Source organism: Amblyraja radiata, chromosome 1, assembly GCF_010909765.2.
Source record: "Amblyraja radiata isolate CabotCenter1 chromosome 1, sAmbRad1.1.pri, whole genome shotgun sequence".
NCBI classification, from domain to species: domain Eukaryota; kingdom Metazoa; phylum Chordata; class Chondrichthyes; order Rajiformes; family Rajidae; genus Amblyraja; species Amblyraja radiata.
Window position 1 is genome coordinate 67,361,934 of NC_045956.1, and position 288,358 is coordinate 67,650,291.

At 42.5% G+C, this 288,358-nt stretch overlaps 2 protein-coding genes and 1 long non-coding RNA gene across 4 annotated transcripts; 1 reads left to right on the forward strand and 2 right to left on the reverse strand.

The window, feature by feature from the left end:
* Nucleotides 1-35,159: 35,159 nt before the first annotated feature.
* LOC116974969 lies at nt 35,160-36,947 on the reverse strand. Its single transcript, XR_004412490.1, has 2 exons — nt 36,632-36,947; nt 35,160-36,317 (listed from the first exon to the last, which is right to left on the reverse strand). It is a non-coding gene; the product is annotated as an uncharacterized LOC116974969 (long non-coding RNA).
* Nucleotides 36,946-168,089, forward strand: pde5a (phosphodiesterase 5A). Of its 2 annotated transcripts, none has more exons than XM_033023575.1 (21): nt 36,946-37,357; nt 77,522-78,095; nt 79,682-79,771; nt 82,799-82,870; nt 85,158-85,247; nt 91,328-91,465; nt 94,307-94,374; nt 98,723-98,834; nt 98,954-99,038; nt 116,165-116,340; nt 120,666-120,725; nt 126,278-126,424; nt 132,213-132,338; nt 134,880-134,974; nt 140,210-140,297; nt 145,524-145,624; nt 152,332-152,409; nt 159,843-159,906; nt 162,334-162,408; nt 162,747-162,830; nt 165,288-168,089. In XM_033023575.1, the coding sequence occupies exons 1-21, from the start codon at nt 37,260-37,262 to the stop codon at nt 165,399-165,401; spliced, it is 2,535 nt and encodes an 844-aa protein (XP_032879466.1). In that variant the 5' UTR covers nt 36,946-37,259; the 3' UTR covers nt 165,402-168,089. The 2 variants fall into 2 exon arrangements, with proteins under 2 accessions (XP_032879466.1, XP_032879475.1); XM_033023584.1 differs by having other exon boundaries at nt 98,726-98,834.
* A 13,999-nt stretch (nt 168,090-182,088) lies between these two features.
* On the reverse strand, nt 182,089-202,054 carry mad2l1 (mitotic arrest deficient 2 like 1). Its single transcript, XM_033023601.1, has 5 exons — nt 201,918-202,054; nt 190,804-190,950; nt 186,816-186,936; nt 184,249-184,352; nt 182,089-183,135 (listed from the first exon to the last, which is right to left on the reverse strand). Exons 1-5 carry the CDS (start codon nt 201,988-201,990, stop codon nt 182,963-182,965), a joined length of 618 nt encoding a protein of 205 aa, XP_032879492.1. The 5' UTR covers nt 201,991-202,054; the 3' UTR covers nt 182,089-182,962.
* Nucleotides 202,055-288,358: the final 86,304 nt, after the last annotated feature.

Sequence of the window (288,358 nt, forward strand, 5' to 3'; positions counted from 1 at the left end):
ATGGAGAGAGAGGGAAAGCAAGGGTTACTTGAAGTTAGAGAAATCAATATTCATACTGAAGATAGACTCAAAAAGCTGGAGTAACTCAACGGGACAGGCAGCATCTCTGGAGAAAAGGAATGGGTGACATTTCAGGTCGAGGCCCTTCTTCAGACTGGTCATTAATAGTAAGATTAAACGAGAACTTACCAGTTTGAAGTTTGATTTTATGAGGAGTTACAATGAGCGATAACGTGAAGAAGGGCCGTCCGTCTGCGTGCGCGTCAATCTTCAAAGCAGATAAAAAGAAGACCTGAGAATAGTAAGATTGTGAAGAAACTAGAACTTCCATATGACCTTGATAGTATGAGGGTGGGAGCGGTGGGCACGTAATCGCTCATCGTAACTCCTCATAAAATCAAGATCAAACTTCAAACTGGTAAGTTCTCGTTAAATCTTACTATTTTACTTCGGAGTCACGTGAGTGACTACGTGAAGATTTCAAAGCTCTGTGATTTTACGCCGGTTATGAATCCAGGCGTCACACACTGAATGGATTGACCATGGATGCGTGTAATCATTAAAGCATTCAGACATTACGTAGTTAAGTAAAGACTCTGATGCTTTAAATAAAGAAAAGTTTAAAAAAAATAGTTACCCCTCCCAACCTTGGGGGGAAACTAAGGAACAGAACTTAAAATGGTACGTGCAAACACCCCCAGTCCGGTTATGGGTTTGTTATAAAACCGGTGGACCGTTATTTCATTCGTCTATCCTGCAGCCACTAGGATGTCGTCAAGGGGCACGTCCATAGCTCTTGCTGCCGACGTAGATGCAGCCCTGGTGGAGTGGGATTTAACCATATAAATGTTCACTCCTGCTATCGCCATTACCTCCTTTGACCATCTGGAGATGGTTTGAGTTGACATCTTCTGGTGTGGTTTTTTATGGCTGATGAGGACCGATTGTTCTGAGCCTTTGAGGTTCTCCGTAACTCTCAGATAGTGGTGTTAGTATGTTACCACACACACAACCGTTGGTCCTCTGGATATGCCAAGAACTGGATCTCCATCCCTGGCGGCATTCCTGGCCTGCTCTGTTTTATCAGGTTCCTGATTACGAATGTTATGTTGTTCATATTGGTGGTCATGTAGTCCAACCGTAGCTTTTGCAGTGTCTGGACTCTTTGTCAGCATACAACCTTCAGGGTTAGTTATAGGCGGTCCCCACTGTCAAAGTAGGGTTAGTACCACGCTCACATCCCATGTGTCCGTGTACCTTGGCCTTGGAGGTATTAAATTGTAAATTACCTTCATGAATTTTGTTGTAAAGAGGTGCGTTCCTATCGACCCGTGCCCTGCTTCCAGCATCAGATAGGAGGAGAGTGCGCCTCTGGCACTATAGATTGCACTATAACTTTGTTTATAGTTATAGTACAGAGTTGATAGGAACTCCAAGACATCCGTTATCCGAACTGTTGTATTTGTTCGGACAGTCCTATGCCTTGAAATGGCCTCCTCAGAATCTGCAGACCAACAAGTTAATACGTTCATGTAGTGGATGATTACTCCCTGTAATTGCTGAGTCTCACGTTGCGAGTTGACACAAGAGGTACCCCAAGTTAATACTCGTGGTAATAACGTACGATTAACGTACGGAACTCATAGACGCAACCTAGAGACTCGTGGCGCTAACGGCAGGTTCTCGTGAAACTTGTCAACTCTTGCAAAAAATCAAACATGTTTAAAATTTTCCACGAGTCAATTTTACTCTTGTGGTTAAGAATTGAAACATTTTAACTCGTTGTAAGAACGTAGTGGCCCATGCGTTTACCTTAGTGTATCATGAGTCTACCATGGGAACTCTTTAACTCAGCGGGCAGGCAGCAGCAGATTGTCGCTCCCTTCAGTTTCCCAGCGACAATCACCTGCCATAACGCGAGAGAGATCATGCACTGTTGTAGGTCTCCTTTGCACGTCGGTGTTTCTGACTTTCTCCACTCAATGTTGGCCCTATCTGTCACCACCCCCACCTACACCCCTCTGCTTCCCGGCCACGTGTGTGACCCCTTCCCTCCCCTCTCCAGCTCCCCGCCCATTGCACTGGCGCGGGGGCTTTGCACTGTCTTCACGCCGGCAATGCCAGCAGGTCAGTGCCAGTCGCCCCGGGGCAGTCGCTCCCTTCAGTTTCCCTGGGGGTCGGGACGGGACTGGAGTTGGGAGGGAAAGGTGGGGGGGGGGGGGGGGGGGTTGGGTGGGTTAGGTGAGCAGGAGAGTGGGGTTGTTTGCAGTTGCAGAGGGAGGGGGCAAGGGCCGTACAGTTCCCAGTCTCAACTCCTGTCCAGCGGGGTGGCCGGAGACGTCAGGACCAATGGGACACCGACCCCCAGGCCCACTGCAAGCACGGAGATCCCAGAGACCCACAGCCAACAGCAACACCAGCCCAGTTCCAACTCCAGATGAGGGAAGGGGTCACACACATGGCCGGGAAGCAGAGGGGTGTAGGTGGGGGTGGTGACAGATAGGGCCAACAATGAGTGGAGAAAGACAGAACCAGCAATGTGCAAAGGAGACCTACAACAGTGCATGATCTCTCTCGCATTATAGTGGATGATTGTCGCCTGCCCGCTGTTCCTGACGCTAAAGCCTTGGGATCGTTGCCCTTCGTGTTGGCGTGGAGGGGGAAGGAGGTATTGTGCTGTTTGATCGCCCCCTGCTATCCCAGGGACAGGGAGACACAGCGGCTTTTGAGAATGGTGGGCAATCACTTCCAAAGTGTCTGCCCACACAGTCAGTACACCTCTCCTACACTTGTCTCCCGCACTAAGATCATCCCGCAGAGAATGATCCCAGCCTAACCCAAGAGCCATGTCACCCCAGACAGATTAATGACGCCCCCCCCCCCCCCCCCCCCAACCTCTCTCAACCTCAACTCACGCCTGGGCACCAAAGCAGCTCAGGAGGCGAACCCTGAGCTCCGTCTCACAACAATCTGATGTGCACATCCGTCCACATTCAAAGATTTAATCTCCCGTCTCCCCGCAGTGTGTAGACATGGCAGTAAATTCAATTAAAACATATCAAACCTGTGTGTTTCAAACAAATCATAAGTATAACTGCTCTGGCACTGGATGGTGCGCATTTTCCCTTTGTAGGTCACATCAATAGATGCGGCCGCGCGGAATTCTATCTTTAAAACAAAGCCACAGGATGGAGAGGTCTTCTTTAACACTGTTGCTTATTAAAACATAACACTGTTGCTTATTAAAACAAACCTTCAATCATGATTGGCTCAAGAGTAACTCGGGAGACGAACTTGGAACATCGCAGAAATGACAAGTAAACGGCAAACTTGTCATACCCGTGGGAACTCGGTTAAACTCTTGATCATACACTTGCAATCTCGTACACAACCACGAGTCTTTCACTCGGGGTACCTCTTGTGTCAACTCGCAACGTGAGACTCAGCTTTAACTGGGTTCACTAGGAGGTCCCTGCTCTTGGATACAGCCATAACTGGCTGGACTATAGTTCCCAAATTTTTTGGGGACCAGGCTTGAGTAGGCCAAACTGGCACTACCAATATGCGTGTGGCTTAGTCTTGCTTGATTTTGGTCAAGCATCAGTTTGTGAGACAAATTGGCGGAAAACATACATAGACATTCCTCCCCAATTGAGGGAGAAATCATCCACTGCCTTTGCTCCTGGATCCAGCTCGCAGGACACATATCTGGGTAACTGATGGTTTATTCTAGATACAAACAGATCAATATCTGGTATGCCAAATCGTGTAGTTATTTCGTTAAATACTGTCTGATTCAACATCCATTCTGTGTTGTTATCAAACATTCGTGATCCAGCATCTGTCACCGTGTTATATCTACCTCGTAGATAGACCGCTGTAACCCAAATATTCCTCTCGATACACCAGTGCCAAATGAGTTTCGACAATCTGTCGTGAGATACAGATTTTACACCACCCTTGTCAATGGATATATGCCACCGCAGTGGTGTGATCAATCTGAATTTGAACAAGCACCGGTTGCATATTGCTACAGAAAACCTTGAGTCCATATTGTGCCCCCAACAATTCTGGGTAATTGATTCCATGTGTTGGGGAATTACAGACTCCTGCTCATTCCATCTGCCCCCCACAGCTCTAGACGGCGTTGGTGGCTTCCCATCCTTAGCCGCTTGCATTGGTCTGAAGAACCCCCGATGGCTTTCGAGCAAAATTTCCCTTGAGCTGTCTCACGTTCGTTATCCACCATAGTTATTCAACAATGGCCTCTGCTGGCAATCCATAGTTTTGCCAATTTGGCCTGCATGGAATCTGAGTGTTCGTTCCTTTGCTCGCTGTAAATTCTGGTAATGCAAAGGCCCGTGACGTACTGCTGGGAATGCAGCAACTATTTGCCAATTACACTCGCTGTTTGCCTGATAGATGGCTAGTATTTGACTATCAGGTCATAGCAGGCTTAATTAAATATAGTTGTTTGCCCCTAGGCAAAGTCACCAACATATTTACTGTTTTTGATAGTAAATTCTAGGTAATCAATTACCCTTGTAGGTGTCAATTTTGATTTAACTGGATGGATGAGGTAACCAATTCTTTCAAACAGGGTTTTGGTTTGCTTTGACTGATGCTTCTGCCAATTCTTGGTGACTCCAAAATGAAAATGTCCTCCAAATATGCCATTACTATGTGGTTCTGAGACCTTTGTAGACCCAGAATTGGTTTCCGTAGTTTAGTCAATAGTCTAGGAGCTGATGTTAATCCATTTGGCAGAGCCATGCCATCCAGTTAAACTTCAAATATCTCCTGTTCTTAGTGAATAGACACCGAATAGTATGCATCTTTGAGGTCGATGCATGCCATGTGACCATATTATAGGAAGCTCCTATAAAACAGTTGTTAGACCGTAACAAAAAATTGTTGTTCTGAAAGTCTGTACTGCACAAATGAGTTAAACCTGGATGATGTGACATCCTCCATCTGTCACCTGGCCTGAAAGGCAATCCTGCCCATAATACTGGGTCTGCCTTGAAGACAACTCCGGTCCGAGTTCCAAGTCTGCTTGGAACCTATGTATGTTGTGCAGCAAAAATAATCACATGTTATTATCTGTTTTTCAAAACCAGATCTGAAATTCATGTTATTGTCATTTTGAACAAAAACACAAGAGTAAAATTACCAACATGTAACTGGTCCACAACCCTTTGTTTCAGTAAATCCAGACCCACCTACCTACATGGCTATCGGTGGTCTTGTAGTAAGCCCAAAGGCCGCTGATGCGGGTTCCTTTTCTCTCCTTGATTGGGAGTAGGACTGATAGGAAGTGTGGATTCCATGTTTCTCCTGACCTCTGCTTGGGTCTTGGTCTGAAAACCTCATCATCCTGAGCCTGCCCTGTAGAACAATTCTGGCCATAATTCTGAGTCTGCCTTGAAAGACGACTCTGATCATATTTCCGTGCCCAGCTTTCAAGCTACCACCGGCTTCAGTGAACTGCTTACCCCCTATGGAGGTGTGGGGTGTGTTGTCGCCTACTGATGAAGTTTGCTTGTCGTTGGTACCTTGATTGGTCCGAAAGCTTTGCTTCCTTCTTCTGGTCTTACCTGAAGAGAGGATTCGGCGGCTGGTTTCTCCAAAGTCACCCTGATAGCGCTGTTTCCTTGCCGGCATTTGTAGCGTGCGGATATTCTGCTAACAGCTGGCTCTTGAGGCCATATGCATGTGCTTCAGTATGTTCATACTTTAAATTCGAGATCAGTTACCTACTGATCACTCACACTCCCCTCCACTGAGAGTGAGATTTGTAGGCAGCCCTGAAAACAGGTGCTGCCGCAGGCCCCTGAGGATACCTGCGCTGACATGGCCCCTCCAGCGGACCTAAATGAGATTCTTGCTTTGGGTCAGACTGAAACTGACCGTGAATGCTCCTCTCTTCAGAGCAGGAGACATTTGCTAGATCTCTATCCAGGGAAGCACCCAGTAGAACCTGGATGATTGCAGAAGTACTTCTTTTCTTTTGTTTGTATGGAAGCTTATTATTCATTTAATGTAAAGCACTTTGGTGTCAATGCGAGTTGACTTAAACAGTGCTATATAAGTAAAAGTTACTTACTTACTTCCTTTCTTCTGCTTGTCCCTGGGAAGGTCCCCCCCCCCCCCCTGCTTTTGTACTCTGATTCAGAGTGGTTTCTTCCATATGTACTTCCCCCTCCAATGGGGAAGACATTGGGCTGCCCCATGTGCGAGGCTCCCGGTACTGCCTGCTGTAGGTCCGGGCTGACACAGCTCCCTCCTTTGGAGCAGGTAATTGTTGGAGCAACTTCTCCAAAAGTTTGCTCCATGTGGGAGAGTCGTCCTCAGATGCTCTCCATTGAGGGAGGGTATCCCTTTTCCCCGGACTCATCTGAGTCAACGGGTTTGTAAGACTTGCGGGTGGATTTTACGTCCCCTGGGACCACCACGGAGCTCCTCCTCCTGCTCGAAGGCTCCTGCCGGTTTTGCTGCTGGCGCTAATGTCGGGAACAAGACCGTCGCCCGCTACTGGGAATGCTGCGGTCTTCGGCAGCCGACTTCCCCGCGGACCGTCTCCTCAACATCTGGGCCCTGAAACTACAAAAAACTTCAAGCCCGAAAGAACGCAGGTAAGTAGTTCAACTTTCCTTACCTGCCGATCCCGAACGGCTGGGAGGACGCAGTGCCTCTGCCAGTCCGTCGTGCGCGCTGCGTTCATACGTAATGACGCGCACGCAGGCGGACGGCCCTTCTTCACGTAGTCACTCACGTGACTCCGAAGTAAAATACAATATTCATACCGCTGGCTTCTAAGCTGCACTTAACACTACGAAGAACAATGTTAACAAATGCATGGAATGCCTTATCTGCATACTTATCTTCAAAAGCATTTTTTTCAAGATACTAGTCGTCTCTTCTGTCAAATTTCTTAATGGCAGTTGGGGCTGATGCATATGGGAGAATTCTATACGAATGTCGTTCCTGAATAGCTGCTTTCACAAGAGTGATTCCAATAAAAAGAATTACTTTCCAGTGCACTGACCAGAAATGATGACCTGCCTAGAGTCCTGTCCCCCCCCCTTCATATAAAATTCTTAAAGGATTGGACAGGCTAGATGCAGGAAAAATGTTCCCAATGTTGGGGGAGTCCAGAACCAAGGTTTCTGGCAGTTGTATTGATTTTCATTTACTGCTGTGCTCGTGATAGCCTCTTTTACCACCTTTGCTCAGACAACCTGAACCAACATGATCTCCGGTTGCTAAACACTTTAATTCTCCTTCCCATTCCCATACTGACCTTTCTGTCCTAGGTCTCCTTCATTGTCAGACTGAGGCTAAATGCAAATTGGAGGATCAGCATCTCATACTTTGCTTGGGCAGCTTACAGCCCAGTGGTATGAATATTGATTTCTCTAACTTCAAGTAACCCCGACATTCCCTCTCTCTATCGCTCCCCCAGCAAAGTTGCACCAGCTTCTTGTTTTCACCCAACAAACCGCTAACAATGGCCTGTTTCCTTTATCATTGTTACTTTTTTGCATATCTTTCATTCATAGTTCTTTATCTCTCTACATCATCATCATCTATATCTCTCGTTTCCCGTATCCCTAACCTATCTGAGGAAGGGTCTCAACCCGAAACATCACCCATTCCTTCTCTCCAGAGATGCTGCCTGGCCTGCTGAGATACACCAGCTTTTTGTGTCTATCTTCTTTACATAGTATTGTTGGGGAATCCTTTCTACTATACAATGAGCATACTTCTGTGTGAGTTTAGAAAAAGCATCAGATGGAGTGTTGGCTGCCATAAAGACAGCTTGTCATAAGGTATGCATTTTATGCCATATTGCCTCCCCCGCATACATCAGCAGGCATTATTCATGGATATACTATTACCTTCACCAACTTAGCATCTGATATAAATGATAGCACAAAAACTTGAATTATTTTAAAAATAATTGATCATTCAGAACTCGTCAGAGTCCCTCAATATATTTAAACCACACCTTAGGCTGTATTATACATATTGTTGAAAAAAATATATATATATTTGGAATTTAAAAATCCCTAATGCAAGGAATAGCTTTCTCTGGATCTCCTTTTGTAGGTCATGGCACATCATTGTATGTCAGACAGAAAATTTTAAACATGGAGCTCAAAAGGCACAAAACTGTCTGTTATTCACAACAAATTGAGTGTGGAAATTCATGAAATATTGCACTTTTGGATCATAATTCTTTTGCTGGCACATAAAGTGATGGATTTCAGCATTATCACAATATAATAAAAATACATTGCTGATAATACCTCTGTTGGATGAACTATTTGTTGAAATTGATTCAATTTTTCTTGTAATCATGTCTCAACGCATGGTCATTCCAGCAAATACACTCAAATTAAAGTAAATTAACTATTCTTAAATTTATGAGGTTTTTCTTTCTTTCAAACATTTAACATCTTTACAAAATTAAATCTCGATTTGTTTAGCTTTGTTCTCAGAAAACTATGCTGTTAGTGATGTAGAACAGTGCTCACCAAAAGGAATGCAACATTTAAGGTGCCAATTCCTTTTCTTGTGATAGGTGTCACGGGAATTATATGTGCCTGAAATAACAAGTGTCTGATCCAAGTACGAGGTTGCATTATATAATTCCCATATATTTTGTTACGTTTTATGATCCGAAAAATGTATCTGATATTACAAAATGCTCTGGTTAGTTTAAAGAGAAAGTTTAGAGAAAACGTGCTTATATGTTTTATGACAAGTTTAATCTATCTTTTGTAAACGTCACAGATTTATATCCTCTAGCAAGTTTGTGTTAAGACCAAAGCTTCTGGAACACTGAGTTAACCAAACTGCAGTGTCCATAATTCCAAGTTTACCTGTTCTTGCATAGTTTTCTGAAATTGCTACCTGATCTATTCCTGTAATTGCTAGCTGATCTGGTTGATTAGCAATGACATCCTGAATAGTGATTGGTGACAGCCTCATTCCTATTTCTATAAGAAATCGAGCAATTGGCTGGAAATGACATTGAACCTCAAAGGTGCCAGATCCACAGAGAACTTGTTTCCTAGTGTCCTTCCCATATTATGAATATATGGGTGCCAGTATCCACCCCTGACACGTTTCTCAAATGATAGGGGATGAGTTTGTTAAACTAGGAATGTGTGCGAGAAGGAAGAGGGAAAAGAGGGAAAACAACACTACAGATGTGGAATATGAAAAACCGGCAGGAAAATATTGAGGGGATAGGTGGCGGAATGGGAGGAAGGTGGGGAACAAATTAGAATGGGGACTGTTAAGACCGTTTTAATGCCAAGTGTGGGAACACTCCCTATCCTTTAATCTAGTACTTCCACATTGAATTCCACATTCCAAATTCACTTCACTCTTCAGTTAAAATGAGTTCACGGAAATGATCAATTGCAGAGTTTCTCTTCCAACCTAATTGTTACACTATGAATGTTTGGCATACACGTGGATATCCACTTAGTAACTTAGTTGGTCAGGTTATGATTATGAATTAAGGACTTTGTATTTGACTATAGTTGTCTTCGGTCACTATTTCAACTTTTCTCAAGATACAGCTAAGCAGTTGCTGAGATGTGCAGAAAACTGCAGGCAAAACTTCACTTGTTCAAAAAAATGATTATAAAATCAGATGAACTATGCAAAATGGGAACAATCTTTTTTTTTTTTTTTTTTTTGAAAATATTTTTTATTGGAGATGGGTACATAACCAAAATACATCATTACATGTCAATTATTATTACATTGTCTCCAATACTTTTTACCTTTTTTTTTTTAAAACTAGATAGAACTAAAGAGATAGATGAAGTAAAGAAAGAAAAGAAAGAGAAGAAAAACAAAAAACAAAAACAACAAACAAAAAAAAAAAAGGTAGTTAAAGAAGAATGGAAAAATTTGTTAAAATAAAAAAGACTTCATTCGAGATATATTCGTACATTTCAGAGTATAATATTTCATCCATTCTTTAGCCCGCGTGCTAGTCAGGTTCCTGTGCTGAACCATTCTGACCCTTTAAGTAATCAATAAAAGGAGACCATGTTCCAACGAATGATTCCTGTTTATCCAACAGGGAAAATCTGATTCTTTCCACGTTTAAGGTCTCCGTCATTTCTATAATCCACATTTTGATTGTGGGGGCCGTAGGGCCTTTCCAAAATTTTAGAATTAATTTTTTCCCTGTTATTAAACTATAATCAATAAAGTTTCTTTGTGTTGTTCTAAATGTTTGATTTAATTCTAATATTCCGAGTATTATTAATTTTGGATCTGGGTCCAATTGTATGCTGGTTACTTTAGATATTATACTAAAAATATTTACCCAGAATTTTTTTATTTTTATACAGTTTGCAAACATATGAGATAATGTAGCTTCTAAATGTTGACATTTATCACATATAGGTGAGATATGTTGAAAAATTTTATGTAGTTTTGTTTTTGAATAATGTAACCTATGTATTACTTTAAATTGTATTAGAGAATGTCTGGCGTTTAGTGAACACTGATGTATGTGTTGCAAACTTTCTTCCCAAGTATCTTTCGTTATTACTTGATTTAATTCTTTTTCCCATGTTTGTCTGTGTAAGTCCGTCGAGGGAATGTCACTGTCTAATAAAATATTGTATATATAAGATATTAATTTTTCTGTATTAGGATGTTTGTTCCAACATTCATCAAGAATTTCTGAATTTCTAATTCGAAAATTTTGGGAGTTCGATTTTACATAATCTCTAAGTTGAAGATATCTGAAATAATCATTTCCTCGAAGTCCATAAGTCTGTTGCAATTCCTGAAATGTCAGAAAAGTACCTTCCTTGTAAAGTTGTCCCATATTTTTAATTCCATAATTCTTCCATTGTGTAAAACCCCCGTCCAACCATGAAGGCTTAAACAAAGGATTATTCACAATTGGAAGAAAAAGTGATAAATTATCTAATTTTAATGTCTTTTTTAATTGTTTCCAGATTCGTATAGCACTAAATATTATAGGGTTTTCCCTATAAATTTTTTTGTTTAATTTAGACGTAGCAAATAATATCGAACCGATATCAAAAGGTAAACAATCTTCCTTTTCCATTTTTAACCAGTCTGGTTGATGATCTATTTCTTCCAACCAGAAATTCATATTTTTAATGTTAACTGCCCAGAAATAAAACAAAAAATTGGGTAAAACCAAGCCTCCATTTATTTTTGATTTACACAAGTGTCTTTTGTTTATCCTATGATTCTTATAATCCCAGATAAAATCATTAACAATAGAGTCCAATTTTTTAAAAAAGTTTTTTGCCAGATATATCGGAATTGTCTGAAAAAGATATAGTATTTGCGGTAAAAAAATCATTTTTATGGCATTGATTTTGCCTACCATTGAGATAGGAAGTGTTTTCCAGTATTGAATATTCTTATGTAGTTTATTCAGTAATGGGGGGAAATTTGCTTTAAATAATGATGTATATATCTTAGTTACATAAATACCTAGATATTTAAATTTTTCATTTACTATTTTAAATGGAAATTGTTGTATTGTCTGTTTGTTATGTTCCCTTATTGGCATAATTTCACTTTTATTCCAATTTATTCTGTATCCTGAAAGTGAACCAAATTGGGTTATTAGCTTTAATAAGTTTGGAATACTAATTTCTGGTTTTGTAATGTAAATTAATACATCATCTGCGTATAGAGAAATTTTATTCACTGTGTCCTTTGTGTTATACCCATGTATTTCCGGATGCCCCCTAACTCTTTCTGCCAGTGGCTCAATAGCAAGCGCAAATAATAATGGAGATAATGGGCATCCTTGTCTACAACCTCTAGATAGGCTAAATTTAGGTGACAACCTTTGGTTTGTAAGTATTCTAGCCGTGGGATTTGTATATAACAGTTTTATCCATGTACAGAATTTCTCCCCTAGCTGCATATTTTCCATCACCGAAAATAAATAAGGCCATTCGACCTGATCAAATGCTTTTTCAGCGTCAAGTGAAATTATTGCTAGATCTTCATTAATAATTCTCTTAGAATATATAATATTAAATAATCTTCTTAGATTATAATATGAGTACCGTTTCTGAATAAAGCCTGTTTGGTCAGGGTGTATTAATTTATTCATCACTGTACCTAATCTATGCGCTAGTATTTTAGTTAAAATTTTCTGATCTGTATTTAAAAGTGCAATTGCTCTGTATGATCCCGGGTCTTCCAGATCTTTATCAGCTTTAGGAATAAGTGTTATTATTGATTCATTTAAAGTGTCTGGAAGTTTCTGTTGAGTATAGATATACTCATACAGTCTTTGTAAACGTGGGCTAAGCAAATCATAAAATTTTTTATAAAATTCGGAACCTAAACCATCTGGTCCTACTGCTTTACCATTTTTTAAAGAGCCAATAGACTCCTCAATATCCTTTATCGTAATCTCCCTTTCTAATAATTCTCTATCGTTTGAATCTAAACCTTTTAGATTACATTTTATTAAAAAATCTGCTATTCCTTCTGATTGTGCTACGGTTTTAGTTGAATAAAGGTTATGATAGTATTGGAGAAATCTATCATTTATATCCTTGGGCATTTTTAATAATTCTCCTGTCTCTGTTCTAATTTTATGAATTGTTTTTTCCCCTTCCATTTTTCGTAACTGACGTGCTAATAATTTTTGTGGTTTGTCTCCAAATTCAAAATGTAGTTGTTTGGTTTTTTGATAAAGTTTTATTACTTGTTCTGAATACATTTTATTTAATTTATATTTCAATACAGCAATTTTATTATGTTTTAAAGTAGATGGCATTCTCGCATTTTCTATATCTAGTTGCTTGATTTCAATTTCCAATGTTTGTTGCTTAATCCTGTTCTCTTTATTATAAAATGCTTGAGCAGAAATTAATGTACCCCGAACATACGCTTTAAACGTTTCCCACATAAGAGCAGTAGGTGTTTCAGGGTTGTCATTTACCTCAAAAAATATTTGAATCTGTTTAATAATATATTCCTGGCATGATCTTTCGTTCAAATTTGTGGTTTAAATCTCCAATATGCTTGTTTCTCGGACATTCCATTTAATTTAATCATGAATGTTACAGGTGCGTGATCTGAGATTATAATGTTATGGTATTTTGAATTATAAATAAATGGGATAAACGTAGAGTCAACTAAAAAATAATCTATTCTTGAGTATGTTTTGTGTACTGGTGAGTAAAATGAGTATTCCCGTCCCGTTGGGTTTTCTATTCTCCAGATATCCTTAATATTAGTGGTATTAATAAATGAATTTAGAAATACACTTGATTGAGATTTTACTTTTTTTTGCCTTGATGATCTGTCTAAGTATGGATCTAGTGTACAATTGAAGTCTCCTCCAATTATTAATTTATATTGTGTAAATTCAGGAATTTTATTAAATGTTTTATTAAAAAACTTGGGGTTATCAAAATTAGGCCCATAAACATTAAGAAGAATCACTTTTTCTCCATTTAACTCTCCAACTAATATAATATATCTACCATCAATATCCACTATTGTTGAAGAGTTCTTAAAAGGTATTCCTTTACGAATTAGTATTGCAACTCCTCTGGACTTATGGGAAAAGGAGGAATGATATGATTCAGCGATCCACTTAGCTTTAAGTCTATGTTGGGATTCCTTTTTAAGGTGTGTTTCTTGTAGAAATATTATATCTGTTTTGATTAAATTTAGATGTGCCAAAACTTTACCTCTCTTAATTGGTTCATTAATTCCCTTGACATTCCAACTACAAAATGTTATTCCCTGACCCCCTCTTATCATATTAACATCTTGCATATTGTTTCTAAGGTGGTCTATAACCGAGCAGAAGGTACAACACATAGAACCTGACCCTGCTCCCGAACCTCAAATAGATGAATTTAAAATCATATACATCGCTCTTCCGAACACATCTCCTTGTATTAGTCTTATCTTTCCATTCAAAAATTAAATTATAAAAATATTTAAAGTGAAAAAAGTGATAGAGTTGGTTAGTATAGGGTGAAAGAAAAAGAACTACATCTACAATTAGTGTAGTTAGTGATAGCCACACTAACGTGGCTAGAATTCTAAAGACTTCCGTAGCCTTTGTTAAAAAAAAAATTTCCAGCTCCGTGCCCGAAGAAAAAAAAGATTATTTCTAACATTCAAATAACTTCTTTGGGAGTAACAAACTTATTTACATATCCATACGTACACACACACAATATGCACACATATATATATATATATACATATACATATATATACATATATACCCATATGCATACATACACAAACACGTGACCCTGCAGAAAAGTTCAAAAACAGCAAAAATTCCCAACGTTATTATTCTCACATATCATATTAATTTTTTCGCTAAATCTATAAATTTAATTTTAAATCGAAAAATAAAGAGAAAAACCGTTAAACTTTTTTAATGACGTAATCTAATTTACCTCTTGCATATCTTCCTATATAATATAAGTATGTAATTCATTTCTACGTTAATCAAAGACTATTAATTATTAATCATTGTTATCAATCATATACAGTATTAAATTTTTATGAGAAATGTTAATGTTAATAATTTTAATGGTAATATAGATATTTAATAAGTATTAGTTGTTACATATATAGTTAGGCATGAATATACAGATAATAATATTGATTAATAAACAAAAATACAAAGATCACGGTTTTATCCAATGTCCTCCGTCCATTTCGGTTTCCGAATGTCCTTAAAGCTCTTAAAAGAACTTTAAAGGTCCTTTTAGATCTGGCTTGACTCCTAAGGGGTAATGTAAATTCTTCCGTCTATGGTCGTGTTATTGACTTTTTTGGCATATTCCAGTGCTTTTTCATGGTCTGTAAAAAAGTGCTCCTTGGACTTGTAGAAGACTCTTAGTCTTGCGGGGTAAAACAAACTGTATTTCAGATCAGGTACCTCCTTCAGTATTCTCTTTGTCTCAGTGAACAGCGCTCTTTTCTTGAAGACTTCTGCCGGATAATCTCGATAAATACTGAATCTCGCACCTTCAAAAAGGAGCTGTCCACCTCGAACAATTTTCTTCATTAAATCATCAAATTCATGATCCAATTGTACCTTTACAATAATTTGTCTTGGACGGCCATCATCTTGTATACGACGTCCCTGCGCTCTATGAGCTCGACCGAGTGAAGGTTTGTGATCCAATTTTAAGGCTTTTTGTAGTAGGTCTGCCACAAAATCCCGAGTGCCCATTTCCTTCTCACTTCCTTCTTTCACCCCTACAATTCTTAGATTCTTACGTCTTTGACGCCCCTCCAAATCAATACACTTATCATTTAATTTGATCACCATATCGGAGAGGCGTTGATTTTCAATAAGGAGTCGACTTACTGTTTCCACACTTGTCGTCACCGAATTCTCGAGTTCGGTTATCACTGCTCTATGCTGATCAAGTATGTGATAAATGGGGTCCACCTTCGTTTCCACCGAAACAAGCCTGGTTTCCAGCACTTCCATCTGATCCTTGATCTCTTCCTCCCTCGTCTTCTTCCAGATTTCCAGCATTTGTTTAACGGTAGAAAGCATTTCTGCTTTAAAATCTACCTTAAAAGAGTCAAGTTCCTCTTTAAACTTCTCTCCAAACTTCTCTCCAAAGGTTTTCATTTCTGCAGAGAGAAAAATTTTAAGTTCCTCCATTTCAGACTTTTTCGGTTTCGCTTTCTTCGAAGGGTCTTCCTGGGCCGTTGTTGTAACTGAGGTCGAGGCCTCTGTAAGGCCTTCCTCTTCCTTCTGCGGTCTCCCTTTACCGGCTTTTTTTGTCCCACGGGGGGGGGTATGTTGTACCGACGACATATCTTAAAGTCGCGCGCCTGATGACGTCACGCAGGCAGCCGTTCAGATCGCGATCGCTGCAGGTAAGACCCGATTTTCTCCCGTTTTAAATTTCTTCGGCACGGAGCTAGTTGGCGCTGGACTCAAGCCTCCATAGCGCCACCGGAAGTCAAAATGGGAACAATCTGAGATCTAGCAATGGGCTTTGATTAAACTTGGAAGGATTTTCAGTTTGCATCAACACATACTTTATCATTCAGATTTATCTCCATAACCCAATTAGTAATATATCCAGATATTAAAATGCAAGTAAGAATAATAAAGTAAAATCACAAATATTAATGCTTCATTTCTTTCCATGAGGGATGCTACAGATATGCAACAGCTGTGAGCATTTACTATAATAACATGCAAGCAAAACAAGTAGTTTTAACCTCTTGATTTGTGCAGTTATTAATAAAGAAAGGTGATACATATATTGCATGGATGAGTTGCCAAAGGAAGTTGTATGATAACAAGCTTATGCTCACTAGTTTTAGAGGCCTCTACTCTGGGGAAAAGACTATGAGCATTCACTTTATCTATGCCCCTTAGAATTTTGTATACTTCAGTAAGATCAGCCCTCAGCCTCCTATACACCAAAAGATAAAGGAAGGCAGGTAAAATGACAGCATGCAAAAAAATTTCAACAGTACATAGAAAGGAATGTTTAAAGATATTTGGTTCAAACATGAGCAAATGGAACTAGTGTGTATGGACATCTTGCATGGTGTGGAACAAGCTGGACTGCATGGTCTGTATGACTATGGTCTACTGCAGTGAGAGTAACATGGGCAGCGAGATAGGAAGGGTGTTCCAGCCAGTGAAGCACTTCTAAAATTTTGCAATTGAGGAAATGTTCATGGAAATGGCATACCCTAGCAAGTAATTATATTGCCAGGAGGAGTATCAAGGTAGTATCGTCATGAGAAGAGAACAGGTATTGTGGTAGCGCAAGCAACAGAATTTGCAGTAGAGTAGTGGGAGTAGCCACATAAAAAAAGACAGCAAATGCTGGAGTAACGCAGCAGGTCACACAACTTCCCTAGAGAACATGGATTGGTGACATTTGGGATTGGGGCAACATTTGAAAATGAAAAAAGATTAATGAAAACATTTTAGACATAAAATATGAATTCAAAAAATTAATTGTATTCTAAATTGTGCAGCTTGGATAGGCACATGGATATACAGGGAATGAAGGGATATGGATCACACGCAGGCAGAGAAATTGGTTTAACTTGGCATCATGGACATTGTAGGCCAAAGTGCCCGTTCCTGTCCTGTACTGTTCTATGTTCTATTTAGACTCAATTCATGTAGGTTTTTGGGAACTCTTCATAATGTATTCACCTTATTATTTTGGCAACTTCTCTGTTAATGTGAGTTCCTGAGCTACCTCTGTTACCATTCATTGTTGATTGTTGAATCAGCATTTGTTTCTCAACACAACCAATGCATGCCCATAATGGTAATCAGTCACCCCACAAAAAAATCTAATCTCTTGGTACTTTGTGTCCATTAATTTAAATGTGTTTAGTAGTTATTGACTTTCCAGCCAATGGAAATTGTTTCTGTGTTTACACTACCAAAACCTCAACATCATTATTGCAGCATCCTCTCTAAAACCAGCACCCCACAACCGATTGAATACACTGTGCTTTAGAATATCTAAGTTTTCAACAAGCTCTGGGTCAGTTGTGAAGGGGAGCTGAGGAATGGCAAATGGAATTTAAATCTGACTAGTGTGAGGTGTTGCACTTTGGTATGTCAAACTAGAGCAATTACATTATAAATGGTGGAGACCTGGAAGGTTTTGTAGAACAGAGATGTGTAAAGGTGTATGGTTCTCTGAAAGTGTCAGTTCACATGCCTAGAGTAATGAAGAAGGCTTTTGGCATTCTTGCCTTCATTGAGTACAGAAATTGGGGCAGTATGATGCAGCTGTACAATTCATTTGTGAGACCACACTTGGAGTACTGTGTACAATTCTGGTCACCTAGCTGTAGGAAGGATGCCATTAAGTTGGAGAGGTGTGGAAGATATTCACCAGGATGTTAGTTCAACTTGCGGGCTTGAGTTATAGACTGGCACATATTTATTTACAGCATAAGAGGCTGAGTGGTGTCTTATTGAAGTTTACAAAATCATGAGGGGATTGGGTAAAGTGAATGCTCATAATCTTTTCCCCAGGGGTGAGGATTGTAAAACTAGAGGCTTAAGGGGAGGGGGAAGAGATTTAAGAAGGATCTCAGGGGGCATCGTTTTCACTCAAGGGGTACTTCATAGTTAGACCAAGGTGCCAAAAGAAACTAAAGAAGTAGATACAATTATGACTTTCAAGAGACATTCGGACATATATATGGATATGAAAGATTTAGTGGGATATGGTCCAAATGCAGGCAAATGGGACTAGCCCAGAAGACTAACTTGGTCAGCATGGACAAATTTGGCCCATGTTTCCATGCTGTATAGCTCTACGACTCTGTGCCTTTATTTCAATATTTTGATCACAGTAGCTTAGAGATGGAACCAGATGCCAAAATCCCATTCTTTGAGGTAATAAAACCATATTGGGTTTGCCTACATGCTCTGATGTTTTAACTTCATAGAAAGTATTTTCCACACCATCTCCCTCTCCTGCTGCCTCTGCTGCATGTGTGGACCAATTATCAAAGCTTTCAGGCAACGGAGAAGTTCCAATCTTGGAGCCAATCTCCAGCTACGGGAGGATTTGATGGAAGGAGTCTAATGTGGCCAGGGATTTGGGGAGCTTGAGGAAAAACAGAAGGCCCATATACAATACCATAAAATAACTCACTGATTCTTCATAGCTGCCTTTCTTCTTCAGCTGTTTAAGAAGGAACTGCAGATGCTGGAAAATCGAAGGTAGACAAAAATGCTGGAGAAACTCAGTGGGTGAGGTAGCATCTATGGAGGAAGGAAATAGTCTGAAGAAGGATTTCGACCCGTAACGTTGCCTATTTCCATCGCTCCATAGATGCTGCCTCACCCGCTGAGTTCTCCAGCATTTTTGTCTACCTTCGTCTTTCTTCTTCAGCTCTGGATTCATGCATCCTAGTTTCATTAATTGACCTAATTTTCCAACCCATTTCCTTGGGGCTGGTTAATTGCCCACTGATTTCCTATCTCTTCTAAAGAGGTTAAGCTGAGACAAGTTGGTGCAGGTTTCAGTTTTCAACATCTCATTGGACTTCACCCTATCAAATATTTGAGGATATAAGTCTACCCAAAGCCAAAATGGCAGATGCTGGATAATTGAAATGATAATTAAAAAAAAGAGAAGGCAGCTGGTAGAACTGCTGTTTCACAGTGCCCAGGTTTGATCCTGACCGCGGGTGCTGTCTGTATAGAGTTTACACATTCTCCCTGTGACCGCATTGGTTTTCTTTGGGTGCTTCGGTTACCTCCCACATCCTAAAGATATAAATGTTTGTTGGCTGATTGACCTCTGTAAAATCGCTCCTATTGGGTAGGGAGTGGATGAGAAAATGGGATAACATAGAGCTAGTGTGAACAGGACTCAGTGGACCCAGTGAAGACCCTATTTCCATGCTGTATATCTAAAACTAAAAAATTTAAAACTAAAACTAAGACAGTGATGAAGATTTGATCTCTCTGAATGATCTGTCCTTTAAAATCACACACATTGTCCTGAATGCAATGGGATTTTCAAGGAGTGGGCCCCATGACAATCACTGATACATCTCACAGTCACGTTCCAATGTATTAAATACAATTCTAGGTTATTTTATTTTAAGTTTAACAGCACATGACATTAAATGGCTTTATATCCCTGAACTGCACTTGAGAATCCTGATCCACAAACTATGCACTTGCGTGTAAAGTTAGTACCTGCCACGATGAAGAACCACTTCTTGGACGATACGAAAAGTGAGAAGCTAACATGGTCTATACTGGTGCCTTGTAATGAATATCTACATCAGGTTAATCTCACCATTTCACCTTGACAATCAAGGACACTGCCATTACGTATTCCTGACCAGCAATATACCAGAGGTCACCACTGACCAAAAACTAACCTCGACTAGGCCCTAAAGCTGCAGAATGTCAAAGGCTGGTATTTTTCAGTGAGGTATGCAATTTGAAAAGTCATTTTACCATGTACAAAGCACAAGGGCAGTTCTCTACAGCTCTTAAGGTGCTATGAATGAACTCTACTTACATCTTTCAGAGTACTTCAAAGTCACTGAAGGAATCAGAGGACAGGGCATCATGGAGTGGGAAATTAAGGATTAGTATGTCGAGATATGAAATCTGGCCAGAGTCTGGAAGAAGTTAAGAGTCCTGAGGAAGCAAACAGGAAGGGAGCAAACACCACTGAGCAAACTTTAAGGAGCAATTTCCCACAAATCAATAGCTAAAACTGGTATTCTAATGCAAAACTGAAACATGCCTCGGCTTTCAGGCTGCCACAGTCAGACACAAATATGTAAAATAATTGGACTGTGATATTTGACTGAGAGGTGCTTTACATGCTCCTTGCTGCCAATTGAAATACTCTCTGCCTCAATACAATTGCATATCTTAAGCATGAAGGATTCCCATCAGATATTCTGAAATATGGTCTATGGTCAGCCATGGTTATGTTAAATGGACACATTTTAAATAACATTCATTAATATAACATACAAAATCTTTGAGCTACTTGGAAGAATTTTAAACTGCAATATTCTGCAATTTTGCGGGTTTCATAATTATATAAATGGCCTTGACACAAAAGAAGTAAAATTTACATACAATACAATACAATACAATACAATTCAATTTATTGTCATTGTACATGAAATTAACTGAATCTGAATACTGCTTGTTCTTGTTCTTAACAAGGAGCAGTCCAGTTAGAAGAAGATGAGACTGGATTTAAAAACAATGGATGTGGTTACTCTGAACCAAGCCATCCAAAATATTATTGTTGCACAAAGCTATAACAAAAAGATCCTGCAAACTCTGCTTAGGTCATTCAGCACGGAAACAGACCCTTCATCCCATTTTGCCCATGTTGACCAAGATTAATCTATGACTCTAATCTATCTATGCCCCATCTATGCTACACCCACCTGCCAGTGTTTGATCTATATTCCTCTAAACCGTGCATTTTTGTGTACCTGTCCAAATGTATTTTAAATGTTGTTATAGTACCTGATTAACAACCCACCATCCTCTATGTGAAAAAGTTCCCTTTATGTTCCTATTATATCTTTCCGTTCTTGATTCCCTTACTTTTGGTAAATGATTATCCATTCGCCCTATCTATCCCTCTCATGATTTCATACTCTGCACCTAAAAGCTCTTTCATGGACCAAATGCCTGAATTCTGCTTGTGTTTACATTGAACGTGGCATATGGTGGAAAAATATTCAATGCATCATTTTTAAAATATGTTATTACTTTATTTCCTGACAAGATAGAAGGTTCGTCAGACCATGGGGTTTCTGCCAATTTTGGAGCAATGTCATAGATCTCATTTCCCAATTTACTTCATTGTCATCTGTTTTCTCACACATGACCATGAACAGCTCTTCCAACCCTTCCAATTCTCCTATGATTACAACAGCCAATTCACCTGATGACCAGCACATCTTGGAGAAGTGGGAAGAAACCAGAAGACATGGAAGTAATAAATATGGTCTCAGAAAGAGGGGCGGCATGGTGGCGCAGTGGTAGAGTTGCTGCCTTACAGCGCTTACAGTCAAGTCAAGTCAACTTTATTTGTCACATACACATACAAGATGTACGGTGAAACTAAAGTGACAATGCCTGCGGGATGGTGCAGAACAACAGAACAACAGAACAGAACAGAACCAGTATTTACATATTTTTTTTAAAGACACAACAGTAAATTAGTAAATTAGTCCCTGGTGAGATCAGAGTTTACAGTCCTGACAGTGCCAGAGACCCAGGTCCAATCCCAACTGTTTGATCCCAGGGTTGGCCTGCATGGAGTTTGTACGTTCTCCCCGTTGACTGCGTGGGCTTTCTCTGAGATCTTTTGTTTTCTCCCACATTCCGAAGACATACAGGTTTGTAGGTTAATTGGCTTGGTATTGAATGAAAATTGTCCCTAGTGGGTGTAGGATAGTATTAATACGGGGATCGCTGTTCGGTGCGGACTCGGTGGGCTGAAGGGCCGGGTTCCGCGCTGTATTTCTAAACTAGACTAAACTAAGATGATTGTGTAAACTCCACAAAGACAGCAATGGAGATCAGGATTGAAGGCTAGTCACTTTAGCTGCACAAACTTGCCCCTCCTCCCCCACAAATAATTTAATTTGTTTCAGAGTTGTTTCCGCTGCAGCCATAACAATGTTAGTTTTTCTAACTCAGGAGCTAAAAAGAAGAAAATGTAATTTCAGAACTGAGCATTGGAACGATCCCAACATTTAATTTGTTCTTTTCAATGGAGAATCAATTGAAAAGAGTCTAAGGAACTTGCCAAGGTGACCATCTTCTGGTATGACATTTAGCACTTGCCCTGCCAGGATCCTTATTCCAAAGACAATAATGTATTGAGAAGGCGAAAGTAATAATTACAAAAACTTCAACCCAATTAAAAGGCATAGATATGGTAGACAGTCAAAACCGTTATCCAAGGGTGGAAATGTCAAAGACTAGAGGGCACAGCTTTAAGGTGAGAGGAGTTGCAGTTAAATGAAATGTGTGGAGCAAGTTAGCAAGGTAGTGAGTACCTGGAATGAGTTGCCAGGAATAATGGTGGAATCAGATATGATAGTTGCATTTAAGAAACAGATACAACAGTGGTATTTAAGAGGCATGTGGATTTGAAGGTTATGAAGGGGCACGGATCATATGCAGGCAGTTTATCTCAGCATCATGTTCAGCACAGACATTATGGGCCAAAGGGTCTGTTCCTGTGCTGTACGTTCTATGTTAATTAATGAGCTGTTGAGGATTGCCAAGAAATTATTGTCACGATGCAGAAATTAGTAACTCTTTGAGAGGCAAGATGTGGAATAATGTAAAGTTGACTATTACTCCCAGATCACAAAACCTAAAAATCCATGTTTTTGAACAGCACTTAGCCTCTGATATGAGAGTGCAGGAAAAGTGATCTCTGAAGAGGAAAGAGGACACAATGAGGCTCCATTGTGTTCGAGACAACTTGGGTGAGTATGCTGGTAGAGTCAGGCATGAATTAATGTGACCTTATGCCATTCAGCTCTGAAAACAGAAAGATTTTTATCTAACTGATGAATTGATGAAAGTGGGGTACACCAAGATCTGGGCATCCTTGAACACCTGTCGATGAATGCAAATATTCAGACACAGTGAGAAGTTAGGAGGGCACAGGGCATATTTGGCTTCACTGTAAAATTAGTACTGAGGCAAGGATGAGCTGCTGTACAGGGCTTGGTTGTGACCCCATTTTGAGTTATGTTTATAGTGTGGATCTTCTTTTCTGAGGAAAGATGTTCTTGCCATTAAGGGAGTTCTATTAATATTTTCTTGATTAATTCCTGGGATTTTAGAACTGATGTATGAAGAGAGATTAGATTGATTATGACTATACTGACTGGTTGAGAGGGGCTCTCTTGAAACCTATTACATTCCAACTAGACTAGACAGAGAGAATGACGAAAAGAGAGAATGTTTCTTTTGGGTTGAGAGTCCAGAATCAGGGGTCATGGCCTTGCAATTCAAAGTATACAAATAGAACCAAGATCTGGGTATCTTTCTTCAGCTAGATGGTAGTAAGTTTGTGGTATTCTCCACTATGGAAAACCACAGAAACTTTAAACGTTCAAGAAGGAGGTAGAAATATTTATTCATGCTAAAAGAATCAAAGGATATGGAGAGTAAGTGGGAACAAGCCATTGAAGTGGATGATCAGCCATAATTGTGCAGAATGGTGAATGGCCCTTCCCTGCTCTGTTTCCACGATATGTTTTTAATGCCACAGATGATGAAAATCTGAAATAACAAAAACAATGATAAGGCTAGGCAATGGAGGCCGAGTCCTTCTTGAAAGAAGTAGTTTCAGATCATTGACATTTGATCAGAACCGGAAGAAGTTAAAGATACCCAACAGACATAAGAAAGTACCAAAGTATGTGCTTGTGCATGGGGGCAGATGCATGCATTTGCTGAGGGTGGGGGTGGAGGAGAAAGAAAATACGTGATAGGGTGGAAGACACGAGAGATTAAATGACAAAAAAAATATTAGCACATGACTTAAACGGATGGCAGGAGTGCCAGAAAATAAATAAAGTATAGGTCATGAGGGACTGTATTTGGCAGTCATGGAACCATTATTTGGAACAGATGTAAAATAAAAATAGTGGTCACAATGACATTTTTGAACTCATTGTTGAGTCTAGGAGGCTGCAGAGTGCCTAATGGAAGAAATATTGTTTCTGAAGTTTATGCTAAGCTTCTGTGGAACATTGGAAACAGAATGTTGGAGATAGAGAGTCATAGAGTCATAGAGTAAAACAGTGTGGAAACAGGCCTTTAGCCCAACTCGCCCACACCGGCCAACAATGTCCCAGCTACCCTAGTCCCACTTGCCTGCGCTTGGTCCATAACCCTCCAAACATGTCCTATCCATGTACCTGTACAACTGTTTCTTAAACAATGGGATATTCCCAGCCTCAACTACCTCCTCTGGCACCCCTCGGATTCCTATTAAATCTTTTCACCTTCACCTTGAACCTATGTCTGGACCTCGATTCCCCTACACTGGGTAAAAGACCCTGTGCATCTACCCGATCTATTCCTCCCATGATTTTGTATACCTCTATAAGATCTCCCCTCATCCTCCTACGCTCCATGGAATAGAGACCCAGCCTACTCAACCTCTCCCTATAGCTCACACCCTCTAGTCCTGGCAACATCCTCGTAAATCTTTTCTGAACCCTTTCAAGCTTGACCATATATTTCCTATAACATGGTGCCCAGACTGAACACGATATTCTAAATGTGGTCTCACCAAAGTATAATACAACTGCAACATGACCTTCCAACTCCCTTTTTGACCACCTTATCTGCCTGCGACTCGACCTTCATGGAACCATGCACTTGTACTCCTAGAGCCTTCTGCTCTGCAACATTACCCAGAGGCCTACCATTTACTGTGTAGGTCCTGCCCTTGTTTGATGTCAAGGGTTAGAAAATAGGATGTAATCGTTAGATATTTCCTTGGGTTGACAAGATTAATCACATGCTAATCACATCATTGACTAACCTGAAGTGCAAAGACAAAAAAATGGATATTCTTCCTTTCCTTGTTGACAATCTTTAATACTTGTATGTTCTTGAGTTCAATATATAACGCTTATGATTTTGCAATATTTGTCATTCTTGGCTGTATATTAGATTTCAAATGCTTTAAGCACAAATAAGTATCACTTCCCGAAACTGCTATTCATCTGTCATGTTGGAATTTTAAAGCATTGATTATTCTTTGAAATACTCAAGAAACCACTTTACAAAGATTTTAACATACCATAATCCTATGATATTGACTGAGTCTTCACCAAGCCTAGTTTGATCAGGGTATGTCCAACTTTTCTATGATGCATTCAGTTGGCAGCAGAGTGTGACAATAATAACTATTGTGGCCTCACAGCTTCAGTGATCTAGGTTTGATGGTCATCTCAGGCATGTCTCTCATGCTCAGACATGGACATGTGGAGGTTCATGTTCTCTCCATAACCACACGGCTTTCCATAAGTTACTCTGGTTTCCTCTCACATCACAAAGATATACAGTACTTGATTATTGCAAGTTATCCGTTGTATAATAGGTATCAAAAGAAAAAAAGGGGAGTTGATGGCAAAATAACTCGCAGGGTACAGGGTAACAAGGAAAGAGGCAGAGTAGGTCTGATGGGATTGCTCTGGTGGACACGATGGGCTGAACGACCTTCCTCCGTGTCAAGATAAATGATAATGATTGTCGAGGATGAATTTATTCTGCTATTGAGTGGGTCAGTTGGGACCCTGAGAAATCCCAACACTGTCTTGCTGAGTGTTGTTTTCAAATCTGAAGAGAAAGAAAGAATATTATTTTAAAGATTGGATTAAAGAGCATTGCTATGTGGAGCTTCATTATAGTTAGGTCATCTTGGAAGCTTGCCCAACTGACAGAAAGTATTCACTTGCAAAATGGTGAACTGCTTCTTATAGACAAATTGGGCATTGAGAACATGTAATCCATTGCGATGACTGTATGTACAGACATCTTGTAAGGGCATTCAGAATACACAATGGTGGCTATTTGCAATATATTGGGCCCTGAAAAAAATCAGACTTAAAAAAAATGACAATGTTGTCTTATTGGTACTGAGTACTCACAAGGAACCAAATGAAACAACTAACACTATGAGAGCAAGTTTGTTTTACTTAATGTCTCTGAAAGTTTTGTATCAAGTGATGGATTCATACAAACATGGGGAACAATGCAATAGGAACAAGAGCACACCATTAGATACTCTGCCTCAAATCTACTTTCTTGGCTGATCTCCTTATCCACTGAAAAGCACAAAGAAACTGCAGATACTGGGAATCTTAAATAAAATCAGAAAATACTGTAAATACTTTATAGAAGTGGTTTATCAGAATGCTGACTGGATGAGAGTGTATCAGCTATTAGGAGGTTGGATACATTTGGATTGTTTTCTCTGCAGCGTCAGGTGCTGACAGAAGTACATAAAATAATGAGAATAGATAGGGTGGACACTCAGAACCTTTTCCCAGGGTGGAAACATCAAAGACAAGAAAGCTTAGCTTTAAACAGAGAGAGGCAAAGTTTTACAAATGTTATGCAAGCAAGATGTTGTTTTAGGCAGGGAATGTTAGATGCAAGGAACATGATGCCAGGGTGGTGGTGGAGGTAGACACGATAGTAACGTTAGATGGTGTGGTGTCGGGAACACTGCCGGGTTCGACCGTGACCTCACTGGCACTTGCAGTAGGGTGAACTCACATGATATATTTTATCACATGATCTAGTGGTAAGAAAGCCCAAGACCACATGGGGGCACTGTCTTTCATTATCAGGGCACATGGGTGGTGGAACTGACAGTTGTTCCGGCAGCCTAGGCCTAGTCTTTGAAGGGGTAACCAGGGCCAGTCTTAGGAGGTGCGGGGCCCAATTGGGAACAATTTTGGTGAGCCCCAGGTTCCCAGCCAAGGTATGTAGAATCATAGAAATACAAATAAAGTCTATTATAGACTTTATATCTCGATGGTAGAATGGAAAGTAATCAAAGAGTGTTCTTAAAAAGTGCCTGTGAGTTAATGGACCAAACAGATCGAAGCTATATTTTAATATAAAATTGCATACATGTAAGCCTACAAGTAACAAACAAAATGTGTAGATCACCTCTGAAAAGTGCATAGTTACAATACCACTTGTTTTAGTGAATGTGAAATGAAAAAAAAGTAATTGAATTCACTAAATCCTTGCAAACCAATAATTATCGGCAAAAAATTTCAAGTTCAAGTTCAAGTTCAAGTTAGTTTATTGTCATGTGTCCCTGATAGGACAATGAAATTCTTGCTTTGCTTCAGCACAACAGAACATAGTAGGCATTGACTACAAAACAGATCAGTGTGTCCATATACCATTATATAAATATATACACACATGAATAAATAAACTGATAAAGTGCAAATAACAGATAATGGGTTATTAATGTTCAGAGTTTTGTCCGAGCCAGGTTTAATAACCTGATGGCTGTGGGGAAGTAGTTATTCCTGAACCTGGTTGTTGCAGTCTTCAGGCTCCTGTACCTTCTACCTGAAGGTAGCAGGGAGATGAGTGTGTGGCCAGGAAGGTGTGGGTCTTTGATAATAATAATAATATTACATTTTATTTTCGGGCGCCTTTCAAAGTCTCAAGGACACCTTACAGAAATTAACAGAAGAGAAAAAACATATAGTCGGAGAAAAATAAATAATAAGGACATCACCAGTACACAAATTAAAGACAGAAATCGCTCCAAAGACAAAAAAAATCAAAAAACACAATGTGAAGAGAGAGCAGCGGCAGCTAAAGTGCGCCAGCGTCAACTCTCCCTTCCGACAGCCATCTTAGACACAGACTAACATATTAACTTACACACAAAAAAAAATCAAAAAACCATCCCCCCACAGTGGATACCACTGTGGGGGAAGGCACAATGTCCAGTCCCCATCCCCAGTTCACCCAAAGTCAGGCCTATTGAGGCCACCGCAATTGCCTCCACGGAGGCCCGATGTTCCTGGCGTCTGGAGAGTCCTCACAGCGGCTGGGCCACCTGGAACGGCCGCTTCCTAGCTGGGGACCGGGGCTTCCGAAGCCGACAAGGCCGCACCGGTTTGGAGCTCCCAGGCTCCCGATGTTAGAGTCGGCGCCGCCCACTCCGCAGACCCGCAGCCCGGAGGTGTTGATCTCGGCGGTCACAGCTCACCGGAGCTCCAGCGCGTCGATCCAGCGTGGCGACCCAGGCAAGGCATCACCCGCTCCCCTCCACGATAGCGCTCCAGCGCTGTGCGGCCAACGAAGCCGAGGTGCTGGGCGGTCCCCGCCAGGAAACGGCGCTCCACGCCCGCTGGTAGGCCGCGAGGACGGGTCGACGGGGCAGCCTGGAGAAAAAGCTGCCTCACCGACCAGGTAGGGACCTAGAAGTAGAGTTGACACCTACCCCCAACATTAAAAAGTCCATTCTCCAACAGACGAAGCTCAGGACTTACTAAAAACTTCCAAAAAAATGAATTGAACGGACGGCTGCTGGTTAGCAGCTGTTCCCCAAGATGGCTCCTCCTCGGTTGATGATACTGCCAGCCTTTTTGAGGCAGCGATTGCGATAAATCCCCTCGATGGAAGGAAGGTCAGAGCCGATGATGGACTGGGCAGTGTTTACAACTTTTTGTAGTCTTTTCCTCTCCAGGGTGCTCAAGTTGCCGAACCAAGCCAAGATGCAACCGGTCAGCATGCTCTCTACTGTGCACCTGTAGACGTTAGAGAGAGTCCTCCTTGACAAACCGACTCTCCGTAATCTTCTCAGGAAGTAAGGGCGCTGATGTGCTTTCTTGATAATTACATCAGTGTTCTCGGACCAGGAAAGATCTTCAGAGATGTGCACACCCAGGAATTTGAAACTCTTGACCCTTTCAACCATCGACCTGTTGATATAAACGGGACTGTGGGTCCCCATCCTACTCCTTCCAAAGTCCACAATCAGTTCCTCGGTTTTGCTGGTGTTAAAAACCAGTCCAGGCATTAAATTTTGGGCTTCAGCCCCATCCCACCCTTTGGGTTTTTACCCCATCCTAACTTAGTTCTGTGTGTGTGTGTGGGAGAGGAAGGAGAGAAGGGAAAAGAGAGAGAGGAAGGAGGGAGGGAAGGAGAGAAGGGAGGGAGGGAAGGAGAGAAGGGAGGGGGGGAAGGAGGGAAGGGAAGAGGAGAAGGGAGGGAGAGGGCCGGCGGCGGGAGTGGATGCCGGGGTACGGGCGAACGCGTGTGAGCTGAGGCCGAGGTTTGTAAACGTTGCTCCAACCCCCGACCCGGCCCTCCCTGTATTCTTCACCACGTCTCCCTGGGGAGAGAGAGGGGTGGAGCCGGGGCTGTGTGCATGAAGCACGGCGACTGGATGGGGTGGGAGCACATTACTGGGACCGTGAGGGACCTCCCCCTCTCCCTCTTCTCCATTACCCCTCACACCCCCCTCCCCGTCTACCCCTCTCTTCGCCCTCCACCCCTCTACTCTCTCCACCCCTCTCTTCCCCCTCCACCCGGGGTAGATCTACCCGAGCCGAGAGTAGATTACTCCAAAGATCCTAGAGCGGAGCTTTGGATTACTCTAGCGTGGGAGCCCCCCATAGGCGCGGGGCCCAATTGGGAGCAATCAGTCCAATCGGCTTAAGGCCGGCCCTGCTGGTGGCTCAGTCCTTGCTTCTCTGTGTGGGCACAGTACATGTCCATGGACAGGAAGATGCACTGGTTTCTCAGGCTTGCCCCAGTCTTAGATTCAGTAGATGAAATGGCTATCTAGGACTTCTTCCCAGCAGCTCTGACCATAGAGGCGCTGGTGGTCTCAGGTTTGTCCCCTTGGCTCAGTCATCCTCAAATCTGCGAAATGAGGAACACAGCTAGCAATGAGGCATCCTTCGCTCCTCTGACTAGAATGCCTGAGTTTTCTATGGAATAGGCTGACAAGGTTCAAGTGGCCAACTAATATCAATAGACAATAGACTATAAACTATAGATGCAGGAGTAGTCCATTTGGCACTGAGCCAGTACCGCCATTCAATGTGCTCATGGATGCACCATACGAGGAATTTGATTTGCCATAAAGTCATACCATTAAAAAGCAACAAGACACGTGATAACTCCCTAAAGGGCCTCTCCCACTTAGGCGATTAAAAACAAATGTGATTGACAATTGATTTCAATAGACAATAGACAATAGGTGCAGGAGTAGGCCATCTGGCCCTTCGAGCCAGCACCGCCATTCAATGTGATCATGGCTGATCATCCCCAATAAGTACCCCGTTCCTGCCTTCTCCCCATATCCCCTGACTCCGCTATTTTTAAGAGCCCTATCTTGAAAGCATCCAGAGAACCTGCCTCCACCGTCCTCTGAGGCAGAGAATTCCACAGTCTCACCACTCTCTGTGAGAAAAAATGTTTCCTCGTCTCCGTTCTAAATGGCTTACTCCTTATTCTTAAACTGTTGCCCCTGATTCTGGACTCCCCCAACATCTGGAGCATGTTTCCTGCCTCTAGCGTGTCCAAGCCCTTAACAATCTTATATGTTTCAATGAGATATCCTCTCATCCTTCTAAACTCAAGACTGTACAAGCCCAGCTGCTCCATTCTCTCAGCATATGACAGTCCCGCCATCCCGGGAATTAACCTTGTAAACCTACGCTGCACTCTCTCAATAGCAAGAATGTCCGTCCTCAAATTAGGGGACCAATACTGCACACAATACTCCAGGTGTGGTCTCTCTAGGGCTCTGTACAACTGCAGAAGGACCTCTTTGCTCCTATATTCGATTCCTCGTTAAAAAGGCCAACATGCCATTCGCTTTCTTCACTTCCTGCTGTACCTGCATGCTTACTTTCATAGACTGATGTACAAGGACCCCCAGATCCCGTTGTACTTCCCCTCTTTCCATCTTGACGCCATTTAGATAGTAATCTGCCTTCCTGTTTTAGCTACCTCACATTTACCCGCATTAAACTTCATCTGCCATGCATCTGCCCACTCCCCCAACCTGTCCAATTCACCCTGCATTCTCATTGCATCCTCCTCACAGTTCACACTGCCACCCAGCTTTCTGTCATCTGCAAATTTGCTAATGTTACTTTGAATCCCTTCATCCAAATCATTGATGTATATTGTAAATAGCTGCGATCCCAGCACCGAGCATTGCGGTACCCCACTAGTCACTGCCTGCCATTCTGAAAGGGACCCGTTAATTCCTACTCTTCATTTCCTGTCTGCCAACCACTTCTCTATCCATGTCAGCACTCTACACCCAATACCATGTGCCCTAATTTTGCCCACTAATCTCCTATGTGGGACCTTATCAAATGCTTTCTGAAAGTCCAGGTACACTACATCCACTGGCTCTCCCTTGTCCATTTTCCTAGTTACAGCTTCGAAAAATTCCAGAAGATCAGTCAAGCATGATTTCCCCTTCGTAAATCCATGCTGACTCGGACCGATCCTGTAAATGCTATCCAAATGTGCGGCTATCTCATCTTTTATAATTGACCAGTATCTTCCCCACCACCGATGTCAGGCTAACTGGTCTATAATTCCCCGTTTTCTCTCTCTGCCTTTCTTAAAAAGTGGGATAACATTACCTACCCTCCAATCCACAGGAACTGATCCTTAGTCTACATTAGAAAATTATCACCAATGCATCCACAATTTCTAGAGCCACTTCCTTAAGTATCCTGGGGTGCAGACCATCAGGCCCAGGGGATTTATCAGCCTTCAGTCCCATCAGTCTATCCAACACCATTTCCTGCCTAATGTGGATTTCCTTCAGTTCATCTGTCACCCCAGATCCTCTGGCCACTACTATATCAGGAAGATTGTTTGTGCCCTCCTTAGTGAAGACGGATCCAAAGTACCTGTTCAACTCATCATATTCTTTATTGTTCATTAATTTTACCCTACTTAAATTATTGTGCAGAAGTCTGGGGTAATAACTATAAAAATTCGATACACTCATTAACCATGATGCAAAAAAGAGCAATTCGTATTATCCATAATGCTAAGTATCTGGGTCATACGAATCCATTATTTTTAGAGTCAAAATTATTAAAATTAGAAGATTTGGTTACATTCAAAACAGCTCAGATAATGTTTAGGGCCAAAAATAAAAATTTACCTGGAAACATTCAAAAATTATTTAATGAGCGTGTGGGGGGTTACAATTTAAGAGGAATATTTAACTTTAAGAAACAAAGAGTCCGTACGACTAGAAAAACCTTTTGTATTTTGGTTTGTGGAGTAGGAGTGTGGAATAAATTGAACGGGGAATTAAAGAAATGCACAAACATGAATCATTTTAAAATGATATATAAAAAAATAATTTTCAAGGGGTACAGGGATGGAGGGGATGGTTGACAAGTGGGGGTTGATGTTTATTTATTGCTTTACTATTGTTGAACTTCAGATATGAAGTTTGTATGTGCATAATAGTTGTATGTATATATATGTCTGTAGGTATTATGGGAAATTGCCTAGGGTAGTATTATTATTATTAATTAATTAATTTTAAAATATGGTAGAAGTGTTGGGGAAAAGGGGTGAGATTTAATAAGTTATTCTTCTTCTCACTCCTTTTCGAGCTTGTACAGACACAGAGTTGGACATTGGAACTTTGATTTTGTTCTTTTCATTGCTTTGTAAATATTGATTGTAAAGTCCAATTGTTTGATAATTTCGATTTTGTTACTATTAATGTCTTTAATGTCTTACTTGTTCGGAATAAATAAATAAATTAAAAAAAAAAAAAAAAAATCTAATTGGATCCAGCTTCAGATGCTGGGCATTGGCTTCTCCTGATCAGTTAGCCAGTGATAGGGATCCGAGTGACACCCAAGGGAGGTGACGCTCTCACAATAGACACATGGATATGCAGGGAACGGGTGAATATAGGAGCAGGGAGGTTCTACTGCAGTTGTACAGGGTCTTGGTTAGACCACACCTGGAGTATTGCGTACAGTTTTGGTCTCCAAATCTGAGGAAGGGCATTATTGCCATAGAGGGAGTGCAGAGAAGGTTCACCAGACTGATTCCTGGGATGTCAGGACTGTCTTATGAAGAAAGACTGGATAGACTTGGTTTATACTCTCTAGAATTTAGGAGATTGAGAGGGGTTCTTATAGAAACTTACAAAATTCTTAAGGGGTTGGACAGGCTAGATGCAGGAAGATTGCTCCCGATGTTGGGGAAGTCCAGGACAAGGGGTCACAGCTTAAGGATAAGGGGGAAATCCTTTAAAACCGAGATGAGAAGAACTTTTTTCACACAGAGAGTGGTGAATCTCTGGAACTCTCTGCCACAGAGGGTAGTCGAGGCCAGTTCATTGGCTATATTTAAGAGGGAGTTAGATGTGGCCCTTGTGGCTAAGGGGATCAGAGGGTATGGAGAGAAGGCAGGTACGGGATACTTAGTTGGATGATCAGCCATGATCATATTGAATGGCGGTGCAGGCTCGAAGGGCCGAATGGCCTACTCTTGCACCTAATTTCTATGTTTCTATATGGATCACATGCAGTGAGAGAAGATTAGTTTAATTTGGCATAATGATCAGCATGGACATTGCGCCTGTTCCTGTGTTGCACTGATCTATGTTTGATGTCATTTAGTATCAAAGGCAAAATAAATTCTGCCTTGCTCTCCATTGAAAGACTGGGTTTCAGGAATTGTTGTGCAGGATATGTGTGCATGCAGAGAGACAGTCAAAGACACACTAAAAGCAAGCACGTAAGGGAATGCAGAACAATGGCGGTTGATGTTTTGGTCTTGGTTGGATGCATAAACATGTTCAAAATTTTCAGCCGTGGTTAAGTGAATAACGAAATGGTTAGAAACAAGAGATGGATGAAATGGGAATTGTAACTGAATGAGGAATTAGGATGATTCACATCCAATATATTTTTTCAGATTGCCCAAGTGAAATACTTTTCTCATTCTCTCCCTTGACATCCTCAAGGAAGTACCAGCCGGTGTGGCTCCTGCTGGTTACCCGAGGACCAGAGAACCAGAGAGGAGGATGGAAGGAGCCGGCAATAATGGACATAAGAGCAGGGGCGGGTAAAAGATGGAACCCCGGTCTTACCATCCGTGCCCTCAAGGTAGGGTGCGGAAGGTACCCCCGGGCACAAAGGCGGAGGTGGCCAGGTGAAGACAGGGATGACTGTTCCAGGCCCTACAGCCTGGGATGTTGTATGTTCTGCTATATGTCAGCAGGCTAGTTGAACATTCAGGGAGTGCAATCCCTTGCACCAAATGAAAATCCCTTTACATCTAATTCATATAATATACAGTACAGATGCAGGCAATTAAGCCCAACTATTGATGCTCCTGCTCCAGACAAACCATATCCTATCCTTATAATGCAGTCTGCATAAACTTCTATTCCCTTCTCCTTCATGCATCTAATCACCTTTCCCTTATATCCATTCATATTATTTGCCTTGTGTATTCTTTGTGATGTCTTAACCACTTTCTGGGTAAAAGATGCTTTATCCATCAAGCCCTTTCATAACAATAAAGAACCTCATCATCCCGCTAAAGAAAGGCTTTATCAATTAGTTTCCTGCTGCAGATAATTTAGAATTAGTTTATGAGACTGAATACCAAAGTAAAAACGAGAAGGTCTGTAGTAAGACCAATTACAGAAGTGAAAGATAGCCTCCAATATTATGTAACTTGGAGAATATTCTGTAAATGTTGCAAATTGATAATCTATGTATGTACCAATTGTTTGAACATGTAATGAAATGGCAAATAGAAACTAATGGCATAGTGACCAAAAGTAAAATATCTAACTACTTCGATTACTACGTAATTTGATTTATTCATATGTCCCTATAAGAGTATTTCAGGATTGGCCAGCTGGCATTCATGAATCACATATATCTTTCCGATAGCATGAAGTGTTGCCCTTTGCTTTCTTTAGCTGCCTCATTCAGCTGTCAAAATTCCAAAGATGCAAAAGCAAGAATGCATACAAAGGCCATCAAAGAAAAGATTCCTACCATTCCCATTGGGGCACTCATATATTAATGTATTACAAAATATATGCAGTATTTCACACAATATATGCAATATATCCTATTGTCTTCACAGTTAAAGTTACACAACATAATGTTGAAATCTCAAGTAATGGCTGGTCATTTCACCAGAGGTTGCAATGAAGTAAACTATTTAATTGACAGTGCTTGACTCGAAAGCTCGATAAAGTGTTTGTTACTAAACTCTATTAAAGTGTAACTGAACTTTACAATCTGAAATGATCAGCAATAATCGACGTTTATGTTTGTTTGCATTTATTTATTCTCTTTTTTTTCTTTTTTCCTCTCGGTAGCATCAGCAAAATTCTGTGGTACAAATTATAATCCATATCTTAATTGGATGGATATTTGAAAAAGGTTCCGATGAGTAATGCGGCCGATTTTATGGGTGAGATCCTCCACCGTCTTCCCGATAATAACAGAACGGTCCGTCCTATCTTGATACCTGTCTCCCCACAATTAGTGTTTAAGAATAAGTCTGAAGAAGGGTTTCGGCCCGAAATGTTGCCTATTTCCTTCGCTGCATAGATGCTGCTGCACCCGCTGAGTTTCTCCAGCATTTTTGTGTACCTCCCCGCAATTAGCCCCCGTTGTCTGCGATTATGTGCCATCTAGTCCTGCAAAAGAATCGGGAGCTATAAAAATGTCAGTGATCTGGCTGTCAACTTGTGACCGAATATTGCCGATCACAACTGTCCGGTGTCATTGCCATATGGGTGTTTATCAACTATCCCGGTCTCTTGACAAAATAATACGGCTCCTTCTTTCATCCCCAGCTTGCATTAAAACTGCAGTGCAATGTTGCAAAATCTCCCCTTAGTAGAGTCATGATTAGATCATGTATCGAGAGCACAAAGCACGTTTCCTTCCTTTCAGCAGTCCAGGCTAGCTTTGTGTTGCTGCGGTTTGGAGCTACCCACCGGCAGAGTCAGTGCTCGCTGCATGCCGCAGTCATGCTCATTAGCAGACGGCATCATAAATAACGACCACAGGTTAATCCCACATCTCAATCTGCGCGCCGTTTTCGGGGGCTACTGAATTTCATTCTTCATATCTCTTTGTTGGCTGAGAGGTATTATTCATCCCATGGGCCTTGTACGATGCAGCATAAAATATGTCAAGGAAGGCGTCTGGGAATAATTACAAAGTTTAATCAGTCTTTATAAAAACATATTATTGGCGAAAACGACACTAGCAGTTGAAACCAATGTGAAAAAACCCAGCATATTTATGAATGCAGTCAAACATGTTAGAAACAACGATTCTAAAGTAAATATTACTGGAGCAAGTTATTTTCTTATAATACTAATACAACCAAAAATACAATACTTTGTTAAAAATGGCCGCTGTGTATAAGCATTTTTGTAAGAAAATGCAATAAAGGGAAAAATTGAGAACTCCTACGAGTCGTTGACTGGTATCGTTGCAAAGGTGAACGTCTTACCCATGAACTGTTTGAAATGAACAATGATTGACAAATCAGAACAATCACACTGTATGGAGTGCAAGAGGAGATTGGGGTTGACTGTGGAGCGAAATTGCCAGGCGTGTATTGGAGCTGTTCCTCGCTCCGCTGCTGCCCGGTGCCTTCCACAACTCCTCTAGCCCCGGGATACCCACCATCACAGAGAGGGGAGTGGATGGGAAGTGCCCCGGCTCCTGCACTCGGCGGCGTCCCTGCAGCAGCGGCCACGGTGACTTGGGACTGGCTGCACAGGCTGCGGTGTAAACTGGAGCAACCGGGGAGAGACTGACAGCCGGCGGCTGCTCCGGACGCGAAAGGGTGGATGCCCTGGGGAGGAGTGGAGGGGAGGGCAGCTGGTGGGTGGGGAGTCCCGAGGAGAAGAGTGACAGTCTCGGGGGAAATGGTTGCAAACCCGGGGAGAACGGCGAGAGAGAGAGGGAGTGTGTGTGAGTGATAGTGCGGCAGGGCAATGAGGGTGCGGGGGAAAGAGCGCCGGGGAGAGCGGTAGACCCAGAGCAACAAGGCGGGCGGTGCAAGTTGCACACCCGGCGGGAGCAGTCGGTGCGAGAGTGACACTTGAAGGAGTGCAATAGGGCTGAACTGGACCATGGCGACGTACAGCCCCACCGACTACGAGCGCACGGAGGCTTGGCTCGATGATAATTTGGACTTTGCACATTCATACTTCGTTCGGAAGGCGACCAGGTAAGGAGAGCAAAACGACCAGACCTGCGTGCCTTTTTGTTGAAGGGACCCAATGCATGCAATCGGACGGGGAAGTGTGTTTCTGGAGAATTGCGTGTTGTGGAGCAGCATTACACTATATTAATTTGCATGTCCTTTTGGGATTGTTGTTGACAAGTTGATACGGAGCGCAGTGAAGTGACAACTTCATAAAGTTTGAACGGCCTTCGGGCAATGAAAGGTCACAGAAGGAAAATGCTGGGATTTTACGAATCGATAGAATCGGCCGAGGAAAGAAAAGCCGAATAAGTGGCAATTAGTCGACAAACACCCTGTTATTTGTAGCTTCTATTTGAATATAGGTTTTGGCGGGTACCAGTCGTGCCAGCCGCACAATCACAGAACGTACTTACTATTTCCTTGTTGTGTCGTGTGAAAAGTTGGGATTGTTTTACTTAAGCGAAGTATGATGATGATAACTGTGTGTAATACAAAGGAGTCATCTTTCACTTTTTTAAACGGAAAACAGCTGCCATGTTAGAGTTAATAATACTTGGCAAGAATAATCCACGACATACTGCTGTTGACAGACTAGAATAAGAAATATTGCAGTCGGCGCAACACGTCAAATTGAAATATTACATGATAATTGGATAAATTGAAAAACAAATGCAGATGACGGTAATCTGAAATGAAAATGGAAATTGCTGTAAACACTCAACTGGCCAGACAGCGTGTTCAGATAGAAAACTTTGTAATAGGAAAAACCTTCGATCTGAAATATTAGTGGTGTCTCCCTCTCTCCATAGATTCTACCTGACCACATGATGAAATTATATTTATTATATGAAATTTTACAGATGTAGGAAAGAGTAAGAAAGTTGATAATAATCATACAAATAGTTTATGAATTAAAGTGCTAAACTCATAAATATTGTTCCAGAAATTATCAGAGCATTGATTTTCCTGACAGTTCAAAGCATATTCCTCAAATTTAAAATAATGTGCTTAGTTTACAAAGTTATCTTTTGTGATCTTATCAAATCGTATAATATTTGAATATTTTAAAACAGCAAAAAAGACAGACATTTGGAATAAATGGTTTATTCCCCGTAAATTGATTTTAAAAGTCTGCTATCTGATTCACAATTATTTTGCCCAGAGAACAAAATTATTACTGCTTTAAATATTGTAATGCTAAATGGAAAACATCAGCCCCAATATGAAATGTCGAATAACCAGTTGTGTTCTCCAAGGTTTGGTGGTAGAAACATTGCTTTCTTTAACATATTAATGTCCTGGGCAGCATTTCAAAATCTGCAGTTGGTACAAGGTTTTGAAATGTGGTGGACGTTGAGGAGAAAGAGGAAACTGACATGCCGATGGAATAGGTAGTTATGTGTTAGGATGGAATTTAATATGGGGGGGGGGGGGGTAGATGGTGGTGCAAGATAATATATATATTCACTAGGAAAATGTGGAGTGTGTTATGAAAGGACAGCAGGTTCAAAATGACTTGCATATATTTGTGAATAAACTCTTGAATTTGGAAGGACAGATTCAGAAATCTGTTAAAATGCATTGGACTCCTAGGCTTTATAATAATGGCAGATAATACAAAAGTAAGAGTAGCGTTAGTTTAGGCCGCAATGGGAGCATTGCACCCAGTTCTGTTTGCTGTACTATTCAAAGGACTTGAGGAGACCCTGGTACAGGACCAAAAAAATTCAGGGAACATCCTCAATGACACATACATGGATAGACTGGAGAATTTGGAAACATTCTCCTTAGAATAGAAGAATTTGAGAGGTGATTTGATAGACATTACATTAAGTGAATTAAAAGGTGTGGTTTCCATTGGCAGAAGGCAGAGCTCGTGGCTTTAAAGCAAGTGGTAAACGAATGAGGGACAACATTAAGAAACGTTGCTTCAGGCAGCAAGTGGACTGAGTTGCTATTTACTGGCTAAAGGTTGATGGAAGCTGATGCTATCATGAATTCCAGAAGGAATTAGAAACATATTTGAGGGGGAGAAAATTATGAGTATTTAGGAAAGAACCTGGAGAATAAATGTGACTGGATACAAGTATCACCTGAAGATTGTTTATGGGTCAGGCATGAATGACACCAAGGAGATGAAGAGTGATTCAGTGGAAGTTCTTGATAGCACATGGATGAATTCAGAAGAAAGGGAATGAAGTATGGGGTAAGGATAAAGGTAATTACTCCAGTCTTTGAAATGTTTATGTGGAGGAAACTACAGGAAATGGACCAATTTGTCACCACATGCTGCCAAAGTAAGCCACTGATGGGATGATTAAAGGATCTGCCTTCCATAGTAACGCACCTGTGCTTCAGGAAATTATTTTCTAACCCGCCAAAAATTATATATTTTTTCTGTGATGTGGGTTTGAAATGTTGTGCTATAGACAAATTATTGAACCTGATCTTATGAGGAATCTAAAATAACATTGGATAAGTGAATATTTCATTATACATTCTGGCATGGTCTCATTTTTTGCTCTAAGCCTCAGAAACTCATCTAGGTCATCAGCAGCAGGAATTTATATTGATAGAAAGAAGTATGCAAACGTGTATCATTCTTTATGCTGCAAATAGTATGAGTAAGAATTTTAATTCAGAACCTGAATGATGCTCTTCGGAAGAAAGATGATGTCTGAATTTATCACGGTGCTATTAAACATTATGAAGGAAGTAGTCGTTGGTAATACAAAATAGAATTATTTTATTTACACACCATGACTATCACAGCGCAGTGCAATTATAGAAGCAATTAACTGAACATCACTTAAGAAATGGCATTTTACACAGAATTATTGGTGATAATCGTCTCTCCAAAGAAAAGTGACAAAAATGAATACAGTGTGTGTGTTGATTTTACAGTTCCTGATCATATTCCCCATTGAAATCAGTGAGCTGGATCGACCGACCTCACACACACACACACACACACACACACACACACACACACACACACACACACACACACACACACACAGACACAGGCACAGGCACAGGCACACGCACACGCGCACGCGCACACACACACACACACACACACACACACACACACACACACACACACACACACACACACACACACACACACACACACACACACAGAAACACATCGCAAAGGTTGGGTCCAGGGAAAGCCGGGGAGCGCTGTCTGAAATTCACACCCGCAATGAAGAAGAAGGTAAAACGCTGCACAGTAATGGTAAGTCCTTTAGAACGCGTGGAGGAGTGGGTGGGGGGGGGGGGGGGGGGAGAGAAGGGGATAGAAGCGGGATAGAAGGGGGGGAGAAGGAGTGGAAACACTTTTAAGAAGTTTAATAAAGTTTATAATAATAATAATAATAAATTTAATTTATTGGGCGCCTTTCAGACATCTCAAGGACACCTCACATAGATTAACAGGAATATAAACATATAATCAGAATAAAATAAATAATAAAGACATCACAGAAACACAAATTAAAAACAGAATTCAGTCCAAAAACAAAAAATCAAAAACACAATGTGAAGAGAGAGCAGCGGCAGCTAAAGCGCGCCAGCGTCCACTCTCCCTTCACGGCAGCCATATTGGACAAAGACTAACAGGATTACCATACAGACAAAAAATCATCCCCCCTAAATCAAGTTTAGCGGGCATTTAACCTACCGGTAGGTCTTCCTTGGTCCTAAAAGCTCCAATGAGCCAATCAAAATGCCCGGTCAGCGAAGGAGATTGCCTACGGCTGCCCTCGACTGCCTGTAACCACTCTCACTTCTGGTTCACATGCTGAAGGACCTGCTTCAGTGCTGTATCTTGAAGGCATTCTGTGAATATTATTGAAGTGCTACTTGGATGGTACAGCAGAACTGCTGCCTCATGGCTCCAGCAACTTTGGTTTAATTCCGACGTGATACTGTCTTTATGGAGTTTTCACAGTCTTCCTATGACAGTGTAACCTCTAGCTGCTCTGCTTTCAACCTACATTCCAAAGACATACTGGTTGTTAGGTTAATTGGCCATTGTAAATCGTCCCTAATGTGTAGGTAAATGGCAGAATCCGGATGGAGTTAATGGGAATTAACAGGATTAATTTAACTGGGTGCTTTATAGTCAATGCAGTCTGAAGAGCCTGTTTCTATGTTGTACATCTACACAATTCTTTCATATGAATACTGTATTACGTTTGCTAAATAAGTTTTGCAGATTCTGTTTAGAATACAGAGATATGGTGCTCTGTACAGCTTTCATAAGGACCATTTTTGTGACATTAGTTCAGTTGTTCATTTTTTAGAAACTTATGTTAAAAAGCACCGTGAGCCTCAAGAGATTGAAAAAGCAGCAAAAAAAGTTAACACAACTTGGGATGCAGGCATTAAATATTACCACCAAAATAGTTATTGTAATTAGGTAGACCATTTGGATAAAGAAAATATTAGGTGGTAAAATTAGCACAACAGTAATCCCACAGCATTGAAATTTTCATATAAGTATGGGCAGTCTTTAAGAATGTAATACAAACATCTTCATTCTGCAATCCAGATTTCCATACATTACAAACTGTTGTTCTCTAACCATCTTCATTGGCCTGAAATCATCCAAAACTTTGATGCCCATATCCAAACTTATGTCCTTTACTGTCAAATGCTTGGATGCCGTACCTATCCAAATTCTTTCCCTTATTTCAAATCCTTGCTTGGCCTTGCTCCATTCTAAAATTAGAACCCCTTCCAGCATGATCACTTATCATGGTATGTGTTTTGCATTTATAATTTCTTCCACATTTCCTATTTGAGTTGCTTCTACGTTGCCAAATATCCCTCCAGCTACAATACTTGGGAATTCTCTGCCTAGACCGCTACACCGCTCTAGCCCATCTCCTCTTTTAAGACACGCTTAAAATCGAGATTTTGATCCAGTTTTGTGTATCTAACCTGATGTCTCCTTCTGTGACTTGGTGTCAAATTATTTATTGATAGAACTCATGTATGTTGGAAGGTTAAGTTAAAAGTTGTGTATGAATGCCTGTTGTTGAATCTGGGGACTTACATCAGTGAACGAAAATGGTGATATATTTTATGAGCTCTTATGACTTTTGGATTTCTTGCACCAGATGCAGCGGTTATATATTTAAAAAATGTTAGGAATCAGTTTTCTCCCAAATTATGGTGTTGAATAGACTGCCTCAAAATATATTTTCAGTCATGAACTTTGTGTCTCAAAACAAGTATAGTTTTCCTCACACTGTGATAAAAATGCCTCAGTTGCAAAGTAGTTGGCACAACAGAAGCATCTAGGACCATTTTGCAAGGATGCTATAATTCGGTGTGACACTGGGGAAGTGGGGTGTTGGGACACTTTGGCAGAGTGTTGGAGGGAGGTATGCTGCAGCCCTTAAAATGACTCTACTGCAAGTTGTAATAAATCATAAAATAAGAGGCAGAGAGCAACGGAGCAGAGAACTTCTTGCTTCATGGACAAAGACGCCAAAATAGTAGTTGGGCAGTTCAGCAGGATAGAGTGGTATATGCAGGGACCAGGACAATCCAGGTACATCTTAAATTGGGTGACTGTGGAGTTCATTTCTGGAACCAACCACTCACATCAACCCCAAAGAGCCATGCTTGGATGTAAGATGATGATGAACATGTCGCTGACATGGCTTTGAGAGGCATTCTGCAACATTGCATTTATCATAGAACATAGAAACATAGAAAATAGGTGCAGGAGGAGGCCATTCGGCCCTTTGAGCCAGCATCGCCATTCATTGTTATCATGGCTGACTGCCTCAATCACAAGGATGTCCTACCTCAAATTAGGAGACCAAAACTGTACACAATGCTCCAGATATGGTCCCACCAGAGCCCTATACAACTGTAGAAGAACCTCTTTATTCCTATACTGAAATCCTCTTGTTATGAAGGCCAACATTCCATTAGCTTTCTTCTCTGCCTGCTGTACCTGTAAGCCAACTTTCAGTGACCGGTGTACAAGGATGCACAGGTCTCGCTGCACCTCCCCCTTACCTAACCTAACACCATTGAAATAATAATCTGCCCCCTTGTTTTTGCCGCCAAAGGGGATAACCTCACATTTACCTATATTATACTGCATCTGCCACGCATCTACCCACTAACTCAACCTGTCCAGGATGTTGGCAACCTCCTAACATCCTCTTCACAGTTCACACTGCCGCACAGCTTTGTGTCATCCGCAAACTTGCTAGTGTTGCTCCTAACTCCCACTTCCAAATCGTTAATATATATGGTAAACAGTTGCGGCCCCAACACCGAGCCTTGCGGCACTCCACTCGCCACTGCCTGCCATTCTGAAAAGGACCCGTTCACTCCTACTCTTTGCTTCCGGTCTGCCAATCAATTTTCTATCCATGTCAACACCCTATCCCCAATACCATGTGCTCTAATTTTAGTCACCAGTCTCCCGTGCGGGACCTTATCAAAGGCTTTCTGAAAGTCTAGATACACTACATCCACTGGCACCCCTTCATCTATTTTACTTGTCACATCCTCATAAAATACCAGAAGATTAGTCAAGCATGACTTCCCGTTCATAAATCCATGTTGACTATTTCCAGAGCCACCTCCTTGAGGACCCTGGGATGCAGACCATCAGGCCCAGGGGATTTATCATCCTTCAGTCCCATTAACCTACCCAATACTATTTCTCGCATAATGAAAATGTATTTAAGTTCCTCTACCCCCATAGATCCTCTGTCCTCCAGTACATCTGGGAGATTGTTTGTGTCTTCCTTAGTGAAGACAGATCCGAAGTACCTATTCAAATCTTCTGCCATTTCCTTGTTGCCCATAATAATTTCACCCGTGTCTGCCTTCAAGGGACCCACATTTGACTTTGCTACTCTTTTTCCCTTAACATATCTAAAGAAGATTTTACTGTCCTTGTTTATATTCCTGGCCAGCTTTCCTTCGTACTTCATCTTTTCAGCCCGGGTGCCAGCCTTTTATCCATACCAAGTGCCAGCTCACTTCTGGGACAGTGAGGGAAAACAGGGTTACAGGCGTCTGTCGCATCAGGTAAGGCACATAAAAGGAGTTGCCTGCTTTTGTGCAGGAGGTAAAGAGAAATTGTTGTGGCAATCACTCCATTCTGTAATATTTTCCTGAGGAAATCACCAGAGGACCATGAGAGGTAAGATTTAGGAGATATCAAATGGGAGTATGCAGCATAATGCCTAGTGCCTTGTCTTGATTGTCTGATCTGTCAGGGTAGATGTAAAAGATGAGTGTGAACGTGGAGCAGTTCATTTAACACAGTAGATGGTGCCAATTCAAAGGAAGTTTGCTACTAATCTGGAGTTGACACAGGTGCATATCAACACAGAACCTGATGGGTTAGATTTCTGGAATCAAAGAATGAGGCTATTCAAAGGCACTGCACCACTGTGGAGTCTCAAGTCGAGAGCTTTGGATCTCTGCTAACCCAGAGGGAGCGACAGGGTAGCTTTCAGTTCCTGTTATCCAGCAACACCGTGTTGTCTCACTAGACTAAACTGGAGTCATGAGTGCGTCATGTTCTGGGCAATGTTTATTTCAGTTGGCAGCTATCTAGTGGCTAATGCTACGGATATACAATCTAAGTCACAAGCTATTGGTACACCATCATCTATTTAGTTCTTGAAGAGACACAACAGCAATTGGCAGAATACCATAGTTGGAGCCAGCAGAATCTGGATAATATTCTATCATTCATACCATCATGGCGATCTGCCTCTCCCTCCATGGAGAGATGGAAATCTCACAACTGCCGGGCAGAAAACACTTGAGAGCACTGCAAGGCAGGGTAAGACCCTTCAATCCAACAAATTATCCAATATTTGACAGATTTTTAAATTATATATTTATATTAAATGTTGCATAATTTATTTTATATATATATAATGTTGCACAATTTGTTTTATCTATATTACTAAAAGTCGTCTGTTCTTGACCGGTTTTGGCCATCTGTGCTGCGATTTCCGAGAGAACTCCGCCACCTACGGCCGTCATTTTTGGCCACCTTGCTCAGAGCCCCCCTCCGCCGCATGTGTGCTGAGGATTTTTCCCGTCGATTAAAAATGACAGAGATATTAATGTTTTTACAAAATTTCCCATTCTCTCTGCTGCCCCCGCTGGCGGCAGGGGGAGGTACTATAAAACCAGGAAATGGTGTGCCACACAGTCTCTTCAAGATGGAGGTAGGCAGAGGTTCACGTTTCTCTGAGCTGTGAATAACACTGAACACATGTCTACTCAAATGTAAGTGCCCTTAGTGGTTCTAAAATGCTTGCAGAATGTGTCTATTAGTTCTAAAGCTTGCAAAAAAATGTCTATTGGTTCTAAAGCTTGCAAAAAAAATGTCTATTGGTTCTAAAGCTTGCAAAAAAATGTCTATTGGTTGTAAAGCTTGCAAAACATGTCTATTGGTTCTAAAGCTAGCATAAAATGTCTCTATTGGTTCTAAGCTTGCAAAAATATGTCTATTGGTTCTAAAGCTTGCAAAAATATGTCTATTGGTTCTAAAGCTGGCAAAAATATGTCTCTATTGGTTCTAAGCTTGCAAAAATATGTCTATTGGTTCTAAAGCTTGCAAAAAATATGTCTATTGGTTCTAAAGCTTGCAAAAATATGTCTTGGTTCTAAAGCTTGCAAAAATATGTCTATAGGTTCTAAAGCTGGCAAAAATATGTCTATTGGTTCTAAAGCTTGCAAAAAATGTCTATTGGTTCTAAAGCTTGCAAAAAATGTCCATTGGTTCTAAAGCTTGCAAAAAAAATGACTATTGGTTCTAAAGCTTGCAAAAAAAAATGACTATTGGTTCTAAAGCTTGCAAAAAAATGCCTATTGGTTCTAATGCTTGCAAAAAATGTCTATTGGTTCTAAAGCTTGCAAAAAGTGTCTCTATTGGTTCTAAAGCTTGCAAAAAAAAGACTATTGGTTCTAAAGCTTGCAAAAAAAATGTCCATTGGTTCTAAAATGCTTGCAAAAACATGTCTATTGGTTCTAAAGCTTGCAAAAAATGTCTATTGTTCTAAAGCTTGCAAAACATGTCTCTATTGGTTCTAAGCTTGCAAAAATGTGTCTATTGGTTCTAAAGCTTGCAAAAATATGTCTATTGGTTCTAAAGCTGGCAAAAAGTGTCTCTATTGATTCTAAAGCTTGCAAAAATGTCTATTGGTTCTAAAGCTTGCAAAAAAAATGTCTATTGGTTCTAAAGCTTGCAAAAAATGTCTATTGGTTCTAAAGCTTGCAAAAAGTGTCTCTATTGGTTCTAAAGCTTGCAAAAAATGTCTATTGGTTCTAAAGCTAGCAAAAAGTGTCTCTATTGGTTCTAAAGCCTGCAAAAAATATGTCTATTGGTTCTAAAGCTGGCAAAAATATGTCTATTGGTTCTAAAGCTTGCAAAAAATGTCTATTGGTTCTAAAGCTTGCAAAAAATGTCCATTGGTTCTAAAGCTTGCAAAAAAAATGTCTATTGGTTCTAAAATGGTTCATACTAGTGCACTACTTACTGCAAATGGTGGCTTGGGAGCATTGGCTTGAATTTGAAAGGCACTACTTACTGCAAATGGTGGCTTGGGTGTGGCTTGAAGTTGAAAGGCATTACTTATTGCAGATGGTGGCATGAAGTTGAAAGGCACTACTTACTGCAAATGGTGGCTTGGGTGCTTTGGCTTGAAGTTAAAAGGCACTACTGTAAATGCACTTACTTTCTGTTTGCACTGTATCTTGATTTTAGATAAAACGCTACCACTTACGGCTGTGATTTTGGCCATCTTACTCAGTCCCCCTCCGCTGACCAGATGCAGAGAATTCTTCCCATCAATGAAAAATAAAAGTGTTATTAGTTTTTTTTTAAATGTTGAGAATCTCTCTCCTGTCAATCACTCCATGAAAGCCACACCTTTTCCGGGGGGGGGGGGGGGGGGGGGAGGGGTTATAAAACCCGGAAATGTGGGTGTGGCTCAGTCTCTGCAAGATGGAGGAGGGAGAGGTCACGACTCGCTGTCTTTAGTGGCTTTGCACCCTACTTCAAATGGTATGAAATTGCACTTGAATTTGGTGGCCTTGCACCCTGCTAGAAGTGGTAAGAAACTGCACTTGAATTTGGTGGCCTTATACCCTGCTTGAAATAGAATTTCAAGGATTAGCCATGAGTCAACTACCAGCCCACCAGCCGTGAGTGAGTGAGTTGCCAGCACAACAGGCTTGATTGACTGAGACGCCAGCCCAAGAATCCATTTGGCGCACAATTTGCATACTAGCCCTCTGGAAACCAGTCCCTTCAGCCCACAACACCCATAATGAGAGGTGGAATATTGCGTTGGATGACCAGCCCTCCTGTGTGATGCTGGGACCCAACGGGTCCCACTTAGTCTAGTATATTACTAAAACTCTCATCTTGTCTGTGTGAGCGTGTTTGTTTGCCAGCTTTTCATGATTTCAACTACGCCTAAATTGTGCAAGATAGCACTACAATTTTTGCACCACCGTACTCACAATTGTCCTGTGTTGTATTTTCAACACGTTTCGTTCAGATTGATGTCATATTTTACAAGTGATCACATTTTTAAGTTCACAAAACCCCACTTTGAGAAAGATTTTTTCCAATCTGCACTAGCAGTTACCAGCTATGACATCATAGCTTGGGATTGTAGCCCTGCCCGCTACAATGTTGCTATCCCAGAACACTAAGTCCTTTAGCAAATGCAATTGCATTTTGTTTAAAGTTTACAATGAGGAAGGGTAAATAGGGGAAATGAGCTGGCCTGCATAGTTGGGGTCTATGGCTGCGTGGTGGAATATTGCATTGGGGGAACGGGTTTGCTTTGGAGGAACTGGTGAGTGGTGGAATATTGCGTGTGGGAATGGGTTGTGTTGGGGGACCAGGCCTCCCGTGGGGGGCTATGGGTGAGTGGTGGAATATAGCTGTTAATGATGTCCCAAATTAAAGGTCTCATATAAAAACATTAGTCATCTTTATTCATATTTCCTACAAAATAAAGCATATTTAAAATTTTAAATTTCATGGTAAATGAAGAAACTGCAAAAAAAAAGGTGGCCATGTTCAATATGGAGTGAAGAATGCATTGTACAGTAAATGATAACTGCATTAGAATACAAAGCAGCTTTTTTCAGCTCCTGCAAAAACTGAAACACGAGTGCTTCAATCTGCTGCATTCAGCATAATAATATATAAGGCCACCTTTCAGCTTTGAGGGCATATTATGGTCAGTATCACCGGAGAATCATTGAATGGGGTGAGGGGGTGGGGAGAAGTGGAACTATTGTGTACTATTCCAGAGGGGTATAGATAGTTGACACAGCTCACAAAATGCATTATATAAATATGTATTTAAATAAAATAAGATAAGCTATCAAATCAGTGGTCCATGAGTCACCAATCACTTTCAATGTAATACTGTGCCCCCACACCAGTGAACACATTGAGAGATCATGTTTGATTTTAATTTCCCTTGCATATCTTGGAACACACAAACATTGTGGCTAGCTGGGAGACCCAGGACCGTTGGAGACAGCGGTGGAGGGTCAGAGCGGTGAGGGCTTGAATCGGGCACGGGGCTTGTTCTAGCGGAGACCCAGGACCGTTGGAGACAGCGGTGGAGGGTCAGAGCGGTGAGGGCTTGAATCGGGCACGGGGCTTGTTCTAGCGGAGACCCAGGACCGTTGGAGACAGCGGTGGAGGGTCAGAGCGGTGAGGGCTTGAATCGGGCACGGGGCTTGTTCTAGCGGAGACCCAGGACCGTTGGAGACAGCGGTGGAGGGTCAGAGCGGTGAGGGCTTGAATCGGGCACGGGGCTTGTTCTAGCGGAGACCCAGGACCGTTGGAGACAGCGGTGGAGGGTCAGAGCGGTGAGGGCTTGAATCGGGCACGGGGCTTGTTCTAGCAGAGACCCAGGACCGTTGGAGACAGCGGTGGAGGGTCAGAGCGGTGAGGGCTTGAATCGGGCACGGGGCTTGTTCTAGCGGAGACCCAGGACCGTTGGAGACAGCGGTGGAGGGTCAGAGCGGTGAGGGCTTGAATCGGGCACGGGGCTTGTTCTAGCGGAGACCCAGGACCGTTGGAGACAGCGGTGGAGGGTCAGAGCGGTGAGGGCTTGAATCGGGCACGGGGCTTGTTCTCACAGAGACCCAGGACCGTTGGAGACAGCGGTGGAGGGTCAGAGCGGTGAGGGCTTGAATCGGGCACGGGGCTTGTTCTCCCAGAGACCCAGGACCGTTGGAGACAGCGGTGGAGGGTCAGAGCTTACCAAATCCCGTGACGTTCCACACTCCATAGGGAGGGTTTCTGGGGAAGCCGCTGATTGGTGGGAGCAGACTAGAGGAAGCAGCTGATTGGGTGCAGCCTCAGGTTAGCATTTCTGCTTTTTGGTTAAAGGTACAGTGATTTAGTAAGGGTACAGTGAGCTAAGGGAGGCTAGGGAAGCGGAAAATCAAAATGTGACAGGAGGATCCAGAATGTGTGAAGATAAAGCTCTAGATGTAAAAGGGGCAAAAACGGAAAGGAAGGGTAGTAAAAATCATCTGAAAGTGCTTTATCTAAATGCGCTGTACACGGTATTAGTGAGACCACATTTGGAATACTGTGTACAGTTCTGGGGGTCCATACTTAAGAAAGGATGTACTAGCCCTGGAGGCAGTGCAGCGAAGGTTTACAAGATTAATTCCTGCAATGAGGGGATTGACATATGAGGAAAGGTTAGGTAAGCTGGGACTCTACTCTTTGGAGTTTAGAAGAATGAGAGGCGATCTCATTGAAACGTATAAGATCGTGGGGGCCTTGATCGGGTGGATGCACCGAGGATGTTCCCAATGATCGGGGAGGCTAGAACTAGGGGACATAGTTACAGAGTGAGGGGGGGCTCTTTTAAAACTGAGATGAGGAAGAACTTCTTCACCCAGAGGGTGGTTAGTTTGTGGAATTCACTGCCCCAGGGAGCAGTGGAAGCAGAAACGTTAAATTTATTTAAGTCAAAAATAGATGTTTTTTTAGCTGCCAAGGGGATAAGGGGCTACGGGGAGAGGGCAGGGATATGGACCTAGGTATGGTTAGTATAGTAGACCTGAGTGATCTCCTGGACAAGTGTCGATCGCCTGGATTGGGGTCGGAGAGGAATTTCCCGGATTTTTTTCCCGAATTGGACCTGGGTTTTTATCCGGTTTTTTGCCTCCCCCAGGAGATCACGCGGTTCTTGGGGTGGAGAGGGGTGATAGCGGTATAGAGGGGAGGGTAGTGTCTTGTGTTCTGTGTCTTGTGTCTACTGTTTGTGGGTAAGTGTGTCTGTTTAGTGTTCAGCCATGAGTGAATGGCGGTGCGGGCTCGACGGACCTGATGGTCTACTCTCGCACCTACTTTCTATGATTCTATGATTCTATGATTCAATATCAATATTTCTGGCTCAAGTTCTGAACAAGGTTCTGGAGGAACTCAGTGGGTCAGGCAGCATTTGTGGATAGAAACAAATATTTCTGGCTGCTGGGTCACCCAGATATTTGTAGTAAATTGATCGGCTTTGACTAGCTTTTCCAACATAACTGCCCCATTATTTTGTGAGCTGCTTGGAAACATTTCTAGATCAAGATATTAGTAAAAATCAAAAAAGCTGCAATGCTAGAAGTCTGAAATTAAATAGTGCAGGAAATGATGAACAGGCAGCATATGTGGAAAGAGAAACAGTTACTTCAGGTCATAGACCCTTCATCAGAAAGTTACAAAAGAAGCTAATAGTTTTAAATTGCAGAGAGGATGGGAGAAGGTTCAGGAAAACAAAGGAAATATATCTGGTCGGATAAGACGAGAATTGTCAAGATGTTCCTACATTTTGCGTTGCCGTCTGATTCGTAAATTTATGGGGTAAGTTGGAGAGAAAATGAATAAACAGAGAGAAAACCAAATTCACAGATTATCACCGATAACATCTTTGAAAAAAGTCAACATTTGTACATGAAAAACGTCATATAACTGTGGCGGTGCGATGGCGCAGGGGTAGAGTTGCTGCCTTATGCCCCTGTCCCACTTAGGAAACCTGAACGGAAAACTCTGGAGACTTTGTGCCCCACCCAAGGTTTCCGTGCGGTTCCCGGAGGTTGCAGGTGGTTGCCGGAGGTTGCAGGTAGTGGAAGCAGGTAGGGAGACTGATAAAAACCTCCAGGAACCGCACGGAAACCTTGGTTGGGGCGCAAAGTCTCCAGAGGTTTCCGTTCAGGTTTCCTAAGTGGGACAGGGGCATTACAGTGCCAGAGAATTGGATTTGATCCTGACTACCGGTGCTGTCTGTATGGAATTTGTACCTTCTCCCCATAACCACATGGGTTTTCCCTGGGTGCTCCGGTTTCCTCCCACAACCAAAGATGTGGAAGTTTGTAGGTTAATTGGATTTGGTAAACATTGTAAATTGTTCCTAGTGTGTACGATAGTGCTAATGTACAGAGATCTCTGGTTGGTGTGGACTCAGTGGGATGAAGGGCCTGTTTCCATGCTGTATCTCTTAACTCAACTTTAAACTAAAACTAAAACTTGATTGTCACCGCTATATAGATTAATAGTAAGATTAAACGAGAATTTACCAGTTTGAAGTTTGATCTGTATTTTATGAGGAGTTACGATGAGGGATTACGTGAAGAACCCCGCCACGACGCATGCGTGTCATTCTTCAAAGCAGCAGTGTGAAATCACAGATAACTGTAATGACTAAACATAGTAAGATTAGAGAAGAGATACCAGTTAAGCATATGATCAAGGGTGGGAGCGGAGGGCACGTAATCCCTCATCGTAACTCCAGAAAATACAGATCAAACTTCAAACTGGTAAGTTCTCGTTTAATCTTACTATTTTACTTCGGAGTCACGTGAGTGACTACGTGAAGATTTTAAAGCTCTGTGATTTCATGCCGTGGAAACGAGTCCATGCATCACGTCTGCCTTGATGACTGTAGGAGGAATTGTGTTAACATAATTTGGACATGAATTCGACATTGAAATCATAAAATTTATTAACACAAATTTATAACCCCTTTTTATGGGTTTAAATTAATTTACAGAACTTAAAATTGTTTCTGCAAACGTTCCAGGTTTCATTACTGGTTTATTGTAAAATAATTGGAATGCTTTTTCCCCCCCAGACCATCCTGCTGCCTTGAGGATTTGGTCCATTGGGACATCCAACTGTATCGCTGCCGATGTAGCTGCAGCCCTGGTGGAATGAGATTTAAAATATTAATATCCACCCCAGCCTGTGTTAGCACCTGTTTCAGCCATCTTGAGATGGTCTGGACCGTCACTCTTTTGTGTGGTTGCTTGTGGCTGACCAAAAAGTGCCTTCTCATTGCCTCTTAGGATTTTCGTTTTCTCCATGTATAACGTCAGATGTCTTACTATACACAGACGGTCATCTGTTGGGTATGACCTAAATTGTATATTGAGGCCTGCTGATCCCTGTCTGTTCTGCTTACTAACTCATAGATATGAAACGTAATATTTTCTTTTGAGGAAGTCATGTTGTCCAGTCTTAGTTTATGCAGTGACTGTACCCTTTGTGCCGTGACCAATGCCATTAGCATGACTGTTTTTAATGTCAGTCTGTGTAGGGACAGAGCTGTTGCTGGAGACCAATTCCTGAGCATCTTCAGGATAATAATTACATCCCATATTTGGGAGTAGCTGGTTCTTGGGGATTAGTATTAAAATTCCCCTCATAAGTTGTTTTACCATTGGGTGAGTCCCAACAGAGTAACGCTCTGTCCCCTGCCATAGGTAAGTCGATAGGGCACTTCTGGCGCAGTTGATGGCACTGTAACTGAGCCCCTCATCATAGTGGAGGCCTGCCAGATATTCCAGAACAGACGGGATGTTCATGTCTCTGTAGGTGATGTTGTTTTTATGACGGTGCATCACCCACTTCCTGATATAGACCAGATACTGTTTTTTGGTTGACTGTCTTTGGGCCGCCGAGATCATGTTCACTGTTCGGTCCGTCAGTCCCAGTTGTAGTAGAAGTGTTTTTATAACTCTACAAATTAATAAGTTCAAATGTTTATGGCATGGGTGGCTATCCCTTGTTACGGGATGTAGCAATAAATCTGGTCTATGTGGGATGGTGATACATGGTTCTAATACCATGTTTAATACCACTGGGAACCATGGTTGAGTAGGCCAATCGGGTACTACCAATACCAGACGCAGAGTCTTGTTGTATTTTCCTTAATACCCGATTGATGAGGCAGAAAGGAGGGAATGCGTAAATAAACAATTCCCCCCCCCAATGCAGCGAAAATGCATCTGTCGCCGCTGCCCCAGGGTCTGGTTCCCATGAAACATAATTTGATAACTGGTGGTTAAGTCTGGATGCGAATAGATCGATATCTGGTGTTCCATATTTTGCTGTAATATCAGCAAATACTTTTTTATTCAACATCCATTTGGTGTTTTTATCAAATTTGCGTGACTTGGTGTGCCACTAAATTTAGTCTTCCTGGTAGGTAAGTGGCTGATATCCAAATATCTCTCTGGATAGACCATTGCCAAATTGTATTAGCCAGATTGTCACATGATGTCGATTTGTTTCCACCCATGTGGTTAATGTATGCTACCACGGTGGTATTGTCTATCTGTAGTCTAACATGCTGGTGATATGACCCAGTACAATATGACTTTAGGCCATGTAATGCACCCAACATTTCCAGGTAGTTTATGCCCAGTGTGAGTAATAATGATGCCTCCTGAGCAGTCCATCCACCTCCACAGCTGGTGATGGTATTGGTGGCTCCCCACCCAAGTGCACTGGCATCAGTTTGTAGTACCATGGAAGGGTTACTGACAATGATTGGATTGGAACAAAGCCAGATGTTATCTATCCACCATTTTAGTTCCATTTTAGCCTGATTGGTAGTTTCATAGGTCTGTCAAAGTGACCTGCATTAATTTAGAGTGCTTGTATTTTTGCTCTCTGTAAGTTTAGGTAATGTAGAGGTCCAAATTGTGTGGCTGGAAAGGCAGCCACCATTTTGCCAATTACTTTTGCTACCAATCTGATGGATGGTTTGCTGATGTCAATGAGGTTATTGCAAGCCTCTATTAAATCTCTAGCCTTTCCCTTAGGCAGAGTCACCGACATGTGAACTGAGTCAATGGTGAAACCCCAAATAGTCCATATTAGTGGAAGGTGTTAGTTTAGATTTAACTGGATGGATAATAAATCCCAGTTTCCCAAATAACTGTTTTGTGGCTGTTACAGTTTGTTTGGCCAATTCCAAAGTTTTGCCCACAATGAGTATGTCATCTAAATATGCCATGACCATGTGTTTACGTTTCCGTAGAGACGCTAGGGCTGGTTTCAAAATTTTTGTGAACAGCCTGGGGCTGATGATAAACCATTTGGCAGGGCTTTATACTGCCAGTGTTGTCCCATCCAGTTGAATTTTAAGTAACATCTGTGGTCACCTCGTATAGGCACTGAATAGTAAGCATCTTTTAAATCGATGCTGGCCATGAAGTAACCTTTGGAAATTAATTGTTTAGCAGTAACAAAGGTATCCATATTGTCAGATCTATGATGATGCAACAACCACCATCTTTTTTGTTTTTGATAAATATATTGGACACGAATTCTAATGGTTCGTGTTGAGTTTTCTCAATTACACCTTTTATGTAAGCCGCTCCAGTTCAGCTTGCGCTTTTGATTTTTCGTTATCAGAAGGCACGAACATTCGGCTCAGTATATGTTGAACTGGAGGGCTGTACTTGTGTATAAACTCTATTGTATATCTCTGGATACTGCTTAAGATGTAAGTATCGGTTGTTAGCATGCTCCATGCCTTCAGAAAAGAGTGTAATCTCCACCCAACCTCCATGCTCCCTGTATTTTGTAGGGAACCAGACCCACCTACCTCCATAGTTACCAGTGGCAGGTTTACTTCTTTTTGTAGGTTCTTCGCTGCTGTTGTTGCGCTGATGTCTGGATTTTCGGTTTGGTTGGTGTTGGAGGTCTCCGCATCTTCCAAGAAGGCCGGCCTGGGCCATGGCCTAAAAAAGACTCATGTTTTGAGTACCGGGCCTTCGAGCTTTCACCAGTTCTGCTGGTGGGTGCGTAGGGTGCTGTCTTTGGCTGTAGTGGGTTCCAGTAGGTTCTCTTGTTCCTGCACCCCTTGCACACTTGTCTTTCCTTCTGCGGACCCCTCTTCCAGGTCAGCCCAGAACTTACCCGCAGTGCTCCCCTCTGATGAGGTAGAAGCACTGTGCAGCCCTTCAAGAGGTACTGCTGTGGGTTTATCATAGGGCCCACAGTGACCCAACTCCATCTCCCGGAGTTTGTCACTTTGGAGCAAATGCTCCAACACACCGCTCCATCCGGCTCCAGCGCTCTCGGTCGCTGGCCGCCCGCGGTTGTTCAAAGTCGGACTCCTCTGAGTCCACGACCTTGTTTATTTTTGTGTCTAGCCTTACCGCCCGGCCGCGTGGATCTGGCCGGTGCGGAGGCGACATCGGGCACAGCTGATCCCACTATCGGTGATCCGAGTGCCGCTGGCTGCTGCTGGCTGCCCGCTGCTCCGCGGTCCTCCCTCACCAGCTTTGTCCTTACTGCCCTTCCGTGGAGTGGATCTGGCCGGTGCGGAGGCGACATCGGGCACAGCTGATCCCATCTAGCCCACCAGCTTTGTCGCAGCCCGTTGGTTTCTCCACCTGTAATCAGCATGGTAAAAACACAAAAAGAACGCAGCTCTTACCTGCAGGTCCAAGTTAAAATTGTCGCTACGGGGAACGTCGTTCCACCCCGCCTCCTGCCGTTTTCGACTCGTCAAAAGTCGACGGCCCATTTGAATAGTCTCCCGCCCGGCCGTGGTGTTCTGGCCGGCGCGGGACCAAAAGTCGGCACAGCTGATCCCTTACGGGGCTTGTGCCTTCAGCTGCTGCTGGCTCCCGCAACTTCGCGGTCCTCCCCAGCCAGCTTCACTCGCAGCACTTGTGGACACTATTTTGTCCAGCTTCCCCCCCTGTGTAAAAACAGCGCGAGGAACAAAACTACCGCAGAATAAATTTCTTACCTGCAGGTCGCGGTTTCAAACTTACCGCTGTGGGGGACACTCCACCCCGCCTGTCGTTTCGCAAGCGTGAAGCGATATGTCACGCATGCGTCGTGGCGGGGTTCTTCACGTAGTCACTCGCGTGACTCCGAAGTAAAATTGTAATCTATCCTTAAATGCTCTGATTCGTAAAACCTCTGATTCTTCTCTCTCCTATTTCTATTTATTTTTAAATTTATTGTTGCAGATAGTTCTGAAATTATTTGGTAATCTACTGCAAATTATTAATGTACATCTACAAGATAGACATTACTGATATAAAGATGCAATTCATGGATGGTGTTGGTGCATTGATAGAGGCTGTCTTGACAGCTGCTGTCTGTCAGCTTTAGCAGAACCTTATTCAGCTTCCAACATGAGATGTTGTTACACGCGTGTTTATACTATAATAGAAATCACATTTGTTTGCACTAATCACCGTGACAATCTTACTTTGTCATGAATAATACTAGGTTAATTTTTACCGCATAGATGTTTTGCATAATTTCCATATTTTTTGAGAATTCAAATTTAATTTCTCTTCATTCTTTTTTTGCCTTCTGGCTTTTTGTTTACCAAAAGCTTTATTTGGTCTTAATTTTCGACTGAATAAGGAATAAGGAATTATGACGGGGAAAGCAGTTATCTGCATTAATGTTTATTTCCACCTTTCTGACATATGTGTTCCCATTCCCATATGTATTGGCAATTAAAATTGCTGCCCCACAAATAGAAGCAATTGATCATTCAGTGAGATTACGTATTATTGTCCGAACTCATGTCCACTTTCTTAGTTGATTCACACGTTCCTGACTTTCAAAAGATAATAAAACTATTGGCAGAGGGATGTGTAGTCAGAATTCTGAATGTTAGTCTAGCACTCAGTAGGCTTTATTTTTTAAATGTAAGTTTCACTTCAACAAAGTTTGAAATTGTATTTTGTTTGCTTTTAAAAGTCACAGAGAAAAAAAACTACTGGTAACGAAGTGCTTAAAAACTGAGGCCAAAACTCCCACCGAACACGGTGGCACAGCAGTAGAGTTGGTGCCTTACAGTGCTTGCAGCACCAGAGACCCAGGTTCGATCGTGACTACGGATGACCATGTAGGTTTTTCCGAGATCTTCGGTTTCCTCCCGCAATCTAGGTTTGAGGGTTAATTGGTATAAGTGTAATTTGCCTCTTACAGGGTAGTGTTAATATGCGGGGATCGCTGGTCGGTGCGGACTCGATGCGCAGAAGGGCTTGTTTCTATGCTGTATATCTAAACTAAACCAAACAATCAGGATGCGCCCTGATAACTAAGGTTCCTTGCATGTCCTATTATTGATCACATAATGTACGGCATGCTCATTGTGACCTAAAGGACTTGTTCCTGTGTTGTACTGTTCTATGTTTTATATTTTAAATGTATTAGGAATGAATATGAAAAACCATTGGATAGATTGCACTTTATTTTCAAAGCAAGGAGAGAAGTATATAGGTATTATGTTATCCTTGAACATTGGAAATATTTACCAGAACAATAGTGTAGATGTTAATAATTATCTCTGAAAATTTGATGCTATGTGCATCAAATATAATCAATGCATCATTGATCAATCACAGTTTGTAAATTTCTATCAGGCCTGTTGTACTCCTAAACCGTTCCTTACCATAACCACAAGAGGTGTCTCACGATCCTCCTTACAGGATCTTCAAATAAACTTTAGTCCCTGATTATCATGGTGACTTGTTCTTCAACCTTTAGGGGAAATCTTACCCTGACAAACCCTGCCTGCTAAGAATGTTTCTTTTGTTAAAGTTCCTTTCAATGAGATTCTTGAGTTTTGCTTTTTTCTTTTACTTAAAGCAATTAACTGCCCATCCACTTCCCCTAATTCATCCATTCAATCTCCTCTGTACTTTTTTTCCTGTAGCATTGCCTAATATTCCTGCTCATTATTACTCTCACTATTACACTATTTCTGCTAAATAAGTAAACCGCATTATAGTCACTGTCCATTTGATGTTACTTCCCAGCCAGGTGCCCAATCTCTTACCCATTCTTCATGTGAGATGCTTGTGGAGGCACTCTGCTTTCCATTGTATCATTTCAGGTATCCTTCATAGTGGAACAAATGGCTCTGAATGGACAAAGTCTTAATCGTCTCACCACTGTCTCGCCTGTGACCCCCCTGCTTCATTTATGTCCCATGGATTAACTTCTCTAAGCTTCCTCTCATGACTACCTTCAATCAGTCCTTCCTTTTCCAACCCTACAATTTGTTTACACCTTTTCTAGAGAAGAATTTCACAGATATAAAACAATAAGTAAGATTTAATATTCTGAGATCTGCTTCACAACATAACTCCATACAATAAATACCATGGATTCAATTAATTTTTAAAAACAAGTGTAGTTTTGATTTCCCAAAATATACTGCATGAAATTACCACCACTTCTGCAAGAGTCGGCATATAGCATCATCTCTGTTTTTATACCATCTTTTAATTTGCATTTCAGCACAAAGTAACTCCCTAAAACTCCCTTTCAAGACTGAATTGCCACATTTAATCATCCTTTTCATATCTCAGTGTTTGGTGAAAGAGATCACCCTCTTGCCACTGCTCTGCACCAAAACGTGAGCGTCATGAAATGTTAGCATCATTCTTCTCCTTTTGTTCATCACTGATTTTCCAGTGAGATTCACTGTTGTTATGGGCTTGGATTTTGTGATCGTAACATTGATGCTGTCAGCATTTGCTGCAGTACCATTTTGAAATTGGCAGTGATCGTAATCTTAATTTTACAATAACAAAATAATAGGCACTGTACTCCAGATACATCTTGTATTTTTCTCTTTGTGAATTTTATATGTTTTCAAATAATTGCTGCGGTAGCTTATTCACTTTCATTTACACTCTCCATCAGTTGTGAGTCAGTTGGCAGCACATCTCACCTCTATGTGAGAAAATTGTGGCTTTGTAATCCTTACTTGTACATTGTGGGAATTTTGGTTTCAATTTTTAGCGCTTTATACAGTTAGTTCTACAATAACGCATTTCTCTTAACGCAAATTAGATATAACGTGGTTGATGATTTAAGGATCACTAACTAAATTACGTGGGCTTAATTGGTCATAATGCGAGGTCAATAGGGAACTAGTGAACCAATTAAATGTAATTTTAGAAATTGACAGGCAGAAGAAAGTTGTCCTGACAAAAACAGTTTGGAAAAAAATATTTTTCCAAGTAATCTCCCTGCAGACACCAGATACCATTGTCTGTTTAGAACACCGTTGTTAACTCACCAAGTGGCCACTGGAAAAGACAAACAATGGCTTCTACTGATACTTGTATAATAATACTCTATTATGTAATGTATTATGTTTGGTATGTTTAGCTTGCAGTAAAAAAATAAACCTTGGCTCTTGTTTTACATACCTTTCGTTTTGAAAATCCTGCTGTGATAAAAAATTGCAAAACTCCTCCGCTTCCCCATTGACACAATTGTCTTTACAAGGCGATTTTCCATAATGCGTTATTTCTTAAGCCCTTGTCCCACTATGCGAGTTTACCCAAGAGCTCTCCCGAGTTTAAAAAAATCAAACTCGTGGCATTCTACGAACTCCTACGACCTTCCACGAGTATGTTCATAGCTCCTACGAGTAAATAGTATCAATTTTTTTCACCACGAGTATTATTTTACTCGTGGAAGAAAAACTTCATGAGTAAAAAAATACTCGTGATGAAAATAATGGATACTTTTTACTCGTAGGAGCTCGTGAACATACTCGTGGAAGGTTGTAGGAGTTCGTAGAATACCACGAGTTTGATTTTTTTTTAAATCGGGAGAGCTCTTGGGTAAACTCGCATAGTGGGACAGGGGCTTTAGGAATGCAACTATCAAGTTATAGCAGAGCTACCTGTTAAGGAAAATACGACATGTGGGATTCATGCTGGAAAATGTTGCTTTGGTGAACCATCATCCATATTCTTTTGGATGACAAACCTGAAACAAGGGGAAAATGCCCAACTCCTGTTTCTATTTCTTACACTTTTGTATTTTCAGGAGCATTAACAGAAGAAAGTGACCAGATAAGAAGGTAGTAGAGCAGAAAAAGTAAAATTTAAGGAATGCACAGAAATGTGAAATGCAGAGAGTTTGAAGAAGGACACTGTGAGGTCATATATTTGGCAAATCTAATAATGTAATGCAAAATAATTATGGCGAAAAGGACAACATTGAAGGAAAAATAAATCTCATTATTGTAGACTGAAGATTTCAGATAAATGGGGGATTAAGGCCTAAAAACAACTTAAATACAAGGATGTGAATCTTAAAATTGAAGTATTACTTAACCAGAAGGCAATGGAGGAATGCCAGTGTAGGATTGATGAATGAGCAGAACTTGGCATGAGTTCAGGTACTGACAACTGAGTTTTGGACGAGTTTATGTTTAAGAAGGTAAGAGAATAGGAGGCAGGCCAAGAGTATGTTAATGTAGTGAAGCCAAAGGTAACAAAAGCTGAATGAAATTTGTAGCAGTGAAAATAAGCCGTCTTAGTGATGGTACATGTAAATGGTCTGAAGTTGAACACTGGGCAGAAACTGCTAGGTGGGTTGATGGGAAGGGAGTTTGCAAAGGAGATCAATGACAATATTTATATGGAAGAAATTTCACAGATTTTTGGGAAGTCTTTGACAATTTAGAGATGGTGGAGTGAGGAGAGAAATGGTAGTATGGTAAAACTGTGTTGTCAACTTACATGTGGAAATTGACATGCTTTTGGATGAAGATGAGTTGAGTCATGGATAGACGACCCTTGGGGAATGCTAGAGGTGAAGAGCAGGAACAGAAAGAGAAACCATTGCAAATGATTCTTACACCTTGATTGGATGAATACGACTAGAATTTAATATAATTCCACTTAGATTCATGACATAGAAAAAACATCTGTGATCAACGATCTCAAATGTTGCAGGCTAAAAAAGTCAAAGAAGCTCATCTGGCATAATGATTTAGTTATACCAATGGCACTGCCTTACTGCAGGTTGCAATCATAAACATTGTCTTCTGCTGTAGAGAAAAATGCTGGAGAAACTCAGCGAGTGAGGCAGCATCTATAGAGTGAAGGAAATAGGTAACGTTTTGGGTTGAAACCTTTCTTCAGATTGCTGTGAGGGTGGGGGAAGAAGAAAGGAAGAGGAGGAGCCAGTGGGCTGAGGGAGAGCTGAGAAATGGCGGAGAAAGTAGGGACTATCTGAAATTAGAGGTCGATGTTCATTCCGCTGGGGTGCAGACTGCCCAAGCGAAAAATGAGATGCTGCTCCTCCAATTTACGGTGGTCCTCACTCTGGCCATGGAGGAGGCCCAGGACAGACAGGTCGGATTCGAAATGGGAGGGGGAGTTGAAGTGCTGAGCCACCGGGAGATCAGGTTGGTTATTGCGAACCGAGCATGGGTGTTTGTCAAAGCGATCGCCGAGCCTACGCTTGGTCTCACCGATGTAGAGCAGCTGACATCTAAAGCAGCGGACGCAATAGATGAGGTTGGAGGAGGTGCAAGTGAACCTCTGCCGCACCTGGAAAGAATGCTTGGGTCCTTAAATGGAGTCAAGGGGGGAAGTAAAGCGACAAGTGTAGCATTTCCTGCGGTTGCAAGGGAAAGTGCCCAGAGAGGGGGTGGTTCGGGAGGGAAGGGACAAATTGATCAGGGAGTTACGGAGGGAGCGGTCTCTGCGGAAAGCAGACGGGAGGAGATGGGAAGATGTGGCAAGTAGTGGGATCAATTTGGAGGTGGCGAAAATGTCGGAGGATTATTTGTTGTATGTGTCGGCTGGTAGGGTGGAAGGTGAGGACAAGGGGGACTCTGCCCTTGTTACGAGGGGGGTGTGGGGAGTGAGAGCAGAGTCACAGGGTATAGCAGATACCCTGGTGAGAGGCTCATCTAGAGTAGAAGAGGGGAACCCCCATTCCCTGAAGAATGAGGACATCTCTGATACCCTGCTGTGGAACACCTCATCCTGGGTGCAGATGCGGCGTAGACGGAGGAATTGGGAGTAGGGGATGGAGTCCTTCCAGGAAGCAGGGTGGGAAGAAGTGTAGTCCAGATAGCCATGGGAGTCAGTGGGTTTATAGTGGATGTCGGTTAGTAGTCTGCGATGGGGATAGTGAGGTCAAGAAATGGTAGGGAAATGTCGGAAATTTGTTTGGTGTATTTGAGTGCCGGATGGAAGTTAGTGGTGAAATGGATGAAGTCAGTGAGTTGTGTGTGGGTGCAGGAGGTAGCACCAATGCAGTTGTCGATGTAGCGGTAGTAGAGTTCAGGATAGGGCCACGGTACGTCTTGAACAAGGATTGTTCGACGCATCCTAGAAAGTGGCAGGCATAGCTAGGGCCCATGCGCGTGCCCATAGCTACGCCCATAGCTACGCCTTGTATTTGGAGGAAATGGGAGGAGTCAAACGAAAAGTTATTACGGTTAAGGACCAGTTCCGCTAGGCAGAGGAGAGTATTAGTAGACGGGGATTGGTTGGTTCTGCGGTCGAGGAAGAAACGGAGGGCTTTGAGACCCATCCATGGTGAAGATGAGGGAATGGGGGCCTAGAAAACGGAAGTCCTGGAGTAGATGAAGAGCGTGTGAGGTGTCTTGAACATAGGTATGGGAGGGATTTGGTCAGGGGGGATGGGATAGAGTCGAGGTATGTGGATATAAGTTCGGTAGGGCACGAACAGGCAGAAACAATGGGTCTGCCAGGACAGTCAGATTTGTGGATTTTGGGGAGAAGGTAAAATCGGGCCGTGCGGGGCTGGGGAACGATGAGGTTGGAGGCTTGGGAGGGCAGGGAGCCGGAGTTGATGGTCAGTGATGGTGCTAGAGATAGTGGCCTGGTGCTTGTCGGTGGGGTCATGGTCCAAGCATAAGTAGGAGGAGGTGTCGGAGAGTTGGCGTGTGACCTCAGTCTTCTAGAGATCAGCGCACCAGACTACCACGGCACCTCCCTTGTCGGCAGGTTTGATCACCCAGTCTGGGTTGTTGCAGAGTGAGTGGAGGGCTGTACGTTCAGGGGGGGAGAGGTTAGAGTGGGACAGGGGAGTGGAGAAGTTGAGGCGGTTGATGTCCCGCCGGCAGTTTAAAATAAAAAGGTCTAAAGCCGGAAGATGGCCATGAGGGGGAGTCGAAGAGGAGGGGGTCCATTGGAAACGGGCGAAGGGGTCATCACTGGAGGGCAAGGACTCCTTCCCATGGAAGAACGCTGTGAGGCAGAGGCGACGGAAGAAGAGCTCCATATCGTGGCGGGCGCGGAACTCATTGAGGCGGGGACGGAGAGGAACAAAGGTGAAGCCTCTGCTAAGGACAGACCCCGTTCGGTATCAGATTGGGGGAGGTCAGGGGGGATGGTGAACACACGGCAGGGATGGGGGTTGGGGCCGGATGAAGGCAGGTGAGTGGACTGAGGTCGAGGCGATGTCTGGAGGGGGGATGGTGGGTGGTTATGGAGGAAGGGCTTATGAAGACTGTAGTGTGGGTAGGGAAGAGCTGAGGTCACATGGTTTGAGGGGGAAGGGGAAGACCCAGTGGAACAACCACTGAGGTGCCCTGGGTTAGGGGGACTAGCACTAGGACCCAGCACAGTCAGACCCCGTGATGTAGGAGTCTGCAGTGTGGAGACTTCAGGCCCGGTGCTTAGCCTAGGACTCAGGTACGGCGACGGCTGCGGCCTGCTGGAGAGTGGTGGAGTGGCGGGGGTCGGTGGAGTCGATGGTGGAGGCCCGCGGGGAGTGGAGTCCGGGTCAGCGGGCAAAGCATAGGAGGTCTCGGTCAGCGAATGCTCGGTGAGGCATCGAGGTGCGGCAGGCTCGGTGAGGCTGCGAGGTGAATAGGGCCCGGTGTGGCAGTGATCTTCGACAGTCTCGGTGAGGCGGTGATGTTCGACGGTCCCAGTGCGGCGGCGAGGTGAGTAGGCCCTAGTGAGGCAGCGTGGTTCGGCGGTCCCGGTGCGGCGGCGAGGTGAATAGGGCCCGGTGTGGCGGCGAGCTTCGACAGTCTCGGTGAGGCGGTGATGTTCGACGGTCCCAGTGTGGCGGCGAGGTGAATAGGGCCCGGTGTGGCAGTGATCTTCGACAGTCTCGGTGAGGCGGTGATGTTCGACGGTCCCAGTGCGGCGGCGAGGTGAGTAGGCCCTGGTGAGGCAGCGTGGTTCGGCGGTCCCGGTGAGGCGGAGAGATTCGGCGGTCACGTAATGGTGGCAATAGTCACAGGAATCGGGGAGGTAGCGAGGGTTGGCGTAATCGGTGAGGGGGCGATAGTCAGAGTTACCGGTGAGGCAGCGAGGGTCGGCATCACCGGTGGGCAGGTGAAGATCGGCGGCAGCATCGACGTGGAGGTCAGCGAAGGCGGCGTCTTCGGTGGTCCAGGCCTGAAGTCGGCAGTGAGTGCTGTTGCTGCTCCTCGTGGCCAAGATGGCGTCGCGGGACTCGGGCAGGCGGTGCGGGCCAGTGTTGGGGCCCGGGGCCTGCAGGCGGTCGAGTCGCAGAGTGTCAGTGGCAGGAGCAGCCTGGAGGCGGGCGAGGTTAAGGTCCTTGGTGGAGTTCAGATGTCATTGATTGAAGGCGTGGATCTGCCGTTGGATGAAGTAGAGTTGGAGTCCGTTGCAGGTTTGGGTGAGTGAGGCCCGAAGTTTCGGGAGAGTCAAAGCGAGGTCCTGCTGGTGCCGACACATCGCAGCCAGAGTAGATCGTAGAGCACGGAAGGAGAATTGCTATGTATAGCGGCAGATAGCCAGTCAGGTATCTATAGTCCAGGATTGGGTCCGAACTGGGAGGCAGGGAACTGGTGCTGGAAACCATGAGGTACAAGATGGAGGCGCAGGCAAGTCCCGAGGAAGCAAACGCGGCTGTTGTACCGGGTCTGGGTTAGGATGTGATTGTAGAGTTGGAGGGAAGGGGGAATCACAGAGGGAGGGGAGTGAGAGAGGAGGTTGTTAAACTGTCTTCGGAGGGAGGAGGAGAACATCTTCAAAGTAGGCATACCTTGAGGAGATTTTGCAGTGGAATAGACAAAATGTTTAAGAAGGAACTGCAGATGCTGGAAAATCGAAGGTAGACAAAAATGCTGGAGAAACTCAGCGGGTGAGGCAGCATCTATGGAGCGAAGGAATAGATGACGTTTCGGGTCGAGTTTGATATCGTCACGTTGGATTACATCAGTGACTGTAATAAGAGCTGTTTCAGTGCAGTGGCACAGGTGGAAATCTAACTAGATTAATTCATACATGAAATTCCTGGAAAGATCAGCGCGAATCAGGGGTTGCATCAGTTGGGAGACGGGCCCACACTTGTACTTGTCCATCATTTCATTAATTGAAATACATGCAATATTTGCAGGCTTCATTGTTCAAAAGCTTTCTACCCAGGAGGTCATCCAAATCGGAAGAGCAAATGAGAAAAATATTCCCCTCTATATCCAAGCTACTTAAATTATGGAATATTTATTGACAACATCATGACAACATCATGACTACATCATATTCTTCTTCAAATCAAGCCAAATGATGGGCATCGCCCCATGGGGAAATTGAAGATAAAGACATTACATCACGTTTACCTGGTTCTTGATCATTTAAATTATCCTAGCACTAAAAACAGAATAACTTTGTAACACAGTTTCCAGTTTAAATGTTAATATACTGTCAGTCATGTTATCAGAGTCTGATCGGTATTAATATTTAAGCAAGGATCCTGCTAGCCTCCGGCACTTGTCTTCTCACCCATGCAGACCACTCTTTTGAGATTACAATCCACAGCAAGGCAGCAGCATTGGTACAGGTAAATCATTATGAACTGAGTTAAATCAATCCTTTAATGCCTGGTAGTTTTCAGGTTCTGACTGGCAGCTCTGCATTAACCAATTTTTAATTTTAGATTTTCATTATTCAGTTTTCTCCTTGCTTTTCATTTGTTTGCTGTGGTTCAAAAGCTATCTGGCCTTACTGGCATTTATGCATCAAATAGTAAGTTGATTTTTTTTAATTTTCTGTCTGCTCCTTTCAGTTTTCTTTATGGAGATTTCTTAAACCTAACTGTGGACTGAGGATTTCAATTGCTGGAAATGTGCTACTGTGCAGTCACTATTTATCCGTTTTCCTCCCCTTCAATATATGGTATTGATCTGCACTAATTGTATATCAGCTTAAGATTTTCAAATCGTCGTATTACATATTTCTTAGAACTTGATGCTGTATATCAGCTTGTGGATAATTTGCCATCAATTGATATATAATTACTTAGACATGGCTGCAAGAGGGCCAGGGCTGGGAACTGAATATTCAAGGGTATACCTCATATCGAATAGACAGACAGGTGGGCAGAGGGAGCGGGGTTGCTCCGTTGGTGAGGAATGAAATTCAGTCCCTTGCAAGGGGTGACATTGAAACAGGAGATGTGAAGTCAGTATGGATAGAACTAAGGAATTGTAAGGGTAAAAAGACCCTAATGGGACTAATCTACAGGCTCCCAAACAGTAGCCTGGACATAGGGCGCAAGTTGAATCAGGAGTTAAAATTGGCATGTAGCAAAAGTAATGCTGTGGTTGTTATGGGAGATTTCAACATGCAGGTAGACTTGGAAAATCAGGTTGGTACTGGACCCCAAGAAAGGGACTTTGTAGAGTGCCTTTGTGATGGATTCTTAGTGCAGTTTGTATTGGAGCCTACCAGGAAGAAGGCAATTCTGGATTTAGTGTTATGTAATGAAACGGATTTGATAAAGGACCTTGAGGTTAATGAGCCATTAGGAGGTAGTGACCATAACATAGTCAGGTTTAATCTACACTTGGAGAGGGAGAAGGGTAGATCGGAGGTGTCAGTGTTACAGTTGAATAAAGGGGACTATGGGGCCATGAGGGAGGAGCTGGCCAAAGTTGAATGGAAAGATACACTAGCAGGGATGACAGTGGAACAAAAATGGCAGGTGTTTCTAGAAATAATACAGAAGGTGCAGGATCAGTTCATTCCTAGGAGGAAGAAAGATTCCAAGGGGAGAAAGGGACAACTGTGGCTGACAAGGGACGTCAGGGACAGTATAAAAACTAAAGCGAAGAAGTACAACATAGCAAAGATGCGCGGGAAGCAAGAGGATTGGGTAATGTTTAAAGAACAACAGAAGATAACCAAAAATCCAATACGGGGAGAAAATATGAGGTACGAAGGTAAGCTAGCCAAGAATGTAAAGCAGGAGAGTAAAAGTTTCTTTAGGCATGTGAAGAGGAAAAAAATAGTTAAGAACAAAGTTGGACCCTTGAAGACCGAAAAGGGTGAATTTATTATGGGGAACAAGGAAATGGCAGATGAGTTGAACAGGTACTTTGGATCTGTCTTCACTAAGGAGGACACAAACAATCTCCCTGATATAGTAGTGGCCAGAGGATCTGGGGTGACGGAGGAACTGAAGGAAATCCACATTAGGCAGGAAATGGTGTTGGATAGACTGATGGGACTGAAGGCTGATAAATCCCCAGGGCCTGATGGTCTGCATCCCAGGGTACTTAAGGAAGTGGCTCTAGAAATCATGGATGCATTGGTGATAATTTTCCAATGTTCTATCGACTCAGGATCAGTTCCTGTAGATTGGAGGGTAGGTAATGTTATCCCACTTTTTAAGAAAGGCGGGAGAGAGAAAATGGAATTATAGACCAGTTAGCCTGACATCGCTGGTGGGGAAGTTGCTGGAGTCAATTACAAAAGATGAAATAGCCGAACATTTGGATAGCGGTAACAGGATCGGTCTGAGTCAGCATGGATTTACGAAGGGGAAGTAATACTTGACTAATCTTCTGGAATTTTTTGAAGATGTAACTAGGAAAATGGACAAAGGAGAGCTAGTGGATTTAGTGTACCTGGACTTTCAGAAAGCATTTAATAAGGTCCCACATAGGAGATTAGTGGGCAAAATTAGGGGACATGGTATTGGGGGTAGAGTGCTGACATGGATAGAGAAGTGGTTGGCAGACAGGAAACAAAGAGTAGGGATTAACGGGTCCCTTTCGGAATGGCAGGCAGTGACTAGTGGGGTACCGCAAGGCTCGGTGCTGGGACCGCAGCTATTTACAATATACATCAATGATTTGGATGAAGGGATTCAAAGTAACATTTGCAAATTTGCAGATGACACAAAGCTGGGTGGCAGTGTGAACTGTGAAGAGGATGCTATGAGAATGCAGGGTGACTTGGACAGGTTGGGGGAGTGGGCAGATGCATGGCAGATGAAGTTTAATGCGGATAAATGTGCGGTAGCAAAAACAGGATGGCAGATTAATATCTAAATGGCGTCAAGTTGGGAAAAAGGGAAGTACAACGGGATCTGGGTGTCCTTGTTCATCAGTCTATGAAAATGAGCATGCAGGTACAGCAGGCAGTGAAGAAAGCGAATGGTATGTTGGCCTTTATAACACGAGGAATCGAATATAGGAGCAAAGAGGTCCTTCTGCAGTTGTACAGTGCCCTAGTGGACCACACCTGGAGTATTGTGTGCAGTTTTGGTCCCCTAATTTGAGGAAGGACATTCTTGCTATTGAGGGAGTGCAGCGTAGGTTTACAAGGTTAATTCCCAGAATGGCGGGACTGTCAAATGCTGAGAGAATGGAGCAGCTGGGCTTGTACACTCTGGAGTTTAGAAGGATGAGAGGGAATCTCATTGAAAACTATAAGATTGTTAAGGGTTTGGACATGCTAGAGGCAGGAAACATGTTCCCAATGTTGGGGGAGTCCAGAACCAGGGGCCACAGTTTAAGAATAAGGAGTAAGCTATTTCGAACGGAGACGAGGAAACACTTTTTCTCACAGAGAGTGGTGAGTCTGTGGAATTCTCTGCCTCAGGTGGAGGCAGGTTCTTTGGATGCTTTCAAGAGAGAGCTAGACAGGGCTCTTAAAAATAGGGGAGTCAGGGGATATGGGGAGAAGGCAGGAACAGGGTACTGATTGAGGATGATCAGCCATGATCACATTGAATGGCGGTGCTGGCTCGAAGGGCCGAATGGCCTACTCCTGCACCTATTGTCTATTGTCTGTTGTCTATTGTCTATTGTCTATCATTTGTAGATCCCATATAACAGTGTAGGCTGCACTTGCAGTGTTTCATTGCCACAACCAGACAATTCTTGAATGCTGCCTCCCTTTGTTAATATTGGCTAAATCAAAGACACCATAAAAATGGAGGATCCCTGCACTTGTCAGAATTGCTTAACCCTTGTCAGCTGAACTTTACAGGCCAGTCTAGGCTCACACTGATATGCAGGATGGTATGGGGTCCAGGTGTTCTCCCTGTTTCTCTTAAATTGATAACATGTATAGCAGTTTTGCAGAGGAACCTTAAATGCATAATTTCTATTGGATCACTGCAAAAGCATTGTAAACAGTATACATAATGTTGCATGATGGCCATCCTGTTAATCGATGACTGGTCGGACTGTTGAGCCTTGGAGAAACTGTTTGAATCTCAGGGCACATGTTTCAATGTTTGTTCTTGTTAGCTTCCTTCTAGAGCTTTCTTTCTGTTACAATGTATTAGCCACTGTATTATTGGGTTAGGGAAATGTCTGTTATGTATGGGGTTAATCGATATCTGTAATTGGATTGTAACGAGACCACCAACGTGTGGTTCGGCCCCTCGAGGTCCGGGGACCTATAAAAGTCAGCTGCCACGAGGTCCTACGTCGATCTTCTGGGAGAACGCTTGGGACTGTGTGACCTTCTGGAGTGTCTCTGTTTGAGCGAGGCCTAGAGGGCTTGATCAGGCAGATACGAGGATCGAACCCGCGGTGGTTAGGTATAGTAGTTGAACTGTAACTGTAATTGTGTTTTGTCAAAATAAAGATTAGTTGCGCAAGTGCTTGATTCAGTGGTTTTTGACTGAAACTAGACTGGGGGAAGCTTAGACTGAGCAATTTACACCTTGACCAAGCACAAGTAAAATACTTTTTTTCATTCTGTGACTTCCTTGTTATTTGCAAAATGCCTTGTTGCATTGAACAAAATACTTGCACATTCACACACTTACACTGGGGAACTTTCTCGATTTCAAAATTAACCTTGATAAATTTTTACCTGAGTGCCAATCTGCACAAGATTTACTGGTAATGTTAAGTCGCACAAACATTTTTTTTTGATAATTCTTTCAGTTATGCACATAGAAAATATTAGTAGTTATATTTTGTTACTACTGCTTCTGGAAAATTATTTAAATAAATGTACCGTCAGCAAAATAAATTAAAATGACAATATTGGGCAACATGCCTTTATACATTCTGTATATCACATATGGTCAACACATTTGAGAGCATATTGCAAAAATGATTATTTTCACTGAACACCATAGTACCGAGCAAGCTCATCCCTAAACCTGTAGATATTTGTCTTGAGGCCTCCATCCACAACTGGCTTCTCAAATTCCTGACAAGCAGATATTTCATCCACCTGGACACTGGTATCCCTCAGGGTTGTGTGCTCAGTCCCTTGCTCTACTTCCTGTACATCCCGTGACTCGACAACACCAAGCACAATGCCAACTCAATCATTACGTTTGTCGATGATAAAGATTTAACCTGGTGGATCTACAACAATGATGAGACAACAAAAACAAAGAGATCGAGAACCTGGTGTCATGTTGTCAGGTCAATAATCTAGCCCCTGACATCAGCAAGATGAAAGACTCGGTTGTTAATACAAGGAAGTGAAGGGGTGAACGCTCACTGTCATCAACAACAGAGACACTGTAGAGATGGTTGACCAAGCTCCTAGACAATCATATCACCAGCAACTTGATCTGATCCCTTCTCACTGATGCGATGATGAAGACAGCGCATCAGCATATTTACTATTTTTTTGGTGTCTGAGATGATTGAGTACATCCATGAGGATTCTCTGGAACTACTGTTGTGTCAAGTATTTTGACGAGGTGCATCTCAGCCTGATATAGTAACTGTTCTGTGCTTAATGATCTGAACCTGCAGAGAGTGGTGAGCGCTGCCCAGTCAATAGACATTAGGTGCAGGAGTAGGTCATTTGACCCTTCGAGCCAGCAATGCCATTCAATGTGATCTTGGCTGATCATCCCCAATCAGTAGGTATGTTGCAAAGCCTACCTGAAGCGTCGTTGAAGATCTGCTGCTGAGGGTGTGCGCGATTTTGGCGCCGTTTAGAGGGGGCGGGTTTAAAACGCGATTTTCTCTAGGCTGTTCCAATCGAAAATGTTCAGCCTAGTTAATTATTAACGAAAAATCGCTGGAAGACCCCGTCGCAAAAGCTATTATTAGGTTTAAAGGCCTTGAATAATAGTTATAGTAGTTTAAAAATCAATCTCTAAACCCGCGACCGCCAACAACCGCAGGGTCTCATAAAGCAAATAGCAGAAGTTAGGTTGTATATTTTTACATTAAAAAGGGCTTCTAAAGATCCCTTTATACTAAGTTTAATATTGCGAGTAGCTCAATTTGGGCCCATTATATCGCGCAGTATTTTTCTCAGCATTTGGGGCACAAATCTACCGCAATGTGAACGTTCTAAACCAGCGCGTTCCACAGGGACCCACTGGAAAGCTGATTTAAATGGGCATTTATTTACAGCAATTAAACACTAAATTCCTTCCATTTGGCCTATAAATTAATGTAAATGAGATTTAAAAATCATGTTTTATTGTGAATTATTTGTGAATATTATTTGGACATTTAGGCTATTTAAAAATGTTAATCATTTATTAAGAAATGGATAGATGTTTAGATCTAGTAATTGAAGTCTGAAATTAGCTACAATTAGGTAACTAACTAATTATATGCTTTAATTTCAGGTCATCCAAGTAAGATTATTTTATATTTGTTTCAGAATGCTTCAATCTATGATAACTGAAAATTTCATTCAGTTCTCTTAATTTTTAAGAAAGTTATGGGCTTTTGACTGTTCACGATCACAGCTTTTTTGTTATGTCCATAGAAAATCAATAGGGAACAAGATGCTCATTTCCCAGTATGAAAATGGCCATAACTTTTTAAATACTTGAGATATGAAAGTGAATTAGGTGTCAAATTAAACTTATTTTTATGCTTTATCTGATGGGATAAATTACAGACTTGATTTTTAAAATCTCAAAATTTTGTAACATTGCTACAATCAGTACCCCATTCCTGCCTTCTCCCCATATCCCCTGACTCCGCTATTTTTAAGAGCCCTATCTAGCTCTCTCTTGAAAGCATCTAGAGAACCTGCCTCCACCGCCCTCTGAGGCAGAGAATTCCACAGACTCACCACTCTCTGTGAGAAAAAGTGTTTCCTCGTCTCCGAGCCTTGCGATACCCCACGTCACTGCCTGCCATTCTGAAAGAGACCCCTTAATCCCTACTCCTTGTTTCCTGTCTGCCAACCACTTCCATGTCAGCACTCTACCCTCAATATCAAGTGCCCTAATTTTGCCCACTAATCTGCTATGTGGGACCTTATCAAATGCTTTCTGAAAGTCCATCATAGGCTTGTAGTCCATCATAGGAGTCCATCATAGGCTTGTCACTTACTTCCATCCAGTCTACCTTCATGGTGTATTGCATCAGGACTGGTAGAAGTATTGTCAAGAATGCCTGTCACCGAAACAATTTTCTTTTCCCTCTTCTATCTCCTGAGAGAAGATATGAGACTCTGAATAATTGGAAATCCAGACTTAAGAATAGCTTCTTCTCCATTGCTATCCAATTCCTGTACCAATTATTTATTTCACATCCCATTCGCAGAGGTGTTGCTATAGATGGAATGGAATGGAATGGAATTATTTATTGTCACATGTGACTAAGCACCGTGACATTCTTCACTCGCATACAGAATGTAAACAAATAGGAGCCACCTACGGCGCTGACAAAGTTACAAAGCACGCCTGCTCCTCATTTTGTTCTGCCCCCTCACGGCAGTCCCCCCACGCCGGCTCCTCCATTGTTCTCCCCCCACCTCCCCCATAATATTTTTTTCACTACTCGGATTTTGCACAATAAGCTTCCCTCATTTTGCACTTGTTATGGTACATTGTTGTATTTATCATTATATGTTTTACTCTGTGAGCTTTATATGAACAAGGTATTTCATTGCATTCAGCTGTATTTGATAATAAAATAATCTGATCTGTCACTTTCATTTTGTACATAAATACAGCAGCCAATTTGATCAAATAATAATATGCTATGTTACCAATTCAATGTTATATCTTAAATGGAGAGTGTTGATCAAACATGAGGAGAACTCACTTTTCCTTAAATATTTTGGAACATTTTACACCCAAAACAAGATTAATTGTTTAGATTTAACAATGATACAAAGTAATTCTTCAATACTTCGCCAACATTTGGATTAGATCATGTTCTCAGATGCTACCATGGGACTTGAAATACAACTGTCTCTCATTGATACCCGGGATCTGAATCCATGGGTGATTTCCTTTTCAGTGACCCATGCTCCCTGTATAGTTGAGTGGCGAGTGGACTCTGAGTGAGAGAGACCCCGGGAAGGAACAGGATCTCTGGTTGGGTCTAGGATTCAAGGGGTGGGTGGTGGAGGTAGGCCCTCATGGGCTAAGTAGAGGGAATGTATGTTTAAAATGAGGACTAGGCAGGCTGCAAAATTGTATACCTTTCCTGCTTGCTGATTGCCGCAGGGAAGTTTGGTGACATTTCCCAGCTGTGTTGTTGGACGTGTGTGTGGAGAAGTGAGGCCGCTCTCCATCCACAAAATAAACACAGCTGATAAACATTAAGGATTCCCCTGCCGGTCCCACGGGAAGATGGAGCATTGTTTATCATCGGCAAGTGCCATAAGGTCACACGGCCACCTCCCCGCGCCCACCGTCGATGTGCAGTGCAGAGTTTTCCAGCAGTCCAGCTGGCTCAACCGAGTCAGAGATTTGGCAGCCCCGAAGACAAACAGAGCAGTGCACATTGCAGCCACAAACTCTCAACCAGGCAAAGATGGATCTTCAGTCGAGTGATCCCTCCCTGTAGGGTTGAGTCATGTAAAGAACAGTAACAATCCACTTACCTGCACTTATCCTTTTAACCAAGGTCAGCGACCCCATTCATACAAATGATCATGTTACATAACCAGCCATCTGGGCCCTCAGCTTAGGGTTTTTGTGCTCTGACTCTGGTCACAGCTCTGGGTCCAGCAGCTTTTGTGTTTCAATGCTCGGGTGCAGAAGGCAGATTTGTACGCATTGTTGTTACCAGTGGTTCTCTGCAGAATCATTGGCTAGAGATCAGCATGTTTCACCTGAAAAAATGTTCTGCTAATAAACACCAATCTTTATGTCAATTTTTTTTACATCAATCTTCGAGGTGTCAGCAGTTTGGGAAATAAATAGCAATTTAGTTCTGAACATAGCACAATGATAGATACACTGTCGAGATGGTTGACTACTTGAAGCGTGTTTGAGTTGGGCTGAAGGTCTTGTTTGAGTGCTGTATGACTCTATGGAATCGTATGTGCAGTGGGGAGGTGGCAAAGAGGTTCAAATGCAGGGCCGCCACCTCTCACTCATTGAGCGTGAGACTCACGCATTTCGTACAATTCTCACGTTCTCACACTGATCACAGAATTTCTCACGCTCAAAAAAAATAATTTTAAAATAAAGAAAGTCACGAACAATTCAATTCGCCCAGGGCTTCCAGATCTCCTCCACACTCACCAATGAAAATAGCTTTCTGTCGGCGGGTTTCCCATAAAGAACGAGCAATTTGATTGGCTTAAGCCCATCGCACACTATTAATATGCATAAGCTTGACCTTCCACAGGAACATGATGAGATGCTGCTTTACAGCTTGCAACTTAAATGGTTTTGCTTCCATTTCACAAGAAAAGTAAGATGCAAATATATTCCTGATATCATTGGTCACATTACGTGTGGCGATACATAAGGACCATGCTAATTTTTGCGTGCAGTGGAAATGTAATTCATAACATGGTCTGGGCTCCAGAATCTGTGTCCTTTTGTGTATTAATCAGTTCCTTGTTTCTACATTTTGACTTCTCTATATTTGCAGCCATAACTTCTGCAAATTTCTGGCGGAATTCAGTGGAAGTTTGCTCAGATTGAGAGGGACATTAACCTTGACACATTCAGCGATCAGCTCCAGTGCATCAAAAGAAACTTGGTCATTCGTCCAGTGGTTACATTTTTCAAGATTTATTTCTTACAGTGCTGGAGGATGTCACATACCATGAGTAAATATTGAGCCAAAGTGTCGCCAGTATTTTCTCTGCGAGGATGTGGATCAGATGGAATTAATCTTTCTGTTTATTAATTCCCAGAAGAAGTGAAGCAGCAGCAGAACTTATTTGGTGTTATAAAAGCTGCCTTAAACGATGTAGCTTCAGTAATTGTTACATTAATACCAGGCTTAAGTAGCATCAGAGGCTACATGTGTTGCATTTAGTGTTGCTGTTGTCCTGATAGAACATAGAACACAGAGAAATAAGGGTCTGTCCCACTTTCACGGCCTAATTTACGACCTTTTTTACTCGTGGACATTTTTCATCCGGCTAGAAAAACGCCCCGACCTACTTGATGCCACGAGTATTTATGACTAGCATCACGGCCTGCTACGACCTACCTACGACCTCGTAACGACCATGCTGCGAGTATGAGTCAAGGGCAAACTCGGCAGAGGTCGTGAATTAGGTCGTAAAAGTGGGACAGGCCCTTTACTCTTCCTCTCTCCTGAAAAGAAGAAAGAAAAATAAATTTCGGGGCGCCACGGTGGTGCAGCGGCAGAGTTGCTGCCTTACAGCGCCAAGACCTGGGTTCCATCCTGACTATGGATGCTGTCTGTACGGAGTATGTACGTTATCCCCGTGACCATGTGGGCATTCTCCCACATTCCAAAGACGTGCAGGTTTTATAGGTTAATTGGCTTTGGTAAAAATTGTACATTGTCCCCAGTGTGTAGAATAGTGCTAGTGTACGGGGTATTTCTCTCCCATCTTCAACACCCAGCCTCTCTCGTTGTTCTTTTCACTCTGATCTGACCAAAAGTCTTATCTTAAAGCACACAAAGCTCTGGAGTAACTCAGTGGGTCAGGCAGCGTCCCTGGAGAACATGGATATGTCATGTCTCAGGTCGGGACCCTTCATCAGTCTGAAGAAGGGTCCACACCTAAAATATCACCTATCCATGTTCTCCAGAGATACTGCCTGACCCACTGAGTTACTCACTTTCTTGTAAACAAGCATCTGCAGTTCCAGGTTTCTACATTCTGTACATCTTTTGCTCCTGTCTTAACTCCAGGTAAAGTCAAAAGTGCAGTTAGACAGAGTGCTGCCTGACCCACTAAGTTACTCCAGAAATTTGTTTCCTTTTGTGAATACCTTCTTATTGTGCTTCTCTTTCTTTTTGGTCAGCAAGTTTGTATGTCATAGAGTCATAGAGTTTTACAGCGGAAACAGGCCCTTCAGCCCAACTTGCCCACACCAGCCAATATGTCCCATCTACACTAGTTCCACCTGCCTGCATTTGGCCCATATTCCACTAAACCTGTACCTATCTCACTGTTCCTCATGTGCTGCACCTGTTGATCTACTGTGGAATGTAATTAGGAATGTAATTTAGCATAACCTTATTCATACCTAATGCAATTTAAAGCATAAATGTTGCATTCAAATGTAAGTTAAAAGACTCGCTACAGTATGCACCAGATTGCACAATTTCAAGCTGAAAAATACAAAAGCTCACTACCGTGTGTAGGGGGGGACACCCCCCTCCCACACCCTCCTCCCCTCCATCGCTGCGCTCTCTCGCAATTTCTCACTCTCAACTCTCACCCAATGTTGCCAGCCCTGCAAACGGAATGTTGGTAAGTGAAGTGAGCATGGCGGATTGGAACACAAGGAGCTGCAGATGCTGGAATCTTCAGCAAAACACAAACTTCTGAAGAACTCAGTGGGTCAGGCAACATCTGGGGAGGGAATGGACAGGTGACATTTTGTGTCAGGACCCTTATTTTGACCCCTTCTTCAGAGATTATGTCAGCAAATTAATTTTCATGCGATCGTGTGCTTATATTTCACAGGGAAATGGTCAACGCATGGTTTGCTGAAAGAGTGCACACTTCAAATGAAACGGCGAGGGATTTAAACTCCGTGCATCACAAGGCCTGGCCGGAGATTCTAACCCCAGGGACTCCTACCAGAAAAATCTCAGCTTCCGAATTCGACAGACCTCTCAGACCCATTCTTGTTAAGGATTCTGAAGGGGCGTTAACATTTGTCTTTGATTCCGACAAGAAGGATCATATGCCGTTAAAAGTTCATAAATCTGGCTGTGAGGCCACACCAGTCAATGATCAGTGCTCCAGACTTTTAGAGCTTGTCAAAGACATCTCCAGCCATTTAGATGTTGCAGCACTCTGCCACAAAATCTTTCTCCACATTAACGAAGTGATTGAGGCTGACAGGTATTCGCTTTTCCTGGTGCACGAGGACAGCTCAAATGAAAGGTTTCTTGTCAGTACACTCTTTGATGTTGCAGAGGGATCCACCCCCGAAGAGGCTTCAAACAACTGCATTCGGTTAGAATGGAACAAAGGGATTGTAGGATACGTGGCAGCTACTGGGGAACCACTGAATATTAAAGATGCATATAAGGTTTGTAGATGTCTTTATTTACTCCTGATGCAGAAATACACTTGATTACTCCATAAATCATTGATGGTGCTTTTCCTTCTTATGTTAAGCTCGATAGAGCAGTCTTACACATTTTTACATGGATTTATTTGCACAATCAAGGACTTTTTTTGCCATGGATAAAATACATGATGTCAGTACAATAAAATGGAACTGGAAAACTGCACAGAAATGTTAAACAGACCTTGGTGATTCAAAACATACTCAGGATTTAAATAAGAAAATCATAATATTTAGTTTTCATTTTAGTTTTCAGGAAGACTGATTCATCAACAATTACAAAATGGTAAACACACCAAAGAGAAACAAATGTCGTCAAACGCTCATCATATGTTAACCCAATCATCCCCAGGATCAGTCTCGTAAACATCCTCTGGAACCTCTCCAACGCCAGCACATCCTTCTTCAGATACGAGGCTCAAAACTGCTCACAATACTCCAAACGCAGTCTAACCAGTGCCGTATAAAACCTCACCATTATAAACCTGTTTTTTATATTCTCTCAAAATAATAGTCCTCTCAAAATAAATTCTAAGTTTGCAGTTGCCTTCCTTCACCAACACTCCCAAGTCCCTTTGCACCTCTGATTTCTGAATCCTCTCCCCATTGTGAAAATAATTTACGCTCCTATTCCTACTACCAAAATGCATGATTCCACACTTTGCTGCATTATATTCCATCGGTCACCTCTTTGCTCACTCTCCCAACCTGTCCAAGTCCTTCTGCAGAGCCCCTGCTTTCACAACACTACCAGCCTTTCCCGCTATCTTTGTATCAGCTGCAAACTTGGCTAAAAGCCTTCAATTCCCTCATCCAAATCATTGATATACAACGTGAAGAGTAGCGACCACAGCACCTGCGGAACTCCACTAGTTCTGGCAGCCAACCAGAAAAAGCCATCTTTCTTCCAACTCTTTGCCTTCTGCCATTGAGCCAACCTTCTATCCAAGCTGGTATCTTCTCTCTAATACCTTGGGTTTCCATCTTCTTTAGCAGCCTTGCTCCCGGCACCTTATCAAAGGCCTTCTGAAAATCAATAACTTCAATAAATGCAGGTTTAAATTTAGGTAAGAAAATAACTGATTATTGTCTACATCTGTAACTGCCGTTTTAATAAATATACTTATAAATATACTAAGTTGCCAGCACCAGCACCCTAGAAATATCGAGAAGAGAGTCCCAGTAAACAATGGGGAATAAATCTCCAGCACTAAATTCCATTTGTGAGCAGCTGCATTGCAGATGATTATTTCTAATAGGATTCTCCTTTTAAATACAAACATAATATCCAGGAATAAGTAATGAAAAAAAATATCTCCAGGGTTAAATATCCTTTTTAAGCAAGGGCTGCTGTATACTTGAGTCAAGTTACAGACTAAAGATTAATAAATACAAGGGTAAAAAGTCTATAATCTAGTTTAATTAATATTGCATGACAATTATTGTTTTGGTTTGGTAAATAATAGGCAATCTGTCATTTATTATTTACTATTGTTTCTGTATGCAATCATTGATGATGTCTTACAAAGTCTTCTATAATTCCACAGGACTCCAGGTTCAATGCCGAAGTCGACCAGTTCACAGGGTATAAGACACAGAGTATTCTCTCCATGCCAATAAAGAACCACGAAGGGGAGGTAGCTATCTATTACATTATGATTTCCGACCTATTTGTGCTGCTCTATTGAGGAGCTCAGAGATAATTTATATTACCTTCAGTAGTGCCTTCCGGTCTTGATGATTTCATGAGCTCATATCTGGAGCAGTGCAGAACATTCAGTGTGATCTTACCAGATACTGTACAGCGCCAGTGTGATTTGTAGGGATTAACGCAGCAAACCCTGCAAATGCCTGGCAGGATCTGTTGGAATTAAGACCGAACATAGACACAAAATGCAGTAGTAACTCAGTGGGTCAAGCACCATCTCTGGAGAGAAGGAATAGGTGATGTATTGGGTCAAGACCCTTCTTCAGACTGAGAGTCAGGGGAGAGGGAAACTGGAGATATGAACAGGTACAAAGAAAAAAATGAATGAAAGGAATGCAAAGGACAAATCAAAGCCATTAATTGGAATAAGGATTAAATAATACATTTTAATTTGCTTTGTATCGCAGCATCCTACTTTTTATTTGTGCTGCCTTGCAGTATATCAATATGACAAGCAGCAAATCAACCACATCTATCTTCATTTGCTTTGGCAATTTCAATCCAATTTACAGTGTAAAGGTGATATTTTCCTTTTATAGTTCCAAAATGCAATATCTGTGCGAGGTGGTTCTTGCAGCAGTTCAAGGTGGCATGCCACCATCAACTCCATCAAGCAGTTAGGGATGGGCTGGAAATAATTCTTGCCAATGGCATCCCAACCCATAAATGAATTTTAATATGGTGCTGGTGCAAAGGGGATGATAATGGGGCAAATAAAGATCAACCAAAGATGGTGTAAATGGATGTAGAAATTGTTGAACTCATTGTTATGCTCAAGGACAGAGATATCAAATAGAAACGAGATGTAGAACGAAAATGAGTGTTGCCATTTCTTCAATTTTTGTAAATTAGATCAAGAAGCATTATCAATTCTGCACTGATTTTGCTGTTAATAAGTGCAGGTGAATTGAATGGTGTTTGGATCAAAGTGTTTGAAGGTATATCCTTTTGGAGTACTATAAGATTAGTACAGACCCAAATAGTTTTGTATGGTTTTCCTACAATTGTCAAAGAATTGAAATATTCTTAATAATAACACCTGTAAGAGTATTGTTAGCTTTATTGTGGTGCTGGCTTGAAGGGCCATATGGCCTACTCCTGCACCTATTGATACAGCATGGAAACAGGCCTTTCAACCCATTGACTCCATGCCGACCATTGATCACCCATTCACAGTATGTTATCCTACTTTTTCATTCACTCTTAATACACTATGGGCAATTTCCAGCAGCCAATTAACCTACAAATCCGTATGTCTTTTGGATTTGTGAGGAAACCAGAGAATTTGGAGGAAACCCACGTGGTTACAGGGAAACAGAACTCCACCCAGACAGCACCTGAGGTCAGGATCAAACCCGGGTCTCTGGCGCTGTAAGGCAGTAGCTCAACCAGCTGTGCCATTGTTCTGATATCAAGTAGTGTGAGCTTCCAAAATTGATTATTATTGTTCCGTCCACAATAAGGTTTCATACAGGAAAGGGTAAGATTGATTTTTCTTTGACAACTTGAATGCAATTTGCAGCTGTACCATACAATGAAAGAATTGACCTGAAGAGGGGTCTCGACCCGAAACGTCACCCATTCCTTCACTCCAGAGATGCCTGTCCCGCCCGCTGAGTTACTCCAGCATTTTGTGTCTACATTCACAAATTAAGTGCCGACTTTCATTTGTGTTTCATTGATTGCACAAAAGTTACCATTTGATTGAATCCAAATGTCACACACTTTAAGTTAAAATGTAAATTATGTAAGAGCAATTAGTTACAGGTTGCTCTTAACATCAAAATATCTTGATTCTCAATGAAATAAGAAAATATGGCATTTTTAGTTGCTTTCTGGTGATTTGTATAAGCCTCTCAATCTGAAAGAGTTAGCTACTATGTACTAACCAAGGACTATAATTGTTATCAGGTTCTGATAAAAAGGAAGGAGTGAGAGTTAGTTATTAATTGATTGTTGTCATATTTGAGCTTTCCTGTTGTAAAAAGGCAATTGTAATGCATGATGAGATTTGGACAACTCCCATCATGACAAGGTTTTTTTTAACTTAAGTTCAATAGTTCACAGCTCTCTTACAAGGTTTTTTCATGTAAGTTGAAGAGGTTGATCAGATAAGAAGGGGTCCAGAGGATGCCATTGGGATGACTGGCTTTTGGCAAAGAGTGAAAAACAACTCCATATTTGGAGGTGGCTGATGGTTTTTGTACATTACATCATGCAATTGGTATTGTGTCTGTACGTATATAAACTTGGGTTTTCTGGTATTTCTTTGTGTGTGCTGCTGGAGATTCAGACGTAAAACTGTTGCCTCTGGGTCTCTAGGTCCACACCCGTCAGACGTTAAATTAAAGCTTTGTATGGTCTTAAGAATTTGTACTTTGTCTATCTTTTTAAGTGAACTTTTACAAATCCTCTAGGAAGTTGCTGATTTGGTGATTGTTGTGGAAAAAATTGGGGTTGGGAAGAGAAGCAAAGAGGCAAAATGGGGAATGAAGAATGGCCAGGTCATTTTTTTCAAGGATGTGATGGTGAAAGGAACCTGTTTTGAGAAAGATTGATGTCCGGGGCTTCTGAACAGCAGCCCAAGTAGAGTGGTGCCCTTTTGTAAGATAAGTAAACCTCATACCTCAGGATATTACCTACTTCAATGTTTGCACACCTGCTATGTGAAGAAAATGTATGTGTGGCATCATGGTGCATGCCCAGTGGTTTCAATGTCTCTTCACTTTAAACTGAAGGGGAAGTTATATTAAATATCTAGAAATGTGCTTTTGTTTGTACAAAAGTACTGTGCGTACTGGTATGCTTTTAAATAAAATTAGTAAATAATTAGTAAATGTTATCTTATAATAAAATATTTCCAGGTCAATATATCCTTTGTTAATTTGGAACATTTTGTAGATTTATTACTAGCCTCAGCTATATTTAATTGCTGTACAACCATTTCTGTTTACAGGTAGTTGGTGTTGCCCAGGCAATCAACAAGAAATGTGGAACTCACGAAACATTTACCAAAAATGACGAAAAAGTAAGATGATATAATTTAAGATTATTTGCTCATTCCATCCATTCAGACTATTGTGATTGACAATGACAGGTAAGCATATTTGATCTTACTGTTCTGCAGGTTCCCCTCCATGATGCATGTTATTCTTCTGGAACTTTCTACCTTGCGGCGCTCTGGGTATAACTTCAAAAAGGTGTGCACTATTTCAGGAAGTCAATTCACCTTCATCTTCAAAAGAAATTAGGGAAGGCCAATACATTAGCTTTGGAATTGATGCCCAAATCCCAACATATAAATAAATAATACAATGATAGACACAAAAAAACTGGAGTAATTCAGCGGGACAGGCAGCATCTCTGGAGAGTAGGAATGGGTGACATTTCAGGTTTGAAGAAGGGTCTCGACCCGAAACGTCACCCATTCCTACTCTCCAGAGATGCTGCCTGTCCCGCTGAGTTACTCCAGCTTTTTGAGTCTATCTTTGGTTTAAACCAGCATCTGCAGTTCCTTCATACACATAATAAATAATACGAAACCTTTCATTTACTATTTACTATTGTAACATTAAACACTGAGTCTAATCATTTGAATTTATTGTTCTTTCATGGTTTGTGTATTTAAATTTGCAAATCAAGTTATCTAAAGAACATTTACATTCAAACAGAACTGCACCAGGTTGTTATGCTCGAGAGAAGGTACTGCAGATGTTGGTTTACAAAAGAAGACACAGAGTGCTGGAGTAGCTCAGCGAGTCAGGCAGCATCTCTAGAGAACATGAATAGGTGATGTTTTGGGTCGGGACCCTTCTTCAGATTGAAGAAGGTTCCCAAGCTGAAACATCACCTAGCCATGCTCGCCTAAGATGCTGCCTGGCCGGCTGAGGTACTCCAGCACTGTCATCTCCAGATTGATATGCTACTTCCCAGTTCAATGTGGTTTGAGTTAGAAAGGATCATAACCTTGGTATGCTCTTAGTTTCTGTTCTTGTAGATATTAGAGTGGCTGTGATTGGTATTAATGTGGACTTTCATCTCTATTTTTTCCTTCACCTCCAGGCCTGAAAGCAGTGAATTAATATAAGCTAGAGTTTCAAAATGGTGAAGGGCACTAAGTGATGATCTCAAATGGGGTCATTGATGTTGCTGGGAAATTTATCCCGGAGGTTCCTATTGCTCTTCTGGGTACTATGGTCATCATCATTAAATGATAAACAAGAGATTGCTTTAATCTATATTAATGTCGACATGATTCAACTGTGAGAGTATTGTCCTCTGAGTCAGAGAATACAGTTCAAGTTTCAGTTCAAAACTTAAATGTCGAATGCGCCATCCTGAGTGGTAGTTAAGTCATATAATCTCAGACCAGAAGAGCAAAAAATGTCGCCCATTGTGCCTATGCTGGGTGAATGGAAATGTATCCCGATGCTAAGTAAGACATGGGATGCTAAAGTGAAATTGTGGTTATTTAATCTTCTTACTCAGCTGGATGTTCAAAATATCTTCACAATATTTTACAAAAATTGAAATTGCAATTTTACAATGGTCATTCTGAGTGTTAGTTCTCTCAGATGTCATGGTACAAAAAGTACACTGTAGAGTACACCTGAATGTTTGAATTCAGCTGGCTATGAATTTTCTTCCTCTATAAGCAGGAGATTAGAGTCATCTTCATGACCAATATTCTTCTCACAAACATTGTGAAAAATAGATTCCTACCTTTGATCTCTATCAGATTTGTGTGCAGATTTGCTATATATTACGTGAAATATGTTGAGATGCTTTTTAGATATGGTGAGCCTATAAACATGGAACTGATTTTTGCTTGAAATCTTGATAGACGATAGACAATAGAATAGACATTACAGTCGTGGGAGAATAGCGATTACAGCATACCTTTAGTTATTGTTGGATGTAGTATAATTAGATTGGTTCATGTGTAGCTTGCTTCTATAGTAAAGCTGCTGTATCCCCAATTTTTTCAATCACCATGGACCATTATGCCACAGAAACTAGCCACTGACTGCCAGATTTGTCTGGACATGAATACATGCTGGAGTCTCTGTGCTAAATATGACATGCATTGGTACACCAGACTACTTATTCTGCACATTGCTAAATATGCAGACTTGTTAATCCAGCTTTTATGATTTATTCTACTGCGTAAATTGCTGAACAAATTGATTCTTTCTCGGTAATTCAAGATTTAACTTTGAATTATTTAAATCAAACAGGAGGAATTAGAAGGTTTTTCATAATATCAATATTTTCCTGATGATTGGTGTGCAGCACTAATATTCCAATTGTTTCAGGATTTTGCTGCCTATTTGACATTTTGCGGGATTGTCCTCCACAACGCAAAAGTATACGAGACTTCATTGCTTGAAAACAGACGCAACCAGGTAATTCCTAAACTGAGATGACATTGCAGTACCTTAGCATTAGTGCAAATGCTAGACATGGGCAATTGCTTGGGAAGGTGCAGTTGGGGAAGCTACACTAACAGTGGGAGAAGTGGGGTGGGACAGGAGGGCAGGTGAATTCCTGTAGTCTATTCTGTAAGATGCAAAACACTGGGGAAAAAATAATGGTCATACTCTTTCTCCAAGGTATCCAGCTTTTCTATTGAAGTTTTTAACACTGTATCGAACCCTCATAAAAACATAATAAAAGGTGATCTCTGTGGAGAGAAAATCAGTTGCTGCCTGGTCTGCTGAATATTTTAATCATTTTATGCCCCTGTTCCTCAAACATTTGATCTTTTAGTTTAGTTTAGTTTAGTTTAGTTTAGAGATACAGCGTGGAAACAGGCCCTTCAGACCACCGAGTCCGCACCGATCAGCGATCCTCACAGATTGGCACTATCCTACACGCATTAGGGACAAGTTACGTCTTTGGACTGTGGGAGGAAACAAGTTTCTCGGAGAAAACCCACGCAGTCAAGGGGAGAACGTACAAACTCCATACAGACAGCACCCGTAGTTGGGATCGAACCCGGATCTCTGGCGCTGTAAGCGCAGTAAGGCAGCAACTCCACCAATGCGCCCCAGGAATTTAAATCAACTATTGCTTTCCAAATGATTTTATCCATTTACCTTGCATCTTCTGTCCACATTATAGCAAATATTGCCTTTTGTTCAAAATATGAACAAATCACAACAGAATACAATCAAAAATATGTACTATCATTAGATGTGCTTCCTGGTCTTCAGTTAATATTAATTTTCCTCCAAGTACAAAGAGCTAGGAGATGTTAATTTAATGAAACTACTGTCTATTTTAAATCTTCCTATTTTTACCACTTTCCCACAAAAACAAAAAAGATAACACCACAACTGAGCAGCAAACAAATTGAGCTTAGCTAAATTAGCAGCTATATTTAGTAGTTTTTTAATCAGGTTGCCGCTGGGCAATGGCACCAATTCCCAATTTACATAAAATGAAATATTATTTTAGTTTAGTTTAGAGGTACAGCACAGAAACAGGCCCTTTGGCCCACCGAGTCCGCACTGACAAACGATCCCCGCACATCAACACAAGCCTACACACACTAGGGACAATTTTACACTTATACCAAATATACAAACCCAAGCCAATTAACCTACAAACTTGCACGTGTTTGGAGTGTTGTAGGTAACCGAAGATCTTGGAGAAAGCCCACGCAGTCACTGGGAGAACGTACAAACTCTGTACAGACAGCACCCGTAGTCAGGATCGAATCCGGGTCTCTGCTGCTGCTGCAAGTGCTGTAAAGGGCCTGACCCACTTACGTGTCCTTGAAATGTAAATTACGCGACCTCATGGTCGCGTTGAGGCGCACGGGCATCGTATGGCCGCGCGGGGCCGGTCCCACTTAGAAGCGTGGAGGGTATGAACGCATGTAATCGCGCCCGACCTTCGCGGGACCATCACGGTTCAACGCGACCATGAGGTTACGTAATTTGCGTGCCAAGGACAAGTAAGTGGGACAGGCCCTTAAGGCAACAATTCTACCACTGCACCACCATGCCACCCATTAGGTCCATTATTAGGACCATTTTCTTCAATCAAAATTCACTTTTTGGGTGGCATGTTTTTAGCTTTACTTCCTTGATTTGAACTGAGTGCCAACTATTCCACATAGTTTACTACAAAGCAAGCTCCTGGAATGAGAAAGCATTGCTTAGTTTAGTTTATTATTGTCAAATGTATCCCGGTGCAGTGAAAAGCTTTTGTTTGCGTGCTATCCACTCAAAGAAAATATTATACATCAATTTAATCAAGCTGTGCACATTGTCCACAGTGCACAGAAAAATGGATAAAGGGTACAACATTTAATGCAAAGAAATAACATTGAAGCCCAATAAAGTCCGATTAAAGAAAGATGAAGGTCTCAATGAGATAGATGGGAGGTCAGGACTGCATCCTAGCTGGCGAGAGTACCATTCAGTTGCTTGATAATATCTGGGGACAACTGGTGCCGTGTGCAAACCTATAGATTGTGTTGAATTGGTATTTGGCTGCACAGTCGTCAGTGTGTAAGGAGAATAGTAAGGTGTTGAGAACTAATTCTTGCGAGAATTATCGTGGAGGATGATTTGTCACTTATCCACACAGATTGTGGTCTGTGGGTCATGAAGTCGAGGATTCGGTTGCAGAGGTGACTGCTGTCTCCAAGTTCCACAAGTTTGGAGATGGGATTGGTTGTGATAATGGTATTGAAAGCAGAGCTGTAGTCTATGAATAGGAGTCTGATATAGGTGTCCTTCTTATCCAGGTGTTTCAGGATGAGTGTCGGGCCAGGGCAATGGTATCAACCGTGGACCTGTTGTGGCAGTAGGAGAATTGCAATAAATCAAGGTTGCTTGGTAGGGTGAATGTGTGCATAACCAGCCTCTTAAAGCACATCATGATTATAGATGACACCACTGGATGATAGTCATTAAGATATGAGATGGGGGAGGCACTGGCACAGCGGCAAAGCTGCTGTCTTGCAGCGCATGAGACCCGGTATCGATCCTAACCACGGGTGCTGTCTGTACGGAGATCATATGTTCTATCTGTGACCGCGTGGGATTTCCCCGGGTGCTCCGATTACCTCCCACACTCCAAGAGGTACAGGTTTGTAGGTTAATTGGCTTCAGTAATAATTGTAAATTGTCTCTAGTGTGATCGCTGGTTGACGTGGTCAGTGGGCTGAAGGGCCTGTTTCCATGCTGTATCGCTAAACAAAACAAAACTTGCTATTCTTTGGCACTGGGATGAAAGTAGTCTTCTTGAAGCAGGTGGGAATGGAGTAGGGAGAGATTAATGATGTTCGTGAACACTCCTGCTAGTTGGTCCGCGCAGTTCCTAAGGATGCAGCCAAGGACAAAATGCATAAATGATGCAAGTCATTATTAATGTGCAACTTATTGCAACAGAGAGATAACCTCATGAAATATAAATCCCCAGTTGCTGGATTATCTATCCCATTCTGTCTAGGTTCATGAAGTGGCATCATGCCTCTATCTTGCCCCTCAGACTTCACAACGTTGCGGCATTTGTGCCTTTATTGCCCATTAGGCATGAAGTAGGCCTGGCCATGAACGGCCTGATCATTTCAAATCAATCTCTCAGTCAGAAAGTGAAAAAAATGGAAGTTTGTACCTTTAGGTAGTGAAAGTTGGTGCAGACTTTAAATATTTAATCTCTGTTTGCCATTTTTCTCCATTGATCCCGTTTTTCCATCTTTCTACTTTTCACTGTGTCACTCACAATAACATTGTATTCTGTGACGTATTCTCAATTTTTGTTCTCCATTTAGTTTCAACGTCTTTAAATCTCATTGCTTAAGCTGCATATTGTTGGTCTCTTTTTCAACAAAGCCCCATGTCCTCTTCTCAAGCAGACCCTTTGGACTAAGGATGACTCGCTTGTACTCCAGTTTTGTAGGTTCTGCAATGACGGATGAGCCTAATGAGGAGCTTACAGATTTTGCCATGCTGCGATAAAATGTGTTTGATGGGGTAGGCCATAGGCGAGCATGTGAAGTGATGTTCTCCCAAATAAATTTATACTTTAATTTTGTACACTCATCACATGTGGATTCAAGGTCTTCCATGGCATCCTGAATGTCACTTCACTACTTTGAGCAGGATTGAGTTTTGTCCATGTTAGAAACTCTGAGCAGGCCAGGCAGCATATGTGACAAAAGAGTCACAAAGTCTCTGCATCAGAACCTGAAAAGTTTGCTCTATTTTCATTTTCAAAGACGGCTCATCCGCTGAACATTTCCAGCATTTCCTGTTGTTTTCTTTTCAAATTTCCTGCATTGATTTAAAACAAAATGTCATAATGTAACTTTCTTTGCTTTATAACTTACTTTGAGATTGGGGCAAAATATACTGGGATGGTGTAAAGGAGCTGGTGAACAATTATGTAATAAGAGAGTCATCCTGTTAATTTGCTGTCACCCAGAATTATTTTACATATGCAGGTGGGCATCAACATGGTAAGACTTGAACTTTTGAATCAACAGTGTCTAATTGCAGCACAGTTCCATTAAAGTTAACTCATTGAATATTGCTTGGTAACAATGAATGGGTTATCTAATATGATAGGTTACATTTTATAGGTACTTAAATCACATACAGAACAGTACATGATAAGTTATCAACAAAAGGGACATGTTGCTGTTGACACAAGAAAGAGTGGTAGATTATTTTCAAACTGTCCTGAAGATACATGAGGCTAAACATTATTCTGGTCTCTGTTATGAATATTGTAATAGCATCAATTAATCTTTTTTCACTTTGATTCCAAAATCATAAATCTTTTCATTTTCAATATTTCTACAATTTCACTAAGACGTTATGATCTGAAGAAACATTCCTAATGTGGTTAAAATATGCAGTGATGAATGAAACTCTCAACACATCACAATCTGATCAATACAGGTGCACAACCTTTTATCCGAAATTCCAAATAACGAAAAGCTCCGAATAGCGGGCATTTTTTCAGTCCTTGAAGAAAGGTCCTTGAAGACGTTCACCGAGGGCGGCCCGCAGAGGTGACAGCAGAACCTCCGGTCGGTCCTCGAAGAAAGGGGAACTAAATCTCCATTCATAAAAGAGAAGGTGAGGGTATATTGCGCGGGAGGGTTAATAATTGACAATCTGCTGCTGCCTGCCCGCTGAGTTAAAAAGTCACGTCTCTGGTGACTGGCACTGACCTGCTGGCATCGCCGACGTGAAGACAGTGCAAAGCCCCCGCGCCGGTGCAATGGGCGGGGAGCTGGAGAGGGGAGGGAAGGGGTCACACACATGGCTGGGAAGCAGAAGGGTGTAGGTGGGGTGAAACTGAAGGGAGCGACAATCTGCTGCTGCCTGCCCGCTGAGTTAAAAAGTTCCCACGCAAGACTCACGATCCCGGCCATGTGTGTGACCCCTTCCCTCCCCTCTCCAGCTCCCCGCCCATTGCACCAGCGCGGGGGCCTGCACTGTCTTCACGTCGGCGATGCCAGCAGGTCAGTGCCAGTCACCGGAGACGTCAGGACCAACGGGACACCGACCCCCAGGCCCACTGCAAGCACGGAGATCCCAGAGACCCACAGCCAGCAGCAGCCCAGCCCCGTTCCAACTCCAGAGGAAAACTGCAAACTGGCCGGAGACGTCAGGACCACCAGAAGCCGCTCCCCGATGGGCCGCTACGGCGACAAGTGGCAGTTCGCCCACAGCCCGAGCTGCGCCCCCTCATCGGGACACCGACCCCCAGGCCCACTGCAAGCACGGAGATCCCAGATCAGCAACTCCAGCCCAGCCCCGTTCCAACTCCAGGGGAACACGCTCCCCGTAGGGGCAGAAGCTGATGGTGTGCAACGTACGTCTTGTTCTTGGGGTGGCGCAGCTCGGGCTGTGGGCGAACTGCCACTTGTCGCCGTAGCGGCCCATCGGGGAGCGGATTCCTCTGGAGTTGGAGGGGGAGGTGGGTATTGTGCTGTTTGATCGCCCCCTGCTATCCCAGGGACAGGGAGACACAGCGGCTTTTGAGAATGGTGGGCAATCACTTCCAAAGTTCTGCCCACAGTCAGTACACCTCTCCTACACTTGTCTCCCGCACTAAGATCATCTCGCAGAGAATGATCCCAGCCTAACCCTCCCTATTCTCTCCTATTCTGCAAGAAAAAACTACATTGAAGAATCAAACTCGTGATCGAGTAACTGCCGGGATCGAGGCGCAAACTCGTGACCTTGCGGATATGAGCTGAGCACTCTACCACTGAGCCAGCCGTTAAAATCTATGCTAAAAATCATCCATTCCGAAAGCCGAAAAATTCAGAATTACGAAAAGTGTCTGGTCCCAAGGCTTTCGGATAAAAGGTTGTGCACCTGTATTACCTTCTCAAAAATGTTTGTATTGGAATGGAAAGAAAAAAAGAATAGTTCAAATTTGGTTAGAATTACATGCAAAAGAATAACATGCATTTTCAATGTATCAATAATGCTTTCTTTCTTTTCAAAAGGTTTTACTTGATCTTGCAACTCTGATATTTGAAGAGCAACATTCCTTGGAAGTAATTTTGAAGAAGATTGCAGCAACTATCCTGTCATTCATGCAGGCTCAGAGCTGTACCATCTTCATTGTGGATGACAACTCCTCTGTAAGCATCATAGTAGAGCTTATAATAAAAACCTTGTATTGTTTCTTCCTCGTTAAGATAGGTCAAGAATATAATTCTTCAGCTGTTGAATTCTCACAATGTTCACCAGAATAACCTCAAAACTTACTATGACGTAGATGCATTCTCTTGAACTTGTGCAATGGAACATGAACATGTTGAACATGTTTAGGGGCAAAATATTTCAACATAGTCAGGTTGAGTTTGGTTTACATATGTTGCTAATATCAGTCAATAGACAATAGCCAATAGGTGCAGGAGTAGGCCATACAGCCCGTCAAGCCAGCACCACCATTTGTGTAATCAGACTTTATCTTGCATTAAATGTTAAACCCTTTATCCTTCATCCACAATCTACCCCATTCCTGCCTTCTCGCCATATCCCCTGACTCCGCTATCTTTAAGAGCTCTATCTAACTCTCTCTTGAAAGCTTCCAGAGAATTGGCCTCCACTGCCTTCTGAGGCAGAGAATTCCACAGATTCACAACTCTCTGGGTGAAAAGGTTTTTCCTCATCTCTGTTCTATATGGCCTACCCCTTATTCTTAAACTGTGGCCCCTGGTTCTGGAACATCGGAAACATGTTTCCTGCCTCCAGCATGTCCAATCCCTTAATAATCTAATATGTTTCAATAAGTTTCCATCCTTCTAAATTCCAGAGTATACAAGCCCATCCACTCCATTTTATCAACATAGTCACAGTCCCACCATCCCGGGAATTAACCTTGTGAACCTACGCTGCACTCCCTCAATAGCAAGAATGTCTTTCCTCAAATTTGGAGCCCAAAACTGCACACAATACTCCAGGTGTGGTCTCACTAGGGCCCTGCAGAAGGACATCTTTGCTCCTATACTCAACTCCTCTTGTTATGAAGGCCAACATGCCATTTGTTTTCTTCACTGCCTGCTGTACCTGCATGGTTACTTTCAGTGACTGATGAACAAGGACCCTCAGATCCCATTGCACTTCCCCTTTTCCCAACTTGACAACATTCAGAAAATAATCTCCCTTCCTGTTTTTGCCACCAAAGTGGATAGTCTCACATTTATCCACATTAAACTGCATCTGCCATGCATCTGCCCACTCACCCAACCTGTCCATATCACCCTGCATCCTCATAGCATCCTTCTCACAGTTCACACTGCCACCCTGCTTTGTGTCATCTGCAAATTTGTTAATGATACTTTGAATCCCTTCATCTAAATAATTAATGTATATTGTAAATAGCTGCGGTCCCAGCACCGAGCCTTGAGTCTCATGAGTTTACACCATAAGGTTGAAGCCACCCATTCCTTTTATCCAGAGATGGTGCATGTCCCTCTGAGTTCACCATTTTGTGTCTATCATCACTTTAAACCTATGTCCTCTACGATGTCCTTTATGAAAAGTTCCACATTGTAAATCATGCAAAATATGTCATATCTGACATAATTTTTTTAGACTTTGGATTTGCTTGTTTTACTGCTTATCAAATCGAGGAATGATAGTCTGAGAGAACAGAAAATTCTCTATTAGGTATCCAGTGACAGTATATAATTATCTCTTGGTAGAAATGCCACAGAACCGTTGTAATTTTGGCCTCTCCCTTCATTTCCTTGGCTATAAAACTGTTCACCATGTACCATATTCTTTTTCTTTATTTTACTTATGCACAAGCATAACATTTTGCTGCTGTGAATTCATAGATCTATGAAAAGTAAAATGAAGCTGCATAAGTAATAATATTCATAAACTAATCCTGTCAGTGAGGGCAGGTGTTCAACCCTCTATGCAGGCTGACAAATGAGAGCAATTATAAGACAAAGAATTGAACAGAACGGAAATTGGATGCCAGAGGTTACATATGGTCAAACTTTCAGATGTTAGCTTTGGTTCATGCTTGTAAAATAGCATTTGGAATAATGAATAATGAATGGAACAAAACTAAACTTAACAGAAACAAGTGCAACATTACGAAAGTTTTGGTGTGTTTCATGAAACAAACTTGTTATTTAGGAGACTGCAGTGGAACTATAACCTTGTAGAAAACAAAAATGATTTGAAACCACATATACTGTAATTAAAATATTTTACTGGAACAAAATACATTTATCTTCAATAATACTGTTGTGTGCCACAGTGATTTATAATTGCATTATTTAGAAGCTCAGATATGTGACATAAATGAGTGACAACCAGGGAAAAGGTCAGGTATACTAAACAGTTTTGTCATGATTTAGGAAACTGGCATGTCGTAAATGCAGTTTGAACATTTGTAAATGAGAAAGTTTGTGTCAGACCAGAGATACAAGGAAATTGAGATTTTAACAGGTTTCCTAAAATTTATTTTACTTAGTCATGGAAAAAAGACATGACACCATCAGAATAAAATAATTAGATTAAAATTGTTAGTTTATGATTTGGTTAGTAGTAACTCTACCCATGTCAGCTCAATTACAGTTTTATTCTTCTAAATTGGTTTAATTATTTTCATTGGTCTGCTTGATTAATTGATTACAGGATATCAGGTCAACCAGACCAGACTTAACAAGGAAAATTTGTATTTAATATTCTTTAAATAACAGGAAGCATGGGTCTGAGGACATTTTTTCTTGATGTACTAAGACTGAAGGGAAAGGTTTGGCAAATCAATGTTTTACTTTTGTTTAACCTTTATAACAGTGTTTTAAAATTCCCTTAAATAAGGACTCAGCTTCCAGAGGTGGTCAGGTCTCAGTGATTGGAGCGTGGATGTCATCATCCCTGTGATGGCTGCTATCTTACCAGAATTAATTTATTTGCGACATTAAAGATAATCTCTGTGATTTTAATTGCATTTTCAGGATTCATTTTCCAGTGTCTTTCACATGAATTCGGTGGAGCTAGAAGATCCAGCAGAGTTCCAGAGGAGGTAAAACAGTGCATCGTTAATCATCTTTCCTTGAAGCATAAAAACTGGGTTAGAGATGATGAAATTTGTTTCAGCAATAAACAGCAGCGCAGCTTTTATCCAATCATCCAAGCTGCATTTAAACCATAAATTGAATTTATTTTTACTCTATAAAGACCCTGGGGAAATCCAGTCATGGAAGCAATAAGTACATTTTGTTACTTGATCAAATAAATCTCAGTGCCTCAGATACTCTTGCTGAATTTTGAAACAAATATAAGAAATAATTATTGTCTCTCAAATAAAATATATATACGTATATTTTGTCCACCCCAACATCATATTTTATTTTCTTTCATCCATTTTCTTAGGTAAACAAATAAATTGGATATTCAAAAACTATTTAGCGTAATTAGAAGCAATTAAAATATAACTGAAACAGTGAAAGGCAAATGTTATAATGTTCAGATATGTTAAGTCTTAATGTATACTAGACCAAGTGCAGACCCGTTGGGTCTGTTCCCCCAACGTGCGGTTGTGGGAGGGGGAGGCAGCATGCAGCGTCACACACACTAACTATCCCCCCTCCCCCTCTCACGCTAATTACCCCCCTTGATATTATATTAATATTATTAATTTGCTCCTTTTACCCCATAAGCACCCTATCTACTGACGCATAGCCCCCAACTTGCAGTCACATCTAGAGAGAGGGGGGAGGGGGGCGGGGGGCGGGGCGGGGGTAGAGAGTTAGGGCAGAGACAGAGACACAGAGAGAGGGGCAAGATGGAGAGGGGGGTGGAGAGGAGGAGAAGAGGGAGGGTGGGTGAGAGGGGAAAGGTGGGGGAGGAGGGGAGGAGAGAGAGAGGGTGAGAGTGAGGGGGAGAGATATGGGGTGCTGAGTGGGGGGTGAGGGGGAGAGGTGGGGAGCAGGGAGGGGAGGGAAAGGGGAGGGTGGAGGGAAGAGGGTAGGGGGTGTGGAGGGGAGGGGGAGAGAGGGGAAGAGAGGGGGGAGGAGAGTGGGGGGAGGGGGGAGAGGAGAGGGGGGGAGGAGAGGGGGGAGGGGAGAGGAGAGGGGGGAGGAGAAGGGGGAGAGGAGAGGGGGAGGAGAGGGGTGGAGGGGGGGGGGGAGAGGGGGAGAGGAGAGGGGGGGGAGAGGAGGGGGGGATAGGAGAGGGGGGGAGAGGAGGGGGGAGAGAGGGGTTGAGACGGGGTGTGCTGAGAGGGGGGTGAGGTGAGGGGAGGGGGAGAGGGGGGTGAGGTGAGGGGAGGGGGAGAGGTGGGGAGCAGGGAGGGGGAGGGGGGGTGGAGGGAAGGGGGTAGGGGTATGTGGAGGGGAGGGGGGTTTAGGGGAGGGATGGTGGGGGAGGTGATGGAGGGGAGGAGGGGGAGAAAAAGAGGGGAGAGAGAGGGGGAGAGGAGAGGGAGGGGAGGGGGGAGAGGAGAGGGGGAGAAGAGAGGGGGGAGAGGAGAGGGGGAGAGGAGAGGGGGGAGAGGAGAGGGGAGGGGTGGGGAGAGAGAGGAGGGGAGAGAGAGAGGGAAAGGGAGAGAGACGGGGGGGAGAGAGAGAGAGAAAGAGAGAGGGATAGGGAGAGAGAGATATGTGGGGAGAGAGAGAGATATGTGGGGAGAGAGAGGAGGGGAGAGAGAGAGAGAGAGAGAGTGCCTTTTTACTTCAACCCAAACCCCCCAAACAACCATTTGCAGGCAGTGCTTTTTTACTTCAAACTAACCATATTTTCATTTTCAAACCACATTAAGGGTACTTACTCACAGTTGTGTAGACATTTGTTCAGTGTCATTCAGAGCTCAGAGTGCCCTCCAGCTTGCAGAGTGATTGAGGCACACCACTTCCTGGTTTTATAGTCCCTCCCCCTCCCTCCAGCAGGGGCAGCAGAGAGAATGGTGAATGTTTTAAAAACATTAATTTGTCTCTGATTTTTCATCGATGGGAAAAATACTCTGGTCCAGGAAGGCAAACGTGGGCTCTGATCGAGGTGGCCAAAAATGACGGCCGTAGGTGGCGGCGTTCTCTCGGAAATCGCAGCACAGTGGGCCAAAAGCAGTCAAGATCAGACTTTTAGTAATATAGATGTTAAATTTACAAAAAAAAAGATTAGCGAGAAGCAAAATCAAGACACATAAATTGGGTAAGAAAATAATGGCGTGGTGTGGTTTGATACAATTACGGATTCAGGATGAACTTTAAGGTAGTGAGATTCTCCCTTTCCTTTTTTATGTTATTCAAAAATAAACAGGAATTTACATGCGTCCACTCTGAATTAATGCTGAATTTGAAGCAAAATTAACACCAGCATGTAAAGAACATTGGGTTCAATTGTACCGATCTTCAGATTGTACAGAGCTGTTCAGTTTGTTCCTGATTTGGGCGTCTGTATGTTGCAGTGTGGAATTTGGATAAGTGCAGATACCAGAGACATCCACTCCCACCACTGAGTCGAGGGGTTGAGCACACAAGCATTCTGAGCAGATGGGCCAGATGCACTTTGCCCCTGTCGAAAGCTTTACTCCAGCAATAGCTGCCGTATTTAGTGGAACTCCATCCATTTAAATGAGCGTTTGACGACACTTCACTGGAGTTTAGAAGAATGGGGGGGGGACCTCTGAAACGTACAGAATAGTGAAAGGCTTGGATAGAGTGGATGTGGAGATAATGTTTTCTAGTGGGAGAGTCTAGGTCTAGGGCATAGCCTCAGAATTAAAGGACGTTCTTTTAGGAAGAAGATGAGGAATTTCTTCAGTCAGCAGGTGGTGAATCTGTGGAATTCTTTGCCACAAAAGGCTGTAGAGGCAAAGTCAGTGGATATATTTAAGGCAGAGATAGATAGATTCTTGATTAATACGGGTGTCAGAGGTTATGGGTAGAAGGCAGGAGAATGGGGTTCGGAGTGAGAGATAAATCAGCCATGATTGAATGGCGGAGTGGACTTGTTGGGCCGAATGGCCTAATTCTACTCCTATCCCTTATGATCTTGTGACCTGATGAAATTGACAGGCTTATTTGAACAGATTCCTTAATTCACCTTAATTTTCCTAGTTAACTAATCACCCTCAAAGCCATATTAAATTTAGTTTCTTCATTCTATTTAACTTACATTTTCAGTTTCATATGATCAGTTGTAAGCTGTCTCTCATCAGCAGACACGTCCATATGGAAAATTGAAATGGCCGGATGGAAAATTGAACTTTCAGGGCTAAATACAATGAAGTGTGGCCAAGGGAAATGCACAGGTTTGCAACTGCTGGCAGGCTAGAAGGAGCATAGACCAATCCATCATAAACTGCCAACATTTCCTTCTCCTTTAGTGGCAGCAAATTCTAGATTACTGCATTTTAACTGCGTCTTGTGCAAATGCTAGATGTTACTATTCATTTTATTCACTAAATTAGTTACATAATTACTTTATCTCATATTTTTATGGTAATTTCTTCATCCTTTTCCTCTGTTAACTGTGTGAGAAATGCATTGCGTGAGAATTTGATTCCATCTTACTTTTGATTAAACCTACTCTTGCTATATTTTCAACATGAGTTCTCTGTTAGCATACGGGTGAAACTGGTATTGCTGCTGCCTTTCAACTCCAGTAACCTAGGTTCAATACTGGCTTCCAGTACTGATGTGAGTGATGAGTTTGCATTGTTCTTCCTGTGACTGTTTGAGTTTCCTCCAGTTTGTTCCCCACATCACCAGAATTATGCGTTAGTAGGTTAACTAGCCACTGCAATTTGCCCCTTGTGTGTGGTAGAAGCTGAGGGAAGCGTGGAAAGAATAATATAAGATGAGTGTGTAAATTAGTATAAATGAACGTGTGATAGTCAATAGTGTTTATGCTCCGCTGCTGGATTTGAGGAGGAGCCTGATGGACAAGTATAGTTGAGCCATCAGAGCTGATCAGCTTTGTGGAAGGTTGAGATGTCCATTCAGGAAATGGAAACTTCCATATGGTTGGAAAAGATTATGGTTTAAAATATTAATCATTCTATCTGAGTATGTACACTCATTTGAAAAGCCCTGTTTAAAAACTACTTGCAATACTTTAGGTAATCCAGCATAAATCCAACTGTAAATTGGATTTAGATTTACTTAATGGATGTAGAAATCATAAATGATGGTCAGGTGCAGGGCAGCTCATGGCTTCATCTGACTGACAAAACATTTTGGAAGGTAGAAGAGAGAGAAAGCGCTGTTCAAATACATATATATTCATATATATATATATATATATATATATATTCATATACATATACACATACATACATATATACACACATATATATATATATTTATCTCAGGATGGGCAGAACACTTGTTAACTACTGAGCCTGCTAACATGAATGTATTTGTGTTTAGCAGGAACTATGATGTAACCAAAATCAACTATATGTTTGCAAAGTATGCAAAAAACACCATGGAAACATTGAATATTACAGATCTTTGCAAGGACACGAGGTTCATGTGGACAGTAAGTGAATATTTTAATCCTCGACAACTTTTATGCAGATTTAGTCCAAGGATTATATAAATTAGTTACATTTGGAATATTCCTGGTAGCTTTTAACCCTCTTTTTATTTGCCTGATAGAATGAAAATGCAGAAAATACAAACAAGCAAATAAAAAGCTTGCTCTGCACCCCAATTAAAAATGGAAAGAAGAATAAAGTCATAGGTACTGGAGCTTCTCTGAACATTTTAACGTGCATTTTTGTTGCTTGTGTGTGGGGGGTTTAATGTACTTTTTCATTCATTCTATCAGCAATCTTTAATCATTCATTTCATACATTAAAAGATGTGTGGTTTGGGAGATAAATATTGGATTCTTCGTTCTCTGCTGTCTTATGTACTAATTTCACTGGGGTGCATTAATTATTGAAAAAGCCTGTTTACTGCTGTTACAAAAGAAACAAGTTTACACTGGAAATTGGAAAATCAGACACTTTAAAATCTTTAAATTCACAGAGATTTCCTTGTCTGCAGATTGTTCTTACGTTCTATCCAACCCAATCTGTGTTCTTAGTACTGCTATTATTGAACTGGGAATTGTTGAAAATACAAACTTAATTCATTTATTGCTTTACTTCTAAATAACCATGCTTCTCTTTGAATTACATACATTATACTTTTTTGGAATAAGTAATTAAATTACAAAAATATCTAGAAAAAATGTAAATGCACAGTTATCATCATATGGATGGAGTTCAAATTCTGATCTGTATATAATTTCAAAAGGAGAACTTTATTTTAGTCCAGGTTGTTCCTATGTTAAATGATGATATAGATAGATGGATTGATGTAGATGTATGGACAGGGATATATATATATTAATATGAATGGGTGTAAAATAATTTAGATGCATATAGGTGGGCAGATCAGTGGATGTCGATGAACTGATTGGTTGAATTAATATGTAGAAAAGTGGATAGATTCGCATGAATGCAAATTAATAGATGTGGATGGATGGATATTGATGATGGATCTAATAGATGGATATGGTTGGATTAGATTAACTGATTGGATTTAGTTGGGTAGACATGGATGGAATTTGATGGGTGAATATTGATAGACTAATGATGATACATGAATACTGACACATGTTGATACATGGACATAATTTGGTGAATATTGATGGACTGATAAAGATGAATGATATAGAAGGATGGATATTATGCATGTATATTAATGTGAAGATTTAGATGAACAGAGCTTGAAAAACTGTGATAGAAGATTGACACTTAAGCATGTAAATTGATGGATTAAGGTTGTTGGATACTGATTGATAGGTTTAGATATGTTGAAAATGATGGGAGGTCATTGACAAATGGATTGATTATTTATTTTAAGTTCCTCATGTGCATTGAACCTGCATTCTTAACCAAGTTTGCCAAGTCATATGTACCTACCAACCAGGCAGCAAGCCAAATACTGTGCATGGAAGAACAAGAATTTGTCTATGTAATAAAAAAACATAATAGAGGTGTCCTTCAAATGGACCTTATGTACATTCCTGTTTGTCTAGACAAACCGTAACCAAGTCCTTAAATGACAATATTTTTAGAAAATTTGAGAAATGGCAGTGAGGGATCCAGGTAAAATAATTAATTTACTTTTTTTAATTAATAGATCTAAATAATGTAATTGTTCTAAGTTATTTAAGTGGGGAATTGACAGAATTTCGCCATAAAAATGATACATTCCGTGGCAATTTCAACATGTATATTATCACGACAAATAGAAAGAATTTATTGCAACTGACATATGAACATTCTTGCCCCCTGTGCTATGTCCACATTTCATCCTTTAGCCCTTACAGTGATAGCAACTGACTAATCCGGTCTCACCAATACATTCAGGTCCGGCACAAATTCAGTTTTGTAATTTTGGAGTTAACTAACAACCTTTAAATTTGGGCTGAACAACCACAATTGCTTGTGGTGAACGGCGATATCTAGCATTCTTTGATTGCATTTCTATTTACACAGCACTTTGAATACTCAACAAATTTGCACACTCAACAATTTTGATTAATTTGCCAATCCACACATAAATGTAATGCAATTCTGCACTTCAAGGGTAAATTAGTTAAGGATGCAATGTGCCCACTAATTGTCTTACTTGTCCTTGTCTCAAAATTGCAGCTTTCAGTTATTTAAAGAACTTCAGATAAAATAAAAAAATATCCTGTGTTTCGGTGATATCAGTAAATGGGGAAGTGTAGGGTTGTGACAGGATGTCAGCAGTGAGGTTTAGGGTTGGTGACAGAAATTGGGAACTGGATTGATATATATGGAAAGATTCTAAGTAGAATTGTTAGCAAAGGTTAGGTGTAGTCCAAATGTGGAAACAAAAAATTGTACTTGCAGGTTAATACACAAAAGGGGACAAAATCCTAGAATAAAGGGCCTGTCCCACTTGGCCGTCATTTATGCGACAGGCCGGTAGTGACTGACGTGCGTCGGTCGCGCGCGTCATCATGCGTCCGCACAGACGTCTGGAGCGCGTTACGTCATTTGAAGATAGACACAAAATGCAGGAGTAATTCAGCGGGACCGGCAGCATCTCTGGAGAGAAGGAATGGATGATGTTTCGGGTCGAGACTCTTCTTCAGTGTGAAGAAGGGTCTTGACCCGAAACGTCACCCATCGCTTCTCTCCAGAGATGCTGCCGGTCCCGCTGAGTTACTCCTGCATTTAGTGTCTATCTCCAATCGTCTTGGCCCCGCTCTGGGAGTAGGAGTGGGGGCGGATCCGGATCTGCAACGGCCGTGAGCCCTAGGCCGAGCTCGACGATCGCTTGCCTGCTTCTGGTGCTGTTGGAGGTGAGACGTTGCGCCGCGCCGCGCCTCGCCAGGGTGTCCCACTTGGCCATCATTTACGCGACAGGCCGGTGGCGCACGAAGTTTTTATGCAGAACGAAATCCTGGAGCGCTCCGCGATACCGCGCGCAACTTCACACTCCTCCACGCCACTCCATGCGCCCGTCCCACGCTACCCACACGCTACCTACACGCTACCCACTCGCTACCAGGTCTCGTAAATGGCGCGCAAATGACGGCCAACACAGCAGGTCAAGCAGTATCAAAGATACACACATAAATGGTTGCCGACTAGGAAAAGGGGAGATGCAGCGAGACCTGGGTGTCATGGTACACCAGTCATTGAAAGTGGGCATGCAGGTGCAGCAGGCAGTGAAGAAAGCGAATGGTATGTTAGCTTTCATAGCAAAAGGATTTGAGTATAGGAGCAGGGAGGTTCTACTGCAGTTGTACAGGGTCTTGGTGAGACCACACCTGGAGTATTGCGTACAGTTTTGGTCTCCAAATCTGAGGAAGGACATTATTGCCCTAGAGGGAGTGCAGAGAAGGTTCACCAGACTGATTCCTGGGATGTCAGGACTGTCTTATGAAGAAAGACTGGATAGACTTGGTTTATACTCTCTAGAATTTAGGAGATTGAGAGGGGATCTTATAGAAACTTACAAAATTCTTAAGGGGTTGGACAGGCTAGATGCAGGAAGATTGCTCCCGATGTTGGGGAAGTCCAGGACAAGGGGTCACAGCTTAAGGATAAGGGGGAAATCCTTTAAAACCGAGATGAGAAGAACTTTTTTCACACAGAGAGTGGTGAATCTCTGGAACTCTCTGCCACAGAGGGTAGTCGAGGCCAGTTCATTGGCTATATTTAAGAGGGAGTTAGATGTGGCCCTTGTGGCTAAGGGGATCAGAGGGTATGGAGAGAAGGCAGGCACGGGATACTGTTGGATGATCAGCCATGATCATATTGAATGGCGGTGCAGGCTCGAAGGGCTGAATGGCCTACTCCTGCACCTAATTTCTATGTTTCTATGTTTCTAAAGCTGGAGTAACTCAGCGGATCAGATGGCATCTCCGTAGAAAAGAAATAGGTGAGACGCTTCTTCAGACAATATGGTCTCCAGAGATGCTGCCTGATCTACATTTTGTGTCCTTTTAGTGTTCAATAGTTAACAGCAAGAAAGTCCTTAAAATTGCTACATCAATTTGAATTGGCCCCATTGCTTCTTTAGTGCATATTAATTTGTGCATATGTGAGCATTCCAGTCTCGGCACATTGAAGTCGCACAGGTGAAAATGGATTCTTAAGTATAAATCAGAATCACATGAAGTGCTGTTTAACAAACTGGTTTCAGAACTGAGGAATTTTGATGGCAATAAAGACTAAAATCTAGTTAATTCCTTATACGATCCTGAGATATGGATGATATAATAAGCAGAGGGTTTGATTAAACGCAGCAATCTCTGGCAATTAATCAGCAACAGACCGAGATTGGGACAAGGCTATCACAAATCTGCTTCACTCAGAGCCAAGGAAATGTCCAAAGGTACCATAGTTATTTGCCATTGTTCCAAAGTTAAGATATACTAGACCAAGTGCAGACCCGTTGGGTCTGTTTCCCCAACGGCGTTTTGCAGGGGGGGGGGAGGGGGGGCTGCGGCATCAAACTCATATTAACCAACCCCCAAACACACAGGTGGGGGGAGGGGGGGGGGATGTGAAGAGGGGAGGGAGGGGAGAGGAGGTGGAGGAAATGGGACAGATTTGGGAGGGAAAGGAGAGCGGGGTAGGGGGTGAGAGAGGGGGATGGGGAGAGAGATGTGGGGGAGGGAGAGGATGGGGAGGTAGGGGAGGAGGGAGGGAGGGGGAGAGGGGTGGGGGAGAGAGGGGAAAGAGTGGGGAGGGAGAGTGGAGGGGGAAGGGGGAGAGGTGGAAGAGTGGGGAGGGAGGTGGAGAGGGGTAGGGGGAGTGATGGAAGAGGGACAGAGGGGTAGGAGGAAGGGGGTGGCGTAGAGAGGGAAGGGGGTGGGTGAGAGAGGGATGGGTGGGAGAGGGGTGCGGAGAGGGAAACATAGAACCATTGAAATTAAGTGCAGGATTAGGCCATTCGGCCCTTCGAGCCTGCACCACCATTCAATATGATGGTGGCTGATCATCCAACTCAGTATCCTGTACCTGCCTTCTCTCCATACCCCCTGATCCCTATAGCCACAAGGACCACATCTAACTCCCTCTTAAATACAGCCAATGAACAGGCCTCAACTACCTTCTGTACCAGTGAATTCCAGAGATTCACCACTCTCTGTGTGAAAAATGTTTTCTCATCTCGGTCCTAAAAGATTTACCCCTTATCCTTAAACTGTGACCCCTTGTTCTGGACTTCCCCAACATCTGGAACAATCTTCCTGCATCTAGCCTGTCCAACCCCTTAAGAATTTTGTAAGTTTCTATAAGATACCCCCTCAATCTTCTAAATTCTAGCCTGTACAAGCCGAGTCTATCCAGTCTTTCGTCATATGAAAGTTCTGACATTCCAGGAATCAGTCTGGTGAACCTTCTCTGTACTCCCTCTATGGCAACAATGTATTTGAACATTGGGCATTGTGACATCACACGATGGAACGTTCACCAAGTGCTTGTGCTCCTGCATAGGCATATGTAAATGAATCCATTCCGATTGGACATATGTGAAGATTGGGCATTGTGACATCACACGATGGAACGTTCAGCATGGGCTGGGGCTGGTGAAGGTTCTGTGGGTGTGAAGCCAGTTTAGTTTTGAAATATTGGGGGGGGGGGGGGGGGGTTAGGATTTGATTAAAAACGTACACTTAAACACGTCGAAATGTAATGAGGAACGGATACTTAGAAAGAAAAGTGAAATCTCTACCAAAATGGAAAAGATGTCGGCAATTCAGCGTTCCCCCTTATCCTTAAACTTTGACCCCTTGTTCTGGTCTTCCCCAACATCCGGAACAATCTTCCTGCATCTAGCCTGTCCAACCCCTTAAGAATTTTAAACGTTTCTATAAGATACCCCCTCAATCTTCTAAAATCTAGCGAGTACAAGGCGAGTCTATCCAGTCTTTCTTCATATGAAAGTTCTGACATTCCAGGAATCAGTCTGGTGAACCTTCTCTGTACTCCCTCTATGGCAATAATGTATTTGAGCATTGGGCATTGTGACATCACACAATGGAACGTTCACCATGGGCTTGGGCTCGCATAGGCATATGTAAATGATCCATTCCAAATGGACATCTGTGAGCATTGGGCATTGTGACATCACACGATGGAACGTTCAGCAGGGGCTGGTGCTGAAGCTGAATCTATGAGTGAGAAGCCAGTTTAGTTTTGAAATATTTGGGGGGGGGGGGGGAAGGATTTGATTAAAAACGTGTACTTAAACACGACGGAATGTAATGAGGAGCGGATACTTAGAAAGAAAAGTGAAATCTCTACCGAAATGGAAAAGATGTCGGCGATTCTGCGTCCGGTTTCGGAGTTGCAGGGAATCAATGGAAGAAATGTGGCCGGAAGCCAGGCCGGAAGCCATACATGTAAATGGATCCATTCCGATTGGACGTCTGCGAGCCTCGGGCATCGCGATTGGACGTCTGCGAGCATCGGGCATTGTGACATCGCACGGCGGGAACGAATCGAAAGGCAGGCAGGCAGCCGGACGGAGTTCCGTTTCGGAATCTGGGGCGAGAGTTTTATATAATAATAGATAATACTTGCAAAGGCATTATTGGTATAACTAGTGTAATTATTTGCATATACAGTAGAAATAAGAACAATCAATTTCTATGCAGTTGAGAGGACAATGGAGCCAAACTTCATACATTAATCTCAGCTGATCAATATTACCAACATTCCTGGGATCTGCTTCAGTTATAATGTATGTTTGATATAACTTTTAAATTCTGGAAACTCAAAGAAGAAAACAGAAAGCTAAGTGTCGCCAAAACTTGTATCAATTCAAGGCCCATTGCACTGAAATGGACACGGTCCTTTCCAAATGTAAACGCAGGCTAAGGAAGGAGATTTGATCCTGTTTGCTTCTAGGCAGACAAAATGGGTTAAAATGATTCCTATTGTAAAATTGAAGATCACATCACAGATTGTGAACGGACACAACAAGAGTGAACCACAGGAGTGGTCAGTGGCCGCATGATTAGGTACAATTCTCATGTATAATTTTCAATTATGCATTGGTGCTTTATAGAATAGAACATGAAATAGTACAGCACAAAAACATGCTCTTCGCCCCATAATGTGTGCCAAACATGATGCCAAACTAAACTAATATCCGCTGCCTGTATGTGATCCATATACCTCCAATCTCTGCATGTGCTCATGTCTACAGTTTCTAAACGAATGTCAATGCTACTATCGTATTTGCTTCCACCAACTCCCCTGGCAATGCGTTCCAGGCACCCACCAATCTCTGTAAAAGATCTCTTGCTCCACACATCTTAGAAACATAGAAACATAAAATATAGGTGCAGGAGGAGGCCGTTCGGCCCTTCGAGCCAGCACCGCCATTCATTGTGATCATGGCTGATCGTTCCCTATTAATAACCCGTGCCTGCCTTCTCCCCATATCCCTTGGCTCCACTAGCCCTTGGAGCTCTATCTAACTCTCTCTTAAATCCATCCAGTGACTTGGCCTCCACTGCCCTCTGTGGCAAGGAATTCCATAAATTCACAACTCTCTGGATGAAAACTTTTTTTCTCACCTCAGTCTTAAATGACCTCCCCTTTATTCTAAGACTGTGGCCCCTGGTTCTGGACTCGCCCAACATTGGGAACATTTTTCCTGCATCTAGCTTGTCCAGTCCTTTTATAATTTTATATGTTTCTATAAGACTGCCCCTCATCCTTCTAAACTCCAGTGAATACAAGCCTAGTCTTTTCAATCTTTCCTCATATGACAGTCCTGCCAACCCAGGGATCAATCTCCTGAACCTACGCTGCATTGCCTCAATCACAAGGATGTCCTTCCTCAAATTAGGAGACCAAAACTGTACACAATACTCCAGATGTGGTCTCACCAGAGCCCTATACAACTGCAGAAGAACTTCTTTACTCCTATAATGAAATCCTCTTGTTATGAAGGCCAACATTCCATTAGTTTTCTTCACTGCCTGCTGTAACTGCACGCCAACATTCAGTGACAGATCTCGCTGCACCTCCCCCTTACCTAACCTAACCCCATTGAGATAATAATCTGGCCCCTTATTTTTGCCGCCAAAGTGGATAACCTCACATTTATCTATATTATACTGCATCTGCCACGCATCTGCCCACTCACTCAACGTGTCTAGGTCACCCTGCAACCTCCTAACATCCTCTTCACAGTTCACACTGCCACCCAGCTTTGTGTCATCCGCAAACTTGCTAGTGTTGCTCCTAATTGCCTCTTCCAATCATTAATATATATGGTAAACAGTTGCGGCCCCAACACCGAGCCTTGCGGCACTCCACTCGCCACTGCCTGCTATTCTGAAAAGGACCCGTTCACTCCTACTCTTTGCTTCCGGTCTTGCCAACCAATTTTCTATCCATGTCAACACCCTACCCCCAATACCATGTGCTCTAATTTTATTCACCAGTCTCCTGTGTGGGACCTTATCAAAGGCTTTCTGAAAGTCTAGATACACTACATCCACTGGCACCCCTTCATCCATTTTACTTGTCACATCCTCAAAAAATTCCAGAAGATTAGTCAAGCATGATTTCCCGTTCATAAATCCATGTTGACTTGGACTAATCCTTTTACTGCTATCCAAATGCCCCATTATTACCTCTTTAATAATTGACTCCAGCATCTTTCCCACCACCGGTCAGGCTAACTGATCTGTAATTCCCCGTTTTCTCTCTCGCTCCTTTCTTGAAAAGTGGGATAACATTAGCTATCCAATCCACAGGAACTGATCCTGAATCTATTGAACATTGGAAAATGATACCATTGCATCCACTATTTCTAGAGCCACCTCCCTGAGGACCCTGGGATGCAGACCATCAGGCCCAGGGGATTTATCATCCTTCAGTCCCATTAGCCTACCCAATGCTATTTCTCGCCTAATGAAAATGTCTTTCAGTTCCTCTACCCCCTTAGATCCTCTGTCCTCCAGTACATCTGGGAGATTGTTTGTGTCTTCCTTAGTGAAGACAGATTCGAAGTACCTATTCAACTCTTCTGCCATTTCCTTGTTGCCCATAATAATTTCACCCGTGTCTGCCTTCAAGGGACCCACATTTGACTTTGCTACTCTTTTTCCTTTAACATATCGAAAGAAGCTTTTACTGTCCTTCTTTATATTCCTGGCCGGCTTCCCCTCGTACTTCATCTTTTCAGCCCATATTGCCCGTTTTGTTTCCTTCTGTTGTCCTGTGAAAGTTTCCCAATCCTCTTTGCTGTGTTATACATCTTTTCTTATAGTTTTATTCTATCCCCAACTTCTCTTGTCAGCCACGGTTGCCTCCTACTCCCATTAGAATCTTTCTTTAACTTTCCCTCTCTGACCTATTCTCTGACATTCCCATCTTGGGAGAAAAATAAATCCTTATTATCTACCCTATCTATGCCTCTCATTGATACAAATACATCGAAAGATGCTCCTGAACACATCATCAGTGATGTAACCTGGGGTCATTGGGTGTTTCGGGTCTTTCAACATCAGACACCCTCACCCAGGCGACCCAGCCGTGGTTGATCAGACCACGACGTGTTCAGGTGGCATTCGCTCCTCCCCATGGACCTCCTCTCCTGATCCAGAGCCATCTCGAGGCCTTCTCCGCTGCCTTTGTGGTGTTCTTGATGGCCCTTCTCCTTGCCACTCCGTTGATGCCCAGTGCACTCAAGGCTTTGTAGAGCGATTGCCCTGCAAAACCTCTGCAGCCAACCTCGATGGGCATATACCTTGCCTTCCAGCCCTGCTTGTGGCAGTCTATGACCAGTTCTTCATATTTGGCCATCTTCCTCTCGTGGGCCTCCTCCAGACGGTCCTCCCACGGCACTGTCAGTTCCAACAAGACGATGTTTTTGGTCGCCTCTGAGACCAGGAGGATATCTGGCCTCAGGGTGGTCGTGGCAATGTGCTGTGGGAACTTCAGCTGTTTCACCAGGTCTACGGAAAGCTGCCAGTCCTGCGCAGTCGCCAGGATACCTGATGGGTTCCTGGCTGCTGTGGTTCTTGGCAGCTGCACTCCGGCCTTCACGAAGGTGATCATCTGGGTGGTGGGGCGTTCTCGTCTGCAGCTGCTGATTCCCATGCTGATGGCTTCTGCAATGGGTTTGAGAACCTGGTCGTGATGCCATGTGTACCGGCCCTGCCCAAGAGCCTTTGGGCAACAGCTCAGGATGTGTTCCAACGTCCCCTTGCCTGAGCATTGCGAGCAATCTGGAGATTCCGCTTTGCCCCAGATGAAGAGGTTCGATGGGCTGGGCAGGACATCGTACACTGCCTGGACCAGGAACTTGATGCGCTGTGGTTGAGCCTGCCAGAGCTCAGTCCATGTGCCCTTCATCTCTTTAATGACCTGCATTCCGAGCCCCCACTCCCTCATCTTTAGTATCACTCTACACCTCCATTCCCCACCTGGAAGGCCTTAAAGCTCCGTTTCTTCCTTGACCGCAGAACCATCCAATTTCCCTCTACTTACACTCTACTCCGCCTAGCGGAGCTGGTCCTCACCCTCAACAACTTCTCCTTTGACTCCTCCCACTGCCTCCAAGTCCTATGGGCACCCGCAAGAGCCCCAGTTATGCCTGCCTTTTTGTAGGCTATGTTGAACATTCCCTGTTCCAGGTGGACACTGGCCCTATCCCCGAATTCTATCTCTATCTCCGTTATATTGATGACTACATTGGTGCTACCTCCTGCACCATTGCAGAACTCATGGACTTCATCAACTTCACCAATTTTCATCCTGCACTCAAGTTTACTTGGACCATCGCCAACACCTCCCTCCCCTTTCTTGATCTCACGGTCTCCATCACAGGAAATAAACAATTGACTGACATCTATTACAAACCCACTGACCCCTACAACTATCTCGACTACAGTTCTTTCCACCCTGCTTCTTACAAAGACTTTATCCCCTACTCCTAATTCCTCCGTCCTCGTCGCATCTGTGCCCAAGATGAGGTTCCATACTAGAACATCCGAGATGTCCTCATTCTTTAGGGAACGGAGTTCCTCTCTCCCATCATAGATGAGGCCCTTACTCGTGTCTCCTTGGTACCCCGCAGCTCTGCCCTTGCTCCCCTTCCCCCTAATCGCAACAGAAACAGAGTCCCCCTAATCCTTACCTTCTACCTCATCAGCCATCGCATACAACACATAATCCTCCAAAATTTCCACCACCTCCAACAGGATCCCACCACTAACCACATTTTGCCACCTCCACCCCTTTCCACCGAGACCGTTCCCTCCGCAACTCCCTGGCTAACTCATCCCTTCCCACCCAAACTGCCCCCTCCCCAGGTACCTTCTGCAACCGCAGAAGATACAACACCTGCCGCTATACCTCCTCCCTCGACTCTGTCCTGGGACCTCGGCAGTCCTTTCAGGTTAGGCATAGGTTCACTTGCACTTCCACCAACCTCATCTACTGTATCCATTGTTCAAGATGTGGACTCTTGTACATCGGCGAGAACAAACGCAGACTGGGCGATCATTTCGCGGAACACCTTCGCTCAGCCCTCCTGAACCAACCTGATCACCCTGTTGCTGGACACTTTAATTCTCCTTCCCATTCCAACACAGTCCTTTCTGTCCTCGGTCTCCTCCATTGTCAGAGTGATGCTAAACGTAAATTGGAGGAACAGCATCTCATATTTCGCTTGGGCAGCTTGCAGCCCAGTGGTATGAATATTGATTTCTCTCAATTCAGGTAGTCCCGGCATTCCCTCTCTCTCTATCCCTCCCCCACCCAAGTTGTGCTGGGTTCTCATTTTCACCTTACAAACAGCTTGCAATGGTCTGTTTCCTTTATCATTATTACTTTTTGCATTTCTTTCATCGTTCTTTACTGTATCTCTCCACATCACCGTCTATATCTCTTGTTTCCCTTATCCCTAACCACTGAAGAAGGGTCTCAACTCGAAATGTTACCCATTCGTTCTCTCCAGAGATGCTGCCTGCCCAGCTGAGTTACTCCAGCTTTTTGTGTCTGTCTTCAGTTTTCTGTCGACCACCTGCAAGTTCAAATCTCTTTCCAGTGACCTCTCTGACAGTGGCAACAAAATGATAGAAGTAAAGTCGGACAAACTCTTTCCTTATCTATCATATGGAAGAACACAAAGTGAAATTGAAACATAGAAACATAGAAAATAGGTGCAGGAGTAGGCCATTCGGCCCTTCGAGCCTGCACCGCCATTCGATGTGATCATGGCTGATCATCCAACTCAGTATCCTGTACCTGCCTTCTCTCCATACCCCCTGATCCCTTTAGCCACAAGGGCCACATCTAACTCCCTCTTAAATATAGCCAATGAACTGGCCTCAACTACCTTCTGTGGCAGAGAATTCCACAGATTCACCACTCTCTGTGTAAAAAATGATTTTCTCATCTCGGTCCTAAAAGACTTCCCTCTTATCCTTAAACTGTGACCCCCTAGTTCTGGACTTCCCCAACATCGGGAATAATCCTCCTGCGTCTAGCCTGTCCAACCCCTTAAGAATTTTGTATGTTTCTATAAGATCCCCCCTCAATCTTCTGAATTCTAGCGAGTACAAGCCGAGTCTATCCAGTCTTTCTTCATATGAAAGTCCTGCCATCCCAGGAATCAGTCCGGTGAACCGTCTCTGTACTCCCTCTATGGCAAGAATGTCTTTCCTCAGATTGGGAGACGAAAACTGTATGCAATACTCCAGGTGTGGTCTCACCAAGACCCTGTACAACTGCAGTAGAACCTCCCTGCTCTTATACTCAAATCCTTTTGCTATGAATGTTAACATACCATTTGCTTTCTTCACTGCCTGCTGCACCTGCATTCCTACTTTCAATGACTGGTGTGCCATGACACCCAGGTCTCGTTGCATCTCCCCTTTTCCTAATCGGCCACCATTCAGATAATAGTCTACTTTCCTGTTTTTGCCACCAAAGTGGATAACCTCACATTTATCCACATTATACTGCATCTGCCATGCATTTGCCAACTCACCCAACCTATCCAAGTCACCTTGCAGCCTCCTAGCATCCCTCTCACAGCTAACACTGCCCCCCAGCTTTGTGTCATCCGCAAACCTGGAGATATTGCATTCAATTCCCTCATCCAGATCATTAATATATATTGTAAATAACTGGGGTCCCAGCACTGAGCCTTGCCGTACCCCACTAGTCACTGCCTGCCATTCTGAAAAGGACCCGTTTACTCCTACTCTTTGCTTCCTGTCTGCCAGCCAGTTCTCTATCCACATCAATACTGAACCCCCAATACCGTGTGCTTTAGGTTTTTATACTAATCTCGTATGTGGGACCTTGTCGAAAGCCTTCTGAAAGTCCAGATATAACACATCCACTGGTTCTCCCTTATCCACTCTACTAGTTACATCCTCGAAAAATTCTATAAGATTCGTCAGACATGATTTACCTTTCATAAATCCAAGCTGACTTTGTCCAATGAATTCACCACTTTCTTAATGTGCTGCTATCCCATCTTTAATAACTGACTCCAGAATTTTCCCCACCACCGATGTTAGACTAACTGGTCTGTAATTCCCCGTTTTCTCTCTCCCTCCCTTTTTAAAAACTGGGGTTACATTAGCTACCCTCCAGTCCTCAGGAACTACTCCAGAATCTAAAGAGTTTTGAAAAATTATCACTAATGCATCCACTATTTCTGTGGCTTCTTCCTTAAGTACTCTGGGGTGCAGCCTATCTGGCCCTAGGGATTTATCGGTCTTTAATCCATTCAATTTACCTAACACCACTTCCCGGCTAACCTGGATTTCACTCAGTTCCTCCATCTCATTTAATCCCGGTCCCTTGCTATTTCCGGCATATTATTTATGTCTTCCTTAGTGAAGACAGAACCAAAGTAGTTATTCAATTGGTCTGCCATGTCCTTGTTCCCCATGATCAATTCGCCTGTTTCTGACTGCAAGGGGCCTACATTTGTTTTAACTAATTTTTCCTCTTCACATATCTATAAAAACATTTGCAGTCAGTTTTATGTTCCCTGCCAGTTTTCTTTCATAATCTATTTTCCCTTTCCTAATTAAGCCTTTTGTCCTCCTCTGCTGGACTCTGAATTTCTCCCAGTCCTCTGGTAGGCTGCTTGTTCTGTACGCTTCATCTTTTGTTTTGATACTATCCCTGATTTCCCTTGTTATCCACGGATGCACTACCTTCCCTGAATTATTCTTTTGCCAAACTGGGATGAACAATTGTTGTAGTTCATCCATGCAGTTTTTAAATGCCTTCCATTGCATATCCACCGTCAACCCTTTAAGAATCATTTGCCAGTCTATCTTGGCCAATTCACGTCTCATACCCTCAAAGTCACCTTTCTTTAAGTTCAGTACCCTTGTTTCTGAACAATGTCACTCTCCATCCTAATGAAGAACTCAACCATATTATGGTCACTCTTGCCCAAGGGGTCACGCACAACAAGACTGCTAACTAACCCTTCCTCATTACTCAATACCCAGTCTAGAATAGCCTGCTCTCTCGTTGGTTCCTCTACATGTTGGTTTAGAAAACTATCCCGCATACATTCCAAGAAATCCTCTTCCTCAGCACCCCTGCCAATTTGATTCACCCAATCAATATGTAGATTGAAGTCACCCATTATAATTGTTTTACCTTTGTTGCACGCATTTCTAATTTCCTGTTTGATGCCATCCTTAACTCCACTACTACTGCAGGGCTCGAAATTCACGGTTGCCCGGGTGCCAATGACCACTCAAACTGCCGCCGGGCAACCTAAACGGCGAGTCATTTTGCCCGGCTTGGCAACTTGTTTTATACCGAAGATAGACACACAAAAACTGGAGTAACTCTGCGGGTCCGGCAGCATCTCTGGAGAAAAGGAAAGTGTCGGCGACGGTTGTGGGAAAGATGCTAAGTGTGGCGTGACGGAGGGTCGGAGCTAAAGACGGGCAGCAGTGGCGACGGCGACGGCTCCATCTCCTCCTCCCGCACCCCGCCCCGCCCGGCGTGTTAGCGGCAGCTGCTGCCACTCCGCCAACGGCTCTTTCAAAACAAACCCTTGGAGGAGGGAGGTGTCGGTCAGAGGCGGAAGTAGAGTAGGGGTGGGGGGGGGGGGGGGGTGATTGGAGGAGGGAAACACTCTCCGCAGACCTGCAATAAATAAATATATATATATATATATCTCTCTCTCTCCACCTCTCTCTCACCCCCCCCTCTCTCTCTCTCTCTCTCTCCCCCTCTCTCTCTCTCCCCCTCTCTCTCTCTCCCCTCCTCTCTCTCTCTCTGCCACCTCTCTCTCCCCCCCCCTCTCTCTCTCTCACCCCCCCTCTCTCTCTCCCCCCCTCTCTCTCCCCCTCCCCCTCTCTCTCTCCCCCTCTCTCTCTCCCCCTCTCTCTCTCCCCCTCTCTCTCTCCCCCTCTCTCTCTCCCCCTCTCTCTCTCCCCCTCTCTCTCTCCCCCTCTCTCTCTCCCCCTCTCTCTCTCCCCCTCCCCTCCCTCTCTCTCCCCTCCCCCCCCCCCCCCTCCACTCCCCTCATCCTGAGAGCCCTCCTCTTCATTCCGCACTGATCCCCATTCCTGTCTCTATTCAGTCCTCACTGACATCCCCTGTGCTCCCCATTCCCCCCCCCCCCCCCCATCTATTTATCCTGCACTGATCTCCCTAGCCACCTTGCATTGATTCTCCTGCCACTCCCCATCAATCCTACACTGGTCCCCCAATCCATCCTGTACTGACCCACTTCCCATCCATCCTGCACTGCTCACCCCTTCATCCTGCACTGCTCCACCCATCCATCCTGCACAGATCCCCCCCATTCAACCCCACTGATATCCCCCGCGCTCTCCCCTCATAATTTTACCTACTCCAACCAACACTCACTAATTCCCCTGCCTCAATCCATCCAATCCACACCGATTCATACACCCCCCCCCCGACCCTATTGTGCTGGAAATATCTTCAGAGCTAATATTGAATATGTTTGATAACGGAATGCAATCAAATATGTTTTAATTCCCAATGTTATTATTTGTTTTAATCCATAAGGATGGATTAATTAAATTTTGAACACGTGAAACATTAAAACCACAGTGTTCGATTGTCACTGACACGTTATTACAGAATTCATTTTAATGGCAAATCAATGCTGTTAATATGGAGTATCAGTACTGTAGTTATTTAATGAGCAACATTCACAACTATACGTTGGATTTATCCAGGGTTTACTTCTACAGTCAGTCATATATATCACAAATTTGGTCGGGATATTTCAGTTGAAATTTTAACGTTAATTCTGAAGTGGGACTGATGGAAAAAGCGTTTATCAACAATTTTTTTTTAAATGGTGCTTACAAACTGGGTATCTTCATTGCCACATACATCTAATCTGAATGTCTGCTAATGTGGCGTATTGACACCTTTAAATATATTACCAAACATTTGCTGCATTTATGTCTTTGGCCATCTCTTGTTAGTTAGTGTAATGTCAGATGGGTATAGTCAGTTTTGTCAGCTATTATCATAAAATGCCTTTAGAAAATTCCTTGCAACCTGTATATTTTGTTGTGGATAAATTATGTGGGAAGCGAGAGTGTTTCTGTACCAATAGCAATAACGACCCATGCTATGGCCATGTCATGATAATGTTCGGTCCTTCACAGAAAACATGCTTGTAGTGTGCATGGTTAAGCAAATATGTTATCAAGGTCCAGGATTTATTGACACAGGTTGATCATACGCTGAATAATCCAACCACATTTTTGTTTGGAAGTGGAAAGAAATAATAAAAATTGCATTAATTGCAATGTGTAAAAAGAGTTGAGATACCGTATTATAATTTTGCTGCATGTCATTGTGGTATATATCATGTCTTGATTGGTTAATATTTTAGTTTGTGACTTTATTTGAAGCAGAAATAATATGTGAATGTATAATTCCGACTGGTAACTGCGCACTTCGTCCGAGCACGCGTCATGCAAGCCATCTTAAATGACCACCTAAAATGTCATTTGGCAACCTAAAAAGCTGCCAAGGTTGCCCGGCTGGCAACAGGGAAAAAAGGTTAAGCGAGAGCCCTGTACTGTTAGTACACAACTCCCACTAGCGTTTTCCGCCCCTTAGTGTTTCGATATGTCTGATTGCAGTAGTACATCTTAATATGATTATAGTGATGTTGTAAATATTGTTTGTGACATCACTTTAATTCATCCGTGTGTTATTCCAGCCTCTGTATTTCCCGTTTTCCAACAACAACATGAACTGAGCCTGTTGTACAACCATTGAAATTATAATGTTTATTATCTATAATTGTTCTCTGCAGGTGTCTGCCAGTTAATGAACAAAATGGGTGAAACCTTTGACAAAATCAAGGCCTTCAATAAAAATGATGAACAATTTTTGGAAGCATTTGCCATTTTTTGTGGTCTGGGCATACAGAACACTCAAATGTATGAAGCTGTTGAAGTGGCAATGGCAAAACAGGTTGTGACACTTGAGGTAAGAGGCAAAAAGGAGATTTTAATTTTCATCAATACCTTCTAAACTCACCATTTAGTCCACCTTTATCCATTGAACTGATCTTCCTTTCCCTGGGCAGCATTTAAATTGATCGCTTGTGTAGAAATAGCGGGAGATATATTATTACAATTAATCATCAGCTACTTCAGGCTTCTTGAAGGATATAATCAGACACTGTTACTAATGTCTTTGTAACTGCCCGAACAAAATCTTTGATTCCCTTTCCAGTTCCCTATCGACCCAACCCATAAAATATTATCTATATTCAGAAGGCTTGAGTGGAGAGACTAGAATTAGTGTTGTGGGGTAGGGTTAATAGAAACATAGAAAATAGGTGCAGGAGTAGGCCAATCAACCATTTGAGCCGGCACCGCCATTCAATATGATCATGGCTGATCATCCAACTCAGTATCCTGTACCTGCCTTCTCTCCATACCCCCTGATCCCTTTAGCCACAAGGGCCACATCTAACCCCCTCTTAAATATAGCCAATGAACTGGCCTCAACTACTTTCTGTGGCAGAGAGTTCCACAGATTCACCACTCTCTGTGTGAAAATTATTTTTCACTTCTCGGTCCTAAAAGGCTCCCCCTTATCCTTAAACTGTGACCCCTTGTTCTGGACTTCCCCAACATCGGGAACAATCTAGCCTGCATCTAGCCTGTCCAACCCCTTAAGTTTCAATAAGATCCCTCCTCAATCTTCTAAATTCTAGCGAGTACAAGCCGAGTCTATCCAATCTTTCTTCACATGAAAGTCCTGCCATCCCAGGAATCAGTCTGGTGAACCTTCTCTGTACTCCCTCTATGGCAAGAATGTCTTTCCTCAGATTAGGAGACCAAAACTGTACGCAATACTCCAGGTGTGGTCTCACCAAGTAACATCCTTTTGCTATGCTAACATACCATTTGCTTTCTTCACTGCCTGCTGCACCTGCATGCCTACTTTCAATGACTGGTGTACCATGACACCCAGGTCTCATTGCATCTTCCGTTTTCCTAATCGGCCACCATTCAGATAATAGTCTACTTTCCAGTTCTTGCCACCAAAGTGGATAACCTCACATTTATCCACATTATACTGCATCTGCCATGCATTTGCCAACTCACCCAACCTATCCAAGCCATCTTGCAGCCTCCTAGCATCCTCCTCACAGCTAACACTGCCCCCCAGCTTTGTGTCATCCGCAAACATGGAGATGTTGCATTCAATTCCCTCATCCAAATCATTAATATATATTGTAAATAGCTGGGGTCCCAGCACTGAGCCTTGCGGTACCCCACTAGTCACTGCCTGCCATTCTGAAAAGGCCCCGTTTACTCTTTGCTTTTTGTTTACCAGCCGGTTCTCTATCCACATCAATGCTGAACCCCCAATACCGTGTGTTTTAAGTTTGCATACTAATCTCTTATGTGGGACCTTGTCGAAAGCCTTCTGAAAGTCCAGATATAACACATCTACTGGTTCTCCCTTATCCACTCCACTAGTTACATCCTCGAAAAATTCTATAAGATTTGTCAGACAGGATTTACCTTTCATAAATCCATTCTGACTTTGTCCAATGATTTCACAACTTTCCAAATGTGCAGCTATCCCATCTTTAATAACTGACTAGCATTTTCCCCACTACCGATGTTAGACTAACTGGTCTGTAATTCCCCATTTTCTCTCTCCCTCCATTTTTAAAAAGTGGTGTTACATTAGCTACCCTCCAATCCTCAGGAACTACTCCAGAATCTAAAGAGTTTTGAAAAATTATCACTAATGCATCCACTATTTCTGGGGCTACTTCCTTAAGCACTCTGGGATGCAGCCTATCTGGCCCTAGGGATTTATCGGCCTTTAATCCATTCAATTTACCAAACACCGCTTCCCGACTAACCTGGATTTCACTCAGTTCCTCCATCTCATTTGACCCCCGGTCCCCTGCTATTTCCGGCAGATTATTTATGTCTTCCTTAGTGAAGACAGAACCAAAGCAGTTATTCAATTGGCCTGCCATGTCCTTGTTCCCCATGATCAATTCACCTGTTTCTGACTGCAAGGGACCTACATTTGTTTTAACTAATCTTTTTCTCTTCACATATCTATAAAAGCTTTTATAAATGCCAGTTGTCTTCCATAATTTATTTTCCCTTTCCTAATTAAGCCCTTTGTCCTCCTCTGCCGGACTCCCAGTCCTCCCAGTCCTCTGGTAGGCTGCTTTTTCTGGCTAATTTGTATGCTTCATCTTTTGTTTTGGTACTATCCCTGATTTCTCTTGTTATCCACGGATGTACTACCTTCCCTGATTTATTCTTTTGTCAAACTGGGGTGAACAATTGTTGTAGTTCATCCATGCGGTCTTTAAATGCCTTCCATTGCATATCCACCGTCAACCCTTTAAGAATCAATTGCCTGTCTATCTTGGCCTATTCACGTATCATACTCTCAAAGTTACCTTTCTTTAAGTTCAGAACCCTTGTTACTGAATTAACTATGTCACTCTCCATCCTAATGAAGAACTCAACAATCTTATGGTCACTATTAATGTCTTATAAAGGGCACTTTCAGCCAACAGACGTCCTTGTTCTTGTCCTGGGAAGCCAGGAGTGTCCAATGAAAGGTTGGTGCCAGCTCCCAGCCTGTAGAATGTAGCACGTGATCAAAACCTGGACCCCTAAAGATTCGAACTATGATGCACTAGAGATTGGTGACCTTTGCAAGATTACCGATTTAAGGTTCCTGGAATTGGTGATTCCTGGATCCTTTCCTGCTCCCTTTCTAAGGCAGGCATGTGGGGACGTGCGCAAAATAGAATATGTTTGTAGAAAGAAGGAACTGATTTACAAGATTCTGGTTTACAAAACATGACACAAAGTGCTGGAGTAACGGATCAGGCAGCATCTCTGGAGAACATGGACAGGCAACGTTATGACTTGACTGTCTGAAGAAGGGTCCCGATTTGAAACGTCACCAATCCATGTTCTCCAGTGTAAGTATGTGCTGGGGATATTCAAACTTCAGAATTCTACCAACTTTTCTTTATCACAGAAGCAGGCCTTGGTAGATGCATTACAATTCTTGGTATTTGCTTTAGAATATTAATTTAATATGTTTTGGAATGTGTATTTCTACATTGTTCATCCATAACTGATCCTTGAACAGGATGGCTTGCAAGGGCCTGTCAGAAAACAGGTAATGGTTATCAGAGTTTCAGTTTCAGAGTCAATCAAGCTAAAAATGCCAGATTTCCTTGTTTGATAGGCTAGTCCTTTTAACAATTACTATAGTGACTTAATTGCAGAAATACCACCTTCCAGATTAAATTAGTCAAAGCGGTTAAAACATCATCATTTGATCAGAAATACTTTCACTGCAATTTGAGGGAATTACTGTTACAAGATTCAGTCTTGCTGGAATAATATTGGAGTACAAAACCTGGTAAATGATGGTAGAATCACTAACTTATCCAGACAATTGTTCTGATCACATCACAGTGAAAAGAAGGTAATAACAAAATTACTTTCTCTGATAAAATTTTAATTCCCAATGTGGGCTACGAAAATGAAGTGTGTCTGATGACAATAGCACGTCACAAATGGGACCATCTAAGGCCCAACTGGTACTTAAGAATTTTGCTGTTCCTAAATCTTGCCACCTATATAATTTTCACTGACCCTCCATAGAAATCAAGTGCATATTTTAAAATGGCAGATTATTTTTTACTCGCTGTTGATTTAGGAACTGAACATATCAAGAGAGTGGTTAGAAAGTGGAATAAATGGCATAAATATTTTTTTCATGAACAACCAGAAGACACATGTCTGGATCAGAATATGTTGCACGGTTAGAGTGGGTGAGAGAAGCCACATGTTGAATATAAGTGTTCATGCAGATCACTTACATTCAATATTTTGTCTCTATTCTGCAAATTCTGTGATATTTTAAGGGCTGGATATTGCTTGACCTGCCTCATGCTTCGTATTTGCCTCAAGCTGGATTTCCGCAGTTACGCAGTTCGCAGTCGAGTGGCTCCCTGAAGCTTGGAGGCCTTGCTGTCTTGACAATCTCACAAAGAGCAGCATTGGTGAATGGCTACTTAGCCTCAAGCAGAGATCCTGTCCAGGACAATAGTCTCTGCAGCAGCTAATACTGTCCTTTTCCCACTAGATTCCACTAAATTTAGAAAAGGTGGACAGTCATTTAAGTAATTACAAAGTATAAATTAAATTAAATATTTAAATGTAAGTAATTAAAAAATGCTATTGATTGCAGGCATTAGATATTAATGTGTTCAGAACATGTTTCTATGAACTTTTCAGGTACTTTCATATCATGCATCTGCCACTGAAAATGAAACTGAGGAGCTTCAGGTCACAGCGGTAAAAACACTTTTAATTTTACATTTGAAATTCTATTATTTTGTATATCTTCAATTTAAAATTTTAATTCTGCATTGGTTGTTACCATATTTGGTAAACCTTTAATGTCCGGGCAGGTAAATTCTACAGAGTTCCAGCAGTATTATTATTGTCAATACTTTCGCTCTTTCCAAGGTTAAACTAGAGGAAATTGTGAAGCATCCAAGCATGGATATGGGACAAGCAGCCTGTTAATGCATTGGAGAAGGTGAAGTAGCAAGTTAAAGGTTGATGTCATCAGTGTATGTGGAAATGAACTTTAATTCTGTGAATAATATCTTTTGAGGGAAATTCTAGAGAGGCCAAAAATGAGAAAGCTGAGAATAGACCCATGAGGTACACAGGGGCGGATCTACTGTGAAACCAATGAAGCTTAAGCTTCAGGGCCCCTAATCACGCTCCCCTCCCATTGGCTCTCTCGGGCAATGCACCTGCGCTGCTCTTCGGCCTCGGCCCCGCCCCCCTGGTTGGGGTTGGGGGATTATAAATTGTGGGAGCGGGAGAGAGCTGGCGATTAGTCGAGGTGCGGATTAGGTGTGAGGTTTAGTTAAATTGAGGTGGGGTTAAGGTGGGAGGTGAGGTGTGAGGTTTATTTGAGGTGTGAGGTTTATTTGAGGAGTGAGGTTTAGTGAGGTACAGTTTAGTCGAGGCGAGGTTTAGTCGAGGCGAGGTTTAGGTGCGAGGAGAAGTTTGGTAGTGAGGTATCGTCGAGGCAAGGGGTTTAATGAGGCGAGGGGATTAGTCGAGGTGTAGGTGAGGGTAAGTGAGCGTAAGTGAGCGTAGGTGAGGTGAGGAGAAGTAGGTGTCTGAGCTCGGGAAGGGAGACCGAGGTGCTGCTGAAGGAGACGAGACCGCTGCCTTCTGTGGGAGAGAATTCCCCAAATTCACAACTCTGGGCGAAAATGTTTTTTTCTCATCTCAGTGATAGGCAAAGAGACATTTCAGGTAACATAATTTTTGTAAAGATTTTTTTAGCTGTATGTGGCCATTTATTGAAATATATAAGATTATTAAAGGGCCTGTCGCACTTTCCCGAGTCCTTGCTGAGTTGAAAGGACCTTAAAAAAAAAATCAAGATTTTTGTGATCTACAAACTCCTCCTCCCAACTATCTTTTTACTCTTGGACTTTTTTGACATGCTGAAAAAAATGTTCCGACTTACCTGATGCCCCGAATACCTACGGCTGGCATAACGAGCCGCTACGATATATCTACGGACTCCTACGGCCTCCTACATACTCGATACGGACATTCTCAGAGTTTGAATCAAGGGGAAAATTCGGGAGAATTTGTGAGTAACTCGGGAAAGTGGGACAGGCCCTTAAGGGTTTGGATACGCTAGAGGCAGGAATCATGTTGGGATTCAATGCTGGGAGAGTCCAGAACCTGGGACCATAGCTTAAGAATAAGGGGTAGGCCATTTAGAACGGAGATGAGGAAATACCTTTTCACACAGAGAGTTGTGAATAGACAATAGACAATAGGTGCAGGAGTAGGCCATTCGGCCCTTCGAGCCAGCACCACCATTCAATGTGATCATGGCTGATCATCCACAATCAGTACCCCGTTCTTCCCTTCGCCCCATATCCCTGACTCCGCTATATTCAAGAGTGGATTGTCAGTGGAGGCCAATTCTCTGGAGGCTTTCAAGAGAGAGATAGATAGAGCTCTTAAAGATAGCAGAGTCAAGGGATATGTGGAGAAGGCAGGAATGGGGTACTGATTGTGGATGATCATAGAAATGTCTATTGTCTATTTCATGAAATACATATCTTTTGGGGGTTATTTTACTGCTTATGTGTTAGAAAAATTATATGCTTCTGTTATGTAAACTACCAACAGAAAGCTTGAGAATCACTTTCAATTTATTGAAAATGCAGGAGCTTGCCCCCTGAAACCCCGCCAGCCTGTCGTGGAACAACCCCATTGAAGAAGATAACAGTGGTTACCTAGACCTCATTGCTGGTTGCGATGGGGCCCCATAACAGTTCAAGCTTCAGGGCCCCAATAATGTAGGTCCACCACTGGAGGTACACGAGAAGAAGGAATGCATTTATTACCAATTATGTCTGAATGCACATGAAAGAATGTAATCAAGGAAGGGCCTTTCTGAACTATGCAGGAGTTGCATATAAGTGCTGGAGGAACCGAGGGTCAGTCAGCATCTGTGGAGGGAATGGACAGGTGACTTTTGGGTCTGGACACTTCTTCAGATGGAGTCGTTTTGGAGGAGGGTGTTGTGATTGACTTTGTGAAAGGTTTCAGAAAGATTGAAGTGAGCAAGGAAGATCAGGGTCAATGAGGATGCTACTAGTGACTTTGCTTAAAGTTATTTCAGTGCTCTGTAAAGATTACCTATCCTGACAAGTTATCACACAGAAGTAAAGACTGGAGTAGCAAAAATTGTAAGAAATGTAGATAACCATTCTTTAGCATTTACATTATGTTCATAGAGTCATAGAGTCATACAGTGTGGAAACAGGCCCTTCAGCCCAACTTGCCCACACCGGCCAACAATGTCCCAGCTACACTAGTCCCACCTGCCTGCACTTGGTCCATATCCCTCCACGTATCCAAACCTGTCCATGTACCTGTCTAACTGTCTCTTAAACAATGGGATGGTCCCAGTCTCAACGACCTCCTCTTGCAGCTTATTCCATACACCCACCACCCTTTGAGTGAAAAGGTTACCCCTCGGATTCTTATTAAATCTTTTCCCCTTCACCTTGAACCTATGTCGTCTGGTCCTCGATTCCCCTACTCTGGACAAGAGGCTCCGTGCATCTATCCGATCTTTTCCTCATGATTTTGTACACCTCAAAAGATCTCCCCTCATCCTCCTGCACTCCATGGAATAGAGACCCAGCCTACTCAACCTCTCCCTATAGCTCACATCCTCTGGTCCTGGCAACCTCCTCGTAAATGTATTTTGAACCCTTACAAGTTTGACAATATCTTTCCTATAACAGTGTGCACAGAACTGAACATAATATTCTAAATGCAATCTCACCAACGTCTTATACAACTGCAACATGACCTCCCAACTTCTATACTCAATACTCTAACTGATGAAGGCCAAAATGCCAAAAGCCTTTTTGACCACCTTATCTACCTGTGACTCGACCTTCAAGGAACCATGTACCTGCACTCCTAGATCCCTCTGCTCTACAACACTACCCAGAGGCCTACCATTTACTGTGTAGGTCCTGCCCTTGTTCAATGTCCCAAAATGCAACACCTCACACTTCTCTGTATTAAAGTTCATCAACGATTCCTCCATCCACCTGGCCAATCAATCCAGATCCTGCTGCATTTATTCACAATCATCTTCACTATGCAAAACCACTCACTTTTGTATCATCAGAAAACTTGCTAATCTTGCCCTGTGTGTTCTCATCCAAATCATTGATATAAATGACAAACAGTAATGGGCCCAGCACTGAACCCTGAGACACACCACTAGTCATATGCCTCCAGTCTGAGAAGCAACCTTCCACCATCACCCTCTATTTCCTTCCATGGAGCCAATTTGCTTTCCATTCAGCTATCTCTCCTTGGCTCCCATGCGATCTAACCTTCCAGAGCAGCCTACCATGTGGCGCCTTGTCGAATGCCTTACTGAAGGCCATGTACACAACATCTACAGCTCTGCCTTCATCGACCTTTTTGGACATGTCTTCAAAAAAATCAATCAGATTTATGAGACACGACCTCCCACACAAAACCTTGCTGACTATCCCTAATCAGACCTTGCCCATCCAAATGCTGTATAATTTATCCCTCAGAACACTCTCTAGCAACTTTCCAACTACAGATGTTAAGCTCACCGGCCTATAGATCCGAGCATTTTCCCTGCAGCCCTTCCTGAAAAGAGGCACAACATTTGCCGCCCGCCAGTCTTCCGGCACCTCCCCTGTATTTAAGGATGACTCGTAAATTCTAACCAGGGCTCCCCCAATTTCCTCACTAGTTTCCCACAATGTCCTTGGATATATCTGATCAGGTCCTGGAGATTTGTCTACCTTCATACACGACAGTACCTTCAGTACTTCTTCGACAGAAACACTGACTGCTCTCAAGCCACTTCCATTGACTGCCCTGAGTTCCTCCGTCCTACTGCCTTTCTCCTCTGTAAATACATAGGAGAAATGCTCATTGAGGACCTTGCCCATCTCCTGTAGCTCCACACAGAGGTGACCACTTTAATTCCTAAGAGGTCCCACTCTCCCTCTAGTTACCCTTTTCCCCTTATGTATTTATAAACTATTTGGGAATTGTCCTTAATGCTACCCGCCAGAGCTGTCTCCTGGCCCCTTTTTGCCCTTCAGATCTCCTTTTTCAGTTTACTCCTTAGTTCCTGAAACTCCTCCAGGGATGCATTTGATCCATGCTGCCTATACCTGTCCCATGCATCCTATTTGTTTTTGATCAACGCCTCAATTTCCCTCGTTAGCCAAGCTTCTTTACGTTTGCCTCATTTGCCCTTCACGCTAACGGGGATGTACATATCCTCAGCTTTCATCAGCGCACTTTTATAAACATCCCACTTGGCCGATGTTCCTTTCCCCTCAAATAACCTGCTCCAGTCAACTTGAGTGAGACCTTCTCTCATACCCTCAAAGTTGGCCTTACCCCAGTTGAGCATTTTAACACGTGGACCCTCTCCGTCCCTATCCATAACTATCTTAAACCTAATCGAACTGTGGTCACTGGTCCCAAGAGGCTCCTCCACAAACACTTCATTAACTTGTTCTTCCCAATTTCCCAATACTAGTTCCAGCGTTGCCCTCTCAAGTGTGGGGGCCTCCACATACTGCTTGAGAAAACTCTCCTGAACACTTTTGAGGAATTGCACTCCATTTAAACCCTACACACTATGATTTTCCCAGTCTATATTGGGAAATGTTAAAATCCCCTACTACAACAACCTTATTTGACCTGCAGCTGTCTGCAATCTCCCGGCACATTTATTCTTCTAATTCCCGTTGACTATTCGGGGGTCTGTAGTAAACACCCAACATGGTGACCATCCCTTGCTTGTTCCTCAGTTCCACCCATATAGCCTCACTAGACGAACTGTTCGTAATGTCATCTCTGATCACTGCCGTGACATCCTCCTTAACCACCCTGCTCTTTTTCCCTCACCCCTGTCTCTGCTGAAGCTCCTGTACCCCGGAACATTGAGCTGCCAGTCCTGCCCCTCCCTTAGCCAAGTTTTCAGACATGGCTACAACGTCCCAGTCACTTGTACCTATCCATACCCTAAATTAATCTGCCTCACCCATCAGGTCCCTTGCATTAAAATACGTGCAGTTTAAACCAACCCTCTTTTCTCGCTCTCCGCCTATCACCTGCCTATTCTGTCCACTAACCTTTCCCACACCACCCTCCATACCAACTTCTAACCTCTCACGTGCCTTGTCCTGCACGAGATCCCAACCCCCTGTCAGTCTAGTTTAAACCCTCCCATGTAGCATTAGCAAACCTGTAAATGTTGCTTTCATTTTTTTAAGGTCAAGACGGTTCCTTCTGCTCATTCACTTAAGCTACTAGATTTTAGCTTCAGTGATTTCGAGTTGTCTGAAGTTGAGACAACATTGGCTGCCATCCGGATGTTCACTGACCTGAATTTTGTACAGAATTTCCAGATGAAAAATGAGGTATAACTAATCTGTGTATCCACTCCTAAGCCAAATGATGAATACTATAATTTTAAGTTTTGGCTATAAGCACAAAGGAAGCCTTAATAATTTATTTTGTAAGTGTGATTAAAAAAGAATTTTAACGACAGTAAGAAAACTAAATCATTAAATTTTGAGCAATATATATCTTGTTAATGTAAGAACCAGATTTGATTAGAGAGAGGATGAAACAGCTTTCCATGATATTGAAGCAGAAATTTTGAAGGATGTCTAGTCTAACTCCTTACTCAAGATCAAACAGGTACAATTTATTGACATTTGCAGCCCTTTCATTCGACCCACTGGGTGGAGAAGTATTAGTTCTGTGCCTGTAATGGTAAATACTCTGATCCTGCACTTCTGTATTCTAAAATGGAGGTTGGGAATTTGACCATGAAAATCAGTGAAACCAAGGGTTCTGCCAATCTTATCAGTTTGGAATTTGCAGTCAGCAGCAAGCCAACCAATATAGAACATGGAACAAAGAACAGTACAGCACAGGAACAGGCCTTTCAGCCCACATTGTCTGTGCCAAACGTGATGCCAAGAAAAAAATAATCTCATCTGCCTGTACATCCAAATCCGTTTGAGTTTTCAGCTGGAACCTTGCTGAAACAATCCTGGCCCAAGCTTCAACTGTCAGGTCCTCTATTACTTGTGCCAGTATTTCAATAGCATCAAATAATGGCAGGAGAAGGTAGTTGGAGAATAGGTCCCAGCCAGAAACTAGTTAACAAACAAAACCTCTGACAGCCCACTAAACCAGTTGGCACATTTCTGACATTCAGAAGCATTAAATAACTATTCAAATCTGTTAAAAATTATTCAATATTGAAAATATTGATAAAACAAAAGTATTTAAAAACACAGATACGTTTAAGTGAAATGAAATTATTTTAATGTACTTTTTAAATAATGGTAATACTTATCTGGGTAGATACCTCCCAGCTATCCTCCTTTCGAAATTAATGGAGAAGAACTCACTGCAGCAGGTTTAATTAATATGTGATGGTATCTAAAAGTTGAAGTTTCCCCGAGAAATCCAACTATTATTTGCCACTGAAAAATTAGAACCATATTATATTTTCTGAACCCTGCTCGCCTTGCATGAAGCTTTCATTTAATTCCAAATCATCTGAAATGGAACAAAAGGGATTGTGGGATGATGTTTAGTATTGTAGTGAGCCAATGCATTTCTTTTGGTGAATAATCAGAAATAATTATTGAACAACAAAATAATTAATTTACCTTCAAATTTTCAAGGCTCAGCTTCTGATGAGTCATTACACATTAAAAAAAAATAGCCATCCTCTTGTAAGGGCTCTTTCAGGGCAAACTGACCTTTAAGCACATATAAAATTGAAAATAATATACAAAAGACCTGAGATATTTTATGCTGATTCAAATCAATGTCAAAATTATGGATTTGTTTTCACTAATGTAAAGAATCAAATGCAATCTTAATTATAACTACCTACTGTAGGTATGAAGGGGAAAAATAAATGCTGTTTACAGTAAGTTGCAGATTAATTACATTCTTTGGCAGTTTTCATCTCCCATCTTTCCCAATATGTAATGGAACGTCGATATAGATAAATTAATAATTATTAAAACCCTTCCACTGTGTGGATGCGTTTTTTCGCTATTAAATTGGAACTGGTCTAATCCATTCTCTGCTAAGTAAAATCAAAACAGTACATAAATAAAGGGAAATTAATAACTTATCTTACCCACTGTAGCAAATCCTTTCAGCTTGAGACATGCTTTTTCGTCTTGTATTTCACATACACCCTCCATTCCAGAGCCCTGCATGCTGTGTTCCTGATATTTTTTGAGTTTGTAATGAAGATTTGTAGTTTTCCCCCCAAATAATTTCTTCTGGGAATGGAGAAAATATTTGATGCACAGTCTATGATGTCATTAACTGTGCAAATGTATCCGGGTAAACCTCAGCAATGCTGAGACGGTTCATGCCCAAAACTGGGTGGTTCATACCTAGTTTCCAAAATATTGCTCGTCGACTCAGATATACTGCCATGCATTTAAAAACATAGCAAAAATGGGTCCAATCTATAATATTTTTGGTGGTAAATTCTCTGCCTCCAAAAAATGGGTGTCATGATTGTGTGTGCAAATAATTCACAGCTTTGTAGTCGTATTGCAGAAGTCTATGTGAATAATTTTAAGAGAATCAGTTCAGACACTTAATTACCACTCTCACCTCCCTCTCCAACCCCACATAATTATTGTTTGAGAAGCTGGAATCTTTTGTAAGAAGTGTAGCTAAGTGATTGAGTTAATGAATCAGTAATCCAAAGACATGCGCACTTTATCCCACAAGAGCTTTGATTTAAAATTTGGTAACATAAATAATCTGGAAATAAAAAACTAACTTGTGGTAGATTGGATAAAACATTGGCTTGGCCTTAGAAGACTGAGGATAGTGATGAAAGGATGGCTTTCTAACTGGAGATCTGTGACTAGTGGAGTTCTGCAGGGATCAGTGCTGGAACCTCTGTATTTGTGATGCATGTAAATGATTTGGACAAAAAATATATAGGAGGCCGGATTAGTAAATTGGCTGATAACACAAAATTAGCAGAACTGTGGATAGTGAGAAATGTTTTCAAAGGATACAGCAGGATATCGATCACTTAGGAATTTGTGCAGAGAAACGGCAAATTGACTTTAGTCTAGATAATAGTGAGGTTTTGCACTTTGGAAGTTCAGGAGTTAGAAGAATATGTACTTGTAAATGACAGCACACTTAGCAGTATTAATGTACGGAGAGATCAAGGGATGCAAGTTCAAAGCTCCATGAAAGCGGCAACACAAGTGGATAGGGTGGTGAAAGAGGCCAATGGTATGCTTAGGGGTATTGAGTTAAAGGTTGACCACACACATTTAGAATATTTTATGCAGTTCTGGTTGACACATTATAGGAAGGATGTAGAGGGTTTGGACAAGGTGCAGAAGAGGTTTACCTGAATGCTGCCTGGTTTAGAGGGTATTGGCTACAAGGGAAGGTTGGACAAACTTGTCTCCATTGTTTTCATGGAGCTTCAGAGGTTGAGGAATGACCTAATAGAAGTGTGTAGAATATGAGAGGCATAAAGAGGATAAATGGTCAGAGTCCTTTTCCCCATGGTGGAAATGTCATAGAAGGGAATGTCAGATAACTTTAAGCTTGGAGGGAGAAAATGTATAGATTTACAAAGCAATTCTTTACCCAGTGTGTTAGCTGCCTAGAATATGCTACCAGTGGAGGTGATGGAATCAGACACAATAGCAATGTGTTGGTATTGTGGACTCGGTGGGCCAAGGGGCCTGTTTCCACGCTGTATTTCTAAACTTAACTAAACTAAACTAAGAACACTAACTTCTTGCTCTTTGCGGCAATCAGAATCAAACAAGGCAGACTGACAGAGAGGACAACTTCACAGGTTGAAATATAAACTGCTTAAACACAGGGTGCCTAAGGGTGGCACAGAGGTGCAGCCGATGCTTCATAGTTTCAGGGACGCAGGTTCAGTCCTAACCTCAGGTGCTGTCTGTGTGATTTTGCACATTCCCTCACCCCAAAGTTGTGTAGATCAGGACAATGGTACAGCAGTAGAGGTAGTACCCAGTGCCAGAGACCCAGGTTCAATCCTGATTACAGGTGCTGTCTGTGTGGAGTTTGTACGTTCTCCCTGTGACCGCGTGTGTTTTCTCTGGGTGCTCCGGTTTCCTCCCACACTCCAAAGACGCACAGGTTTGCAGGTTAATTGGCTTTGGTAAATTTGTAAATTCACCCTAGTGTGTAGAATAGTGCTAGTGTATGGGGTAATCACTGGTCGGCAAGGACTCGCACGGCCGAAGGGTCTGTTTCACTAAAGTCTGTATCACTAAAGTAAAGTCTAAAGTTTCAGAGGCATTTAGGCAGTCACATGAGCAGGCAAGGAATGGAGGGATATAGATCATGTGCAGACAGATGGGATTAGTTTAATTTGGCATCATGGTTGACACAAACATTAAGGACTGAAGGACGTGATCTAGTGCTGAATTGTTGCATTATCAATGTTCTTGATGTTGATGAAACTACTGATTATAAAGATCTGTCTAATTCACTAATGTTCATCAGGGAGGAACACACTTTTACTTAGCTGGTTCTATGTAAAGCCAGACACAGAATGTGGTTGACAGCCTTCTCGTTAGCCCCTCAGTTGTAGCATAACTGCTATTCATCAATTCAGGAAGGCAGCTGATATCTTCTTTTCAAAGACATTAATTTCTTTCTTTGCCTGTGATACCCACATCCCAGGAGGATTAAAGGGAAGAGCTTCCATATGGCAGCTATAACATTTATACGGATGTCTGCCAAGCTCATCTTTCCTGCTGGTGTCTGTCAAGGGACGGTGCAATTTGAGGACTTGGTATGAAAGATGTTCAATGGTAATGAAAGAGTTGGGGCTATTTTATATTTATTTTGATTCAAAGAGAGAGAACAAATCAGGTCATAAATACATTTTTTGTCAGTATTTAAGCTGAGTATTTTTCAACAGTATATTTCTTTAATTTATCTTTTAACGTTGAAACTTTTTTTAATAAGATCTTTGAATAATTGGAAAATTTGGCAAAATAATTTTCGGAAAAAGCAAAGTGAGTAAGGAATAGAAATCAGTTCAACAGAATTGGAATTACTCAGAGTGTTCACCTTTATAAAGTAAAAATACTACAATAAATTACGGTCACATAAGCCAGACAAAGAGACGTCAGTGGAAATTGAGAGGCAGATCTTGGCGTTCACAAGAAAAACAGGTAGATAGCCTTTCAAGACCTTAATGGCTGCACACATTCACATTATTTAGCTCTGCCTCTCCCAAATATCCATCATGGTTGATGTGTGTGAGGAAACTCCAGAGACATGTAGCCACATCTGATAACCCGTGGGCAATCTTAGCAACAGAGATTGGGGTGTTTGTGGGATGTGTAATGGGAGTGAGCTGAGGTAAGACTGGGGGAAAGGCAGCGAGAAATGGTGGCTGGTACTTACAGTTGGAAGAAACCATCATCTTTCATGTGGGTAGTACACCTGTAATAGCCACTTGATCATAGGCAGTTGGCAGAGTTCACGTATTTTCACTGCTGTATCTCTCAACACCCAAACAAAACAAGGCAGCAACAAATAAATGAATGTTCAATTGTATGACAGGAGCTTGAGTTAATTATGTTACTAATCGTACTATTGCCCTAAAGACCAGATCAAAATGCCCATTATCCTTCTGCATTTAAGTAGTAATTCAGCTCACCAAGTCTAGCCCACCATTCAATCATAGCTGATCTAGCTTTTCCTCTCAACCCCATTCCCCTGCCTATTTCCCACAACCCCAGACACCCTTACTAATCAAAATCTGTCAACCTCCACCTTAAAAATATCAATTGACTTGGCCTCCATAGCCTTTTGTGGCAATGAATTCAACAGATTCGCCACCTTCTAACTAAAGAAATTCCTCCTCATTTCCTTTCTAAAGGTACATCCTTTTATTCAGATTTCATGACCTCTGGTCCTAGACTCTCCCACTAGATGAAGCATCCTCTCCACATTCACTTTATCCAGGCCTTTCACTATTCGGTAAGCTTCAATGAGGTCCTTCCTTATCCTTCTAAACTCTATTTAAAGAAGAATTGGTGAATGGCAGCCTCATTGGCAGTCGAGTTGATCCAAGTTGAATATTTTTTCTATAAAGCCACAATTGCATAAATAGTGAATTTTTCCCTCTCACAGGTTCTTTGCCGCTGGATTTTAAGTGTTAAAAAGAATTATCGAAGGCATGTAGCATATCACAATTGGAGGCATGCGTTCAATACGGCTCAATGTATGTTTGCGCTGCTGAAGTCTGGCAGGATTCAGGTTTGTTTCTTCCCATTTTGTTTTTACATGCTGAAAACTTATTGCTGATTATTATTTGGGCTCAGCTATGCTTCGCCTTGTGTTACACCTAATCTGTAACAGTGAGGGTGTCCAGTCCAAGTTACTAAAATATCACAGATCCAACTGCATGGGAAAAAAAATTGGATAAATTAGTGCCAGACTTTCCAAAAATGTAAGCAACCATTCTTAAAACCCTTTAACATGCCATATTTGAATCCTTAACTAACAGTGTTTTAGTAAGTACATTTGAGGAAATATAATTAAATTCGAGTGAGGTTAACAATGTACGCTCTGATACAGTAAACCCTCATTATTACGGACCTCTTTATAATGGATTTTGGTTGTAGTGCACTGACCTACCGACCATCATCACCAGGCCAGACTATCGGCGGCCTGGACTGGAAGCATCCAGCGAGGCGGTGCGGGCCGGTGATGGCTGTCTCCAGCCACTTCTACTCCGGGCTGCTGACCTTCACTGCCAGGCCAGGCTGCCAATGGCGGCCCACGTGGCTTTCCTGGCTGCTTCCGGGCGGGACCTACTTTCGCCACCAACGGCCCACATGGCTTCCTTGGTCACTTTCCGGTCACACCTACTGCTGCCATCACCACCGCTTACCTGCACTCCTGCCATCCGCAGCCCATGACCAATAACTCCACCGATCCTCGACTCTCTACAGGTCGGGATCGTCAACACCTGGATTCTAAGCCCAGTTTCAGATCGAGAGTTTGAAGACGAGTCCCGACCTGAAACGTCATCTATCCATGTTTCCAGACACGCTGCCTGACCTGCTGAGTTACTCCAAAACTTTGTGTTATTTTGAATCTCAAACTTAGTTATAGCATAAAATCGGCTATAACAGACCCTCCCATGGTCCGTTATAACGAGGGTTTACTGTACTCCCAGAGCTATCTGTCCCACAATTTGCTCCAAATATGCTCATTTGTAAAATCAAATCAGTACTTCCACATTAAATTATTACCATTATAATTACCGTTTTGGAAATATCCCTTGTCAACCTTAGAGTATTTTCATCTCTCTGTATGGACTGATTAACACCTTGTACCTTTTGTACCTGTTGACAACTGACCACAGTGTAGTTTAATGTCAATAACAGTAAAACCTGATAAGTTCCATGCAATTACCTCACTAGATTGAAATTCTAAAACATGTGATGATGGGTTTACTTGTGTTTATTATGGAAAAGAATCATTAATTCTATCATTCAAGATCTAAATTCAGGTTGCAGTGGTGATTCACATTGTGTTAAGGAATACGTTGCCTCCCATGGCATTAAGGCAGTCAGTCAATATACTGTAGGAAGTGAGGTAGATTTTCAGCTTTGGACCATAAGGTCGACAATGTATAGAACCATGGTACAGCAGGCAGTGAAGAAAGTGAATGGCATGTTGGCCTTTATAACACGAGGAATCGAATATAGGAGCAAAGAGGTCCTTCTGCAGTTGTACAGAGCCCTAGTGAGACCACACCTGGAGTATTGTGTGCAGTTTTGGTCCCCTAATTTGAGGAAGGACATTCTTGCTATTGAGGGAGTGCAGCGTAGGTTTACAAGGTTAATTCCCGCCATCCCGGGAATTAACCTTGTAAACCTACGCTGCATATAAGATTGTTAAGGGCTTGGACACACTAGAGGCAGGAAACATGTTCCCGATGTTGAGGGGCCACAGTTTAAGAATAAGGAGTAAGCCATTTAGAACGGAGACGAGGAAACACTTTTTCTCACAGAGAGTGGTGAGTTTGTGGAATTCTCTGCCTCAGAGGGCAGTAGAGGCAGGTTCTCTGAATGCTTTCAAGAGAGAGCTAGATAGGACTCTTAAAAATAGCGGAGTCAGGGGATATGGGGAGAAGGCAGGAACGGGGTACTGATTGGGGATGATCACATTGAATGGCGGTGCTTGCTCGCATGGCCAAATGGCCTTCCCCCTGCACCTATTGTCTATTGTCAAACAATTCTGATGAAAACAAAAATCAGATGGGTTTGATAATGGGTGATTGATTATATTATCATATTATCACCCACATAGTCAGTACATACATTTATATCCATCAATAGAGTCAAGCATTTTTTCCTGTGTGACACAATGTTTTCAGTGTTTTGAGCTTCTTCCATAATTAAAAACCCATGGAATTGTATTTATTACTGATGCCCATGGAATTCTAAAAGTTAAATCTCAGGTTGAAAGGGACATCGGAACAATGGCTGAAAATATATGAACCAGAGCTTCTAGGTATTGTTCGGTATTCATTTTGATGTCTTAGTCTGTTTCTTGTTTTAATTCCAACTGCAGTTAGTATGGAGTTGCAAACCTTAGCAGGAACAAAACACTGAAAACAGTTCTGATCTGAAACTACATGTTGGATTTGTTTTACGTATTCCAATCAAACTGACAAATATAATTTTGCACATTTCTTTCTCCGCTTGTGAAACTTCCACCTACCCTTAAAAATATTGTATTATCTGGGATTTAATATTGAAAAGTTAAATTGTCTTTTTGTTACAGAACAAGTTAACAGATCTAGAGATTTTAGCTCTCCTCATAGCAACACTGAGTCATGATCTGGATCACAGGGGAGTGAATAATGCTTTCATAAAGAGGTATTGACATTGCAAATGTTGTGAGTCAAACAATTTCTCAACAGTGACTGGATACTTGTATTGATGCTATTAACACTATACTGCAGTAGTTTGCTATACTGCTTCTGAAAAGCAGGATCTGCAGGTTTGTTATCTACGGTTTGCTTCCAGTTCCTCGTGCTGGTGAGAGCAGGTACAGGGAGATAGGGGATCTGAATGTGTGTCAGAGGAGCTGGTGTGGGAAGCAGGTATTTAGATTCTTAGACCACTGGGATCTGTTTTGGGGGAAGGGTAAATTGTACAAAAAGGACGGGTTGCATCTTAACAGGAGGGGGACCAGAATTCTGGCAGACAGGTTTGCCACTGCTACACACGTGGGTTTAAACTAAATAGTTGGGGGGAGGAGACAAACTGGAGATATAAGGATGGAGTTAAAGGGAAAGAGGATAAGAAAAGTTGAGAAAGACACCAGAATTAACAATAGATAATAGGAACAGGAGTAGGCCATTCAGCCCTTAGCCTAACGGGGCAGAAAGCTCAGGAAGGGATAGAACAGTCTGACCAAGTGAAATAGGAATTAATGCAAACGGTGAGGGGAGTAATGGATTAAAAGTATTATATGTGAATACATGAAGTATAAGAAATAAAGTGGATGAGCTTGAGGATCAGTTAGAAATTGGCAAGTTTGATGTTGTGGGAATTACAGAGGCATGGCTGCAAGAGGGCCAGGGCTGGGAACTGAATATTCAGGGGTATACTTCATATCGAAAAGACAGACAGGTGGGCAGAGGGGGTGGGGTTGCTCTGTTGGTGAGGAATAAAATTCAGTCCCTTGCGAGGGTGACATAAAATCAGGTGATGTACGGTCAGTATGGATAGAACTGAGGAATTGTAAGGGTAAAAAGACCCTAATGGGAATTATCTACAGGCCCCCAAACAGCAGCCTGGATATAGGGTGCAAGTTGAATCAAGAGTTAAAATTGCATTGTCACAAAGGTAATGTTATGGTTATCATGGGGGATTTCAACATGCAGGTAGACTGGGAAAATTAGGTTGGTGCTGGACCCCAGAAAGGGTTTGTGGAGGGCCTCCATGATGTACTGCTTGTACTGGAGCCTATCAGGGAGAAGGCAATTCTGGATTCAGTGTTGCGTAATGAACTGGATTTGGTAAGGGAACTGTAAAGTAGCCATTAGGAGGTAGTGACCATAATATGATAAGTTTTAATCTACAATTTGAGAGGGAGATAGGAAAATCAGGTGTCAGTATTACAGTTGAACAGAGGGGACTATGGAGCCATGAGGGGGGAGTTGGCCAAAGTTGACTGGAAAGATACCCTAGTAGGGATGACAGTGGAACACCAATGGCAGGTATTTCTGGGAATAGTACAGAGGGTGCAGGATCAGTTCATTCCAAAGAGGAAGAAAGATTCCAAGGGGAGTAAGTGGCGACCATGGCTGACAAGGGAAGTCCGGGACAGTATAAAAATAAAAGATAAGTATAACATAGCAAAGATGAGCGGGAGGCCAGATGATTGGGAAACTTTTAAAGAGCAGCAGAAGGTAACTAAAAAGGCAATATGGGGAGAAATGGTGAGGTACGAAGGTAAACTAGCCAAGAATATAAAACTTCTTTAGGTATGTGGAGGAAAAAATTAGTTAAGACTAAAGTTGGACCCTTGAAGACAGAAACAGGTGAATTTATTACGGGGGACAAAGAAATGGCAGATGAGTTGAACAGGTACTTTGGATCTGTCTTCACTAAGGAAGACACAAACAATCTCCCTGGTGTATTAGAGGCCAGAGGATCTAGGGTGACGGAGGAACTGAAGGAAATTCACATTAGGCAGGAAATGGTGTTGAGTAGACTGATGGGACTGAAGGCTGATAAATCCCCAGGGCTTGATGGTCTGCAACCCAGGGTACTTAAGGAAGTGGCTCTAGAAATCGTGGACGCATTGGTGATCATTTTCCAATGTTCTATAGACTCAGGATCAGTTCCTGTGGATTGGAGGGTAGCGGGAGAGAGAAAACAGGGAATTATAGACCAGTTAGCCTGACATCGGTGGTGGGGAAGATGCTGGAGTCAATCATAAAAGATGAAATAGCGGCACATTTGGATAGCAGCAACAGGATTGGTCCGAGTCAGCATGGATTTACAAAGGGAAATCATGCTTGAATAATCTTCTGGAATTTTTTGAGGATGTAACTAGGAAAATGGACAAGGGAGAGCCTGTGGATGTAGTGTACCTGGACTTTCAGAAATCATTTGATAAGGTCCCACATGGGAGATTACTCGGAAAAATTAAAGCACATGGTATTGGGGGTAGGGTACTGTCATGGATAGAAAATTGGTTGGCAGACAGGAAACAAAGAGTAGGGATTAATGTGTCCCTTTCAGGGGAGAGATAAGACTTTGCCTTCCATCACAGTGAGGAGGAGGCTCACTGTGATGGATGTTTGTGTGAATTGTGTTGGTGTGTGTCTTGGTTCTTTTCTTGTATGGCTGCAGAAACCAAATTTTGTTTGAACCTCATGTGAGGTTCAAATGACAAATAAAAGGTATTGTATTGTATTGTATTGTATTGTATTGAATGGCAGGCAGTGACTAGTGAGGTAGCGCAAGGCTCGGTGCTGGGACCTTAGCTATTTACAATATACATCAATGGTTTAGATGAAGGGATTCAAAGTAAGATTAGCAAATTTGCTGATGACACAAGCTGGGTGGCAGTGTGAACTGTGAGGAGGATGCTATGAGAATGCAGGGTGACTTGGACATTTTTGATGAGTGGGCAAATGCATGGCAGCTGCAGTTTAATGTGGATAAATGTGAGGTTATCCACTCTGGTGGCAAAAACAGGAAGGCAGATTATTATCTGAATGGTGTCAAGTTGGGAAAAGGGGAAGTACAACGAGATCTGTGGATTCTTGTTCATCAGTCAAAGTCACTGAAAGTAAGCATGCAGGTACAGCAGGCAGTGAATAAAGCTGATGGCATGTTGACATTCATAACAAGAGGAATTGAGTATATGTGCAAAGAGGGACCTTCTGCAGTTGGACAGGGCCCTAGTGAGACCACACCTGGAGTATAGTGTGCAGTTTTGGTCTCCAAATTTGAGGAAAGACATTCTTGCTATTGAGGGGGTGCAGCATAGGTTTACAAGGTTAATTCCCAGGATGGCGGGACTGTCATATGTTGATAGAATGGAGCGGCTGGGCTTGTATACTGGAATTTAGAAGGATGAGAGGTGATCTTATTGAAACATATACCATTATGAAGGGGTTGGACACGCTAGAGGCAGGAAACATGTTCCAGATGTTGAGGGAGTCCAGAACCAGAAGCCACAGTTGAAGAATAAGGCACAGGCCATTTAGAATGGAGATGAGGTAAAACTTTTACACCCAGAGATTTGTGGATCTGTGGCATTCTCTGCCTCAGAAGGCAGTGGGGACCAATTCTGTGGATGCTTTCAAGAGAGAGTTAGATAGAACTCTTAAAGATAGCGGAGTCAGGGGATATGGTGAGAACACAGGATTGTGGATGATCAGCCATGATCACAGTGAATGGTGGTGCTGGCTCAAAGGGCCAAATGGTCTACTCCTGTACCTTTTGTCTATTGTCTATTGTCAAACTGGTATTCTGGGCTTCAGTCTCAAATGGACCAGGACCTCCAGGGTGGTTTCCCAGATCCACAACTTTCTCCACCCTTTCAATGCTCCGAGCATTGCACTCCACCAAACTTGGTCTAATTTGCATCCCCAGTTTTCATTGATTGGCACTCTTCAAAGGTTCAAAGGTTCATTTATTGTCACATACACAAATTGGTGTAGTGAAATACAAGTTGCCATTGCAGCACATTAAAAAGAATACAAACATAACAATAGTAAAGAAATTTAAACATAAAAACATCCCCCCACAATGGTTCCCACTGTGGGGGAAGACACAAAGTCCAGCCCCCATCCCCATGTTCACCTATAGTCGGGCCTATTGAGGCCTCCCCAGTCGCCGCTACAGGGCCCGACGTTACAGGCCCTTCTCGCCGGGTGATGATGCTCCGGCGTCGGGAGAACCCTCTCAGCGGCTTGGGATGCCTGGAACGGCCGCATCCTTATTGGAGACCGCGGCTTCCGAAGCTATTAGGATGCCAAGTTTTTTTTTCATTCCATTAACTTTAGAATCCATCTCACCAGAAGGACTGCAGGGTTCAATAAGGTAGTTCAGCACAGACTTCTAAGGGGCAATTAGGGATCTTGTTAGAAACATAGAAATAGAAGGGGAGTTGAGTGAGAACAAAGGGGAATATCTGCATCGGGTTGTAAGGCAGGAGGGGTCAAACGGCAAAATGGGCAATGATAGAACAAAAAAGGCTTGAGATAGTGCACAGATGAATATGGGAATCGTTAAGTGAAAATTTGAACTCATTATTAAGCCTGCAAGGCTGTAATGTGCCCGACCAAAAGAGAAACCTTTGCCCTTGTAGCCTAGGTATTAACATTTAATTCTAAGCAAAGTAAAAGCTACTTCAGCCATGAACCGTTACTTGCAGAAGAAACTTTCAATTCAATTCAATTCAATTCAATTTTAATGTCATTGCACAGATACAAGTATGGGTACAACGAAATGCAGTTTAGCGTCAGTCCGTAGGAATAGTGCAATATAGAAATAAAAATACAGAATAAGCAAACAATGTGGACGGAGAGACTGGAGAAATCTATCGGCGGGACTCCGAGTTCAGCAATGTGATAGTGTTGTTGTAGAAGCTGTTCCTCATCCTACTAGTACGAGACCTGAGGCTCCTGTACCGCCTCCCTGATGGGAGGAGGGCAAACAGTCCATGGTTGGGGTGGGAGGGGTCTTTGATGATCTTCCCGGCCCGTCTCAGACACCGTTTTCGGTGGAGGGCATCCATGGCAGGGAGCGGGGCACCGATGATGTACTGAGCGGCTTTCACCACCCGTTGTAGTGCCTTCCTGTCCGCAACAGTGCAGCTGCTGTACCATACCGTGAAGCAGGTGGTCAGGATGCTTTCGATGGTACAGCGGTAAAAGTTGGTCATGATCTGGGGGGACAGGTGGGCTTTCTTGAGCCTCCTCAGGAAGTAAAGGCGCTGCTGCGCCTTTTTGATCACACAGCATGTGGCAACCATATGGCGATCAAACCCAATTTAAATCATTATTTCTTACGGACATTTTCTTTTTGGTAAAGTTTAGCGAAACAATTAACATGAATATCCTCTGTCTGATTGATGCTGTGTAGGAGTGAGCACCCACTGGCTCAGCTTTACTGTCATTCCATGATGGAGCATCACCATTTTGACCAGTGCGTCATGATACTCAACACTCCAGTAAGTGACTGACTCATTGTTTTTGTGTTTCATATTAATGAGTAAAGCTGATATTCTATTACCACGAGGGCTGGGGCTTTGTTTTTGCACATCTATCCATTAACTTCAATAATTATTTCAGCATTTTTGGGAGATATTGCAAAAGTTATTTTAAAACAACTTTGGGTGAGTGGGCAGATGTATGGCAGATGCAATATAATGTGGATAAATGTGAGGTTATCCACTTAAGTGGCAAGAACACTGTGTGCAATTTTGGTCTCCGAATTTGAGGAAATACATTATTGCTATTGAGGGAGTGCAGTGAAGGTTCACCAGGTTAATTCCCGGGATGGCGGGACTGGCATATGATGAAAGAATGGGCCGACTGAGCTTGCATTCACTGGAAAATTGATGCAGGAAAAATGATCCCGATGTTGGGAGAGTCTAGAACCAGCGGTCACAGTTTATGAATAATGTGCCTGACCCACAGGCGATATTTCAGCGGGCTGTCGGCGACAGTCAAGTTTCCGGCAGTTGCCTGAAAAACTGGGGATTGGAACGGCGACTATCAGAGTGGGACACACAAACACATGGCAAAGGTGGGGGCTAGGGCAAGCGGGGGGGAGCGCTGTCTGAAATTCACACGGTGCAAAGCCAAGGTGATACAGACACACACCGCGATGAACAGGAAGGTTAAGACGGCAAGCACAGTGTTTGGTAAGTCCTTTAAAAGAGGGGGAAGGGGGGGGGGGAGGGGAGAAGGTGTGGAGTCACTTTTAAGAAGCCAGACAACTTTTAATAAGCCAGAGATACACAGCTGTGAAGGTCGGCGGACATTTAACATTACTGGTCCGTTATGCTTGGTTCTGAAAACTCTGCTTACTTTATTTTTACCCAATGAGCCAATGAAAATGACCGGTCAGCAAAGGCGATTAACTAAAACTACCTACGACTACCTTGACGACCCATAACTACATGGCGACCCCACTACAACTGCACGTATGACTACAGGATTATCGATTTTCTCCATGGCGACCAAATTTTCAACATGTTGAAAAATTTGCGACGACCATACTGAGACCGCGACTAGTTCCCAAAATGCGGGAACTCCTCGCGACCATGAAGGAGACTCACCAGAGAGCACCAGCGAACATGTGGCGACCATATGGCGATCATGTGGCGAGCCCAGAGTCTCCTGCACTCACCTAAACAGTAGCCTAAGTGGGACAGGCCCATAAGGGGTCGTCCATTTAGGACTGAGATGAGGAAAAACGTTTTCACCCAGAGAGTTGTGAATCTGTTGAATTCTCTGCCATGGAAGGTAGTGGAGGCCAATTCACTGGATGTCTTCAAGAGGGAGCTGTATTTAGCTGTATTGTTAGGCATCAAGGGATATGGGGAAAAAGCAGGGTACTGATTTTAGATGATCAGCCATGATCATATTGAATGGGGGTGCTGGCTCGAAGGACCGAAGGGCCTACTCCTCACCTATATTTCTATGTTTCTATGCGTTTATTCGTTTGTGTCATCTGTGAAAACCCTACAAAGATTACTTTCACGAGAGAGGTACTCATTAACATCGGACATACTGTACCTCCAAACATAGTTCTGGATTTCTCTCACTCGCTGGATTATCTGGACATACTTGTCGGCGGGGCTGCGGCTGTGTTCAAGGTCTTGAGATGGAGGAGAACCCGTGGAAAATGCTCTGGAGCACTCACCCGACTCTGGCGACGAGGATCACGCACACCACTCCCGAGCACATTCCTGGCAAACGTACGTTCTCTAAATAACAAAGTGGACGGGACTGCAACTCCTACGGCGGACAAACAAGGACTTCTCTCGAGCCGCTGCCCTGTGCTTCACCGAGACCTGGCTGTGTGAGTCGACCCCAGACAGCGCGCTGCAACTGGCCGGTTTCCAACTTCACAGAGCGGACTGCGAAGTGGAGGCAGCGGGGGAATCAAGAGGCGGTGGAGTATGCTTCTATACCAACCAGGACTGGTGCAGTGACATCACGGTACTGTCAAATTCCTGCTCTCCCAACCTAGAATCCTTCTTTATAAACTGCAAACCCTTTACCTCTCCGAGGGAATTTTATTCTCGCTGGAGTTTACATCCCCCCCCCAAGCCTGCGTACGTGAGGCGCAAACGCAACTAGCTGACCAGGTAATGAGGGTAGAGAGTGACTTCCTGGACTCCATGGTCATTGTTTTGGGGAACTTTAACAAAGCTAACCTCAGCTGTGACCTTCCCAAGTACAGACATCATGTAACCTGCTCCACCAGAGGGGAGAGAACACTTGACCACTGTTACACGTCAATCAAGAACGCATATTGCTCTGTTCCCCGGGCGGGTCTGGGTCTCTCTGATCATTGTCTAGTTCACCTTATTCCGACCTACAGGCAGAAACTAAAAGCTGCTAAGCATGTGGTCAGAACAACGAAAAGGTGGACAAGCGAGGGCATTGAGAACCTACAATCCTGCTTTGACTGCACAGATTGGAATGTGTTCAGGGAAGCAACCACAAGCCTCGATGAATATACGAACACTATCATCATATGTCAGCTTTTGTGAGGACAGTTGCATTCCAACTAGGACCTGGACATGATTCAACAACAACATGCCCTGGTTCACTGCAGAACTCAGACAGCTCCGACTGCCTAAAGAGGAAGCCTACAGGAGCGAGGATGCAGACCTCTACAGGCAGGCAAAATACAAGCTGAGAAGAGGAATCAGAGCTGCCAAGGAAAGGTACTCTGAGAAGTTGAGGAGCAATTTCTCAGCTAGTGACTCTTCTTCAGTTTGGAAGGGCTTGCAAGAAATCACCAGCTACAAGAGGAAAGGCCCCCGCTTTTTGGACAATCGTCTGCTGACCAACGACCTGAATGAGTTCTACTGCATGTTTGACAAGCAGAAACGTAACCCTGGTACCTCCTCCCCCCCCCCCCCCCCCCCCCCCCAAACCAACACAGCCAGGCCTCAGTCTGCAAAGACTAGACCCTTCTACACCCACTTCCCTCATTCAACACTTCACACCTACTTAAAGCAAGACTCCAGTCTGAAAGGACTGGACCCTTTCCCACCCACCAATCTCCAATCACCACTTCACACACAATTACCCATCCCCTCCATGCTGCAAAACATAATTTCTCTATCATCAACATTAAAAATTGAGGAGATGGAGAGGCTGTTCAGAAGACAGAAAAGCCGGAAATCTCCAGGACCAGACAATGTTTCCCCCTCTACCCTCAAGTTCTGTGCCGAACAACTGGCACCGGTCTACACAGACATTTTCAACCAGTCCCTGCAAACCTGTACTGTCCCTGCCTGCTTCAAAGTCTCCACTATTGTCCCTGTACCCAAGAAGGCAAGGATTACTGGTCTTAATGACTACAGGCCTGTTGCACTGACCTCTGTGGCCATGAAGACCCTTGAAAGGCTTGTGCTGGCCAAGCAGAAAAATATCACAAACCGCCTGCTGGACACTCTGCAGTTTGCATATTGGGCCAATAGATCTGTGGATGACACAGTCAACCTGGGCCTGCACTTCATCCTCCAGCACCTAGACCGCCAGTAAACCTATGCGAGGATTTTATTTGTTGATTTTAGCTCTGCATGCAACACCATTGTGCTAGAGCTACTACTCTCCAAACTTTCCGAGTGGACTGTGCCGGAACCCCTCTGTCGGTGGATCACCAGCTTCCTGACAGACAGGAAGCAGCATGTGAGGCTGGGAAAGCACATCTCGGACATGCAAACCCTCAGCATAGGGGCACCGCAAGGCTGCGTACTCTCCCCTCTCCTCTACTCTCTCTACACCAACGACTGCACCTCCACAGACACCTCTGTCAAGCTTCTCAAGTTTGCGGACGACACAACCCTGATTGGACTGATCTAGGATGGGGAGGAATCTGCCTATAGACAGGAAGTGTCACAGCTGGCCTCCTGGTGCTATCGCAATAACCTGGAGCTCCATGCTCTTAAGACAGTGGAATTGATTGTAGACTTTAGGAGAGCTCCCCCTCCCCTCACCCCACTCATCATCAACACAACAGTCACATCCGTGGAGTCATTTAAGTTCCTTGAAACTATTATCTCCAGGGACCTTAAATGGGAGGCCACCATCGACTCCACAGTCAAAAAGACCCAGCAGAGGATGTACTTCATGCGGCAGCTGAGAAAACACAATCTGCCGCAGGCAATGATGGTCGAATTCTATACGGCCATCGTAGAGTCTGTCCTCACCTTCTCCATCATGGTTTGGTTTGGCTCATCCACAAAGCACGACATCTGGAGGCTGCAGCGAATCGTCCGATCAGCTGAGAAGGTTATTGACTGCAACCTTCCCTCCATTGATGAACTGTACACTGCAAGGGCCAGGAAGCGAGTGGGTAAGATCATCTCTGACCCCTCTCACCCTGGCCACAAACTCTTTGAATCACTTCCTTCTGGAAGGCGACACCGGACTTTCAAAGCTGCCACAGCCAGACATAAAAACAGCTTTTTTCCACGAGTAGTAGCTCTACTCAATACCCAAAATCTGTAGCCTCCTTTTGCTCTGGTATTTTACTTAATTCACATGTTTAATCAATAATGTTTTATTATTAATGTTTTATGTGTCATTCCTAACTGTCACTGTATGTTGTTGCCACTTGTGGGCGGAGCACCAAGGCAAATTCCTTGTATGTGAATACTTGGCCAATAAACTTATTCATTCATTTCTATTATTCATTAATATTGCCAATATCACAAATTATTTTGTGCAGGAAAGAACTGCAGATGCTGGTTTAAATCGAAGATAGACAAAAAATCCTGGAGTAACTCAACAGGACAGGCAGCACCTCTAGAGAGGAATGGGTGACGTTTTGGGTCGACACCCTTCTTCATACTGATGTCAGGGGATGGCACAGAACAGGTTAAAGGAGCACAAGCAATTGGCCAGCATATTTGGTAATTGTTGACATTTGTGGCATATACAATGCACACTTTGCATTTTCTAACAAAGGCTGTTATGGTTGGGCTTTAAATTAATGTCCAATTTCCAACTCTCTGCTAAAACGGAAAAATAGTTAACATTTCAGTTAATTGATCTTGCAATCTGCATCTGAAATGGAACTCTATTTCTTGTACCCAGATGCTGCTTGACCCAATGAATGTTTCCAGCTTTTTTTGTTTTTATTTCACTTTTGCAGCATCTGTGAAATATTGTTTCTGGATCGAATAATTATTTTTTGTTCCCTCCAGGGAAACCAAATTCTGAGTGGCCTTTCTCTGGATGAATATAAAACTACCCTGAAAATGGTTGAGCAGGCAATTCTTGCTACAGACCTAGCAGTCTACATGAAGTAAGTATTGAGAGAGTCAAGGCCTGTGGGGAGCAGGTAGGAAAGTGGACAAGGAAAGTTGGCTCATCCATGTTTCTATTAAATGGCAGGGGTGGCTCGAGGAGCTGAATGGAGTACTCCTGTTGCTGTACCCAATAGCCTCAAGTAGTCAGGGTAGAAAGGTAGTCAATAAGGTAGAAGCTGAATTGCACACATTCAAGCTGAATTAAAACATAAAACATAGAAAAGTACAGCACACGACAGGTCTTTAGATCCACGTCTGCACCAAACATGATGCTGAGCTAAACTAATTTCAGCTGCCTGCATTTGATCCATACGCAGTATATTATTGAGCTTAAACTTTGTCCCTTTCACCTTAAGGATATGCCCTCTAGTCTTTGACATTTCCACCCTGTGGAAAAGGTTCTTACCCTGTTTGTACCTCTCATAATTTTATAAACTTCATTCAGGACTCCACTCAACCTCTAACGTAGCAGAGAAAATAATCTAATTCTATCGAACCACTCCTCCTACCTAATGCCTCCTAATCCAGGCAGCATTCTAGTAAACCTCTTCTGCACCCTCTCCAAAGCCTCCATATCCTTCCAGTAATGGGGTGACCAGAACTGCACGCAGTAGTCCAAACGGGTGCTGTCCAGAGTCTTATAAGCTGCATCATGACTTCCTGCACATACTCAATGCACTCTCAAGTTGTGAAATCTATACCTCAAATTTCAAATTTGTGTTTCAGATAACAGAAGTAAAATTGTTGTCTGTATTTTATATTTGGTACTGTAAGTAAATTCACTTGTCTGTATAATCTGTCACAATTGCCCCTCACAATGGAAATATCAAACAATGCATCGTACAGAATAAATATAATAATGCCTTCTTATCAAACAACATTGCTGAAAATATTGGTTGCTGGTAGAATCTTAACCATGATAATATGAAATCTCCCTGCACTCTTTGAATAATGCAATGGTTTCTCTTGCATACACAAACCTCAGTACAAAATAAAGGGGCCACTTGAATGAAATGTTGAATGGTCCTATATTGGAGGAATTATAGGAAGTTGAGAAAGAATTGTAGCAGGAATAAAGCTTGGGGACGCATCTGACAGCATGGCCAAATAGTTAGATTTTAGGAAGAATTTTAGAAGTCACATGAGAGTGAGCAGATAAAACCAAAATGTGTGAAGGTTTGTTTGCCTAAAAGGGATGTGGAATGGAGCATAAGTTGTAGGAGCAGAATTTGGCCATTCGGCCCATCAAGTCTACTCTGCCGTTCAATCATGGCTGATCTATCTTTCCCTGTCAACCCCATTTTCCTGTCTTTGCTTAACCCCGACTCCCTTACTAATCAAGAAGGGTCGGGTACTTTTCGGCGCCGCTGTTTCAGCACCGCCGTTTTTGATTGTCCCCCCGTTTAATATAAATGTAGGTTTCTGTTGTCCCCTATAAATTGTGTCATGAATTTTCCTATACCCAAAATAAAAATAACCAGCCGGTAACTAATCTTTATTCATCTAAACTTTCATCTTAATTAAGTATATAACAATAATAAACCTGAAGCTAAACCAGTAGAATGCATTTCGAGACTTTGTAATAATTTACTGTCTACATTGTTAATGATTGCACTTTAAAAATGATTTGTTTTTACCCTCAATCTTCTGCTCTCTACCTGGTTGTAGTGGTTTTGGGTGTGTTTAATGAGACGTTCTCATGAATTAGTAAAAGATCGGCGCCTCCAAACGGAACAGCGGTGCCGAAACGGCGGCGCCGAATGGCACCATTCCGATCAAGAATCTATCAAACTCCACCTTAAAAATATCCATCCACAGCCTTCAGTGGCAATTCAATAGAATCACCACCCTCTGACTAAAGAAATTCCACCTCTCTCCTTTCTAACGGTACGTTCTTTTATTTTGAGGCTATGGCCTCTGGCCCGAGACTGTCCCAGTAGTAGAAGCGTCCTCTCCATATCCACTCTATCCAGGCATTTCACTACTCGGTAAGTTTCAATGAGGACCTACCCTCATCCTACTAAATGGATCATCATATATTAATCCAATCATCCCTGGGATAATTCTCGTAAACCTCCTCTGGACCCTCTGCACGCCAACACATCCTTCCTCAGATATGTGCCCCAAAACTGCTCACAATACTCAAAATGAGGTCTGACCAGTGCCTTATAAAGCCTGAGCATTACATCCCTGTTTTTATATTCGAGTCATCTTGAAATAAATGCTAGCATTGCATTTGCCTTCCTTACTACTGATTCAACTTGCAAGTTAACTTTTTGGTAATCCTGCTCCAGCACTCCCAAGTCCCTTTGCACTTCTGTTTTCTGAATTCTCTCTCCATTCTGGACTTTCAAAAAGCCTTTGACAAGGTCCCACACATGAGATTAATGTTCAAAATTAGAGCACCTGGTAATGGGGGTAGGGTATTGACATGGATAGAGAACTGGTTGGCAGACGAGAAGCAAAGAGTTGGAATTAACGGGTCCTTTTCAGAATGGCAGGCAGTGACTAGTGGGGTGTTGCAAGGCTCGGTGCTGGGACCCCAGTTATTTACAATATATACTAGACTAAGTGGGAACTGTTGGGTCCGAGCTTCACACAGGAGGGCTGGTCCCCCAACGCAATATTCCACCTCTCCACCAATTCCAAAATTGGTGGCCAGTGTGGGGGAGGGGGGGGGGGGGCTTTCTGGAGTGCTAGTATGGGTGTTGAGGGTTGAAAGGACTGGTTTCCAGAGGGCTAGTATGGACATTGTGGGCCAAATGGATTCTAGGGCTGGCGGCTCAGTCACTCAAGGCTGGTGGTTGACTCACGGCTATTCCTTGAGCAGTGTGCAAGGCCACCAAATTCGAGTGCAGTTTCATACTACTTCAAGCAGGGTGCAAGGCCAACAAATTTGAGTGCAGTTTCCTACCACATCAAGCGGGGTGCAAGGCCACCAAATTCGAGTGCAGTTTCATATCACTTCAGGCAGGGTGCAAGGCCACCAAATTCGAGTGCAGTTTCCTTCCAGGTCAAGCAGGGTGCAAGGCCACCAAATTCGAGTGCAGTTTCCTACCATTTCATCCAGGGTGCAAGGCCACCAAATTCGAGTGCAGTTTCCTACCATTTCAAGCAGGCTGCAAGGCCACTAAAGACAGAGAGTCATGACCTCTCCCTCCCCCTTCTTGCAGAGACTGAGCTACGCCCACACTTCCAGGTTTTATAGTCCCTCCTGCCAGAAGGGGTGTGGCCTTTGTGGCATGATTGACAGGAGAAAGAATCTCAACATATTTTAAACACTAATACCTCTTTCATGTTTCATCAATGGGAAAAATCCTCGGCACCTGATGAACGAAGGGGGACTCACCTGATGAGCGAAAGGCAACTTTAGCATTCTCAAACCAACTATTCAATTAGGCAAGGCAACTTTTGCATTTTCACACCAAAAAACACTTTTAGCAAGCATTTTCAAACCAAAAACCATTTTACCAAGCATTTTCATCACAAAAACCACTTTCAGCAAGCATTTTCAAACAAGAAACACTTTTAGCAAGCATTTTCAAAACAAAAAACACTTTTGCATTTTCAAACCACATTAAGGGCACTCACAGTTTAGTTGACATGTGTTCAGTGTTATTCACAGTTCAGACTGAGAGATGTGACCCTCTCACATCTTGCAGAGACTGACTGAGGCACCCAACTCTTTTATAGGGTTTATAGTCCCTCCGGAAGGGGCGTGGCCTTCAGGAGAGATAATCTCAAAATGTTTTAAACATTAATAAGTCTTTTATTTTTCATCAATGGGAAAAATCCTCTTGTCCTCACCAGCGGAGGGGGACTCTGAGTAAGGTGGCCAAAAATCACAGCCGGAAGTGGCAGTGCTTTTTCTAAAATCAATATACAGTGCAACAGGAAGTAGTCAAGATGATACTTTTAATAATATAGATTAACGATTCAGACGAGGGAATTAAATGTGAAATCTCCATGTTTGCGGATGACACAGAACGGGGTGGTAGTGTGAGCTGCGAGGTGGATGCTATGAGGCTGCAGGGTGACCTGGATAGGTTGGGTGAGTGGGCAGATGCAGTATATTGTGGATAAATGTGAGGTTATCCACTTTGGTGGCAAGAACAGGAAGGCAGATTATTATCCGAAAGATGTCAGATTAGGAAAAGGGGAGGTGCAACGAGACCTGGGTGTGCTTGTACATCAGTCACTGAAAGTAAGCATGCAGGTACAGCAGGCAGTGAAGAAAGCTATTGGCATGTTGGCCTTCATGGTGAGAGGATTTGTGTTTAGGAGCAGGGAGGTCCTACTGCAGTTGTACAGAGGACTGGTGAGACTGCACCTGCAGTATTGTGTGCAGTTTTGGTCTCCTAATTTGAGAAAAGTCATTATTGCTATTGAGGGAGTGCAGCGTAGGTTCACCAGGTTAATTACCGGGTTAATTGACGGGACTGATATATGATGAACGAATGGGTCAACTGGGCTTGTATTCACTGGAATTTAGAGGATGAGAGGAGATCTTATAGAAACATATAAAATTCTGAAAGGATTCGACAGGTTAGATGCAGGAAAATGTCCCTGTTGTTGGGGGAGTCCAGAGCCAGGGGTCACAGTTTAAGAATAAGAGGTAGGCCAATTAGGACTGAGATAAGGTACCAAACGTTTCCACCCAGAGAGTTGTAAATCTGTGAAATTATCTGCCACAGAAGGCAGTAGAGGCCAATTCATTAGATGTTTTCAAGAGGGAGTTAGATTTATCTCTTAGGGCTAAAGGAATCAAAGGATATGGGAAAAAAGCAGGAGTACTGATTTTAGATGATCAGCCATGATCATATTGAATGGCTCGTTCTTTAGTAACTTGTCAGTTTCTTTGTTGAACTAAATTAAGGCGCATGTTGCAATCAAAAGCGCTTGAACAATTGGTTGGGAAGAAAGCCAAACTGTAAGAAAGACGGCTGGCTCGAAGGGCAGAAAGGCCTTCTCCAGCACTTATTTTTCTATGTTTCTATTTAGAAAATCGTCTGCGCCTTTATTCCTACTACAAAATGCATGACTGCACACTTTGTTGCACTGTATTCCGTCTGCTAGTCCTATACCCACTCTCCCAACCTGTCAAAGCCCCTTTGCAGAGTCCCTGCATTCTCTGCACTACCTACATCTCCACCTATCTTCAAATCATTAGCAAACTTGGCTACAATGCCTTCAATTCCCTCATCCAAATCATTGATAAACAAGTTCAGGAGCAGAGAATAGATATACTCAAATGGGAATGTGGAAGATCACTTTATTTACGACAAATTCATAAAAGGCATGTAGGTGTTAGATGATTTCCTTCGGTTTTCATTGGGGGCAGAGTACATATAGAAGCTAGCCATAATGGGATAATAGGGGTGTGGGACTTAGCACAAGAGAAGAATTACTTCGGGGTTTACAAATGAGGAATTCCTGGCAAGGAGAACATTGGATTAGCCCCTTATCTGATGCATCAATGGGAGGGATGGAGGGGTGTGTGTGGGGGGGGGGCTTGAGGGGGGGGAGGCGGGGGTCAAGTGTCAAGAGTGTTTTAATGTCATATGTCCCACATAGGACAATGAAATTCTTGCTTGCTTGGCTGTTGGGAAGAAGCTGTTCCTGAACATGGATGTTACAGTTTTCAGGTTCCTGTACCTTCTTCCCGATGACAATGGTGAAATGAGTGTGTGGCCAGGATGGTGTGGGTCTTTGATGATATTGGCTGCCTTTTTGAGACAGCGGAGGGGATGGTGCGGGGTGTGCGAAAAACCCGGGGTGTGAATAACCTGTAGGGGAGGTGGGGGGGTATTGGCTGCCTTTTTGAGGCAGCGGGGGGAGGGAGAGAGGTGTGTGAATAACCCGGGGGTGGAGAGGGCGGGGTGTGAATAACCCAGAGGGGAGGGGCAAGGGGTGTGAATAACTCGGGAGGGGGCAGGGGTGTGAATAACCTGGAGGGGGAGGGGTGGGGAGTGTGACTAACCCAGTGGGGGGAGGGGACTGGGGGTGTGGCACTCGGCAGCTTGAGAGGCCAATGTGATTGGTGCACTGAGAGTGGCATTGTGACATCATCATTGGAAAGTCCTGGAGTAAGGCTGTGCGTGAGAACTGTTTTTTGCCTTTTTTTAAAACGTGAATCGTCAATAACTTTTGAAATGCGAAGGGAACCTGTTTATTGCGTCGACCGAGTTAATGTGTAATAATCTGTAAAAATTTCAACTCTAGCTCATAGCGTTTTCACGAACGCAGAGAAACACAAACGGAAACACACACACACACATACACACGTATACATACATACAAGATGAGACTTTCATAGGTATATAGATATGTAGGATTCACTTTGACGTGTTTAACCTACATGAATTAAGATTTTTTTTTTTACAGAAGCCTGACACAATGGTTTTATGAAATGAAGAAATATCTATCTCATCCACAGTTTGACACCCAGTCAGATGGTAGTGTTGTGATTTCGGTTATAGGTCAAATGGAAGCTCTTTTTTTGAATGTTTTTTGATCATTTCACACTTGGTTGTAATCTGGTAGAACAGACCTATATAGGATCCATTTTGGTAATAGTCACAGAATGGGCCGGCTTTTCTACCAGGCTACTGCCTAGATGGTGGAATCTATAATAATGCAGAGAAAGAAGACCATGTAAAACATGTTATGTACAATCTAATGCTGCTACAATTCATATTTTTAGGAGAAGAGAAGAATTTTTTGAGCTGGTGAAAACCAATCGATTTGACTGGGAAGATAAAAGTCATAAAGAACTGGTAATGTAAGTAGCAATCTTAAGGGCCTGTCCCACTAACACGACTTTTCAGCGACTGTCTTTGACCTTCATGCTTGAGGGCACTCGCCTGAAAAACCTCGAGCTGGATCGACCGTCAGCGATGAAACCGCGAGCTGGATCGACCATTTGCGCAGGCACACACACACACACACGCTCACACACTCACACACACACAAATACATCGCAAAGGCGGGAGACAGGGAAAGCGGGGGAGCGCTGTCTGAATTCACACCTGCGATGAACAGGAAGGTAAAAGACGGCTGGCACAGTTACAGTACGTCCTTTAGAGAGCGCGGAGAGGGGGAGGGGGCGAGAAGAGGAGAGGGGGAGAGAAGGGGGGGAGAAGGAGTGGAGTCACTTTTAAGAAGCCAGCCAACTTTTAATAAAGTTTAGCTGGCATTTAACATTACCAGTCGGTTTACTTACAGTTTTTTCTCAACGAGCTTTACCATTGACTATCTTCGATTACCTTCGATAGCCTTCGATTACCTACGATAGCATTACGACCTATTACGACCTACCTCAACTAAACCTACAAGTGAAAAAGTATAGATTTTTTTCCATGGCAACCTTTTTTTACTTGCGGTCATTTTTCAGCTTGCTAAAAAAAAACGTAGCGACCTAGCTGAGACCTCGCGTACTCGGGGACTACTCTCGAGCATGAAGGAGAGTTACAAAGACCTCCTAGGACCTCGTGTCAACCATGCTGCGAGTATGAGTCGAGGGCAAACTCTACTAAAGTTGCGAATTCGGTCCCCGCAGTGGGACAGGCCCTTTATATATCATTAATGCACTAAAATGTTATGCCAAAATAATTTTATTCAATTGTGCCTATAAGTGACTAGGATTTAAAATTAAAATGGAGTAAATGCCATGTTATTGTTAGATTTTCCATGGTAATTTTCATTCAGTAAAACCCAGATATGCTTCTGCATGTGTTAACATTTAATAGACAGTAGGCCAGATGAAGAAAGCTAAATATGTCAACGCTTTCTTTTAATGAGAAACATTGCGAAAGGTAATTCATTAGAAAATATAGTAAACACAATGAAAAAGTACAAAGAGCATTGCAAGAACAAAATGCAGTAATTTGCAAACTAAGAGTGTTATTCTAACAATATCTGAAACAGTTCAACAAAATCTAACATAACACGGTTGTCACATCATGCACCACCACCCCAGTTGTGTTCAATTCAACTGTTAGTAATTTAGGAAGGAAGCATTGGCTATTTAGGAAATCTGACAACAATTCACCAGCACAGAAATTGGACTAGAAGGATCTAACGTTGTTAGGGCAACAAGCAAGTTGTTAGGTGTTGGGTGTAAATTGCCTATAGTGTGTACATGTGTGGCAGACATCTTGGGAAGATTGATGGAAAAATGGAGAACATGTTACAGGTAAAATGAGTGCTGAATTGGGATTGCCCTGAGTGCCAGTGTACACCTCCTTGTGCTGAAAAGCCTGTTTCCATGCTATATGAAAATAAGATTATGATAAAGAAGGTGGGAGAACAATGGATGTCGTTTACTTACACTGTAGAAGACCTTCAGTTAGATGGAAACAACAGGTTAATTAAAAAAAACTAGAGCAAATGGAATTTAGAGAGGTATCCTGGCATGGATAGCAGATTGATAAACAGCAAATAAGCATATTTGGGCCAATTTTGGGTGAGGAGTCTGTAGCTAGTGTGGTATAACAGGAATCAGTGTTGGAACATAGTTATTCACAATCAGTATAAATAATTAGAATTAATGGTAGTGAGAGTTTGCCCTCATTTGTTTAATGCACACTGAGGTACAATAACAAAACAAAAAAACCCTATGTTTTGCATGCTATGCAATCAGATCAAATAATGCTATTCATAAATACAATCGTTAAACTAAAGTACAATAGGTAGTACAAAGGGGAAGATAAAGAATACAGAATAAACTTCTCAGCATTGTAGGGCACCAGTTCCATAGATCAAGTCCAATATCTGCAAAGAGGTACAGGTGAATCAGACTGTGCCGTAGCTTATGGTTGGACCATTCAGAAGCCTGATAACAAAGGGGAAGAGGCTTTTCCTGAGTCTTGTGGTGCATGCTGTTATCTCCTTTAACTTCTGCTCGACTGGAGGCAGGTGAAGAAGGAATGACCGGGACGTGTTAAGTTGTTGATTATTCTGGCTGTTTTTCCGAGGCAGCATTGTGTAGATGGAGTCAATGGTGGGGAGTCTGCTCGGTGTGATGGACTGGGCTCTATCCACAACTTTCTGCAATTTCTTGCAGTCTTTCATCACAGTCTGTTCCCAAACCAAGCTGTGATGTAACCCGACAGTGTGCTTTATTTAGTGCATCTGTAGAAGTTTGTAAGAGTTGTTGGAGATGTGACTAATTTCCTCAATCTCCTACGGAACGTCAGGCAATAACATTGCTGCCGCTTCAATGTGGTTGGTTACGACTGATCATTGGTAATATTAACTCCAAGGACCTTGAAGCTCTCAACCATTTCTACTTCAGCATCATTGATGCTGATTGGGGCACATTCTCTACTACACCTCCTGAAGTGATAGGTCCTTTTGTCTTGCTAACATTGAGGGAAAGGTTGTTGTCCTGACACCATGTTATTAAGTTCTCTATCTCTTCCTGTACTCTGTCTTGTTGTTTACAATGGTGTCATCTGCAAACATATAACTTTAGAAATAAAAGTGAAACTACATATTTCATTGAAATGAGTAAAGGGAAATGGAAACTTGTTTGGGAGGTATTGGACTGTAGATTGCACAATCACAAATTGTGTAGCAGTCAAAATGAACAGGACAAACTTGTTCTTACAGCTAATTTTCCACCTATGATAAATTGCACCAGTCTGAGTTCGTGCTTCACTGATTATAAACCTACATATATTTTAATGGAAGGTGTGGTTGCATGAATAGTGTGGCAATTGGAATAATAAGATAGAGCACCAATAGATGAAGCCAAAAACTTTAGTTTTATTAGGACTGGCATGAATCCAGGAAGTTGTGATACGTGGTTCTCTTATTTTTGCATTTGTTTGTGATTTTTGAGTTTGAAATTACTTCTAACGTTGTAGAGGCATACTTCCATTGTTTCTCTTTTTATATTGACTAGTCCTTTCCTTATAGTTCCCATTGATTCTTTTTTTGTTTAGGATTTGTAATGTCTTTAAGAAATCCCATTGTATATCACATTCAATTACTTACTTTTATTTGGAGTTACTTTTATAGAAAGAAATACAGCGGCTGATTTACACATATCAAGACCCACAAAATAATACTGTAGATATACAACAGCTCTGAAGTAAAGGAAAAGATGATACTTTGGGTTGGAACCCTTCTGAAGAATAGCTGAAAGATAGAGGTGTGGGGGGAGGAGGGGAACTTGAGGCAAGAGATGATCAGAACAAATCAGAGCCGGCAACAGATTACCTTGGGATGGGTAGAGTCCAGAATGGCCCTTTGTTGGCTCGAGAAAGATGAGAATGCATTTTATACCATTTTTGTACTACCAAACTAAACTCCACTTGGGTGCATCCCAAATGCCCAATATATGGCTCTGTCCTATACACCTCAATGGCAGAAGTCAGATCTGCTTGCACGAGGATAAACTCTCAGAAAGCGGCCAGCCCAGATGGAGTCCCTGGACATGGACTGGAATCATTTGCCAATCAATTGGCCACAGTCTTCACCAGTATCTTCATTTTCTGACTTCTGCAATCTGCTATCCCCATCTGCTTTAAGGAAACCTCCATAATTTCAGTGCCCAAGAAAAATAAACAACTTGTCTTAATGACTAATGCCCAGTAGTTCTAACATTAACTATAATGCAGTACTTTGAGAGATTAGTATTGGCCCACATTTGTGCCAGTATTCTGAACAATCTAGACCTCTGCAATTTGCATACAGGAAATGTATGTATTTGGAGAACACTTTGTCTTCTCCTGCATTCAGCCCTAAATCACCTTGACAATAAGAACACCTATGTCAGGATGCTATTCATTGACTATAGCTCAGCTTTCAACCCCATAGCCATCAACGTGAGGTACATTCACAGGTGGAGGCCAGGTCCGCTGCAAATGATCCCGAAGGCCTGCTATGATCTCCGCAAAGTTATCAGGGATGCCAAGAGACAATACCGGGACAAACTTCTGTCCCATCATAATCCCTCAGAGAATGTGGCAAGGTCTGATTAAGATAACTGGCTACAGTGCAATTCAGGCAACATCATTGATGATAGTGCGATCCTACCCGATGAACTGAAAGCTTTCTGTACTCGCTTTGAGCAGAAGGCCATCAGGGCGGTAACATCCTTCAGACTCAAGTGTGCCTCTTCCTAGGGTCACCATAGTAGAGGTTGGAGCGGCCTTCCTGACGATGAAACCACGGAAAGCAACTGGCCCAGGCGGAGTTCCAGGCCGTGTCCTTAGTCGCTGCACAGACCGGCAAGCGGGAATATTTGCGAACATCTTTAATCTTTCCCTACTCTGTTCTGACATACCCACTAGCTTCAAGTGGACCACCATCATCCCGGTGCCAAAGAAAAGCAAGATTTCATGCCTTAACGACTACCTTCCAGTGGCCTTGACTTCCACCATCATGAAATGTTTTGAGAGGCTGGTTATGGAATGCCTTAAATCCGGTCTACCAAGCAGTCTTGATCCACTGCAGTACGCCTACTGCCACAACAGGTCCAGAGATGATGCTATGTCCCTGGCCATACACTCATCCCTGCAACATCTGGATAAGAGGGAAACCTACATCGCACTCCCATTCATAGACTACAACTCTGCCTTTATTACCATTTATCCCATCCAAGCTCGTCGCAAAACCCGCGGGACTCATCATTCATCTCTGCAACTGGATCCTCGACTTCCTGACCAACAAAAACCTCAATCAATGAGGATAGGGGACAAATCATCCTCTATTATAATCCTCAACACTGGTGCTCCGTAAGACTGCGTTCTCAGCCCCCTTCAATCCAATTCAATTTACAAATTTGCTGACGGTGCTATCATTGTGGGCCGGACATCAAATAATGATGAGATGAAGTACAGGAATGAGATTGAGAACCTCGTGATGACACCCTTTGTCTCAATATCAGCAAGACAGAGGAGATCTTGATCGACTTCAGGAAGCGAAGCAGTTCGCATACCCTGGTATGCATTGATGGAGCTGATGTAGAGATGGCTGAAAGCTTCAAATTCCCAGGAGTCAAATCACAACTTGTCCTGGACCACCCATATTGAAGCAATGGCACAAAAACACACCAGCAGCTCTACTTCTTTATAAGGCTTAGGAAGATTGACATGCCCCCTACAACTCTCATCAACTTCTACAGATGTGCCGCGGAAAGCATTTTATCAGGATGCATCATAGCATGATTTGGGAACAGCCCCATCCAAGACCACAAGAAATTGCAGAGAATTGTGGATGCAGCTCAGACCATCACACAAACCAACCTCCCTTCCGTGACTCCATTTACACCTTGCGCTGCCTTGACAAGGCCAGCAGCGTAATCAAGGACTAGTCACACCCCGGCCACTCCCTCTTCTCCCCTCTCCCATTGGGCAAAAGGCATAGAAGTAAAACACATAAAAGGCATAGAAGAAACACATATGGTACCTCCAGATTTTGTGACAAATTATTCCCTGTTGTGGTTAGGCAACTGAACCATCCTCCCAACATCTACTGGCTTTATCTTGCACTAAACATTATTCACGTCATTCCCTTTGCCATGTATCTGCACACTGTGGATAGCTCGGATTGTAATCATGTATTGTCTTTCCACTAACTGGTTAGCATGCAACAAAAGCTTTTCACTGTACCTTGGTGCATGTGACAATAAACTAAACAAAACTAATCTCAACGTAATATCCGAAAAAGCCTATTCCTAAAACTCTGGCCATTTGCATTAGGACTTCCATCTGCAACTGGCTTCTGGATTTCTTGATCAACAGACTGTAGTCAGTTAGAATTGGTCATTGAATTTCCCCCACCCTGACCAATCCTGGTCCTTTGCTCTACTCCCAATCCACCCAAGACTATGTGGCCAAGTCCAATGCCAACTCAACGTTTTAAGTTCATCAATGAGAACACGTTTGTCGTCAGCTTTCCAAAAGCGATGAAATGAAGTAGAGGAAAGAGTTTGACCCCCACCCCCCATCAGTCTGAAGAAGTGTTTCGGCCCGAAACGTTGCCTATTTCCTTCGCTCCATAGATGCTGCTGCACCCGCTGAGTTTCTCCAGCATTTTTGTGTACCTTCGATTTTCCAGCATCTGCAGTTCCTTCTTAAACACGAAAGAGTTTGAGAACCTAGTGTCAAGGTGTCAGGACTATAACCTATAACCTAGCTCTTAATGTGTGCAAGATGAAAGAGTTGATTGTTGACGGAAGGAAGCAATTTCCTGTAGACCCATGGTTGTGGCAAGGTGCAATGCCAGCCTGAACTTTATCTTTGTTGATGCCACTGTTATTAGTAGGATCAACAACAACGATGCGAGGAAATACAGTAAACAGATCGGGAACTCTGTGTCATGGCGTCAGGACAATAACCTAGCCCTTACATCAGCAAGATAAAAGAGCTGTTGATATAATCAAGCCAGGGTGGGGGGGATAGCACAGAAGAGTGTTGGGGTGCATCAGCATATTTACTTTCTTAAGCATCGGCGAAGATCTGGCAAGACAGAAAGACCCTGAACTTCTAGCAGGGGGCAGATGAGATTAATTGATTAATTTGAAAATCCTGAAGTTGCTGATTGAGTTATCATTATCCTTTTGAAAGTACAGCATAGGAAAAATCTCTGACTATGATGTTCATGTAAGCTAATATCATGTACACGTACATGGTCTATATCGCTCCATCACCTTTATGTTCATTTGCCGGCCTAAATGTGTCTTGAACATCACTATTGTAATTGTTTCTACCCCTCCACTGGCAACACGTTCCAAGTACCTCCCACTATCAGTTAAAAAACTGCCTCACAAATCTTTCTCAAACTTTCTCCATCTCACCTTATATTATTGCCTTTAGTATTTGACATTTCCACCCTGGGAAAAGACTCTACCTATCATCGATGCCTCTCATCATTTTATATACCTATTAAATCTTGCCTCAACCTCTGACACTTCAGAAAAAGCAATCCAAGTTTATCTAACTTCTCCTTGTAGCCACTACTCTTAAATCCAGTCAACATTCTGGTGAACCTCTTCCGTACCCTCTCCAAAGTTTTGACATCCTCCCTGTGATGAAGCAACTAGAGCGACACACAATACGCCAAATATATTTTAGAATATTACCTGATGCAGTAGCCAGAGGAAATTCTTTACTATTTCTGTTTAAATGAGTGCAGAATGACAATGAAAATGTGAACTTACTTCCATGTGTTTAATAAAATGTCATACATTATTAACATTAACAGGGCAATGTTGATGACAGCTTGTGATGTGTCTGCAATAACCAAACCTTGGCCTGTTCAACAAAAGGTAATGTGTATAGTATCTGTGTATAATCATATAAATATTAGTTTTAGAAACATGGTCAATGGATATAATGGTCCAGATGTTGCTGTCAGCGCCATAGAAAAGTTAATAATGCTCCCAGTCATAAGCAGTACAGCAATTTCGAGCATGGGCAGATGAGATTAACATTTGAAAATCCTGAAGTTGCTGATCGAGTTATCATTATCCTTTTGAAAGGACAATTTTATATCTGCCTTGAAATGGGTTGAATGTTTAGTTTAGTTTAGAGATGCAGCGCGGAAACAGGCCCTTCGGCACACCGAGTCCGCGCCGACCAGTGATCCCCACACATAAACACCATCCTACACACACTAGGGACAATTTACACATAACCAAGCCATTTAGCCTACAAACCTGTACGTCTTTGGCGTGTGGGAGGAAACAGAAGATCTCAGAGAAAACCCACGCGGTCACGGGGAGACAGTACAAACTCCGTACAGACAAATCTCCAGGACTGGACAATGTTATCCCCTCTACCCTCAAGCTCTGTGCCGAACAACTGGCACTAGTCTACACAGACATTTTCAATTGGTCCCTGCAAACCTGCACTGCCCCTGCCTGCTTCAAAGCCTCCACTATTGTTCCCCTACCCAAAATGCCAAGGATTATTGGTCTTAACGACTACAGGACTGTCGCACTGACCTCTGTAGTCATGAAGACCCTTGAAAGACTTGTGTTGGCCCACCTGAAAAATATCACAAACCCCTTGCTGAACCCCCTGCAGTTTGCATACCAGGCCAATAGATCTGTGACCTAGATCAGTGACAATAGATCAGCGACGCAGTCAACCTGGGCCTGCACTTCATCCTCCAGCACCTAGGCCACCAGGGGACCTATGCAAGGATTTTGTTTTGTGAATTTTAGCTCTGCATTCAACACCATTGTGCCAGAGCTACTACTCTCCAAACTCTCCCAGTTGACTGTGCCTGAACCCCTCTGTCAGTGGATCACCAACTTCCTGACAGACAGAAAGCAGCATGTGAGGCTGGGAAAGCACATCTCGGACCCGCAGACCCTCAGCATAGGATCACCGCAAGGCCGCGTACTCTCCCCTCTCCTTTACTCTCTCTACACCAACGACTGCACCTCCACGGAACTACTCTGTCAAGCTTCTCAAGTTTGCGGACGACACAACCCTGATTGGACTGATCTAGGATGGGGAGGAATCTGCCTACATACAGGAAGTGACACAGCTGGCCTCCCGGTGCCATCGCAACAACCTGAAGCTCAATGCTCTTAAGACAGTGGAATTGATTGTAGACTTTAGGAGAGCTCCCCCTACCCTCACCCCACTCACCATCAACAACACCACAGTCACATCCGTGGAGTCATTTAAGTTCCTTGAAACTATCATCTCCAGGGACCTTAAATGGGAGGCCACCATCGACTCCACAGTCAAAAAGACCCAACAGAGGATGTACTTCATGCGGCAGCTGAGAAAACACAATCTGCCACAGGCAATGGTGGTCTAGTTTTATGCTGCCATCATAGAGTCTGTCCTCACCTTCTCTAACATGGTCTAGTTTGGCTCATCCACCAAGCATGACATATCCGGAGGCTGCAGCGCATCGTTCGATCAGCCGAGAAGGTTGTTGGCTGCAACTCCCCCCCCCCCCCCCATCGACGAAATGTACACTGAAAGGGCCAGGAAGCGTGCGGGTAAGATCATCTCTGACCCCTCTCACCCTGGCCACAAACTCTTTGAAGCACTTCCCTCTGGAAGGCAACTCCAGACAGTCAGACATAAAATCAGCTTTTTTCCACGAGCAGTAGCTCCACTCAACAGCCAAAAGTCTGTAGCCTCCGTTTGCTCTGGTATTTTATTTAATTCTTCACATGTTTAAATTATAATGTTTTATTTTTAATTGTCTACTCTATATCGTGTTGTTACTTGCGAACAAAGCACCAAAGCAAATTCCTTGTATGTATACATACTTGGCTAATAAAATTTATTCAATTCAATTCAATTTATTCAAATCAATTATTCAATTCAATTATTCAAATCAATTAATCTCATTTGGCTGTATAAATTGAATATATTCCGCGTCATTTGTCTTCCTCTAATTGGGTAGATTTTGGCAAGTACCATTTATTAAATGAAGATCATGATGCAGCCTGATATTCCCGATCTTGCCAGTGTTCCTGATTTTGTAAACAGGCATCTGCAGTTCATTGTGTCTACATTTTGCCAGAGTTACTGTTGAGGTAATTTTCGAAAATGGACAAAAACAGCCCAGGACAATCCAGCTTTTCAGTTTTCAGTAAACAATTGTGGCATGTGTTACTGCACCTAGTGCTGGGTTAATATTCCTTGAGAAAAACAATTCCATCACAACCAAAGTGTTTCAAAGCAAACCAGCACAACAGACTATGTTGCACTGTGTTTTTCAGACTGCTGAGCTCGTGGCAACAGAATTCTTTCAACAAGGTGACAAAGAAAGAGAAGAGTTGAACATTGAGCCCATTGTAAGTATCAGATTTTCATTATTTCTATAAAATGACCAAAATACAGGTCGACATTTGTTTTGCTAGGTAGACAAAAGTGCTGGAGAAACTCAGCGGGTGCAGTAGCATCTATGGAGCGAAGGAAATAGGCAACGTTTCGGGCCGATACCCTTCTTCAGACTGGTGTAGGGTGGGGGGGGGGGGAGAGGAGGAGCCTATTTCCAGCATCTGCAGTTCCTTTTTAACCATTTTTTTTTGCTATCCTGTTTTGAAATCCAAATGTGTTTCTGTTTAAGTGACATGTAGTAAATAATGATTGCGAATGATACATTGATTTTTTTTTAAATTTCCATTTGAAGGATTTAATGAACAGAGAAAAACGTGATCAAATCCCCAGCATGCAGGTTGGATTCATTGACGCAATCTGCATTCAACTATATGAGGTAATTCGTTCCAGTATTTCATACTTCAGAATTTTCATAGAATAATTTCTTCTCTATTTATTACGTGCTTCTGGATAGTATTCTCCCCCCAAAAAACCTCCTGATAAGTTTCATGTAAACAATATTTTTGACTTGGACAAATTAGGTGTGGGCCTTGATGCAGAAGACTGGATTTGAGCTCTCAGTTGTCAGTTTAGTTTATTAACCGAGGTACAGTGAAAAACTTTTGTTGCGTGCTAACCAGTCAGCGGAAAGACAATACATGATTACAATCATGTAATTGTCAGTTCTTACAAGTCCTTAAATACATTGTTGCCTGTTCATTTTCTTTCTTTCTCGTCATATGATGAGACAAAACCAAAACAGAAGAAGGCTGAGGACTGAACTTATAGAGGTGTACAAAGCTCTGGTGGCACAAGCTGGGTGGCGGTGTGAGCTGTGAGGAGGATGCTATGAGAAGCGGAGTCAGGGGATATTGTGAGAAGGCAGGAACGGGGTAGTGATTGGGGATGATCAATCATGATCACATTGAGTGGCGGTGCTGGGTCAAAGTGCCGAATGGCCTATTCTTGCACCTATTGTCTATTGTATAAAATCATGAGAGGATCAGACAAAATGGCTCTTCACAGATACTTTATCTTCTCAGCATATTTCCCTCAAGGTTACACCACATAGCCATGAAGCTATCTTCAGCTATGCTCTCACTAATTGTCAATCACATGACCTTTTTCTCCATGCTACTCAGTAACTCACAGATTTTTTTTCCTGGGATAACAAAAGGACATGTTAAATGTAACCTTAAATTCCTCAAATAACTTAAGAGTTACACATATCCCACATAATTCCTTCCAGAAATATGACAAGAAATTAGATTATTGCGTATTTGGGTTGGCCACATTTACCTGATCCTTTAAATGTTGTTATGGTACCTGCCTCAAGTACCTCTTATGGTAGCTCATTGTGTGGAAAAAGTTGCCTCTCAGATTTGTGTGAAATTGTTTTCCCTCTCACCTTAAACCTGTGTCCTCTGGTTCTTGATTCCCCTTCTGTAAAAGATTCTATGCATTCACCCTATCTATTCCCCTCATGATTTTGTACATCTCTATGTTCACTCCTCAGCCTCCTTCCTTCCAAAGAATAAAATCCCAGCTTGTAAATTCCTCTAGGGCCTCCGCATGTGGCAGCCTCTGCCTACAGTCTGTCTGTTTTTCCATCTTTTTTAAATTTTTAGTCTGTTTAAAAAGTATGTGTTGGAGTTTCCTAGTATTTTTATGTGGGGGAGGTGGGTAGTGTAAGGGGGAAACTGTTTCCCAGTCACATCCTGGCGAGGATGCGACTATTCTCCAAGTTGCGTCCTCGCCCCCCTCGCGTCCTACCAACTGGATTGACGCGGCCTTTCCTGCCGGAGACCAGACCAGAGCTTCAGCAGCTGTGCAGCACTGGATTCACTGCAGAGCGGACAATGCCATACCTGGATCGTCGTTTGAAGCTCCAGAGTGTTGGGCCTGCTGGTTCAACATCGTGGAGCTGTGGTTTGCGGAGCTCCCAGCCGCGGGCGGGCGCTGACTTCAACATCGCGGAGTCCTGGGATCCCTTTGCTGAGGGCCGCCAATGTGAATCTCCGCCCAGCTCGGCCTGTGGACCTCGGGAGCCGCGGTCTCCGGTAAGAAGTGGCCGATTCGTAAGTCCAAGCCTCTGAGGGTGTTCTTCCGTTCCGACGTCGGAGTTCCATCATCCCGGCGAGAACGCCTGAACATCGGGCCACCGTTCCGGCGACTGCGGGGGGCTCGGGAGGCCTCGACCACGGAAGAACATCAAAGAGGAGGATGACTGAACTTTGTTGCCTTCCCTCACAGTGGGAAACTTTGATTCTGCTGTGCAGGGATGTTTATGTTAAAGACTATCGTGTTCTGTGTTCTTTTTTTATTTGTATGGCTGTATGGTGACCCCAAATTCCACTGTACCAATTGGTAAATGTGACAATAAATGTCTCTTGAATCTATACTCATGCCGTTGGGACCTGGGAGCACTCTCGTAAATTTTCTCAGCACTCTTTCGTGCTTAATGACATCCTTCCTTTACCAGGGTGTCCAAAACTGAACTTAATACTCCAAATGTGGCATCCCCACATCCCAACTTGTATACTCAAAACCTTGACTGATGAAGGCCAATGTATCGAAAGCATTCTCAACCACCCTATCTGTGATGCCACTGTCAGGGAAGCTTGTACCTGGGCTCCTAGATCCTTGTCCTCTACAACAGTCCCCAGGGCCCTGCCATTCACTGTGAAATAGTAGAATGTTAGAAAATAATTATTCTAATCATGCCCAGAAAAGTTTTTCTTTAATCTTTTCTAATCTTTATCTTTCTGATATGTAGTTATTGTTATAATATTTTAAAGTTTATTTGTACATCGCTGATTCATTACATTTGATTGTTGTTTATTTGTCTTTCTAGGCTCTGGCAACAATTTCTGAAGCTTGTCTCCCATTGCTTGAAGGCTGCAGGAATAACAGAAAGAACTGGGAAATGCTAGCTGCACAAAACCTGGTGAATGGAGAAAAGAAGTAACTGCAGATGTTGGTTTAAAACGAAGAAAGACAAAAAGCTGGAGTAACTCAGCGGGACAGGCAGCATCTCTGGATTTCGCGTCAAGACCCTTCGTCAACCATTATGGTTTCGGGTCCAGAGATGCTGCCTGTCCCGCTGAGTTACTCCAGCATTTTGTGTCTTTCTTAATTATCTACAGTATTTGATGGCCTATTGCGAAAGCTAAAGTTCAGTGAGAAATAGGAGTTAGCCTGGAGTAAAGTCTAGTAAATATTTAGAGTACTTCAACATCTTACTGGTGGTGTTATATCCAATCTCACACTGACATATGCTCTTATTTTCAATTTATTTTCTATCACTTGTATGATTACAAAATAACCTCCATCTTTCTGAATGTACCTGTTGGTTGCTGATGAATTAAATAAATAAGCAACCATGTCTTTTTACACCTTAAAAAAGCCAACTTACCACATTGACCCAATATTTTCATGTAGCAGGCATATTGTCAATGCTGAGTTTTTTTATTAATGTATAGGTCAAACACAAATACACTGGTCAAGGATTACTCATAATAATCATGATAATATGACACATATTTGCACAATGATTAATCATTTTTCTAACTAACTGGTTCATTATGGTTATTTCAATGGTTTGATTACTGCACATGCACAGAATTCTTGTGGCGTTTTCACTGCATATATGAATATGCAATTTATATTTGATGCTTACTTCCGAGGAATAAAAGGAAAAAGTAGCAGTGTGGCCTAGAATGTATGTTTACACAGATAAGAGCACCTTTACTTGTTAACCAATTCATTGGCTCCTTTGAACATGTTCTCATTTTATTTAAAAATATCAAGATTATGGTACACAAAATGATATTTATCTTTTGATCTTGCATGACAGGGGAAAGTAAAAGTGTGTGAAGCCACATTTTACGGCATTTCTAGTATGTTTTATATTGAATAGCATGTTATCACTTTCAGAGTATATATATTAATGTTTGCTGCGTGAATGTAAGTCAGGAGCAAAAGAGCATAAACAATTTATTTTGTATGTTGTAGCCATTGATATTGTTGGAGATACTTTTGCTCAGTGTTGGCACATATTTAGTTATTAATGCAAATTTATGACAGATGTTAAAATAGTTTGAGCACAAGTTCACTAGTACTGTGCACCTGGTTTTGTGACTTTATTCCCATCCCAGGCTCCCTTCAATTGTGGTTTCCCTCTGGAAACAAGACTGGTAAAATCACAAATTCCTTTTTTATAAATTGTGACCCAACTAATCACCCATGTTTACATTATAAATCTGCACCTACCTGCAATCATTAGTTTTGTTTGCCAGTGATAACATTCACATCAGCTAGGACTCCTAAAATTGTTAAGTAGGGTCAATTTCTAGACAACTTTCATAATTCTTAATGGATAAGACCACCTTTACTGGCTAGTAACTTTCCAGAGATACAAACCTGTTGTTAAATATGTAAGCTTGGGGACAGAAAGGCATTAATTAATATAAATGTTGATGCATGGAGTACTCTTTTGTTTTAAAGAAGTTAATACAAAGCAGAAGCCTACTGTGCTACACCATCCTTCATAACCATGTCAGTCTGAATTGCCAAAGATGAAGAGTTTCTTAGTTTAGATAAAACACCAGGATTATAGAATTACTAAAATGTGAATAGTGCAATGATTGTGTGAAGTAGCGCCCTTGCTAATACTTAAAGTGACATCTCTGCTCAAAACCAAGATATAAAACATGGTCTGAAGAAGGGTCTCGAACCAAAATGTCACCAATACCTTCTCTCCAGAGATGGTGCCCGTTGCTCCAGCATTTTGTATCTATATTCAGTTTAAACCAGAATCTGCACTTCCTTCCTACATATAAAACGTGTCTATCCCTATTCATAATAGTTTGTTCTCCATTCTAGGTAGAAAATACTTAAATAAAAATATTACTAGATCATTAATACTATTGCATGAAGCTTCCATGTATAGTATATAAAAAATAACTTAGTTAGAAATCATAACCTAGATAGCTCATGGCTATTTACAAGTGTATGATTTAACACAGTGATTGGAAAAGCAGCACTGGAGGGTTCACTCGATTAGGTTTAAACACTGGTCGTGAATAATATCTATAAATTTAATTTGTAATTCTAAAAAAAATCAAGGTTAAATTATTCTTGTGGCACATTCCTCAACAGTTCTACCGTTTTCAATTTTCCTGGGAATCTGGGTGAGAAACGTAATTTAAAAAGTCCACATTGATTCCTTACATTTTCTGGTTATTTGTAGTCTTAAATTATAACAGGGAACAATTGATTCTCAAACAATCACTAAGAGGAAGAGAAAAACGGTTGCAGGTGCAACATCAAAGGAAAGATTGGGTAGAAATGTTGGAATGTTTCATGAGGGTATCTTGAAGCGAGTCTGATAACGTGATCAAACAATGTGATCAAATAGTTGAGCAGCTGTAAAGCTGCGGTTTTAAATATTTGGATGGACAAAAATTAGATACATATTTTCATAAAATACCTTCATATATATCAAGTTGTCAAACAGTTGTGTGATTTCTGTATTCCCAGGGCACTGTAAAAATATCAGTACCTGATGAAAATTTCCATGAGATCAAGTGGCACACCATTCAGCTTTGTATTTTTAAGTCATAAAATTAGCAATAAATGCCGTTTGTTTATTTTAGATTTTGATTACTTATCACTCTTGAAAAGACTAAATTTTACTGAGTTGCGATGCAGTTAATGTCAGCATAGTTCAACAAGAATGATATTGTTCATATGTCTTCTGGTTACAACATGACCATGGATGGATGGCATGAAATTGATTCTAATTTAGCATTAACGTGGCGTCTTTTCTCTAAGAGGCCACAGTAATTCCTGGAAATGGAAGTAGCACATCTCAACATACTGTTGAAGCAAATGTAGATACAAGAAATCAGAATGAGAAAAGGGCAACCAATCTCGGCAGAAAGGATGCATTTGACCGGGTGTAATCTAAAGGATTGAGCAAAATGGAGGTCAATGGGATCAAAAGAGAATTGATAGTAAGCATATGTGGAAAAGCTTGCATATCCCTCATTAGTCATCTCAAAACCCATAGAACTAGAAGTCGAAGCAAGTCATCCTCCACCTACGGGACAAACAATGAAGAAGATGAAGAATATCTGACATGAAGGAAGGGTGTGATAGTTGGAGACTTGTCAATGCTAACCAAAATGTTATTGGAGGCATTTCTCAGGTAAGTATAATTGGTCTAACCACCTGCATCACTAACCTTCCCCACTTCCGTGTGAGTATTCAGCTTCAATCACAACTACTGTATAATGGAGCAAACTGGGGTTGGCCTGCATCAAGTTGAAGATTACAAGCAGATTTAGGCTGCGGTGGCAAGGACCACTTATTCCTTGAGTATGACACAATGACTTGTCAACGTAAATAATTCAGATCACATCTTCCCGACTATCTACATCTCCAGCTTTGATGAGGTCCCATTAAGGTCTTGGAGGCGAACATTGATCAGAAACCTAATGGGAACAAAGTAAAACATGCCCTCAAGAGATAATGACTGCGATGCTTAAAAGTGGCTTAATTCTGATCTCCTTTCATCTAAGAGACTTGAGTAATGAGTCTGTCAGAATACCACTCACATAAATGGGAGCTGTTGCAACAACATTTAAGAAACATCAATATCTTGCATATTAAAATATCAATATCGTAAACATTAGAACTGCCTAATCAGCCTTTGCTACTGAGTTCACAAAACATTCCCTATATTGCAGACATTCAATGTATGAAATTGTAAAGTGTACAAGATTTACTGCAGAAATCAAGCATTCCCTTTGCCCACCAATCTAATGTCCCACTATATATTCCTCTCCTACCCCATACATCATGCTAGATTTATATCGCATAAATTCTTAGATCAGTATGTGGAATTATTTAGCTAATACCATAATAGGAGTACTGTTACATTAATAGTCTAATAATTCAAAACAATTCACCATCTTGTGTAAATAAGCAAACCCATTATCAAATACCGATGATTTTTAAGCTGTTAAAGATTCAAAACAAAATAACACGAGTTGGCACTAATTTGGTATTTGATGTGAATGAAAGATGCTGAATATAAACCTGTTCTACTCATTACTTTTGTCTTCCTTGGGCATAAAAGGTGAACAATCTATTAACAAGGAAGGTTAATGCCTGTGAAGAATTATGCAAAGTTCCCTTGAACACCCCAGTGAGTAATGGGAAAGGCACCAGCACATTTGACCACAAGTCTATTGGGCAGTGGTCAGCATGGTGTGTCCTGTAAGCACTGCAGGCCAAGGACTCAATGGACTCTCTGGCATGATTCCCTGAGCAGGCTGCCCAGGTTGTCTGGTGAAATGCCTCATTGTTAGACTCACCAACAACCACCAAGACCTGGCTTAGCTCGTGGTGAGGGGGGCCATCCCAGTCAAATCCTTCCTGCACTGTCAGAATCTTACTACCAATGCATGCTGCCCTCGGGATGGCTGCTACAGAGAGGAGACAGTTGCCCTTTGCAGTGTGGATTTGCAAAAAGAGTTTGGAGAGTGATGCAAAGGTACTCATCATGGTTCATCCCAAACAGAGGACTCTCTGATTTATGGACTGTTTCCAGGGACACATTCGGAGAAGGACGTCAAGTGTTGCTGGAAGATCATCAACTCGGTGAAAGATGCTCTTTGGTCTGCCCGAACCAGAGCGAGATGTCCGTCAGGGAATGGAGTGACCAATCCAACTCCAGACTCGCTGAAGCTTGGTGCAGCCAATGCCAAGGCTTGGTCGGGGAGGACAGGGTCCTCCTGCTGTGGGACATTGAGGGTCAGAGTCCGGTGGAAACACCTCTCAAACACGGGGAGGATAACACCCCAAGGAGCCACGTGAGTGGCAAATGTGTTCTGTTGAAGCATAGTTTGCGAACACTACCACATATTACACTAATAAATGTACAGCCACTGAGAATGTGGGTGGAATGTTTGCACTGCCCTTGTTTAGTATATATTTTTCATTTGGAATAAAGTCTATTTTGGGGGAAAATAGTATAAAAACTGTAGCATTGAACCTTATAATCGACAAAACTCCCAGTTTTTTTTTAATGAGTTAGCTGAGGTAAGAATAGAGTTTTACAGTTGGTGATACTGTCTTTGAACACAGGAGGATTCTATTTTTCCATATTCGATTACCACCTACGGGCCTAGACTAGAAAGCAAGCAGATGTGATAGTCACATGGCAATAGTATATTTTGCCTACTACCAGGGGTAATAATTCACTGGCCTTCATTACCTCAAATCCCATAGGACTGGCAGCACTATGGAACTGCATCATGAAGTGACTAGCAAATTCAAATAACACATAGTTTGGTTTTTGTTAGAGTAAAAGGCAAGATACATTCACAGCCATGTTTAATTTTCCTTTTAGTGAATATATTAAGAGTTACAGGTCATAAAAGTTCACAGGCTTCTGAGGAACTCCACCTAAACTCTTGTGTGGGAATACAATAGAAGGCCAAGAAGATAGGCAGCTAATGGCTGCGTCAGATCCTGTTGTTTACGATGCGTCTCCATGTATTCTTGGCTGAGGTGGAAACATCCTTGCTACCGTCTTAGAGAGAGTGGGAGACAAATTGAAAAGGCAACCTTGACTAAGAGCTACCAATTCCAGCTGTATCAGTTCATTTTGTAACCACAATGACCTAAAGTAGACAAGCAAATGCAACCAGGAGCATGAATAATGAATAAGCAGAGGCAAAGCTCCCACAAATAATCATTCGAAAAATGAACGTGTGGTTATGGACCAACACATGTACATGTTCTCTCCAAATCTGGTCAACTTAAATCCTGGTCACACCCTTAACATTCAAAATGGAATTGTAATTCAATCTCCGTAGCCAAACAGCAGTGGGAGCAAGTGTGGAGCTTTAGTTTGTAAGGGCATTCTGCCATCAACCAGTTGAATGATAATTACTGGCCCCATGTCTCAAGGTGGGTGAGCACTGCAGCACACATAGAGAGAGACGAGGTTAGGTCTAGACCAGCAATCGCTGGGATAACGTGCCATATAATTTCAGAGTTGATATGTACAAAAGTAAACACGTAGACCTGTTTTTAAAAGCTTTGTTCAGCTGGAGTAACAACCAGATCAGCATTTAAACACCGAGTGATGTGAAATGTGTGTTCTAATTAGTCTGCTAAAACAAAGTTTAGGCATCAAGATTTAGGTCATTCATTTGTGTCCGCAGAGAGGATTGTTAAGAAATAAATGTAATGTGTTTACACATTTTTGATTTAAGGCTGCAAAGTTGACCTTTTAGCAACAATAGTAGAATTTTTCAGAGATGTTAAGTGTTTTACATTCCAGTTTGTGCACCTTTTAGTCTTAATATACACACAAGATATTATTTGAAGGATTATGGACATAACGATTGCAAAAGTATTTCATTATTGTTCCATTGTTTCAAATTTAAATTTATTTTGTTTGGAATGTTAAAAGGTAGTTTATCCTTAGTCAATTATAGTATAATGGATATTAGTAGTCATTATTCATATAATCAATGGGATGATATTTAAAAATAAAGAAAACTGCAGAAGCTGGGAAATCTGAAATTAGAAAAACAGAAAACATTGGAAATAATTAACAAATTAGGTATTGGAAGGATTCCAATCAAAGGTCATAGACCAAAAGCATCAACTCCGATTCTCTCTCCACCAACGCTGCCTGATCTGTGAATTATTTCCAGCATTTTCTGTTTTATAACAATTGCAAGTAGCTTTGCAACTGCTTCTTTATCCCCTTGTCCATCAGGCCAAATTACCTAGTTTACTTTCACCCTCAGCACAACTTGTATCTTTTTCTAAGTGTTTATGGTTGGGACTTCTTCACAAGGGTCCCGATCTGAAATGTCACCTAAAAATAGAAGTGTCCCAACCCGAAATGGCACCTATCCCTATTCCCCAATGATGTTGTGTGACCGACTGAGTTACCTCAGCACTCTGTGTTATTTTCACAAACCAGCATCTTCCGTTCCTTGTTACGTTACTTTTTCTACCACTCTCATATTTCCACTAATGTTATCTCCAAAATTATCTTGCCCATTAGACCGATTTCATGTTCCCGTTAAACTGACAATCCATCTTCCGTCCTTGGCCACACATTTGTTGTCGACAAGACAATAATACCCTCCTTAATTAAATAAAGGCCCAACTCCATCCATCTTTGCTACTTCATCTCATATCTCCCAGGCAACCTTCTTAGAAACTCTCCAGCCAGGTTTCAGTTCTTATGAATCTTAACAGAATAATCAATCCCTCTTAGATAAACACAAAATGCTGGAGTAACTCAGCAGGATAGGCACCATCTCTGGACAGAAAGAATGGGTGACTTTTCGGATCGAGACCCAGGGTCTCGATCTGAAACGTCACTCATTCCTTTTCTCCAGATACTTAAGTCTGAAGGGTCTCGACCCGAAATGCCATCCATTTCTTTTTTCCAGTGTTGCTGCCTGTCCCGCTGAGTTATTCCAGCATTTTGTGTCTATCTTCAATGTAAACTAGCATCTGCAGTTCCTTCCTACACAATCCCTATTTGGCTGTTCTGAAGTTTTGGACAGTTGAGAACACTACTTTGTTCCATCACCACCAAGCTGCAATCATCTGCATCCATTCTACCTCACTAATCACTACCATATACAGTATTCATTAACAATGACCTCTTCCAACATCTGCAGGAGAATGGGATTAGGGAGAGACAGATCAGCCAGGATTGAATGTCGTAGTCTTGATGGGCTGAATGGTCTAATTCTGCTCCTATCACTTATGACCTTACGACTATCCGTTTTGTTCCAGAGATGCTGCCTGAGTTACTCCAGCACTTTGTGTCTACTTCTGACTCTTCCTTTTCACTCTAGTCCTAATAGACCCTAGTCCTATTTCTTACACTCCATTTAAACTTAACAGGTTTTGTATTCAAAAAAATCCTGCCTGAAAATCCATCAGCAACGTCCCAAATGTGCCAGATGAACAATTTTGGAATAGCACCACCCAGTGGCTGAATCACATTATTGTGAAATAAAGAAACAAAACTGCTGGAGAAACTCAGCGGGTGAGGCAGCATCTATGGAGGGAAGGAATAGGTGACGTTTCGTGCCGAGACCCTTCAAATGTTCTAATGATTTAAGTTTAGTTTAGATCGAAGATAAACAAAGTGCTGGAGTAACTCAGTGGGGCAGGCAGCGTCTCTGACGAAAAATGTTGGGTGATGTCTGGGGTTGGGATCCTTCTTGAGTCTGAAGGTCTTGACCTATGGCATCACAAATTGTATATATTTTGTATATCTTTGGGTTATAAACCAGCATCTGCAGTTCCATTTTTCTACATTCTAGCTCATATACTTGGGTACAATGTCATCCAGAACAAATATCTAACCCTTCTACTAAGGTGAAGTTTGTTTAAACCTACTCTCCATTTTCTTGTGATCTTAACCATCAGATCTCTTCACAACCTCGGCACAAGTCCATTCACAGTCCTTCACTTCTGTAATTATTTCAGAATGAGTGCAGATGAGATTTACTAAAATAATGAAAATGTTTCTGAAGTCTGGCACCCAAAACGGGACAGAACACAGCAACTATGGGTGACCCAGTATTGCAAAAGCCTTACCACCACCTCCGTGCTGTTATAACTAATGCTTTGTACAGTAAACCCAGAGCATCCAAGCTATTAATCACACTCAACATGCTCTGAACTTTCAACAAATATTCATATTCTCTCAGTACTTCTAACCTTTTTAGAAATATGCCATTCAATATTTTTCATTTTTATATTTCTCACCAAAATGTAACACTTCCATTAAATTACATCCGTTACTTAGACACCATATCACCTTTAGTCCTTGTCGATTACTGACCTCCATTGATCACTACATCAAAGTTCTGAGTCATCTGCAGTTTGGGAAATTATTCCCTTTACACCCGTCAGTCATTAATATCAAAAGCACGGTCCTAGTATTCGCCCAGGGGAACACAACAACACAGGTCTCTCCACTCAAAGATCTTTCACAGTTAACCCCCATTCCTGTCAATTTTGATATCCTCCTTTCCTCAGCGGTCTTTAACGTTGAAGTGCGACACTGTAACAAAATGCCTTTTGGTAAAACCAGATACATCAACTGCATTGCCCTTCAAAAAAAACATTGTTAAATACTTTGTTTTTAAAAACACATCTATACTGGTTTTCTCCAAAATGTGCATTTGTTCAAGTGACTAGTAATTCCAAAAAATATTGTTTCTTGAACTTTTAAGTTCATTTTTGAGATTTGTATGTCACTGGCAAGGCTAGTGGTTACTGTCATAAGGCCATAAGGTGAACACATGTTGGGGCAGATGAGACAGTGTGAGGCTTGCAGAACGTGGGAGTCCAGGGACACAGATGGAGCCTCTGGCTGCTACAACTGTGGCAAGTGCGTCCAGCTTTAGCTCCTAAAGGACCGTGTTGGGGCACTGGAGAAGCATCTGGATGACCTCAGGGCCATCCGGGAAAACAAGTTTCCTGGACAGGACCTACAGTTAGGTAGTCACGCCAAGGTTACGGGAAGAACCAAGGTGTGTGTCGGAGAGAAAGGGTGGAAATCGTGGAGTGCAGAAGACTCAGGTGGCTGTGCCTAATGAAAACAGGTACGCCCTCTTGGGAACTGTCCTGGGAGACGATCATTCCAGTCCGAGCGGCGGACATGTCGGTGGCTCCAATCCTAGAGATGGGACTCGACCGGTGTCGGGCAGAGCCCTAGTGGTGGGTGACTCCATTGTCCGAAGAGCGGACAGGAGATTCTGTGGCGGCAGACAAGATGCGAGGATGGTCTGTTGCCGCAGGATGTCATGAGCCAAATTCTGAACATCCTCGAGAGAGCCGGCAGTAGTTGTGCACGTAGGCACAAATGACATCGGGTAGAAGGGGAAGGAGGTTCTCCAACATGAGTTCAGAGAGTTGGGAAGAAGACTGAAAGGCAGGACTTCTAGGGTGGTTATCTCTGGATTGCTTCCAGTACCTCGTGCTAGTGAGGACAGGAACAGGGAGATAGGGGATCTGAATATGTGGCTGAGGGGCTGGAGCAGGGAGCAAGGATTTAAATTTATAGACCACTGGGACCTCTTCTGGGGTAGGGTTGACCTGTACAAAAGGGACACCTTAACTGGAGGGGGACCGACATTCTGGCAGGCAGGTTTGCTAAGGCAACACGTGTGGGTTTAAACTAAATAGTGGGGGGAAGGGATTGGCAAATTGGGAGTCTAAAGATGGAGTTGAAGGTGAAGTGGCTACAGGAAAAATTACAAAAGATTCTCGAATTAATGGGAAGGAAAGCTCGAGAATGGACAACAGAGTAAGGTCTGGGCCTATTGCGAGGGGGGAAGTGAATACGGAGGTCAAAGTACTGTATATGAATGCGCGAAGTATAAGGAATAAAGTGGACGAGCTTGAAGCTCAGTTAGAAACTGGCAAGTATGATGTTGTGGGAATTGCTGAGACATGGCTGCAAGAGGGCCAGGGGCTGGGAACTGAATATTCAAGGGTATACCTCCTATCGAAAAGACAGACAGGTGGGCAGAGGAGGTGGGGTTGCCCTGTTGGTGAGGAATGAAATTCAGTCTCTTGCAAGGGGTGACATTGAAACAGGAGATGTGGAGTCAGTATGGATAGAACTAAGGGATTTTAAGGGTTAAATGACCCTAATGGGACTAATCTACAGGCCCCCAAACAGTAGCCTGGACATAGGGCGCAAGTTGAATCAGGAGTTAAAATTGGCATGTAGTAAAAGTAATGCTGTGGTTGTTGTGGGAGATTTCAACATGCAGGTAGACTGGGAAAATCAGGTTGGTACTGGACCCCAAGAAAGGGACTTTGTAGAGTGCCTTTGTGATGGATTCTTTGAACAGCTTGTATTGGAGCCTACCAGGGAGAAGGCTATCCTGAATTTTGTGTTATGTAATGAACCAGATTTGATCAAGGACCTCGAGGTTAATGAGCCATTAGGAGGCAGTGACCATAACATGGTCAGGTTTAATCTACAATTGGATAGGGAGAAGAGTAGATCGGAGGTGTCAGTGTTGCAGTTGAATAAAGGGGAGTATGGGGCCATGAGGGAGGAGCTGGCGTAAGTTGACTGGATACATTAGCAAGGATGACAGTGGACCAAAAATGGCAGGTGTTTCTAGGAATAATACAGAAGGTGCAGGATCATTTCATTCCTAGGAGGAAGAAAGATTCCAAGGGGAGAAAGGGACGTCAGGGACAGTATAAAAACTAAAGCGAAGAAGTACAACGTAGCAAAGATGAGCGGGAAGCAAGAGGATTGGGTAATGTTTAAAGAACAACAGAAGATAACCAAAAAGACAATACGGGGAGAAAAGATGAGGTACAAAGGTAAGCTAGCCAAGAATATAAAGCAGGATAGTAAACGTTTCTTTAGGTATGTGAAGAGGAAAAAATTAGTTAAGACCAAAGTTGGACCCTTGAACTGAAAAAGGTGAATTTATTATGGGGAACAAGGAGATGGCAGATGAGTTGAACAGGTACTTTGGATCTGTCTTCACTAAGGAGGACATAAATAATCTTCCTGATATAGTAGTGGCCGGAGGATCTGGGGTGACAGAGGAACTGAAGGAAATCCACATAAGCCAGGAAATGGTGTTGGATAGACTGATGGGACGGAAGGCTGATAAATCCCCAGGGCCTGATGGTCTGCATCCCAGGGTACTTAAGGAAGTGGCTCTAGAAATCATGGAAGCATTGGTGATATTTTTACAATGTTCTATAAACTCAGGATCAGTTCCTGTGGATTGGAGGGTAGCTAATGTTATCCCACTTTTTAAGAAAGACGGGAGAGAAAACAGGGAATTATTGACCAGTTAGCCTGACATCGGTGGTGGGGAAGATGCTGGAGTCAATTATAAAAGATGAGATAGCCGCACATTTGGATAGCATTAACAGAATCGGTTCGAGTCAGCATGGATTTACGAAGGGGAAAACATGCTTGACTAATCTTCTGGAATGTTTTGAAGATGTGACTAGGAAAATGGACAAGGGAGAGCCAGTGTATGTTGTGTACCTGGACTTTCAGAAAGCATTTGATAAGGTACCACATAGGAGATCAGTGGGCAAAATTAGGGCACATGGTATCGGGGGTAGAGTGCTGACATGGATAGAGAAGTGGTTGGCAGACAGGAAACAAAGAGTAGGGATTAACGGGTCCCTTGCAGAATGGCAGGCAGTGACTAGTGGGGTACCGCAAGGCTCGGTGCTGGGACCGCAGCTATTTACAATATACAGTGGCTTGCAAAAGTATTCATACCCCTTGAACTTTTCCACATTTTGTAACGTTACAACCACAAACGTAAATGTATTTTATTGGGATTTTATGTGATAGACCAACACAAAGTGGCACATAATTGTGAAGTGGAAGGAAAATGATACTTGGTTTTCAAATTCAAATAAAAAACTGAAAAGTGTGGCGTGCAAAAGTATTCAGCCCCCTTTACTCTGATACCCCTAAATAAAATCCAGTGCAACCAATTGCCTTCAGAAGTCACCTAATTAGTAAATAGAGTCCACTTGTGTGTAATCTAATTTCAGTATAAATACAGCTGTTCTGTGAAGGCCTCAGAGGTTTGTTAGAGAACATTAGTGAACAAACAGCATCTAGAAGCCCAAGGAACACACCAGACAGGTCAGGGATAAAGTTGTGGAGAAGTTTAAAGCAGGGTTAGGTTATAAAAAAAATCCCAAGCTTTGAACATCTCACGGAGCACTGTTCAATCCATCATCCGAAAATGGAAAGAGTATGGCACAACTGCAAACCTACCAAGACATGGCCGTCCACCTAAACTGACAGGCCAGGTAAGGAGAGCATTGATCAGAGAAGCAGCCAAGAGGCCCATGGTAACTCTGGAGGAGCTGCAGAGATCCACAGCTCAGGTGGGAGAATCTGTCCACAGGACAACTATTAGTCGTGCACTCCACAAATCGGGCCTTTATGGAAGAGTGGCAAGAAGAAAGCCATTGTTGAAAAAAAGCCATAAGAAGTCCCGTTTGCAGTTTGCCACAAGCCATGTGGGGGACACAGCAAACATGTGGAGGAAGGCACTCTGGTCAGATGAGACCAAAATTGAAGTTTTTGGCCTAAATGCAAAACGCTATGTGTGGCGGAAAACTAACACTGCACATCACCCTGAACATACCATCCCCACTGTGAAACATGGTGGTGGCAGCATCATGCTGTGGGGATGCTTTTCTTCAGCAAGGACAGGGAAGCTGGTCAGAGTTGATGGGAAGATGGATGGAGCCAAATACAGGGCAATCTTGGAAGAATACCTGTTAGAGTCTGCAAAAGATTTGAGACTGGGGCGGAGGTTCACCTTCCAGCAGGACAACGACCCTAAACATACAGTCAGAGTTACAATGGAATGGTTTAGATCAAAGCATATTCATGTGTTAGAATGGCCCAGTCAAAGTCCAGACATAAATCCAATTGAGAATCTCTGGCAAGACTTGAAAATTGCTGTTCACAGACGCTCTCCATCCAATCTGACTGAGCTTGAGCTATTTTGCAAAGAAGAATGGGCAAAAATTTCAGTCTCTAGATGTGCAAAGCTGGTAGAGACATACCCCAATACGCTTGCAGCTGTAATTGCAGCGAAAGGTGGTTCTACAAAGTATTGACTCAGGGGGGCTGAATACTTTTGCATGCCACACTTTTCAGTTTTTTATTTGTAAAAAAATTTGAAAACCATGTATCATTTTCCTTCCACTTCACAATTATGCACCACTTTATGTTGGTCTATCACATAAAATCCCAATAAAATACATTTACGTCTGTGGTTGTAATGTGACAAAATGTGGAAAAGTTCAAGGGGTATGAAAACTTTTGCAAGCCACTGTACATCAATGATTTGGATGAAGGGATTCAAAGTAACATTAGCAAATTTGCAGATGACACAAAGCTGGGTGGCAGTGTGAACTATTAGGAGGATGCTATGAGAATGCACGGTGACTTGGACAGGTTGGAGGAGTGGGCAGATGCATGGCAGATGAAGTTTAATGCGGATAAATGTGAGGTTATCCACTTTGGTAGCAAAAACAGGAAGGCAGATTACTATCTAAATGGCGTTACAAGTTGGGAAAAGGGGAAGTACAACGGGATCTGGGCGTCCTTGTACATCAGTCTATGAAAGTAAGCATGCAGGTATAGCAGGCAGTGAAGAAAGCGAATGGCATGTTGGCCTTTATAACTAGATGAATCGAATATAGGAGCAAAGAGGTCCTTCTGCAGTTGTACAGAGCCCTAGTGAGACCACACCTGGAATATTGTGTGCAGTTTTGGTCCCATAATTTGAGGAATGACATTCTTGCTATTGAGGGAGTGCAGCGTAGGTTTACAAGATTAATTCCCGGGATGGCGGGACTGTCATATGCTGAGAGAATGGAGCAGCTGGGCTTGTACACTCAGGAGTTTAGAAGGATGAGAGGATATCTCATTGAAACATACAAGATTGTTAAGGGCTTGGACACGTTAGGGGCAGGAAACCTGTTCCCGATGTTGGGGGAGTACAGAACCAGGGGCCACAGTTTAAGAATAAGGAGTAAGCCATTTAGAACGGAGATGAGGAAACACTTCTCACAGAGAGTGGTGAGCCTGTGGAATTCTCTGCCTCAGAAGGTGGTGGAGGCAGGTTCTCTGCATGCTTTCAAGAGAGCTAGATAGGGCTCTTAAAAATAGCGACGTCAGGGGATATGGGGAAAAGGCAGGAACGGGATACTGATTGGGGATGATCAGCCATGACCACATTGAAAGGCGGTGCTGGCTCGAAGGGCCAAATGGCCTACTCCTGCACCTGACCAGAATTAGGCCATTAGGCCATCAAGTCTACTCCACCATTCAAAATTGGCTGATCTATCTTTCCCTCTTATCCGCATTCTCCTACCTTCCCCCCCATAGCCTGATAACTGGACTAATCTAGAATATAGAATCTGCATAACCAAGCAGCAAGGTAACCCCCACCTCTTTTCAAGCAAATTTTTTTCCCCCGATGCAGCCTTGTACTCGATGATACGATAATTCATTCACTCAAATAGGCCAATATTAACTTTTCCTAGTGGTGGGAAGTGCACATTGGCTTTGAATGTTGAATCACACCATTAAGACACTGGTGTAGTGAAACTGAAGACTTGGGCAAAGTGTACAACTCCGTCTGCAGCACTTAACAGCATGTGCAAGTACACCAACATTTCCAGCCCAATTTAACCACAGTAAGCACTATGTTGTCAATCATTCTCACTGCTATTTCTAAGTCTTTATATTTGATGCTTGATTTTACCAACAAATCTATCAAAATGTCTCCGAAAGTTATACTAATCTCAACAATGCAGCTTATTAGGTTTACTGAATCATGACATCTGCTTGAAGTAGTAATATCTGAAAAAGGAATAGTTAGTTGATAAATTTTTAAGGGTTAATCCAACTGAAATGTAAAACCGAATATAGCACATTTGTTGGTGCTTATAAAATCAGTGGATATCCATCATCCTGTGCCATTTCAGCTTTAAAAACTGACGTTGAAGGACATGCTGAGTCCACCCAGAAAGCCAGCCTATAAAGGACACTGAAGTCATGTTCCACGCTTCTATCAGCCCCAAAGTTGGAAAAGACTCAGTATGCTAATCCTGCAGATGTAGTTTAAAGAAAATGCAGAATATGCAATCTATGCATGCATGAGAAAGGGAACATGCTGGTTGCATGAAAATTGCTCAGTAATCACTGTCCATCACACATTTCTATTCCATGTATAAACCTTAAAATACATTTCCAAACTATGACATACTGGCTTTTTAAAAGCCAAATCTTTTACACTGAAATCCTACATTTTAAAGCAAATTATTAACGTAAAACAAAAATGAAATCAAAATGACCATACTCATCGTCACATCACGCCAAATCTTCAGAGATGTTACTGTGATTTAAATGCTCTGCTCATGTATAAAAAGGTCTTTTCACTTATTTTGTAAAACACAGGAATGATGTTCACTGTTTGAACTAATTTGCAATAAAAAAAGAGGCTATACATAGCCTCTGCTGGGATAGGCTACTAAAATTATTAATTCCAAATTTCTGTACAATTGTTTTGTTGTATTCTAATGGCATATCATCAACACAGTTGTGAGTTGAAGTCAAAGATTGAGGAGATATATGCTTACTAGCTTTTTTGAATAGATCCCTTACGCCCATTTGCTTGCATCTGTGTAGTGAAATAAACAGATGATGTTTCTGATCTGAACTCAGGTCAACCTGAAACATCTGTCCATTTCAGATATGCCTGACCCACCGAGTTCATCCAGCAGTTTTTTTTGTTCAAGTTTCCAGCACCTGCAGTTTCTTATGTCTAAGCTTGCATGTCTTCCTTCTTTCACACAGTGAATGGGAATGAAGGTAGCAAAATGGCATTATAGTTTGAGCAGTTTTGTTGCTCGCTTCTAGACATTTTTGAATCCTTCATAAATTAACCAAGACTTTCCTCAGAAATTTTTACCTGTAGCAGGATAATTCAAGAGGCATAGATAGCAGGTAAAGTTTAACATAATTACATTTTTAATATAAACAAATAAACATTCCCTTAGACTGTATTAACCAATGATTTTAATTTATATCATGTAAAGATAGTAACAAATATGCAATAACAAAGAAATCCAATTACAAGTTGTCAAAGAGCACATACAACAGTACACTACATCTACTGCAAACATATGTTTATATGACTGCAATAATTAAAGATTTTGGTCTGCTAGGAAGATTATCTGTTCCGTCAGAGAGGAACTGATGCTATCACCAGGTCTGCTGAAGGCACACTGGATTATTCAAAATCAATGAGAGTTGAAATGTTCTAGTCAAATCCAGTGGCAGATGCCATCAACCTGATTCTTAATAATCAGACTAACCATACCATTTTCAAAACACAATTCTAAAATGATTTTTAATTAAACCAACCTCAGATCAATTTATAGATGAAGACTATATTTGCTTACTGGGAAGAAAAAACCCCCCAATATAAAACACGGATTTTGGTGGAGTGGAGAAGAATCAGTGAACTGAGATTACATATATTAAAAGCTATAAAAGCACAAGCAGTTGTACTTCCGCCTCGTCCTTCAGCACATGATTAAGAACCACCAGTCTATTTTAAGCTCCCAAACCTCTGAAATAAATGCCAGTCTATAAATTGTCTCATTAAAACTCATCTCTAATGCAAAAGCTGTTAGTTACACATTGTTAAAACATCTACGAATTGTACAGCTTGGGAAACAAAAGTTAAAGAAAATTCTTCAACTCTAGAGAAACTGCAGTTTTAAAAATGGCAAACAAATTAGACAAATATAAGACAGTTGATACATTATCAAGAACACAAAAACTAAAGTGAAACCATTAAACGGTAGAACATCTGTATAAATACACAGTTTAATATACAAGGCAATTCTGTACATCACGCTTCATTAATAAGAATCAATTTTTTTGTACGCAACCAAACTGTTTACTTTGTGTATGGTGGTGGTGAAAGATCGCAGACGAACCTCTTCAGAATTGTTTATAAATTGTGGTCCCGATTCTTCCCACATTTCTGGTACTTCCAGATCTTTATCTGTATATATCAGTAGATCAAAAGAGCCTGCAAAACCAAAAGTGTTGCAAATTAAAAATTAAAATAGATGGTCAGTACAGGCCCAAGTACAGACAAGTAGATCTCATCCTAAATTCCAGTGAATACAAGCCCAGTCGACCCATTCTTTCATCATATGTCAATCCCACCATCCTGGGAATTAACCTGGTGAACCTATGCTGTACTTCCACAATAGTCCAGGTGCGGTTTCACCAGTGCCCTGTACAACTGCAGTAGGACCTCCTTGCTCCTAAACTCAAATCCTCTCGCAATAAAGGCCAACATGCCATTAGCTTTCTTCACTGCCTGCTGTACCTGCATGCTTACTTTCAGTGACTGATGTACAGGTTGTGTTGCACCTCCCCATTTCCTAATCTGACACCATTCAGATAATAATCTGCCTTCGTCCGAGCACATTATCGCACACGTCATACAAGCCATCTTAAATGACCATCTAAACTGTCATTTGGCAACCTAAAAAGCTGCTGAGGTTGCCCGGCTGGCAATAGGGGAAAAAAGTTAAGCGAGAGCCCTGATATATGCAAGATTCTGAGGCAGATTGCTTCCTAACTCAAATGAAAACTTCAGACTAAGAAAAGCCTAACAGAACAATAAAATTAAGATAATTACAGAGCACAAAGTGCTGGAATAACTCAGGGGGTCAGGCAATGTCTCTGGCCAACATGAACAGGCGATAGTTTGTGTCAGAACCGTTCTTCAAACCAATTGTCGTAGGGGAGATAGCTGGAAAAGTGGAGATGGGACAAAGCCTGGCAAGTAATAGGTAGATACAGGTGAGGGAGTGTAATCGGCAGATGGATGGACAGAAATGAAAAGGAGACAGAGGGTGCAAGACAAGCAAGGAGAAGTGAAATGTGAAGCCAGAGGGAAGGTAATAGGTGGGACAGGGGAAGGAGAAAGGGCAGGGTAATGGGGCTAAATCCACATCTGCAGTTCTTTGTGTCTCCAATTATAGAGCATTGTTTTCACTCGACACTTGTAAACTAGCAAAAGTACAGCAATTAATAGTTCATCTTCAGTATTGAGTGTACTATGGAAAGATAATCAAATAACCAGTAACAAATGAAACAATTTTAATATAAATTAAGAATATTCACTTACATGCAGCATCGAGCAATGGCAGGAAAGTTACCGTGGCAGTGATCTGTCTGATGACGGACCGGATTTCATCTTGAATTGCTTTCTCCGATTTTTCCCTTGCTTCGCTGCAATAACACAATTAGATTGAACAAATGAACTAGCCAAATAACATTAGTCTTTAAATCTCTGGTGTTCAATTTCAAATATTGAAACAATGCACCTTCTGAAACTACAAATGCCCTTTAACTCATAAATAAGAACGTTAAAAAGCTAACTGCCAAATTTATTTTGCCACTCTAGGTCTTGTTATAACCAACTTTGACAGCACTTAACATTTATCATGTCTCCATCATCACTGTGTTGTTGGCTTCAAATTCAATGAGACAAAATCAAACTCCCAAAATTACATCCATACTTTATTCACCATCTTGATCATTACATTTTTTGCCCCGATTCAAGTTATTTACATTTGAAAGCCTATTTCAAATACTTAGGGATCTCTGTGTTTAAAATGATTTAATTGTATTTCTGGGAAGTAATTATCTGATTTGAAGATTGAACTTGTGAAAACTCCAAGTAGACTTTCTTGGTTGAGGTTCATAAGTCAAAACTCTCATGTCTGTTAATAATGACAAATTTAGTTTTTCTATCAATCTGGTGATCAACTTTCTTATTATGTCTGTCTTATTATGGTTTGGAGTTTGGATGGTCATTTGCAAAAGCAAAGGAGTCAAGAGTAGGTGTTACTCTTGTGTTACTGACAGGTGCCATGAGTTATGGGGAGAAAGCCGGAGAATGAGGTTAAGATAGATCAGCCCTGTTTGAATGGCGGAGTAAACTTGATTGGCCAAATGACCTAATTCTGCTCTGATCACTTTTGAACTTATTTTTGAGAAAATTATTAACGATGGCATGGAAAAAGTTAAAGTAAGAGAACAATAACAATAGTGGGAGCAGTTATCAACATCAGCTAACATGGAGCCCAGCAAGCAAAGTTGGGTGTCAGCAGGTTAATGGAATGGGATTGAGGAAGCAATTGGTTGTTCTGGTGTAAATGTGATGTTATGGGGGCGCTGCACTGGCAGCGCCTGTCGGCAGCGTGTCCGTCTTTTTTTCAACTTTTTAAATTTTTTTAGTATGTTTAAAAGTCTGTTTTTGATGTTTCTTGGTGTGTTATGTGTGGGGGGTAAGGGGGAAACCGTTCGGCCGCCTCTTCCATGGAGAGGCGACTTTTTCAGGCCGCCTCCCCCGTGGCCTAACAGCATGGATCGGCGCCGACTTTCCCGGAGACGCGCCCGGAGCTTCAGCGGCGGGCTCAGCGTGGACTCTCGGCGCGGCGCGGGTGAGACCTCGCTGGAGGGGAGCGCTCCGTTACGCTGGCCCGCGGCAGCCTGAAGCCGCGGTCTGCAGAACTCCAGCTGGTGCGGCGTCTACAGCCCGGGATCTCACGTTGGGGACCCGGGTGGAAGAAGCTTCCACCGCCGGCCCGCGGCCGTCTTCTAACGCGGGCGCGGTATGGACTTAACATCACCCCAGGAGGGGAGCTTCGACCGCCGGCCCTGCAGACTGTGGTGCTTCCGGCTGCGGCACGGCAGGTACTTTAACATTTTGACCGCCGGCCTGCGGCCTACACCAGCCTGAAGCCGCGGTCTCTGGTTGGGAAGAGCCGATCCTGGACTCACCTTGACTTTGACTTTGTCCCTTACCATCTGGATGCCCGCAGCAACGGCTGTAGAGGGTGGTGGTCCCGACCATGGGGGAAAATGGAGGAGGACTGGCCAAGCTCTGTGCCTTCCACCACAGTGATGAATGCTGTGGTGGATGTTTGTGTAAAATTTTAATGTGGTTGTGTTCTTTATTATTGTATCGCTGCTGGCAACCCAAATACCACCGACCTTGGTTGTGTGGCAATAAAATTATTTCTATTCTATTCTAAATAGTCAAGACAATGTACTCTGGGTGGGCAACGGTTCTGGAAGTAAAAAAATTAAATGACTCGTACAACCCTGGCTCTTTTTTACCTTTAAATCATGATTTGGAGCTATTGTTTTGATGCATGATTATTCAAAGAAAGCCGACAACAAAAACTCTCAGAACAGTAACCTCAAAAATCCTTGATAATGAGATGAATAACCAGATCTGAGGGGAAGAGTTCAGTCCATGCTTCACTCCACCCATCCCTGTCACCCAACACTTAAACATTCATAATATTGCATTGGTAACAAGTGAATTAGAATGTTCACTTGTCGGGGAAATGTATAAATACAATTACTGGCAATTAATACAAGAGCCAGTGTTTCCATATCTCACACTTGTATGTAAATGTGTAATATGGATTTGCCAAGTCACATTAAGCAATCTTCAGCTAACAGATAATTTATAAACATTATTTACTGGTTGACACTTTTCTTGCATAACACATGGTTCCAGTTAAAAGGGATATTTGCAAAAGGTTCGCGGCAGTTCTGACCCTGGTGTATCAAGACAGATCTATTATCTAAACCACATCGGCAACAAGTAACCCATTTTATGATTAACTTAAATTTGTAACATGGAACCTCTAATGTGGAATAGTTCTCAAGATTTACCTGTTTTCAGTCATGGTTTTGTCACACTCAATGTCGAACTGCCATCTTTCTAACACCTCATTGGTTTCAATGCTGTTGACAACCACCACAAGCCTTTGGACAAAGTGGTTACATAACCAATCTGAAACAATAAAAAAAGTGGAAAGGAATAACAACAATAATCCAGAACCATTTTCTAACAGCAAAACACAAGCTTTTGGATTAACCCAGCATGTGTGAAGGACAATGGACAGTTGATATTTCAAGGGCTGTAATGTCTGTCCTTTTCCTCCGCATATGCCGCCTGTTACTCCAATACTCTTTGCACAATATTCCACCATCCTAATCTTGAGATGATAAACTTTACAGTCCAGAAGCAAAACTATTAATGCTCGTTAATTAATGCTTGTTATGATTGAATGTCAATTTTAATCAAATATTATGTGGAAAAATTAATACCATCAAGAACTGGTTGTTTGAACAAAATATTTTCACATGTAATTATACGCAATAATCAAACACCATTTTGTTTGCAAGATTGGAGATTTACAACTGGAGATATATTTTCCAAACACAAATTATTGATTATAGCCGTCTTCAATACTGCAATTTACAGAAGTGAGAATCATAGCTACATAGCACAAAAGCAGGCCCCTAGGCCCAACCAAACTAATTGCCAAACTCCTAGACTTTCTGCAACTTGATCCTTGACTTCCTGACCCATAAACTGCAATCAGTAAGGACAGACGATAAAACGTCCTCCATAATTCTCAACACCGTACCCTGCCTCTTACTGTACACTTCATGCTGCTTCGGGAAAGTAATCAAGGCCAGCTCATACTCCAGTCATTCTCCCCTTTCCCATGTTCCATCAAGTAGAAGATACAAAAGCTTGCAAACACATACCACCAGATTCAAGAACAGTTTCTGCCCTGTTGTTATCAGACTCTTGAACAGACTTCTCATATGCTGAGCATGCAGTCTCGATCTCCCAATGTAGCTCACCCTGGCCCTTGCACTTTTTAAAATCTGCACTCTTGTAGCTGTAACACTATATTCCGCACTGCTTGCCTTATCTTTTTCTGCACTTTACTTTCCAAGCAAATACAGTATGATTTGCCTGGTCAACACACAAAAACAAATGTTCCATTGCATCCGAGTACATGTGACAATAATAAACCAATAGCATTATTTTTTCTATACACTCATGACTGCGGACAGATTTTGCTCTAACTCCATTTAGAAATTTGCAGATGATACTACTGTAGTGGGTCAGACCTCAGAGTCAGAGTGATACAGTGTGGAAACAGGCCCTTCAGCCCAACTCGCCCACACCAGCCAACATGTCCCAGCCACACTAGTCCCACCTGTCTGCATTTGGTCCATTCCCTCCAAACCTGTCCTATCCATGTACCCGTCTGTTTCTTAAATGTTGGGATCAAACCAGCCGCAATTACCTCCTCTGGCAGCTTGTTCTATACACCCACCACACTTTGTGAGAAAAAGTTACCCCCTCAGATTCCTATTAAATCTTTTCCCCTTCACCTGAAACCTATGTTTCAGTGGGACGACAGATGGCACAATGGGCTAAGTGTTCGGCTGGCGACCGGAAGGTAGCCGGTTCGAATCCCGCTTGGAGTGCATACTGTCGTTGTGTCCTTGGGCAAGACACTTCACCCACCTTTGCCTGTGTGTGAGCGATTGGTGGTGGTCGGAGGGGCCGTAGGCGCAGATTAGCAGCCACGCTTCCGTCAGTCTGCCCCAGGGCAGCTGTGGCTACAGAAGTAGCTCACCACCACCGAGTGTGACTGAGGAGTGTATGAATAATGCGATGTAAAGCGCCTTGAGTATTCTAGAAAGGCGCTATATAAATCCCATCCATTATTATTATTATGTCCTCTGGTCATCGATTCTCCCACTCTGGGCAAGAGACTATGCATCTATCCGATCTATTCCTCTCATAATTTTATACACCCCAATAAGATCACCCCTCATTCCCCAAGGAAGGAATAGAGTCCCAGCCCACTCAACCTCTCCCTATAGCTCAGACCCTCTAACCCTGGCAAGATCCTTGTAAATCTTCTCTGTACCCTTTCCAGCTTCACATCTTTTCTATAACATGGTGCCCAGAACTGAGCACAATATTCTAAATACAGCCTCACCAACGTCTTACACAACTGCAACATGACCTCCCAACTTCTATACTCATTACTCTGACTGGTGAAGGCCAATGTGACAAACGCCTTTTTGACCCTATCTACCTGCGTCTCCACCTTCAAAGAACCATGCATGCACTCCTCGATCCTTCTGCTCCAGAACACTCCCCAGAGCCCTACCATTCACTGTGTAGGCCCTGCCCATGTTACACTTCCCAAAATGCACCACCTCACATTTCCATCAACCATTCCACAGCCCACCTGGCCAATCGATCAAGATCCTGCTGCAATTTTTTACAATAATCTTCATTATCTGCAAAACCACCCACTTTTGTGGCCCGATCAATAAAAAGAGGGAGCATGGGATGAAGATAGAGCTTAGTAGCATGGTAAGTAGCATCCCTCGATGTTAACAAAGGAAAGGAACTGGCCATTGACTTCAGGAAGCGGAGTGGAGTACATGATCCAGTTTGTTATAATAGTGCTGAAGTGCAAATGGTTGCGAGCATCATGTTCCAAAGTATAAATATCAAAAAAATGTTTTGATTCAATTACAACAGTGAAGCACACTAATGCCTCTGCATCTTGAGAATTCTAAGGAAAGTCTGCATTATCTCAATGACTCTTACAAATTCTTCAGATGTAGCATAGAAAGCATCTTATCGGGATGGATGAGAAGCACCCCACTTCTAAACAGTTGATGACAGTGTACCACATACAATATTATATATAATGTTAGAATGGATCAACATACTAGACTAATCAGTTTCTTGCATTCATCACCTTGTAAGATTTGTTGATCAAGCTTGTCTCACTTAATTGTACTATTTTACCCTTTCCATCTCAATGTTTATGATTTGTACACAATGACACCAGCAAATAAAACAGGAAGTTCAAGATAAAGAAAGTGATGCAGAGACCAGATACGTGTAGAATGGGCCAGCATCAGAAGCAGAATCGGGACGTGACTAATGCTGAGATCGGGAGCAAGAAGAAAAACAATTCACATACATTGTAGGTTGCACCTGACTACATACTCTTGTCATTAAATGGATTAAATGTTGTATTAAATATATACCTTCAAATTGCCAACCTTGAACCCAGTGGAAATAATGCATATCTTTAATCTGCCTTTAGCTGTCTCTAAGAATAATAATAGGTTTTCTAGTCTATATACATAATTTAGTCCCTTTATCCTGTTAAGTTTTATCCTAATTCTTTTTAAGGGCTTTATATCGTTCATGAAATGTGATGATTTTAACTTGGCACAACGTCTTGACAAAATCAGCTCCAACATAGAGCAGCTTTATATATTTAACTCAACCTTGGGGAGTTAACCAAAGTGATTTGGGAGCCAAAGCAGAAAGTGCGATTAAAGTACTTTGCAATTCATTCTGCCTGCACCAGTTCTTCAAAGTTGCAGTCAATACCATTAAGCAACCAATCCCCCAGTTTCATACAATGATCAGACTTTTGCCCACCATTACAGTACACCTGCTTCTGGAGCAAGATAGGTACCTGGATCAGCACTGGATCATCCATGGGATATGATCTTTGATCACCAGTTGTAATTACTCAATTTAGAGAACCATTACATTAAAACTTGTCAATTAGCTGATATCCTGCCAGATTTAGGTTGTTTTGTGTACTTGAACATTTTACATAATTTCTTTCATAATAAGATTGAACCAAAAGTAATGGGAATAACATATTTTGGTTTGGTTTTTCACATCTATGAAATCCAAGGTTGAAAATTAAGTCATAACAAATTAGACCTAGCACTCAACTATTAAAAAACATTCTAGAAAATGGTCAAATTCCTGCAGCAAAATTGAAAATGAATTAAGTAATACCTTTTAGCTGGCCAACTACATTCTTCAGATAATTGTTAAGGACAAGATCTGTTGTAACAAGCATTGTAAGTCCATACTTCTGAACACGTGTGAAAGATTCTGGTGGGTAGATTCCACGTTGGTACAGAATACTGTTGATGCCATAAGCTAAAAAAACAAAACAATTCACCACATCTGTTAATCAAAGTCAAATCATTTATTCACTCATGCTATGAATGAGACCATGCACTAGGACGGAGGGGAAGCAGGAGAGATTGCCGGTACACAATAGAGAGTTAATTGAGAGATGAAAGGTGAAACCAATGGAACTCTCTTGTTCTGTCCAGGCTAGGGGAGTAGGATTTTCTGTTCTGAGCATATGTACCAGGAATACAGGAAATATCCATGGGGGCTCCATCACCTGTGGCAGAGAGGAAGTCACACTTCCAAAATAAAGAGCATCTCAGAACAGAGACCCTCATCTTGAGAACAGATGCGGCAGTGACTAAGTTGAGAAAGAGGGATGGCATCCTTAAAGGGCTTTCTCACGGTGCGACCTGAAGCAAGACTTAACAAGAGTTTAACATCGTGGGAACCTCCTGCGATAACAGTACGGCATTCGTGGACCACCGAGGACCTCCGTGGCGCTAATGGCAGGTAGTCGTGTAACTTTGTAAGGTCGGGAGAAAATTCAAACATTTTTGAATTTCTCAGAGTGCCTTGAGCACTTTTTGGTGAGCGTTGCAACATTGTATGAACGCAGTGGCCCGTGCGATATCCGTAATAACTCTTGCGGGTACCGTGGGAACTCCTGCGAACGGTGAGTAACTGAGCAGTTTGATTGTCAGTGCTTGTTTCACCTCATTGTTAAATAAATATATTTTTTACTATCAGATTGATGTCTGCAATTCTTCATTAACACATCACTACAAGATGAATGTCGCTAATGTCATAATCCCTCTCATGCTGAAACACAAAATAGTTGAAGGGAGGTGAAATAATCACATTTTCATTCTTTTTCATTTTTGAGTGTTCAGGTACCTCACTTGCTGAGCTATTTTACTCCAGCAGTTTGTGTCTCTTTTTGTCTAAAGCAGTTTCTAAGACTGGAGGAACTCCGCGGGCCAGGCAGCATCTACGGAGGGAAATGGACATGCGACCCTTTCTTCAGGCTGCCTTATCTCTCTCCCCCCCCCACCCCCCAACTCCCACCCACACACACAAATGCTGGAGAAACTCAGCGGGTGCAGCAGCATCTATGGAACGAAGGATATAGGCAAAGTTTCGGCCCGAAAAGTTGCCTATTTGTGCATGTGTCGGAAGGAACAGCAGATGCCGGTTTAAAGAGAATGCTGGAGTAACTCGACGGCAGGCAGCATCTCTGGGGAGAAGGAATGGGTGACATTTCGGGTCGAGACCCTTCTGATATGCTGCTTGTCCCGCTGAGCTACATGTTGTGTCTGTCTTCGTTTTAATCCAGCATCTGCAGTTCCTTCCTGGCCGAACCCGATTGAAAGATGAGAGGCTGGGCGATAGAGCACTGGGTCTGACAAGGATCAGGCTTCAGTAAGCAAAGTAAAGAGAGGTGGCAACATTTTGGAAATGAAGCGGGTAATCCGAGTGATGGCGAAACGGTATCCTCTAATCATAATTCTTAAACACAAATGCACCGAGTTCCTCCAGCACTTCGTGTTTTGCTCAGTATTCCAGCATCCGCTGTCTCCCGCGTCTCCAATAAAACAAAACTACTGTCAAAAGGGTGAAGAATAGGGGCAGAGATAGATACATTCCTGATTAGTGCGGCTGTCAGGAGGTTATGGGGAGAAGGCAAGAGAATGTGGTAGAGAGGGAGTGCCCATCTGTTACTATTAATTGGACAGTTCGGTCTGTGAAACGCAACACGCCAGCCCCGACATCCAGCCCGGTGGTCAGTCCTTTGAAGATAGACACCAGTTGCTTGGAGCAACTCAGCGGGACAGGCAGCATCTCTGGAGAGAAGGAACGGGTGGCGTTTCGGGTCGAGAGCCTTCTTCAGACTGAAAGTTTCACCTCTCAGTAGATAATAAAATAAGACAATCATCACGGTCAATGTGAGACACAGTCTTTATTCCTATTTGACAAAATAAAAAGACGACTTCTTGCACATATTGAGAGAAGGTGCATCACACCAAACAACATATGTCTAAAAAAAAACCAGATTATTCTTCAGCTCATTAAAGAGCTCGGGCGAAAAAAAACAATATAGCGTGTGAAAAAAAGTAACATCATTTGTGCCACGTGATTAACAACACTACAGTCCACGATGTTCATTCAAGATTAACGGAAAAGATCGGGAGACGGACAAGTCACTCGCACAAATAACAGAAATGCCGAGTACCGTGGGAACTCTTTATCTACCCCCCGTTATATCGTGTGGAACTCGTGCTGGACCACGACCACTTCACTCTGGTGACATCTTGCATCAGGTCGCACCGTGAGAACCGGCCATTACAGGAGGCAGGATTGAGGAAGTATGGGAGTTGGTGTTTATAGCAGATTCGAGTATATATCGCGAGTAGCGTACAACATAATGGTATGAACATCACATTTTTCAATCTCAGGTAACACACAGCCACTGTGCTCACCTCCTACACACACTCACCTGTTTATCTCCACTGGCCGATCATCACCTCCCCATCTGTTTTCACATATCCCCTACCAGAGATATCCCATCCCCATTCACACTGCTTTATGCCGGCAGTCTTTCCTGTTAATACAGTCTTTCCTCAGTCTTAATACAGAGTCTAAATCCAAAATGTCACATTACACCTTTTCCCTCTAGAGGCTGATTGATCTGCTGAGTCTTTCCAGCATTCGGCTCTGGTTTCAGTTACTAAATATTTTTTTTAGTAATTTTGACCAATGTTTACAATACTATTGTTTCTGTAATCTTTCATGTCAACAGATGTTTTTTAAACAACAAGATACAAGATTGCTTCCCTTTTTCCAGCAGAAAACAAATCTAAATAATCTTCAATTAATGACATAGGTTCTTTAACATTTATCTGAACAAATAAAATAACATAATTTCACTCCATCTGGAAAGCATTATTATTGTACTCTGCAGCTATGAATACAAAGTTAAAGGCAATACTTGAACCCAAAGCACACCTGACTCAAATGTTGAATGTCCAATAAAGTGAATCAATAAATTAAATGGAACACAATTATCTTTTTTTGTTTGCAACATCCCCAAGAGAATTATGTCAGGCTACAATATTATTCAATTTACTACTATTATACAATTTACAAATAACTTATATTTACTGGACCACAATGAAACAGCGTTACAAATGTGACAACATTGCCTTAATCTAGCCTGCAACCCGAAACAAAGCTGGCATAAATGTCCTATCTAATCTTCAGATGAGCAAGGTCATCCATTCCCAGTTTTAGACCTTAAGAGATAGTGTGGAAACAGACCGTTAACCCACTGGGTCTACGCTGACCAGCAATCACCTGGTAAACTAACACTATCCTACACACTAGGGGCAATTTTACAATTTACCAAAGCCTACAAAATCTGCACGTCTTTCCAATTTATAGTGATAGCCAGTAAACCTTCAGTGATTTATCTTCCAAATCCTGCATCACTACATAGCACTACATCTGCAAACGTATCAAATCCCTTATATACACTGACATTTTGACCCTACAATCACTCAGAGCCCTCCTGGATGTTATGCACTTGCCTGATGCACAGAAAAGGATTATAAGAAACTTCCTCATAGAAGCACCAGTTTAGTTCCATGTTCTTTCTCTCCACACAACTGAACTTTTTCTTTTTTTTCTTCTCGCAATTGCATTCAAGTCACCCTCGCACCGCAATCGCACCCAGTCACAGTAAACCAAGATCTGTATCCATTCATTTCTGGCCTCTTGTTCTTCTCCACCCTTCTGAAGTCAACACAAGAAGAAACCTCAAAGGCATATCCAATGTTCAACTGAATTCTAACCATCACTGAAAACAGACTAAAAAAGTCAAATGGCTGCCAAAGCAGGCATCCACATATTTGGCAGCTACCTGCATAGAAACATAGAAACATAGAAATTAGGTGCAGGAGTAGGCCATTCGGCCCTTCGAGCCTGCACCGCCATTCAATATGATCATGGCTGATCATCCAACTCAGTATCCCGTACCTGCCTTCTCTCCATACCCTCTGATCCCCTTAGCCACAAGGGCCACATCTAACTCCCTCTTAAATATAGCCAATGAACTGGCCTCGACTACCCTCTGTGGCAGGGAGTTCCAGAGATTCACCACTCTCTGTGTGAAAAAAGTTCTTCTCATCTCGGTTTTAAAGGATTTCCCCCTTATCCTTAAGCTGTGACCCCTTGTCCTGGACTTCCCCAACATCGGGAGCAATCTTCCTGCATCTAGCCTGTCCAACCCCTTAAGAATTTTGTAAGTTTCTATAAGATCCCCTCTCAATCTCCTAAATTCTAGAGAGTATAAACCAAGTCTATCCAGTCTTTCTTCATAAGACAGTCCTGACATCCCAGGAATCAGTCTGGTGAACCTTCTCTGCACTCCCTCTATGGCAATAATGTCCTTCCTCAGATTTGGAGACCAAAACTGTACGCAATACTCCATGTGTGGTCTCACCAAGACCCTGTACAACTGCAGTAGAACCTCCCTGCTCCTATACTCAAATCCTTTTGCTATGAAAGCTAACATACCATTCGCTTTCTTCACTGCCTGCTGCACCTGCATGCCCACTTTCAATGACTGGTGTACCATGACACCCAGGTCTCGCTGCATCTCCCCTTTTCCTAGTCGGCCACCATTTAGATAATAGTCTGCTTTCCTGTTTTTGCCACCAAAATGGATAACCTCACATTTATCCACATTATACTGCATCTGCCAAACATTTGCCCACTCACCCAGCCTATCCAAGTCACCTTGCAGTCTCCTAGCATCCTCCTCACATCTAACACTGCCCCCCAGCTTAGTGTCATCCGCAAACTTGGAGATATTGCCTTCAATTCCCTCATCCAGATCATTAATATATATTGTAAATAGCTGGGGTCCCAGCACTGAGCCTTGCGGTACCCCACTAGTCACTGCCTGCCATTGTGAAAAGGACCCGTTTACTCCTACTCTTTGCTTCCTGTTTGCCAGCCAGTTCTCTATCCACATCAATACTGAACCCCCAATGCCGTGTGCTTTAAGTTTGTAAACTAATCTCTTATGTGGGACCTTGTCGAAAGCCTTCTGGAAGTCCAGATACACCACATCCACTGGTTCTCCCCTATCCACGCTACTAGTTACATCCTCGAAAAATTCTATAAGATTCGTCAGACATGATTTACCTTTTGTAAATCCATGCTGACTTTGTCCAATGATTTCACCACTTTCCAAATGTGCTGCTATCCCATCTTTAATAACTGACTCTAGCAGTTTCCCCACTACCGATGTTAGACTAACTGGTCTGTAATTCCCCGTTTTCTCTCTCCCTCCCTTCTTAAAAAGTGGGGTTACGTTTGCTACCCGCCAATCCTCAGGAACTACTCCAGAATCTAAAGAGTTTTGAAAGATTATTACTAATGCATCCACTATTTCTGGAGCTACTTCCTTAAGTACTCTGGGATGCAGCCTATCTGGCCCTGGGGATTTATCGGCCTTTAATCCATTTAATTTACCCAACACCACTTCCCGGCTAACCTGGATTTCACTCAATTCCTCGAACTCCTTTGACCCGCGGTCCCCTGCTATTTCCGGCAGATTATTTATGTCTTCCTAGTGGAGGTTAAACTGGTTTATCAGTCATTATCTTTGAAATGGTTAGAAAATGCCCCCAGATATCAAAACAAGTGCCACAGCAACCCAGGGGGGCCGGCAGGCCTTTTGGCCCATAATGTCTGTGCTAAACATGATGCTAAGACCATTACTGCACATAACCCAAACCCTTCCATTTCCTGCACACCCGTATGCCTATCCAAAAATGCCACTAATTACTACTTCAACCACACCCCCAACAGTGCATTCCAAGAACTTACCACCCTCTGCAAAAAACAAAAACAAACATATCCCACAGAACATCTTTACATTTTGAAAATATTTTTTACACTAAAAAATATATTACATTTTGCCCCTCTTCCCTGAAGGCTATGCCCTCTAATATTCGATCAGGGCAATGTATTCAATTTTCCATCCTGGGAAAAAAGAATCTGACTGTCCACCATCTGTCTATGTCTATCATATTTTTTATACACTTCTATCAGATCTCCCCACAGCCTCCAGCGTTCTAGAAAAATCAATCCAAGTCTGCCCAACCTCTCCCTGCACCTCCAATGGGATCCCACCACTAGCCACATCTTCCCATCTCCACTTAGACTGTTCCCTCCACAACTCACTGGTCAACGTCCCTTCCCACCCAAACCACACCCTCCCCAAGTACTTTCCTCTGCAGCCGCAAGAGACACAACACCTGTCCCCATGCCTCCCCCCTCGACTCCGTCCAATGACCCCGACAGTCTTTTCAGGTGAGGCAAAGGTTCACTTGCACCTCCTCCAACCTCATCTACTGTATCCGCTGTTCCAGGCGTGGAGTCTTGTACACCTCCCTCAGTCTGCCTAAACCTACCTGATCTCCCAGTTGCTCAACACTTTAACTTCCCCCTCCCATTCCTACACTGAGCTTTCTGTCCTGGGCCTCCTCCATTGTCAGTGTCTTCCTGAGGACATTAAAAAAGACTGGTCTGCCCCAACAGCTGCTGACAACGTTCTACCGCTGCACCACAGAGAGCATACTAACGTATGGCATCTCTGTGTGGTATCTCAGCTGCACGGAGGCGGAGAGGAGAGCTCTTCAGCGCGTCGTCAACAGAGCGCAGAGGATCATCGGGACAGAGCTACCAGCCTTGGAGGGCATCTACCACACGCGGTGCCTCAGGAAGGCCCTCAGCATCCATAAGGACTCATCACACCCCTGCCACGGTCTGTTTCAACTACTTCCCTCCGGCAGACGTTATAAGGCCTTCTACGCCGAACCTCCAGACTCAGGAACAGTTTCATCCCAAGAGCTATAGCGGCTCTGAACCGGCCCTAATGAGTGCCCCCCCACCCACCCCCTTTGGACAGTCTCCCTCAGATGGTCACGTCAATCAATTCAGCTTGTTTATTTATGTATTGTATTTATTTACCTTTCTTGTACATCAGTGGAGCTGCACACTAAATCTCGTTGCACTGACGTGCAATGACAATAAAAGATATATTATTATTATATTATATTAGTGAGGCCCAGCACAAATTGGAAGAACACCTCATATTTTGCTTGGACAGCTTACATCCCAGCGGTATGAACATTGACTTCTCTAACTTCATGTGGAGCTTGCTTTCCCTCTCTCATTTCCATTTCCTCCTCCTTCCCAGTTCTCCGACCAGTCTTACTGTCTCCGACTACATTTTATCTTTGTTTGCTTTGTTGTTACCTTCTCCCAAGATCTATTCTACATTTTCTTTGATCTCCAATCCCTTTGTCCTGTTTTCACACCATACACTTCCTTATCTATACTCTTCCTTATCTATGTATCGCCCACTCCCCTGACATCAGTCTGAAGAAGGGTCTCAACCCAAAACGTCACCCATTCCTTCTCTCCAGAGATGCTGCCTGACCTGCTGAGTTACTCCAGCATTTTGTGTCTATTATTCTGGTAAACCATCTCTGCACCCCTTCCAAAGCCTCCATATCCTCCCTGTAATGGGCAACCAGAACTGCATACAATACTCCAAATGCGATCTAACCAGTCATCTAAAGCTGTATAATGACTTTTTGATTCTTATACTCTGCAGGGGGAATGGACAGGGGGGGCGTTTCAGATTGGGATCCTTCTTCCGTCCTGACCTGACCCTATCCATTCCCTCCACACATGCTATCTGACCCACTGAGTTACTCCAGCATTGTGTTTTGATCATGATTCCAGCTACTGCAGTCCTCGTCTCTGTTTTGCCACAGATATCATGCCAGTAAGGCTGTCAGCCAACCCTTGAAAAATAACGTTTATACCAGAAATCCACTGGAAGCATGCAGACAATGTAGATCATGACATTGACGCAATTGGCACAATTTCAGTGATCACTAAACACCTTCTCTCAGTCTCATATGGATAAACACATGTTCAGCGACGGGTTTAACCTCTATATCACCGCTATAGGAAGGAATTGCCAACCAATTTGCTGGTTGACTTTTCTCTGTATGTGCTTGAACAGGCGTTGTTTGATGCTTTTCCAAGACATTTCAAACCTAGAGGCATAGGCTTAAGGTGAGAGGGAAAAGATTAAAAAAGACCTATGGACAACTGTTTTCTAGAGGGAAGTGCTAATATAGAATAAGCTGCCAGAGAAATACCTGTGCAGGAACGAACTGCAGATGCTGGTCTAAATCAAAGGCAGGCATAAAATGCTGGAGTAACTCAGCGGGTCAGGCAGATTCTCTGGAAAGAAGGAATGGGTGATGTTTAGGGTCGAGACCCTTCTTCAGACATATGTCAGGGGAGGGGGCGGGACGAAGATAGAATGTAGTCGGAGACCGTAAGACTAGTGGAAGAACTGGGAAGGGGGGGGGGAGATAGAGAGGGAAAGCAAGGGCTATCTGATAGAGAAGTCAATGTTCATACTGCTGGGCCTGCGCCTGGTCTCACCGATGTAGAGAAGTTGACACCTGGAACAGCGGATACAGTAGATGAGGTTGGAGGAGTGAACCTCTGCCTCACCTGGAAAGACTGTTTGGGTCCTTGGATGGAGTCAAGGGGGGAGATAAAGGGACAGGTGTTGCATCTCCTGCAGATGCAGGGGAAAGTACCTGGGGAGGGGGTGGTTTGGGTGGGAAGAGACGAGTTGACCAGGGAGTTTCAGAGGGAACAGTCTCTGTGGAAAGCAGAAAGGGGTGGAGCTGGGAAGATGCAGCCAGTAGTGGGATCCCGTTGGAGGTTGCGAAAATGTTGGAGGATTATATGCTGTATGCGACAGCTGATGGGGCAGAAGGTGAGGACAAGGGGGACTCTGTTTTTGTTACGGATTTGGGAGGGGGGGGAGCAAGAGCAGAGCTGCAGGATATCGAGAGACCCTAATGAGAGCTATATTCATCTATAATGGAAGTGGGGAACCCTCGATACTTGGACAGGTACACAGATTGGAAAGGTTTGAAGTAATATGGGCCAGGTGCAGGTAAGTAGGATTAACCTCAGTGAGATAACTTTGTTGGTATTGATGAGCTGCACAAAAGAGCATGTTTCTGTGTTGTAGAGCTGACTCTTTTTCACACCAACCAGCTGTTTTTCACAAAAGGACACAAGGTGCTGGAGTAACTCAGCAGGTCAGGCAGCATCGCTGGAGAACGTGGATAGGTGACGTTTCTGGTTGAGACCCTTCTTCAGAGTGATTGTAATGGTGAAGAAAGCTGGAAGAAGCAGGGCAAAGCAATGCAGGCAATAGGTCGACACTGGCGAAAAGATTTTTTGACAGGCAGATAGTTGGAACACAAGCCAGAGATAAGAATAGTAGGTGTAAGACAGGTTTGAAAAGTTGCGGATTATGAATCAGCAAGGGTGACGGAGGCGAAAAGTAGGTTTGGCACAGGGGAAAGGAGGAAGCGGGGATTGTGGGGGAGAAAGTGCAGGTTAGAGGTTACCTAAAACTGGAGAATTTAATATTCATACCATTGGGTTGTACGTTACCCAAGGAGAATATGAGGTGCTGTTCCTCCAGTTTGCATGTGGCCCCACTTTGGCAAGACAGAAAGGTCAGTGTGGGTAGACACAAAATGTTGGAGTAACTCAGGCAGCATCTCTGGAGAGAAGAATTTGAAGGAGGTCAGTGTGGGAATGGGAAGGAGTATTAGAATGGTTCACAAACAAGAGATCCTTTACGCCTTGGCAGATAAATTGTTTTTTTCAGCTGTCTGGGTACCAGCTCTTGTAATTCTTTCCCTCAACATCACCACATCCTTTTATTCCCCAACAGATCTCAATCGTTGTAATTATTAATTTTCTTTACCTCATGGTGCATTTGGACACAACTGTAAAATATTTTACTACAAGGCTGCATAAGTTACTTTTCCCATATCTGCATTTATTGCACCATTACTAAAAACCTGGTGAATGGATAAAAACAATAATTTAAAGTACCATTCAATCTGGCATTAAATCTAAACAACTTATTTAGATAAATGTCAGACACAAAGACAGCATCTCTGGAGGAAAAAGGATGGGTGACGTTTCTTCAGCTGTGGAAGGGCGCCAACACGAAACATCACCCACCCCTTTTTCTCCAATTTCCTCCAATGGGGGGAGCTATTGGGTGGGAGTGAGGAGCTAGTGAGGGGGGGGGGGAGAAGCTAGTGAGGTGGGGGGGGGGGGGGAGAAGCTAGTGGGGGGGGGGGGAGAAGCTAGTGGGGGGGGGGGGAGAGAAGCTAGTGAGGGGGGGGGGATAAGCTAGTGAGGGGGGGGGGATAAGCTAGTGAGGGGGGGGGATAAGCTAGTGAGGGGGGGGGGATAAGCTAGTGAGGGGGGGATAAGCTAGTGAGGGGGGGATAAGCTAGTGAGGGGGGGGGATAAGCTAGTGAGGGGGGGGGATAAGCTAGTGAGGGGGGGGGGGAGAAGCTAGTGAGGGGGGGTGAAGCTAGTGAGGGGGGGGGGAGAGAAGCTAGTGAGGGGGGGGGGGGGAGAAGCTAGTGAGAGGGGAGCGAGCGAGTGGGGACTTTTGTGTAGTTTTTGCACCGAACATCGGACGACTGGTTTTCATGTTGTATCCATGCGGCCCTGCCCGCCCGGCCACCACGCAGCCCAACTGTTACCACAGATAAGACTAAGAGCGGCCCAAAATGCCGGAGTAACTCGGCGGGACAGGCAGCAGCTCTGGAGGGAGGGAGGAATGGGGGCGACGGAGCGGGTCGAGACTCTTCTTCAGACCGGTTTAAACCGGCATCTGCAGCTCCTCCCGGCAACAACTGTAATGTAACCCGCTCCGTGGCCGCTCCCCTCCTCAGCTCAGCCCCAGCCCCCCCGCCCCAGACCCAGCCGCTTCCCCCGCCCCAGACCCCAGCCCCCAGCCGCATCCCCCCCCCCCCCCCCCCCGACCCGGCGCGGCCACTCACAGAAGAACTGCGCCACGATGTCGGCGCTGCCCCGCAGGGTGATCCCTTCCCGCGTCGCCACTTTACCCGCCATCACTTTCAAACCGAGCAGCGCCCAATGCGTCTGCGCGGTGTCAGCGGCCTCGCGCCTGCGCGGTGAACACGGAGAAGGGGCGGGGACGCGCATGCGCGGTGCTGCCCAAAGATCCTATCGCGGATCCGCAATAACCTACCTGACCTCCCGGTGGCTCAGCACTTCAACTCTCCCCTCCCATTCCCAATCCGACCTCTCTGTCCTGGGTCTCCTCCATTGCCAGAGTGAGCAACAGCGGAAATTGGAGGAACAGCACCTCATATTCCATCTGGGGTCCTTGCGTCCTTATGGCATCAACATTGAATTCTCCCAATTTGGCTAGCCCGTGTTGTCTCCTCCCCTTCCTTCACCCTCTAGCTGTCTCCTCCCACCCTCCCATCCGCCCGCCCTCGGGCTCCTCCTCCTCCTCCCTTTTTCCTTCTTTCTTTCCCCACCCCCCATCAGTCTGAAGAAGGGTTTCGGCCCGAAACGTCGCCTATTTCCTTCGCTCCATAGATGCTGCTGCACCCGCTGAGTTTCCCCAGCAATTTTGTGTACCTGCAAGACAGACAGACACTGGCACTCCTGCTAATGTAATGGGCTGACGTGTACGCAATGGGCTGACGTGTACGCAATGGGCAGACGTGTACGCAATGGTCGACGTGTACGCAATGGGCAGACGTGTACGCAACGGAACGCAACGGAGCGGAACGTGGGCCTTTCTTTCATCCATTTCAGTAACCCGACCAAAGTGTAATCAACGTTGCGGGGCAACAGTTTGTGTTAATAAATTATAATTCTGGAAATTAGAAATTTTTTATTTTTACCAGGATGTTTCTGTAACCGGCTTCCGTCTCCGCACTAGTATCTTTGCTCCGCTATGGGATCTTTGGTGCGGAGACGGAAGCCGGTTACAGAAATGGGGCCCTAAAATTTCCCATGAACCTGCCCATGACCGTACTACGTCTTTTTCGTCGAGTGGACTATCTTGCTAGATATAGGACCTTTGATGCTGCCTGCAGCCTCGCCTACTTCTGGTTTTCACCCAACAAACAGCTGATCCGCTGCTCTAGATGTCAGCTGATCTATATCGGTCAGAGTGAGCAACACTGGAAATTGGAGGAACAGCACCTCATATTCCGCTAGGGGAGTCTGCATCCTGGTGGCATGAACATTGAATTCTCACAATTCTGTTAACCCTTGCTGTCTCCTCCCCTTCCTACCTCTCCCTCAGCCCTCGGGCTCCTCCTTTTTCCTTTCTTCTCTCCGCTGTGGTGAAGATATGATGGGTAAGCTGATTCAATATGAGGCTTGCAGAATGTGGGAGGTCAGGGACACTGATGGTGCCTCTGGCTGCTACAACTGTGGAAAGTGTGTCCAGGTTCAGCTCCTGAAGGACCATGTTGGGAGCACTGGAGAAGCAACTTAATGACCTCAGGATCATCCGTGAAAATGGGAGTTTCCTGGACAGGATCTACAGTATGATCGTTACACTGAAGATACCCAAAGAGAGAAGGTGGGTGACGATGAGGAAGGGAATGAAGCTTGGAGTACAGGAGACCCTGGGGGATGTACCTCTTGAAAACAGGTTCACCCTCTTGGAAGCTGTCGGGACAGGAGACAATGCCATTATGAGCGGCGGACAGGTCTGTGAGTCAAAATGCGGCACTGAGGCAAAACTAACGAGAGACGTCAGGCAGAGCCATGGTAGTCGTGGACTCCATTGTGAGAGGTACAGACGGGTTTCTGCAGTAACAGGCGGGATTCAAGGGTTGTGTGTTGCCTCCCGGGTGCCAGGATCCAGGATGTCACGGACCAATGGCAGGGCATCCTTAAGGGTGAAGGTGAGCAATTGGAAGTGGTAGTGCATGTCGGCACAAATGACGTCGGGAAGAAGAGGAAAGACATTCTGCAGTGTCTTCCGAGAACTCAGAAGAAGGCTGAAAAGCAGGACCTCGAGGGTTGTTATCTCAGGTTTGATTCCAGTTCCTCATGCTGGTGAGCGCAGGAGCAGGGAGATAGGAGATCTGAATGTATGGCTGAGGAACTGGTGCGGGAAGCAGGGATTTAAATTCTTAGACCACTGCTAACTGTTTTGGGGGAAGAGTGAATGGTACAAAAAGGACAGGTTGCAACTTAACAGGAGGGGTGCCAGCATTCTGGCAGGCAGGGTTGCCACTGCTACATGGGTGGGTTTAAACTAAATAGTGGGAGGGAGGAGACCAACTTGAGATATAAGGATGGAGTTAAAGGGAAAGAGAAGATAAGAAAAGATAAGAAAGACACCAGAATTAACGGGGCAGAAAGCTCTGGAAGGGATAGGAGAGTATGGCCAAGTGAAAAAGGAATCGACGTGAAAGGTGAGGGGAGTAATGGATTAAAAGTATTATATGAATGCACAAAGTATAAGAAATAAAGTGGATGAGCTTGAGGTTCAGTTAGAAATTGGCAAGTATTATGTTGTGGGAATTACAGAGACATGGCTGCAAGAGTAGCAGGGTTGGGAACTGAATATTCAAAGGTATACGTCCTATCGAAAAGACAGACAGGTGGGCAGAGGGCATGGCCGCCCGAAGGGGGGGTGGTGCGATGGGTGTGGTCGCACTCCCCATTTTTTCCAGAGTAATAAACAAATCCCGAGGAAAAAAAAAAAAATTGGAGGGCATTCAGTGTTTCCACTTTGAAGGAAATTACCCGAAATTCGGGAAATTCTGGTTCTGGCCCACGGGATGATTTGTGGGAAAAAAATATTTGCGACCATCCGCGCCTGTGCAGTTGGGGGAGGCCAATGACGCAGTAGCGACGCAAAATGACGCCGTTTTTCCGCACGTGTGCAGTGGGCCCGGGTGGGATCAGCTCACCACCATTTTCACTGCATCGCCTCGACGCCTCATGTACTCTGGGTGAGTGGAAGCATGAAATATTGCATTGCAGAAGGGGAAGTCTGTTTGTTTTTTATTGGGGGTATCAAACCAGTCCAATCCGGCCCGCAGGATGATTTGGGGGGAAAAAAGGAGTGCCCGCATCTCCGGGCCCGGACCTGGTCCATCGCCTCCATCCGCGGTGTCGGAGCCTTGCCGCCGGTCAGCCTGTGCATCCAGGGAGCGGGTCCGCTGCCGGTGGTCCGTGGAAACCGTTCTCCCGTCGTCGGGCCTCAGGAAGCACTGAATCTGAACCCAGTTATGGCAGCGGCTGTGACCCGACACCAAGCGCCGCTCCGGCTGGGCCTCCGCCTCCCCCCCCCCTCGCCGGGGGCCCACACCACCCCTCTCCTCCCCGCCGGGCCCTCATCTCCCCCTCCCCGCCGGCCCATTTTATACAAACCTGTGCGCCTTTGTAGTGCGGGAAGAAACCCCAACTCTAGCTTGATAGGTTTGGTATAAGTCTAAATTGTCCCTAGCGGGTGTGGGACAGTGTGCGGAGAATCGCTGGCCGTTGCGGACTCGGTGGGCTGAAGGGCGCTGTATCTCTGAACTAAATGTGACACAGGGGCCCCAGGGGTTGGACTAGAACCCCCAATGTTCTGCCTGCTCTTCATGGTAACTAAACTGTTGGCCCAGAGGCAGATCTCTCTTCCAATGGTCTCTCCAAACCCCTAGAGGCAGCGGGCTTGTCAACTGGGTACAGGCAATGTTGTCAATGTACCAGTGCCACCCGCCTGCTCCGGCCACTAAGTCTAAATACTCCCCACCCACTTTCAAGCAAGGCGGGGAGGTGGGGGGGGTGTTGTTCCTAAAGTCTGCATTTATCCCATAGTCAATGTTACTAAAACAGATGACGAGGCCTTTGGGCAGTACATTTAGTGGGACCTAACTGTCACAGGCTGGGTCCACAAATGGGGAGAGAGGGGATGTGAGGGGAGCGGAGTGGAGAAGGGGGGAGAGGGGAGGGGAGAAGGGTCGGGGGGGGGGGAGGGGGGGGGGGTGGAGAAGGAGGGATGGGGTGGCAAAAGGGGAGGATGGAGGGGAGAGGGGAGTTCAGTCTACACTCACTGAATCCATCCCTGTGAAAAGTTAGAGATGGTGATTGGATCTGGAAGCGGACCAATACATCTGTAAATAAAACTGGACTGAGACATCTTTTCATTTGCACAATTGATTTTATTGTATTAATTTTAATATATTAAAGTTTAAAATCCATGCATTGAAGGAAGAATATTTTACAGCCCATCTGTAGTCCCTAACCCCAACCCTACATACCAAACATGCCAAAATCCAGGGGCGACAGGGAGTCACTGCGCCTCACTACATGCATCACCACGCATCACGCCACGTCACGACCCGACCACGACGCGACAACCTCTTTTCAGGCTGTCGCCAAAAATGTCGCCCAAGTGGGACAGGCCTTTCAAGCCACGAAACTTGAGGGCAAGGCTTTTGAAGGCGGCGTCGGCGGAAAACTTCTCCTTCGCCAGATTCTCGATCACCTCGGGCTCGAGTCCACAATGCTCGAAGAAACTGTTCAAGCCCGAGCAGGCACGGGAGAAGCAGCAGCTGAGATCGGAGTGCGAGCACCGTAATCCGCCTTCACCAACCCGCCGCTTGAGCGGCTCCTCGGGGCGACCTGCTGCTGCTTCTCGGGGCGCTGCTGGCGTGGTTCCTTGTGCACCCTGGGATGCTGCTGGTGAGGCTGCTGTTTCTCCCTGGAGTGCTGCTGGTGTGGTTACATGTGAACCCTGGAGTGGTGTGGTTACTTGTGCATACTGGGTTGCTGCAGCCTCTGTACCCTCTGCTAATTCTCCCCCTTCCGATGTTGCTGCTCCCGTTGCCGGCCCCTGCTGCTTGTCGCCCCAGCCGCTAGAGTCAGGCAGCAGCCGCTGGTCCAGTCTGTCACAGCCCTTGAAACAGCGGGCACTGCTGGTGGCTGCCGCTTCCCGCACGAACTTGCACTTCTGCTGGTCCTTCTTGGAGCTGGAGCGACGCACCATGTCAGACGGGAGCCCCAGCTGCCCGCTCTGCTGGAAGCTGATGGAGGCCTGGTAAGTCTCGTGTTGCTACTGGCCCCGCTGCCACTTTGCACCCCCTCGCCGTCTAGCTCTTCAAGTACTTGGCCTTGTCGGCAGCCAGTCTCTCCACCCAAAGGTAATGCTATGGGCGATTTCAACATGCAGGTAGACTGGGAAAATCAGGTTGGTGCTGGACCCCAAGAAAGGGTTGTGGAGTGCCTCCGTGATGTATTCTTAGAGCAGCTCGTATTGGAGCCTATCAGGGAGAAGGCAATTCTGGATTTAGTGTTGTGTAATGTACTGGATTTGATAAAGGGAACTCGAGGTAAAGGAGCCAATAGGAGGTAGTGACCATAATATGATGTTTTAATCTACAATTTGAGAGAGAGAAGAGAAAATCGGATGTGTCAGTATTACAGTTGAACAAAGGGGACTAAGGAACCATGAGGGAGAAGCTGGCCAAAGTTGACTGGAAAGATACCCTAACAGGGATGACAGTGGAACAACAATGGCAGGTATTTCTGGGAACAATACAGAAGATGCAGTTCATTCCGAAGAGGAAGAAAGATTCCAAGGAGAGTAAGGGGTGACCGTGGCTGACAAGGGAAGTCAAGGACAGTATAAAAATAGAAGATAAGTATAACATAGCAAAGATGAGCGGGAAGCCAGAGGATTGGGAAACTTTTAAAGAACAACAGAACACATTTGAATAGCAGTAACAGGATCAGTCCAAGCCAGCATGGATTTACGAAGGGGAAATCATGCTTGACTAATCTTCTGGAATTTTTTGAGGATGTAACTAGGAAAATGGACAAGGGATAGTCATTGGATGTAGTGTACCTGGACTTTCAGAAAGCATTTGATAAAGTCCCACAGAGGAGATCAGTGGGCAAAATTCAAACACATGGTATTGGGGGTAGGGTACTGACATGGGTAGAATATTGGTTGACGGACAGGGTATAAAGAATAGGGATTAAAGGGTTCCTTTCAGAATGGCAGGCTGTGACTAGTGGGGTACCGCCAGACTCGTTGCAGCTATCTCTATTACTAAAAGTCTCATCTTGACCACTTCATGTTACACTGTATATTGATTTTAGAAAAAACGCTGCCACTTATGGCTGTGATTTTTGGCCATCTTACTCAGTCCCCCTCCGCTGGTCAGGACAAGAGGATTTTACCCATCGATGAAAAATAAAAGACTTATTAATGTTTAAGAAATGTTGAGATTTTCTTTCCTGAAGGCCATGCCCCTTCCGGAGGGACTATAAAACCCAGAAGTGTGGAGGTATTGTGTTCAGTTTTGGTCTCCAATTTTGATGAAGGACATTCTTGCTATTGAGGGAGTGCAGCGTAGGTTCACGAGGTTAATTCCCGGGATGGCGGAACTCTCATATGTTGGTAGAATAGAGTGGCTGGGCTTGTATACTCTGAAATTTAGGATGTGAGGGGATCTTATTGAAACATATAAGATTACTATGTGAATGGACATGCTAGAGGCAGGAAACATGTTTCCGATGTTGGGAGAATCCAGAACCAGAGGCCACAGTTTATGAATAAGGGGTAGGCCATTTAGAACGGAGATGAGGAAAAACGTTTTCACCCAGAGAGTTGTGAATCTGTGGAATTCTCTAACTCGGAAGGCAGTGGATGCCAATTCACTGGGTGCTTTCAAGAGAGAGTTAGATAGAGGTCTTAAAGATAGCAGAGTCAGGGGATATGGCGAGAACGCAGGAACTGGGTACTGATTGTGGATGATCAGCTATAATCATATTGAATGGCTCGAAGGGCCAAATGGCCTACTCCTGCATCTATTGTCTATTAAAGGTAAGCATGCAGGTAACTCTCTCTTTAAAACATCCAATGAATTAGCTCCACTGCCTTCTTAGAATTCCACAGATTTACACCTCTCAGGGTGAAAATGTTTTTCCGCATCTCAGACTAATTGGCCTACTCTTTATTCTTAAATTTGGACCCTGGTTTTGGACCATCCCAACATCGGGAACATTTTTCCCCCATCTCGCCTGACCGATCCTTTAAGAATTTTATATCTTTCTATAAGATCCCCTCTCATCCAAAATGCCAGCGAATACAAGTCTAGTTGACCCATTCTTTCATCATATGTCAGTTCCACCGTGGTAAACCTAGGCTGCACTCCCTCAATAGCAATAATAGCACGCAATACTCCAGGTGCGGTCTCACCAGGGCCCTGTACAACTGCAGTAGGACCTCCTTGTTCCTAAACTCAAATCCTCTCCCAATGAAGGCCAACATGCCAATAGCTTTCTTCACTGCCTGCTGTACCTGCATGCTTACTTTCAGTGACTGATGTACAAGCACACCCAGGTTTCGTTGCACCTCCCCTTTACCTAATCTGACACCTTTCTGTTAATAATCTGCCATCCTGTTCTTGCCACGAAAGTGGATAACCTCACAAGTATCCACATTATACTGCATCTGCCACGCATCTACCCACTCATCCATCCTATCCAAGTCACCCTGCAGCCTCATAGCATCCTCATTGCAGCTCACACTGCCATCCAGCTTTGTGTCATCCGCAAACTTGAAGATGTTACATTTAATTCCCTCGTCTAAATCGTTAATATATATTGTAAAAAACTGGGGTTCCAGCACCAGGCCTTGTGGCACCCTACTAGTCACTGTCTATTATTCTGAAAAGGACCCGTTAATTCCTACTTTTTGCTTCCTATCTGCCAACCAGTTCTCTATCCATGTCAATACCATACCATGCTCTAATTTTGCACACTGGTCTCTTGTGGGGGACCTTGTCAAAGACTTTTTGAAAGTCCAGATAGAACACATCTACTGGCTCTCCCTTATCCATTCCACTCGTTACATCCTCAAAAAATTCCAAAAGATTAGTCAGGCATGATTTCCCCTTCATAAATCCATGTGGAGTTTGACTGATCCTGTCACTGCTTTCCAAATGTGCTGCTATAACATCTTTAACAACTTAACATGGAGGGGCACTGAATAACTCCCACAGAGTAAGGACATTTGATGATAATCAGGAGAAATGATTCTCACCTGTGGTTAACCTAATACCAGGTGACTTCTTCGTGTGGAAAGTCAAGGATACATTGCTCATCCTATTGGTGAGTGTGCTACAGTACTTCCATTTTATTTTCCACATTCCCGTCAGCTCCATCCAGATTGTACTACTCGCATATCACCCGGGGAGCCATTACCGTAGCCAGTTATCCTACCAACCCGCGCGCCTTTAGAATATGGGAGGAGACCAGAGCACCTGGAGGAAAGCCACACGACGACTACAGGGAGAACGTGTAAACTCGGCAAGTCTGATGGAAGATGGGACAAACTAGGCTTGAATCTGCTGGAGTTTAAAACAGTGAGTGGTAACCTTGATATTATTTCTCAAGTCATAGAATACTTTGTAGTATTGCATCTTGATCCTTGGGGCGTGCTGCTTGCATTCATTTTTACTGTTGTCCTTACCCTCTGCACAGCTGGTGAATCTCCTGAATTCCCTTAGATGAGGAAAATTTCCACTTCTCTCCAGTGATCTAGTGGAAAATTGCTGTGACATCGCTTGTGGAACGATGCAGTGACTAATAAAATAACTTCCATCAGCCACATGACAATGTAACTCAGATTTAAGAAGTGCAGGCTGTTTGGAGCAGTACAAACTAGCATGAACCTTGGAAGGAACTCACAAAATCGAGCCCTGTGGTGTGGAAATGTGTTATAGTCAACAACTTCAGAGTTAGTGTTGGCTGGCTGCTAAAATTGTCAATACAAAATTACAAGGGGCATAGATTGTTAGAAAAAAGGCAGCATTTCCACTGCTCCAGTACATTGAGTACATGGGCCGACTTGACTTTGGACTTTGAATAATGGCGCCAATAATGTCGGCACCCGCATGTGTAATATATGCAAAAGGAATTTCACTGTGTAGTTGCATATGTGACAAATAAAGCACTAAAATATTTAATATAAATATTAAAATAAATATCATGACAGAAATGTCCATGACTTGGCATGGTTTAAAAATAATCAAGAAGTGGTTTAGAGAGCATATAAAGAAGAATTGTTTCACCCAGAGGGTTGTGGAAAATTGTAATGGTTTGCCTGAAAGGGTGGTGGAGTCAGAGACTCTTGTGACATTTAATTTCCAGAAATGACTTGAATCATCAAAGCTACATCCCATACTTTGATAAGTGGAATTAGTAAAGATGAATATCTGATGGTTATAGTGGGCCGAAGGGCCTGTCTCTATATCTCTGTAGAGCTATATGAAGAAATTACAGATTTCATACAGGTTAAATAGCGCAGGTCAATCATGCATTACAATATCAGTAGCTGTACTCCAGCACTATGACACCCTCCAACTCTAGATTATATTACTATCGACTCTCATGCAGATTAATTTCATCTTTTGAATTGCCGGATGTAATGTCTGTGTATTTGTGGCGATGCTCATACTTCTGAGAGACTGATCCGTTGCCCATTTCCTGGTTAGTTTAAACTGCCATTGAAGAAGCAGCCCTTCCTGTTTACATTAACCACAGAACATGTGTAAGTCAGTTGTAGGAGGATGCCTGGTAGAGAAATGGAAGTGGATTTTGATTTAAGTCTCGCAGCGAGATAATACCTTTGGAGAAAATGACCTATGGCTTCTGTTTCCTGCTTTAGCAACACGTGTTTTCTGTAATACAGCTGATTTGTAGTTACCATCAGGAAGCTAAATAGTGACTGTTATAAATTTTAAATCGAGAGGAAGCATTTCTTCGTCAGCATCTGTCCAACAGTTTGTAATCTGAGGACTTGATACTTTGAAGCTAACAGACCACAAATAAGTTCCAACAACTGAACTCAGTCTTGAAATAGTTACTTGCCTCTGGCATTTTCCTGTCCACTGGTACTTCTTAACCAAAAGAGACTCGCTTACCGAAGATTTAGTCTTCTAACTGTAATCAAATGTCACAAATTTATAGTAAAATAGTAGTTAAAAAGTTAAATATAATTTTGATCCTTTCGAATGATGAAAATAGTTCAGTGGCTTATTAAAACAACATTGGTTCTGCTGTAGAGGTCTGAATCATCATCAATTTCGTTGGGGCTTTGTAATGTGTGAGTGCCAGTGCCCACCACAAAGCATAGCTATCTGATTACAATGGTAGTTTATCTGTCACATGAACCGAGGAACAGTGAAATTCATTTTTGTGTACAGTTCAGAACAAGTATCACTATACATACTTAGATAAATATTAGACAAGCATCTCAGATACAGTACAATTGTATAGCAGTAGTGCACTGAGAGTATACAGTGGCCAGTTTGAAGCCATTTTCAAGTCCCAGTTGTTGTAACAACAGGGATCTTGATCTGACCACGAAGGTCTGTTGTCCTGGCCTGGCCAAGCATATCCATGGTGTCCTCCACCACTGCTCCATCACTGCAGGCCGCATCTGTCCTCTTGGAGCGGTGCCTGGTCCAGCCAAGCCCCAGGAGGCTGCAGGGCCTCCAGTGGCCCACACCACGTCGAGGCAGTGCACTCCCTCCCGTAGCCAGTCTGCTTACCGCCCCCCCCCCCCCCCCCCCCACCGCGTCAGTTCCCGTGGCCCGCAATCCACACTGGGTGAGTTGGGTCATCAGAGTGGGTTCCGATCCATGGCTTGGGTCCTCTGTCCATGGCGGGCAAGTCCCTAGTCTACGGCGGGTGGGCTGGGCTTTTCTCGCACCAAGAATACCCACTAAACGGTGAGGGGGCACAACTATGGAAAAACAATCACTCCAGGTGGCATTTTTTTTCTAGAGGGTCATTAAGTCAAAGAATCATTGAAACGAGTCCTTCAAGCCAACTTGTCCATGCCAATCAAGTTGACAGTCTGGGCTATTCCCATTTGCCTGTGTTTGGTCCATATCTCTCTGAACTCTTCCTATTCATATCTGTCCAAAAATCTTGTCCCTCCTAAATCTGTCCCTTTTCACCTTAATCCCTCTAGTTTTAGAATTCTCTGATCTACAAAAAAAGACTGTTTATTTTATCCATGATTTTGAATTTGTCATTAAGGTCTATGCTCCAAAGTAAAAGTCGTAGCCTATCCAGCCTTTCCCTTTAACTCGAGTAACATCTGGTGAATCTTTTCTGCACCTTTTCAAACATAATGTCATCCTTGCCATAGCCGGGTGACCAGAACTGCGCAGAGTACTCCAAGTGTAGTCTCACTAATGACTTGTACAGCTTTATCATGATGTCCCAACCTTTATACTCAATACCCTTCCCAATGAAGGCATGTGTGCCAAACACCTTCTTAGCCACACTGTCCACCTGATTCACTATTTTCAGGAACCATGCACGTGTACTCCTAGACCTCTCTGTTAAACAATACTCTACAGGACTCAACCATTCATGTGTAAGTCCTGCCTTGGTTTGACATACCAAGGTACAATATATTTTACTAGTCCGAGTTAAATTTCATTTTAAAACCATTCCCTTGCTCAATTGATCTATTTCCTGTTGTAAGATTAGATATGCTTCCTCACTCTCCCTTACACCACTGATGTTGGTGTCATCTGCAAATTCACTAACAATGTTAACAAAATTGTCATCCAAATAGATAACAGTGGGCCCAGCACTGACCCCTGCTGTACACCATTGCTCACAGGCCTCCAATCAGAAAAACAAACATCATAATTACCCTTTGACTCCTTCCAAGTCAACTTTGAATCCAATTGTTTAGCTCACCTTGGGTTCTATGTGATCTATCTTTCCAGACCAGCCTACCATGTGGGACCACCAAATGGTGCTGGAATAATAACCTTGCTCTCAATCATCAATAAAACCAAGGATCAAATTGCTGACTTTGGAAGAGGAAGGTCAAGGATCCACAAGCCTGTCTTGTGGATCCTCAGGATAGTGAGAGAGAGTCGTAAATCTCAAATTACCGGGCGTGCCTCTCTCTGAAGATCTGTCCTGGATCCAGCAAATCGATGCAATGATAAAGAAAGCCCATCAACGGCTGTACTTCCTTAGAAGATTAAGGAGATTCAGTATGTCAAAGAATACTCTCTTGAACTTCTAGAAGTGCACAGTGAAGTTCACAGTGAAGTTGCATCACAGCCTGGTTCGGCAACTTGAACGTCCAGGAATGAAGAATATTGCAAAAGGTGGTGAACACTGCCCCGTCCATCATGGGTACTTGTGTATTCACCGACAAAGGCATCTACAGGAGTTGCTGCCTCAAAGGCAGCCAGCATCGTCAGAAACCAACACCACCCTGGCACATGCTCATTTCATTCCTGCGAATTAGAAGAAGATATAAGAGCCTGAAAACTGTAACTTTCAGGAGCAGGTTATTCCCTACAACCATATTAAACACTACCTCCAAATAAGCTCAGAAATACAAAGACTTAATGGCATTGTTTTTATCTTTGTATTATTACTGTTTATTTTTTAAGTATACTGAACGTTTTTTTTGTTTAGTATAGCGTTTACAGAGTACTATGTTTACATATCTGTTATGCTGCAGCAAGTAAGAATATAATTGTTCTGTTTTGGGACATATGACAATAGAACACTCTTGACAGGAATGGGTGATATTTTGGGTCGAGACCCTTCTTCAGGCTGGGCCTTGACCCGAAACATCACCCATTCCTGCTCTCCAGAGATGCTGCGTGTCCCGCTGAGTTACTCCAGCTTTTTGTGTCTATCTTCGTTTTAAACCAGCATCTGCAGTTCCTTTTTACACAAACACTCTTGACCCTTGATATCCAGAATAAAAATTAGTTTCATTAAGCTATATTCATAGTGCTCCAAATGATGGATGGAAGTCAAAATAACATTGGTTGTAAATGAGCCTCAGTTCACCAGGAAGCTGAATATCATTGATAGTCATTTTACTTTTTCTTGTTTTACTGTACCACCATGACATGTGGTATTAATCAAACAACAGACCAGGGAACAATCAGATATGTGAATAAAGTTTGACTGGTGACATCAGGGGAAATGTAACCCTTGGCCCCTTTAGTGTGGTTGGATTAAGAATTGCCATTTCCTCATGTCAGTCACTGAATTATTATCCTACATTAGATTCTTGTAACTATTATTCTGATGGACACACTGGAGCTGCATGAGGCCAAAATATGTTAAATATTAACTGGTTAATTAATGAAGATGCCATATGCATGGATAAAAGTTTTGTTTATAAAAAGTCAAAATAAAACATACCACTATAAATGTCACAGACATTTGTGGCATCAAAGTGGCCCAACTATAGCTAATGCTCATGGAAATCCTAAAAGTGGAAACTGCCTTCACAATAGATGCCTGGAGAAGTAATTTAGGAAGTTGCAAAGACTTTTGTACCCATTCACACTTTTGGTCAATATATATAAACTGCAGCCAGCTGTTTAATTCTTTAAGTAGGATCATTGGTTTGATTTGATAGATGTATTTATAATTGTTTTAATTCTCTGACAGTAAGTAATAAAAATAAAGAATAAAGAGAGGCCCCATCCTAGAAGAATAAATTAAGATGAGGTACGAGAAGGGTTGAGTGCTGCTGTTTGTCAGCTCTGTTCAATTCACCGTTGAAGGGTTCCTCAGTAGCCCCAGATGGGAACAAATGGTTTGATAAATCCTAATATCAGCCAAATAGGAATAGCAACATTATTTATCCTTATAAACCTGCTGGTTATTGCTGGGTTTGAGATTATGGAACTCCTAGTGAACAGTTAAAATAACTTAAGTATGGCTAGATGCCTTAGATGTTATACTTAATTTAAGTCTGCCACGTGGTCACAAAAATAGGGTCTTAAAACTTTATTTAAACAGATTTAGCAGAATTCAAATGACTGAACATGTTTGGTTCATTGAATACCACCATTCCCTTGAAGTGATGACTAGGATTCTATATGTTCATTTATGTCGATGCAGTGGTCAAGGCTATATTTGTTTTTCAGTGTCTAATTGCAGAAGGATAGCATTAAGGAACATATGTCATTCAGCATGGCAGAACATGAAACTATTAGATTCAGCAATATATATCAAGGTGATCCCATAAAGACGCCCAACATATTTTCCATATAACTGTGAGGAAATATTCCTATACATGCCCCTGATTGTTAGTCAAGCTTGGTGAATTTTGGTATCTGGTATATGGGGAGTGTGTATCTAGAAAAGGATTATATCTATTTTTCCTACATTTCCACTGCCCAAATGATCCCGAGAATAGGAAGAACTCAATAGACAATAGACATTAGGTGCAGGAGTAGACCCTTTGAGTCAGCGCCGCCATTCATTGTGATCATGGCTGATCATCCACAATCAGTACCCTGTTCCTGCCTTCTTCCCATATCCCTTGACTCTGCTATCTTTTGGAGCTCGATTAGTTCTCTCTTGAAAGCATCCAGAGAATTGGCCTCCACCTCCCTCTGAGGCAGAGAATTCCACAGATTCAGAACTCTCTGGGTGAAAAAAGTTTTCCTCATCTCCGTTCTAAATGGCTACCCCTTATTCTTAAACTGTTGCCCCTGGTTTTGGACTCCGCCAACATCGGAAACAGGTTTCCTGCCTCTAGCGTGACCAATCCTCTAATAACCTTATATGTTTCAATAAGATTCTCTTTCATCCTAAATTCCAGTGTATACAAGCCCAGTTGCTCCATTCTTTCAACATATGACATTCCCGCCATCCCGGGAATTAACCTCGTGAACCTATGCTGCACTCCCTCAATAGCAATAATGTCCTTCCTCAGATTTGGATACCAAAACTGCACACAATACTCCAGGTGTGGTCTCACTTGGGCCCTGTACAACTGCAGAAGGACCTCTTTGCTCCTATACTCAACTCCTCTTGTTAAGAAGGCCAACATGCCATTAGCTTCATTCACTGCCTGCTGTACCTGCATACTTACCTTCAGTGGACTGATGAACTAGGACACCCAGATCTCGTTGTACTTCCCCTTTTCCGAACACAACACCATTCAGATAATAATCTGCCTTCCTATTTTTGCCACCAAAGTGGACAACCTCACATTTCAAATCTCACCGTACCAATTGGTGCATGTGATAATAAATGTAACTTGAACTTGAACTTGATTTATCCACATTAAATTGCATCTGCCATGCATCTGCCCACTCACAATCTGTCCAAGCCACTCTGCATCCTCATAGCATCCTCCTCACCAAACCTGTCCAAGTCACCCTGCACCCTTTAACAATTTATGCCAATGTATTATCTTCTTAATCAACTTTTCAATAAATATCATATTCTTGAGGCTAAGCATTTGAACCATCAGGCAAACACATCCTTTTTTAAAAAACATCCTTTTCACTTTATCCGTTTGCATTAATATTTAAAAAAATGATTTATACAGCATCTTTAACATAGTAAAACGTTCCATGATGCAACTCGAGACCATTAAAAAAGATATACGTGAGCAAATTACACAAATAATTAAAAAAAGAGTAAGGTTCTAAGATGAAACTTAAAATAGTGAAAGAAGCTAGCTAAACAAAAAAAAGTATTTAGGTAGAGAAATTCCGAATGCAACAATATTTTATGAAAGTGTGAATTCATATTGATGTTTCATGGAAGTGTTGACAAAGGATTGCCGTTTGAACAATATAGTGATTAAATCTTTCTCTTAAGATGAAGATGACACAAAATGCTGGAGTAATTTAACGGGGCAGGCAACATCTCTGGAGGGAAGGAAAGGGAGACGTTTTGGGTCGAGACCCATTCCTTCTCTCCAGAGATGCTTCCTGTCCCGCTGAATTACTCCAGCATTTTGTGTCTATCTTCGGTTTAAACCAGCATCTACAGTTCCTTCCTACACAAACCTTTCTATTAACCAGGTGACTTGCTACAGAGAACCATCAAGCTGCACATATATTTTACCTGATCTTATCATTAGCACTTATAGTCAGTTTCCTTTAATCATGTGTTTGGTAATTAGGACCTGAGGTGTTGTTATCAGCAAATATTCACATTCAACAAACTAAAGCTACAGGGAACACAATCAGTTCTGGACAATATGAATACCTCACAGTTAATGTGCCTTTAAGTTAATTTGCATTCATTAGACTATTTTGGCACTTCCCTGCTGATTACTATATATTTCCTCATTGAAGTATGTATTAGGTAGATAAAAAGCTGGAGTAACTCAGGCAGCATCTCTGGAGAGAAGGAATGCGTGAGGTTTCGGGTTGAGACCATTCTAACATTTGCTAACTTTGGACACTTATTGGTTCCCTGCATCAGAAATATAGGTTAGAAGGTGTGGTGAAATGTCTGGTTAGGTAGGCCCCTAATGCATGGACCAATGTCATCCAAATCCTTGTATATTCACAACCAAATTGCACTAAACAGTTTGTGGTCATTTCTTGGATTTGCTCTTTTGTCAACGGGCAATTGTGGGGAGGGCTTTTGCTTAGCCAAAATTTCCAATAAACAATATAATATTCGGCACATGTATGCTATTTACAGAGGCTGCAAAGGTTCATTTTTGGCTTCATAAGAAAGCTCAATTTTACTGCAGACTAGCTTTTATCAAGGGTGATTAGGATTGCCAATGCAGCCACTTTTCCTTGATGAATAATAGGAGATTATTAGGTCTGTACTTTGTTCTCAGACCTCAGATGCCTTGCATTGAAATAGAAACATAGAAAATAGTTGCAGGAGTAGGCCATTCAGCCCTTCGAGCCAGCACCATCATTCAAAATGATCATGGCTGATCATCTTAAATCAGTACCCCGTTCCTGTTTTCTCCCCATATCCCTTGATTCCATTAGCCGTAAGAGCTAAATCTACTGTATCTAACTAGATAGGATTTAAGACATAATGAATAGGAACAGGAATGGGTTATTTTTTAAGGTTAATTTTTATTATTATAAATAGTCAGAGTGCAGAGCCTGACTCCTTCTCTGAAGTTACTAAAGAAATTCATTCCCTCAGAATTAAATGGCACCTTTTAGAAAGGAGGTGAGGAGGTACTTCTTTAGTCTGAGGGTAGTTAATCTGTGGAACTCATTGCCACAGAGGGCTATGGAGGCAAAGTTAGTGGATATTTTTAAGGCAGAAATAGACACATTCTTGATTAGAACGGGTGTCAAGGGTTGAATTGAATTTGAATTTCCTTTGGAAATTTTGGGTTATGGGTAGAAGGCAGGAAAATGGGATTAGGAGGCAGAGATCAGTCATGGTTGAATGGCAGATTAGACTCGATGGTCCGAATGGTCTAATTCTACTCCTATAATTTGTGACCTTGTGAAGTATCCAATGACAATCCACTGGTTTTAGGGCAAGATCAAAGTAGGAGTACAAAAAATTAGACGCTCAACAAGCTGCATGGAACTTCCTGCCTATTGCATTATTCCTATGTAATAATAGCTGCTCATTGTTATTAAATATGTAATGTTCCCTGAGGTGATTTCATGAACTTGATAGTCCACTGTTAAAGCATAGTGTATATTAAAATCCTTCCTTTGCAAAGCTTCCTTCACCTTCTCTTTAATTCTCTTTTCCAGGTCAAGATATCAACAACCAGTAAAAAAAAACTGTAAAATGATTTCAATTTTGTAGATCCCATCTGTTTATCCATGTGTAAAAGCACAAAAACATTTGATCAGGGCATTGTGGAATTCCAAGCAGACTAATACCACTGATTAATGAGTACATTTGTGTTGTGTCTGTTGACAGACTTTAATCATGGAGTGTATAATGCAGCATTATGCCTCAGACATCATGAATTGTGATATGAACATTCTGAGAAAACAATAGGCAAGAAAGGGAGAAGGGGCAGGTTATCTTGGGCCTCCCTTGTACAAAACATAGGTCAGAAGTGGTGATTGGTAAAATACATTTTCTGAGTAAGTATGCATTCCTGTGACTAATGTCATGATGGGGTTGCTAAGAGTAAAATAAATAATCATGGTAAAATAAATGAATCCTAAAATAATACATTATGCTCGTCTATTGTGCCTGAACCTGCACTTTAACTAATCTCATTCTAAATCATCTAATTTGCCTAATCTTAAATCTTGGCTCTATAACTATTTCCCTTGATCCAATTCCTTTAAACAACTACACTGCATTCAGAATACTTTCAGACATTCAAGATCATAATGAATTAGCAATGTAAAAGACTATTGTTTTATATCTTAACTCTGAACCAATCCTTAAAAGGAATAATTCTTCTTTGTTCACTTTATCATAGACTTTCATAATTTTGAATATTATTAAAACCCTTTAAACATTGTCTGGCTGGAGGAGAATGTTTGCATATTCTCCATTATTTCCACCCAACAAAAAAACAGTATTCCCAAAGTCACTGCAGTGAATTCAATGAACAATGGCATCCTTCTTCATGGGTAATGTGCAGAGTTGAGAACAATATTCCACCTGGGATCTAGCCCTTGATTTTTAAGACATTAGCTTGTTTGTATACTATATGGGAAGAATTTTAATTCCCAATAAAGCATATTCTGAGAGTAAATATAAAAACAATTATTTCTCAACCAGTCCAAAGATCCTCTACCCAGTTTAACAGAGTTGCTTTAGGTATCTATGAGGCACCTAATCATTAACATTTCCCAACGGTGTACAAAATGCTGCCATATATATATAGAACATGGTTACAAGATAGAGTCTGAAATATATCATGTGCTTATATAGACATTCAATAACAATTGACATTCAATATCATAACATTTTATTTCGAAGTCACGTGAGTGACTACGTGAAGAGCCTGCCAGTCAGCATGCGCGTCAATTCGCGAGACGTAATGCGGTGGGTCAGAGCAGTTCAGCATATAGTGTGTGCTCTATTCATAGGGGCATTTTATTATATCACACATAGTTCTTTAATTTAAGTCAAAAGAACTGGTTAAGGTAGTTAAAATAGAACTGAAAGTTTTTAATAGCGGTTGCTGTTCAGTCACGTTTGTGACTATCGCAGCAGATAGGACATTTATTATCATACACCATACAGTGTAAAAAAATTTGACTTGCCATTTCAACACAGAATGGGACTCCACTGGAGCGTGTGGCTCCATTGAGGCTCCAGAAAAGAGCTCCTGGCTTGGGAAGCCTTTTTTCAGCTGTGACTATTAGACACCTGTGGAGCTATACCTAGTGCAGGGGTGCGTCATGATAATTTCCCCTCAGTTGAGGGGACTGTTGGAGATCCTTCATAAAAGAGCCCAACCATGGGGATCAACAAAGCAGTCGAACCTTTGATCCTATGGGGCTATGCTTCTGCTTAAATCATATGAACTGTGACAATGCCTGGCAGGGTTGCAGTATTTCTCCCACTCTGTCTAGTACAGGGTTACGCTCTATTTTCCTCCCTGAAATACTCTGTTGAGGCTGCAGAAGGGAGTAAGGACTCGGAGTCACTAGCAGGTGCAACCTGTCTGGTAAGTATAATGATGATACCGACAGAGCACCGATCTGCACAACTAGTCCCGGTTTAGCTCCTAGAGGGAGCAGCTTGACAACCCCGAGTCAGGGCAAAGTCAAAGCCAAGTCTGTGGGACAAGTTCTGTTGGATGATTTGGGTCAACAGGATGCTGTCCCCACATCTATGCCAGATATGATTGGCCGTTTGTCTCAATTGGAACATCTGATGAATCAGATGGTGGCACGAGAAATGCTCCGTGTTAACAGAGGCACGTACAGGCAGTTTGAATCATACACCTGAGGCAGCTCCTGGTTGAGGGTTGCAATATTCCGCCCACTCAGATGAAAGGAGTGGTGGAGATGGTGCCATATATTATGCTCCGTGTTATGGAGGCATGCACAGGCAGTTCATGTCATACGCCTGCGGCAGCTCCTGGTTCAGGGTTGCAATATTCCTCCCACTCAGATGAAAGCAGTGGTGGAGATGGTGCCATATATTATGCTCCGTTTTATGGAGGCATGCACAGGCAGTTCATGTCATACGCCTGCGGCAGCTCCTGGTTCAGGGTTGCAATATTCCTCCCACTCAGATGAAAGGAGTGGTGGAGATGGTGTCACTAAATATGCTCCATGTTACGGAAGCATGCACAGGCAGTCCGAGGCATACGCATGTGGCAACGCCTGCTTCAGGGTGCACTATTGGTTATTCACCCTCTGTTCACTAACGTTATGCAGAGTGTCTTTTATATGACCACTCTAATAGCCTACACTGATTGTAGTGTGCGATGTATATCAGTAAATTATTATGCAAATATTCTTCTACTATATTCCTAATGGGAGCAGTATTTTTAAGATATTTATGCTTTCAGCAACTGATCTCAGCACAAAGAATATAGTCTTTACTCAATCTCTGGCTCGGTCTGGGTCATAACTGACATTAGGGTAGCTTGTTATGGGAATGATCTCATAACCAAAATGGGCGTGATTGCGTACATTTGAAGTTGACAGCATACCCACCAGAGCAGAGATGGGGGGGGGGGGGGGGGGGTCATCAGGTATACAAGTGCACTGAGCTTGCTAGTACCTCTGAGATGAAAGATAATGTCTTTATTGTTATTCAATAGTCTCAAGATATTGCTGATGGCTAATTGCAGCCAATAGAATGGATATCTTCCCTTTCATCATACAGCAAGAGGCTTACATAGTGCGTGTTAATAAATTATAAAATTTAGTTGAATGTGTCTGGAATTCTGCACAGTGTTGCATGAGTTTTTGTCTAACTCAAAAGTTTATTGGGACTATGGTCCGGTTAAGAACAATGGCCATGTACGCAAATTAGCATCATGGTATTAATAACCCATGTTTTTTCCACCATTAATGGTTTATCTGTTTAAGTGTTTCACACACAGATTGGGTTACTGCATGAAACCACAGAGCTTTGAAGTCTTCACGCAGTCACTCACGTGACTTCGAAATAAAATAGAAAGATTAAACGAGAACTTACCGTTTGAAGTTTGATCTTTATTTTATGAGAAGTTGAAGTGAGGGAATACGTGCCCTCCACTCCCAACCCTACTTCTCATAAAGATCATTCGGTAGTTCTAAACTCGTTAATCTTTCCATAGCTTAGGTCAGAAACTATTCTGTGGTTTCATACAGCTGCTCTAAAGTTTGACACGCATGCGGACTGGCGGTCTCTTCACGTATTCCCTCACTTCAACTTCTCATAAAATAAAGATCAAACTTCAAACGGTAAGTTCTCGTTTAATCTTTCTATTTTGTCAAGTACTCACCTGGATACCTTTTTTTGAAGTGAAGTTTGTTTCTTCTGTAATTCCATATGTGGCTTCACCAAAGACAACAGATGGCCACATGGATTCCTGCCTTGAATGCGGAGATGTTTTTTTAGTGGCCGCCCACCTCCAGTCCAGTTAATAAAGACTAAAGAAACATAACTGAATTGAGTTACACATACTCACTTGACAGATTTTTCCAGTGAGGGAGACCTTTGCATTTCATTGCACATGGATCAATGAATGCAAAACAGATGGTGTTCACATAATATGAGGGATTGGGGTTGTTGAAAGTTGAATGGGTATGAATAATATGCTGAATAACACATCACATAAAAGGTAGAGTTACAGGCCCTTCTGGTCAAATATACTTCTGTTTCTTGACTGGTTGGGTCATTGCATCCAAGAACCATACACAGTGCTCCTGCTGTTCAACCAGTCCATTACTTCCAGCCATGTTTTCTTGGTAAAAGCCAAAGATTTATTCCTGCATTGCTGGGAAAAAAACCCTTCTACGCCTGATTGTATTGTATTGTATTCAAATTTATTGTCATTGTCTCAGTTAGAGACAACGAAATGAATTTCCCTTACAGGCAGTATCATAAAAATAAAAACAAAATAAATAATAATAAATAATAAAACATATTAAAAATAAAATAGAATTTAAAAAAAAGCACAAACACTGAAAGTCCACGACACAACATAACACAGTGGCACCAAGGTGAGGAAGGCAGCATAGTCCAGCCAGCCTCCCCTCCGTTCTTCCCAGATGTTCACTCGTGGTCGAGGCCTTCCTAGGACCCGCAGTCGCCGCCCCGGGTGGCCCGATGTTCAGGCCCTCACGCCGGGCTGGTGGAACGCCGACGCCGAACCCCGACGGTGAACATCCTCCTCCTCAGCGGCCCGGACCTCCTGATCAGCCGCCTCCCACAGCCCCCGAGTCCGCAGCTCCCGAGTCCGCAGCTCCCGAGTCCGCAAGCCGAGCCGGGCAGAGTCACAGGACCCCGCGCTGTCCATCAGCGCCGCCCGCGTTGGGAGCCCGCAAACCGCAGCTCCATGATGTCGGTGCAGCAGGTCCAGCACTCCGGGCTCCAGACGGCGACCCCCGGTAAGGCATCGCCAGCCCCGCGATGTTACAGCGCTGTCCCGCCGCTGCTGGAGCTCTGGTCGATCCTGGCAGGAAAGGCCACGCCAATCCAGTAGGTAGGCCGCTGGGGGGGGGGGGGGGGGGGCTGAAGGACGGTATCCCCCGCACCGTACCCTCTTCCCCCACATCAAAACACAAAAAAAACCACAAAAAAACACACTTTTACATAACTAAATAAATAAAAAAACAAAAAGATACCGGGCTGTAGGTGGAGGCTGCTGGCACCAGCGCCACCGGAAGTACAACACTGATCTTGCAGCTGTTAATATAGGGAGGTATTAGTAAGTCTGCATGCTGCCCTTAAACAATGTATGGAAAGGTCAACAAATTAAAGTATATTATTCATGTCATGTCAACTACAGTAACCACTGTCATCTTCTTGAGTAAGACACAAAGTGCTGGAGAAGGTCAGGCAGCATCTGTGGAGTGAAGAGGAACAAGTGGTGTTTGGGTTGGGACCCTTTCTCAGTCCATTCCCTCCACAGAAGCTGCCTGACCCACTGAGTTTCTTCACCCTATGTCTTTTGCTCAAGATTCCAGCATCTTCAGCTCCTTGTATCTCTGTTATCTTCGTCTTCCTTCCTCTTTCTTCTGTTCTTCCTGCAAAACTACAATCCCCCTTCCCATCAATGTTCTCTGTTTTATCGGTTCTGGTGGATTCTGATGCATCACATGTGCTGGTCATCAGGGATAATTCGCATTTCTGATTGACTAATAACGTTATATAGTTGTTTAAGAAGGAACTGCAGATGCTGGTTTAAACGGAAGATAGACACAAAAAGCTGGAGCAACTCAGTGGGACAGGCAGCATCTCTGGAGAGAAGGAATGGGTGATGTTTCGGGTCTAGACCCTTCTTCAGACTGGTTATGGATAAGGGAAACATATAGCTCGTGATGTGGCGAGTTAAAGTACAATAAATGAAAGATATGCAAAAAAGTAACGATGAAAAAGGAAGCAGGCCATTGTAAGCTATTTCTAGGGTGAAATTGAGAAGCTAGTGCAACTTGCGTGGGGGAGGGATAGAGAGAGGGCTGCCTGAAGTCAGAGAAATCAATATTCTTACCACTCAGCTGTAAGCTGCCTAAGCAAAATATGAGATGCTGTTCCTCCAATTTGCGTTTAGCCACACTCTGACAATGGAGGAGACCGAGGACAGAAAGGTCTGTGTAGGAATGGAAAGGAGAATTAAAGTTTTGTTTCATCTTTTTTGGGCCATTTGATTAATTTGCCAAAAAAAACATCCTTGTCAGTCTCTCTTCCTCTGCCTTATTGGTTTCACATTGTTCAGGTGGGGTACTTTGCAGTCTTGTTGGTGGGGTACCTAGGTCTCATCCCAGGATTTTTATGATGATAGTAGAGATAGTACATCTCCAAGCACCATTTCCTTTCCTGCCCGTATTTCAGGCTGAAAACTAAACTCTTTGCACTCTTGTTGGTGCTGTACTTGGGCTTTTATTACAGATTTATTCCAGGAATTGGTGATCACCATCTACTATAAATCTTTTTCCATTGAGGTAGATGTGGAACATCTTGCATCAATATACAATGAGTATTAGTTCCCTTTATATATTGGTGTAACATGTCTTTGTCAACATGAGTGTTAATGCTGTTGAACTCGATAACAAATGTGGCTGTAGTAACAGGTCTGGGTTAAGACGTGGTCATAGATTCAGAGGGAAGGAGGAGTCACAGAGGGGGAACAGTGAGAGAGGATGTTGCTGATCTCTCCAAAGTGTTAATGCTGTTTAGTTATCATCTAGTCTTACCAATGAATAACTTTTTTTACTGTTCCAATATGACAAGCTTTTTTTATTGCTCATCATGTTGTTTTGTGGTCACTGATTTGCAATATCTGCTTTAATGAGCTCCATTAGTTTCACCAGCTCTTTTGAATTGAGTAATGAAAGAGTTCATACATTATATTTGCCTTCACAATCTTTCTGATTCTTTTGTGGTGTAGTTATAGAGACAGCAAGGAAACACTGAGTGTTTTCTTTCAATGCCTATTATTCATATTGATATTGGTATTGGTTCATTGTTGTCTTGGGATGCAAGCAGAAGCCTCCACGTGGCGCACCCCGGGCAATGCTGACGACAGAAACTGTATCACAGTGACTGACTGAAGTAGCCAATTCTGCAACCACCGATCATCAACCATCACTGACCGACCGGAAAGACGTGATATAGAAGATGGCCGGACACGAGGAAGAAGATTGTTGTCTTGTGATACAACGAAAAAATCTGTTTTGCATTCTATACAGGCAAATCAAGCCATGTATGTGTACGTCAATTAATTTAAAAGCGAAAATAAATAGTCATAGATAGAGTCACTGAGTGATACAGTGTGGAAACAGGCCCTTTGGCCCAACTTGCCCACACCAGCCAACATGTCCCAGCTACACTAGTGTTTAAGAAGGAATTGCAGGTGCGGGAAAATCGAAGGAAGACAAAAGTGCTGGAGAAACTCAGCGGGTGCAGCAGCATCTATGGAGCGAAGGAAATAGGCAACGTTTTGGGCTGAAATCCTTCTTCAGACTGATGTAGGGTGGGGGGAAGGGGGCGGGGGTGGTGGGGAGAAGAAAGGAGAAAGGAAGAGGAGGAGCCAGAGGGCTGAGGGAGAGCTGAGAAGGGGAGGAGAAGAGGAGGAGACAGCAAGGGCTAACGGAAATTGGAGAAGTCAATGTTTATGCCGCTAGGGTACAAACTGCCCAAGCGGAATATGAGGTGCTGCTCCTCCAATTTCCGGTGGTGCTCACTCTGGCCATGGAGGAGGCCCAGGCCAGAAAGGTCAGATTCGGAATGGGAGTGGGAGTTGAAGTGCTGAGCCACAGGGAGATCAGGTTGGTTAATGCGGAGGTGTTCGGCGAAACGATCGCCAAACCTACGCTTGGTCTCACCGATGTAGATCAGCTGACATCTAGAGCAGCGGATGCAATAGATGAGCTGGAGGAGCTGCAGGCGAACCTCTGTCGCACCTGGAACGACTGCTTGGGTCCTTGAATGGAGTCGAGGGGGGAGGTAAAGCGACAAGTGTGGCATCTCTTGCGGTTGCAAGAAAAAGTGCCCAGGGAGGGAAGGGACAAATTGACCAGGGAGTTACGGAGGGAGTTGTCTTTGCGGAAAGCAGACAGGGGGGGGAAGATGGGAAGATGTGGCGAGTGGTGGGGTCACGTTGGAGTTGGCGAAAATGACGGAGGGTTAGGGGCCATGTGCGTGCCCATAGCTACGCCTTGTATTTGTAGGAAATGGGAGGAGTCAAACAAAAAGTTATTAAGGGTAAGGACCAGCTCCACCAGGCGGAGGGGAGTATCTATAGATGGGGATTGGTTGGTTCTCAGATCGAGGAAGAACCGGAGGGCTTCGAGACCTTCCTGGTGGGGGATGGAGTTGTAGAGTGACTGGACATCCATGGTGAAGATGAGGGGATGGGTGCCTAGAGAACGGAATGCCCGGAGACAACGGAGAGTGTCTGAGGTGTCTTGAACATAGGTAGGGAGGGATTTAACCAGGGGGGGATACACTAGTCTCTGCTGCCAGCATTTGGTCCATATCCCTCCAAACCTGTCCTATCCATGTATCTGTCTAACTGCTTCTTAAATGTTGGGATCATCCCTGCCTCAACTAGCTCCTCTGGCAGCTTGTTCTATTCATCCACATCGCATTGTGTGAAAAAGTTAACCCTCAAGATTCCTATTAAATCATTTTTCCTTCACCTTAAACCTATGTCCTCTGGTCCTCGATTCACCCACTCTGGCAAGAGACTCTGTGCATCTACCCTATCTATTCCTCTCATGATTTTATACATCACAATAAGATCACCCCTCATCCTCCTGTGCTCCAAGGAATGGAGTCCCAACCTACTCAACCTCTGCCTATAGCTCAGACCATCTAGTCCTGGCAACATCCTCGTAAATCTTCTCTGTATCCTTTCCAGCTTGACAACATATTTCCCATAACACAGTGCCCAGAACTGAGCACAATACTCTAAATGTGGCCTCACCAACATCTTATACAACTGCAATATGACCTGCCAACTTCTATATTCGATACTCTGACTGATGAGGCCAATGTGCCAAAAGTATTTTTGACCACCCGATCTACCTACGACTCCACCTTGAGGGAGCTATGCACCTGCACTCCTAGAACCCTTCTGCTCTACAACACCCCCCAGAGCCCTACCGTTCACTGTGTAGATCCTGCGCATGTTAGACTTCCCAAAATGCAAAGACCTCACATTTATCTGTATATCTGTATATCACATTTATCTGTATTAAATTCCATTAACCATTCTTCAGCCCACTTGGCCAATTGATCAAGATCCAGCTGCAATTTGTCACAACCATTTTCACTATCTGCAAAACCACCCACTTTAATATCATCTGCAAACTTGCTAATCTTGCTGTGTATGTTCTCATCCAAATCATTGATATAGACGAAAAACAGTAATGGGCCCAGCACCCTGAGGCACACCACTAGTCACAGGCCTCCAGTCCGAGAAGCACCCTTCCACCATCACCCTCTGCTTCCTTCCATGATGCCAATTTTCTATCCTTTTAGCTATCTCTCCTTGCGATCTAACCTTCCAGAGCAGCCTACCATGAGGAACCGAGTCGAATGCTCAGAATATTGTTTTGCAGCTATAGAGAAAGTGTGGTTAAAAGTGCAAGAGCCACCATAAAGTAGGCTCCAGAAAGTCAGGAAATTCATCCCTAGCATAGAGATCAATTCAAAAGTCTGATAACAGCAAGGAAGAAGCTGTTCTTGAATCTGGTAATTTGTGCTTTTAAAATTTTATATCTACAGTCTGATGGAAGAAGAGAGAAGAGAGAATGGCTGGGGCATGCGTGGTCCTTGTTTATGTTACCTGCTTTCCAAAGTGGTCGTATAGATAGAGAGGATGTAGAAAGGGATGGTTTGCATGATGGACTGGGCTGTATTCACAACTCTGCAATTTCTTGTAGTTTTGGGATTTACCATTTATGTTCTTAGGTAGGATTCTCTGGAATAAACTGAGTGGTATTTTATACTCTCATATCAATTATCTTGAGGTTGATGGATCTGGGTATGTCATCATCCTTTAAACTGGATGGTAGTATGGATTTTATTGCTACAAAATTTGGCATGTCCATTCATTTTTTCATCCTGGCCTTTGTCCAACCATCTGCCTGTCAAAACACCTTCCTCACCCATATCAACCTATTATCTGCCAGGTTTTATCCTGCACCTCCTCTCTTCCAACTTTCTTTTCCCCCACCCCCTCTAAAATCAGTCTGAAGAAGGGTCCCGGACTGAAATCACCGATTGATGGTCTCCAGAGATGTTGTCTGACCTGCTGACTTACTCCAGCACTTTTGCGTCTTTTATTTTGGAAACCAATTTGTAGTTTCTTGTTTCTATATCAGAATGGATATGTGTGTCCTCAAACCTGTCCTCTGCCATGGTCTCATCTTGCTTCTGTTTCACTTTCTTTTTATTCATCCCTTGGCATTTCCTTTATTTGTTTTCACTTGTAATTTGAATATTTTCTCCCAATGGGTGATGTTTGCCACATTATCTGCTATTTAATTCATAGTCAAGGCATGGGTATTTTCTGCTAATTCATATGATCATCCATAGTTCCTGCACAGCATTCTTTCTGTCTTTTTTTAATTCTTTTGTTCCTTTTGACTAACTGAGCCAGCCCTGGCTTCCTTTCCCTGGGCTGTTCTGGAGGTTGATTACTTGAGTAGTCAGAATTGTCATCTGTGTACTTGTGGCTTCCTGTGCTGAGCCAGTATTAAAATCCTGCACAATAGTGTGCTACACCCTCGAATCAAAGGCTTTTGCCCATCTGAGTGACCTAAATCAGAGATAAGCTGGTCCACTTGATTTCCAAGAATTTGCATCAACTGATTTACTTTATAAGCCCTGTGAGGAAGTTGTTGACACACTCATTTGTTTCTTACCTCACAAAATGGAACCCATATCCATGGATGTGGTGATTGGATTTTAGCTTGAGGTATGTGTTGAATTTTGAAAATCTTGTTAAGATTTTTACATCACTTATTTACCAGCCTTGAAAAGTTCCAATCTTTTACTTACTGTCCACAGAAATACATAGTAGACCTTCTTATTGCTTGTATGTTATAGGAAGGAACTGCAGATTCTGATTTACACTGAAGATAGATGCAAAATGCTGGGGTAACTCAGCTGGGCAGGCAGCAACTCTGATGGGCCTCTCCAGAGATGTTGCCTGTCCCGCCGAGTTACTCCAGCATTTTGTATCTATCTTCCTTATTGCTCGAGCCTTTCAGAAAAGGTTTGACTATTAGCTTACATCGTTACGTACATTTTATGAATGTAATGCCTAACAGTTCATCATGCACTAGGACTTTACAGTTATCCAGTCATGTGCTGCTAAGAGATATGCCTTCCTTGCACAATAAAGTGCACTACAGAATGATGAATACAAAATGTACAAATGGTATCCTTAAACCTCTAACTATATAGATTCTATTGATCTTTGTAAAATTATAACAGTCAATGGGTCTGTTTATAGATCGTTATTGCCTTGTTAGCACAGTTAAAATCAGGCCCATTGTGTTTCTGTATCTAACAGGTTACAGCAGAGGAGTGGGAGCCATTATAGGGAATTTTTTGGCTCCATTGAATTCCTGAAAGGAACAAAACTTCTCCATGAACCAAGCCAGAGGAAATCATTCTGAGCAGATTTATGATTATTTATGATGAACAACTTTTATGATGTTGCTGCATGTTACAATAAATTCTTAGCCCTGTATCCTGACAGTTTAATGATGTTTTCAGTCATACTTTGATACTCCTGAGGCCACAGCTGTGGTAAAAACCAAAGCTGATCAGAATTTAGAAGTGAAACACTTTTAAATTCACACTTGCAATTTTCATTTTATTTTAAATTAATGTGAGATTATGAAAAGTTGTGCAATTCAGCTTCTGATCAATAGTATTCAACACAGTTTTATTTGACATTGAAACTTCAGCCAAATGTTTGACCTGCATTTAATACAACTGAGGTAAGAGCAATGGAAAGTTGCACAGAATAACGACTTTATATTACCAGCAGATGGCACAAGCTATGCATCTAAATGTGTAGGTTTAAAAGAATAATCACAGTTCCCGAGATAGCTTGAATATAACCAAGTACTGCCACATATTCTTGTGCATTACGCTATTTCAATTAGTTATTCTGTTATTGTACTTTGATATTTTGCTTGCACTACCTCGGATATTTTTAATAGCTATGTTTACTTTAGTTGTGCAAGCTAAAAATGCTTAAGGTTATATGTTCAATCGTTTAATAGAGAAATAAAACATGTGTCAATAGGAGTGATTGTTTGTTAGTTTCAAAAGACTTCTCGTGTGAAAGTAGAAGCCATATTATTAAGACAATGATGACTGATTACGACAGGGTAGTTACATAGAAACAATTTTTTTTTCAAGACTTCTTTATTTCTGCTTGCCAATTTCCAAAGTAACTTTTAAGTGGTTCTCCAATTCCTCATTGAAATCACATTATAACCAACTTAGCCTGCATAATACAAGCAGTGTCCCCTAATTCCTCAATCATCTTATGTCCAAATGTCAAATGTCATTAAGGAGACACACACTTGTTCTATTTTCTTTACAGTGTGTATACTTTCTATTTTGTATGCCCACGAGAGGTTTCATTGCATCCTGCTATACACAACAATAAACTAATCTGAATCTGAATCACTGTGATGACTTGCATGGTCATGGACTTTCCAAATCCATGACCATGGCCCAGAATTGGGAATCTGTTTGATTGGGTATTTTTTGCTTCTCCCTCCAGGAGGAAAGTGTCATGTGTACAATGTTCTGGAAAAAAACACTGTTAAAGAAATATTGAGGGTAACAAGGAGCTTGGTAGATTGGTTAAGGGTGGCATCAGCAGTATGTGTTCTTAGGCAGTGAGAGAAATATACAGCACAACAAAGGTGAAAGAAACAGGAGTTGGGGTCAGGGCGGAGGGGGAGTGAAATGGGAATATGATGAAGATGATGGAAATAAAGATTGGTTTAAGTGAGAGAGATTAATAAAGGCAAAAAAAAAACTCTTCATTTTAAAATATTACATTTCTTCCTGCAATTATATTCTCTATATTATTGTCTCTAAGACTATTCTATCTTAAAGATTGAGTCCACAGTTTCAATTGCTTCCTTTTCTTGTTAAAGACCATGAATGGCTTTGCAGAAACATAACTGTTGTCACTGAAGGGTTCTTAGATCATTACATTCCGTGCACAATTCTCCGTGGTGAATTTAACTCACTTATGGTGCAAATCCATTGATTTTCTTACTTTCAAAGGGTGGTCAACCGCATCTCCACACATCACAATATAATAGAAAGATTAAACGAGAACTTACCAGTTTGAAGTTTGATCTTTAATTTATGAGGAGTTACGTTGAGGGACTACGTGAAGAGACCCCGTCCAGGCGCATAACGCGTCAATTTTCAAAGCAGCGGCGCGAAATCACAGATGATAATTACCGAAGCATAATAGTAAGCTACGTGAGACAAACAAACTTACAGTTGATCTTTATGAGGGTGGGAGCGGAGGGCACGTAATCCCTCAACGTAACTCCTCATAAAATAAAGATCAAACTTCAAACTGGTAAGTTCTCGTTTAATCTTACTATTTTACTTCGGAGTCACGTGAGTGACTACGTGAAGACTTTAAAGCTTCTGTGATTTCATGCCGTAGATTCAATCCCGGCATCTCACTGTATCGATTGACTCTAAATGAGTGAAAACAATCAATAATATCCAACCATAACATTAATGTAATCTGTTAGTTTTTTTTGTTTGTTTTTTTAAAATCATAACAAAACATTTTTGTCCCCTTTTTTATCGCAGGGGAACATTTAATACTGAATCCAAACAGCACCACCAAATACCCAGGGTCTGCAATCTCTTTATGGTAATACTTGTGAAACATCCGTTCACTTGCCCATCCTGCAGCCGCGAGGATATGGTCTATTGGAACGTCCAAATCCTTGGCCGCCGATGTTGCTGCCGCCCTGATGGAATGAGATTTAAATTTGTCAGTATTAATCCCTGCATCAACCAGCACCCTTTTCCAGCCACCTCGAGATAGTCTGTACTGACACTTTCTTATGTGTTTTTTTATGGCTGATAAATAATGCTGATTCTGCATCTCTTAAGTCCTTGGTGGTCTCAATGTAACATTTTAAATGTGCCACTACACATAGTCTTGGATCCGTAGCTTATGCTGCAAAGACCAATTTACACCCCGTGACTCCTGGGCTGCTCTGTTTGAGTAAATCATAGACATAGAATGTGATTGCATTTGCTGTCATTACCATTCTATCTATACGTACTTTATGTAATGTTTGTACTCTTTGTGCTGAAACTAATGCCATTAGCATGACTACCTTCATTGTAATTTTGTCTAAAGACAAATTTGAAACGGGACTCCATTCCCAAAGTAAGATCAGCACATCCCTCACATTCCAGATTTCTGTAAATCTGGGTCTAGGAGGTTTGGCATTGAAAATTCCCTTCATGTACCTCCAGACCAAAGGGTGTGATCCTAGAACCTGTTGTTCTGATGCTCTCCATAAATACGCAGAGAGGGCACTCCTTGCAGTATTGATCGCACTATAACTTAAATTGACATCAAAATGCAGTGTTGATAGAACTTCTAAAACATCTAAGATGTCTGCAGTGTGGTATGAAATATTCTGCCTTAAGCAAAACACCTCCCATTTCTTATTGTAAGAAATGTACTGCTTCTGGGTACTATCCCTCCAGGCTCCTGCAATTACATCCATAGTGCGATCTGATAGTCCTCTTCCGAGATATGGCCTTTTTAGAATCTGCAAATCAACAAATCAATATGATCATGTAAAGGATGAAAATCACCAGATACAGGGTGCACAAGTAGGTGTTCTTGTCTTGGAATACCCATAAGAGGTTCTGTGACCTTTTTAGCACTAGTGTGTACCATGGTTGTGTAGGCCAATCTGGGACCACCAACAATCCTGAAGCAGCATCCTGCTTGATCTTTTGTAGACACCTACTTGTGAGGTGGAGGAAATGCATATAAAACATTGCACCCCAATTTAGCGAGAATGCATCCACTGCTGTTGCACCTGGATCTGGCTCGCTTGAAACATATTGAGGCAATTGGTGGTTCAGTCTAGATGCAAACAAGTCAATTTCTGGCATTCCAAATTTTGCAACAATTTTTTTTAAATTGTCACGATTTAACATCCATTCTGTATTGTCATTAAATTTTCGTGACCTGATGTCTGCAATTATATTGAATCTACCTGGTAGGTAGATTGCCGAAAGCCATATGTTTCGAATAACGTTTGCCAATCTGTCACAAGACTCTGACTTGATTCCACCCATGTGATTGACATATGCTACCGCCATAGTGTTGTCAATCTGAACCTGCACATGCAGATTTTCCACATTAGAGCAATAAGCTTTAAGCCCATGAAATGTACTTAACAATTCTAGGTAGTTAATTCCATGTGCTTCGAGCAAAGGTACCTCTTCCCCATTCCATCAATCTCCACAACTGGTAATGGTATCAGTAGCGCCCCAACCTAGCGCACTTGCATCAGTCTGTAGAACGATAGGAGGTGAATCAATCAGAATTTTCCTTTGCTTGCTGCAGTTGCTGATAATGCAGTGGACCGAATTACACAGCTGGGAATGAAGCGGTTAGTTTCCCAAGTAAGCTCACCACTTGCCTAATTGATGGTTGATGCTCTGTAATGAGTTTGCTACAACCCTCAATTGACTGCAGCTTTTTATCCTTGGGTAAAGTCACTATCATGTGTTCTGAATTAATAGTGAACCCCAAGTAATCAATTGTTTTATTTGGAGACAATATAAATTTATCTGGATGTATTACAAAACCCAGCCTTAGAAATGTGAGATTGACTTCTGATACTGATGCTTCTGTTGTAGCTTAAGTATCACCCACAATTAAAATATCATTCAATAAGCCATTACCAAATGGCCCTGGGCTCTTAGCAATGCTAGGACTGGTTTTAACAATTTTGTAAATAATCTAGGGGCTGAGGTTTAAGCCATTAGGCAATGCTTTGAACTGCCATAATTGATTCATCCAGTTAAATTTAAATATCTTCGATCTTTACCATGCACAGCCACAGAGTAATATGCATCTTGCCGATCTATGCTGGCCATATAGCATTCTCTTGAAATTAGCTGCATAGCATTGGTAAATGTCTCCATTTTGAAATGCTTATACTGTACAAAAGGGTTAAGACTTGTTAAATCAAGAATGATTCTACAACCACCATCCTTATTTGCTCTAGGAATACTAGATACAAATTGGTAGTTTTGATAAACTGTCTTTTCAATAACCCCTTTCCTACTTAATATTTCAAGCACTGCTTGAATGTTTCTATTCTCTTCTTTAGAGAAAACATGCGTTCGCTTTGGAACATGTAGAGTAGGAGGATTCAAATGTGGGTAGAATTCAATTCTAAACCCCATAATACTGCACAGTATAAATGCATCAGATGTATTTTTACCATTCTTTTTAGGAAGAATTGTAACCTTCCCCCTAATTTTTGAATGTGAAACATTTAATATGTTTCTTCCAGGACCAGACCCACCTACTTCAGGGTTTACGGGTGTCAATGTTGTACCTTGCCCCCACTTCGGTATGGATATTGCCTTTGAACTGATCTGCTAAACACCGGTGGTTTAATCATCCCCACGGTTTTTTCTTCTTCATTCAGGTATTCACCCTAATGGCTATAGTTTCTCCAAAGAGTAAGTTCGGCAATTGTATATTTGATGGTTTACAAAGCCCTGTAAACTTAGGATGTATGTTAGGTCTTATATCAGTTTTACGAATACAGTTTATTTCAAAGTGTGCATTACACATTAGTGCCAAAACATCCTGTTGTGATGTTGTCACATGCTCTTCTTCCAGGTCGCTGACAAAAGCCATAATACTCGATCCTATTAATCTCAGCACCCGCTGTAACCTAATTTCTTGTGCGCGTACTGCGGTGCCCAAATAGCCCCATATTACATTATTTACTGCTGGGACTGATAGCAGTGCGCAATTCTGCGGGATTTCATATTTTTTGACAGTCTCATCCATAGTCAGTTCTTACAACTGATGGGAAAATAATATATAGTTAATACTATTTATTCTGCCAATGGTTGTCCCTTCAGTCTGGGACCTGAGAATTTATGGACCAGACCTGGTACTTTGGGCTTTATTATTGAGCTTTGGTCCTCATATGATTCATTATCAGAATCTTCTGGATATTCCTCCTCATAGTGGGGTTCACCTGGTATTTTGTCTTCAGGTGTTTCCTGCGCTGGCTCTCTTATAGGCTTACGCTTAGTAAACCCTTTATCGGGTATTCCTCTCACAGGCTCTTCATAGAACCATACTCTGGCAGCCCTTTTTTGGTTGCTGCTAACGCTGGATCTCCTGTAGACCAACGCCTGTATTGTCTTTCTTCAGACATTTCTGGTGCTGGCTCTGTGCTAGGCCAACACATAGATTCTTATTCTTAAGGCATTTCAGGCGCTGGCTCACTTGTAGGCCAATGTTTCCCAGGACCTCTCCTGGTTGTTCCATACCATATAACCATATAACCATATAACAATTACAGCACGGAAACAGGCCATCTCGACCCTTCTAGTCGGTGCCGAACACGTATTCTCCCCTAGTCCCATACGCTGGCTCTCCTGTAGGCCCGTGGTAACTGTACTCCATCTGGAGTGTGCCTTCGTAAATCATTTTTCCTATGAGGAATTCCAATTGTGCGACCCGATCTGACATGACCTCCGGGTCCGACTCATCCGAGTCTAATGGCCTGTTTGTTTTTCTTTTTTGGCCTTACACCTTATAGGTGTTTCAACGGTACTTTTTCTACCGTTTCTATAGTCGCTGTTTTCTACAGCCGATTTTTTAACGGGGCGCCTCTCAGACACGGCTACTCTCAGACACTCTGTCCTCTTGAGTTTTTAGCTGCGGTGCGCTTCCCTTTACTTTTCCCATTTTTCTCCCTATTTAGACTTGCCTGTTTGCCAGTACACAGTCTCTACGGAAGAAAAATGGCCTGAAGTGAAAGTAAAAATACATACCTTCAGGTTTTCTTTCACTCACCGCTCGGAGAGGGCTCTGCTCCTTCCAATGCGGTCGCAGTCGCTATGTGTCTGACGATATGATGCGTTGTGCGCCTGGACGGGGTCTCTTCACGTAGTCCCTCAACGTAACTCCTCATAAAATAAAGATCAAACTTCAAACTGGTAAGTTCTCGTTTAATCTAACCATTCAGCAAGTTATATATCAAATGTAACTCATGGGGCATCTCCTGTATACCACACTTTGTGCTGTTATTTACCAAATAATAATAACAGTTGGTAAAAAGGTTGTTGGTTCAAGTTCCTGACTAGCCACTTGATGACAAAAGAACTGGCTGATGCATTGGTGTGGGAGGTTGGACTTGTTGTCTTTCTGAGAAATGGTTATGTTAAGGTTGCTGCTCTCTTAGCTGGATATAAATGATCACATTGCATTATTTCAACTTAGGACAGCATGATATTGCTGGTGACATGGCCACTATTTATCTTCAGTCAATGGTATTATCTGTAAGCTAAAAATATTTCATTTGTTATAAATCAATTTGAGATATCCTGAAAACAACGTGAAAAAAATTATAGAAATGCAAGACTTTAGTTTATTTTCTTAAATGCATTAAAACATAATGAATATGAACTCCAGGGTGCTGTTGCAAGTGTAAGATGTGAATTTGGCTCCTGCTGTTCACATTCAGTAGCTGGGTTTTAGGCTTCAGTGCTAGGGTAAAAACTTGGTGGTGGATTATTCATCCTTAAGAGAAACAGCCCGACTTTTATTCCATTAAAACTAATGGAATGTAAATTGGACAAAATCATTGATATATCAGAGTTTCACAAATTTTATGAATAAAACAGAAAATACTGGATTTCACAGCAGATCAAGCACAGCTGTGGAAAAATAAACAGATTTAATGTTTCAAGTTAAAGGGTCTTTATCCAAACTGTGTAAGAGAGTAAACATGTTAGTTTTACGCAGCAGAGAGGGTGGGAAAGGATAGATTAGCCAAAAGGCAAACGTTTGCTAATGGACAGTAATTGTGCTCTTTATGGAGGTGTCTTAATGGTAGATTAATGAGAGAAATTAAAGACACAAAATACAAACAAGAGGACAGAGAGGATAAAATATATGAAATATGGACCAGAGCTGTTCCTACGATCACCTTGCAGTGTTTGGAATTCAACAACTTTAGACAGTTTAGTTTAGTGTAGTTTTAGAGATACAGCACGGAAACAGGCCCTTCAGCCCGCACATTAACACTATCCTACACACACAAGGGAAATTTACATTTATATCAAGCCAATTTACCTACATACCTGTACGTCTTTGGAGTGTGGGAGGAAACCGAAGATCTCGTAGAAAACCCAGGTCACGGGGAGAATGTACAAACTCAATACAGACAGCACCCATAGTCGTAATTGAACCCGGGTCTCCGGCGCTGCTAGCACTGTAAGGCAGCAACTCTACCGCTGTGCCACCGTGCCTGCCCTTAAGGTTATCCACCTGTTATATATTTTTTTTTTTTTGAAAATATTTTTTTATTGGAGATAGGTACATAACCTAATTACATCATTACAGTCTTACATTTTTAAATTGATAATATTGTCAATTATTATTACATTGTCTCCAATACTTTTTGCCTTTTTTTTTTTTTAAACTAGATAGAACTAAAGAGATAGATGAAGTAAAGAAAGAGAAGAAAAACAAAAACAAAAACAAAAAAAAAAAAAAAAAAAAGGAAAAAGATAGTTAAAGAAGAATGGAAAAATTTATTAAAATAAAAAAGACTTCATTCGAGATATATTCGTACATTTCAGAGTATAGTATTTCATCCATTCTTTAGCCCGCGTGCTAGTCAGGTTCCTGTGCTGAACCATTCTGACCCTTTAAGTAATCAATAAAAGGAGACCATGTTCCAACGAATAATTCCTGTTTGTCCAACAGGGAAAATCTGATTCTTTCCACGTTTAAGGTCTCCGTCATTTCTATAATCCACATTTTGATTGTGGGGGCCGTAGGGCCTTTCCAAAATTTTAGAATTAATTTTTTTCCTGTTATTAAACTATAATCAATAAAGTTTCTTTGTGTTGTTCTAAGTGTTTGATTTAATTCTAATATTCCGAGTATTATTAATTTTGGATCTGGGTCCAATTGTGTGCTGGTTACTTTAGATATTATACTAAAAATATTTACCCAGAATTTTTTAATTTTTATGCAGTTTGCAAACATATGAGATAATGTAGCTTCTAAATGTTGACATTTATCACATATAGGTGAGATATGTTGAAAAATTTTATGTAGTTTTGTTTTTGAATAATGTAACCTATGTATTACTTTAAATTGTATTAGAGAATGTCTGGCGTTTAGTGAACACTGATGTATGTGTTGCAAACTTTCTTCCCAAGTATCTTTCGTTATTACTTGATTTAATTCTTTTTCCCATGTTTGTCTGTGTAAGTCCGTCGAAGGAATGTCACTATCTAATAAGATATTATATATATAAGATATTAATTTTTCTGTATTAGGATGTTTGTTCCAACATTCATCAAGAATTTCTGAATTTCTAATTCGAAAATTTTGGGAGTTCGATTTTACATAATCTCTAAGTTGAAGATATCTGAAATAATCATTTCCTCGAAGTCCATAAGTCTGTTGCAATTCCTGAAATGTCAGAAAAGTGCCTTCCTTGTAAAGTTGTCCCATATTTTTAATTCCATAATTCTTCCATTGTGTAAAACCCCCGTCCAACCATGAAGGCTTAAACAAAGGATTATTCACAATTGGAAGAAAAAGTGATAAATTATCTAATTTTAATGTCTTTTTTAATTGTTTCCAAATTCGTATAGCACTAAATATTATAGGGTTTTCCCTATAAATTTTTTTGTTTAATTTAGACGTAGCAAATAATATCGAACCGATATCAAAAGGTAAACAATCTTCCTTTTCCATTTTTAACCAGTCTGGTTGATGATCTATTTCTTCCAACCAGAAATTCATATTTTTAATGTTAACTGCCCAGAAATAAAACAAAAAATTGGGTAAAACCAAGCCTCCATTTATTTTTGATTTACACGTGTCTTTTGTTTATCCTATGATTCTTATAATCCCAGATAAAATCATTAACAATAGAGTCCAATTTTTAAAAAAAGTTTTTAGCCAGATATATCGGAATTGTCTGAAAAAGATATAATATTTGCGGTAAAAAAATCATTTTTATGGCATTGATTTTGCCTACCATTGAGATAGGAAGTGTTTTCCAGTATTGAATATTCTTATGTAGTTTGTTCAGTAATGGGGGGAAATTTGCTTTAAATAATGATGTATATATCTTAGTTACATAAATACCTAGATATTTAAATTTTTCATTTACTATTTTAAATGGAAATTGTTGTATTATCTGTTTGTTATGTTCCCTTATTGGCATAATTTCACTTTTATTCCAATTTATTCTGTATCCTGAAAGTGAAGCAAATTGGGTTATTAGCTTTAATAAGTTTGGAATACTAATTTCTGGTTTTGTAATGTAAATTAATACATCATCTGCGTATAGAGAAATTTTATTCACTGTGTCCTTTGTGTTATACCCATGTATTTCCGGATGCCCCCTAACTCTTTCTGCCAGTGGCTCAATAGCAAGCGCAAATAATAATGGAGATAATGGGCATCCTTGTCTACAACCTCTAGATAGGCTAAATTTAGGTGACAACCTTTGGTTTGTAAATATTCTAGCCGTGGGATTTGTATATAACAGTTTTATCCATGTACAGAATTTCTCCCCTAGCTGCATATTTTCCATCACCGAAAATAAATAAGGCCATTCGACCTGATCAAATGCTTTTTCAGCGTCAAGTGAAATTATTGCTAGATCTTCATTAATAATTCTCTTGGAATATATAATATTAAATAATCTTCTTAGATTATAATATGAGTACCGTTTCTGAATAAAGCCTGTTTGGTCAGGGTGTATTAATTTATTCATCACTGTACTTAATCTATGCGCTAGTATTTTAGTTAAAATTTTCTGATCTGTATTTAAAAGTGCAATTGCTCTGTATGATCCCGGGTCTTCCAGATCTTTATCAGCTTTAGGAATAAGTGTTATTATTGATTCATTTAAAGTGTCTGGAAGTTTCTGTTGAGTATATATATACTCATACAGTCTTTGTAAACGTGGGCTAAGCAAATCATAAAATTTTTTATAAAATTCGGAACCTAAACCATCTGGTCCTACTGCTTTACCATTTTTTAAAGAGCCAATAGACTCCTCAATATCCTTTATCGTAATCTCCCTTTCTAATAATTCTCTATCGTTTGAATCTAAACCTTTTAAATTACATTTTATTTAAAAATCTGCTATTCCTTCTGATTGTGCTACGGTTTTAGTTGAATAAAGGTTATGATAGTATTGGAGAAATCTATCATTTATGTCCTTGGGCATTTTTAATAATTCTCCTGTCTCTGTTCTAATTTTATGAATTGTTTTTTCCCCTTCCATTTTTCGTAACTGACGTGCTAATAATTTTTGTGGTTTGTCTCCAAATTCAAAATGTAGTTGTTTGGTTTTTTGATAAAGTTTTATTACTTGTTCTGAATACATTTTATTTAATTTATATTTCAATACAGCAATTTTATTATGTTTTAAAGTAGATGGCATTCTCGCATTTTCTATATCTAGTTGCTTGATTTCAATTTCCAATGTTTGTTGCTTAATCCTGTTCTCTTTATTATAAAATGCTTGAGCAGAAATTAATGTACCTCGAACATACGCTTTAAACGTTTCCCACATAAGAGAAGTAGGTGTGTCAGGGTTGTCATTTACCTCAAAAAATATTTGAATCTGTTTAATAATATATTCCTGGCATGATCTTTCGTTCAAAATTTGTGGGTTAAATCTCCAATATGCTTGTTTCTCGGACATTCCATTTAATTTAATCATGAATGTTACAGGTGCGTGATCTGAGATTATAATGTTATGGTATTTTGAATTATAAATAAATGGGATAAACGTAGAGTCAACTAAAAAATAATCTATTCTTGAGTATGTTTTGTGTACTGGTGAGTAAAATGAATATTCCCGTCCAGTTGGGTTTTCTATTCTCCAGACATCCTTAATATTAGTGGTATTAATAAATGAATTTAGAAATACACTTGATTGAGATTTTACTTTTTTTTGCCTTGATGATCTATCTAAGTATGGATCTAATGTACAATTGAAGTCTCCTCCAATTATTAATTTATATTGTGTAAATTCAGGAATTTTATTAAATGTTTTATTAAAAAACTTGGGGTTATCAAAATTAGGCCCATAAACATTAAGAAGAATCACTTTTTCTCCATTTAACTCTCCAACTAATATAATATATCTACCATCAATATCCACTATTGTTGAAGAGTTCTTAAAAGGTATTCCTTTACGAATTAGTATTGCAACTCCTCTGGACTTATGGGAAAAGGAAGAATGATATGATTCAGCGATCCACTTAGCTTTAAGTCTATGTTGAGATTCCTTTTTAAGGTGTGTTTCTTGAAGAAATATTATATCTGTTTTGATTAAATTTAGATGTGCCAAAACTTTACCTCTCTTAATTGGTTCATTAATTCCCTTGACATTCCAACTACAAAATGTTATTCCCTGACCCCCTCTTGTCATATTAACATCTTGCATATTGTTTCTAAGGTGGTCTATAACCGAGCAGAAGGTACAACACATAGAACCTGACCCTGCTCCCGAACCTCAAATAGATGAATTTAAAATCATATACATCGCTCTTCCGAACACATCTCCTTGTATTAGTCTTATTTTTCCATTCAAACATTAAGTTATAAAAATATTTAAAGTGAAAAAAGTGATAGAGTTGGTTAGTATAGGGTGAAAGAAAAAGAACTACATCTACAATTAGTGTAGTTAGTGATAGCCACACTAACGTGGCTAGAATTCTAAAGACTTCCGTAGCCTTTGTAAAAAAAAAATTTCCAGCTCCGTGCCTGAAGAAAAAAAAAAAAGATTATTTCTAACATTCAAATAACTTCTTTGGGAGTAACAAACTTATTTACATATCCATACATACACACACACAATATACATATATATATATATATACATATATATATATATATATACCCATATGTATACATACATAAGCACGTAACCCTGCAGAAAAGTTCAAAAACAGCAAAAATTCACAACGTTATTATTCTCACATATCATATTAATTTTTTCGCTAAATCTATAAATTTAATTTTAAATCGAAAAATAAAGAGAAAAACCGTTAAACTTTTTTAATGACGTAAGCTAATTTACCTCTTGCATATCTTCCTATATAATATAAGTATGTAATTCATTTCTACGTTAATCGAAGACTATTAATTATTAATCATTGTTATCAATCATATACAGTATTAAATTTTAATGAGAAATGTTAATGTTAATAATTTTAGTGGTAATATAGATATTTAATAAGTATTAGTTGTTACATATATAGTTAGGCATGAATATACAGATAATAATATTGATTAATAAACAAAAATACAAAGATCACGGTTTTATCCAATGTCCTCCGTCCATTTCGGTTTCCGAATGTCCTTAAAGCTCTTAAAAGAACTTTAAAGGTCCTTTTAGATCTGGCTTGACTCCTAAGGAGTAATGTAAATTCTTCAGTCTATGGTCATGTTACTGACTTCTTTGGCATATTCCAGTGCTTTTTCATGGTCTGTAAAAAAGTGCTCCTTGGACTTGTAGAGGACTCTTAGTCTTGCGGGGTAAAACAAGCTGTAATTCAAATCAGGTACATTCTTCAGTATTCTCTTTGTCTCGGTGAACAGCGCTCTTTTCTTGAAGACTTCTGCCGGATAATCTCGGTAAATACTGAATCTCACACCTTCAAAAAGGAGCTGTCCGCCTCGAACAATTTTCTTCATTATATCATCAAATTCATGATCCAATTGCACCTTTACGATAATTTGTCTTGGACGGGCATCATCTTGTGTACGACGTCGCTGCGCTCTATGGGCTCGACCGAGTGAAGGTTTGTGATCCAATTTTAAGGCTTTTTGTAATAGGTCTGCCACAAAATTCCGAGTGCCCATTTCCTTCTCACTTCCTTCTTTCACCCCTACAATTCTTAGATTCTTACGTCTTTGACGCCCCTCCAAATCAATACACTTATCATTTAATTTGATCACCATATCGGAGAGGCGTTGGTTTTCAATAAGGAGTCGACTTACAGTTTCCGCACTTGTCGTCACCGATTTCTCAAGTTCGGTTATCGCTGTTCTATGTTGGTCAAGTATGTGATAAATGGGGTCCACCTCCGTTTTAACCTTCGTTTCCACCGAAACAAGCCTGGTTTCCAGCACTTCCATCTGATCCTTGATCTCTTCCTCCCTCGTCTTCTTCCAGATTTCCAGCATTTGTTGAACGGTAAAAAGCATTTCTGCTTTAAAATCTACCTTAAAAGAGTCAAGTTCCTCTTTAAACTTCTCTCCAAACTTCTCTCCAAAGGTTTTCATTTCGGCAGAGAGAAAGATTTTAAGATCCTCCATTTCAGACTTTTTCGGTTTCATTTTCTTCGGAGGGTCTTCCTGGGCCGTCGTTGTAACTGAGGTCGAGGCCTCTGTAGGGCCTTCCTCTTCCTTCTGCGGTTTCCCTTTACCGACTTTTTTTTGTGTCCCACAGGGGGGGGGTATGTTGTAACGACGACATACCATAAAGTCGCGCGCCTGATGACGTCACGCAGGCAGCCGTTCAGATCGCGATCGCTGCAGGTAAGACCCGATTTTCTCCCGTTTTAAATTTCTTCGGCACGGAGCTAGTTGGCGCTGGACTCAAGTCTCCATAGCGCCACCGGAAGTCATCCACCTGTTATATTAACTCACCTTTTTTCTCTCCCTAAATACAGTTTGGCAATTTTGAAGTAAAAAAAAGCTCTCTGTGTGGCTGCTTCATGAGCTGCTTTGGAGGTAAGGTGTGGAGGTAGAGTGGGTGGACATATAATGGAGCGAGGGTGACAATAGACAATAGGTGCAGGTGTAGTCCATTCAGCCCTTCGAGCCAGCACTGCCATTCAATGTGATCATGGCTGATCATCCACAATCAGTATCCCATTCTTGCCTTCTCCCTATATCCCTTGACTCCGCTATCTTTAAAAGCTCTATCTAACTCTCTCTTGAAAGCATCCAGAGAACCGGCCTCCGCCGCCCTCTGAGGCAGATAATGCCACAAATTCACAACTCTCTGTGTGAAGAAGTATTTCCTCATCTCCGTTCTAAATGGTTTACCTCTTAATCTTAAACTGTAGCGCTGAGAGGAGCACTGTGTTGTCATGGGATCCCTCAGTATATGAAGCTGTGTCATGTTGGGTAGTTGCCACAGCTATCCGTAGGGCCACATATACAATGTGTTCGGTGTCGGTGGGGCCGCTGCAAGCCGGCAGCCCTGTCAGCAGCGTGTCAGTTCTTTCTACTTTTTTTGTCCCGCAAATTCTGCATTAGGATGGAGAGTGACATGGGTAATTTAGCGACTAGGGTCCTGAACTTGAATAAAAGAGACTTTGAAGGTATGAGATGGGAATTGGCAAGGATAGACTGGCAAATTTTACTTAAAGGGTTGACAGTATAGATGCAATGGCGAAGATTTAAAGACTGCATGGATGAACAGAAATTGTTCATCCCTGTCTGGCGAAAAAATAAAACTGGAAAGGCGGCTCAACCGTGACTGACGAGGGAAGTCAAGGATAGCGTTAAAGCCAAGGACGAGGCATATAAATTGATCAGAAGAAGCGGAAAATCAGACGACTGGGAGAAATTTAGAAAACTCAACAGAGGAGGACAAAGGGGTTAATTAAGAGGGGGGAAAAAAAGCATGAAAGAAAGGTTGCAGGGAATATAAAAACTGACTGTAAAAGTTTCTATTGGTATGTAAAAAGGAAAAGATTAGTGAACACGAATGTAGGTGCCTTACAGTCAGAGACAGGTGAAATTATAATGGGAAACAAAGAAATGGCAGACCAGTTAAATGAGTACTTTGGTTCTGTTTTCACTAAGGAAGACACAACCAATCTCCCATAAATACTAGGGGACCGAGGATCTAGTGGGAGGGAGGAACTGAAGGGAATTTTCTGGTCAGAAAATTATGTTCGGTAAACTGTTGGGACTGAAGGCAAATAAATCCCCAGTGCCTGATGGTCTGCATCCCAGAGTACTCAGGGCAGTCACGGTGGCGCAGCGATAGAGTTGCTGCCTTACAGCGAATTGAGCGCCGGAGACCCGGGTTCGATCCCGATTACGGGTGCTGTCTGTACGTAGTGTGTACGTTCTCCCCGTGACCTGCGTGGGTTTTCTCCGAGATCTTCGGTTTCTTCCCACATTCAAAAGACGTACAAGTTTGTAGGTTAATTGGCTTGATAAATGTAAAAATTGTCCCTAGTGGGGTGTTAATGTGCGGGGATCGCTGGTCGGCACAGATGCGGTGGGCCGAAGGGCCTGTTTCCATGCTGTATCTCTAAACTAAACTAAACTACTCAAGGAAGTGGTCATATAAATTGTGGATGCATTGGTGATCATTTTCCAATGTTCTCTTGACTCTAGATCAGTTTCTGTGGACTGGAGGATAGCCGATGTAACTCCACTTTTTAAGAAAGGCGGGAGAGAGAAAACAGGGATTTATAGACCAGTTAATGGACTGTCCCACTGCGGCAACCTAATCTGCGAATTTAGAAGAGTTTGCCCTCGACTCAAACTCGCAGCATGGTCGACACGTGGTCCTAGGAGGTCCTAAGAGGTCACTGGAACTCTCCTTCATGCTCGAGAGAAGTTCCCACATTCTCGCAGCCTCAGTTTGGTCAAGGAACATTTTTCAGCATGTTGAACATTTTTCCACGGGTAAAAATTGGTTGGCATGGTTCTTTTGAACTCGTAGTGCAGTGGAGTGGGGTCGCTATGTAGTTCAGCCGTAGGCAATCTCCTTCGCTGTCCGGGCATTTTAATTGGCTCATTGGAGTTTTCAGGACCAGTGAAAACCGACCGGTAGGTTAAATGCCCGCTAAACTTTATTATAAGTTGTCTGGCTTCTTAAAAAGTGTCTCCACTCCTTCTCCACTCATTCTCCCCCCCTTCTCTCCCCTTCTCTCCCCTTCTCGCCCCTTCTCTCCCCTCCTCTCCCCTCCTCTCCCCTCCTCTCCCCTTCTCTCCCCTTCTCTCCCCTTCTCTCCCCTTCTCTCCCCTTCTCTCCCCTTCTCTCCCCTTCTCTCCCCTTCTCTCCCCTTCTCTCCCCCTCTCTTCCCTTCTCTCCCCCCCCCCCCCACCTCCCTCCACGCTCTCTAAAGGACTTACCATACACTATGTAGCCGTCTTTTAACTCCTTGTTCATCGCGGGTGTGAATTTCAGACAGCGCTCCCCCGCTTTCCCTGGCCCCCGCCTTTGCGATGTGTTTGTATGTGTGTGTGGTCGGTTGATCGAGCTCGTGGTTTCATCGCTGATGGTCGATCCAGCTCGGGGTTTTTCAGGCCAGTGTCCTGGGGCATGAAGGTCAAAGACAGTCACTTAAAGGTCGCGTCAGTGTGACAGGCCCTTTAGCCTTAAATCAGTAGTGGGGAAGATGCTGGAATCGATTATTAAAGATGTAATTTGGAAAGCAGTGATGGGGTCGGTCAAAGCCAGCATGGGTTTATGAAGGGGAAATCATGCTTGACATCTTTTGGAATTTTTTCAGGATGCAACAAGTAGAATGGACAAATGAGAGCCAGTGGATGTGGTGTATCTGGCCTTTAAAATGCCTTTGACCAGGTCCCACACAAGAGATTAGTGTGCAAAATTAGAGCACATGGTATTAGGGGTAAGGTATTGACATGGATAGAGAACTGGTTGGCAGACAGGAAGCAAAGAGTAGGAATTAACGGGTCCTTTTCAGAATGGCAGGTAGTGGCTAGTGGGCTGCCACAAGGCTCGACGCTGAGACACCAGTTATTTACAATATATGTTAACGATTTAGACGTGGGAATTAAAAGTAACATCTCTAAGTTTGCGGATGACACAAATCTGTGTTGCAGTGTGAGCTGCGACGAGGATGCTATGAGGCTGCAGGACGACTTGGATAGGTTGGGTAAGTGGGCAGATGCATGACAGATGCAGTATAATGTGGATAAATGTGAGGTTATCCACTTTGGTGGCAAGAACAGGAAGGCAGATTATTATCTGAATGGTGTCAGATTAGTAGAAGAGGAAGTACAACAAGACCTGAGTGTGCTTGTGCATCAGTCATTGAAAGTAAGCATGCAGGTACAGCAGCCAATGGCATGTTGCCCTTCATTACGAGAGGATTTGAGTTTAGGAGCAAAGAGGTCCTACTGAAGTTGTATAGGGCCTAAGTGAGACCATACCTGGAGTATTGTGTGCAATTTTGGTCTCCTAATTTGAGGAAGGACATTATTGCTATTAAGGGAGTGCAGTGTATGTTCACAAGGTTAATTCCCAGGATGGCAGGACTGACTTATGATGATAGAATGGGTCGACTAGGCTTGTATTTCGTTGGAATTTAGGTGAGAGGGGATCTTATAGAAGCATATAAAATTCTTAGAGGATTGGTCAGGGTAGATGCAGGAAAAATGTTCCCAATTTTGGGGGAGTCTAGAACCAAGGGTCACAGTTTAAGAATAAGGGGTAGGCCATTTGGGACTGAGATGAGGGAAAACCTTTCACCCAGAGAGTTGTGAGTCTGTGGAATTCTCTGCCACAGAAGGCAGTGGAGGCTAATTCACTGGATGTTTTCAAGAGAGAGTTAGATTTAGCTCTTAGGGCTACGGGAATCAAGGGATGAAAGGAAAAAGCTGGAACGGGGTACTGATTTTGGATGATCAGCCATGATCATATTGAATGACGGTGCTGGCTCAAAGGGCCGAATGGCCTACACTTGCACCTATTTTCTATGTTTCTATGCATCTATGACTCTGCCAGGAACTCCTGACATGGGTTTCCATCAACAAGTGAACTTGCCGAAATTGTGAGAGACGTTTACATGCGGCTGTTCTTAAACAAAGATGATGAATGATTTGATGACAATGGTGAAGATGATAATGATCAAGCTCAGCCCACTGCTAAGCAAAGTAAATCTAAAGAGCTTGATGCCATTCTCTCCAGAAAGAATGTCAAGAAGCCGGAGCTAATTGAGTCATATTCAAACACACATAACATTTTGAAGATATTGAAGCCAGAAAGGGCTGTCCTGGAAAGCACATCAAAACACTCAAGGACACTTGAAAAAATATACGGAGCACACATGACAATTCCTCCTCGCTCAGTTGAATCTGATCGGCGTTTTAGTGCTGCTGACCTCTTTGTCATGAAGTTGTGCACTTCATTCAGTGATGAGCCCATTGATACCTTACATTTTTTGAGATCTACCTGATGACAGTCTAATGTAGGTTTGCATTTGTAAAATAAAGGTGAATTTGCCATGAAAGAATGTTTTAATTTGAAAATCACAAACATTTGATATGGATAGAGAACTGGTTGGCAGACAGGATGCAAAGAGTAGGAATCATTTTTGAATCACTTTTTCAAAATTAATTAATTAATCAGTTAATCAGAAAGCAGCCCTAGCCTGCACTCTGACATCCCTCTGCTCTACAATGGCTCTGCCATTTACTGTGAAGATCCTGGCCTAGTTTACGTTACAAAAATGCAACACCTCACATTTATCTGCATTAAACTCCATTATTCATTCCTCTGTCCAGTTGCCTAACTGATCACAATTCTGCTGTAATTTTTGATAACTATCCTTCTACAATACTTCTACTTACTGTACCACCCACTTTAGTGTCATCTGCAAACTTACCAATCATTCCTTCTACATTCTCATCCAAATCATTGTAATAAATGACAAACAACCATGGGTCCAGCACCGATCCCCAAAGCACACTACTGTTCACAGGTGTCCAGTCCGAAAAACAACCTTCCACCTTCACTTCTGCTTCCTTCCATGAAGCTAATTCTCTATCCAGTCAGCTAGCACACCCTGCATCCCATGTGAGCTAAACCTTCCAGACCAGAGGCCAGTCTACCATAAAGAACCTTATCAAATGCCTTGCTAAAGTTAATATAGACACCAGCTATGGCTTTTGCCCTCATCAACCTTTTTGATTACTCTGGTTGGCCTCTCGTTTTGTACAGGTAGTAGCTCACCGCATTTTGATCTAACTGCTGTCAGTAAGTAAGGAATGCACTCTGAAAGTTAATACCATCATCATGTATCAAAAAGCAAATGGAGAAATGACTGCCACATAGGTATAAATTGTGACAGCAACTTCTTGGTCCAATGTCGTAAATGGGCAGTTCAAAACATGGGTAAATTATTTTTAATATGTGATTTGTACCGATACAGGATCAAATACAGTTTTCTAATCCATTTTCTGGATGTAAGTATCCAAAGGCATGATTAATATTAATTATGAGTAAATATGGATAATCATCTTGCAGAACTTCCTCAAAAATCCAATCCTAGAAACATTGTTGTGAATGAGGCACATTCAAATTTTAGATTGATAGCCTTGGATTTTACTGAATTACTTTCAAGGGTCAGAAAGTCATTTCAGAGATCTTTATCTGTTTTAAACTTTTACCTGGAAGGTTTCACCTCCTCGGGAGATTAAAAGAAAACTGGGTAGATTCCTGCAACACAGTTGTTTGCAGGCTGTACAAAGATCTAGATTAATGGAATTGATGGTTGTCTGTTACAGTATTTCATGCTTTTCTAATCTCAATCTTGGCCAATTGCCACCATATTTTTTTTTTGCTTCTGAATCCAAGGTTAAACAATAGCAGCATCTGTACATTTCATTTTTGTGTTTCGTTTTAGTTTCCTCCTTTCCACCTTCTTTTTTCATACTTGAAAAATGAAAGAAATGGCTCAGCCGAAAGACTCATCTGCTGCTGACAGCACTTTATCTCTCCTTCCTGCTACTCTTCATTCACATCAGCAACAGCAAGACTTTATAATGTGAAGCACCATGCTTTTGGACAATCAAGTACAGGTACCAAAATAATGTGGAATCATCATGTGTTCCAAGGAGATATAATGAGGAGGCATATAATATTGCAAAGATTATTGGGAAGCTAGAGGATTGGGAAGCTTTTAAAAACCAACAGAATGTAACTAAAAAGGCAATAGTGAGAGAAAAGGTGAAATATGAAGGCTGGCTAGCCAACAATATTAAAGAGGATAAGTTTCTTCAGATATTTGAAGAGTAAAATAACTCTTTTACACAGTAAAATACATGTTTTTTGTGTCAGTCCACAGCGGAAACACCAGCAATGTGCCTGGAAGTCAAGAGAGTCTGGGGGCAGAAGATATTGGAGAGTCTATTACTAAGGAGAAGATGCTTGGGAAGCTGATAATTCTGAAGGTGGATAAGTCACTTGGACCAGATAGGCTGCATCCCAGGGTTCTGGAAGAGGTAGGTTTAGCAATTGTGGAGGCATTAGTAGTGATCTTTCAAGAATCACTAGAGTCAGGAGTACTCCCAGAGGATTGGAACATTGCACTGTTCAAGAAGAGAGCAAGGCAAAAGAGGGTAAACTATAGGCCAATTAACCTGACGTCGGTGGTTGGTAAGATTTGAGAGTCCATTGTTAAGGATGAGGTTTCTGAGAAGAACATAACATAATGGGCCAAAGTCAGCATCTTCCATGATTTCCACAACCTCCAAAAGGACTACACTACAAGACGTACCTGTCCATCCCCTTCCTATTTCAGATCTTCTGAAGGCGTTATATGCTTCATGACCCTTTCCACTCTTCCCTCTGCACCAACCACTCTCCTACCAAAGGCTCTCTTGCATACAATTGTGAAGGATGCAAAACGTGTGTTTTACCACTTTCCGCTGTTCAAACAGTGAGCCAGCAATTGTACTTCTTCCACTTTGGGCAATCTATAAAGCCATGGAGTCTTAGAAAGATACAATATTAAAATAGGCCCTTTAGCCAAACGTCTGCAGCCCATCAACCAGCTATTTGAATGAATCCTGTATTAATCCCTTTCTTTTTATTCTCTCTACATTATCATCAACTATCCACTAATGCTATCACTCACCCACACACCAGGGCAATTTACAGTAGCCAATTAACCAACCAATCAGCACATCCTTATGGGATGTGGGAGGAAACCGTAACACCCCGAGGAAGACAACGCAACTACAGGGAGAATGTACAATCTCCACACAGATAGCATCCAACGTTAGCATTGAAGCAGGGACTCTCGTGCTGCGAGGCAGTGTAGCCTTGAATGCTCATGATATGATCTCACCTTGAGTGGAGAAACCAAACACAGGTTAACAGATCACTTTTCAAAATAGGTCCATTCAATTCTTGAGGATGACTCTAGGCTTGCAGTCTTCTGTCACTTTAATTCTCACCACTGATACACTGACCTCTCTGTCTATGTCCTCCTAGATTAATCCGATGTTGCCCAATGTTAGCCTGAAGAAAAGTGCCTCATTTACTGGCTGAGAAAGTTGCAGACTGAGAACAAATATTGAGTTTAAGAGTTTCAGATGACCATACTTCTTTTTCTCTATCCACAAATATGGCTAAACATTTAATCTTCCATTTGTTTCTTTTTTCTTATTTTTTCTGTCTAACTGCTCGTTTTTTAAGTAATTGTTATGTTGACAGCTTTGGATTGCATCCTTGCTCGTTTTCTTATTTTCCAGTTATAATGAAGGGTTAAAGGCCCAGAACTTCAACTACTCTGATGCAGCTTGTCCTGTTGAATGTGTATATCATTCTCTGCTTTCTCGCTGTTTTCTGTGCTTCTTCCTATTGTTCACAAACAGAAATGTAGTTGTAATTTAGGTGCTCCATTCCTTCCATGTAAAATGCCATTCATTTCATTCATGAAAAGCTATCTGTGCACATAACTTAGTTTGAAAGGAGTGCTGGGAGAGGAACAGGTTATTTAGTTCCTCAAGACCATTCTGCTGCTTTACTGGATCTGGGCTGGCCAATGCCTTAATTTCATTTAGCTGTCTTTAGTTCTTGTTGTTTGATAGTCTTACTTTATAAAATATTTTTATATTAGACCTGAAAATTACAGCTAGCTCAATATTCACAGGCTATTGGGGAGTGAGTCTCTGACTTCCATAAGTCTTTAAGCATACTTGGTGCTTTAACATTTCACTCTTAACTCTCCCATTTCCTCAACTCATTATGCCCACTTCTACTTGACACGCCCGTCTGTATTGATGACCTGAAGCATTCTTACTTTTTGCAAGCATTTTTAGAAGAGAACCACCAGCAAAATGGTCCTAGACACTGAGGCACCGGAATGCAGAATGTGATAGAGGTCAGATGCCAGCATACCTGAGCCCTTGCTCTGCCCCTGGAAGTATAATTGATTTTGGATTATCTAGACTTGAGGGATATATTTTGCCTTAGGTTTCCCAGCTGCACAATGACCAGGGTTGGTATATCCAGCATAAACGTATCATTTAAACAGTTGGTGATCTGGATAGGCAAGGAAATGGAAGGCTAGTATATATATTTTTATTTTTTATTAATATTTCTAGTTAATGTACACCCATTGGTCTACTCTCAATTAATTTGGGATCATTTTCAATATTTTAAAATTAGTTAAATCTATTTAAAGTCTTAAAAGGACAATCCAGAAGATCCAGGGATAGAGGCAAGCGATCCATTACCCTAGGCCTTGTTGTCAATTGCATACTGCTCTGCTTTGCATAAGTTTCAACATGAAGCAAAGGAAAGACCAAGCTCTTTAGTTTTTCTAATGTATATTATCAAATGTAATTTTCATGTAAAGCATTTAGATTTAATCTAGCTTTTAAATTCAACTAAATGCAAGTCAATGTACTACAATCTGTCCATCTTACTTAACCCCTTAAATCTTTGTATCGGCCTGGCACTTCTACTCTGTAACCTCCATCCTCTTTCCATCATTACTATATTCTTCCAGAGATGTGAAGCATCAAACTGATTGTGTGATTTTTTTTGACTGCCTCTGATCAAGACTCTGTAACCATAGCATCACTTCCCCGCATCTGTATTCTAAATCATTGACACAAATTTCTTCATCCTCTCCTGTTATACTCTGCACCTGCGTTTGGATACTTTAATCACTTTTCTCCTCCACAACTCCCAATCCTGTAACTATTGATTTGACTTCAATATATTCAAATGGGACATATATATTTTTATATATTAAGCTCTATTGGGAATAATTGTTCGCTGTTCCTTTGAAACTCCTAAAGGGCCTGTCCCACTTAGGCAATTTCTCAGTGGACTGCCGGCAAGTGTCAAGCTCATGGCACTCGCTGAAAAACTGGGAAGTGGAACGGCGAGTGTCAAGAATGGAACACACACACACACACACACACACGCACACACACACACACACACACGCACACACACACACACACACACACACACACACACACACACACACACACACACACACACACACACACACACACACACACACACACACACACACACACACCCCCTCCCCTCCCCTCCCCTCCACCCAGGGAAAGCGGGAGAGTGCTGTTTGAAATTCACACGGTGCAAAGCCAAGGTTAAGACGGCTACCACAGTGTACGGTAAGTCGTTTAGAAGGGGGGGATGGAAGGGGGGGGGGGGGGAGAAGGGAGGGGGGGGAAGAAGAGTGGAGAAAGAGAGGAGACACTTTTAAGAAGCCAGACAACTTTTAAGAAGCTAGAGATACACAGCTGTGAAGTTTGGCGGGCATTTAACATTACCGGTTGGTTATCCTTGGTTCTGAAAACTCGTGCTTTTGTTTTTCCCCCCAATGAACCAATGAAAATGCTCAGTCAGCAAAGGAGATAACTAAAACTGCCTATGGCTACCTCGACTACCTACAACTACATGGCGACCCCACTACCACTGCACCTACGACTACAAAAGTATCGATTTTCTCCATGGCGACCAATTTCTGGTTGCATGTTGAAAAATTTGTTGCGACCATACTGAGGCAGCGACTAGTTCCCAGAATGCGGGAACTCCTCGCAACCATGAAGGAGACTCACCAGAGACCACCAGTGAACATGTGGCGACCATGTGGCGATCATGAGACGAGCGCAGAGTCTCCTGCACTCGCCTAAAAAGTGGCCTAAGTGGGACAGGCCCTTAAAGGTCACAACTTATTCAGTCTGCTAACCATGCCTGCTGAAAACTTGGTTATGTAATATTCTATTCCTCCTTCCAAGTCATTGATAAATATGTTGAAAAGCTGAGGTCTCTTGCCAGATCTTGGCAAACACCACTTGTTACATCTTTCCAAACAGCGAACAAACATTCTTTTGGTATTCTTCTATTTTTCCAAGCAATCACCAACCTATTCCACTGACAATTCAAGCAACCCACACAGGCGAGGTTTGAAGGATTACTGCGCACACCAGCACAATATCAACTACAGATGCTTCTGGAACTTCAGTAGTCACTATGTATTTTCCATTTTCCTTCACCTATTCATTTTCATAAGTGGGTGGCTTTCGATCCAGATAACAAACCTGTATATTAACTCGGTGGATCTTCATTTAAACAAAATTACATGAAAACATTAATGAAATTCATAAAATGTCCAAGTAAATCCAAGCAAATTTTGGCCAGGCACGTCCCATGGAATCAGTTTTCAAGAGATGTAGAAAGACATGACGATTCCTTTAGACCTTTATGCCCTAAGGGTAAACATTGAGATATCATGAATATTCTTCATTAGGCATGTTAGAAACACCAAAGTGGCCTAAGTCATACATCACTTATTCTTATAAATTTTGACTTGCATTATTAATGATTAGGATAATTATAATATTATTCTAGTAGTAAGCACAGTTTCTGATTCACGAGCTTCTAAATTTTTTATTGTATTTTTAACTATTTCCTTTCTTGTTTCTGAGGAGATTCTGTTCGATGATCCATCTGCTCAATAGATAATTCTCTGAACTCTGAAATAACCTCTGCATATGCTAAGGATTCTGGATATGAGGTATGCTCACCCTTCATCTATGAAATAATGATGGGAGGAATTAACCTGAACAGCTGCTATTTTCCGAATCAACATAATATTTTTGCCCAGTATCACAATTCAAAACTTTGGCTGGACTTTTAACACATCATCTTTTTATTTGTACAGTTAACATACTTGTTTTTACCCATCTTGTTTGCAGCCAGTTCATAGTCTTTCTAGTGCTCATGTTATATATCATTTTTGTTAAATGCAATTTGCAAGTGTAATTTGTTTGACTCCAGGACATTACTGCTTTATGGTTACCTTTATATAAATGTTTTGATTAATTCCTTTCTATGGAAATATAATGCAACTATAGCCCTGATTTTGGTATGTTGTTACTTTTTTTTTAGAACTGTATAATTCTCTATATTATCGGATAAAAGCATAAACAAAATTTCATTTTTTGTTATTTTATTTTCCTATTACATGTCTTGTTGTTCAAAGTCTCGCTCCTCAGTGGTTTCCTCTATATGTACTTCTGTATATTTTTGAGTATTGATGGTTTCCAATTTAATGAGCAAAATATTTAAAGCCGTATTCTAACTGATATGTACATGTAAATGCCATGGTAGACAAAAGTGCTGGAGAAACTCAGCAGGTGCAGCAGCATCTATGGAGTGAAGGAAATAGGCAAAGTTTTCTTCAGCTATGTAAATGCCATTTCTGGAGACAGCTAAATGTTAACTTTCCGAGAAGTTAAACATAAAACAAAACCTCAAAATTAGTTGATGACTGTCACAGTGTAATTATCAACAGCTACTCTTGGTTGCTCAGTGACTTTTTCAACTGTTCACTTTGAGATGACAACCATCAGATACTAACTTGTTGCCCTTAACATCTCAAATTTCTATCAATGTTGCTTTTGTATGTATATATGTATGTACATACCAAAAAAGGAAACAATTACTGGTCGTAATGACTACAGGCCTGTCGCAGAGACCTCTATAGTCATGAAGACCCTTGAAAGGCTTGTGCTGGTCAAGCTAAAATATATCACCACCCCCCTGCTGGAACCTTTGCAGTTTGCATATCAGGCCAATAGATCTCTGGATGACGCAGTCAATCTGGGCCTCCACTTCATCCTCCAGCACCAAGACCGCCTGGGGACCAATGTGAGGATTTTGTCTGTTGATTTTAGCTCTGCATTCAACACCATTGTGCCAGAGCTACTACACGCCAAACTTTCCGTGTTGCCTGAACCCCTCTGCCGGTGGATTACCAGCTTCCTGACAGGCATGAAGCAGCATGTGAGGCTGGGAAAGCACATCGCAGACCCTCAGCATTGGAGCATTGCAAGGCTGCGTACTCTCCCCTCTCCTCTACTCTCTCTACACCAATGACTGCACCTCTACTGACTCCTCTGTCAAGCTTCTCAAGCTTGCGGACGACACAACCATGATTGGACTGATCCAGGATGGGGAGGAATCTGCCTACAGACAGGAAGTGACACAGCTGGCAGCCTGATGCCATTGTAACAACCTGGAACTCAATGCTCTTATGACAGTGGGATTAATAGTAGACTTTAGGAGAGCTCCCCCTCCCCTCACGCCACTCACCATCGACAACACCACAGTCACATCTGTGGAGTCTTTTAAGTTCATGGGAACCATAATCTCCAAGGACCTTAAGTGGGGAGCTACCATCGACTCCACAGACAAAATGGTACAACAAGAGGATGTATTTCCTGCAGCAGCTGAGGAAACACAATCTAGCACAGGCAATGATGGTCCAATTCTATACGGTCATTGTAGATTCTGTCCTCACCTTCTCCATCATGGTCTGGTTTGGCTCAGCCACCAAGCACGACATCTGGAGGCTGCAACAAATCGACCAATCAGCTGAGAAGGTTGTTGGCTGCAACCTTCCCTCCATTGATGAACTGTACACTGCAAGGACCAGGAAGTGAGCGGGTATGATAATCTCTGACCCCTCTCACCCTGGCCACAAACTCTTTGAATCACTTTCCTCTGGACGGTGAGTCCGGATTGTCAAAGCTGCCACAGCCAGACATAAAAACAGCTTTTTTTCCACGAGTAGTAGCTCTAATCAATAACCAAAAGTTTGTATTTAAGAACGAACTGCAGATGCTGGAAAATCGAAGGTACACAAAAATACTGGAGAAACTCAGCGGGTGCAGCAGCATCTATGGAGAGAAGGAAATAGGCAACGTTTCGGGCCGAAACCCTTCTTCAGACTGATGGGGGGTGGGGGGAGGCTGGGAGAAGAAAGGAAAAAGGAGGAGGAGGAGCCCGAGGGCTGAGGGAGAGATAGGAAGGGGAGGAGACAGCAAGGGCTAACAAAATTGTGAGAATTCAATGTTCATGCCACCAGGATGCAGATTCCCCAAGCGGAATATGAGGTGCTGTTCCTCCAATTTCCGGTGTTGCTCACTCTGGCCGTGGATGAGGCCCAGGACAGAGAGGTCGGATATGGAATGGGAGGGGGAGTTGAAGTGCTGAGCCACTGGGAGGTCAGGTTGGTTAATGCGAGCAGAGGTGTTCGGCGAAACGATCGCCAAACCTACTCTTGGTCTCACCGATATAGATTAGCTGACATCCAGAGCAGCGGATGCAATAGAGGTTGGAGGAGGTGCAAAAATTTGTAGTCTGCTTTTGCTCTGGTATTTTATTTAATTCACATGTTTATTCAATAATGTTTTATTATTAATGTTTTATGTGTCATTCCTAACTGTCACTGTATGTCACGTTGTCACTTGCACGCGGAGCACCAAGGCAAATTCCTTGTCTGTGAATACTTGTTCAATAAACTTATTCATTCATTCATTCAATAATTTATTCAAGAGAGAGTTAAATATAGCTCTTAGGGCTAACGGAATCAAGGGATATGGGGAGAAAGCCGGAACGGGGTACTGATTTTGGATGATCAGCCATGATCACATTGAATGGCGGTGCTGGCTCGAAGGGCCGAATGGCTTACTCCTGCACCTATTTTAATTGGTGGTCATTTCTGCTATTATATCCAACCTTTTCATTTCTTATTATGTCATCCTTTCCCACCTGTGGCTTAACAAATTATAACAGATGTGAAATTTGCCTGTTGTTTGGATGCAAAGCTACCAATTTGTATTGAATTTTCTTTAATATACATAGACTTGAAGGGCAAGTCACACCATCAAATGTGTTAATAAATGGTATTAACACATGTAAAACTGAAAATGTGCAGAATAGGCTTATTATAATGACAGTGTCTGCATAATACAGATTTGACAACAACAATGGCAAACCAGATCATTATTAATACGACCTATGTCATGAGTTCATATTGTTTGTTTATTATGTGTATATATATATATAATATATTATATATTATGTATATATTATATATATATATTATATATATAAACACCTATATATATATGTTTCCGTAAACAAGGGTACCAAATTTGTGACAAGGGTGGCCAAATTTGAAAGTTATTAAATCATAATGAAATACCACAGGATTACAAATGGGCCTACCTGAGATTCTTTTGAGCTAATTTGTGATCGAAATCGACCAAAATTTAATACTTTCAAAATATTTTAGCGATGTCTCATTCTGTTTGTAACATTGCTGTATATATTTATAAAACATATAAGACATATGGGACACTTATTGATTTCGAAGCTCCATTACAAAATGTCAGCACCTAACCCACCACGTGGCCCGTAGTTCACACCAGGGTCATTATAATTGCGTTGTTTGAATTTTTTTTTTAATCGCAATGAGTGCAAAAAAAAAACCCTGTTACAGTGCTATACAGTAAATATCATACAGCAATGTTACAAACAGAATGAGACATCGCTAAAATGGGTGAGCAAACTAGATTTTTATTGCATGATTGTGTTCTATTCATTATTAAGTATTTCAGTGGAAAGCTGAAACACAAAATATAAACAATAAAAAAAGAAACAATAAATAAATAAATGGTTGACACGTGACACATTTCACACGTCACCAAAGGGGCACCGCTACTCACGTTGTGCGGCTAAAACCTGGGACATCACAAAACCATCTAATCGGGTGATAAATGATAAAAATCACAAGCATATAAGCATAATGAGAATTTGGCATATAAAGTTATTTAATTGCAAAATTAATGTAATCTTTCTGGTATAAATTATGCTAAGGATTTGATGAAATTCTGCTTGAAAAATGTCACAAAAAAAGGCAAGAAAACACAGGGACATATCTGATATATGCTTAGTAAAACCAGATTTATTTATTTTTGCTTCATCTCATTATTTTGGCTATACACCATGATCTATACCACTTAAAATACAAGATATGAAACAATGGGAATCTATACATAACTAATGGTGCAAAAATGGTACGGGATAGCGCCATGATTTTTCGCCAGCTTACTCACTGTTCTCCTGTGCTGCGAGTGCAACAAGATTTGTTCGAATCGATGGGCCGAACCTGGGGACTGGAACTGGGACGGGGACTGGGGTTGGGGTGGAGGCGGGGGCCGCGCCTGGGGACTGGGCCCGGAATGGAACCAAAGACTAGCCCGGGGACTGGGCCTGGATCAGGACTTGGGCTGGAGCCGCGGGCTGAGCCCGGGGACTGGGCCCGGACTGGAGCCAAGGACGAACCCAGAGACTGGGCCTGGGCTGGAGCTGCGGGCCGAACATGGAGACAGGGTCTGGGCAAGAACAAAGGACGAACCTGTGTCCAGGGTCAGGGATGAGCCCGGAGATGAAGTCAGGGTCTGGACTGCAGCCCAGATGGCGGCCGAGCTGAGGGCTGGAGTCGTGCCAAAGTCCGGGGCTTGGTCAAGGTGTACCGCCATCCTGCAGCACAGCCTTCACTTCCTGCTCTGCAGGCTGCTCTGGATCAGCCACCTGCCACCCTCACCGTGCCCCCAGCTCAGCGAGCCCAGCTCCGTTGAGGCCAGGGTCGGATCTTGTAAGAGAACCAGGCTGAGTTCCAGGCTCTGGCGCTGCGCTACGACCTGGGTAGGAGCTGGGGCAGGGAATAGAAGGAGGATGAGGGAAATGGGGAGGAGGGAAATGAGGTGGTAAAGGGAGATGGGGGGGGGGGGGTGGGAGGGGGCAGCGCCGAGCCCCGCTGGTGAGGGACACAGTGGGTTCCGGGATGGGCAGTGCTCCAGCGGATCCTGCCCGCGGGCGTGGACACCGGGAGCAGCCCTAATGCACCGCACCATTACATGGATAGAGGGAGCGCCACAGCCCGGCCCACTGCATGGGGCGGGGAGACAAAACGGAGGGAGGGAGAGGGGAGACAGGGATGAGGAAGGAGGGGGGAGAGAGGGATGAGGGAGGGAGGGGAGAGAGGGATGAGGCAGGGAGAGGCTATGTGTATATATACACACATACACATGTGATCTATACATATGTGTATTTGTGAAGATGTCTATAATATATATATATATATATATATATATATATATATATATATATATAAAACTAAAAGTCTCATCTTGACCACTTTCTGTCTGTGCTGTATATTAATTTTAGAAAAAACGCTACCATATATTGCCATGATTTTTGACCATCTTACTCTGTCCTCCCCGGCTGAGGCAGCCCCAAGGATTTTTCCGATCGATGAAAAATAAAAAAGTTATGAATGTTTAAAAAATCTTGAGATCAGCTGATTGGTCCTTTCGCCTGTCAGTCACCACGATGAAGGTAATGCCCCTTCCGGGGTGGCAGGAGTATAAAGCCCAAATAGTATGAAATTGCATTTGAATTTGGTGGCCTGGACTCTGCTTGAAATGGTATGAAATTGCATTTGAATTTTGTGGCCTCCACTCTGCTTGAAATGGTATGGAATTGCATTGGAAATTGGTGACTTACACTCTGCTTGAAATGGTATGAAATTGAATTTGGTGGCCTGCACTCTGCTTGAAATGGAATTTCAAGGAATAGCTGTGAGTGAACTGCCAGCCCACCAGCCGTGAGTCAATTAACTGCCAGTCCACCAGCCGTGAGTCAGTCATCTGCCAGCCCACCAGCCATGAGTGAGTGAACTGCCAGCCCACCAGCCGTGAGTGAGTGAACTGCCAGCCCACCAGGCCTGAGTGACTGAGCTGCCAGCCCACCAGGCCTGAGTGACTGAGCTGCCGACCCAATAATCCATTTGGCTCACAATGTCCATACTAGCCCTCTGGAAACCAGTCCCTTCGGCCCACAACACCCATACAGCACCCAAGAAAGCCCCCCCCCCCCTCCACTGGCCACCAATATCGGAGTTGGTGAAGAGGTGGAATATTACGTTGGGGGATCAGCCCTCCGTGTGATTATGGGACCCAACTGGTCCCTGTTAGTCTAATATATATACAATATATATAGATATACACAATAAAACACTCTTGACTCTCTTGAGTTCGATTCTTATGGAGTACTCAGTATGAAGCAGTTAAAAGGAATTTCACCCACAGTTTGCTCATCCCACCTTCACTATTTTGAATATTCAGCAATTATTTTCAGATTTGTTGTTGATTGATTTGTTGAAGCATTGGCTGTTGAAATGCTCTGATTCACATTTACAACCATGTTACCAGGTCAACCATGTACATGTTTATATACATTGCTTTCTCTGAATCTGTCATTAATGCATTTTATTCCTCATTGTTTCTTACACCAACTTTTATCACCTGTACCAATTTTTGAATAATGTCATAATTAATATTGTAGCAAACTACATGTATGTCTGATTTTAATATTATAACAGTGTTAGGGGAGAGCTAGGAGCATTATCAAAAACTGCAGATAGCCACGTACTGTCTTTTACTCAAAACAGGAGATGGTGGTATAGCAAAGAATTACGTGCAGGTTATTTGCATAACAAATGTTATCTGGAAAATGCTGGAATACATTGTGAAGGAAATTACAATAGACCACTTAGCAATCATAACATAATTGACAAAGTCAATGTGGCTAAAGAAATAATGTTTAATTAATTTGTAACTTGGAGTACCTTGGAATTTACCTGGACAGTAAACTTGACTCCTACAGGAATGCTGAGGCACTGGAAAGAAAGGACAGACCCATCTTTACTTTCTGTGGGGGCTCCGCTCTTTCAACGTCTGCTGTAAGATGCTGCAGATGTTCTATCAATCGGTGGTGGCCAGTGCCATCTTCTACGCTGTCATGTGCTGGGGTAGCAGGGTGAAGGCCTCGGATGCCAACAGAATCAACAAGCTTATCAGGAAGACTAGCTCGGTCCTGGGAGTGTAGTTGGATTTATTGGTGGTGGTATTGGAGGGCAGAATGCTCCTCAAACTGTGGAGCATCCTGGATAATACAGTCATCCCCTTCCATGGCACACTGGTCAACCTGAGGAGCACCTTCAACAAGACTGGCTCTACCAAGATGCAGCACAGAACGCCTCCAGAGATCCTTTTTTCCTGTGGCTATCAAACTGTACAACTCCTCCCTCTTCTGTCATGGGGTAGACTGACTCCCCTTCCCCACACCTCCCCCTCCCCAATCTTTGCACATCACCTGGACTTTCCATTTGTCGCTTTAATTTCATGTTTCATGTATCTTGTTGTGAGATAAATAAAGTTCTATTGTATCGTATCGTAATGAGTTTTACATTTTGAGAATGTAACCAGCAATTTAGATAAAGGGTAATGAATATACTGCATGTATTGTTTTTGTATTTCAATAACATATTTGCTGAACTAACATAGAAAAAAGTTGCAAAACAAAGAAAGAATTTCTGGATAGTAGATCACTATGGAGAAATAACTGTTTATCAAGGAGAAAGGAGAGAGCAGATAATTGTGGATTGGGATCTGTTTTGTAGAAGACTTCTGTTCAGTCTGTGAGGATGTTCCTGGCTTCCAGTTGTCTATTATTTTAATTCTCCATCCCACTCCTACTCTGACTCTGGTTTTGCCTTCATGCACTGTTGAAACAAAGCCCAAACGAAACTGGGCTTCAGGTTCAATCAGGACTTCTGAGTTTATAAATTATCTCTGTAACTACAGGGGTTTCCTCTGTGGGCTCTGGTTTCCTCCCACATCCCAAAGTCTTGCTAGGTTAATTGTAAATCATCCCTTGGATATGTTGGAGAGTGATGCGAGTGGTTGAATAATGTTTTGAATATGGAGGTGGTTAATGAATGAAAATAATGGCCTGTTTTAATGTTGTATGATTATCACCATTTAAAAAAAACTAATGGCACTAATGTTTTTCAGAAAACACTTCAGGGAGATAGTATATGAGATCTGGGTCAAGTAATGTATGCTTTGTGATGTGACTCTTAACAGCATTCATAATTTCCCATTTAAATTGTCAGCGATCAGATTTTACCCATTAAACATCTTTTGATTGCTATCTCCAGAATACCTTTACCATCTATTAACAAAATCCCCACTCAAGCGTTTACCATCTGACCATTTGCAAGGATAGTTCATCTCACCTCAGAAATACAAGGATCAAAAACTTTGCATGTGAATAGTTTGAAAGACACCAAGTTCCAGTGGGGTCACATGGTTAAGCAATGGATTATTTTTTGCATTTAATTTTTGTTACTTTTATTATTGCAGTAAACCATGAATGTTTTAGATTGAAGACCCTTTGTCTGAATTCCAGCATCGCTCTGAAGACAAGAAGGGAGAAGGAAACTACATTGGGAAGGTTGTGAACAAGACACTTGCTGAAGTGTCTTTGATCTGAAACATTGAGATAGTTTATCTGTCCACAGATACTGTCTGATTTGCTAAATGTTTCCAGCATGTTTTGCTTTTATTATTAAAAATGCAGATGTTATGAATTCTACCAAACATCACGTGGTTCCGCCAATCTCCACTATGGTTTGTATATGTCAATTGTGACTTGTTAGTCTGGCTGAGGCCACAAGGACACTTGAGCATAATACAGTGCTGGAGGAATTCAGCAGGTCAGGCAACTTCTGCGGATGGAATTCATAGCTGATGTTTTGGGTCAGGATCCTTCTTCACAAAGACACTTGTTCTGTTTGATACTTTGTTCTTTCTTTTTGTGTCATGATAATCTTTATGATTCAATTGCTCAAATTTAGAACCTAAATTTGGTTGAACAAGACTGCAATGTGTTCCCAGTCATCACTTCATCAACTGTTGACACAAAAAGCTGGAGTAACTCAGCGGGAAAGGCAGCGTCTCTGGAGAGGAGGAATGGGTGACCCTTCTTCAGACACGAGCAAAAACGTCACCCATTCCTTCTCTCTAGACATGATGCCTGTCCCACTGAGTTGCTCCAGCTTTTTGTGTCTATCTTCGGTTTAAATCAGCATTCTTCTTACACACTTCATCAAGTGTTCTTTGGATGTGCAAACCTTACGAGCATGCAGAGTTGGTTAATACTTCAGCAATAAATTAGCCAAGTGAAATTCCTACCTAGTTTTAACTATCATTGCAATGCTAGCTTCTTGAGATTATCTTTAACTATTGTAATTGCCTTAAGCCATTTGATATAAAACAGGATGGTATGAAGGCATAAGCGTATTCTGTTGGTTCAAACCAAGTTTGCAAACTGAATTGCAAGTGAGGTCTATTGCTAGAAACAAGCTCTTTTATTAAACTATGATGTGAATATCTTGTCCTTTCATCATCTAAAGCGCATTCACTGTTTATACCTGAACCAATGCATTTCATCTCAATCCTCATTGACCATTGATTAGTGCCAAGCAAGTGTCATTCTCTTTTCACAGGCAAATCCCTTCATGATTACAAACTAACTTATTTCTATAATTTGGCAAATACCATAGGAAGACTGCGGATAACCAAGCTACAGGGACCTTGTGAAGAACACGGGTAGAAACATGCTTGGGGGAAACCTCAGCTACGGGGACCGTGGAAGACCACGAGCAGAACCGTGCTTGGGGGAAACCTTAGCAACGGGAACCGTGCAAAAGTTGCGGGTAGATCCGTGCATGGGGGAAACCTCAGCCAAGGGGACCGTGTGGAAGACCGCGGGTAGAACCGTGCTTGGGGGACACCCCAGCTACGGGGACCGTGTCGAAGACACGGCTAAGACCGCAGAAGAGCGGGTAGCCGGCGGCGAATTCAGACTCCGGCTGCCCGAGGAGGGTAAGAGCAGGAGACTGAAAGGCCTTAGACTGAAGTCAGGCCAGGAGGGCCCCTCCGATATGGGTTCGTCCTCGGACGTTTTACCCATCCTGATTGGCCAGGGAGGGCCATATCAGCGCAGGTCTTGAGAGCCCGTGGCAGTACCCTTTTTCAGGGCTGCCTACAAAACTCCCTTCTGCAAAGGTGAGTGTGAGGAGTCAGTTGGCAACTGACTCTGAATTCGAAGCATGTCCGAGGAACAGGTGCCGGCTGGGAGTTACCATGCACCTGGAAAGACATGGGTCCACATACACCAGCAGCCCTACGACCCAATCAAGGATGGAAATCGAACCCACATGGGGGGCCTTTCGGGCTTACCATAAAGCCACCGGTAGCCATGACGGTAGGTGGGTCTGGTTCTTTCCGAAACATGGGGTTGTGAACCATTTACAAGAAGGTTGGATGAGTTTAGTTTATACTGCACAGTACAAGCGAGACAGTCTAGGAATATGGCTGGAGTTGCCTCTTTAGGCAGACTCGCTATCATGACAAATGAGGCCTGTTTATTATCAACAAGCCCAACTCGCATGTGCAGTATAGACATTGAACTTCGTGACTATTAATTCCCATGGGGTCAGCTTCATTCACAGGGCACCGGAAATATCTGAGATTTAACTGGATGGGGCAATGATACAGTTAAAACATTGCAAAATAGGCTAACTTCAGTTCCCAGGTTATTTACAAAATGAGTGCTTCGGCTGCTCAGAGTTTTTAAAGATATTGTTAAGAACTATCTGGATGAGATTAAACGCTGTATTTTGCTAAATTAGCTGTATCAGCCACAAAACCCATTTGAGAATTGGGTTCTCATCTGTCCAGATAAATTTAAGTTGATACCAACTGAACTTATTGATGATTGGGATTACCTTTAACTCTATCTAATCGTCTGGGACTCCGCCCTGAGGTAAGGGATTGGAATTAATTGAAGCCCGTAACAATACTGATCAAGCAACCTTCTGTTCATCAAGTATAATTGGCTTACAGCTGTGCTATTTAGGCCTTTGCACAATCAGAACTATACAGCATGCAAAAGAAGTAAGCACTCAAGTACCATGTGGTCATTGTTACCAGCTCTATGCTATTCCACTAAATCAGTAAATCTTTAATTCAATTACATACTGCTGCTATTGTTCAGGATGAGAATTTGCTCATGCCATCCAGTTACAGATGTGGATGGTAGAGTTACCAACTCCTCAGTTACATGGTATCAACTACCTATAGACACTGGGTGCATTCTGGGGATTAAAGGTTTATGCAAATATGCCTATCTGCATGCTCTAGTCCAAGTTGATACACTTCGATGGTGGCAAATGTCTGTTTACATTGTTGCAAACAAGTCAAAATATCCGGTGATAGTTTACCCAAAACTCAGTGCGGTACACAATATGGGTGTTGGATCACAAAGTATTAAAATACATTGTGAACATTAAAGACCAAGAAACTTGCATCTAGGCTCAATCACCAGTGGAAAATATGTGGCATATCGGTAGCGTTCGTTACATTCTAGCTACACTAAGGAGGAATGTTCTTTTATGTTTTCCTCCATTTCTGCCTCAACAGCCGTCTGCTGCAAAATTCAGCAAGTTCCCGTCTCAGGCATTTTTATAGTGCCTGCCGGCCTTAGCCAGCAATGGTTCCCACTGAAGTGGGGAATGATAGAACCATATATGGTTATTCTAGACACAAGCATTGGTCTAACTGTGACGCGGGAAACCGTCCTCAGCATGATATAATCAATTATTTGTATTACAGAGACTGAGAAGACAGTTCCTGCATCTGGGGTTGTTTTTTTTTTTTGTTTTTTTTGTTTATTTTATTAGAAGTTAATACAATACAAAACAATACAGTGGCACCTAATTTTAGGTGCCAACTATGTCATACCGTAATCCATTCTATGTACAACCTCTAGTTTTATGTTATGAGTAGGCAAGACAAGAAAAAGAAAACAATAGAAAGGGGAAAGAGTGGAAAAATAGATGGTAGAGAGTAAAAAAATGTGAAGTGTGGATATAAAAAATAAAAATAAAAAAATAAAATAAAAAAGAAAAGGTGGAAAGTAGAAATAGAAGAAAAGGCCCCTTAAAAGAGAATTTTTCAAATCTATATTCGGAGATGTAGATCTATCCACGTCATGAACTGAAATCAGCAATCCTTATGGTACTGCTGCATCACATGATTCCAAAAAGTCGATGAAAGGAGACCAACTCCTTAAGAATTGGTCATATCTGGGGTTGTTAAACCAACCATGAATGTGCTCGCTGCAGATGCAGGGATAGCACCAAAAAATATCAATAATTCCTCATAAGGAGATGGGAGGTATTAGTTTTACAATTATATTACATATTCGGCACAGATGACTGACGTCTTGTAGTTCAGGCTCATATGAGGGCTTGACAAATCATGATGTCTTAAGTGCCATCTACCATACCTAAGTGCTTCATCATACTGGCTGAAAGGAGTAGAATCCACTCTGGGGGTCACCCTCTGAGCTCTAGATTATGAAGATAATCTGCAACTCGAAAAACTCCCAGGCCTAGGGACGCAGAGATATGGGGTGTTAACGTTGTGCTACGTCGCTTCGCTGAAGGGCTCCAGCTACATCCCTGTCCTTGGACTAACTCACTTATAAGTGGTTATGCTCATAGCCCTGCATGCAGCACTATGGGTCTAGTCATTACATAAACGTTGACTGGATAGGATGATTATATCTGCAGACTAAATAACACTTATGTCATGACTTAGTCAAGCAGTATAGACCAGGGGCACCAGATCTCAAACTAGATGTTCACATATCCCATGAACCTTCGATTGTGTATGGTCACACATCTACACCAGAATGTTAGATCACTAGAGCCTAGAGACTCTGAACTAGCAATATTGTTAGTTACATCTAGCGTCAAAAGAAGGTATCACTTCAGACCATCTTCAGGTGGTTATGGGTCTGGCTTATACAGGAGTAAATATTGACATTTCAAATCACTCCACCAAGGCTGTAACAACCTCAGCAGCAGGGTTATGGAAGTTAGTCATTATTCACTCCACCAAGGCTGTAACAACCTCAGCAGCAGGGTTATGGAAGTTAGCGGGACCACATCCTAGCGGTTGCAGGATGGTCAATCTAGCAATTTTCCACACATTTAGCACTAACCCATTGCCAGATGGGGGGGGGGGGTATTTGTGAATTCTATGTTAAGTTCTGTTCATAGTTCCTCCCGGGTAAGAGAGGTTACTATTGTCATTATTCATGTCTGAATATGATAACATACTTCCTCCCCTGGTCAACTAAGGCAGTGAGTGAATCATGGACTCGTTCCACGCCATGAAATCACAGATCTTTAAAATCTTCACGTAGTCACTCACGTGACTCCGAAGTAAAATAGTAAGATTAGACGAGAATTTACCAGTTTGAAGTTTGATCTTTATTTTATGAGGAATTACGATGAGGGATTATGTGCCCTCCGCTCCCACCCTCTATCATAAAGGTCAACTGGTATCCTAGTTCTTCTTATCTTACTATGTTTATTTAATCTACTGTTGTTTGTGACTTCACACCGCTGCTTTGAAGAAAGTCGTGCATGCGTGCTGGACGGGGTCTTCACGTAATCCCTCATCGTTACTCCTCATAAAATAAAGATCAAACTTCAAACTGGTAAATTCTCATTTAATCTTACTATTTTATGACCACACTTAATGCACCACTGTTCAAATAGTGACAATTGTGGAACAGGTTTTGTTATTTGTCTGTATATGCATTAAGAAATTGTAAGTAGACATTGTACAATCTGCACTGTACTGCTGAAACTGCTATCATTTTTGAGAGGCAGATATATCATGTAAATCTGCCTTCAAATTGGATCACAATATAAACACACAATAAAGTGTATCTATGATAAATAAAGTGTTCAGAAAGAAGCCTAAATACTTTCACATTATCAAGGTATTCCAACACCCATGGGACACTTGCCCTATGCAAGCCTTTGCTAACGTCCACCATATAATACTTAAAATTGTCAGTGTTCTGGTTTAAAATTGTTTCAATCTTGTATAATCTGCTGAAAGTTCCCACTTGGGTGCCAATAAGGTTTGCTTCATTCCTTTCAGATGGTCTGATATGTCAAAGGAAAATCTGAAACACATGCTTCTTCAACAGATGAGGCATTTTGACATGAATCAAATGCCGCAACCTCTTTAAAAATAAATTGAGAAGATATCTTGGATTATTTTCCAGGTGATCTGATTGATTGATGTAAAGCAAGTAAGTAGGTGTGTGGTAATAATTTGCCATGAAGGTAAATGTGACCGAGCCAAACCCAACCAGGCACAGGTCACCTCAAGAGTTCTGGTCCCATGAATTCTTTCATGCAGGCAATAGAGCCCATCAACATTGCTTAACATGATTGATCTGGTATGTCATTTAAAACATCAGTGATCATTACCAAAATTAGTTAAATCTGAGAAAGAAGGAAAGCTGAACCTAAAGGTCTGCTCGTGATGGTTTTAGACAGATGCCATCCCTTGAGTATAGCCTAGAAACATAATACGTTTGATAACTATACAAATTTATAATAATTCCAGAGAAAGCAGAATAATAGAGCTGCTGAATACCAATTTTCATCCATGGGTCGAGATTTCAAAAGAGGATAATTATCAATGTGTAAAAGCATACTCTCTGCTGTAAGTGTACTTCACTGATTCAATCTCCAAACAATTTATAATATTGCAGTTTTTGCAAGTGAATTAATGAAACCAATTAATAGGGGATTGTTGCAGTTCCGTGAGTCAGTGTTTCAAACCACTTGCTTTTAACTTGCCTTACAATATTCATTTGAATAATCATTTATGGGCTTATCATATGTATACATTCTTATATGTAATTTACAGAATTTGCAACATAAAGTGTACTTGAACCGATCTAGTGAATTATGATTAATTATGAATCAATTCCAATAATTTGCCCCGCTACTTTCATGCAGTAGTGCAACTTGTCTACTGGTATGATTTCAATTGTTACTGGATTCCTAAAATTGTAATTGTAATATTCTTGGGGAGAAAACAGACAAGCCTATCTTAATACTCCTGGGGATAGAGGGGCAGTCGGGTGTGCATAAAATCCACAAAAATGTTCAACAACTGGAGTGATTATCTTTCTCAAGAGTTGTAGCCCATCAATTAAATACTTTAATTGATTTACATTCACTAGTTTCACTTTCAGTGTCCGTGGGCCAGATTTTCTGTGGCTTTAATCACCTGGATTTAGCAATTAAACATTATTTCCACACCTTTAGTGGAGCAGCACTGGTTTTATAGCCCTTCAAGAATCTTCTTCCTTCTCTTGGTCCACCACAATGTTATGCCTGACTTTTGCAAAGTCAATTCAGCAGCCACCTTCCCTAGCCCTGATTCATGGATCTTTATATCAGCCCCCTTGACCCTCTCTCCTTCCTCTTCCAGTCTTCTCACTGCCTCCACCAAGCTTATCTCCTTTCTGCCCAGGTATTCTCCCTGCCTTTGTGATCTTTCCTCCGATTCCTCTGAAGATCCTCCTCAGCAAACCATCCCTGATCTATCTTCACTGCCATTTGAGGAGCATTTCCTTGCCCCTCAACTTATAAATGACAATTTCAATGCTGTTGTCAAGCTCTCTTTTGTAATTCTAAACCCTAACGTACATCTCTGCTATCCATATTCCAATTCACAGCAAATTATGCTGAGCCTGTGCATGTTAATCTAGCTTGGGTCAGCATCTACCACTGCCTAATATTTTCATTTTCATATTCAAATCCCTCTGTCGCCGCAGTCCTTCTTAATAATCTCCACTGATCCTATAATAACTAATGGATTCTTCCACTCTAGCCTCTTGTGCTTCCGGCAATTTTGCCACACCATTAGCAAGTCATGCTATGAGGCCCCTTGACATTGAGCTTTGAATTTTTTTCCAAAATCTCTCATCTCTTCTGATCTTCCTCGCCTTTAAGGTTCTCCTTAAAGTTTATGTCATTCATCAATCGTAATGACCCAATCTTTGGTTGATTTGTCTTCCTGTGACGCGAAAGAGAGAATTTTCCTAATTTATAAATTCTGTATTAGTGCACGTTTTGTTATCATCAAATAAGTTTAGCAGCTCAATTTCTGCTAGTGTTCCAACTTCTGTGGACTGATAAAAAAGTAGAAATGCGCAGAGTAAGATGGGAGTGAGGAAATTGATATAAACTCCAAGGTATAGCATTGCTACTGATCTGTAAAGGTGAAACGAGTGAACATGGCTTAGTTGACTAAGTTCCTTTTTGTACACTAGGGGAATGGAATTGAAATGTAACTTGCTGAGATCCAGGTGATTTGATATTCTAAGTAAATAAGATTAGCATTTGCTTAATACTGTTAGAGTAGGGTGAGAATTGGCCATATGACTTTACACACTATCGTTGAAAAAGGGTCCCAACCAGAATCGTCACACATCCATGTCCTACAGAGATGCTGCCTGACCTGCTGAGTTACTCCAGTAATTTGTGCATTTTTTTGTAAACCAACATCTGCAGTTCCCGGTGTTTACACTATTTTAGGTCCTCTGCCCGATTATAGGTTTCCGTATTCCAAAAATCCAGACGTCATTACTATCACTCTTTGTATCATCACCAAGAAAATATTTTGCACGTACAAAAGAACTCTTGCAATCTATTGTATTTACATAGATACATAGACAATAGGTGCAGGAGTGGGCCATTCGGCCCTTCGAGCCAGCACCGCCATTCAATGTGATCATGGCTAATCATCCACAATCAGTACCCCGTTCCTACCTTCTCCTCATACACCTTGGTTTCACTAGCCCAAAGAGTTCTATCTAAATGGAATGCATCCAGTGAATCAGCCTCCACTGCTTCTGAGGCAAAGAATTCCCCAAATTCATGAACTCCACAGACCGAGCTGGGCGGAGCTCCAATAAGGCGACCTCGGCTAGAGATCCCAGGGCCCCGTGTTGTTAAAGTCAGCGCCGCTCGCGGCTGGAAGCTCCACAGACCCCAGCTCCACGGTGTTGAAGTCAGCAGTCCCAGCACTCCGGAGCTTCCAACACGGTGACTTCGGTAAGTCATTGCCCGCTCCACGATGGTACTTCAGTGCTGCGCCGCTGCTGAAGCTCTGGCCGGTCTCCGGCAGGAAAGGCCGCGCCATTCCAGATGTTAGGCCGCGAGGAGGGGGCGAAGATGCGGCTAGGAGGAAAGACCCATTTCTCGACCAGGTAGTGACTAAGAATACAGTTTCCCCTCCCCCCCCCCCCCCCCCCCCCCCCCGATCCCCCACATAAAACGACTTAAAGACCTCCAACACAAAACTTTTTGACGGACTAAAAAAAAATGATGAAAGGCCGAACAGCTGCAAGCGTGGCAGCCACACTCAACGGCACCACTCACATTATGTGTGTGTGGGTGAGCATTATGCGTGCGTGGGTCTTTGTTAATATGCCTGAGGGGTGCATGTGTGCATGTGTATGTGTGAGAGAGGGAGAGAGAGATGGAGATAGAGTGTGAGAGAGCCTGTATGTGTGAGTGTGTGTGTCTATCAGTCTGTGTGTGCGAGTCTGTGTGTGTGTGGCGATGTGCAGGTTCATGTGCCTGTGTGTTTCGGAATGTGGGAGTCCACGTGTGCGTATGCGTTTCTATGTGTGAGTGAGTCAGTGTGTGTGTGTGTCAGTATGTGTGTCAGTGTGTGTGTATATGTGTGTGTGTGTGTATGTGTGTGTGTGACATTTCTTTATTTTTCCTACGGCCCGCAAAAATGTTAAATACTTAAAGAAGCTTTTACTATCCTTTTTTATATTCTTGGCTGGCTTACCTTCGTACTTAATCTTTTCTCCCCTTATTGCCTTTTTAGTTACCTTCTGTTGATCTTTAAAAGTTTCCCAACCCTCTGGCTTCCTGCTCATCTTTGCTATGTTATACGTCTTCTCTTTTATTTTAATACTGTCCTTGACTTCCCTTGTCAGCCACGGTCGCCTCTTACTCCCCTTAGAATCTTTCATCCTCTTTGGAATGAAATGATCCTGCATCTTCTGGATTATTCCCAGAAATACCTGCCATTGCTGTCCACCATCATCCCTGCTAGGGTCCCTTTCCAGTCAACTTTGGCCAGCTCCTCCCTCATGCCTCCATAGTTCCCTTTGTTCAACTGCAACACTGACACTTCCAATTTGTCCTTCTCCCTCTCAAATTGCAGATTATAACATCATATTATGGTCACTACCTCCTAATGGTTCCTTTACCTTGAGTTCCATTATCAAATCCGGTTCATTACACAACACTAAATCCAGAATTTCCTTTTCCCTGGTTGGCTCCAGTACAAACTGCTCTAAGAATCCACCTCGGAGGCACTCTACAAACTCCCTTTCTTGGGGTCCAGTACCAACCTGATTTTTCTAGTCTACCTGCATGTTGAAATCACCCATAACCACCATAGCATTACCTGTGTTACATGCTAATTTTAACTCCTGGTGCAACTTGCACCCTCTCTCCAGGCTACTGTTTGGGGGCCTGTAAAGAACTCCCATTGGGGTCTTTTTACCCTTACAATTTCTCAGTTCTATGCACAATTACTCTAGATCTTCTGATTCTATGTCACCCCTTGCAAGGGACTAAATTTCATTCCTTATCAACAGAGCTATCCCACCCCCTCTGCCCACCTGTCTGTCTTTTCAATAGTATGTATGTCCCTGAATATTCAGTTCCCAGCTCGTGTTGCACTAGCAAACCTGCTCCAGTTGAAGTATAACCCGCCCCTTTTGTGTAGGTCACCCCTACCCCAGAAGATATACCAATGGTTTATAAATCTAAACCCCTGCTCCCTGTCCCAGCCCCTCAGCCACACATTCAGATCCCCTATCTCCTTGTTCCTGCCCTCACCAGCACGAGGTACTGGAAACAATCCAGAGATAACCACCCTGTAAATCCTGCTTTTCAGCCTTCCTAACTCTCTAAACTCACGTTGCAGAACCTCCTTCCCGACTTCGTTCGTGCCCATATGCGCACCCACTTCCGGCTGCTCACCTTCCATCTCAAGGATGTTCTGAAGTCGGTCCAAGACATCTTGAACCCTGGCACCAGGGAGGCAACAGACCATCCTCAAGTCTCGCCTGCTGCCACATAATCTCCTGTCCGCACCTCAGACAATGGAGTCACCCACCACTATGGCTCTGTCTCCAAACTGAAGATTTTGTAAATGTTCTTAATAAAATATATCTTCCCTGTTACTGGCACAAGGAATTGCAGATGCTGGAACCTTGATCAAAAATTAAATTGCTGGAGGAACTCAATGGGCCAGACAGCATCTGTGGAGTGAAATGGACAGACAACATTTTGGGTTGGATCTGTTCTTCAAATTGATTGGAGTAGGGGGGGAGAAGGCTGGAAAAGAGAGTGGGGACGAGACAAAGCCTGACGGGTTATAGGTAATTACAGGGTGGGTGTGGAAAGTGACAAAGGTTAGAGGTGAAAATGAGATAAAAGGGTGTCAGATATGGAAAGAAGGGGAGATGTGAAAATCTAAAACTGGAGGAGGGGATATGGGTGAATAGGGACATATTGGGGAGGTGGGGGGAAGAGGGTATAAAAGTGAGATTTGGGACTTGGGAAAGGGTGATGTGTGTTCCGATGTGGCCTCCTATATATGGATGAGACCAAGTAAAGACTGTGCAGTCGTTTCACTGAGCACCAGCGTTCCGCCCACCAAGACCTGCTGGAGCTCCCGCTTGCTATCCATTTAAATTCTCTTTCCAATTCCCATAATTACCTTTTTGTCCTTGGTTTCCTCCTTTGCCTGAGTGAGGCCACACACAAACTGGAGGAACCGCACCTTATATTCCAGCTTACATTTAAACGATATGAACATTGAATTCTCCAATTTTAAGTAATAAAGTCCTCAAACCTCCCCTCTCTTTCCCCTGCCCCCACCCCTGCTAATTCCACGGCTTTTACTGAAGAGTCAGCTAGCTGCTCTGATCTGTGCCATCCGTTCTGCATTGAGGCTTGGAATAATCATAAGATTGCTTATCTATCTATCTATCTATCAAAGGGCTTCCGCAGCGGAGACTTCTCCCGCCCGAGTTGCGGGGTTAAAGAGCACCTGGAGCGGGGCCTACATCACCGCCCCGCGCGGCTTGGAATGGCCGCGGGAGTTTGCGAGCGCACGCCGGGGGCTCTAACATCAAGAGCCCGGTGTGCGACCTTGCATCACCCGGCGTGGTTTTAATGGCCACGGGACAATTCGCCATCGCCCGCCGGGGGCTTTGACTTTGACTCTGACATGGGGGGGAGAGTGCAGTGGAGAGAAAAGTTTTTTTGGCCTTCCATCACAGCAATGTGATGGATGTTTATGTAAAATATGTTGTGTCTTGGGTCTATTTGTTTGTAATGTATGGCTGCAGAAACGGCATTTCGTTTGGACCTCAAGAGGTCCAAATGACAATAAATTGAATTGAATTGAATTGAATTGAATCTATCTATCTATCTATCTATCTATCTATCTATCTATCTATCTATCTATCTATCTATCTATCTATCTATCTATCTATCTATCTATCTTTAAAACTCTGTGTGTGTGTGTGTGTATGTCATTATTTTTGCCTTTGATTCGTTACTCCGCCAAAACCAGATGCCCACCCGCCCACTCCACCCTCCCCCCATACTCGCGGTCTGAAGCGCCGAGGATGCGAGGCCATGGAGCTGACGCTCACTCTGAGGCTGCTGGGCGGTCCTACCCCTCTCCTCCCTCCCTTCTTAATATAATATCAATGGGGGTGGTTAGCGTGTGTGTGTGTGAGAGGTTGGTTAGTGTGTGTGTGATGCCTCAAGCCGCCCCCTACCCTCGCAACCGCGCATTGCGGGAACAGACCCAACGGGTCTGCACTTAGTCTAGTTTAATTATAAATGGCTCCTAATGCCGAGCGAGGCAGCCACCAGGGCATTTCAAAGCCATTCACTTTTTAGACTTTATTGAGGATTAAGACAGTTGTCTCCTGCACTCATCTTCAATGGATAGAAAATACTGGAGCTATTGAGTAGCTCAGCAATCAGGAATACCACTGACCTCCAAACATCTACAGAGGTTGCTTGATCCGCAAAATCGATGAAACTTATTTAGAGCTGAAATGAAACATTCCTTGGCATTTCTCTCAGTCGCATTAACCTCAACTGAAAGCTGAAACGAGTCCTGTGCATGGATGAGTGTATTAATACTGTCTATTTCTCAACATGGTGCATTTAGCCCATATTTGTAAAGGGATATTGGATGAAAGTCCACCAGAAAAAAATACCCCCAAAATGATAAAATTACCATACATCTCCAAAGGAGGGAGCCAAAGGTCCTTGAAAAACAGTTACACTACAATGCCGAGAACTATATTCTGCATTCTATATCTCTCCCGTCACTCTACCTGTTGTACTTGTGTCCAGCTTGATTGTATTTATGTAATGTATGCAATTGGATAGCATGTAAAACAAAGCTTTTCACTATACCTCAGTATATATGACATTACAAAACCTAAACCTAAATGTAAACTATACAAGTGGAACTATACCACTATACACAGTGGTTCGATAGGGATAATGTTCTTCAGATGCGGTTGTCAAAAGTGGATCAAGGTGATGGTTTGTGGGAAGCAACTTCTTAACCCTGGAGGGAATGATTCTTCGACTCCTGTATCTCCTTCCCAATGGTAGCAGTGAGAAGAGAGTACAGATAGGATGGTATGGGTCTCTGATGATATTAACTGCCTTTCTGTACATCCCTTCAACGGTGGGGAAGTTGGTACCCATGATAACCGAAGCAATGTCCACCACTTTCTGCAGACCCCTTCATTTTTAACCGTTCAAATTTAAAGATGGTGTTGGAACTATGTCTCTCTACATGGTCATGGGTGCAGAGAGAGTAGAATAAGAGATTGACCATTTAGCCAAATGTTCCCCTGTGCTGATTGTCACTGAGGAGTATTAGTGTTGCCATTCTGAACTGATTCAACAGCTGAAGAATGCATGGTTTGGTTCTTAGTAGAATTTACAGTAACTGAATTGAGATTGATTATTTTTGCTGCAGTAATCTGGCAGCAACAATTGAACTACATCCTTTATACTGCATGTCGTGCCCTTCAGAATGTTCACTCTAACAACTTTTAGACCTGGTAAGTCACAAAATGCTGGAGTAACTCAGCGGGTCGGGCAGCATTTCTGGAAAACATGAATGGGTGAGATTTCAGGTCAGGATCCATTTTCACACACACCAGACATGGTAAATTTACAACGATAAAAAGTTTTGATTACGTGGTGCCTTTTGTATATTTTCTGAACATTTCATAGTATTTTACAGGCCTTGAAGTAGTGTAGTCTGCTGTGGTATGGCCAGAAGAGCAGTGACTTGTGCACACCAAGTTCCCACAAAGAGCAATGTGATAATGGCCAGACCTGAGGTTTAGGAATGTTGATTGAGAGATGAATAATGGAGAAACCTTGCAGATAATTCCCCAGCTCTCCTTCAGAATGGTGTCAATGGATCTCTTATGCACGCAAGAAAGAACAGACAAAGCCTCAGACTAAAACGTTAACATCTCCTATAGAGAAGTTCCCCTTCACTTTAATACTGGAATGACAGCCTCCAGTATAGTCAAGTCTCCAGAGCATGACTTGAATGCAGAACCTCTGACCTTAAGGTGAGAACACCACCAACTCTGTTGATGCCAATTAATCTTTATCAGGCATGACTTCCCAGGTGCAATTGGAATACAGCACATCAAGGAAAACTCAGAATAGTCATGCGGCTTCTAACTGTAAAAGGTGAAAGCACACTGATTTAGTGTTGCAATATATTAAACATGCTTTATTAGAAACAAGGAACAGCAGATGCTGGTTTACAAAAAAAGAGATGAAGTGCTGGAGTAATTCAACCTGTCACCAGCTGAGACCCGCTGAGTTACTCCAACATTTTGTGTCTGTCTTTATTACAAAGCTGTGGGGTAATGTTTATTAAAAAAAAACAATTTAATGATGAGTATCCCGAGCTGCTGCCCTCGCTAGACTTTGAAATTCTCAACCAGCTATGCAATGGGCTAAGTGCTCGTCTTGAATAATGTGGTAATTGAGGAGAAATGTGAGAGTCACGTGGTTTAGCCTGGTCGAATCTCCCCACTGGATGTCTATCATCTGTAAGCAACATGTACTATAAGGTATTATGTGCATTCTCCCACTGCCGGAGTTAGGCCACACCCAAACTGGAGGCACAGCACCTCATGTTCCACTTGGGTAGTTTACAACTCAATGTATGAGCATTGAATTTTCAAATTTTAGTTTTACACTTCCCCTCCCCTTATCTCCTTATCTCACAGCCTTCTTCACATCTTGGCCCTTTGCCCACCCAACTGGTAATCAAACACCCCCCCCCCCACACCTGTATTCACCGTTCACTTGCCATCCCCCACTCTCTTCCAGCTTTCTCATGCTTACTACAATCATCCAGCAGAAGAGTCCCAATACAAAACGTTGCCTATCCACATCCTCCGGAGATGCTGCCTGTCCCACTGTGTTGCTTTTGCACTTTGTGTCTTTTACTGTGAATCAGTAATTTGCACTTTCTTGCATCTACCATGTATTATGATAAGTTTAGTTTTGTTTAGAGATACAGCATGAAAACAGGCTCTTCGGCCCACTCAGTCTGTGCTGATCACCATTGTGCCACCATGCCGCACCATTCATTTGTGGATTGGGTCCCAAGGAAAAGGCTTCACCTGCTACAAACATGTATGAGGCAGATATAGGTGCAATGATCATGCTTTTTTGTACCAACAGCAGAACAATGCAGAGACTGATCTTCCAATATGTGTTTGCCATTGGACCCCACATGGAGTGTACTACAAGTTTAGACTCCACTCTTTCTAGTCTCCAATGTCATTTTGCTCTTGCACTGTATCTATAACCCATGCTACTGAGGAATTGTTGTACTAATTATTCCTCATCTAGTTGTGAAACTGGCAAGCTGAAATATCATCACATTATAACATTTATGAATAGGCTATGCTTTTGTTGTAAATATGCATTAATGAGCAATAAATCAGATAATTGACTCTGAAATGATCAGGCAGTATATCAGTCCATGATGCTAGGAAGTAACTAACCCATGCGTCTAATTTGCTTCCTGATGGCGTTCAGTGGCTTGTCAGTAAACCTTTGCTCCCTGACATTTGTCCTCTGCATAACCTTTTAAAGAGGATTACTTTCCACAGATTTATTGTTTGAAATATTAAGGCAGCAAAACTGAATGATGCATTCCTAAAATGCTGTAATTTGGTACACAGTTTGCAGTTGTGCTGTTGGCACATCAGTTAAATACTGAAGTAGTTTATTTCAAATATTGATAGCTTAGACAGTAATTTTAATTAATCCCCAGTTGATGGATGATTGGTCATATAGCTGCCAAGTTAGAGTGTCTTTCTCAGCTTTCACTTCTTTTACAAGTGGTGAAAGAGAAGTTTAGAGTAGTATGTATTTCACAAAAGGGGAAAAACATTAGGCTAGGTGTTACAGGAATGTGATTCAAATATCATTACCTCTGTAAATGATAACATGATGAAAGGCCCAATAAACATACACTATAAATCCTGGATCGGACAACAAGTTACTTACAGACAAAGGAAGTATAGTTACTTCTTCTCAAAGCCAAGGCTGTATGGAACACAAAAAAGATGAAATCTACAGTAATAAACCATCCAACAGACCAGCTGTAAAGGAAATTCTCTCCGTTAGGGCCTTGAAGCATCTCCTCCATTCTCCAGTCCCAAAGGTTAAAACAAGCCAATGAAAATGTTTAAGGTGCTTTACTGACTGACCCTCATCGTTAACATTAAAACAGAACTTCTTTTTAAAGTTATTTATAGTTAACCATCGACAAACTATACAAAATACTCTCTAGGTATTCAGATTCAGTGCTCTTTCCAACTGCGTTGCTTACAAGCCAGAGGTAGAGTGAATATCAGACTAATAGAGAAGAAAGTGTTTGAGGTGAAAATATGCACACAATTCACCAGGCTTCATCGTTAATTTTCTTTCACTCTGATTGATTTGCTTTCCAGCAAACCTCAATAAAAAACCATGAGATCTTCAATATTCCCTCATAGCTGGACAAATGATTGGTGTAAAATGGATTTAAAAAATGGTTAACTCTTGTTTAGGAAGATCTCAGAATTGGTGCCAGCATTCAATTAAAAGGGAACATAATGGATTTTGGTGACATTTATATGAAAGCAATGGCATTGCCAGGCCAGTGATGTCTGCCTAATGTTTCAGTGGTGATAGATTCCTATCTTCCCACGAACTGTTTTAAGCTATGAAACACACACATTATTTTGACACTGGCAATGGAGACAGTTTTGCTCTGTACAAGCTTAATTCAAATATACAATGGTTTCTGCAAAAAGATTAATCACCAACCAGAATGGGATTTAAAAAAAAAAGAAATCTTATGTTGTGGTATTGATTTGGTAAGTACTGGACAAGGTGTACATATGCTTGGTTCAGTCATTGCTTTCTAATACAGAAGGTTATGATCTCATGTTTCACTTTATGACTTGAGCCATAATCTATGCTGATGTTTCGGTACTGTGCTGAGGAAGAGTTTTAATGATGGATTGTATCACATTTCACTTGAGCTGTGAAACCAAATTTGATTGTTCAGTTGATATCAAATGATCCCATCATACTGAATTCTCCTGCCTTCAACTCAATCATACACTTATAGTGCCCTGCAGCACAGAAACAGGCCTTTCAGCCCAACTTGTCCAAGCCCAACACGATACCCGTCTATGCTTGTTCCATTGGCTCTGCATATTGACCCATATGCCTCTGAACCTTTTCTATCCATGTACCTTTCCAAAATCCTTTTAAATGTTGTTATTGTATTTTATGCTATTGTATTGTATATTGTATGCCTCAACCACTTCATTTGGCAGCTTGTTCGATAGATGTACCACCATCTGTGTGAAAATATTCACCACAGATCTTTACTAAATGTTTCTCCTTTCAACTTTGGCCAATGCCCTCTACTTCTTGATTCCCCATCACTGGAAAAAGAACTGTGTACATTTATCTTATCTATGTCCCTCATAATGTTATACACCGCTGTAACATCACCCCTCAATCTCTTATGCTCGAGGGAATAAAGTCTCAGCCTACCCAATCTCTCCCAATGAATTAGTCCATTGAGATCTGCCAACACTCTCCTCAATCTTTCCAAACTCTTTTGAACTTAATGACAACTTTCCTATAGCAAAACTTAAGACTTTGGTCCAAAAGCAATCTCACAAACATCTTGTACAACATCAATATAATGTCCCAAATTCTGTACTTAATACCCTTTCTGATGAAGGTCAGTGTGCTAAAAGTCAAACCTGTGAAACCATTTTCAGGGAACTATGTACTTGTACACTTAGGTTCCTCTGTTGTACAACACTCTCCAGGTCCTACCCTATTCACTGTGAAAATCCTACCCAGGCTTAACTTACCAAAAGGCAACACCTTGCACTTATCTTAATTAAACCATGTTTGTCATTCCTTGGCCCACGTACTCAGCGTTGATATCCTTTTTCACCATCTACGTTACCATTTATTTTGGTGTCATCTGCAAACTTAAGCCCCTGTCCCACTTACGTGTCCTTGGCACGCTCATTACGCGACCTCGTGGTCGCATTGAGGCGCGACGGTCCCGCGAAAGTCGCGCACGTTTTAATGCGCCTGCACAGCCGTCTGGAGCGCGTGACGTCATTTGAAGATAGACACAAAATGCTGGAGTAACTCAACGGACCGGCAACATCTCTGGAGAGAAGGAATGGGTGATGTTTTATGGTCGAGACTCTTCTTCAGTCTGAAAAATTTCGGAGACCCGCGCGATGTCGCGCACAACTACATACCCCTCCGCGCTTCTCAGTGGGACCGGCCCCGCGCGGCCACACGATGCCTGTGCGCCTCAAAGCGATGACGAGGTTGCGTAATTTGCGTGCCAAGGACACGTAAGTGGGACAGGCCCTTTACTAACCAGGTTTTGTGCTTTCACATTTAAATCACTGATATAGATGACAAAACAACAATGGCTTAGCACCAACCCATGAGGCAAACCACTAGTCCCTGACCTTTAGTCCAAAGGAACAAACTTCTACCATCACCCTCTGCTTCCTACCGTCAATTATACACCCAATTAGTTACCCCTCACTAGATACCATGTGATCCAACATTCCAGGATAAACTACCATGTGGAACCTTATCAAAGGCTTTGCCAGTTATCTTTCAGCTGGCACTAGCAAAAATAGACTATTTGTATTTTGATTCATAATTTAAATCTTTGCCACTAGAGTGACAAGGAAGTATATCATCTAAATGTAGTATTAAACTGAGCTTCATCTTTTCATTTAGTTCCTCTTCAATTAGGTATCAAAAATCCATTCATGGCTTTCGAGGAAGAATACAGAGCATTCTGGGTGTCATAATTCTCTCAATAAACATCACCTCATTGGCTTCTGTGTTTGCTTCAACCTGCAATTCTGAATATTATCCATGTGAAGTGCTTTTAGATATTTATTAGCTGTATGATGAAGCTTCACATAACTGGACGGTAGTCTATCCACTTTGTTCAGAATTCCGCAAGGACATTGAGATTATATTGCAAATACTTAAGCAGAATCCCATATTGCTGCTTCACGTAATTTCACCCATGATTCAGAGGACCTGTTCTGGGTATGTACCCAGCACTGTTTTGCTTTGCCTCAATGTAAAATGGTTGTGGGACTTTAGATACAGGTCCTGGCCACAGGATCAATGCACATATTTATAGTTGTTTCCTCATCTAACAAAGTGCTAAATTAAAATGCTGAACAATGTTTTATGATATTACATAGAAACATAGAAAATAGGTGCAGGAGTAGGCCATTCGGCCCTTCGAGCCTGCACCACCATTCAATATGATCATGGCTGATCATCCAACTCAGTATCCTGTACCTGCCTTCTCTCCATACCCCCTGATCCCTTTAGCCACAAGGGCCACATCTAACTCCCTCTTAAACGTAGCCAATGAACTGGCCACAACTACTTTCTGTGGCAGAGAATTCCACAGATTCACCGCTCTCTGTGTGAAAAAAGTTTTCCTCATCTCGGATGATTTCCAAAAAGATTTCCCCTTTATCCTTAAACTGTGACCCCTTGTTCTGGACTTCCCCAACATCGGGAACAATCTTCCTGCATCTAGCCTGTCCAACCCCTTAAGAATTTTGTAAGTTTCTATAAGATCCCCCCTCAATCTTGTAAATTCTAGCGAGTACAAACCGAGTCTATCCAGTCTTTCTTCATATGAAAGTCCTGACATCCCAGGAATCAGTCTGGTGAACCTTCTCTGTACTCCCTCTATGGCAAGAATGTCTTTCCTCAGATTAGGAGACCAAAACTGTACGCAATACTCCAGGTGTGGTCTCACCAAGACCCTGTACAACTGCAGTAGAACCTCCCTGCTCCTATACTCAAATCCTTTTGCTATGAATGCTAACATACCATTCGCCTTCTTCACTGCCTGCTGCACCTGCATGCCTACTTTTAATGATTGGTGTACCATGACACCCAGGTCTCGTTGCATCTCCCCCTTTCCTAATCGGCCACCATTCAGATAATAATCTACTTTCCTGTTTTTGCCACCAAAGTGGATAACCTCACATTTATCCACATTATACTGCATCTGCCATGCATTTGCCCACTCACCCAGCCTATCCAAGTCACCTTGCAGCCTCCTAGCATCCTCCTCACAGCTAACACTGCCCCCCAGCTTCGTGTCATCCGCAAACTTGGAGATGTTGCATTCAATTCCCTCGTCCAAATCATTAATATATATCGTAAATAGCTGGGGTCCCAGAACTGAGCCTTGCGGTACCCCACTAGTCACTGCCTGCCATTGTGAAAAGGACCCGTTTACTCCTACTCTTTGCTTCCTGTCTGCCAGCCAGTTCTCTATCCACATCAATACTGAACCCCCAATACCGTATGCTTTAAGTTTGTATACTAATCTCTTATGTGGGACCTTGTCGAAAGCCTTCTGAAAGTCCAGATATAACACATCCACTGGTTCTCCCTTATCCACTCTACTAGTTACATCCTCGAAAAATTCTATAAGATTCGTCAGACATGATTTACCTTTCATAAATCCATGCTGACTTTGTCCAATATTGTAAGATAAGACCATGTCTGCAGGTCATTAATGTCTCATACGTTTCCTGTCCATCACCAGTAACAATTTCACCACTGTCTTCTTGTGTATCACTGTACTTTTCTGTTCCATGACTTCATCTGGTTTTTAGCAAAATAATTTGCTCTTGGGAACATGTCAACTCATTTCATATTCAAGAAAATGCTTGAATCTGCATATAAGCTTCTTATAAACTTGCCAACATATTCAGTACATCCAAATAAACAGGCAGTCTGAAGAAGGGTCCTGATCCGAAATGTTGTCTATCCATTTCCTCCACAGATGCTGCCTGACCTGCTGAGTTACTCTGGCACTTTGTGTTTTACTCAAGATTCAAGCATCTGCAGTTCCTTGGGTATCCAATATACATATTCACTGCCTACCATGACCACCGTTGAAGGGAAAGGAGCCAACATAATCAAGAACCCCTTGCATCCCAGTCATTCTTTCTTCTCCCCTCTCCCATTGGGCAGAAGACACAAAAGCCCTAAAGAATCAACCAAAGGATTGTATCTAATTAAAAAATAGTTTCTATCCACAGTTATCAGATTTTTGAATGGACTCTCATGTGCTCAGGATAAATTCCCGATCTGCTAATTTATCTTGTCATGGCCTTTGAATATTATTATTTGCTCATTCACTGTAGCTGTGGCACTATATTCTGAACCCTGTTTTGTTTCTCTTTTGTGCTATCTGTGCAAAATACATTCCTACTCATGTATGGTATGATTTGCCTGGATAGCACGCAAAACAAACTCTTCATTGTACCTCAATACACATGACAATAATAAACCAACACCAATACCAATAGGGCCTATCTCCTTCGCTCCATAGATGCTGCTGCACCCGCTGAGTTTCTCCAGCATTTTTGTGTACCTTCGATTTTCCAGCATCTGCAGTTCCTTCTTGAACACCAATACCAATAAATGATTCAGAGCAACAATACATGGGAAATTAGGAAACTTCTTCATCTCTTCTACATCATTCTATCATTTTAATCCGTGAAAGTTAATGCAAGTCAAACTAAAATTGTACCATCTTACATTCCTCTCCCTCTGACACTCGGGGAAAGAATAGTTCTGGTTACTATTGTTAGTGACATGGTAAGTTGGGTAAATTTGGCAACATTCCCTATTGCTAGAAAATTAAAAAAGGTAGAGAAATAAAAATGCAAGCGTACAACCCACAATCTCGTGATCATTAATCTCTGCCAACCAGGCCAGTAGACAAAATAGTGACTCAAAGAATATACCTCAGGTGCGCACTTTTCCTACACAGAATGACAACTGATGTTCTTCCTCCACTATTGTTTCTAGGTAGAAAGATATCCTGAAAATGTATTGAGTATGACGCATTAATTTTCTTTGCTTGTTCTCAGTTTGTCAGAAAAAAATTATTGTAAAGATGATGCAATACTTTGGACAATCTGAATTAACTTTTACAAGTACACTTCCTGAAGAAGGGGGCGCTGCACTGCAGCAGCCTGTCGGCAGCGTGTCCGTTTTTTTCAACTTTTTAAATTTTTTTAGTGTGTTTAAAAGTCTGTTTTTGGTGTTTCTTTGTGTGTATTGTGTGGGGGGTGGTGTGGGGGGGTGAGGGGGAAACCGTTTCGGCCGCCTCCTCCATGGAGAGGCGACTTTTTCCAGGTCGCTTCCCCCGTGGCCTAACATCGAGGATCGGGCGGCCTTTCCCGGAGATGCGCCCGGGGCTTCAGCGGCGGGCGCAGCGTGGACTCTCGGCGTGGAGCGGGTGAACCCTCGCTGGAGGGGAGCGCTCCGTTACGCTGGCCCGCGGCAGCCGGCAGCCGGCAGCCTGAAGCCGCGGTCTGCAGAACTCCAGCTGGTGCGGCGTCTACAGCCCGGGATCCCTCGTGGAGGACCCGAGGGGAAGAAGAAGCTTCCACCGCCGGCCCGCGGCCGTCTTCTACCGCGGGTGCGGCATGGACTTACCATCTCCCCTGGAGGGGAGCTTCGACCGCCGGCCCTGCAGACTGCGGGGCTTCCGGCTGCGGCACGGCAGGTACTTTAAAACTTTGACCGCCGGCCTGCGGCCTACACCAGCCTGAAGCCGCGGTCTCTGGTTGGGAAGAGCCGATCCTGGACTCACCTTGACTTTGACTTTGTCCCTTACCATCTGGACGCCCGCAGCAACGGCTGTGGAGGGTGGAGGTCCCGACCACGGGGAAAAATGGAGGAGGACTGGCCAAGCTCTGTGCCTTCCACCACAGTGATGAATGCTGTGGTGGATGTTTGTGTAAAATTTTTATTGTGGTTGTGTTCTTTGTTACTGTACCGCTGCTGGTAACCCAAATTCTACCGACCTTGTTTGTGTGGCAATTAAATTATATCTATCTATCTATCTATCTATATCTATCTCAGTTTGTCAGAAAAAAATTATTGTAAAGATGATGCAATACTTTGGACAATCTGAATTGACTTTTACAAGTACACTTTATAGAGTAATGTCCTCACACTAAAGAAATAAATCTTTGTCCTCCATAAAGTGATGGATTGTAGAATCATCAAACTAAGAGCTTACATATGCACTTTTTTGTAATTTAACCACCTTTTATTCTAAACTAACTAAATCAAATGTTACACATATAATCAAGTA

What these genes read in the sequence shown, in the direction of transcription:
- pde5a (XM_033023575.1), top strand. Translation starts at nt 37,260, where the DNA reads ATGGCGACGTACAGCCCCACCGACTACGAGCGCACGGAGGCTTGGCTC. An exon ending in AAAGAAGAATAAAGTCATAG is followed by an intron (nt 99,039 to 116,164) that starts GTACTGGAGCTT and finishes TGTTCTCTGCAG; the next exon opens with GTGTCTGCCAGTTAATGAAC. An exon ending in ATTTCCAGATGAAAAATGAG is followed by an intron (nt 126,425 to 132,212) that starts GTATAACTAATC and finishes TCCCTCTCACAG; the next exon opens with GTTCTTTGCCGCTGGATTTT.
- mad2l1 (XM_033023601.1), bottom strand. Translation starts at nt 201,990, where the DNA reads ATGGCGGGTAAAGTGGCGACGCGGGAAGGGATCACCCTGCGGGGCAGC. An exon ending in AAAACCATGACTGAAAACAG is followed by an intron (nt 184,353 to 186,815) that starts GTAAATCTTGAG and finishes GTGTTATTGCAG; the next exon opens with CGAAGCAAGGGAAAAATCGG. An exon ending in GCCATTGCTCGATGCTGCAT is followed by an intron (nt 183,136 to 184,248) that starts GTAAGTGAATAT and finishes TTGGTTTTGCAG; the next exon opens with GCTCTTTTGATCTACTGATA.